General features: G+C 37.1%; 3 protein-coding genes and 3 long non-coding RNA genes across 16 annotated transcripts; 3 read left to right on the forward strand and 3 right to left on the reverse strand.

Moving 5' to 3' along the window:
- Positions 1–31,897: 31,897 nt before the first annotated feature.
- LOC109094757 (rho GTPase-activating protein 15-like) lies at positions 31,898–65,443 on the forward strand. Its single transcript, XM_042731164.1, is given in 15 exon segments — positions 31,898–32,041; positions 34,348–34,492; positions 35,223–35,282; positions 35,647–35,708; positions 35,868–35,955; positions 36,813–36,902; positions 44,910–45,008; positions 45,274–45,412; positions 46,748–46,870; positions 49,206–49,304; positions 49,385–49,462; positions 49,796–49,812; positions 49,814–49,931; positions 58,618–58,723; positions 65,110–65,443. Coding segments are annotated over 15 exon segments (1,524 nt in total). The 5' UTR covers positions 31,898–31,925; the 3' UTR covers positions 65,294–65,443.
- A 5,073-nt stretch (positions 65,444–70,516) lies between these two features.
- gtdc1 (glycosyltransferase-like domain containing 1) lies at positions 70,517–111,021 on the reverse strand. Of its 3 annotated transcripts, none has more exons than XM_042731170.1 (11): positions 110,909–111,021; positions 101,958–102,156; positions 95,161–95,328; positions 93,964–94,137; positions 83,648–83,743; positions 83,346–83,534; positions 76,903–77,012; positions 75,887–76,031; positions 72,515–72,585; positions 72,102–72,193; positions 70,517–71,397 (listed from the first exon to the last, which is right to left on the reverse strand). In XM_042731170.1, exons 2-11 carry the CDS (start codon positions 102,134–102,136, stop codon positions 71,296–71,298), a joined length of 1,326 nt encoding a protein of 441 aa, XP_042587104.1. In that variant the 5' UTR covers positions 102,137–102,156; positions 110,909–111,021; the 3' UTR covers positions 70,517–71,295. The 3 variants fall into 3 exon arrangements, with proteins under 3 accessions (XP_042587104.1, XP_042587105.1, XP_042587103.1); XM_042731171.1 differs by lacking the exon at positions 110,909–111,021 and adding an exon at positions 110,888–110,902; XM_042731169.1 differs by lacking the exon at positions 110,909–111,021 and adding an exon at positions 110,737–110,866.
- Positions 111,022–113,348: 2,327 nt separating this feature from the next.
- zeb2a (zinc finger E-box binding homeobox 2a) lies at positions 113,349–163,683 on the reverse strand. 7 transcript variants are annotated; one of them, XM_042731176.1, is made up of 11 exons: positions 163,544–163,683; positions 162,120–162,250; positions 133,407–133,439; positions 126,757–126,975; positions 123,301–123,369; positions 122,132–122,320; positions 121,512–121,726; positions 119,929–120,037; positions 117,593–119,562; positions 116,929–117,109; positions 113,349–115,488 (listed from the first exon to the last, which is right to left on the reverse strand). In XM_042731176.1, exons 2-11 carry the CDS (start codon positions 162,241–162,243, stop codon positions 114,884–114,886), a joined length of 3,714 nt encoding a protein of 1,237 aa, XP_042587110.1. In that variant the 5' UTR covers positions 162,244–162,250; positions 163,544–163,683; the 3' UTR covers positions 113,349–114,883. The 7 variants fall into 7 exon arrangements, with proteins under 7 accessions (XP_042587110.1, XP_042587111.1, XP_042587108.1 ...); XM_042731177.1 differs by lacking the exon at positions 133,407–133,439; XM_042731174.1 differs by lacking the exon at positions 163,544–163,683 and having other exon boundaries at positions 117,007–117,109; positions 162,120–162,786.
- Positions 163,684–163,880: 197 nt separating this feature from the next.
- On the forward strand, positions 163,881–167,573 carry LOC122138477. Its single transcript, XR_006155608.1, has 2 exons — positions 163,881–164,037; positions 167,088–167,573. It is a non-coding gene; the product is annotated as an uncharacterized LOC122138477 (long non-coding RNA).
- An 11,335-nt stretch (positions 167,574–178,908) lies between these two features.
- LOC122138384 lies at positions 178,909–180,123 on the reverse strand. The gene is made up of 3 exons (XR_006155519.1): positions 180,062–180,123; positions 179,765–179,835; positions 178,909–179,489 (listed from the first exon to the last, which is right to left on the reverse strand). It is a non-coding gene; the product is annotated as an uncharacterized LOC122138384 (long non-coding RNA).
- A 90,895-nt stretch (positions 180,124–271,018) lies between these two features.
- On the forward strand, positions 271,019–273,224 carry LOC122138478. 3 transcript variants are annotated; one of them, XR_006155610.1, is made up of 3 exons: positions 271,019–271,697; positions 272,044–272,384; positions 272,898–273,224. It is a non-coding gene; the product is annotated as an uncharacterized LOC122138478 (long non-coding RNA). The 3 variants fall into 3 exon arrangements; XR_006155609.1 differs by having other exon boundaries at positions 271,025–271,697; positions 272,044–272,351; XR_006155611.1 differs by having other exon boundaries at positions 271,374–271,697; positions 272,044–272,274.
- The last annotated feature ends 15,134 nt before the right edge of the window (positions 273,225–288,358 follow it).

Here is a 288,358-nt window from a genome sequence, read left to right on the forward strand (position 1 = left end):
TTTCAGATAAAAATAGTAGTTTTTACCCTTGTGTTCTACAAGAAAACTCTTAACTTATCAAATGTATATACACATATCAGATTTATATGTATATAAAATAAAGTCTATAGTTATCGCTGAAGAATATTCTAAAGGTCTCCTAACACTCGAAAAGTGGATGTGGACAAGGAATACCGTTAAACTCTTTTAAAATTCCCGTTAGCCTCATTCCTTGCATCCCTAAAGACTCCCTTAGGACCCCGCCACACTCTTTATACAACAAACACACACGCACAATGAAAGTCCCTTATGTCTGACTGATGTCCTGTAGCACAGTTAGATGTGATTGATCCGTTATATCCATCACCCCGGCTGTCCGGAGCACAGTTTGCCGTTACCCTCTCAGTCTCCACTCTCATTTTCATGCGGCGTGTGCGTGTCACTGTCACTAACCGCCCTTTTGTTTCTCACCTCGTCCGTCTCTCTGACGCTCAATGAATCAAGGTTTTAAAGTGGGCTGGGTTTGCATTTGCACATGCATGTCGGCTCGTGTCAAACACATATGAATATCGTTATGATCTGAGAATATGTTTATCTGTATGTTTGTGTTCTTGTTTAGCACTGTGCTTGTCGTGAGGTGATATCGTTGTCATCACAGGCTTTCTATTGGAGGTTAAGGTGGAAACAGACAGGAACAGGGCACCGAAACATTTTTCTCCTCTGAAGATAACAGTTTCTCTGAATTTGCTCAGGGAGGAGATTCCTAGGATACTAGAAATGTATGAAAGATTTAATCGTATTACTTACATTTGCAAAAACATTATGGGAACATATGAACTTTTATCACCTCACATATACAATCTTACTTTATTTTTATTTTTTTACATTCCAGGTTAAGCTCCAAACAAGATACTAAAAGAATTTTTCTGTTTATATCTCAGTGAAAATTAGGTATCTGTATCTGTGTCTTCTCTGGGAATGATTATATTCTAAAAAAATGATGGCAAAAATATTTGTCTCTTTTAGTTGAGCACTGAAATTCAGGCAAAATGTTATAAGATATATAGGATTTAAATATATATATATATTGTGTTTTTTTTTTGAGAATTTGATTTCAGGCAAAATGTTATAAGATATATAGGATTTAAATATATATTTATATTTGAAATTCAGGCAAAATGTTATAAGATATATAGGATTTAAATATATATATATATTTCTTGTAATATAATTGGGTTAAGTATCAACAAATGCACAAATTGATGGTAAGAATCTCCTATTCAAAAGAGCTTTAAAATATTCACTTTAAAAATGGGGTTAATAACTTAGTACCCATTTTAACCCTTTTAACTTATGGTTCACCAGAGCAGGCTTGCTCTAAATTGCAGTGCCAAAGGTTACAGTCTGAAACAAAGTTGTGACTCCAGACTTCAGAGTCACATGATCCTTCAGAAATCATTTTGTTATGCTGACTTGGTGCTCAAGGAGCATTAACCATTCTAATCTTTAAACTAAAAGAAACTAAATTCTCCTGGCTGTATGTCTGCATGCAAGCTCAACTGGTCCCTGAGTGAGCCGTTCATGCTGTGGTCTAGTTATTGACCGCTGAGGTCAGGTGTGATTGACAGCTCTATTAAGACTGAGAGTCCATGTGACACTCACATTCTAAATGGAGGAGTGAAAAGTTTCACCTTCTATCACCTCACAGTGACACAGAGCTGCTTAGCACTGACACCCACCGCAACAGTCTTTTGATCACTTTAAAGAATGCCCTTTAACCCACAGCTCTGACACCAACTCCATATAATACAATACTCACAAACCACAGAGCACTCATAAGTAATAAATCTATAAAAAGAATAATTAAAGATAGAGCAATCATTCTAAATAGTACAATAGCAGACATATTGCTATTCAATAAAGCCACATAAACTGAGAAACTGGCCGAAGTTGAAAAATAAAAAATGGAGAAGAACTGTGAGCTGAATGGCTCTTTCAAGTCTACTTATTTAGCAACAACAGTGAATTATTTTCACAGATTTTGTCCATACATCATAGCTCAAAGAACACGCAGGTCAAAGGACAGTGCCAACATGATGGATGTAGTATGTCTGGGAATTTATTTATACTGCTATACTGCTTTACGGAGATCTGCACATGACATGCAGGGGGGAAAATAAGAAATCCTGACCTCAAATTAAGAATTTGTTCCTTTGGTTTAAGAATCTCTTCCCTCTTTTAGTTAAATCATGGTTACCTGAATTCAAACGAGGGATTGAATTTGTATAACATGGTTGAGATTTATCTTAATTAAAATGAGGGAGTGAATTTCGGGGTTCTGTACTGAATACCTGAAGAACATACTTCAATAGTGTTCAAGAACTTTTTAAATCATAGTACTTACTCAAACTTGAATGCAAAAAAAAAAAAAAAGTGTTTACAGTGTCGCTCTTCAAGAAGTCAGCTAAAGAAACATTGCATTGTTTTCATATGCTTATTAGCCAAATAAAGCAGGTAAAAATGGAAAGTGATGGAGGCATTTGGTGAAGACAGCTTGTGTTTTGGAGTTCAAGTCTGGTGTATGAGAAAGCATGAGATACTTTGGCTGATATTTTTGGGTAGTTTCAGTGTGTGAGCACCTCTGACCTTCCAGATCTCCAGTATGTAGGTGGCGATTCATGGGGTGAGACAGCTGCTGCCGGTGTGTGTGTGTGTTTATTTCTTTCTTGCGAACCTACATATACAACTCTAGCATTCCAGCCCTACCACAGATACACACACATAGATGGACAAACACATCCATCTAAACTAGAAGTAAGTGGGTGGTAATGGTGACTTGATGTTGACCTGAATGTGACCCTCGGTCACTCTCTCCTCCCTAAACTGGGCTCATTTGCATGGAATGCTCACACCCAGCGTTCCCACGTATCTGCAGCAGATAACAGTTTTATCTCTTACAGTGCAACACACACACACTACATCTACACCTGTTCAATCTAATGTGCCATGATACAATGAGACACCTCTGACCCACACCAGTGATAGAGCTGAAATTCACACACAAGTTGCAAGTAAGAGTGACAGTTTTTTTTGTTTATCAGGGTCTCCTCTTGCCCTCAGTATCTTAACATCCTCAAAATGCAGTTTTGTTAATAATTCTTAAAGATAATTATGGTTATCATTAATAAATGACATGCCTTGTGTTTTTGTTGTGCAGTCAGTTGCTCATGTTCCCCATCTGGCCGTCACACACTCTCATCACAGGTGATCTCTGCCATCTGTTTCCACCAGTCAAAGTTGCTAAGATATGCAAAGTACAGAAATGGCAACACACTGACACTCGTTCACACACATATTTTCCACAACAGTGCCTTGAGGATGGAATGAAAAGTGTACTCTTGCACTGTAGAGTTGATTAAAATAGGACAAAACAAGATACTTGATTGCTACATCTTATCTGTCGGCTATGCACTAAAATCATTCAAATAACATTTTACAGTATAATGGCTGTTGGAAATGGGGAAATTGATGTAAGAAAGGAAAATCTATTTAAAGACCAAACACATTTTGGGATCACTGCTGCTTACATTTTGAACATTTTAAGAAGCCGCTCACACAAAAAGTGTTTTTGTCTTCCACTGCACTTCTTTTCCATAGTTGTTTTCTATAAACATGCTCTAGATGGGCATGTAGGACCATTGCACTTATGTCTTGCTTCTTTTGGACATGACACAGTATTCTAAACTGTGGCACTCTAGTTAAAAGCAATTGAACTTTAAAAAAAAAAAACGTCTGTAGACCTTGCGTTTATTTTCATCGCACAGATGTGCTGTGTCTTGTGCTTTTACAATGTAAGCATGGCAATTTGGGATTTTTAAATGTTTTATCTTAAATTGAAGGAATCCTGGTTTAAAAGTATGGAATTGATATATATATATATATCATCATAGGGAGCACCCCTAAGGCTGACTGCATTCAGGCCATTCAGACTGCAGTGACAAATATTCATTTTTAAAGGAAGAACTATTAGAAGAGCTATGCAAGCACTATGGTAATCATTTGTTTTGTGATCTTTATTTCATAAATAATTAAAACACCATCTGCTTTATTTTCAGTCGACGACTGATTTGAATTGTGTTGATTTGCAGTGTGAGACTGAAGACTGAAAGGTTGAAGACTGAAAGTCTTGCTGAACTTCACTGACCTGAGGAAACTGTCCAGTCTAAAATAGATGTGTCAGTACTGTCTAGTGAGTTACTGTAAGTACTTAACCAGTTGTGAGTGTTTTGTTGCAGCAATTCCGGTCTTTCTGCTTAGACATCACAAAGAAAGCCCCTGCACAAAGGTGGCTAGCACACACAGACAAATACACACACATGGTATTTGGTTAAATTTAGGTACAAGTCCTTGGTCAAGTGTATGACGTTATGGAAGCTCAGGAGTTTTTATATTATATTATAAAACATAAACCCATTTGAAATGTATAATAATACAATATAAAATAATTTATATTATTTTAATATATAATTCAAGCGGGTTTATTTTGTTTAATACAATACTTTTATGATAAATCATTTTTAAATATGAATACACAACTATTTTAACAGTTTATTTTTATGCTTTCCTGACAGATTTTTAAACCTTCCCAGTTTTATACATCTTTCCAAGTACATATGCTAGACATCTGTTAAAGAGTACAGAAATGTGCTGTTGTAAACATCTGAAATACATCTTAAAAAGCAGTTTTTTGCTACTTTTTCAGATAAAAATATGCACACTGAATAGATCTGCGTGCAAAACATCATTTGATGCCTCTTCTCAGAACTTCATAAAATAGACATACAAAGCACCTTTAAAGGTTCCTCCAGTGATCAAACTGAAGAACCTTTATGCGTGCTAGATAGAAGCTTTCTTCAGTTACACACACACACAGACACACACATACACTCTCTCTCTCTCTCGTCTATTGTTTTCTTTTTGCTGTTGTTTACAGCTGCTTTGTGTCTTATTGTGGGAATCTCTTGTACGTAGGATAGAGAGTGGGGGAAAAATGACAGGAAGGGAAAGAGACTTCTGTCATTCTGTGCAATCATCAAATGGCCCATGTGCTTATTTAATTACTGGACACAAGCCAGAATGATAAATGGAGATTGACAATTTGATATGTGATATGATGATAACGAACATGCACACAGTATTAGACTGACTAAAGTACATGCATGCAAAAGATCTCAATCAGCAACAAAGGAACACACTTTTACATCACCTGAGACGGCAACACACTCACACTCTGACATGCATACACACGCAGAACAATAGTCACAGATTTAGAAGGCTGTGGGAAAAAGAATACAAATGCACTGTCCATCCAACACACACACACAGCACATATCCTCCCCACCCATCACACAACACCAACCGTCACCCCAGACCCACTGTCCTGTTTTCTACAGACAGTTTATGACAAAGCCATGAGCTACAGGTGCAGTCTCCGAAACTGGTTTGCATAATCACAGAGACACAGCCGTTGAGTACCACAGTAAGCTGTAAAATTTGTTCACAATTTGCATATTTTTAGGAACGTGTGTTTGCTACATAGCCTGCGTCGCACATCAGTTACATTTACATTTATGCATTTGGCAGACATTGCATACATTGCATTAAAGATACACATTTTATCAGTTCTTGCTTGCCCTCGGTGATTGAACTCAATTGAACTCATGACTTTGGTGTTGCTATTTCTGTGCTCTACTGATAGCTGCAGGTTCATTCAGTTATCAGAATTATAATTGACATCAGACATTAGTCACATGGGCATCTAATGTATTTGTGCATGTGGGAGTGATTGTGTTTTGAAAGTGTTATGAAAGTGAAAACTGGACAGAATCCCCAAAAGTGTTTGCGTCAGCATGTGTTGGGAGGGTCAAGCAGTGATTCAGGAAGGTGTGTGCTAAAATAGTCTGGCCTTTGTGGTTTAAAGGAAGTCATACAAAAAGAGGGACCTGAGAATTGACAGTGAAGTCAGAGCAGACAATGACACACACGTAATATTGCACAGAACATGCAAATCAGCTTGGAAGTGCGGCATAAAAACTCTATGTAGCCAAGGTACAATCTCAATTTGTGTAATCACGTGTGTGTGTGTGTGTGTGTGTGTGTGTATATATATATGTATATATATATATATATATACACACACATGTAACAATTTATAATTGAATTATGAAAATATGGTATGATTTCAGTAAAAAATGGAAATAATTGTTTTGGTTTAACTGAATGTACACTATGTTTCAAAAGTTTTTAAAGATGTCTCTTATGCTCACCAAGGCTGCATTTATTTGATCTAAAATACAGTAAAAACTATTTTAGATCAAATACATAATGTAAGTTATATTAAAAAAGTTATAGTCAAGTAATAATATATTTCTTATTTAATGCATTTTAAAATGCAATTTATCCCTGTCATTTTCAGCAGTTTTCAGTGTCACATGATCCTTCAGAAATCATTCTAATATACGGATTTGGTACTCGAGACACATTTCCTATTAATATTATCAATACTGAAAACAAAACATAACAAATAAAATAAATCTTACCGACCCCAAACCTTTAAACGATAGTTAACAGTACTTATTTGACCATTATTCAAAGAAATGTGAGAATGAAATGCTGAAGAAATGTCCATGAAAAGTAGGGAAAGTTGTTTTGTTAATTAGTTATTGCAGATTTTCATAATAACATCTAGCCTGGCTTGACACCTCTATGTCAAACTAGTTTTGTTAACCAGTGTTAGTCAGCATACAAATATAGAAACAGAATCAAATGTGAACATGGTTCCCAAAGCGCTCTCATCTTCCATTTTCCTTCATTGCAAGGCTTCTGTCATTCACACCCCCACTGTGATGTTACCATCTGTAGCCCTAGACCTGTCTGCCACCAGTGTGTGTGTGAGTGAATGCACCATCTGTCCTCTGTGGTCTTCCCCTTGATGCTGTTATATAGGCTGCTTGTGAGTATATCACTAGCACATCTCGCACACATGCATCTCACACCATTAACACTCTCCATTTCATTCATGTACTCAAGGCATGAAACCCTTGGGGCAGTATTACATTTCTCTAATCATGTTCATATGACCCATTAGTCGAGTGCTCATGTTCCTATTGATTCCTTTTAGCATATGTCCATGCAACGTTTCATTTAGTCTTTGCAAAATGTCAGTTTGAGTTCCCCGTGTGTATAACCATGATTTACTGTGTGTCTTGCTGTATTATAGCTCTCTTCCAAAGCCTAGTGATCTGCTTACCTAGACAGCATTTTATAGGAATAGTTTACCCAAAAAAGAAAATTTGCTGGAAATGTCTGTAGATGAGTTTGTTTCTTCATCAGAACCAATTTGGAGAAGTTTAGCTTTATGTCACTTGCTTACCTTTGCAGTGAATGGGTGCCATCAGAATGAGAGTCCAAACAGCTGATAAAATCATCACAGTCAATCAATTAATCTTGTGAAGTGACAAAATGAGTGTTTGTATGAAACAAATCCATCATTACAATGCTTTAACCATAAATTGTATGATCTGTAATAACGCTTTCCCATCCCAATTCTCTTCTGATTCAGACGAGACAAATTTCCCACTTGAGAAAGCAATATTATGGATAGTGGACTCATATTTTAGCCAGAAGCAATGGTTTAAACTTAAAATGTCTTAACAAATTTGTTAATTAGAAAAACACAGCTTTTAGCTTTACGAGAAGTTAACGGATGGACTGGAGTTGTTTGTATTAATAATTTCTTTACCATTTTGTCTAAATAAAAAATAAAACATAAAAAAACTAAAATCCATTTTTTATGTAAATGTATAATTTTATAAGTGAATAGGCATCATGGAATTATAATGAGCAGTATTAAATGGATATTTAATTTGACATTTGCTAAAGATTAAAATTAATAGTATTTTTAAAGATGAACTTTAAGTGAGCATTAGATGATGACAAAATCTAAATGGAAAAGCAGTGCAAATAATTGTGCTTCTGCAATAAAATATCCAGTAGTGACCAATGCAATAATTCTCCCTCTCTCTCAAAACACAACAAAAAAGCTAAGTAAAATAAATAAAAAGCCAAAAACTCTCATGTTGAAGCAAACTCGCATAGTGCTGATGTTGTGCATTCCTAAATTCACCCAATGTTTGTGTGCACTGTGTATTTTTATCATGTCATTAGTTTAATGACATGCTACATCAAACTCTATTGGAATCTACTGTGAATCACTTTTTTATGAAGTTTCGATTCAATTAGGAGGCTGTTTTTGAAAGAATATGTCTATGTATACATAAGCAATGAGGCTGCTTACAAGGGTATGAACAGATCTCGTCTTATTTTGAATGTTTTATTAAAGGTAGGAGGACTTTAAAGTTCATTACACACAGACACTCGGCCGTGACCTCCTAATTAGTTTCCCACACTCTAGCGTACATCAATCACCTCTGCAAGGCTTAAGTGTGAAAACAGACACTGTAATAATTAGAAAGTGACATCTGAAGACATCTCAACAACAAATGGCTGACCTAAGAGCTGCCAGCTGATGAAGAAATGTATATTTGGAGCATAGGAGTGTTAGTGCTTTCTGTCTGTACTCTTACAGGTCATTCGGCACCGTTTTCTGTTCCTGGATGTGTAAAGTTAATGTCCTATATAATAGCCAATACTAAAACACTTGCCTTTAGGTAATAACCCTTAGTAATGTGTCTGTGGACGCTACATCAATCTGAGCAGTGAATGATATGCTACTCCCACAGAAGGCAATCTTGGAATTAAGTATAAAATTTTAAAGTTTTGTCCTGTGAAGCATCAACCCTGCTTTGGGTTCAGAGACCTACATTAGCAGTGACACCTGTTGTCGGTTTTATAAACTGCAGAAGGTTCAGACTTGTCTGGAGCGGGGCCATAGCAAATTTCAACTACAGTTCATTTCAAAGGGTTATTGGGGTGGTTACGCCTTAGTCATGAGAGTTTCTATTGAGTAGATTTGCCATGTCCGTTTCTAAATCAAATAGTAATATCCCGTTCCTTTTCCAATGGCTTGATGAACTCTAAGAACACCGTCTACACTCCACACAGGCAGAAAATATTACCCATGAGAAGCACACCAGAAAGGATGTATATTATTTTGGGTGTGTTTCTAACTTCGCCCTCTTCGTTTATTCATTTAGCAGATGCTTTATTAAGAGATTTATTTTGGTGTACTTTGAGGACAAAATTTCTCTCCGGAGGCGGCTATATCTAAAAAAAAAAAAAAAAATAGAGTTTTTGAAACATCTCAAAAAGCAAAATTAGTTCAAAATATTCTTTAAGGGGACTAAATAATGTCTTCATTAACACATAAATATGTCAAAAATCTGATATAGAAGTCACTGGTATGTCTCCATATAGATAGTTAAGTAAGTGTGTGTGGGATGTGAGCCATGAGTTTTTCCGTGGTGTTTTCTCTGCTCCAATCATTACCACTGCGGAAATGCTAATGGCTGTTTGAATAAGAGCAGGTTTGAGGGGGCACTGAGGGCTCAAGGCTTTGTTTGACTTGCTGATCCTTTCTGCCCGGCGGCTCTCAGACGCTGTTGTTTTTAAATTACGTAGGGGATATTGCTGGCCAGGCAAAGATATACAAGTAGAAGCCCAGTGCTTTTAAAAACCACGGGAAAAATGCTGAACGTTACAAATTATAAACCCTTGTCTTCAGCTCGCCTCTCGCCTCAAATGATTTATGTTTAAAATAATATTGCTACAAATCACTCCTGTGAGGCCTCCGATGGGCCAGCCTGTTTTTGGACTTACGAGTAATGACGGATTAGACAAAGTCTGGGGTCCTGTTACGCTATAGGAACCTCGCATACAGGGACAAGCACTTCACATTTTCTGCAAGTCTGTGTGTATGATGCAGAGATATTCACAATGCCTTTAATACACATCAGAAACCCACAATTTAATAACTTATAATTACTTAGTATAAAACCTGTAATGCAAGTTAACACATAATATGACACTAAAATTTGTTGTTGGTGATGTGCTTTAATACTTTGAACGCATTGTAATGACTTTGAATGAATAAAATATAATGTAAATAATTTAAAATTAAATTCTAATAATAAAATAAAAACACCATAAAACCCTATTTACTTTTATTGACTATGTACAAAAACAGTTGAACAGGTTTGGAATGACTTAAGGGTGAGTAAATAATGACAGAATTGGTATTTTTATTTTTATTTTACACATACTGGTTTCATTGAAAGTGCTACTGAAATGAATCTCTGAATTTGCGCTCCTGCTTTCTCACGGATTATTATGACCATAAACTTTAATATCTTGTGAAAGGGCACAGAGTATTTCATTAGAGTGGAATGTCCAGCTACTCAACGGAAGAGCGCTCTCACTAACATGATAAAGGACATGTTTTGGACAAACCGATTTAGCCATGCAGAACCACATACATCTCTAATTATCTCTCGTCGCACCATTACATCCAGGAATCTAAACAATAGAGGTGAAATATGCATCATCAGATGGCATTAGAAAGACAAGAGCATATTTATGGGAGCTGTCAGAAAACTAACAAGAAACCTATATAGCCTTTATATGACCATAAAAAGTTACCACTTATCAGCTGAATTGAGATTTCATAAAAATAATGATTCGGAGTTGATTAAACCTACAGTAAATTATGCAATATCATAGCTACTGAATATGAAAGTTACACTTACCATATAATACAGATAGAGTAATAGCTAGTAATTTGCTGGGTTAAATTACAGAGCAATTTGTTAGAAAACTAAGAACTAATTAGACAACCCTAGTGAAAAAAAATATATATACTAAAATGTATTAGAAATAGTATACTATAAATACAAGTGCATTATTTATGTGCTTAATAAAAAAATACCCTGCGATACTTTTGGAATACTTATCTGGTATAACTTAAAGTCTGCTAAATTGGAACAACTAATTTTGTACTCAATGCACTTTCACTGTGTGGAAATGTAGTGCTGAAGTCCAACTAAAGATATACTTAAGTTTATTTGATTTTGCTATGGAACTATTGCAAGTATACTTCATGTACACTTTAAATATATTGCATTTAAAGACTGATATAATACAGAGATAATACCTTATATGTCAATCCTTATTAAAAGTGATATTAAAACACATTTTAAGCATAATATTAAGAAATGTGCATTGTGCAAAAAGGAATACTCATGAAGTTTAATTATAATTTTATATCAGTAGGTATTAATTTATATGTCAATAAATGTTAATGATTTTTAAGCTTACTTAGTATAAAATAACTGTTTTTTTTCTAGGGTAACAAACTGCAATCTTAAAATAAATTGGAATAAGAACCGATACTCAACCCTCTTTTTTAACTCTTTCCTTTATTTTTGGTTGAACAGAGAAAAAAAAAGCAACAACTAAACGTCACAAAAACAAACAAACAAAAAAAACAGTGTAACACAGCACTGCAAAGAGCTTTAACAAGGATGTAAAAGTGTGTTTGTCTGTGTGTTCACCTCATAACCCATACAGGCGTCACACTAGTGCAAATGGACACTCACAATTTTCCTGCACAGATTTATTGCCCTCTGCTTAATTCCCTTTCTCTGGGTGGGTTGGGAAACATCTGGAGGTTACAGTGGCTTCCACACACACCACCAGTCTTTAACCCACACACACACACTAATTAGAGGGAGTGAAGATGACACCGTCAGTGCGTTCTTGTTAATGAGCAGTTGTGAATGTCACTCTCTTAACATCATCAAAATGGAACAAGTGTGTCACCAGCAGATGCCCAACACACCAGGGATTCACAGAGTACTGGGTTCAAAGTTAAATGATTTTAATTTTTCTTAAGTGTACATACATTATTGCACTAGAGGATTGTCCTTCTAATTTAACACTGTGCTTAGTTTTTGCACTGAATTACTGTGCACAAAAGTGGCAAGACTGTAAAGTGACTTTGTTTGTCAGTTTGTTCAAGCAAAACTCCAGAGAAGTTGAGATCTACACTCTCACAAATGTGTATGTGTTCCTCTTCCTCATTCCTCCACCAGACACGTTGACTCCATAAGTCAGATGGATGGTTATGATTATTCACAGACAGCACAGGAAGAACAGAGCTCTCCGCTGGTGTGCCGACTGCCATCGGCTATCCTAAACAGATCTGAAATTCAGAACTGTGGTTTCATTCTGTTCAGATATTAGCCTGGGAGAAAAAGTGAGAAAGACAGAGAGAGAAAGGGCAAGAGAGATCAAGGTTTGACTGCTGAGTGGTAACATCCACAGGTTAAGCTGTGGCCTCTAACATAACAGACCAAACCTAATCATAGCAAAATCATCTGTTTTTAAAAGCACAACAGCACCGTTACAGATTTTAATCAGCACTTGGGGACACCAGCAACACAAAACAGCCTTTTTGATTAAGACTGATTCATCAGATTAAGGAAATATGAGGGCTTGGAGTCGTTCTGTTTAAATGAGATTCACGGCAGAAAATCCTGTTTCATGCTAACGAGGAGAGCAGTTCCCAAAGTCGTATCGCTACTTCCATCTCTCTCTCTCTCTCTCAATACCTGTATCTCACTCGCTCTCTCTAGCTCTTTTCCTCAACTGAACTGCCTTGCTGTCTTCTTTCTACATGGGCAACTCCCTTCTAAGGTCCCAAAGTTCTAAGCTTCATAACTGAATAGGAACCTCAAAAACAGGCCAGCGGGGTACATTTGTGGAATCTGTGGAGCTTTAAGAATTTTATAAGTGCTGATTTTTTTTGGTATATTTTTAAAATACATTTATTATTTATATTTAACTTGTTGCAGTGGTTCGCCTTTTTCTTAAAGAATATATATGCTGCCTTGGTAAAAGTTATTTCAGAAGGCAGCATAATGTTGTTGGCAACCTTTTCAAACCGCCTTTGTATAGGGAAAACATCTTTGATTTTAAAAATCTGGCAGGGCCAGCTGCATAAACCTTTATATTAAGACAGTGTCTTAAGAACTAGTCCGACCAACTAGCAGTTAACCCCAAGGGTAATCAGTCTTATTTTCTGGATTCAACTTAGACTAATCTACATTTTTATGTAACTGAATTAAAAATAAATAAATAAATTAAGACCAGTTTTGAAGAAAAGAAAATGCTGACTATATTGTAAGACTAGTCTAAACCTTTAATGCAACCTGCATCTAGGTAGACAGCCTACTAGGTTTTGGAACTAAATTTATGTCTCTCTTCTTTTATCTCTCTTTGTTACTGTTTAAACATGCACACACACTACTGAAAATCCACATTAACCCTTGACCCTTGAGGTCATCTGATAGAGTTCAGTTTGATCCTCTAATTGTGACACTTGGCATACTCTCTCATGCCTGATCACACTCTTTCTGTCTCAGTCTCTTCCTTTCTCACAAACATGCACAAACACACGCGTTGAGCTCACTGACCTTTTCTGACATACGGTTCCCAGTGGGTTCGGTTTATCCTCTAATCTTCGGTTTAGAAAAATCGGATGTGTAATATGGTATAACAGGTCATAGTTAATGGACTGGGTGGAAAACATGAATGACCCCAGTGGGCTTCTCAGTTTGCAAAACTACCAGGTTCTTGCAAATTAATGCCAATGCCATGGTGATGTTGACGTGACATTAATCATACCCAGTGACCTGAAATAACGTTCGCAAGGATCGCTATGCAAACGTCCGGTCCCGCCATCTACCGCTTTACACACAAAAAGACACATGGTGTCCAGATTGGTACACACACTTACTCACCCTCAGACAAACACACAATGTTTGATAGGTACAAACAAGTGCTTTATGTACATGACATTCTGTGCTTTATCTTGCTTGTTATTCTTGCCCGATTGTGTTTATTTGCCCGGCTGTGAGGTGAAATCATGTCTGGTTCCCACTGGGCTGTTGTGCTTTCTTCAGGTCAGCCATATTTTGCTGGTGAGAGTTTGAGCTGGGGTCTACTCCGCTACGCTGCTTACTATTGTTCTAGTGGGAAAAAGTTCACAGATTTCATAATCTACCGGAATCATCCACTCTGAAGCAGGTTACATGAGAAACGGCTGCTGTTTTGCTGCTCACAGTTTAAGGTTTGAAGGTATTTGTTGGGTAAATGTTTTCTTTGGCCCAGTTATGAAGTATGTTAAAGGACTGTCTGGATGTTTTGCTTTATATTGATAGGCATCCTCAGGCTTGAGGTGTTAACAGTGTCTTGTTGTGTGAGAAGAAGATTGACTTCTATTAATGTTTATTGTCTTAACCGTTGTACATGGCTGTTTAACACTAAGCCGTTAAGACATTAATGCATCTAAACAACAACGGATTTAGCCAACAGGGAATCCTGGAAGACATTAGCTGTGCTCCAAATCCTAGTAAGCCTGGTGTTTGCTGCCTATGTAGTACCAAGTTTGTCTTGCTACTTTTATTGAATATTTTTTTTCACATTTTGGAATAGCTTAAACCACAACAGAATAAGTTGTATTCTTTTAAAGCTGCATGTGACCCACAAATTTTATGATTTATTTTGTGGTTGACAGAAGAATAAGCAGTCCTCATCAAACTGCAAGCATAACATGTTCAAAAGACTCCCTGCAGATGTGGAGGAATCTCAATATGTTGGACCTTGTTTACATCAGCATATAGTCTTGTTTTGAATGGATTGGCAGAATCAGGGGTGTAAATGGCTTTAGGGTTCTGCTCGGAAGTGCCTTTGTCCCAGGGGTTTGTTGGGTATGTGGACACAGAAAAGACAATTCACGCATTGCTGCTAGGTGACACACACATCTGTGTGTTTACGATGTCTCCTCAGGAGGTCACAGAGATTAATGAACCTGAAATAACTCCTGTTAGCAGGTGAGAGTGAGGGAAGGGGTTTCCAGGTGTGAAGTGGAGGAGGAAAAGAATAGAAGGACAGACGGAGAGATAGTGGAGAGCACTCGCCATTGATTCAATTAATCAGTAATATACTCCACTCCTTGTGTGTGTGTAGTTTCTGGGAGTTTAACTTCTCTACCAAAAAGTTAGCTAAAAAAATGATTGTATACGGTACAAAACTTTGGGGTCGGTTAGAGTTTTTAGGTAAAGAAATTAATTTTGTTCACAAAGCTCCATTAATCTGATCAAAAATCCAGTAAACATAGTAATATTGTAAAATATTGTAAAAAGTGTTTTTTTTTTTTTTTTTTTTTTATTTTTACACATTTTAAAATGTAATTTATTCATGTTATGGCAAAGCTGTATTTTCAGGAGCCATTATTCTAGTCTTCAGTGTCACATTATCCTTCAGAAATCATTCTAATATGTTGATTTGGTGAAACATTTCTTTATTATCAATGTTATCAATGTTAAAAATAGATGTGCTGCTTAATATTTTTAGTAGAAACCATGATGCTTTTTTAGGATTATTTGATTAATAAAATAACAGCATTTATTTGAAATTGAATTGTTTTGTAACCATATAAAATTCTTTACTGTCACGTTAGAATAATTAAATGCATCCTTGCTGAATAAAAGTATCAATTTCTTAAAAAATAAAAATAAATAAATAAAAATAAAAACAATTGACCTCCATCTAGTATCATCTGAAAATATTCTTAAAACTGAGGTGCTACTAGATGCTATTTAAACTGTCTGGGGAAATCAGCCTACAAATTGCTTGCTTACAGTCATCTCTACATATTAAGTATAGAAGAAAGTCTTTTAACATCCAAAAAATTATTCAGTTCAGTCTTAAATCTTCAATCATTCATCAAATACAGGTTTTAGAAGAGTTGGCCAAGCAGAATGGAGTTCCCACATGTATTTCTAACATTACAGTGCACAAGAAAATTGCACTTTCAAATCCTCTCCTCTCGGTTCACTTTTCATTCTTTCTTCACCCTCTCTCCATCTCTAAAACCCATGACCTGGAGCAGAGAGCAGGGATGAAACAAGACTCAAAACACTGGCTGGCTCTCTCTGCGTCAATTAAATACTTGTGTGCTGAAAGAAAGAGAGATAGAAAAACAGAATTGATTGACACTTTGGAGTTAATCCCCATATCAAGGACTCCTGGAGAGACGGGATACACTTAGAGCACAGGGGATCAACGACGGGAGTGAAAGAGAGTGAAATCAAGGAAGGAAAGAAGAGAAGACGGGGGAAGGTATATCAGAATATATTATGGACACACACAGGGATAGACTCATCTATCCATCTTTATTCCTTCTCTCTCCATGCTTGTCTCTGTCCAGACTCCAGGGTGCATGCTGTCCATGCCTGAGGTGAAGGCCCCTCGCTGGGTAGAGGATGGAGCAGCAGTGGGGTTGAGGTCTGGTGGTGTTGCTGGTGACCTGCTGAACAAAAGGTCTCTATGAGTGAAACACACAACAGCATTTTAATGAGCCACAGTCTGTTAATATTTTAACACTCAGTTAGGACTCTTCCAGGCTCGGGGCAGCAGGGAGTGGAAAGAAAGGTGCTTGAGGAGATGCTTAAGTGCAATAAATTGAGCTCTGAGCTGCATGACGTGAGTTTTTAAGGTTTAATCACAGTGAATGTCCTATAGGGTTCAGTCTGTGAAACTGAACTAATGTGTTTGTCTCATATGTATCTGTAAATATTGTTAATTTCATTACGGGATGCTCAGAAATGGAAAATAATTTGAACATATCTACTAAATTAAATATAGTGTTTGCATGTGAAGGAAATACAATGAACTGGAATTACCCATTACAAGTAGAAGTAGTCAAAAAGAAAGAAGAAGAGGAATAAAGGTGGAATTATTGTTTCTGTCTCTAAAGGGATTAGTAGAGGAAGTCATTTACCCATCAGCCCCTGCGTGGTAGAGTGAACGTCTACTGGTGTGGAACACTGCTCTTGAGGCACACCCACCAAAGAGGATCATGGGATACTTATTCAAAGCTACAACAATAACGAATGAATTGGAGTGATATTTAATTATAATTATATATATATCATACATCTGAGAAGATAATGAGCAACATGGTAAATAATAAAATGTAAATTTGTGGCATAAATGGCTCACTGCTCCAGACTTCCACTTGATTGACAACGTACCAGCATTAGCAGTAAAATTCTTTCAGAAGTGAAATATTTATCTTGGTCCTGTCTGTAATCCATCCCTCTGGTTTTTGTTGTCTTCAGGTTAAAGTTGAGACTCCTCTTTTGTCCTCACATGTCACAACACCGTTAACCAGCAGCTGCTGCAGAAAGGCCTCATGGGAACGCCTTCCCTATACCTGTGCTAAAAGCTTTTCCTTCAGGTGTGTGTGTTAACCTTTGACAGCACTGGAGTTCAGATGCGTTAACACTGACTCTCTCACCTTGTTTGAAAATAGTTAAAGTGAAGGAGAAGAAAGGAAAGAAAGGGAGAAAGAAAAAAAAACAGAGAGGAAATCAAGGGGACAGACCCTTGGGCAGACGCTTTTTTCCCTCGTTCAAAGGATCCGCCGGATCAGCCGGAGACTTCAAGTGAAACCTGATAATGTTAGTGGTCATAGAAGCATTTACAGGTGGCATACACATTACTCTCTGTCACTTTTCCTCGCTTTCCCCCCCTTTCTCCTTCTGTGAGACAGAAAATCACAAACGCTTTTCTTTCCCTCGGGAAGACTTTGTTCTGAAGTGCTCTGGGATCATTGTTGTGGCTCTCCTTCAAGCATGTTTCATTTTTAAACAGTTTCCTCTCTGTGATGCTCTCAGATATGCTCCTCTCTCTGAGAAGGCCGATAAACAGACAAACTATTTAACCGGCGAAAGACAAGAGATTTTTAGAATGATCGCAAGTCAAAGCCATATGTTCTCCACTCTCTTTCTCTCCCTCTCGCTAATGAGTGTATTTCTCAGCTCCTCGGCGGATTAGGCTTGCAAAGAAAGAGCGAAGGAAAGAAAAGATCCAATTGAGAGACGGCGAGGTCCGCCGAGCTCAATGGAAGAGAAAAGCGGGCGAGAAAAAGGGGCAGAGAGGTAGAATGGCATGATCTGCAGGGGGCAGACCCTCACTCCAGGACCTTCCTCTCTTTCTGTCGCCTCTTTTTCCCCCTGTCCTCCTCCGCTCTGCCTTTGGGATTCGAATGCCGTCTCATTAGTTTTTATTGGATTGAAATGTTTCGCGAGGTCTGCACTCACGTAGAGTTTGGTGGTGGGATTCGAGAGGCTAAGAGTGCGCCAAATAAGTTGTATCCTTTTGCCTTTCTATCGCTCTGCTTTTCACAAGCTCATTCCCATCCCTCCTTCTGCGCCTGCTAATTGTGCTGTCGTCTTCACGCTTCAATTTGCGGTGAAACTGCTTAGAAGTTAAAATAAAGGAGCCGTTTTCTCTCTCTGCACACTTCAGTTCTCTGTTCGTGCTTTACTGAGTGCAAATTGATGTGTTTGACTCTCATGAGAGACTAAAGGAATGGGGACACGTTTTAAATATTTATATATGTCCAGCTTATGAAGACAATACAAAATTCAGTGCATAAGTAGTATATTTGCAACATAGAATTACATATGCATATGTCAATAATTTAATCACCAAAATTCTCTGAACAGCAGGTGCCAATAAAATGAGATTTAAAATAGAAAATCTTCTCATTCTATTGACTTCCCCAAAATGGTTCTTATTTTCAAATGAACACAGATATCATGTTTTCTTCTTCTTATTATTATTAGCCAGTTGATATTCACAAACTTTTATTTTTTACGTAATAATGTCCTTCTCTTAAAGTTCTTTGCTTACAAGGTCTGTCTCAGTCTCCTGCTATTGTGTTGTTTCCTGTGCTGGCTCCTGTTATCAGTGGAGATCTGCCTCTGCAGCTTTCTACAGCCTGGGACAAAAACACAAAGAGCCACTATACACACACACACCTCACAAGCACGCTTTCCCAGGCTTACCCCAGTTCAATGTATATTGGGTGTATATATATGGGTGTTTCAACAACTAAACTCTCTTAAAACATTTTTTTTTACACTCTCACAATTTCATTTGTTTAATAACAGTGTCCAACATGGGAAATTCAAGCATCTCAGAGTAACTTAAAAAAATAATAATAATAATAATAATAATTTTGTATTTTTTTTTTTTTTTTGGGATCCCACCCCGCATCCTCCGCTTTACCTTTGGGATTCAAATGCCATCTCATTAGTTTTTGTTGGATCTAAATGTTTGGATTGAAATTGATTGGATTGAAATGAACGCAGATTTTCTGAAACATTTCCACAATTTCAATTTAACCACATCCTAAATTATGTGTTGTGTTCACTAACATTATGGAAATGATGGAAATGGCTGAAAGGGAAATTACATTTCAAGCTATTTTTTTTTTCTTTTTTTTTTTTCGAATAAAATGACAGAGAAAAAAAATATGACAAAATTGTTGGCTGTTAAAATGTTGCCTGTGGACAGTTTTAATTTGTGTGAAAATGTATGTCATGTTTATTTAAAGATGATAATTCACACTTATATAATGGATTTTTATATTTTAAGATTTGAAATATGGGGTATTAGAAAAATTATACATAAAAAAAATACCTAAAAGAATAATATGTTGAAGAAATTAATACATTGATGTACATACGTGTTTCTTTAGTTAAAGAAACACACATATAAAATTCTTATATAGTAAGTATTGTGAATACTATTTTGATAACTGTGATGTCTTTCCAATATAATTGTCCACATGTGAGCTCAGTGTAGGCACGGGCAAGACATAGACAAAGGCCTTTTTCTTACAAAGATAACAAACACACACACACACACGCATACACACAAAGACAACTCCCCTCCCCTGCCAAACTGCCCCTCGACCTCCCCTCTCACCCCCAAATCTACCCTCATTGTCACTAATCCCATCCCAAGATGTTATCAGCTGAGTGTGTGTGTGTGTGTGTGTGTGTGTGTGTGTGTTATCTGCTACACTGGTTATCTTAAATAGGTCAAAACAGCAGAGTGCTGCTACCGGTAACTTTCACCTCAGGTTAAACTTTAGCATGCTCGTAAGCGTGCAGACACACGCGTTTAAACACCCTTCAACTCTTTCTGAAAATTCTATCTCTGCAGCATTCATCCCACATCCATTATGACGTTACCTCTCACACAGGGATTAAACCCTGAGAACTGATTACTCTTTTTTGTTCCGTCGTCCACTCACTCTTGTTTTCTTTTCTCTTTTTCTCTAGCTAATAAGGATGACATGACCTAATCTAGGATCAGCACTCTTACCGCACTATTTTCTTGAGCCCCTTTCTCTTCCTTTAGTCTTTCACCTCCTTTTTTCCTCCGTCCCCCACCTCCTCTCAATCAGCTCACTTTCCCTTGTTCCGTCTTTCTTTCTTCTACTCACCCATCCACTTTTATATATAGTTTGTCTCTTTCAATTCCCTCACTATTCAAACACTATAAATGCTCATATGCTAGGCTAACATGTGAATTAGCTAATTGGCCTGTCTCGTATGTTCGTTCATCCGTTCTTTGTTACGTCTCAGTCACCTTGTGTCTGCGTTAGTGTGAGAAACTGAGCGTTCGTGAAAGCACGCTAAAGCTATGTTTTGCTTCTCTGTAATGAATTAGCGTATGTCTTGGAGCGACGGTATATCCTGACTCTTGTTATTCAACTCTCATTTTGTTATTTTTCTCCTGTGTAGCGTGTGATTGAAAGAGCTAGCTTTCCTCTCTCTCATGTGAACGAGGGATGAAAGAGAGCTACATGAGCCTTGCCGGCGGGAGGAAGGAAAATTAGACAAATACGGTGGATAAATACACAGAGCAGGTGTTGAACGAAAACAGTCATTATTATAATGCCACGTGTTTGATTTGGCTTATGAATATGGAGTTACATCTCTTCAGCATCTTGCATCTATATCAAATAGTATCATATAGGTCAAATCATACACAAATATGAGTTTGGCAACGTGCGTGTGATTTTAAACTGTTTAAAACAATGAAACGAATGTGATGATGTTACTTCAGATAGTAGTTTGTCTGAATTGGCAGTTATAGAAGAAAATATAGAAACAATGGACTCCTTTTTTTGATTTGTGTCGTTGGCACTCTTTTTGACAATGTAACACATATTTATGTGATTTCTGAATATGTCAAATGCATAAAACATTCATTGTTTATGTCTGCATTTGTTTCAGAGTATAAACTTTACACACCCAGAAACAATTCACGAGATCTTCTGTCAAAAGAGAGATTTCTTAATCTTCAGCTTGCAAGTTCTGATAGAGCGATATCAGATCAAATACACATGCAACAGATGGAGCGTATTGTGCTGATTGTAAATATTTGTGAGGTCGTGACACGGGTATGAGAGAATGTGCGTTTTAATAGTGAAATCAGATTAGGCATAGATCACAATCCACACACACACACACACAGTTTCCTGAGGGCTGATGTAAGGGCAGGTAGAGTGATATATACTTTACTTTGTTGTCATGAAACACAACCCTTCCCCCAGGCCTCACAGATAAAGAACCTCACACTCAAGTGTTGTTTTAAGATTACCAGATATATTTGTGCTAAAAAACAATTATTGGTAACACAATAATTATTAAGTCAGTGCCAAACATTATGTACTTGATTAGCTTTTAATTAGCCTGTTTTCACCTCAGAGTAAAAAAAAAAAAAAAAAAAAAACCTCTGCTATATATTTCACATTATCACTATATATCTTGCAATTGCACTATTTCTTATTACTGTAACCTAATATACTACCTTTCAATTGCCAGAAATATATATATATATATATATATATATATATATATATATATATATATATATATATATATATATATATATATATATTTTGAAAGGTCTCTTCTGCTCACCAAGACTGCATTTATTTAATCAAATATGCAGTACGAGCAGTAATATTGTAAAATAGTGTTACAATTTCAAGTAACTGTTTTTTGTTTTAAAATGTAATTTATTCCTGTGACATCAGAGCTGAATTTAGCAGATACTCCAGTATTCAATGTCACATGATCTTTTAGAAGTCATTCTAATGCTGATTTGGTGCTCAGGAAACTTGAGCTTACTATTCTGAATTTTTAGAAAGTTTATATATATAAATATTTTTTGTGGAAGCATACATTTATTATATATATACTTTTGATGCAAGATTTTTTCCTCAATTGAAAATCCAAATGAACAGCATTAATTTTGTAGCAATATAAAAGTCTTTACTGACACTTTTGGTTTAATGTCTCAATAAAATTATTCATAAAAAAAAAAAAATCTTACTGACCTTAAACTTTTGAGTTGTAGTATATATCAGTATATGATTTCATATCTTGCAATCTGAGACTTTATTTCCCAATTATATGTGCTTGCCTATATTCTTCAGAATTGAAAGTATACATTTTAAATCCAAAGCTTTACTTTTTTTTTTTGAAAAAAAATAAATAAAATGTCTGGTTGCTGCCTTATTTCAAGTGTAGAATTTAATTAATTTGGCTGTACGAGTCATTTCAACTTAAATTATATTAAAATTACTTTTTTTTAAATTATATTATTATATTATTATTATTATGATATTATTTTGATGAGTTAAAGTAATGGAAAAACATGTTGCAATGACTTATTGATTTTTATTTATTTATTTATTTATTTTTTACACTGATTCCAACAGCATATTATCATATTCAGTATGATGTTTAATTGATATATTTCTACGTTCTCTATGATTATTTCAGGCACACACTCACCCATAATGGCATGATGGGATTGCAGATAGAGAGAGAGACACTTACTTACACACATACAGGCAGTGTGTGGAGTAGTTCAGTTCTGGCATATACATTTTTAACAGTATTCATTAACTAAAGCAGCCCCAGACTGTATTTGTTAGCTTAATACTGGTTTCGTAAACTGTGCCAATGATGCTATTTGAATATGTGACTCCAGGGAGCGCCGTTCAGTCATTTCTTAAGTAATTTATTTTTTTTTTTAAAAAAGCTAATTGGCTTTAGTTAATGTTAGTAATAGTAATGTTACTGGAACAGTTCTAGGGTGGTCAAATGTGTCATACAAAATTCATGCTGTAGCAGACATTTAGTTACTTCGACATGTGGGCCGTCAAATAATGTAACACAATAGCATAATATGGTTTCAATCAAGATATGTAGATATACTGATGTGTTTGCGGTTCCCCGAGGGTTGCCTGATGGGTCTAAATGAACTGTGGGATGAACTTTTATGTTGCGCTGTTCGTCTCATTCCGGTCATTCCTGTGATTAGCAATGCTAGCCAGGAGCCGTGTCGCTACAATGCGTTTCTCACGCGCAGACAAGCGGCCTATTGCTCTGACCCTCGATTCCTTCTCTCCTTTTATTTCACACCCTCTTTGCCTGGCAGGAGGGTCAGAAGAAAGGAGATTCGCACTTTCATTCTCTCGCTCTTTTCTTTTCCTCCCCCTCGTTCCTGAGCATTCCTGCCGGTGGGACAACATTCCAGGGCTTTGTTTAGGGTCAGGACGGGCTCTGAGATGTTTAATGATGGGGTTAGCCCTACAACATCTCTCCTTTCTTTTATGAGAGACGGAGAGAGGGAATCTGAAGTGTGCAATCATGTGTTGTTATAACTTAAGGACACAGTTTCTGAAAGTACTAGTACATACCAGCAGACTTTAACGGAGGCATTGGTGAAAAAGGCAAATAGTCTTACACACTCTATTGCCGGAGGGATGCAGGTGTGAAAAGCAATAAAGCACTGTAAGAAACAGGGAGGTCTAGGCAATTTGAGGAATGCTTAAGGTTCAGAACACATTATGCTCTATTGACAACATTTTGTAATAGCTTTTGTCATGTTTAGACAAAATATGTAATGTTTAAACCCAAACTAAATTCCTTAGTAACACTTAAACGTATAAGGCATTTCTAAATATCTCTGGTAAAGTCGATAAATCTGATAACTTTCACATGATACATGCAAGGATACCAGAAGTTTCACATTTCAGCTTTTAAAGTCTACTGGATAATGTTTAGTTGCACATCTTTAACAGTACAAAATGATATTGTCACGCTGATACCAGGAATATTTCTGTCAAAGGAATAGTTGAACTTAAAATAAAAATGCATTGCAGGTTTGAGTCAGTGACACAGAAATGCAAGATTTTATTTAATAATAACATTCAAATTGATAAAATATTTTTTTTCACACAAAGCTATTATATATTTTCACAAAAATGTATACTGCTGTCAGTTCTTTTTTAAAGATATTAATGCTTTTATTCAGCAACAGCGCATTAAATTGATCAAAAGGAGCAGTAAATAGATTTATAATGTTACAAAAGATTTTTATTTCAGTTGAATGTTCTTTTCTATTCACCAAAGAACCCTGAAAACAAGAGTTGATGGTTTACATAAAAACTATTAAGCAACACAACCATTTTCAATATTGATGATAGTTGAAATTGTTTCTTGAACACCAAGTTGGCATATATTAGAATGATTTCTGAAAAATCAGTAGAGACTAAAGTATGGCTGCTGAAAATTCAGCTTTGCATCACAGAAATAAATGACATTTTTAAATATATTAAAAAAGAAAACAGTTATTTTAAATTGTAATGCTATTTCACAATATAAATTTTTCCCCTTGTGTTTTTGATTAAATAAATGCAGCCTTTGTGAGCATAATACACTTCTTTCAAAAAACATTAAACTATCTTGGGTGAACTGTTTTTTTCTAAATATCAATATACGGTAGTACACATTGCACGCAATTATTATACAAAATAGGTGACATTAACAACCATCAACATCTAATGCTCCTGCCTGGATCTGCTTGGTTCCTGTTGTGTTCACTACAGCATTAGTTTGGTTCTCATGGCTGACCTTCTTGAGAAAGTCTCAAACACACACATACCTAAAATCAGACTTGGCCTGACCTTAAAGTGAAGAGAGTCATTCTCTCCAGGTATTCAGACACAATAATAAATTACACACTTAAACACATAGCTCTCAAAGCTTTGCCGTTTGTGATAAGCAGAGAATGTCCTTTAATCCGCTAAAAGCCCATTGAGTGAGTGAGAAAACGCCTGTGTGTTTTTTCTCTCTGCAGTTACTCAAAGGCACGCAGAGTTTCACACAATATCTAACTTCCTGTCAGTGTGGCATTAATGCAGAAGCCCAACGGTGCACCAGCAGGGCCCACAATAACAATCAGGCATGCGAGAGACAGCTCTTCTCAGTTCACACACCACCTGTATGTGTGTGTGTGTGTGTGTGTGTGTGTGTATGACCCTAAAAGCTATCATTATGGGTGCAAGAGAAATCTTTGTTTGCCCACTGTACTCGTAACACATGATAGTGTATCAGAAACCAATGCTTGACATTCTCTCAGGTCGTTCATTGCAGATCTGTATCATTGTCTTCTCTACTTGCATCAAATAGTCAGACACTGATAATGAATTGAGAAGTCCCGAGACGAGCATGTGAGAAAGAAGATCAATGGATGGTTGCGATCCTCAAATATGGATGAGATGAGACTCAAAGAGAAATATTTAACACAATCAATAATCAATAAGCGCAGAGTTAATGTTATCTGTGTGAACACTTACGCACCTCTTTGCTGACCTGATTTTGTTGACTGGACCCCAAATTTGAGGGAAACATATAGATTGTCTGTGTCTTTAAACTACTGATGGTTAAGATCAAAGCTTTTAAATTTAAAAGCAAGAGGTGTTTATCAGATATTTATGAGCATTTTATTTTTTATTTTTTATTTTTTATATCTATTTGATGTGTAAAATGTGATGCCAGATAAACTGGTCTGTAAGATACTGGTCATCAGACATCTCTCATGTGATCTCAGTAACTTCTACATTGTTTTAGAGCCCTAACACATACTGTTTTGTCATAATTACAAGACAAATTATTATTATTAATGAATAAAAAAAATTATTATGCTTTTGTTTATGTGTATATTTTAATTTACTTTATTTAATAGAAAAATCACAGAAACCGGGATTTATTTAACATTTAAATGTATTTATACATTTATATAATATTAATTATATGATAATAATTAGTCTACTAGTATAATAGTATTTTGTACATTTTGTACAAAATGGCAGGAACAGGAATACGAAGTAAATATTTTATGTAAACAGAATACTGTTTACTAAACCTGTTGCTACAAGGACCACAATTTGCATTCAAGGAAGCCCTGAGGTCAGCATGTGGCCTGGTGGCAGGTGTTGCATATTCTCTCATGCATTGCATGCTGGCTCTTATGTGCGGGCAGCTCGAGACCTGAGTCTGGCAGGGGTCATTTCCTAATTCCACAGCCCCATCTTCACTCTATTGTTTGCTGTCACCTCTCAGACTGTCACTGTAAATTTAAAAATGGCATAGTAAAATGTATATGTGATGGGTCACTGGACAGCCACATTTTCCCAGCTTTTCTTTTCCATACAATGTTTCCTGGATGTGTCAGGCAAGTGGGGTTATTTCCGGTCCACTCAGAGGGGTGTCTGCATGAAACTCTTCCATCTTTGCTTTTCCCATGTCCTTTTACTCACATACCTGAAAGAGCCGCTTTCCTCTCGTCTATTACATGGAAAACTGCATCAAGTTTTTGACAGAAAATAAAAGTGATGGCTGTTTTTATTTGTAGCAAATTTCAAGTTAATCCTCGTTTTAATGCTTTTTTCCCCTTCTCTTTTTTTTGAAGATAATTCATGATAGTTTTGATTAGTGATAAAATGCTGTGTTGCTGGCTGTGTGTTTAACTTATCTTTATTTTGAAATCACATTGACATTGTGCCTCATTCATGAAACACTGACAGAATGTATTTTAGTGTAAACTGTTTGTAAAACAATTCTTATGTAAAATATTACATTCAATTAATATACACAGAAATGCTGCTCATGATTCATAGATGAGGCCCACTGAGTTTAAATGTGGCTCTGGCTTTCAAAAAAAAAAAAAAAAAAAAGAAATTTTTGTGAGGCCTAGCTGGTTGACCCTAAATAATTAGACAGATTCCCTGGTTTGGCTTTTTGGAAAATAAAGGGTAACAGTATTGAAATAAATTAGAAACTTATCCATCCATCCATCCAGTCTATTGTAGTCAATGACAAATTGACAAGATGTAAAATGTGTAGCAAATTGCAATAATTTTTATTCCAGAGGTTGAATATTTCTATAAACATTTTTTTTTTTTTTAGCATTATCAATTATTATTAACATGTGAAAACTGTCCTTTTGTAAATCTGACAAGATAGCAGTTTCCAATATGATGCAACTATGCAGACTGCACTTTAGCTCCATGTTTTTGGTCATATGACGGATGAATAAAGCCCTTTTAAGTAGATGATAATATCTTTCTTCCTCCGGTCCTGTCCTGAGAATGGCTTTGTTTCCTCGCTCATAAAGAAAGAAAAAAAGGGGAGAGAGGGAGAGTTCTAAGAAGATGAGGTCAGAGTTCAAAGCTGTCAGGGGGTCAGAGGTAGAAGTTTGCTTCTGTGACGAGATGAGCTGCATTGAGGAGATTTGATCTTCTGTGACCTCGCTGACACACTGGACGTTTACTAGAGGGGGCGATGACTTTAATGGACTCCAACCTGAGCACATGTGTGTATGTGTGTGTGTGTGTGTGTATATATCACACTTTCTCCTTTCATGTTAAAGCTAAGAGAGAGACTCAACAGGGTGACTCTTAGAGAGTAAAAGTGGATCTGACAAGGCAGGATATTAACAAAAACACGTTTATGATTTCTGACATATACATATAAAATTTGCACATATACATATGAAAACACACACACATAGACACATCAAATATAAATCGATTTCATCCATCTGTCTGGTTTTTGGAAAGAGAGAGCGGTAGGGTCGTGTATGTGTCAGCAGGGCTGTTCTGGACTTTGCTGCCCTCTAGTGGACAACCAGCATCACACTGTCAGTCTTGATTTGTAACCAGGCCTATCCACCTTATTTTTCAACGCGGAAGTAAGCCGTTTTCTGTTAATGTGCGAGACTTCCGGTTCATTAACCGCTTTAGGAAAATAACAAGAAGAAAAACAAAGTTCATTAAACGGTGAAACGGTTTGCACTACAAACCATTGTGTTCATAATTAGGATTAGAAAGCCAGACATTAAATTTACAAATGGCCGCACCAGCACCAGCTCTTATGAGAAAGATAAGGTAGCTAGCTAGCTAGACAGACAAACAGATACATTTTTATCACATTTAATGCTTTTCTATGTCACTACAAAGAGATTTTTGGAGGACATTGTTATTCATCATATATTCATGCTTACTGTATATACAGCATATAAGCTGATGGTTGTTAGTAAATGTGTGTGTGTGTGTGTGTGTGTGTGTGTGTGTGTGTTCAGTGAACAGGAGTTTCTCACGCCAGACCTCATAGACGTGTCTGTACTCACTGAGGGCTCTGTTTCCTGCTATTGAATCAACACATTTTTTTTTTTTTAACAGACTCTTGTCTGTAAATTTTCTTTCAATAACAAACTAACTCGTCGTTCAAGAACATTAAAAACGGTTCGTTTGCGATTTTGGAGTAATTTCTGAGCAATTTTCTGAGTTTTGTCACTATTTTTTTCAGTGCATTAGAAACAGTAATATTGTGAAATATTATTACTGTTTAAAGTAATGTTTATTTATTTATTTTAATATATTTTAAAATGAAATTTATTCTGGTGATGGCAAAACAGATTTTTCAGCATCATTACTCCAGTCTTCAGTGTCACGTGATCCTTCAGAAATCATTCTAATATACTGATTTGGAACTCAAGCATCATTACTTCTTTTTCTTATTATGTTGAAAAAAAAAAAAAGAGTTGTACTGCTTAATATTTTTGTGGAAACCATGATACCTTTTCTCAGGATGCTTTTATAAATAGAACGTTCAAATGAACAGCACTTATTTGAAATAGATATATTTTGTAACTATGTTAAAATCTTAACTGTCACTTTTTATCAATAAAAATGCATCCTTGCTGAATAAAAATGTTAATAAAAAAAAGAAGACCCCAAACTTTTGAACACTAGTGCATTTATTGTATTCACTGCTTTTCAGACTGCAAGCGCAATCTCTCATCACAAATCATAAAAATGGGTTGCAATGATGAAATTATAAAATATTGTACAAATAAGCTCAAAAGGAACAGCTTTCAAACAAGATTTCAGTTTGAGATTTGGGTAAGCAGTTGGACTTCATGCCTAGCTTTAGGTTTGTACAATTACCTCATATAAATTCCCATGATTTTACCTTCTGTGAATTATTAAGGCTTGAGGCCTTTATTTTCTGTTCCATTCTTCTCTTCTCTATCCCCTCCTCCACTCAATCTCTCTTTCTCTTTGTCTGATCAAAGAGCCCCAGTTCTGTCAATGTGAGGTGCTGTTTGGGATTAACACACCTCTGGTTCAGGGTTTAATCTAGACTCAGACATGGGAACCGAGTGCACTGGCCATATGTCCCGGCGGAGACACGGAACGAGGTCTAAACACACCACCGGGCCTCGGCCTTAGACCTAAACACCTTTCAAAATATTCATGACGAAAGATGTTCTCTGAAACTCTCTCTCCTTATTTGCCCAGGGCTTTGTTTCAAAAGTTGCTTGTTTATCAAGGGGCTTAAAGATCCTGTTCACCTGTCTTCACTGTTAAAGAGAAAGAAAAAGCCTTTGGTCCCTCTTCTCTTCCTCTGTCTCATTTAGCCGTTCGCTCTCTCTAAGATGAAGTGACAGAGCAAACATACATCACACAGCAGTGGAGTTTGAGTGTGACCGGGCCGGCTATTCACCCTGTGTGTTTCATAAACAGTGGATTAACCCCACTCACACACAGCACCTCGCTCACAGGGTGACGCCCCTGCGGCCGTAATACAATCTGACATTGTTTGTGAACTCCAGCACATTCCTGCCTTTAATTCTTTCTGTCTAACAGTCCCCCACCTCCTGCACATTGAAACATTAGCTCATGTCCACGCTTTCATTCTTAAAGAGGGGAGGTTTGCCAATATGATTAATACAGGTCTTTACAGGGATTTGGAAAATGGGACAAAAAAAAATAAAAAATAAAATCTTCATTCAGAATAACTGAAATTAGACAAGCATTATTGATCATAAATCAGAGGGTTAAGAATAAATTATTACTTATTATTAATTATCAAAGAAAGAAACATAAAAGAATCAGAAAGTTTCTTTTATGTTGTATGTATGAAATGTGTATTTTAATATACATCATATTAATTACACATTATTATTAACAATACGGAGTGATCTGTAAAATATACATATCTTATAGTTCTGTCAAATCTGTCTTTTTGAAAATAAAAAAAAGTTAAACTGAATTAAATTAATTTAAGACCTGGCTGTGGGCTTAGTAAGCAGGTACCCCCCCCCCCCCCCCCCCCCCACAACCCCCAGGTACCCCCCCCAAAAGCAAGGGCTGTCAGCCTTTTTGAAATAAAGTACTGTAGTATTTTATTTTGGTTTATGTGTAGTGCATAATCTATTTGTGCCACTTATTCATTGCACTGATCAATACTATAGTACTGCACTATGTTTATAGTATCATATTACCTGCTTAAGCTGCTTTAAGCTCTACAAAAAAAAAAACCTGACAAGTGAATCTGACAAGATTGTCTGGATCATATTTCACCCTGAAATCGTTTCACTAGGAGTCAAATTTTCCTTGATACTTTAAGACATAATGGCTATCATATAGCCAGCTATCATGTAACTTTTCAAAACTCTGAAAGAAAATCCCACTAAGAAGAGCAATTCTCTGAACATTCTCCAATTTGATCTTTTCGGTGTGATCTTAACAGTGCATACAGTTCTGTTTATTGTGGGTTGATTTATAAATCTGTAATATAAAAATAATAAAACAAAAATATTCATATTAAAACTATAACCAATAAAAAGTACATACTATGATCTAAATAGTGGCACGCATGAGATTCTCATGTTGTGAGTGAGTGTTTGTCTCCATCTAGTGGCCGAATCTAAGTACACTACACAGATGCGGTTGTGTATTGTTTTTATCCTCAGGTCAGTATTGTTTGATTGTAACCCTTTTAATTAAATTATTAATAAACCTATTTGACGTATAATTTACTATTAAATAATTACTTTACTATGCAACCTTTTTTTTCAGTTACAATATACAAAATATTACCTTTATTAAATAGATAATAAAATAACGAATTAAATACTCACAAATAAAGTCTTCTTCTTCTTCTTTTTCTTCTTCATCATCTACCCCCCAGATATAATTTGGGTTCCTTATTTTAGTTTAGTGCAAAATTAAAAAGGCTAAGAGGGGAGCGAGGCTTCAAACCACATGCTATTATACTATTTCCTGTATGAACTGAGCCAAATAGGGTTATGGTGCACCAAATGTATATTTAAATATACATCCTCAGACAGCTGAAATGGAAATAATAGCAAGTGAACTGGTTAGATATAAGAGAGAGAGAGAGAGAGAGAGAGAGAGAGAGAGAGAGAGAGAGAGAGAGAGAGAGAATAAAGAAAGCACAAAAGAAACATCATCACTACATTTTAAATTTGCTGTAGTTTTAGGAGAACAATATAATGTGGGCAGTCATCACAGTAATGCAGTGCAAAAAACAAAAAACCCTTCCAATATTATGCATTATGTCAATCATATAGAAATCACTTCCTTCAACCTTATTATAGACATGAAAATCAAGTTATTTGGTCCCAAATCCAAGCCTAATTTAACCAAACTTTTCCAAAATAAGAGTCACTCATATATACCATCATATCTATTTCTGTGGCAATGTCTCAGGCTGAAATGCTGCTGATCTCCTTTCATCTGTTCACAGCGGCCATCTTGATTGTAACAGTTACGACAGGCCTCAGGAAGTGAAGAGTGTGTAATAGCAGAAGCCCCATGTATGCACTAATGCATGCACATCTTGAGTTTCCCATGTGACTTGTACACTTCCTCCAAACGACACTTTCTCTCTCTGTCTTTACTGAAAAAGGTTTTGAGCAGTTTTTTTGGAATACGACCGAGAACCAGGTACGAGTGTCCACTTTCTTCTTCTTTTTTATTTTTTTTTTTCAGCAGCAGCAGTGGGTAATGACAGAATACATGAAATGAACAGAGGTGATGCGACAAAAGCAATGTTTTCTGGGTGGCAGCTGGTTACTGAAGGCTTACTGATGGTTGCTTACATTTTCTCTGCATGTTTCTAAGTTAGATCTTTATTTCTTACATCTTTACTGCATATCAGGTAAAAAAATAAGATATGTAGAGGGACAGATATGTGTTATTTTACATGCACATCTATAGCAAATTTGTATGCATATATATTTAAATGCATGCATATGCCATTATATGATATACTAGTATCGTTGACTTTGATATATGACAATATGACAGGTCAGAAGTTCAACATATTTTGTTTCTGAAATGTCTGATGAAAAGTATTGACTTTGATGTGAACTAAATCTTTTCCCTGAGCTTCCCTGGCAAAATGTCAGAACTGATCATTTGAATGTTTAAAATAAGAATATTTTCTTAAATTATTACTTTTATTGGAATTTAATTCCCTTATACAGAGGAGATTGCAGACTGTTGCCCACTGTTAAAACCATTGTGAAAAAAAATAACAACAACTCGTTATGCACGGCTGCAAGTGCCACTGTTTCCGTTGTTCTTTTTTTTTTTTTAAGATTTATTAATTTCCTGTCATGCATGTGCTATCATAGCAACGGTGGATTTCATGGTTTATCAACTACAGAAATATTTTAAATATAAATATACACATAATCAGAGTCTTTGTAATGCCGCAGATGGCCAAATAATAGTAATCAAATAAAATAAAAAAGAATAATATTAATATAATTAGGAAAAATAAGGATAATTAGTTATTAGTATATGCTTAATGTAATAAAATGTGATTTTTGCATCATTCTGTAAAAGACCACTGATCTTTGTATCTGTACACTGTGATCATGACATGTTTACTAATTATAGTTTATCTTAAAGAAAGTGACAAAAAAAATAAAGAAAAGAAAAAAGGAAACTAGTGGTTGACAGAATTGTCACTGTCTAAAACCTGCTACAATAATGAAAAAGAAAAGAAAAAATAAGTTAGTGTGAAGTGTACTGTAGAGTTTTGCAAGAGTCGGCTGTTTATTTTGAAGTGAAGGCAAATTATCAAAATATTGAGTTTTAGAAGTGTTTATATGTTTATATATATATATATATATTATATATATATATGTGTGTGTGTGTGTGTGTGTGTGTGTGTGTGTGTGTGTGTGCATCTATGCTAAAATGTGATGGCTTAGATGCTGTAAAAAATAAAATAAATAAATAATAATAAAAAACTGTGACATGAGTTCACAATAAACATTTGACATAAAAACACAATATTGAAATATGTCAAAGAAAACAGCTGAATGTAGTCTGTTTATCACTATATATAAAAATTTTATAAAAGCTGAAATTTATGTTATTGTAGCTTAGATGAAAATAATTCTGGAAGTGAATTCAGTCCATGTCTTGAAAGTACCAGTTGCATTTTGATATATTGAAAAATTGTAATGATTTTATCAAAATGACTGAACTGCAGTGGAATTGCCTGCAATTCTAGTTTGATGTCTCCAGTAACAGAGTTTTGTGAACAAGATACATGTAAAAGAACTTTACAGAGGCATATACTACTATAAAACCAATGCTAGGTAAGACCGGGGCTAGCTGTCACACAGGGAAGTTGTCACCAGGCCTACTCATACGCAAATGTAATAAATGTAAATCTCCATATATGAAATATATTCTCATGTGAAGTTGAAACATACATGAAACATATTGAAATTAGAGAACGATTTCATATATTAATCTATATATCTAGTCGATATAAATATGTAGCCTATATGTTTTTATATGTGTGATACATTTCTGGGCATATAAGTTACGCAAAACCCATTATATATCTTAAATCTTCATACAGCAAAATAAATAATAACACAATATTGAAATATGTCAAAGAAAACAACCGAATGTAGTCTATATATCACTATTTGCAAATAATATATCCATTAGGTAACATATATAGGCAATGTATGTCATATATTGCATTTCTGTCTGAATGTATTTTTAACAAGAGGTTGAAGGGTGTTCTCAGAACAGGGATATTTTTCATAAATATTAGGTTGGAGCAAGTTGTCACATGCTTTTATTTGTTAAATGTAATTTTATGCAATTATTTATTGAATGCTTTGATTATTTTGTGTGTCTGACTCATGCATAGTTTATATTTTAAGCCAATAAAAATGACAAATGACAGATTTTGAATTAATGCTATTATTTTTCCTCAGTATCACAGCGATGCAGAAGCAGCCAGCAATGGTGCTTCCTGGAGCCGTTCAGATGAGGATCAAGAGCTCTCAAAGCAGCACTGGAGAGAGACTCAGCCAGACAAAGTCTATGGTCCTACCAGAACCCGACACACTACAGAAACCTGTGAGCATGAGTGCAATCACACGGTCCAGAATCAATGAAATGATTTTTCTGGAAATGCATGCTGCACGAGTGTGGGAAACTGCATTAGATGCAACACCTTATTTGCAGTTTCCTGTTGCAATGGCTGTTTTTAGAAACACAGACACAGAAAGGAAGGGGGAGGGCAGGCCAGCTGTTGTGCAGGGGGGGGTGTTTTTTCTGCTGTTGTGATGGTGGAGTTTTTTTCAACAGCAGAAAATGTGCTGTGCATCTGTGTTGCTTGTTACTCTTGTAATCATTTTGTGTCATAGGCTATATTTTTATGATACCTAAGAATAATAATAATAATACAAAAACGAAACAAAATGTAATTTTAATCAGAATTATAATGGACTATGAAATATGCATGGAATTAAATTAAATATTAGATTACTTACAAATATGTAAATCTTGTAAACATGCATGTAAATTACATTTTGTGCAGTGACTGTAGAAAACAGAAGAGAAATCAAGTAACCTGATAAGACATGCTCTGTAGTTTAACAGAATGTTGCGTATAAATTTATCCAAAAACATATAAATACATAAATACGTAAAATATTATATTATATATTACAGGATTTATATTACCAAAAAAAAAAAAAAAAAAAAAAAAAAATTGTGGTCATAACTTAGTCCAAAATTTCAAACAGGCAACAGGATATTATTTGGGTGAGAGGTATTCATTTAGCAACACATGCTCTTTGTTCAGATCAACCGTCACCGGAGGAACCAGTCTCAGCATAACGTTGATGGTTCTGTTGGGCCGCAGGTATGATCTGTCGTACCTCCTCCATTACCACAATTACGTTTTTAAATGTGTCAGCGAGAAGAGCCTGCAGTGACTGATTTACGCTCACAAAAGTTCATAACATAATAATTATTTTGAAGAACGGAAATCTGAGCTGTGTAAACACAGTTTAGTATTTCATTACACAATACATTTTAAGACTGGTTTTCAAAACGCCTTGTTCTTTCTTTTCTTTTCTTTTTTTAACCAGTAAATTAATCATCAAAATAAATGAAAAAGCAGCAGCCAGCCACAGTCTTTCCAAACCTTTTTTTTTTTTTTTAAGCTACTGTAGTTTTTAAATTCTGGAAGACTAATTATTTTTGTGTTTGTGTACTGTTTACAGACTATTTTAAAAGGAGAATATTTGAACAAAGCTAAAATTGCTGAAGGAGGAAAAAAATTACGGTTTGTTTATCTATCTATCTATCTATCTATCTATCTATCTATCTATCTATCTATCTATCTATCTATCTATCTATCTATCTATCTATCTATCTATCTATCTATCACTTTTTCTCTGTTTCTTTGTCTACAAAACTGAGATTTTAAAGATGATTTTCACAGGAAAAACTGGACTTCAACCTGGGTTGTTCTTTGCTCCAATCAACTATTGTTCTATAAAGAGAGCAAACAAGAAGCCGTGGCAAATTTGGTAAGACCACAACACATATTTACACACACCAACAAAAAGAGCTACTGCACCTGTATTTAGGTTAAAAAAAATATATGTCAAACAGATAAATCGTACCTTTATAACAAAATAAATAAATGTGTAAAATCATGAAACTGAAACATAAACAGCAGAATTTAATGAATAGCTACAGATGTGCATTAAGCAGCATAACTGTTAGCGACTGGGTGGGGAAGCATAATGATTTCCATATTTCTCTCACTTTTTAACTTCGCCTTTGATCCTGACTATTTAAAACTCTGCTGAAAAAAGAAATATTTACCCGTCATGCACAGGACTCTCTAGCCATATTATTATTCTGCTGATTTGAGCAGCATGTGGCCATGATAGAGACAGGAGGTTCGGATGAGAAGAGGTTTGCTACCTTCACAGGCTTGCCATGCTTGTAAATGGTATGTCGAGCCCATCGATGGGGTCAACTTATATTAGTTTCAACATCACTCATGGTCAAGTGGCCATAAAGCCCCCGAGCTCTCTGCCATTTCTGTGGGCAAAAGACACACAGGGGTCATCAGGATGAAGTTAAGTATTTTTGCCACCTCATTAAAACTGTAGGACTGTATGAAAAGCCCCTTTACTGACGTGGAGCCTTGTTATTTCTGCCGCTCGCATGCAAAGCGCATTTTAAATATAAATGTGAAAATCTCCTGACAAATGTGATCTGTTATTATATAATATTAGGAAGTCTGTCCAGTATCAAAACATTGTGCTCGTCAGTTGTTTGTTATTTCACAGAGTCACGTAAGAGACACGAGAAACGTGGTGTTTCTATTTAGTATCTTGGCAAACGTGTTCAAATAATTGTACTTTCTTCACAGAAACCAGGTGGTAAACCAGATGGTGTGGATCTGTGTGGGGCTGTAATCGAGTGGACAACAGAGAAATCCAGCCGAAAAAACGTGATTCAGGTAGGACAGTGGGACGCGATGAGCCAAAGTTCATCCTTTCATCTGTTTATCATCCATTAAAGCAGGAAAAACTATGCAAATGCTAATAATTGCACTTGAATCTTAGTACATAATGTAGATTGTCGTTGATAGTGAAGATTTGAGAGAAGTGCAAATAACAAGTCGGGCTTCCTGCTTCATCTCTAATAATCTATCTCAAAGCTCAAACTTGTAAGATCACAGCTTAGCCAAGTTGCTCAATACATTTATGAAGTCTCAAGGGATTGAAACATCTACAGAGAAACCCAATTGCTTAGCGTCCAGGGCTTTCACTAGGCCTCCGGGGTAAGAACTGTCGGGGCTAGTGTCATACCTCTCAAAAACCTTCAAGAGAAAGTATATGGAGTCTTTTATCTGCACACATTGACTGGATGGATCTTTCAGGGTTCGAAGTTCTTTAACATTCAAAAGCATTTCCTGACATTTCTGTCCAGTCATTGTTATCGTGAAGACTTTTCATTAGGATTTATGTAAAGCGAGATAATCTTTCGGCTGGTGTTTTGGGTGCTCCAAATGCTTATCAATAAACTGATAGCAGAGTTAGCTCACATAATGAGGCAAAGCGAGGATAAAAAGCCGATTTCATCGCGATCTCATCGCGCACTTATAATATCTTATCGCTGCCACTGTACTTGCTGTCCAGTATTTTGCCCAGAAATCTTTTTTTTTTTTCTGCAGGAGAGATTAAAAAGGCATTAAACAGTAATCTTAAATAATCCCAAACTCTCACACAGAAAAAGTGCTTGTAATGATGGTACCAAGCCATTTCGTAGTCTGCCACCGCTGTCAATCAACCTCAACCGGGATTAGAAATTAGTGTGGAGGCTCGTTAATTCAGCAGCGTGGAGAGTTAGATTTGCAATCTGTGAGGCATTCAGCCGAGGTCTCGAAGATCTGCTCGGCTTAGGGCAAGACAAAACACTTGAGTCAGATGAGGGATAGTTGTGATTAAGGAAGTTCACGTTCTTTCATTGGAGGTTTTGATCAGTGTCTTAAGCATCTGGAGTTGACTTTCATTCCTTTTTGTGCTTCTGTCACCACCGATATTAACCTTAAATGCTGGTGCAGATCCTTATATCTCTACTAATACCAGGATTACAGCATTTATCAGTTGAAATTTAGCAGCCTTGAATCGCACGCAATCACAACGTTGGAGGTGCTGTATTTAGCATGTTTGCAAATTAACATATTTAAAATGGACAAAAATATGGAAATTGAGAAAGTGTGCAGAGGGCTAGAATATAACTTTTGCTTAAGACATGAACTGCTGTTCAAAAGTTCCGGGTCTCTAAGATTTTTTTTTATTTTTCGCCAAGGCGTCATTCATTTGATCACAACTACAATTAAAGCTGTAAAGTTGGGAAATATTATTGCAAATTAAAATAGCTGTTTTCTGTTTAAATGCATTTTAAAATGTTATTTATTGATGATGCAAAGTTGCATTTTTAGCTGTTTCAGCAATTACTCCAGTCTTTGGTGTCACATGGTCCTTCAGAAATCATTCTAATATGCTGATTTGCTGCTCAAAAATAAATTATTATCATTAATATTGAAAACAATGATACATTTTTCCCCTCAAGATTCTCTGATAAATATTATAGTTTCACTTTTTTTAATTGAAACAGAATACTTTTGAAGCATTGTAAATGTCTTCACTGTCACTTTTGATCAATGTAATATAAATCTTTCATTCTTCTGTGATGCGTGGCAAAGCACATAACATTTATGTCAAGTACTGAGTAAAAATCAAGATGCACTTCTTCTCTTCTTGAACTAAGAATCTCCTTCACTAGAAATTCTCATCACGCTGTTGTTCAGTGGTTTGACTCACACAGTCTTTCTGGTTCATTTAAAAGGGTTATGAACCCAGGGAGCCATATGCATTTATCACTTTCAAAGCTCCCACAAAACTAAATCTGTTTTCCTACACAGATGAAACTCTAGAGCTGTTGAGAACACCACATTTCTTTCAAAGAAAGGCCACTGAAACAACTGATTCTAGCATGTATGCACTTATTCACATTTGTGCAAATCACATCAAACTTAACATAGCACTAAAATTGAAATCCTTGATCCTGCATTTCTAATTTGATCATTTGTATAGTCTTGAAGGAATAGTTCACCCAAAATTGTGAATTCTGCCATCATTTACTTACCTTCATTTCAAACAGTGTACTTTTAGTATATTTTCTTTTTTCTTTTTTGAATGAACTTTATTTGCATACTTTCAGGTTTTATTTTCAGAATGTCCCTGTCATTTTTTATTACTCACTGATATATATATATATATTTTTTTTTAAATATATTTCTGTTTAGCTTTAATTATTTTTTTATTGTAATTTTTTTTGAGCATACATTTTTCATCTATTATTTATATAATGTTTTATTTAAATTGCAGATTTTTTAACAATATCAACACTGGTTCCAAACCTGTTTAACTTTCTTTCTGCTATGGAAACCAAAAGAAGATATAAAAAAAAGGGTGTTTTTTTGTCCATGCAATTGAAGATAACGTGGCTCAATGTTGTTTCCATACAATTAAAGTCTATATGGTCCAACATCATTTTGGACCCCATTTACTCATTGTAACATTGTAAAAATATCTGCTTTTGTTTTTTTTGCAGCTGAAAGAAAGTTATACAGGTTTTGACGTACATAAGGGAGAGAGTAAACAATGACAGAAATCTTACCTGTGTGAAACAAATCAAATACAGATTATTTTTCTTGTACTAAACAACCCACAGAAAAGTATTATCTTCCAAAACATTCATCCTGAAAACCAAAGAACTTTCCCGCATCAGCCTATCAGTTTTCACAAAAAAATTCAGACAATGGAAATCCAAGTCTCATCGTGTCCGCGTTTGTGTCACCTGCGTGAAAAAGTCTATCAAATCCAGCAATCCTGTTACACAAAAGCGAGTGCACTAAGACCTTACAACTGTCTCGTATTATTGACAATAGGTGCCTGGCATGAGTGTTTGAGTATCAAGAGGAAACATCTGAGGCTGATTGAAATATCATATGCCGGCATGTGGTGTCAAGCTGGAGAGACAGCAGAGCTAAAACTCAAAGCGCTGCATTGTCCTTTCACCTGTAGTTTTACATTTTCCCTTTGTGTGTATCATAAACTACAACAACAAACTATTAGTGGATAATGTTATGGTTTTAAAGCATGCGGTGTAAATTTAACATGAGTTAAAGGGGGAATCCTTGACTAAAGTCAGACAGGGTTAAAATAAATGAACAAATTAATCCTTCCTCAAAAAGTGGGCAGAGAATAAGTAGCAATTATGAACCAATTTGTACCATTTGGAATGAGGCCAGCAGAGGCTATTGCTATGTTTGATAAGCAGCATGTGGTTCATGTCCATACACCATCTCCTGAACTTTTTCATGGAAGTGAAGATCTTTGGCCAGACACTGTCAGATCTCGTGTCTCATGTAAGCAGCCCCTTTCGGGCATGTTTACTGCAGATTATGACAGACTGACAGGCCTACAGTGAGCAGGAGAGATCTGGCGCTTTGAATGGCTTGCCTAGAAGGACCACTAAGTATCATGCTCTTGAAAGGACACTTTACAGAATTGAGCTAATGAAGTGATGTATTGTCTAATTACAGGATGTTGTTTAGATTGTCACTCATTGTGGTACATGTAAACAGCCTTAACCTGACTGTCACAGTAGTGGGACACTCAGTGCTGGACTTTGTTTTTATTTCTATCAAAATATATTTGATCCGAATGACATTGCAGGCTGAAGGCGTAGCGTATTTAACGTTTTGTAAGCAATGTTAGGACAATGCACTTGGAAGGATCAGTCTTTAAAAAGTACTTTAAAGGTTGACGTTGTTTCTTTGTCCCCAGATGATTGACATGTTAAGAGATATGAATGAATTTTTCAATTAATTTTCTAGTCATATCCACTTGTTTAAAACACTTTTCACTCTCTCACTATTTATGTATGTATTTATTTCAAAACATTTCCACCACAACTCAAATAATTTTTTTGTACTTAAAAAAACAAAACAAACAAACAAACAAAAAAAACTTACTACTAAATGTTCATATGCGTTTTTTTTTTTTTTTAAAGAACTGTTTAAAACAAAGGTTTTATAATGATTTTTTGGTTTGGGGAAATTCTTTAATTCTAAACTGATTAGAATTTTTTTTATTGACGGACAAAAGTTTCGGAAGCAGTGATGACATGATTGACACAACATGAGGTCATTAATTTTTTTTATCGTGCAAAAATTTCGTAATTGCAGATAGCTATTTATGTACCCTAAATACATACAGTAAAATAATATTTTTGCTCTTTTTGCATAATTGACAAAATTACAGCTTTATTTGAAATGCGCTGTTTTTTTTTTTTTTTAAGTCAGTTCAAGAGGTTTATTTCGAGTTATTTGAAATAGCTGAGTTATCATATTTTTTTCAAATGTATTATCTGAGACAATGGTAAAACAATAGACAAAAGACATAAATGACATTTTATGTATTAAAAATAAATGATGCTGACATGATAAAATGTTTCCAAGAGACAAAATATATTACTGTAGATATGAAATATATTACTGTACCTCTAAGCTTGCGATCATGCAATCTTTTTCTTAAGACCACTTTGCAAGAGAGTTGAGGGAAAGGTATTTGCTTGCCCTCAAAGCTGCTTACATTGTATTGAGCATTAATTTCAGTATTCATAACAAAAAAATATACTTTATATTCGGTAATAATCATGGGGTGAACAGAAGGATTTGAGATTCAGACAGCAGATTACAAAGGAGATTAGAGCAGCAAAATCACTCTCTCTTTGCAAGAGCATACAATTTACAGTGTCTCAGGACAAATAGTTCTTGCTCAGGAAAAATAAAGAACTCACTTTTTGTTTTTCAATTTAAGAAACACTCGTTTAAACCAACCTACAAAACCACTGCTAGAGAGAACACATTAAAAGTCCTTGTGACATCTTCCCAGGGTGACAACTAGCACTGCTTGCTTCTGTGTTATTTATCATTATTATGCTATTTCTAACTTAACTTTTAGTTCAGATGTTCATTTGTGGAAGTTTTTGTATTTGCATGTTACAACTCACAATTTTAATCCACTGATGGTTCAATCCTTTACGAGAATAGCTTGCTCATTTAAAATTGCAATCTGGTGAATGTAGGTTACAGAAAATGTATTTCCGGCTTGTGAAACATTTTAAAAAGATTTTGTTTCTGTCATTGTTATTATTAATATTTTTATCTGGCCTATGCAGTCTGAAGCATTGAATTAAACAGTGTGCACGAGAAAGCATCAGGGAAACGCAGTGCATCTTCCTCCATTTCCTCTGATTTTGCTTTTGTTTTTTCTGGGAAGCCGATAGCTCTCTCAGCAAGACCCATCTCAGGAGTTGTGGAAAATTGGAGATAATTAACCCTCCTATCTAAAGCGCTTCAAAGTTGAGTTGTGTCTTTATGTAGCTTTCAAATTAATGTTTAATTTAACAGCAAAACACAAATGTTAAGTCACAAATGGCATTCTGGTTTTTGTAGCACTCTGCATAATTAAACATTAATGAAGAGTCAAAGTGAGAGCCCAGTTAAACACTGTGATTAAAAGCGTAGTGCTTTTATGTTATACTCTTTCTATTTCCACTCGTGCAACACAAAACTTTCCACCAGTCCCTGCTTTCCAATCAGCTCCTCTGCCACTTTGCCATTTTCCTGACCAATAATATTCTTGCAAAACATTATATATAGTGGAGAGATTGTGTAACAGACTATCCAGGCTATCTGCAATAAGAGACAGTCATGGTTAAAGTCACCAGGACTGTAATAGTATGTTGAATATGTAACTTATTTTTTAATGCAAAAAGTTCATTATGTCATATACGGAGTGATGCCGAAAGTGAATAGACATTGCATTTCTCTAAAAAAGAAAAACAAATATGTAGCTACTTATATACAAAATAAATGGCAGTTAGGAGATGTGAGATAGATGAAAATCATAAATCCCAGTACAACAGCAGTAAAAATGTGCAAGGTTTGTTGTGAAGGCTGTCCATAACAGCATTAACTGTCCATAGAAATATAAATATGCATACTACTAACATTGGCATTGCATCTATGGGCTGTTCTTTTCCATGGACATCACCACATGCAGAGATGAAACGTAGCATAAATTATGAGAGCTTGATTCTGGGGAAGTATTGGTGAATATAGCAATGGGTAGTTGGAAAGATGATTATCATTTTTTCAGAAGCAGAATGGACAGAACTCATGACTCATCAGCCAGATAATCTTCTTGAAATCAGAGACCAATGCGACGTTTGGTTTTGAAACAGCTTGATTTACAGGATGAGCTGTTTTGAAAGACATCAAATGTGTTTCAGTTTAACTTGATTGAGCTTTGGTGCTGAATTTATTAAGGCTGGTTTGGCTTTGAAATACTATTTGAATTATTTGATACATTGCGTGCTGGGTTGTGAAACATTATCACTGCGCTTTCTTCTGAATCAAAGTCGAACGGCAGTACGTCATACGGTTCATTTGATGTTCAATGTCCGAAAAGAATGAGAAAAAAGGATGTTGTCACATGCATACAAATATCCGTTGACTCTGCATAAAAGGGGACTGATTTGCACAAGCTTCACACATTGTACGACAGCAAAACCAGAAAGAGAAATGAAACTGCCATTTGAAAGTTTCTGATGACCTACAGCACAAACATCCTTCATTAAAGTGGATCTGTTTCACCCGTTCAAACCGCCAACGAGGACTCCAACAAGTCCACCCCAATACAAACTATTACTGTCATGTCCGCAGGCACCCTCCAGGAAAGAAGGAGCTTCAGAACAAACATGCTCTCTCGGATGTTCCACTCTGAAGAATAGAGGGATCGCAAATGCACTCTGACAAGAATTGTGCCCCTAACCATTCCCTCTATATTCACTCCATCCCCAAAGAGACTGCTTGATTCCCCCTGCCACCCTCTCTCAAAGTCAGAAAAGTCTGTTTTAAACAGGCAAAAACTTTGGACGTCTATGTGGAGTGACTGTATGGGGGGAAGGAGAAATGTATTCTGTGACCCGGCCTGGTATTTTTAGAGACTGACCACTCTCTAAAATGGTTTTTGAAATATGCAGTGTCAGCTCTCTTTAAAATAACAAGTATCTGTTCTGTGCAACAGTATTTGACAACTCTGACCTTAGCATTGGTGTTTGCTTGCATTTTTTTTTCTGGGAAGGCCACTTATTCTATGCGACTGTGCCATGTGATGTTTTGTCAAAAAAAGTCTAATGTTTAGTCAGGTATCAAACTAATAGCTTGTCAAAAGGCTTAGTGCATGTGAGATTTCTCACTTTCCATCTTATTATATTTTTGTTTTTTTTTGTGTAATTGTATCCCTGAGATATACCGTCTTCACACAATGTTGTGACTTTGCATTTTTAGCTTTTAATGTGAAAAAAGTGTTTTTTTATTTTCTTTTTTCTCATACACTACTCTTTAAAAGTTTTGGTTTGGTAAGATGTTTTAAAATGTGTGTTTTTTTTGTTTTTTTTTAAGACTATTTTGTATTTGAATATATTTTAAAATGTAATTTGTTCCTGTGATGGCAAATCTGAATTTTCAGCAGTCATTTTTCATTACGTCTTGAGTTTTACACGATCCTTCAGAAATAATTTTAATATACTGATTTGGTCCTCGAAAAACATTTCTTCCCTTTTGACCAACTGTGTCCTTGCTGAATAAAATTATTAATTTCTTCAGAAAACTAACATTTATTTGGTTACATTTACAGTTAGAAAAAGCAAGCAATACAAGATTGTATACTAGCCTATTTTGCTATATTCGGTTCTAGAGTTGTGATTTAGTACAGTTTATTAATACATAGGTCTGTTATTGGCAGGGGACGTGCTAGCTTGCTAGCTGTATTCGTTTAAATGCCACTTTTAAACTTTAATTTCAACTGTCTTTTGCAAACAGATAACCACCTCAAATGGTCATGAGTTTTTGCTGCAGGCAGATCACTTTCCAACCATCTCTAAATGGCATGATGCCATCAAGAAAGCAGCGGATAGTCTGGTAAGTTAATTGCTAAAAGACAAAATAGCTTTTATACATTTTTACATTAGCATGTACTCATTGGGGAATTTAATTGTGGGTCTTACTGATACTATATATGAAGAACTATATTTTTAAAATATGGGTAGGTAAATAAATGGTTAAATGCACTAATGGATAAGCAGCTAAACATCTAACACTGGGATAAATACTTCAAATAGCAACATTTTTTGGATGTTATTTCTGCATCTAAGTGATGAATCTTTTATATGATGTTGTGGTGCAGTCGAGTGGAGCTGGAGGCCAGAGCTGTGGTAGAGCGGCCTTCCACAGGTCCAACAGCATAGAATGCTTGTCCAGACCAACCTGTGAACCCACCAAACTTAAACCGAAAGAGACCAAATCTGAACACAGACGCTCCATCAGTGAGTAACACGTGTGTGTGTGTGTGTGTGTGTGTGTGTGTGTGTGTGTGTGTGTGTGTGTCTGTGAAAGAGAGAGAGGTGATAACTGGCAATCAACACAGAGAGTTCAGAAACAGTGAGTGTGTCGGGGTTGCAGCCTCGCTTCACCACTGCTTAATATCCACATTCATGAGTTTAGCAGTACAGATGATACGTTCTGTTCACCAAGCCTGTCTAAATCACGTTTCACCCCAAAATCAAAAGAAAAAGTAATTATAAATATTTTTTAGTTATGAAAAATAAACCCTTTTTTAGGATCATTACAGCTTTTTAAATTGTAATATCTTTTTTTTTTTTTTTGCATAATTTTTTTTTCTCATTACTATAATACATATATATATTGAGAACAATGGAAATGAAAAAAAAAAAAATGCAAACAACCCTCAAATTTAAAATCTGTAAAATGCACTTAATTTTTTATGGATCGATATTTTGTCATGCTACTATACAAGTATATAAATATTGCAATGGTCCAAAAAAATTATTATATCTAAAAGCTATATATACAAAAAGAGTAACTTATAATTTCTGTTTTTTCTCTTTTGATTTTGGGATGAAATGTGACCTGGACATGTTTTTGTGCAATGCAGTGTTACGAGCATCATTTTTTTCCTCTGTGCAGTTGTTGCCACATTCTGAACAGGAAGCACAGCAGCACCTTGACCACATACAGTTTGGTTACTGCGAGACAGTGTTACAGCGAGAACATCCGTGTTTAACATGACGACTGTAAAATACAGACACATTTGCACATCTCATTATATCATTTACCATATGAGACAGAGAGCAACAGAAGCTGAATTTCAGACATTATATACGGCAGTTCATAAGAATTATATAGAGATGTTGAGTAAGATGGAGTCAGTCTGCTCTCTGTCAATCATTATTATAAATTACAAGCTACTTGACACTCTCCAAACGCTTCTGTCATTGGTAATTGCAGCATTTTCTGCCCCGAATGAGTATCAAAGAGAATTCATTTACTACTGTACTGAATACTGGGCAGTAGCTCTGAGCTCTCGCTCGTCACATACTAATCACTGGACTTGTGAAGATGTTGTAATATTGACACTAACATTGGCCGGAATCAATAAATAAATGCTGTGACATTAGATATTCACGTACACTGGAGAATATTTCAGCAGAAGTAGTGTTTCTGATGTGCTTTTGAGCAGTGTGGAGAAAGGAGACACTCTTATTTGCATGAGGAGGAATTGCACAAAGACAGCCTCAAAAGAATGTGGCAAGTGTTCAGTGACAGCATTGTTCCTGTGTCTCCTCTGATCCCCCGCACAGTGTTCAAGCTGAATTACAGCGCCTCAGACAGCGCCGACAAGAATGGAGTTAAGAACAGACTGAAGAAGTTCATCTCCAGACGGCCCTCCATGAAAACGCTACAGGAGAAAGGCCTTATTAAAGGTGAAGCTTTCGCCATGCGCACTCCACACAATACACTGCAAAAAGATGTTGAAAAAAGTACAATTTCATGGTTGTTCTTATATATATACATCCAGTAAATCCAACAGCCTGTACATTCAGTAATATTTTACTGTATAGAATGAAATGTACTGTTAGGTACTTTACAGTTTTTCACTGTATATAGTAAGGGAATGTTAAGATTTCAGGGAACTGTTCAAATTACAATCATCTTTTTACAATGTTAAACTCATCGCCGACTATCAGATGCAAAAATCTCATGTTTTTTAGTCTTATTCATTTAACAACTTTGCCCAGTTGTAGCTCATGTTAATAGTCATAATTACATGCTACATAATTACAGGTTACATATTACGTGATGACATATGAATGTGCAATCTTAGGACATTAGTTTATTTTGGCTCTGCATGTTTCCATATTAAACACAACTGTGACCCAGTTAAAAAAAAAAGGGAAGACATTCTTTTTCCTTTACACATTATAACAGTTCAACAAGCAATCCCTGACGCCGATTCTTAAAGACTGTAACTAATTTATTCCATTCATGGTATACACCAAACATAACATTAAAGGATATTTTAAGCATACTTGGAACCCTCGAATGAAGGTAATGATATCTTTAATTTCCTCTGGTGTCAAAAAAGAGCCTTTAATGTAGTATCTGTGGGGGTAAATGGGAGATCAAAGAGGACAATATTGAGGGAATGAATAAAACTACTGTGGGATTAACAGAGTAACGCAGGTGGCCCCTAACACAGCTATCGCTGGCGGCGCTCCAAGGCCAGCTAGCCCGTTAAACATCCATCTCGAAATTAGGATCGTTCCGCATTGTACCGACGCTTTATAAAAGTAATTTATTTAGAAATGCTCCTCCTGCCTGATATTTCTCTAGGAAACCTTCAGAATGTGCATTTGTATGCAAAGGTGGCTTGCTTGCAGTCATTTATGCATTTAGCACATCGCCACTTCCCCCCGCTCCTCACGGGTGCCGAAATGAGAGCAGGACATCTTTGATGTTCCAGAAGCCTCTGGGACAGCTCGGCTGGTCCTATACGAACTCAGAAAGCCAAATGATGAGGACACTTGCACCTCTGCTCTGACAACTGTAGTTTTGCTCATTATGGAGCGTTCTGATCTTTTGTGGGCCGTCTTTGAAATATGACTGCCTCAAAACATTCCGCTATGCATTTCAGCTGTGAAATTCCTGGGTCACATGTTACATTATAGTGCTCATAATTATGTGTCCTTAAATAAGCAGGCCTATTGAGCACTTCTTAATCTGTAATTATTTTTGAAGCAGCTTGTAATTACTTAATGCTATTGTAAGTGCCAATTATTTAAAATAATAATAATAATATAATTACATGATATGTTGATTAATCACAGATATCTTTCAGATATTTGTTGAAAAAAGCTCCCAAATTTAAGACATTATTGTGGTAAACGAGTACATTGAATAGACAATACAAAAAGTCAAAATATTGTTTATTTCCACATAATTAACATAGACATGGTTTTTCAGTCTCATGGTATGAGATGCAAAAATTTAAAGGGATAGTTCACCCAAAAGTGCAAAATGTTGTTTTAAACCTTTTTCTGTTTCTATGAGTTTCTTCCTTATGTTGAAGTTAAAAGAAGATATTTTGAAGAATGCTGGTAATCCAACAGTTGATGGTCCCCATTGACTTCCACTGTATTTCTTTCCCTACTACTGAAGTCAGTGGGGACCAACTACTGTTTGGATATTCAAAACATATTCTTTTGTGTTCAACATAAGAAAGAAACTTGTACGGGTTTGGAACAGCATGACGTGAATAAATGACGACAAAATTTTCATTTTTGGGTGAACTATTCCTTTAAAATACTTTATTAAGTTGAACGCATTTGTTTCAAATTAACTGTACTAAATAACCACATTAAATTGACAGCTCTAATAATCTGAATGCTACTTATTATTGTTATTACTGTTAATAAATATTGAAATAATAATTTAAGATACATTTTCAATTAAATTTATTATGCTAAATTAACAAATGAAATTTAGAGCTCTGTTATTATTGTTATCATTATTATAGTATTAATATTGGCAATCATTATTTATTAGTATTGTTAGTAATAATATTTGCATTAATGATATTGATTTAATAATTGCATTTACTGATATATTATTGATTGCTTTTAATCATTATATTTAATCATTATAAGATGATATGTTTAATATTAATAAATGAACACCTATGACATGGACTCTGTAATACAAAGTGTTAGCAAATCCTAAATACTTAGTATTCTCAATATCATGTTTTTTTTTTCACAGACCGAGTGTTTGGATGCCACTTGCTGACCCTGTGCGAGAGAGAAAGGACCACAGTGCCTAAATTTGTGAAGTTGTGTGTGGAGGAAGTAGAAAAACGAGGTACGGTTCTTTTTTTAAAGAAATGATTGTGGTAGTGCCTTGTTGACTGACTGACAGATGTCTTTACCCCGTCCTCACAGGCCTGGAGGCTGATGGGATATACAGGGTGAGTGGCAATCTGGCCATTATCCAGAAACTACGCTTCCTAGTTGACCAAGGTACGTTTAATTCAGTCATTATCAATCATCAGTGGTTGGTTTAAGGCCAGCAGCTAAATCAGTGTTCATCTAAATGAGACATTATCATTTTGGTTCTAAAGGCTTAGCTGAAAGGTATAAAGTGATTCGTTTGTATTAGGCGCCACAAATTGTTTGATAAGGATTTTCAGTGTGGTTTGATAATGCAGTGAAATGCAAGCAGGACAATGTGTTTGGCTCTCAAGGGGCGTATTAACGTTGACATAATGATTAGCATTTTTTAATTTCCTCATCAAACGACTGTTGTTCTAATTCTCTCTGTTGGCTTCTCTGACTGTGTCTCTCTTTCCCCAGAGGAGGAGCTTGACTTGGGGCGACAGCCAATGGGAGGACATCCATGTCATCACCGGAGCGCTAAAGATGTTTTTCCGTGAACTGCCAGAGCCCCTGTTTCCCTTTCGCTTTTTCGACTTGTTTGTGGAAGCCATTAGTAAGTACTGAAATCGATACGAGCAAATCAGTGTTATTGCTACAAATATCTGGGATTAGAACCTTAAAATGTATTACAAGGAATGATTAATTACCTTTGCCAGAGATGTGAGACTTCAGAATACTCAAAATTTGCTCAAGTATTCTACAGCAACATCAAGTTATTTCCATTCATGGGTTAAAGCTTAGTTTGACCCAGTACTCCTAGCTGTAATTCAAGCCGCGGATGGCTAAACCGCTCGCCACTCTTGGGTTGAGTCGTGCTATTTGGGATTGACCCTCTTAGACGCATTCTTGCAGATCAGTCAGCCAAAAGGGGTCGCTCTTTGACAGGGAGGTGCTGAGATCTTTCAAACTCCCTGTTTGGGGAATGGGGGAATTTCTCAGGCCAGAGGGCAAAGTCAGGGCCTGTGGTCCAGACAGAAACTGTCACCAGATCGGCCTTAGTGTCACGTGTAACCTCCCTCCAGCAGCACAGAGCAAACTCTGGGCCTCATCTCGAGCGTCCAGCTGACGCCAGTGTGTTTCTCTTGGGCAATCTACCTTCTGAAAGGCATGTACCTTGTGAAATATATGTATGTACCTTTGTGCTTAAAACAACATTTGTCCTGCACTTTTGTTTTATGACTTGTTCGGTTTCTGACGCCCTGTTAGTTTAAAAACAAACACTTTCAGATTAGTGGCCGTGTGAACTGCATAGTGGTGATAAACTATGTACTAAGCCGTATACGGGCAAGTAAATAGAGAGTAAGTATAGAGCAAATAGAGAGTGCAGAACATTGTTGGCACAATTGCAGCTTTATGGACCTAAACATTGTGTACAGGAATGAGGGAAGATAAGTTCGGAGTAGAAGTTTTCAAACCTTTTAATGCCAAGAACCCAGAATTACAATAAAGTTCAAAAGTTTGAAATTAATACTTTTATTCAACTTTTACTGAGGATGCATTAAATTGAGCTGAAATGACAGACCTCAATACGATCTCCAATTACAAACAATTGTATTTGAAACAATGCTGTTTTTTAAACATTGTATTCATCAAAGTATCCTGAAAAATAATGTTTAATGGTTTCCACAAAAATATTAAGAAGATCTCAACATTGATAATGATAAGAAATGTTTCTTGAGCACTAAATCAGCAGATTAGAATGATTTCTAAGGATCATGTGTTCAGCCTTACTGAGCATGTGAGAGTTCTTTAAAAAACATGAAATCTTTTTTATTGTTTGTAATGGTATAGTATATTTACACAGGGAGAACGCAAGAAAGAATTATAAAGAAAAAACATTATTTGAATAAATAAATAATTGACCTTAACCATATAATTTTACTAATGCCAAAACAAATAATAAAACATATTCTGGAATAATTTTACTAATGCCAAAACAAATAATATATATATATATTCTGGAATATTTGTTTTTTTAAGTAAATTGTCTGTTTTTAGTTGTTTGTATGATGTTTATTGTTTTTTTGCGATTTTTTTTTTTTTATCTTTTTCTCTCAAAATTTTAGTGGACTTCCTAGCGCCCTCTTGTGGCCCTGTGGAGTCTTGGTTTAGGATAGTATCACCAATCATAACTGCAGAAATTATGATTGTTTTCACACATGTTTCCAAAACTTCCCTGTCAATATTTTAATAGTCTGACTATATACGATATCTATGTTTTTAGAGAAAATCAACCTACAAATCCCATACTTGTTTTATTTTATTAAGAATAAAATTATTCACAGGAACTTAAGTTTTTTTGTTTTTTCTCTCTCTCTAGTTTGTTTAATTCGATGAATGATTTATATTCTCAGAGTCTTGAGATATGAACCAAAAGGCCAGCGCTCTCACTGTAATAAGCGCAGGGATATCATTATGAACACAGCACCTCAGTATATCCCCACTGGAAGGAGCTATGCATGAGACAGAATGGGAGCAGGCCTGGGGTGATCTTGTAAATTGCTAATAAATATTTACTTACGCTGCATGTAGGCCAAAGTACCTCAAACTGCTTGTATCCAATTAATCAGTAGATGAGCCCGATCACTTACAGATAGTGTTTAGACAACTAATTATTACTGTAAAATGCTCCTAATAGCAGGAGGCATAATTAGTTCAACCTGCAACATGTCTCATCAAAACCAAGGGCATGGGTATGTTGGTATAAAATACTACTGTACTACTCTTTTTGTTGTATGCAATATGTAAACAATAAACTCCAAATTTGCAGCTTATTAATAGTTAGTAAGGCAGTTGTTAAGTTTAGGTATTGGGTAGGATTAGGGGTGTTGAATATGGTCATGCAGAATATGTGCTTTATACAGTAAGTGCTAATAAACAGCCAATATATTAATAATAGGCACGCTAATAAGCAGCTAGTTAATACTGAGAGAGATATTATATTATATTATATTATATTATATTATATTATATTATATTATATTATATTATATTATATTATATTATATTATATTATATTATACACAGAGCAGGACAGTAATAAGCCATCTCTAATGTGCTGTAGAACAAGACTGTTTGCACTGTAGACTTTTCTAGTATGTAGGTTACAAAGCTCCTCCCCGTGTAATATTGGCGTGGTTTAATGAACCTTGGAGCTCATCTTACATTTCATTTACCGAAACTGCCCAACATCCTGTTTCATTGATCTCACTAGACCACTGACAAGCAATTTCAGTGAATCCAGCTGATACTTGAGTGGCTCAGGTCTTCTGTATTGGTCCATCACTGTCAAAAGAGGACAGCTCCTCTAACCATGGCTGCCCTTTAAATGGGTGGTATTAACTAAAGGTCTCTGGAACGGTACTTTGGACAAGGATCCATTCAATTAGGACAGCTGCCCAATCGCACACTGCTTCTGGAAATCTTGTGGAACTCAAAGTAATTTAAGCTTACTGGAAGTTTTGGCAAATTATTAATATGTAATCTTCAGGCTTAAGACTTCGCCCAGCATTTAAATGGCCCCTTCGCTCACGATCTGTGAGATGCTCAGAGCACATTTCGTCTTCTCGCTTGCAATCTGTATGTTTATTTAAAATGTACTCACTCGCTCCCGCAAACCAACATTTGGGCTTCCCAGGGTCCTCAGGTGAACAGTTGGCCTAATTTTCCATTCTTCCACTCGGTTCCTGTTGTGGATGTGGCAGGCACCAGCTCTTGGCTCACGATGGACTAAATCTATTATTCATATTGCCTGGTATCTTAGCGACATTGTCCTGCCACCTGTCCAATAGACAAGCTCGCCTTGTTGTACAAAGCGAAGACATACTTGTTGACAAATGGAGGCTTTGTTCTCCGGGCCCACACACACAATTCGGCGTTTGTGTAGTAATCTGGAAAGTTCATTCAGATGGACTGTATCGTTATATCACATTTGAAGATGACCGATTGCGTATTTTAAAAAGCGAGATTGTAAGATTTCCAGCTTGACTTTTTCTGTGAGAAACCACAGTGCCACAATTGTAGTGTACAATGTGCTGAAATAATGGCAATCAGAGCTGCGTCAGACAGTACATCTGTCATAACATAATTGTTCGTCTATTCTGATGTTATGCTCTTTCAGCTGACAGTTCAAACTTCAGTCTGTGAATCACAAGCCTTTACATTCTATGCAGCTTTCCTCATTTGTGCAACGTGGCCTCATTGCTATGCAAAGCTAGCATGCAGAAATATTTTCAAATGCATAAATCTCTTCCCAGTCTCTATATTTCATCAAGAAGTTTTTCATGTTTAATAAATTACAGCGCCGATCCTCTAAGACTTTGTTATTCATAAAGCAAAGTATTCAATTGGGATACATTTAAAATCTTAATCATAACCTGCAGGACTATTTGCAGTGTGCTAATATTTGCCTTGACGGGGCTTAAAGAAGCCCGCAGACAAAGCTCGCAGATGGGCTTATCCTGAGAAGCAAAGCTGTACTGCAGTAAAGATGGTCTCATTGTTTGTAATTGGATTATATTCACAGATTTTTGTAACCAAAAGTGCATCTATTCTTTACTGTACATCAGCTCTTTTCACAAAACAATGATTCTCTCAGTTTGATTTATAGAGTGTGCACTGTAGCAATGGCTCTGCCGCATTTGTGCAGCTGTAGGTACATAAAAATCTGAACTGTAATGTCAGAAAGTGACATCCTGTTTTGTCATTTTACCACAGAAAAACACATTTAGTAGGAATTACTAATGACACCTAAAATCAAAAAAAGAAATAATCATTTTTTTTTTATATTATATTATATTATATTATATTATATTATATTATATTATATTATATTATATTATATTATATTATATTATATTATATTATATTATATTATATTATGTAGTTTTTAAACAGAGGTTTGCATTCCTCTTTTACCAAAATAAAACTCAAATGCACACATTATGTATTTGTTCCTACTGCATGCCTTTGTCAAAACATTCCCTTAATTTTAAGAGCAATCCCCTTTGATCCAAATACCATAAGAACAATACTTACCATAGTGAATTCATGCTGATTTAGGGTATAGGCATTTCGAACGAGTTTTATATTAATGACACTGTCCCCACCATCTGTCCAAAATACAGGACAAGGGACCATCTCCAATATGCTAGCCACCAAAGGCAAAGTAATTAATGACAGCAATAATGCCAGCAATAATGACTAGATTAAATATTTTACAGGCCGACTGCCATGCAGTGTCAAAGCCAAAAGAAAGCTAACGGCCTCCACTGAGATAATACTTAAAGAGAAAGTCATAAAAAAAAAAGATATTGCTTGAATAAAGTAAATGACAAAATGTTGATGAAAACTGTAGTGAAGAATTCTAGTTCGTAACACACATTGTTTCACTAATTATGTGGCCTTGACATTAAAACTGATGTTATCATTCTATTTTGAGTGCTTTAGGGCATCGTATGCACAGTTTTAACCCCTGATGTTATAGCTAACTCCATTAAAAAGTACAAAACATTGTCCCTCTGCTAGTGGTACCTAGAGTAGCGGGTCAGAGATTCACTCTCTGTCCTAGAACATGGTCTCTGTCTGTGCTCAACTGACAGACCTGGCATCTGACAGGGGCATCTGCTCGCAGAGCCTGTGCCAGCGCGGTGTATACACGGAGACATCTGCTCCATTAGTGCCCAGGGGGCATCCTGGGCAGTACAGTAGACTGGGGGCATAACTACTGCCAGCTCCCTTCCATGGCACATCCCATGAATAGCATGGTGTAGCTGTTAGCCAGCCACAGTAGGACTAACCAGTGATGTTTTCTTAGAGGGAGGAAGACAGAAGAGATTTAGCTCTGTTCAGAATATAAACAATCTAAATTGATTTACAGCATTGCAAATTTGTTTCATTATGATATTTAATCAATACAGTTATACCAGGTATCACTTAAGATGCATTTTGAACCTTTAACAGCATGCTATGAAAGGTCATTTGTACAACCTAATGAAATTGTGAATGTCAGTAGTATAGTAGAGGTGCCTGTATGCACATTCAAATTGACTGCATGAGACAATTTTAGTGGGAATGTGATATGAAGCAGAATTTAAGCATTATATACAGGGGTGCATATTATTTTTTCAGCCTGGTTCTCATAAGAGAACCTGGAGATTTGGCTTGGTTCTCACACTGCATACAGTGTGAGCCATTAAATATAACCATAAAATATACATTAATAATAGTGATTATATTATTGCACTTTATTTATTTAGTTTTTTTTTATATATATAAAATAATAAACTAAATAATAAAGAGTGGTAATACTATTTAAAATTAAAAGGGAGTATTAAATACAAATACATTTATTTTATAGTAAGCTTAAAAATAAAATGCTAATATTTACTATTACTTCTTTTTTATATATTTTCATCTTTTTCAAACTTAAAATCAGCAGGCTTTTATTTTGACGGGTTGCCGGCAAGTAAGTATATGCGCTTCCGGCTTTAGTGCTGCTGATTGTTGTGGAGCGTCAAGGAATGAAATGTCACAGTTTTGCATTGTTCTTTGAAAATGGCAGCAGATAGCCTAGATTTTTGCTTTTATTTTTATTTTATAGAAATCTTATATAGTACAGTTTGTCGATCTGAAATGGTAATTGTGCATTAACAGATGTCGACCATGTCGAACGCAAACGCGCTGTCAGAACTTATTCACAGAGCGCATTTTTAAGGTCACCATGAAGTCAAAATTTCAGTTTTTTTATTAATTTTTTTTTTTTTTTTTTTTTTTTTGTGGAATACTGCAGTGTTTATTATAAATAATTTATCCATGCACTTCATATTTTTATTTTTTTGTTTAATTCATGTGCCATCCTAATCTTTAATCAAAAACGTTAACCTCCCCTCCCCCTCAAAACGACTCATCTTCTCTTCCAGTCACGAGCTAGTGACGTGAGGGCTAAACACTGGGGGAAAAACTGAAGCTGATGCTTCACTTTATAGAAATTAGTGCACTGACCAGTGCTGAGGCAAGCCATGGGGGAGTACACAACCCTTAAAAGTTGAAAGGATATTAGGATATTACCACAACATTACTCTTAGGACATTGCAAACTATATATATATATATATTTATATATATATATATATATATATATATATTTAATGAATATGACTTAACCTGATGGAGGACACGCTCAGTCATTCAGGCAGTCTCTCTCTCTCTCTCTCTTCACATGTTTTGTGCCATTGATTGTCCTCGTCGTCATCTTCCTCAATAAATTAAACATTTCTTCATGCTATGGTGTCGCGAAATTCCCTCAAAACTAACTGCAAACTGGCATTCAGATCTGCCTCCATTTTGTTAGCAATGCCCCATCTTCAAACGATCCAATCAATTCCCAAAGGACGAAGTCAAGTCCCGCCCTCTCATTTCAAATCCGTTTCACTCGGATAGACGTCACAGTAGAGAAAAAAAGACAATCGCTACTTCCGTTTCATGGCAACTTTAATTTTGGTCGCTCATGAGGACCTGTATCCCACTTATGTGCACCCCTGATTATATATGTATTAAAAAAACTAATAATTATTAAATTAGTAAAGATTTATTAACTGAAAAGTATCACAAAATACAATTGTTTTAACAGCCTGTAAAAGTATGGAGTTAATATTATATATATATATATATATATATATATATATATATATATATATATATATATATATATATAATTAAATTAAAAAGTACAAAATTACAGTAAAGACTTGTAAATTGTTACAAAATATTTCTACTAAATGCTGTTCTTTTGAACTTTCTATTAATAAAGAATGCCGAAAAACATCATGGATGGATATATTATTTTTTTTATTAAAATGATTTCTGCAGGATCACGTGACAATAAAGTCTGGAGTTATGGCTGCTGAAAATTCAGCTTTGACATCACGGGGATAAATGACAGAAAGCAGTTAATTTAAATTGTTATAATATTTCATAATTATTACATTTCTCTTGCTGTTTGTATTGTAATTTTAGCAAATAAATGTAGTCTCGGTATGCATACTTTTGAATGGTAGTGTATACTTGGCTGGAACTGGTGGCTGTATAATCTTTAAGGTCTGTTAATACTCTTTTAAACAAATCCGTTACGGTGAAATTTGAGCTGAGGGAGTTTGGAGTGCACACAGGTGGCCCTGTGAAAGCTCCATTTCAACATCTGCTCAGGTTCCATAATGATATTGATCAAAAGCATCGCTTAAATTATTAAAATACCCTTCCAAATTAAAGCCTTATCAACAATAAATTACCCTTTAACTTAGTTTACCACACAAGCTTCTTTACACTAACAGTGTTTGAAATAATACAATCAGCTATATTACTATATCTATCATAATGGGTTCAGGGAACTTCAAAGTGTCAAAGGTCAGGTAGTGACACTGATGTAGAACAGTCAGCGCACAGGTTGGTGCCTCTCAGGAGTTTGCCATGAGGTCATCAGCCATCTGACATGTAAAGAGTAGCGGGGTCAAGAGGTCACTGGTTACAGCTTGTGTTACAGCATAACAGCTTTTAATGGACGTGGACTATTACGGACCATTAGCACCAGTCGCATGTGCTTTCACGTAGGAAAATTGAAAGCCAGACTGAAAAAGTTTACTTGTGTTTATGCTTTGATTTTACAGGCGGAATGGGTTATTTTTCTACAACATCTTTAATTACATCCATTTAATAGTGAGATGCTTTATAAAGTGATTGCACAGAACCAAAATGATTTTGCTGAGAAGTGTAGTGGTGTCAGATAACCATGCAATTGTACTAAATGTGTTTGCATAACTGCATAAAGGTTATTGCTGCATAACACAGCTGCATAAGCACAGACTAAATGCTGCTAATTTTGGCATCTTAAAAAGGGATTATGTTGTACATAAAGGAAATCATATTTAAGAACTAAATGATATCAAAAGTAGGATGGAAATATCAGATAAATGGAGTGATTTCTTTGATTACATATTGGCGTTTTGGTAAGTCAGCAGTTTGGAATTGGACATACGGTATTCTGCATGTGGCCTTCTCGAGCATGTCTCTATAATTAATAGAGAAAGGGGTAATGGTCCAGTATTAGGGAAAATTTTGATGTTAGATGAGCTATGTTAATGAAAAAGTGATGGAAAAGACATTAACTTCTCTCTGAACCTAGAGGTTCAAATGAATGAGCAATATCCATATCAAAACATTTCATCATCTCTTCCCTGCCAACAGAAATTAAGGAGCCCACACAGAAGATTCAGGCCTTCAAGAAACTGATCCATCAACTCCCCAAACCCAACCACAACACCATGAAACTACTCTTCCAGCACCTGAGGAGGTAAGTCTCCATCCATACACACAACCATGGGCGGAAACCAAATACTGGGTCCCGAACTGGACATTTTGGGGTCCCCTGAATCATTTAGGTGGGTGGTAGGAGGATAACGCCTACGTTTATTATATTCTTTTTGGAAGTCACAAGTAGGAAATTTTTCACAGTAAATTAATCATTTTGCAGTTTAAATGTTAGAACTTTGTATTTTTTTTTATCAGTGTCATTTTAGTTATCTAAGCTTCACTTGTATCTGTCAACTTCAGAGGTTTTCACAAACTTCTGTGGTCTGAAACCTTGCACTCTGTTCACTAATGATCAACAAAAAGGACCTTGTGTTTGAAAACATGTCTCTTTGCATATGAGCTCTCATTAGACACTTAATGTTTTATTTTTGCCTGTCTACTTTGTGAATTTGAACAGAACTGACTTTACTTGACTATCTAGCTAATTATATCAACCTAATTAGGCTTTCTAGCTTTTTGTTTAACTGCATATGGCTCAGCTTTCTTCAGAAACTGGTCAGACGTTGTCTGTTTAATACTTTATACTTTTTCTGAAAGTCTGATGTCAGATTTTTTGAGATACATTGAAGGAAAAACTTCAGTGTAGGTGCAAAAACCATACAGGATTGGAATGGCATGTGGGTGTGAGGGAACTAATGGCAACATTTTCATTTTTGGGAGAACTATCCCAAAAATGATCCAAGTAACCCATCACACTGCTCTGAGACTAGACTATAATAAAAACTTCCGGTTTTTACAAGTGGAAAGTTTGTGACTTATATTTATAATGTTATATAAAAGCAGATCAAAGATTGCCACAAAATAGTTTTTTAGTGAGATCAACAAATAGTGCTCAATCTGAAAACCTTTTATAATGTAGGCCTCAATAAACAGGATGCGACATGAACAGAGGACTCAATATGAACCATAATGTGTGTGTGTTTGCGTGTTTCCGTGTGTCAACGCTCAAGTCCTTGTCCATGATAGCGTTACTGGCACAGCCAGAAGGCCATATGGCTAGTCTCCATCTCCCAGGAGGGGTGTTCTATCCCACTTTACCCTTCTGCACATTTACCACCCTGCACAGGAGGGCCACAGGACTCATCTCAGATTGATGAGCACCCCCTCCTCCCTTCCCCCAGTGGAACATGCCCTTTGGCACTAGTGCTAAAGTCTGTTGGGTTGCCCATGCCAGGTCTCCCAATCAGAAAACACTAATGTGTGACTGAGAGACAGAGAGACACTCATTGAACAGTCGATTTCTAGACAGGAACATGATATTCTGAGAGTCTGACGTGCTAAAGAAAACTAGGTCTGCATTCCATGATAAAGCTTGACAAGTTTTTTATTTATCTGGTGAACATGCTAGAACACAAACCTGCTGCCTCCTGTCCTTCAGTATCCATCATGAGATTTACAAATATTAACACAGCTGTGCTTTCCGACTTGTTTTGTCTTATTTACTTCCACAACTCCATCAAGTTCCCTTTCATCCATTAATAGGTTATTTAAATTAATATTTTTATGCAATTTAATTTACATTTTTTTTAGATTTTTTAAAGTGTTATTCTGAATATTGTTTAACATTGATAATTATTATTATTAATTAATTGCTGACGGTTTTTTATATTTTGTTGTTTTGTTTTATATTATATTATATTATATTATATTATATTATATTATTATATTATATTATATTATATTATATTATATTATTCTGCATATTGTTTTACATTTAAAATTGAAAGTTTTGGTTTATAATAATAATAATAATAATAATAATAATAATAATAATAATAATAATAAACCAAATCATCAATGTTAAATGGTAAACAATATGCAGAATAATATAATATAATATAATATAATATAATATAATATAATATAATATAATATAATATAATATAATATAATATAATATAAATCTTCAGTAATAATAATAATAATAATAATCAATGTTAAACAATATTCAGAATAACGCATTAAAATAAAAAACAATAAAATAAAAATGTAAATAAAATTGTATACAAATAATAATTTAATTTATTAATGGATGAAAGGGTGCTTGATGGAGTTAAGGAAGCAAATAAGACAAAACAAGTCGAAAAGCACTGCTGTATAATATTAATATTGTATTTATTATTTGTAAATCTCATGATGGATACTGAAGGACAGGAGGCAGCAGGTTTATGTTCTAGCATGTTCACCAGATAAATTAAAAAAATGTGTCAAGTTTTATAAGATAATATACAACTCATTATTGCAGATATGTATTGATTTGTGTTTATAAGATGCATTTTCTTCTGATATTTTTACAGATGACACATGTGCTCATATATTTCTCTGTTATTGTGAATCTACACAAACTGCCCCTCAAACCTCCTTAAGTCCCACCATAGTTGGGAATCACTGGCAGCATTTCCAAATCCGTAGTCAAATCTACACACAGGCACGAGGGCAAAGCATTGTCATAAATTCACTGAATGGTGGCATTAGAAAATCCATTCAGCTTTTATTCTGCTTACCAAAAAGCTGTTACAGTGGAACTTGTGGTGACACTGAAAATCCCTGTAGTGCCACCAAGTCTGTTCCTTCTCCACAGTGACGTTCCCGCTGCTCCTTTCTCTCACTATTAGAGCAATAAATGGGAAGAGAGCTTCGAATCCAATGTGCAGTTTGCTTTGTGGGCACCACACCCAGGCCAAGTGATGTGGTTCTGTTTATTTTATATTCTCACTTAAGTCATACTTGTTTCTGTCTACTGCTTTCCCTCTCTAAATATCAGGATGACTTTCCCATGAATAAAGGCAAGGAATGTGCGGTCACAGTGAATTAGCTTAGAGTGTGTGTTGTATTTGTCTTCTGAGACAAATGTAGTCATTTTGCAGTCCAGAGTGAGATGAAGAAAGAACAATGAGGTTAGATGCTTTGCAGCTAATGGTTAAGCACATAAAGTCATATTCATAATAATGCACACGTCATTTTCTTGTTTTGTTGACTTTGGCATCTTTCACACTCAAAGTATCAATATGCGTAAGCTCCATATCTGCTCAAATGTCACTTTTCGCTTGTACATTTCCTGTCTTTCTCTTATAACACAGGTATACCTAAGTGAAGCAGCTCTCTGAACTCATACTGTCATGCCTTTGTAGGTTATATTTTGCACTGACTTGGCTCATCTAAAGTGGTGAAAGTCAAAAGCTCTTTGTTGTGGGTGCTTTCTGTGCCCGCATGGAACCAATGTTCATTTTTTTCTTTTGGTCCGTGGAGCCTGGATTCAATAACCAGTTGTGTGCTCGCATTGTGATGATGTGGTCAAGGCAACCAGATTTTCTCAACAGTACACTTGCTCAGTAGTGCTATTTATGTCATTTTTTGTGGGAGGTTTTGTCACCACCCCTCATATTTCCCGTTTACCACAAGTGATTTAAAAGGCCACAGGTTTTGTTTTTTGTTAGTAATTCAAGGTTCCGTTCGTCTTTGTGCTGGAAAAGAAACCTGGAGAAACCTCTGATCAGGAAAGCCAAGAAAAAAAAACAAACAAAAAAAACATTTCTTCTCATCTATGTTTGGTGTCTCTCAAATTAGATGGAAGAAAACTGCCGTTGTGTGAATTTTTGATATCCACTAAAATATATGCACAGCAGTTTATGACCTTTTATGGTGCAGACAGGAAATAATAAACAATAATAAAAAATAAAAAAATGCAGCGTATCCAAACTGCAAATATCGTAAGTGGAAAATCAAAGCTCCTCTGATAAAAGTGAGCCTTTCTTTTATAGGTTCAGTCAAGGCCGTCGTCTTATAACACGAAAATGACACAGTTTAAAGCTTGGAGCGATTCTGTAACCCCCACCCCGCCTCAATTTATTATTCGTCCCATGATTCTTCAGGAGCCAGTTAGGCTGACCCAATTAGCACTGGCCTCCTAGGCGGGGAATTACGGCATTGTGAGCTATCCTCCATTTCCTGTCATGCCCCGCTTGCAAACGAGATGCTAATTAATAACCATTGGCATCTTGAGCCGTACACGTCGGCTTATGTACGGGATATCAATGATTTGTCAGATTCAACCAAGTGTAACGCAGTCACCTCCGGTCAAGCTGCCCACAGCCTGGCCCTTACCCAGGCACCAGAACGTCTTCACTGGGCTCCAAGTCAGCTGATGGTTTAATGAGTGCATTTTGCCATAAATACCCAGATACTGAGGACCAGATTGCATCCTTCCCTTTTCCAAATCAACAAATTTCTTTACTGAAAGTGTTAATTTAGGCGAGGTGTACATAAAAGACATTATTTTAATTCAAGATTTTAAAATGACAATGGAATATGTTTTATATATATAATATATACGATATATATATATATATATATATATATTTATACGATGTTATCATATATAACTTTTAATATGCAATATTTTAGGACAAGCATTTGATAAAAAATTTAAAGATATTGAAATATAAAAGAAATAGTTTTATTTTGTATCTTTTATATACATATATACTGTGCATATAATCTTTTTACATTTTATTTTTATGTGCACTTATTTTTATTTTTGTTTTTCTGCCTTTTTTTATTTGCACTATTTATTTATTTATTTATTTATTTATTTATGTTTTAAGTGCCACGAGGACTGTCTCTTTAGATTACATTAGTTTTGATTTATCGTTTTTTTTTTTTTTTTTTTTAAAACAGTATAAATAGATACCATGTTATTATATATATATTATTTAAGGACAAGCATTTGATTTAAAAATTTAAGGTCTTTTGCCACAGTTGTTGCCAAAATGAATGTAAACTTTAATAAAACAACAAAAAAACAAAGAAATGTAAAATGATATTTCCTACTGACACTACAGCAAAAGATAGAAATAACTTAAAACCATTCTATAGAGTATACACACACACATACACACACACACACACACAAACACACTTTTTGTTGTTATATACTGTATGCATTTTTTTGTACACATTTAAAAAAAAAAGAAAATCTGGATATTTGAAAAAAAAAACAATTGAAAAATATCTCTGCGTATGTTTTTCTTTATTTTATTGTTTTTATGTAAATTTTATATCAGTTATATATAAACTATTTAAATATACCACTGTAACTTCTTTTACATGGTTCTCTGTAGATGACATTGTGTGTACAGCCAAAAAAAAAATTGGCGTAGGATTTTTTTTTTTTTTTTTTTTTCTAGGGAGTTTATTCGTTTTGTAATTATTAAGACTATGTGCTGCTACTGTAATTGAAAATGATAATGGGTGTAATTAAGCTTCTATCATGATTTTAATCGATCTGGCATTACTGATAGCAGAGATGAATGTGAAGGTGGGGGTGTGGGGGTCATGTATATAGTGGTGTCACAGTGGTATAATTACCAAAAAACACTAAAAGGTTCGACAAAAGCTTCATATTTAATGTTTTGAAAAATGTCTTCGGAAATGAAGTCTCTCTCCTTAAGATCATTAGCAGACCATTAGCAATGGCAGCCGGGATCCTTACATCATAGTGCGCTAATTAGGTTAAAAATGCTCATGGCAGGACAAGCGTCTAGCTGTGATGTACAGGGGAAACGAAATGGCCGAGGTTAATTATACACATTAATGGGGAATTATTGAGAGCGCTTGGCCTGCCTCTTAAGTTGTGTTTCTCGACTGAAATGGCTTCCCAAAGTTCCCATAACAATCATGTGGAGGGACGTCACATGTAGCACGAGCCGAGTGCGTGAGTATTTTGACAACAATGCGGGGATTATAGATCGCTGAGTTGTGTTGCATAATTGTAGACCATTATTTTGATAGATGTGACCATAAACGTAGATGGCACAGGACGTCGGTTACACTACGGTACAATGTACGTGAGTGCAGTAAACCCAACACACTCCTAATCAGTACCTTTCAGAACTGGGCCGCGGTGAAGCCATACAAAGTGTGCTTTTAAATGTTAAGCCTGCTTCCCACCTCTTAGTCAGGATCCCGTTGACAACTTGGAAGGAAGCCTTCCACCACAATCCCTCCCCCCCTTTCAGGCCTCAACCCATAACAGAGCCAGAGGGCTCCAATCTGGCTCCTTCTAAGAGTCCTCCAATACCCCAGTATTGATTGTCTCTCCACCACAGCCAAACCTCAGCTCAGAGAGATTCCGCTAAAAGTGTGCTTAGATGCCTCCAAAGACCAGGCAAAAGTTCTCAAAAACACCCTGCCGATGGTCCGTCACCGTTGATCTGAGTAGGTTTTTATGACAGGAAACATGTACACTTTAATGATTGACCTTGTATGCCGTAGTCAGTTCTTCCATTAGGGATCTTCGCAAGACTTGCAAACTATATTCATTGCTATCGTATTGCTTTAATGATCTGGTGTTTTTCTGTTTTACAGAGTCTTGATGAAGTCAAAGAAAAACTTGATGTCGACTCAGGGCATCAGCATTGTGTTTGGACCGACTCTCATGTGGCCCGAGTTTGAATCCGGAAACATGGAAGTCAATATGGTGTATCAGAATCAAATAGTGGAGTCCATTCTCATTGAATGTGTGGAGATCTTTGGACCAGATGGCATGTAAAGTCACCCCAGAGTATTCTGGAGAAAGAGACTGAAAAAAAGAGTGAGAAATGAAGAAGAAAAAAAATGATGTCTGTGTGTGTGTTTTTGCGGTTTCTGTTTTTTTTATATATATATATTTGCTCCTTGAAAAAAAAAAAAAGGTTCACATAAAAATAATTGTCACATTTATAATTTTATATATAAACCTACATATAATTATATTTTTGTATAATGAAAACATCATTTATTAATGGTACATGTACATGTATTTTTTATTATTATTATTGTAAGCACAATTTGTACAATTATTTTGTTTTTGAAAAAAAAAAAGCCTTATTTCATACTGCATTGAGGTTTCTGCTCTTCTTCCTGCAGCCTCCTTCATAAACTCTGACACTCTGTGGGCCCTTTGCATTGTCAGATAACGTACAGCGTGATCACATCGGTTTCTAATCAAACTGCCAAAGTCCTCTCCAATTCTCGAACAGCAGTCTCTTTTTATTTGCTTCCCGCAGGCCAGTACTGAGACTGTCTGCATGGAATGTGTTTTTAATTCCATCCCAGAGATAAGAGAGAGTCTGTAATTACGGGAAGAGCCATCCCTCCTTGTAGCTTTTTCCCTGCATCAGATCCCTCATAGTTTGGCATCTCGAGCAGTAATGATGAAGGGGTACTGGAGGAACAGGAGGGCGACATAAACCAGATTTGCGGGTTGTGCGTCTCTCTAAATCTCGACTGAAAATAACACAGTGAAATGAGATGCAGCTTTTAGTGACCTCTCTGGCACAGCTGCGCTTCACTCAGGGACCTTAACGAGTTCGGCAGGCCACCAAGACCTTCATTGCAGAACCTTTGAAAAGATACACACATACTGATTTTTTTTTTTTCTCCAACCACAAAAAGTTTACAGAGAGCTTGGATCCTGTATTGAATGTGGTGGCTTAGTTTGTCATTACGTTTTGACACCTAAAAAAAAAAAAGTTTAACATGCCAGACAGGCTCGCTTACTTCAGTGCTAGACAAGAAAATCCAGAAATAAAAAAAAGAGCACCCCGAAAGTATTACAGGACAATAAAAAAGTGCAGACAGCCATGATTATGATTCTAATGCAGACAAAGCTTTACTTTAAATCCATCCTGTGATGTACACTGCTCTGTTGAGATGAAATTGTCTTTTAAATGACATTTGAATAACAAATAAAACATTTTTTTGTGATGTTTTGTTTTGATATAAATATATGATATATATATATATATATATATATATATATATATATATATTTGTAATTGATATATTTAAAGAATACATATCCAGTATACCCAATTACAGACATTCCTGTCTATGGTTTTGTTAGGAGGAAGGAAAAAAAAAATTAAAAAAAACTTTGGTTTGTTTGCATTGTATGGGAATAAAATCAAAATGTCTCATCAGAATTGTACTTATGTCATGATAGCGGCACACCTCAGTGTTTTATTTCACACCGTCTTGGTCAAAAGTAGGCACCGAACATCAGCTGCCCAAGCAGAGCCGAGAGGCCATGCTGTAGAGTTCATTCTTGCATAAAATGCTTCAAATAACAAGAAATCAAAATGTGTGGGTGGATGGACTGAAGTGGTAAGTAACCCAGGGGAGGATATTGGCAGATATTTGCCATGTACATGAAGCGAATGCCCAGATTTATTCTGTGCTAGAGCCCATGGTCACATGACACTGGGCTTTGTGCAACGCAGCTCACACTTTGAGAGCCGTCGTACTGCAGGTGGTGCCTAGCTCTCATTAATATGCACAAAATGAATGTCTCCCATCAAATTGGCTTGTGAAAAGGTGTGGTGCATTTTGAGTGTCTGGAATGTGGTGTGAAGTGACTGAATCTAAAAAAAAAAGAAAAATAAATAAAAATAAATAATGGCTAAAGTATTTATTTTCAGTATTATACACTGTTTGCTGCACACATTTCGACCTTGCCAATATAAATGTAATATATATATATATACTACCTTTAAGGGTAGACTTTTTAAAAATGTCTCTTGATTTGATTTTTTTTTTTTTACATAAAAATACAGTAAAAATACAGTGATATTGAAGAATACGACTGCAATTTAAATGTTTTCTATTTTAATACATTTTAAAATGTAATTTATTCCTGTGATGGCAAAGTTGAATTTTCTGTCAAATCCATTCTTCAGAGTCACATGATCCTTCATAAATCATTCTAATATGCTGATTTATTATCAGTGCTGAACACTGTTGTGCAGCTAAATATATAAGCTGTGATACTTTTTTCAGGATTCTTTGATGAATAAAAAATTTAAAAGAAGAGCATTTATTTAAAATAGATATCTTTTCTAACAATAAACACTACCGCTCAAAAGTTTGTGGTCAGTAAATTAAAATTTTAATTAATTATTTTTTTGAAAGAAAAAAACTTTTATTCAGCAAGGATGTGATTAATTGATGAGGTGATAGCAAAGATTTATATTGTTAGAAAAGATTTACATTTTTATTAAATGCTGTTCTTTTTAACTTTTTATTCATCAAATGATCCTGAAAAAAGTATTGCAGTTTCCAAAAAAAAAAAAAATAATAATAATAATAAGAAAAATAAATAAACTGGCAGCACAACTGTTGCCAACATTGATAATTCTAATAATAAATCAGCATATTAGAATGATTTCCATTCCATCCTCTTAAGGATCATGTGACATTTTATACTGGAGTAATTAATGATGGAAATTCAGCTTTGCATCACAGAAATAAATTATATTTTAAAGGATATTAAAATAGAAACCATTATTTTATATTGTTCTAACATTTTGCAAGATTACTTTTTTTCTGTATTTTTGATCAAATAAATGCAGCCTTGATGAGCTTAGGAGACTTCTTTAAAAACATTACAAATCTTACTGATCCCAAACTTTTGAACGGTAGTGTGTGTGTATATATATACACATATATATATATATATATATATATGTGCCATCATTATGTTTAGGAACAGATAGCAACAAATTATCGGGTCTGCTAACCATTGTGACCAGTGTGAAGAGCTCCATTGACGCCATGCGGTCGGTGGGCGAGGGGCGCACAAAGCCGTATGAATCTGCGGCCTTCATGTTTTCTCAACGAAAGCCAAGACGTTCCACGTCTAATGATTTCATGTAATAACTGGAGACCACTGCGCTTTTCCGAACCCCGACAAACTCCCACACACCCCACCCCCACACTTTGTTTTCCCATCCTTCTTGGCAGAGCTTCATGGAAACAAGCGTCTTTGTAAGTCCGCAAAAAACTGAAAAAGAAACGCAAGAAAGGGCCCAAAAGTAAATGAAAGCATAACAATACAGTGTCCCTGTGAGATGCCTGCCATGTTCTAACCACCAGGCCCCATTAAAAGGAGCCTGGGCTCCAACAGAACATGGCAGCATATTGATAGCATATGACTGAGTCACATGAGGACAACTATGTCTCTCTCTCTCGCTTATCCGTTCCTCCGGTCTTCCTTTAAGATCAGGGATCAGGGATCAGGGCAATGTTATATGAACTCAGAGTGAAAAGATGAGCCGTATTCTACCTGTTAGTTCAGCCAGGGCCTCTTTCTCATCCTGTGTTCAGAAATAAACAAATGATAAAATCACACAACCATACTGCACGACCACAAACAGTAGTACACACTTCCCCCTAGGTAAAGGTATAATTAGATAGCGTGCCACAACATGAACTGGTGTGGAAAAAAAAAGACTAATAATACACTGGCATCAAGCAGCACGCGAAGAGAAAAGATATTTTTTTTTTTTATGTACAGTCCATTCCGAACAAATCATTTACAAACGATTTAAAGTACTTCCCTTGCTTTAGAAAGTAAAATATTTAAAAAATAATAATATAGGTATTATTATTATTATAGGAATATTTATTCTGACAACTGTAGAATAAAAAAAAAAAGGTTAACGGACAATAATTTCAATCTAGTGAAATTCAGCCAATATAACATGATAGATATTACAAACAAATAATAATAATAATAATAAAAGCTACCCTCTTGACTTAGAAGTTTGAAATATGATTATTCCCTTTATTAAACAGTAATTAGAAAAACATTAAAATAAATACATTAATGCATATGAAAAAATAAATAAATCCTTCCTAATTTGGTGACGACCATGTTCAAACTGTACTGTGACCACTAAATTTTGCTCAAGTCAGAATTTGAGGGTTCTCATTAAAGTGCCATTTCCATTTTCCATTTCCTAAATCCTTTTGCTGGTTTCAGAGGAGGCTGTGATGATTCTGTGCCGTTTCATTTGCAGTGAGTTGCAGCTCTAAATTCAGTTCTGGTTACAGCAATGAACTTAGAGAGAATGCTAAAAGTAATCTTACCTTAACTTCCAAGTATCTAATAATTGAGAAACCATTATCTGATAAAGGTCTGAATATCATATATAAACTCAAAGCTGACCTTAAATAGATGAGTACTTATACCTGAAGTTGTATCATATCAAATTCACTTTAGTGATTCCCCTGTTAGATATTAAAATATCTACAAATGTAGTCATATAATGTAAATGGCAGCCCTCCAAGCTCTGTTCTACTCCAGTGGGACACCAAACATGAACTGAAGGGGAAAACATAAGAGGACCGCACATTTGTCTGCCATCGAATTCAGCCGGCATTAAATTAGCTTCATATCCCTAGAACACCATCAGTGAGAAAACAGCAACAGGCCAATGAAATGGTTTAATGTGCACTGAGTTTTATAGAGGTTGCTATTAACTTTTAATATGTGGGGTGACATTTTGTGCCGAAACAGCAGGTTATAGGCTTTATGGCGTCATTAGGTCCTGACCTCAGGTCAGCCCGGAGTAGATGGCAAATTCATCTGACATTGCGACACGGATAAGGTGCAAACAGGTCAATCGCATCCATATGCTCCTTGTAAACAACACAAGAATGAACAAAAAGAGGCAAATCATAAGTGATAATGCTTTGATAACTCATGCTAAATATCATACGGCACACAAAAGTATCTCACCAACCCCCTAAAATATGAAATAGATTACATATGGAGGTAGGATATTAGGACTATTTTTCTATGCGCTGTAAAGGAAGCACTGCTACTTAATGAGGAGTAATGAGACTAATCTTGAACGCATGCGAGGAGCCGGCGACGTGATTATATTTGAGCCTTTAATTTGAATCCTCTGTCCGGCGCACCTGAATAATCGATGCATCTGAAATAATAACATCAGAAAGTCCGCAGCTTTATTGAGAGAATGTCTGATAATAAAGGAGGAATCCTTCAATACCTCTTGCAATAAAAGTCAGACCTCTTTTAATAACACATATGTTGGCAGGCCTGAAGTGGGCCGTGTGATTGTGGCATTGCCGTGATGTGAAAGCAGACACTTACATCTTTATGGAAAATCTGACAGGCCATTGTTAGTTTGCCCAGATTTTACATTTTGCAAAAACATATAAATAGCTAGTTACCATGCCCCCTTAATTATGCAGCGGGTTCCCGGTTGCAACGTACAGCCAGATCTCCGACGCAAGGAAAATAAAAGAACCATATTTAGATTCAACCACAGTCCTGGGGAAGCCTTGCATCAACCTTTACTGAGCCTCGGGGGACTTTGTCACAACCTGGCAACCTCAGGTGGAGCGAGAGCCCACAAAGTTTCAAGCCGCAACTTGGCTGCCGCTCTGTCGGAGTGGGAACCGAAGACTCCAGAATTCCAGGCTGGAGTCCTCCGGCACAAAGGATAAAAATGGATATGAACCGAAATATGAGGTGGGCCCGCCTAGGCGCAACACGAAAGCGGTTTCAGGTTTTTCGATTGTTCTTTTTTTTCCATTAACCACAAATATAAAATTGCTTTTTTCCGGCATGAGAACATTAAAATCACATATACATGTTTTTCTTAAATAATAGCAGAGAGGAAGAGAGGATTTTCCGGGTCATACTGTAAACACTCTTTCACAATTAAGCTGGAGTTTAAATCAATGTATTTCTTGGGGGTCACTTCATGACATGTGCTCCTCTGTTAACATCCTGTCACTGTCGGCTCCCAGGAGAGATCTGAAACTGTCCCCCAGAGTGTCCCAGGAGAAAGTGTGGAGGTTCACCTAGGAAAAATAGAGTCAGAGAGTAAAGGGCAAAAAGATGGAAAAAGCAGACAACAGTGACAGAATTAGAATTCTATTGTTTTATGATTAGTTGAGCAGTGGCTCCCAAATGGGTTTGCTTCAGGATGGAAATTTGTATAAAATTTATGGCCCCAAAAAAAGTTTTAAATCAAACATTTAAATTTATATATTAAATTAGTTGTTATTATTATGAAATTAATTGTATATGTATATTTAATGTAGCCTGTTTTAAATGTTCTTTTTTTTTTGGCATTAAAACTTCTATATGTGGCAAATTTGTAGAAAAATACAGTGGATGTATGACCTTTGACCTCAACAACAAAATAATTAGTAAGCATTTTCTTTTCCAGTGAAAAATATATTTAACTGACTATTTAGCTAACAAGCAAGATTATGGAGTTGAATATTTGCATGTAGCATTGATTTTTTCTCTCAGACTTGCGACCCCACCAGTTAATGGCTTTTATCGATCTTGTTGTACCTCTACAATGGAATAAAGAGCTCAGCTTTAGCACAAAAGAATTTAGGCTACATTTTAGATTTCTGATTACTAGTCATGTATTAGCATCGTGGATGCATGTTTATTCACAGTATTTTATGACTAAAAAGCACTAAACATGTTAGAATTCTCTGTAGGAGTCTTTGCGGTTGATTTGATTCCCATCAAAATTAACACTGTTTACCTGATTAACATGGTGTCTGACTAAATGTGGACGCTTGCAGAAGTCTTGTAGTCTTTTACACAGCTGTTCAGGTGTCGAATACAGATATGTTGCTACAAGAGGAAAATACATATTTGATAAGTCAGAAACCTCAAAGAGCAGATGAGATCGCAGGCACTTTCAGCATTAAAAATTCAGCTGACACCATGCTGCGTGATGCTGTACATTATTGAACTGTGGTTATATTTACTTATTTATATACAAATGCCAGAATGGTTTATGGCAAATTCTTCGATTGTGCTTTAAGATGAATAAGCCATTATATACAGAAGTTGAACATAGCAGCTTTGCCTGTGACAATAAATCTTCTTTTGCAAATGAAATTGAGCTAGGCAAATCATGAAAATGAAAGATTTTTTTTTTTTTTTTTTTACCAGGGAATATTTCAGGATAGACCAAAGCCTTCGGACACAGAGGGTAACAACCACAATGGACCGCTTCCAACCTGAAAGAGAAGATTTATGTCATTTAAGATTCAGTTCATACAGTCATAGTGCATCAGGACTGTACTGACCAAATGTATTGAAATGACTTGGATGCATTTCCCCAATTAGCAATTTCTAAAAGAGCACCATGGAAGTTCAGCGCTATAAAGCTGACCATTATTGAAGAAAGCCATCGTAACTGGCTGAGCGAAGGTGATTTTTCCAACCTATCACCCGCCTCAGTATCATGTACTTCACCTTGATCAAGATCAACCGTTACACACAGATCAAAGCATTTCAAATCATTTTACTAATTCAAATACCTAATGAACTCTTGTAATGCTACCTCATAACTATGGCATAGTTTTACACACTATCTCATGCTTTTAGTTCATCAAATAGTTCAATCTAGGGCAAACTTTGCTCCCAACTGATTCAACTCATTTGAACCCCTATTGCTGGCAGTGGAAATGACCGGCTGTTTAAATATTTTGTAGAATGAGTATTAATATTTAATGAGTCTATCCATCTCTCCCTTCACCATCAGATCCTCATCTCATTTCCCATGCTAAAACCATGCATATTTTAATATCCGATTAGCCCTCTGCCATTCACGGCTGAAATTTCAAAATTCTGATTGAGCAATGGGACAAATCTCCTCGAACAATCCTGTGGATTTGGAAAACCTCTCAGAATCGCAAAGTTGCATTTCAAAGTGGTTTGTATTGTTACATATTTAATGGTCAATTGTTAAACCTTCAGATCTGTAACATAGGAGAACAAAGAATACTTCTTTATGTCTTTTTTTATTTATTTTTTTTTTTTTTTGAGCGCAATCCTGCAGTTGCAGGAATCATGGATCAAGCAGTTTTGGTTAAAGGTGGGCAACATATCTGACCTCACATGCTTTCTTGCATCTGTCTGCACCTTTGTGTACATTTTTTTCACATGTGATAAATCTTCAATTTAAAATTAGTTCAACTTAAAAACAGATCTTGATACCCCTGTATTCTGAATAATCTAGTCATCAAAAGCCAGCAGACGCATGCTAACAAGTCCAATGCATTCTCTATTCGCACAAAAGCAATAAAACATCCACTTTTATTCACAACTCTTTATTTCAACAAATTATAAACCAGTTGGAAGAAAAACAAAAAAAGAACACATCACCTATAATTTCTCTACAAAGGAAAAAGCAAAACAAAAGCACAACAGTCACGGTCCTTGAGCAAACACCAGAAAGTGAAGGTTTAGTGTAGTATTACCTACTCTGCAACGTCAACATCCCCTTCCCTGATCAAATTTACAGTGAACACAGTAAATCAAAGTCGCTCGGCTGGAGTCTATGACAGCCCGTCGTATGAAACTGATTAAGGTCAGTTCCATGTCAATGCAGTTAATGTGTGAGCGTGCAAATGCTTATCGGGCTTTTCATCTCAAATATAATTAGGCGATCATTCTGCTTGGCTGCCTTACTGTTTTTCTGGAGGGCACGGATGGGCGTCTGCTGACAATTAATCAGATTAGGCTAATTTCCACAATAACGAGGACAGAACACGGTGGAGAAAAGTCCCCTTGCGTGGTGCAGAGTTGACCAATGAGAAGCAAGTACTGATCGGCAAAAGCATTTGAGCAGGTGATTCGAGTTCCGAGGTCTTACGGCCTCTTTCTCATGTCATCAGTCCTTTGTAGCAAAATTGATTTAGAAAGTGGATGTTTCTTCAACTCCAGGCACTTTTATGTCCTAGGGTCTGATTTTTATTAAAACGAAGAGATTTGAACTTGTTTTCTTTCTTTCTTTCTTTCCTTTTTTTTGTTATATGGAGGCCTCATTAAAACTTGTCTCAGAAACTTTTTATCATTTCTTCATCAGTTATTTTTATACTTTTTAATTGTATTGTGTAAAGATTTTATTGTTTTACCCTTGTCCCAGACTTGTATTAAAACATATCATAAAATTAATCCAAATATTTAATGTAATAAATCTAATAAATTATTTAATTGTACAGGATTTCAAATCAAGTTGTAATTAAAGCTGTTCAACAATGCAATTGTGAACTGTGAATTCAATTGCATGTATTTATGGTACATAATAAACTAGCTATTAGCATTTTTTTTTTTTTTTTATCACATAATGTTAGTAGAATTTTAACACTTTAGAACACTTTGGAACACATTCACTATTAACAGAGTTTTTCCCTCAGACTCCTAAGTACTGCTACATTGATAGTAAGTAAGGTAGTTGCAGTTTAGTTTGGCTCGGGTTAATGGATCTAGAATACTGTCATGCAGAATAAGTGTTTTTTAAGTACAAATGAACAGCCAATATGCTAGTAATATGCATGCTAATAAACAACTTGTTAATAGTAAACAGTGTTTCCTGATCTAAAGTGTTTTCATTACGTACATAAAAAAGACAATTCTCTAACTATGGTGTGCTCATAATTAAGGAACATCATAGCCTTAATTCCTCAAATGAGATGTTTTTTGAAAGTTAACCATTATTAAGAAAAGCTGACAGCAGGTGTTTGATCAGTGTTTGAACACACAGCTGAGGAGTCTCCTTATTCCTCCTCTCCACTGGACTTTGATCTAATGAAATCGAGAACAACTTCAGCCATATGTAGTAAGAGTCCCAGAGGGAGCGCGAGTCTAAACCGTTACCCCGCAAAGCAAAGGATGTTTCCATCCAATCGATATCACGGCTCAGAAAATTCATCAATGCTGTTATCTAATAGGATGTATACATTTAGCGTACAGAACAAGGATGAGTGAGTTCCCCAGTGTAGAACGAGCCGCTGCTAGTGCACTTGGGATCAGTGCTACCTTGGCCCTGGGCATTATCAAACAAACTCTTCAAAAGTCAAGCACAGGTGACTGAAGATATTGATCCAGGCGATGCTGAACACATCAAGGGTGGTGCTTTCAAAGGTCCCTCCAAAACACATGCAGTACCCTCCTGACAGTGAAACACCCCCCAGACAGAGAGGACAGGCCTCTGGGATTGAAAGCAACCTTACAATTACGCCATGAACTGTTTTTGGGCATGTTTGGGCTTTGGAGATTGACATGCTCAAGGTAATCCTCACGTTAAAATATGACATGATGGAAAATACTTTTTGCATCCACATTATAAAACAACCAGAATTGACTATGAAATCTAAATACGAATGACTAAATTCACCAATTTTTTTTTTTTTTTTTTTTTAAATTTCATAAAAATAGCAAAAAAACTTCTGCTAATAAACATAAATAAACCATTGTGGAGCCTTTCTGTTTGGAGAGAACATATTTCTGTGACAGACAGCAGATGAAACTCACATTGCTACTCCGAAAAACTCGTGCTTGGCCGTGGAAACGACGACATCTGCTTGGCACAGTGCTTTGAGGTAATCTTCCTTACTGGGCATGAAACCCCAGTGCTGGATGTGGTCAACCAACTGTTCTTTGGCTTCTGAAAAGATGTCTATAGTGGGAAGGAACGGAGAAAGGGACAGAAGCCTCAATATCGATGTGTAACGATTAGCGGAGAAAGGGACATTTAAAGTTTTGGTCATATTTTGCGAGGAGATGAAATAAGCAAGGTCATCATAAATTTAGACATAAAATGGAGAAGGGCACAAATAATCAATAATGTGATTCTATTAGCAAAATCAAAATAGATTAAAACCGTTTCAGTGTGATTGCCTTCCGAGCAATCGTAAACATAATTTCATAACATGAGCAACCTTTACGATCGGTTTATTTCTTTTGGTCCTGCAGCTGTTTATGCAGCGATATAAAAGTTTGCATCTCAATATAAGAGATTGTGTTTCCTGTAAGTCTAGCTTTGGCAGCGTTAGACTGTGTGGGCACATAAATGAAATGAACACAACACCATAAATACTCAAGACTGTCCGAAAGATATTAAAACATAATTGTCCACTAATGGGGAGTGTATTTTGCCAATGAAAATGTTGCCTGTGCGCAATAAACAGATGATCTTTGAACCTAAAGAGATGTACTTAACAAATTTGTTTCAAAGTTAAACATGTAATTACATTTGTGCATGACATCAGAGGTGTCATACAACTAAATCATTCTATTAAAAAGTAGGAACAGAAAGGTAAGTAAATAAAGCAAGCAGATTCTGGTGAGAATATATATATATATATATATATATATATATATATATATATATATATATATATATTATATATATATATATATATATATATAAATATATATGGCTAACTAACTGTAACATTTTGTCTAAAAGGACTGTTGTATAAAAGCAATATCACATTATAATTGTTTAATTATATCCCCGTCTCTAATCCCCACAGCACATGATGTACCTGGAACGTCAGCAAAGGTCTCTCCCAGGACAGAAACTTCAAAGCTCAGCTGTCGTTCTTTGAGTTTCAGTAAGGTCTGGAAGAACAGCTGTGGGTCTTTGTCATGTTCCCTTGAGCCAGACAGAGACACAGCAGAAACAAAACTTTATTTCACATTTGGAAACAATAATTTAATTACAAAGTAATTAGCTGCAGGAAAGTAACAAAAATATTACCAAAAGAGAAATCAAAAATAAAGTGCAGAAAAATAAAAACCACTACCCGTCATATTTAACATTTAATCTTATAGCTGACAGTCATCACAAACCATTTCATAGACGAGTCAACAATATGCATACTGTAGTATGTCAATACCAAGTAAGAAAAGAACATAAGTATTAAATATATATATATATATATATATATATATATATATATATATATATATATATATATATATATATATATATATATATATATATATATATATTTTCTTTTACATAAGACATGTCTAGGTTTAGGTTTATGATTTAATTACGTGTAAATGGAATCATCCTCAGCTGTTTCTTGAAGGTTGTGATGATCTCAACAAATAAAATTATAAATAAAACAACTTTAATGTGAAGCTGAATATACGGAGAGAGTTTTGTTTAGTAAGCAGTGTTGCCAAGTCTGCATTTTTCCCCCCTGGAATTGGGCTACTTTTACACTTTTGATGCAGGTTTTTTAGTCTGAGGGTTAAAGGGATCTCTGCCCCCTCAGAAAGCAATTTTGATGGGGACCCCGGATGGAGAGGAAAAATAAATAAATAAATAAGCTAGTTTTGTTTCACAGACCTGGCAACCCTGTTAATAAGTGAACTTCAGCTTTGACAAAAATTACATTTAGTATCTTTATTTAACTAATGCTTTTATTTTTGCAACCAAAAATATCCAGACAGATTTTGTAACCAAAAGCCTATTTCCATTTGCATTGATTCCTTTTATTTATTTACTTTTTTTTTTAAATGACCTTTTGTATGTTTACCCATATGTTCAGATGTTATTGTAGAAATAACACAAAACATACTGAGAAAATGTAAAAACCTGTGATGTAATTAACAAACTTTGATAAAATTTCAGTGTTTGACATTTTCAATTTTGATTTCTCAGAAACGTTTATACAAATGGAAACGCTAATACAATTATTTAGATTTGAGGTGCGTGGTAAGAGTTCTGAAAGTTCCTCTTCGAATCCCGGCTCGTATACCTTAATTACACATCTGAAGCTGAGGCCACATGTTCTGTCACTGTGATCCAGCCAGGCCGCTGATTGCTGGTGTGCTTCCATTAAAGTTCTGAGCGTAGCCAAGAGATCTGGTGAGCAGCTTCACAGCGATCACTGGCAATGTTTCATTACCTCAAAACTAGTTCACTCTGAAGTCTGAAGTGTGCCTTTAAATCCAAAGCACACTTTACAGGTTTTAATAAGATTAAATTAGGAGTACTTCAAATAATGTTTTATTAAATTTTACACTATGAAAAGCTCAGTGAGTATTCTTTCCCAGTCATATGTATACATAAAATAAAATACAAATTGGTATTCTCGATTGTTAATTGTTTCATGATTATTTTAGGTTTTGATAAAGTGTGTCTAATATGTTAGGGCAGAAATAACACACTTTCCATCAACTGACCACAATCTTTCTATTAAAAAAAGTAGGTGCACAAACCCCTCAGTGCATTTCATCCATTGCGAGACACATCCCCAATTCTATTCTGCAGTCAAAAAGACTAGCATAGCTAACCTACATGCTAACAACACATCTGATGAAGAAGCTTCCCTCTGAATACAACGACCCTCAACGCACGTGTTTGAAATCCTTCTCTTTGGCCCAAACTGCGTGCCTGAAGTCCTTTCAAAACCCTGACAGTCGAGTGGTGATCCATGCGGCTCATCCTCTTGATAAAGCGGAGGTATGTTACCGAACAACGGCCTTACAGAGCTCATACACATCGCACAAAAGAGGCTTTGACAAATCTCTGAGCTCGTCAGCACTGCCTTTCTGTATACTGTCTGAGAAAGAGCTCTCTTCACAAAAATGACGATGCTGAAGGTCAAAAACAATTACCGGGGCAGAAGCGCTTTGACAAAAGACACCTCCCACTTGGGTGGAATCTCCTTGGATGAGGTATTAGTGAGGGCTTATTTCCTCTCATTTCCGGTTCTTTTATGTTGCCTTTCCCCCATGGCTTGACGTTGATTCCCTCATTAATTTTGCAGCCTCTTTGATTCGCTACATTGTGGATGTGATTGCTACCTCCTCTGGACTAAGACTGGTTGACCTGCGGGGAGGTGACATGGCGACTGCAGGGATGCCTATTACCCGGCCTGTCAGTCTAGTAACTAAAACAGCCTTCATGTGGCCGTGATGCCTTATTTCCTACTGACAGCATAGCGGAGGGTTAATTAATATGTCAGTTATGTTATGCAGGGATTGCTGGGGCTCAACGTGTCTCTCAAGCTAAAACTGGAAGAGAGGAGACCCGAACAGATGCACGTAAACATGAGTTCACTAACATGCACTCGCAGCACTCGGCACTAATGCAGATTAATAAACATACAACACAAACATATTAGTGATTAATTATTAGAAGCTTTTCTAGGAGCTACACTTAAGGGGCATTTTAAATGCAGATGTTAATGATAGATGGCAAACTTACAGATGACCCAGATAAAGTTTGGGAAGATGATACTGCTAGTATGAGGAAAACAATCAGAAAAACAATCCAGATGTAACTTTCTAAGCAGCATACATAATTAAATAAATATATTTTCTTTATTTATTATAAAATTTGTATTAAATATATTATTCAGTTATTTAAAAATTGAATTGAATTAAATGAAATTGTACACACTCCACCATTCAACAGTTTTAGGGTCCATAAAAGCAGCTTCACAGCGATCACTTGGCAATGCTTCATTTAGAAAGAAGTCTCTTGAGGCTGCACTTATTTGATCAAAAATATAGTAAAACAGTAATACTGTGAAATATTTAAAATAACTTTTCTGTTTTAATATATTTTAAAATTGTATCCCTGTAATGGCAAAAAAAGCTAACATGCAGATTTGGTGCTCAAGCTGTGATACTTATTTCAGGATTCTTTGATGAACAGAAAGTTCAAAAGTTTGAAATATAATTTTGTAACATCACACATTTCTTTACTGTCACTTTCTATTTATGACACAATTCAATGCATCCTTGCTTACTTGCTTATTTAAAATAATTTATAAAAAAAAAAAAAAAAAAGAATAAATGAAACTTTTGATTGGTAGCGTATATGTCCAAAAGTTTTCTCTTTTTTTTTAACAGTCATAAATATGTCTTACTTCCCAATACTAAAATGGGGGTTTTTCTTACCCTTTGACCTCCGAGTGCAATGAGACAGAAACCAAATAAAACAAATACGAAAAAAAGGGTTCTGCAGGGACCCTGCGAATCCTCATTAGCAGTCATCCGGTACCACTTAAAAGAATATGATCCTCTCATTTAGACAGCTATGATTAAATATTCCCCTTTAAGTCGCACCCATGAGGTGCATGTTTTAAAATTCAAACTCTATTTACTGCAAAAGCATGACGTTAAAGGATTCAAATCAGAAGGAAGCGAAAGGGCTAATTAATGGGGCTCTTGAAAGCCCAGGATTCGGTTATCTGGGGATTGATTAGGGTCAGCTGAAAATAGCAGAGGCAAAGCCTCCGGTAAAACAAGACAAAACAAACCATGACCGTGTCGATCGTTCTCACCGCTCCTCCACAGGGAGGGGTGGTTGGTGGTGGTGTTATTATGGGGGTATATATATATGTGTGGATGTGAAAATGTATGGGCTGATGTCTTTGGTTACATTCTGACTGTCAGTAAACGACTTGTTTTCCAATTCTCTACTCTAACATGACCCTGATTCATTAGTTTTAATTGTGTGCAAACATCAAAAGTCAAATATTTTCTGGAATTCTGCCTTTGCTCGGGTTTAAATCCTTTGTGCCGTTTTCAAGATTCCAACATATCATGTCCTTCCAAGCGCCATCCCTCTCTAATGGGGGTCTCGGCAGCACAGCTCTGGCGATGAGCAGGGCGCAGGAGGAGTTGTGGAACCAGTCACGATGCTTGCCAGCACAGCGTGGTGATGCGTCAGTGCCTGCGTCTTTTTTACTTGGTCATTAGTGCCTGCTGCACAGTCTGGGAGGAACGAGAGATGCACAAATGTGTCTGGATTTCAAGACAAGCCACAGAAGAAAAAGTAAAAAAAAACATTGCATAATTGCGGAGAATGATCGCCTGGAAGGCAAAGGTCCAGCAGAGAGAAAGCCCATGCCAGGCCATGTGTCTTCTCTGCATTTTTTTCTTTTTTTGAAAGAACAAGGTTGAAAAACAAGGTTGCCCTCTTAGGTAAATGGGCTTTTCAGAAGCAAATTTAAGCCCTCATCACATGCACCTGCAAACAGCTGCCCTCTCTGACCATACGCCCCGGTCAGCGCCTGCAATAAGACAGTCCTGTAATCCAACGGATGAAGACCTATCCAGGCCACATGGAGATTAACAATCTGCAACCAGTGATGATGACAAAAAGAGAGGCTGGAAAAAAAGGAAAAAGGATGAAATGGGACACACTGTCAGAGATAATCCAAACCCCTTCTTATTTTTCCAGCAGCTCTCGCCCTGTGTAAATCCCAATTTAACTCGGACCAAAGCCAACGTTTATGAGGCACGGATGTTAACAGCGCTAATCCATCTGTGTTTTGCTCAGTTTTGAAGAGATTACACAATGGCTGCTTTTGTTACTGATACAAGAGTAGGTGAATGACAGATACATAACAAACAAACATCACAAAATCCCTGTGCCAGCATCAAACTTCGACACCGGTGGTCTTTACGGTTGTTAATCTGGTTTATGGGTGTTTTTTGGTAAGGAAACATGTCGTTGCTGCCAAGAGATGAGCAAAGAGTCATGGGAGAAATATGTGGCTTGAGCAACAGTTATTTTTTTTCTCAGCCCATGGCAGATGAGGTAGAGATACAATGCTGTTTGGTTTCCACTCATGCCAAGAGGAGGTCTAAAATATGGGGAGTGGAAGATATTTAAACTTCAACAAAAACCACAGAGCAATCCTGCGGGCAATAAAATATTTTCTCATCCCTCCCCCATTGGTCCCTGTGAACAAAACTCAGCGACACAGACATTTTCTGCTGTTGCCGTCTCTGCAGTTGAGGTTCTGTTCGTACAAACTTTTCAAACTTTTTTTTTTTAAAGGAATCAAACACCGATGTCACTGATAATATTCTAACAGTGGCTTTCACCAAGATTGAATTTGGGAAATAATGAGATGATGCTGAAATATATTACACAAGCATCCAGGGGGTCGGTGAACACGTTACACACTTAGGACTGCTTCGAACCAGTGGTCTATATATGCGTCTTGTACCAAAACAAACATGTTATCCATTTTCCATGCCTCTGCCGTACTGTCAAACAATTCCCTGGACAATCAAAAGCAAATAACTCACAGAATGGCAGCTGTATTACAGGTTAATGTTTGAGGCGCTTTCATGGCGCACATGTTTGAAGTCTGCTGAGAAACAAGGTCCTCAAATTATATTTCTGTGTGAGTGCATTGTTTAGTGGGAACAGTAAAAGCAAAGCAAAAAAAAAAAAAAAAAAAAAAAAAAACACTCTATGGATCAAAAATTATTTCTGCATGAAAATGATCAACAGTCATCTAGATTCTGCTGTTTTTACAATTGTATGATATAGTGTCACTTTTATGTTGGACTGATGGATTGATTTGAAATAAAATTAAAATGACTTTTTTGTTAAATATCACTTAAAACATAGAAACTTTTTATGATGCCTTAGTCATTTATTTTTTGCAACTTTTCAGATGCATTTTATTGTTATACCCTTATCTCAGATTTTCAATCTTGCAAAAGTTAATGGAAAAATAAAAATTTAAACTGTGATTTAGAAACAAAGAGATAAATAATTATAAACAATTTAAATATTTATTTGTGTTAAAATTTTTAACCAAATTCATAAAAGTCTGAAATTTGTGTGTATTCAAGTATGAAAAAATGCAAGGAAACTTAAAAAAAAAAAAAAAAAAAAAAAAAAAAAAAAAAGAGTCATCCATTTTATGGCAAAAAAAGTTCTGTCATTCAACCACAGAATGTTATCAAACTCAAATGATGCTACAGTGTTTGTTTTAACAAATTATATATATATTGCAAGTCCACAAGATCTGAAGAAACTGAAACTCCTTGTAATTATAAATGAAGAAACTGTCAGTTTAAAAAAAAAAAAAAGAAAAATGAAAAGAATGAGTGAAATATTAAAAGTATTTTGTTAAATCAAAATTTCCATAAATAAATGCATGTTAAGGGAACTCTTGATGAATAAATGTTTCTAATGTTATCATGAAGGTCCTACCAGCGATGTGGCCAGACTATGTGGAGTGGCTGAAGACTCCCTCTCTCATCGCCACTTGGACGAGACACAGGCTGAATCTGCAACGTCTCTTGACGTGGTGTGACACTCATGGGCTCCAGGGACTGCTGCGGTCCTGCCACACTGACAATCTTCTCAGGTGGCGCCGAGTCTATTGTGAGCTCTGGACAACTGCAGGGGTTTATTATAATGTACTCATGGTCACTTTTGTCATAATTTGTCAAGAAGCAATCTTGGTCATTTTGTTGCATAAATAGTCTTCAGTGCTACAGTGCATTCATTACCTTGGAGCTGATGATTGAACGTGGCTTTGAGTAGCCGGAGCATGGATATCATCACACCGCACTGAATGCCTGAGACGCTTGTGTGCAGGGAGGAATCTGAGGACGAAAGGGAAAAAGCCCAATAAAACAACATCAGAGAAACTATGGAAAAACTATTTAAAAAAAAAAATAAAAAAACACACTATGACTGTAAACACATTCCTAATTCGAAGATGTTTTTCCTCTAACCTTCGTTGATTTCTATAATGAAAAACAACATAAGGAGCAAAATATTCATAGGCAACACCAGTCAGAACATTACATGTTTGAGCAAAATAAACAAAAAAGGTAACTAAAACCACATTTTAAAAAAGAAAAAAAGGGGCCTCATGTGGCATTTCTCTCTCCTTGGTCTTAAAATATGTCGAGCACACAACCGGACTGATTCTGGATCCACGACGAATATTACAAGTTAAGGAAGTTAAAACAAGTCACATTTTCACATAATCCACCACCAAAAGCAATCTATAAAATGCAGAAAGCACTTTCTCTGTTTTCTGTGACTGCACAGCCCATGCGCTGCCTCCACAGCACCGCAAATCCTAACTATAGGTTGTGTGATGGACGCGAGCCAATTAGCTGCTTGAGAGTGAGATTATTATTTTTTGCAATTGAAGCAGAAGCGAAGGCACTGCTTAAATTTTAAATAGCCTACCTTGCACTCCCTTAAGTGAGCATTATAAAATGGCAGATATATGGGACTACCTTTAGTATGGTATGAATAAGTCCAAAAAAGTCAAAACATTTACAAAAGCAGTTCAAGATACAATATAATTGTCCAAAGATTAATGAGCAGATCATTAACAGCAAACACTAGGCTGCTGATGCAAGATACCATTACTGAAAGATCTTCATTCATTTAAAGCGTTTTTTTTTTTTTTTTTTTTTTTTTTTTAAACAAATAATTTTACATTGCTAGTCTGTAACAAGGTACATTTGGATAAAATAAAATAAAATAAAATAAAATAAAATAAAATAAAATAAAATAAAATAAAATAAAATAAAATAGTACAGATTATTAAACTGACTTGAATAAAGTAGATATCATAAGTGGCACTATATGTGTATTTTGGTGAGCCAAAAGTCTTTGTGGTGTAGGGAAGCAATACAACATGACGAACTACTAACCGATTTAGCACAACTTCCCACAATATGTTTATAATATACATGGATCCTTCCAACCAAGTGCTGGAGAACTCATCGACTTCAAAACAAAGGGGGCTGTAAAGGCAGTCGAGTGTAAAGAGAGTTTCTCTCTGAGTTACATACAGATGGCCGCCTTGACTCACCACAATGTTGGGTGTAGTTCTGCCGCCCACTTTTTCCGAGTTAGTTGTGTACCGGTCATAAATGATTATACGAGAAGAGAAAGCAAAAACTTTTTTTTCCCCTCTGTTCTCATTGGTTCTTTATCTTCTCAACTGTGTTAAGAGGATTTCCGGGTACAGGACACAAGCGTGCATATGTTTGAGCATTTTTACTGCACTTTCATCTAGATGAAAACAAGTTCGGGAAGCGTTAGTCAAATCCAGATAGGTAAATTGTGGTTTGAATGGAAGAACCTTCAAAGAAAGCTGTTAAAGCCACAAAATAAACGTCCGCAGAGCATTCGCCGTTCACTCTTTTGAAGTTGTCACTTCAGACGCACTGCTCTAATCCCGTATCCATTTCAGTAAATATGCATTCAGCAGCAATCAATGGCCAGCCAAATATGAAACGGTGCCATTATTATTCTCGAAACGTCCCTGAGAAAGACAGAGTATCAATGAGAGCAGTCACTCAACAGTTCACCTCCATTAGATTAGCCATTGATAAAAGTGCCAGGGAAGAGTTTCGCAATGGATGAATTAACTAACAGATGTGGACAGGAGAGCCAGGCTACATAAAGCTGCACTAAAGAGATGACAAGAAGGTGGTTGCGGCAAGGTATGAGCGATGGAGCTGCCTCACAAGCTGGGAGGAAAATTTCATTTCGAGGGCCATTTTGAAAATTACATGAGGAGGTTTTGACTAGGCAATAAAAACAGCCGTGTCCACCGACAGGAGAGGGAGAATGCCACCAATTAGCTTATTTATAAATCAGGCGCAATTTCAGTGATGACTTTTACCTTGCATTTGATTAAATGTGAAAGGATGGTTGGGGAAAAGAGGGAGGAAAGAAAATCAAAGTCAAAAATCATTTCATCTAATTTCCTTTATTGGCAATAATCACAAGCGGTCTCTTTTTCCCAGGCTAATGAAAAATTCCATTGATCTTGAGGTTGGCCGTTGCGACGGCTCAGAAGTGGAGAGAGCTACATGTGAGACGTGCAAACGTTCTCCAGCAGTTTGGGCAGTTCTTCTGGGAGCCTCAAGACAGCTTAAAGGAACTGGGTTTATTACAAGTTAAGCTTAATGGGCAACATTAGTTCCATAATGTTGAATAACACCAAAAAAAAAAAAATTGACATGTTGTTTTAAAAATAAATAAAAAGTTGTTACAATGAGGCACTTGTAGGCTACATCTGAAACCTGAGAAATGCTGCCTTCGGAGGATGCATTCCAAGGTAGGAAGGCATCAAGGCACGTCCGAATTCAGTGTTAGTTTCAGTTCCTGTCTCCTGAGATGCCTTCATCTGGCCGATTATTGAAGGCAGCATAGATGTATCCTTCACTGCCTTTGATATCCCACAATCCTGTGCGTCCCATTCTGTGACAGTTAAGCCAAAAAATAAAGATGGCATCTGAAAGTTGCGGTCGGTGCTCAGTTTGTGTGTAAATGTATGTTTTTGATCAACGTTTTCCACTTTTTATGTCATTTCTAGCGAGAAATTAATATTGCAGTAATTAAATATCCACATAGTTATAACCAAAGCTTTCTATATTTTGCTGTAGATAATTTAACCATTACTCTGCCTCAGAAGCCTGTCCAAAATCAGTTTCATGAGGTGCCTTTTTGCAAAAACGCTGCCTGCAAAGTCATTGCCTGTTTTGGTGTAGATGATTTAAGCATTATTCCTAAGTTTTCGGATGCAGCCATAATTAAAGTAAACAATGCCAGGGCTAAGTCCATTTTTATTTTTATCTATTTTTAAATTTTTGATTATTACTTATTTCTATTCTTTGAATTGTAGAGTTGTTCAAGATTGCCATTTTTATTTGTTATTTGCAGATTATGGCAAACATTTAACCTACTGAGTACACTACATTTTTGGCACAACTCAAGTTGGATCAAGATGCATCAAATGATAAAGTTGCATCAAAATTTACTACCATGACTAGAGCTTTTCTGGAATTTTGTTGACATGACTACAAAATTGAAAGACTGCATATACCTGCAAATAAAAAAAAATAAAAAAAAGAATTTACTACCAATTCTACTGCATTAGTGCCATATTAACAGGTATACTACTGTTCGAAATGCTGTGATCAGTAAGATTTTTATACATTTATAATGTTACAAAAGATTTAAATTCTAAATAAATGTTGTTCTTTTGAAATTGCTATTCAAAGACTAAAGTTGAAATTATTTTCTGTGGTAACATAAATTATACCACAAATTCTGTCGATTAAGCAAAACTTGTATTGAACCTGAAACATCCCTATAACACTCTCTGCCCACTGAGCAAAAGCAACTGATCATGCAAAGGTTTAATGCGGCCAAGTGTGTCATTTTGAAAGCACCGTCGCCAGCATTAGTCTCATCAGTGTGGGTGCTCTGTAGGGTGGCTTGACAGAGGTCCGGTATGATGGGCACAGGAGACCTGAAGAGAGCCTCTGAGATGTGGACAGAGAAGGTCATTACAGCACATTACCATCTACATTCATTATTACCAACTGACCTCATAGTCAAACGCCAAACTTCCTGCCCCAACTGTGGCACACATCCTGGACTTCAGTCCACTCGATATGACACTGAGAACGAAAATATCATACCTCTGATGGCCATGGAATGAGGACTCCAAATTTTAATGACAAAGACTGACATGCAGTACAGCTAAAGTAGGTCACAGGAGGTAACCAAACAGACGGCTAGTAGAGGTTTCCAGCGACACTATAGCCTTGCCCCATTTCCATTTTACGCAGATGATGGATATGATCACATCGGGTTGAGGAATGCGTAAGCGATGACAGACTTTCCGTATTATGTAATGTGCATATGGCTTACCAAATCTGACATAGAATGGGCAGATTTTGACACAACTGCACAAGCCATGACATCTGTCATGTGAAGCAGACACATAACAGCCTGATCACTTCAAACAAATCCTCGACAACTTAGTCCTCTACAAGCACATAGCTGTTCATCACATCTAACAATCATGTAGTATGATGTTAGATATTAGCAGTGGCAATGAATGCAATTTTTTATTTTAAACAGAGATAACTGTTTGCTTAATGGAAGATGGAGATGGAGGATGAAAGTTATAACAATTTGTGTGTTGTTTCTACAGAGACAGAGCTAAAGGCAACAACGCCCAGTTCTGTTTCAGTTACATTAATCTCACATGTGAGCTCATGTTTCTACAAATGTCTATACTTTGCTTACATGTTCTCTTCTTTTGTTAACACTATTGATGAAGCTGAGCAGGTGTTAGCATGATGAAAACTTCCTGTCTGAAGTGAATAGAGAACTCAAGTCTTTTTTCAGACAATGGCCAAATTCCAAAAGGCATTTTTGTTATTGTAAGTAATGCATTCATCCTACTTGGCACTTGGCAAAACTCTCAGTTTGCTCTTGCACACCAAAGGACTATATCAAAAGGAAAACATCCCTATCCTTAATGTGTTTTCCTATTTGTTCATTTTTACACATGGAGAGACAGAGATAAGTTGATTTTTAATGAAAAATTACAATTCTGTAATCTTTTTTTCTTCTTCTGTGGAACACAAAAGAAATGTCTCAGTATTTTCTCAGTATCCCCATATATATTGAAAATCACTGGTACACAGCATTGTTTGAACTGCCAATTTTTCAAAATATGTAATTTTATGTTCCACAGAAGAGAGTAAATCATACTTTGGAAAGACATGAGGGTGAGTAAATTATGACATAATTTTTAGCTTTGGGTGAACTTTCCCTTTAAAGACACAATCTGAAGATTTATTCACCACACTAATGACAGTAATCAGCAATAAGCATTTGATTTGCAAAGTACATTTCCCATTCAAAATGTAACAGTATCGTATTTCTTTGTATGGGGTGTTCCAAATCAGCCCCTATGAGACAGTAAAGCTCTGCACCCTTCAGTATCTTGAGTATTCACTTCAAATGCTCTGTAAGTGCTTTTGAAGTGAGCAGGGCATATCGATGCTCACTTTCAAAGGCTCTTTTGAGACTGGAAAATGTATACCTGGTAATATACTTGATTAGATATTCCCCCTTTGTCAAGAGCAAACAATCAAAGAAGGCCAATTTTTACTTGTGCTTTATAAATACCTGCGTGTCCTGATTACATCATGGCAAAACCTATGGCCACAAGCCAGCTGCTTGGGACAAATCTCAGAATCCAGAGGCTTTATCCTTGATTCATTCTTATTTATCACGGTTCGCTCCTAGCACTTGAAAGCACCATATGGACTCAATTGTGGTTCGTTCCTGGCACATGTGATCTGGAGATCAGACGCATGCCATACCTTTGGGCTTTACCATTGGATTATTTTCACAGGGCGCATTCTGAAGAGTCCTCGTGCCACAAGGATGAAGATCCCTTTTGAAAATGTCCTCCGAGCATGAGGTGGTTGGAATCCGATGTCAAAGAAACAAATGAGAAAAGGTGCCCACCAGATGTTTCACCGACAAGATTAAACGCTCAGCGGTTTGATTAAGAAAGCCCGTCTCCTCATCACCCCATCCTGCCCACATTAAGGCTTAAAAGCAATCAAAAAAAAGAGAGCGCTACAGGATGAGTAGCAAGACACATGAGGATTTGGAGCTCGGGTGCCAAGTGATGAGTTTCTGATCGCTGGTGGCCACTGACTCTTGTGATAATCAAGGCCTCCCCGGGAACCTGAGCAAGTACGTAAAGCAAAATTAGCAGAAGTTCAACATCACAAAAGCTTTTATTACTTATGCGTCTTTACAAAATAAGCTCACGTTGGGCCAGCAGTGAATTTTCCAAAACACTGGAACGGTTTCCTCAGCTGTTCAGGGATGAAATCACTGAATGAAGTCCACAACTCGATGTCCTACACACATTTCTACAAAAAACACCCACACGGTTCAATTAAATAATGTAACCCACACAACTATGAAGCCGTGGCACTGGTTTATGTAACAAGGTAATCGGCGTCTTTGATGCGACTTTATTACTTCGATATGGGACCGAGGCGCATAATTTCCACTGCGCTGTTCCCTTTGAACCGTTCTGAGACAATCTCTACAGCAGGATATCCTGCCATCTGCTTCAGTAACAGAATCACTCCACCAGTCAGTCATTGGCGGCAGGCTGCCGTACTGAGAGTCACATCCATGCCTTTGAACTGCTTTTTAAAAAGCAGCCAAATACCCTCTTTTCCCCACAAACTTTGAAAAGTAGCTTCAGTTATCTGTGCTGAGTTAAATGGGCTAATGAAAACCTGGTCCTCCTGACAACAAGATTCCTGTGATGGATTTTCCCCTCGATGAGCTTGATAGCACTGTGGTCCCCGTCTTAGGAGGAACTGTCATTGTTTTAGATCACAGCATTGGGATCAATACAGTGCTGGCCATCAATCTTAGAGCTCCGATTGGGTGCGTGGGACTTTCTGCAAACATCTGATGCCAGTTAAGTGCTATGGAAACCAAATTCACTCTTCTGCCAGAGCGGAGAACAATGGAAATCAGAGCAGCATTACATCTGAGTCCTTCCAGGAGTGTCTTTGTGATGTGGCGGTTCCGTAGGGCTGAAACTCTTGAAAGGACACCTGATTGTCATGTGACTTTATGCAAACATACCCAGTTGGCCTGTTGTGTTTTAATACAAAGACTAGCCTTTAATAGGGGCCACCAGCGTTGTGGATTGCGGTGATTGATGATGTGGTATGGCCTCGCTCAGCTGGACTCCTGCTCACTAGGGTCAATCGCGATTGAATTACGGCTATACGCAGAAAGCCAATTAATAAGCGAGGTCTGATGAAGTTGATCCAAAGGACACTGTGAGGGAATAGAAGCCTTTTAAAGAGAGATTTCTTTGAATTATGCTACATTCAATGAGATATTACAAAAGATGTTTTCATTCTGAGGTTACTTTTACCTTGTTTATTTTTCTCCATCGTTCTCCACTAAATGGGGACGGTGACTGCGGGCTAACCCTGTACTTTATTTACTTTAGTGGGAGTTTCCTTTTACTAACCATTATGGGCTGTCCTCTCATGACTATACATACTATATAAGTATTCTTGACATCTTGCAGTCTGTCTTTTGTTTTCCACACCATGTATTGTGAATATGGTATGGCAGTGCAGCCATATTTTCATAATTATACAAATCTGACTTCTTTTTTTGTTTGTTTTGGCAGAAAGAGAACAAAAGATTGAAAGAAATAAGAAATACGCATCACATAAACAAAGGACCAACGGGAGCCCACCTGCGAGATATTTCAAATCAAATACTCTGTTTCTTCTCTTGTTTGTCTCTGGGAATATTTTTAAATTCTTAAAAAGCTTGGACAAAGTTGGTCGCTGAGAAAAGAACCCAGGGCATGTTGACGGATGGCCGGCCATGCATATAATCGTTTCCTTACACTCTGTGAGTTTGCTTTGGAAGGGGCGAATTACCATCTGAAAATGAGCTGAGAAACACTGTAGGCGAGAGCCCTGCGTCATCAGTGTCAGCTTACTTACAGCGTCTCTTACCCATGATACAGACACACACACTCCCAAATGTGCACACACACACACTAGTGTGGACCAATATTACTAATGTCATCTTAACCCACATTTTACACACAGGGCAAATTTGTCATCCAACCAAGCGTAGGGGCACATCCATCCCCTCATAGAAAACTAAACGCAACAAACAACACACACGCAGATACACAAACACTAAAAGACAGAGGAAGGAATTCAGTAATAGTGTCCACTGACTGTAATTTTTTTGTTGCACATGCTATATATTGTCTGATTCATTAAAGGAATCATGCAAACCAGGGAGTAGCACAAAAAAAAATAATAATAATATGATATGACTTATGATATTGCATTTCTTTTAAAAACAATTCAGGTAATGGCAAATCATATTTATCATACTTCAATATTTGAAGCAGGACAATTTTGTGAAAAAGGTGCGATCTATAGTAAACATAATTTACACAGACAGGAGACATGTTTGTTTGTACATTTCTATAGTATACTTAGCACATGGTTAAATTGGATTTTGGTTGGTTAAACATCAAATTCAACTACTGAATTCGTCCACAGCGATGCACGATTTAGGGCATAAATATATTTCCATCAGTGCACTGTTATATCATTTAGTTTACATTTCTAAAACACAACTGCAATTATTTTCCATGACAAAAAAACTGGAGAGCTATGTTATCCATATAGGTGCATTTCAAAAAGATACAGCAAAGTGTACGCAGCTGTTTTAGTGATGAAGAACAGTGAAACGTGACCTCAGTGGTGTACGCTGGTCTGGCTCTTCTAAATCACGAAAAACAAACTTGAAAACACAAAGCGGCTGGATATTTCTTTTAAGTGTGCATTAAAAATCTTGATTTTGTCAACCAAGAATCTACTGACTAATGCAAAAAAAATAAAAATAAATCATGCATCAGAGGGATAACGCAAAACATGCCTCGCTCAGACCTGGAGATAAACATTTTAGATATACAGATTGAAAGAACAAAGAGAAGACGAAAAAATAATGGACTGCAAACATATTAAAAAAGAAAGATGTAATGTTAATATGTGACATGACACTTTTATGCTGAGCTAATGCACATAATAAAAACATGAAATTCTGATTCAAATAATTATTTTACACTTTTGGAAATAAAACTACATACATATATATATGATATATAACCTATCTGCAATCCTAATAGAAACAAATTGATCTCTTCGGCATTATATTATGTTGGTATAATGAAAGCTATGACTAATTTTGCAACCAATCCACGACTTTTCTAATTCAATAACGACGTGCACATCAAAATGACAAAGACTGCTTTGCAGCTAAGGGAGGATGTGAAATGGTATGCACTACATGCTTACAGTCTCTGTAATCTTTAAACCAGCACACATAAGCCAGCCCGAGAATGCCTTGAATCAAAATGAATTAACAACATTGTTCCACTCACTTCAGGTCCTGCTTGCTGTTCATTAGGAATCTAATAAGAAGCAGGCCCCTCCGTGGAGTCGCTTCTAGCCGACTTATTCTTGACATTGCTTTGGAACGGGGCGATGAAAAAAGCACCACCCATGCTTGCTGATCCAAGACGACAGTTCGAGAGGCAAATTCTGAAGCCAATCTAGACTGCGCAAGTCAAAACGAAACACACAGCACAGTGAGATTTTAAAGCTGTGGGGGTGGGGGTGGGGTAGCAGTGTGCTCAGAGACCCCCCAAAAAAGCTACAATAAATTCAGGGACCGACAACTGAGCCCACAAGGACATCAAGCATGACTGAGTGTACTGCATTTTAAATATTTGCTTTTAGTAGGTTTTGCCCTCAATTCAAGCAATTTTAAAAGCCAAGATTTTATTTTAAATAGCTTAAAACGCTATTTATGTCATGATAACTAACTAAAATGCAATGCATAATTAATGGTCACAGCGTGAAGAGTCAGTATACTGTAGCTACAGTTGCTTGAATCCAAATTAGCCAAAACGTTCTGAAAATGATTTTGGAAACATGGTGGACTTTTATAACATGGGTAATAAAACCCTATTTGATTTGCTGATATTCAAGGCAGATGACATGCTCTGATTAAAAATCCTGACAAATTTTCATACTACATCATCAGTTGCTCAGCACACAAACATCAAACACAAATATCTACATCATCTACAACCAAACATACTAAAACACAAAGAAATTGCTTCCTGTTCCAGTGGGCATGTTGTGTATGTGCGTGCATGTGCGCCCGAGTGCAAGTACGTATCTGTAGCCGAAGCGTGTCAAGTGATCCACACAGGATATTAAAGCTGTCTATTCTAATCACTTTCTTACACAACTTTGCCCACTTGCCATTAACCACGCTTGCATACGCGATCAGCTTTTGGGGGCAGATTAAGAGTGAACTCGATAGCACGTTTTTAATCAGTGGAGGAGTGATCCCTAGAAGACTGTGGGTGAGGGATATAAGGACAGACCTTGTGACATCAGGAAAGCGAATCGGGAAGTGAAGGACACGGCACTTGGGCCAGATGAGCTGGTCCAGATCTTTGGGCCGATGGTCAGGCATGGTCTTCATGAAGGTAGAAATAGAGGAGAGGAAAGACTCCATGTTGAATGCGGAGTTGAATGCCACCACATCCGCAACCAGACTGGGAAAACATTGACATTTCAGATGACAAAGATAAAATATACTGACAAACAAAGCCACAGAATGTCAAAGTGTCACAATAACACTCCTTAATTAATTCTCCAAACTGAGCATTATTAAAAACAGCATTTGTTTTGAAAAGCGAACTTCACTCGTATATGAAAAGCCAATGTCTCCAGTAACTAGTCACTTTAAATATCTAATACATTTGATTAGAATCCACAGACACAAACACACCATGTTTTTAAATGGCACACTGATTAACCCCAATTGCCAGAATCAATCATTGCATTGCACTCAATTAGAGAGTGAATTAGAGGAGCCGAGCCCTTTTTTGTGTCACTGTTCTGCAACGTTAATAAAGTTGAGCAAGCAAAGGGCCTTTGAATTATTGACATGATACTCTGACAGACAACAATCACAATGTATTCCAATTAGAGCTCTTAAAACCCTTTCTTTCAAGCATCAAGATTGATTATGACATTAGGCTTTAAAACAGCGAGTTCTTAAGAATTAGAGCGCCATTATACGATCCCATAATTAACCAATCACATCATGCCAAGTAACGCGCATGATAAACTATTCTGTCTCAGACACACTGTCTCTCTTGTGAATTAAAATCCAGTCTGGTACAGAAATGGTACTTGTTATACACAGACTGTACTGACATATGAGCATACGTTAAGATGACCAGATTTCTGAAAATCAAAACATGGGAAATTTCTCATTTAAATTTCTAATGTTATTTGCTATGAATTAAAAAGTGCTCCTTTCTAATTAATTGATAACATTAGAAATTGAATTTTTGTTTGTGTATTTTGATTATGGTTAATGTAGTAATGTTGTACTGTATCATACTTTGACATTCTACTGCTATACTATTTAGTCAACAATTCGTACTTCTAAACAGTAAAAACTACTTAAACAGAAATTAAACATGTATGTGCATGTGTAATATCCAGCACAATAGATAAGTCTGGTGACCCTAACATACTGTATGTTTATAAAGTTCATCAGTTGTTACCATGAGAGGATCTGGTTGTAGCCATATTGGAAGTCTCTTTCTTGGCTTTTGCGAACTGGATAGACCAGCTGGTTCTCATGGAAGTAGAGGACCTTCTTAAGACGGGCGAGATCAGGCCGCAGGGCTACAAGTTCAGCAAGATTGAGTACGGAGCTGGTGAACAAAACCCTGCGAGACAAAGAAAGGAAAAAACAGATAAAAGAAGGAACCATTAGTTTTACTGGCTGCAACGGCGTTACTTGAATATCAATGCTGCCACACAGGCCCAAGCATTGATAATTGTTCTGACCACTAAAACCTGCTTTAACATGTGAAGAAAAAATAAATAAGTAAATAAATTAATTTAAAATAAGTAAAATAAGTATTGAACACATCATCATTTTTCTCAGTAAATATATTTCTTAAGGTGCTGTTGACATGATATTTTCACCAGATGTCGGTAACAACCCAAGCAATCCATACACACAAAGAAAGCAAAACAAATAAGTTCAGAAATTAAGTTCTGTGTAATAAAATAGAATGACCCAGGGAAAAAGTATTTAACACGCTTACTGAAACTTATTTAATACTTTGTACAAAAGCCTTTGTTGGTAATGACAGCTTCAAGACGCCTCCTGTATGGAGAAACTAGTCGCAAGCATTGCTCAGGTGTGATTTTGGCCCATTCTTCCACACAAACAGTCTTCAAATTTTGAAGGTTCCATGGGCCTCTTCTATGAACTCTGATCTTTAGTTCTTTCCATAGATTTTCTATTAGATTCAAGTCTGGCTGGGCCATTCTAGCAGCTTTCTTTTCTTTCTCTGAAACCAAATGAGTTTCCTTGGCTGTGTGTTTGGGATCATTGTCCCGCTGGAATGTCCACCCTCATTTCATATTCATCATCCTGGTAGATGGCAGCAGATTTTTATCAAGAATGTCTCAGTAACTTTTTCCATTCATCCTTCCTTCAATTATAAGAATTTTACCAGTGCCACACCATGATGTTTTGGGGTGATGTGCCATTTGACCTCCAAACATGGTATGTATTATGGCACCCAAAGAGTACAATTTTTGTCTCATCTGACCAGACTATATTCTCCCAGTATTTCACAGGCTTGTCTTAATGTTGTGCAGCAAACTTTAAACGAGATTCAACAAGCTTTTTCTTCAGCAATACAGACTTGTGTGTTGGGCGTGCACACAGGCCACGGCGGCTGAGTGCATTATTTATTGATTTCTTTGAAACAATTGTACATGCTAATTCCAGGTCTTTCTGAAGCTCTCCACAAGTGGTCCTTGGCTCTTGAACAACTCTTCTGATAATTATTTTCACTCCTCTGTCAGAAATCTTGCGAGGAGCACCTGGTCGTGGCCAGTTTATGGTGAAATTATATTCTTTCCATTTCCAGATTATGGCCCCAGCAGTACTCACTGGAACATTCAAGTATAGAAATCCTTCTGTAACCAATGCCATTAGTATGTTTTGCAACAATAAGGTTGTGAAGGTCTCGAGAAAGCTCTTTGCTCTTACCCATTATGAAATGTTTCTTGTGTGACTCATTGGTCATGAGACACCTTTTTACAGGCCATCAGTTGGGACTGAACCAACTGATATGAATTTCCACTGACAAGGGGCAGGATTGCTTTCTAATTACTGATAGATTTCAGCTGGTGTCTTGGATTCCCATGCCTTTTTGCACCTCCCTTTCCTCATGTGTTCAATACTTTTTTTCCTGTGTCATGCCACTTTATTACACAGAACTTAATTTCTGAATGTATTTGTTTTGCTTTCTTTATATGTATGTATTACTTGGATTGTCACCAACATCTGTGAAAATTTAATGTCAGCAGCACCTTTAGAAATATATTTACTTTAGAAACTATATTTACTAAATTTTACCCGCTGTGTGTGTATATTATATATATATATATATATATATATATATATATACCTGCTGTAAAGTGTGAAATAAACTGAATATAGATAGATAGATAGATAGATAGATAGATAGATAGATAGATAGATAGATAGATAGATAGATAGATAGATAGATGTATTATGGAAATACAATAAAAACAGTAACGATCTGAAACATTATTACAATTATTATTTTTATTATTTTTTCTATTGTAATACATTTTAAAATGCAATTTATTCCTGTGATGGCAAAGCTTAATTTTAATCAGTCATTACTACAGTCGTTATTGTCACACAGTGACACTTCATTTGATGAATTTAGTGTGTCCTTGATAATTTACAAACGTATGCATTTCTTTCAAAACAAAAATCATACTAGCCCAAACTTTTGAACAGTTAAGTTTATACAAAATATAACTAACATGAAAAAGTTGTCCTTTTGAAATGCAAAATGCATAAAAACTGCAGCTATAGCTGAGGATGCCTGCAACTAAGGTCTCAAATGACTTTAGAGTAAAATATGAAATCCTAGATCTGCAAATGAAAAAAAAAAAAAAAATACATAATTTGAAACACAAGAGGACACAGAAATCTCTGCACATTCCATGCTGAGAGAAACATTATTGAGGTTAATGAACACTCCTTTAAGATGTTATATACACAAGTAGGGGACCATTGAAGATTTTGCCCTTGTATGTGCTAAGAGCCATGGGACAAGGGCTTTGAAGTTCAGTTCTGGTCTCCCTAAATGAACCCAGCCCCCTCTTCTAAGCCCCCATCGCCTGTCAGTCTAACCCTGCAGCCTGTTCGCCAGTCTCTTTGATGTGGGGAGCCCGCGGCCTCGCGACCGTGACTCTGTCGCTGTCAGAAGTGTCCCTTTTATGCTAATCTACAACCAGCTCCCCCTAACCAATTCTTAATCTTAACTATACGAAAAACCAATCACACTGCTTTAAGATCAGCGTGAAGGGGCAACTTCTACCATTCCGTGCCCCCGTAACTGTGTGGCAGGATTACGTCTCTATTCCCCAACTCCATCAGGACGAGCGCAAAACAGCACCTCCCAAATCCTCACTCACACACAACTCCGAAATCAAACCAGATGATAGAAGTTACTATTTTTAGTCTTGCTTTCCTGCTTGAAATTTTCAAGTGGAGTGAGTCCAATACTAATGAAACAGGAAAGCTTTGGCTCCCTTTGAACTAGAGGTGAGGACAGACACTTGAGTCTGATGCATCTTTTTAGGTCAGTCCAGTTGATGTGGTTGCTGAAGCAAGCAGGCAGACGGTAAACGGTATCGTTGCATAAACCTTAATGAGCAATTTCAGGGCCCACCAAATGCCAAAACTAAATCTGACTCATCTATTTCAACGGAAAGCACTTTAAAAAAAAAAAAGTCTCATCTCATGCACTTGATAGATATAATCTTCATCTAAGGTGTGTAAACAATCATTCACAAGAGTCATTGTTGGCTTTTATTAAACTGTGACGTAACCGTAACTGTCGCCCACTGACTTTTTCCAGTGCAAACTATTAACCGTAACCAAACCAGACATTTTGGCTCTGTGAGAACCTGTAAGATAAGAGACACAGTGGGTGGGCAAGCTGCTCTGTGCTGAGTCAGGTTTGAAACTGCCTCATCAAAGGTGCTGATCTGGAGAAGCAAGCATTGCTCTTGGTCGCACAATTGCCTTAGTACCTTTTCATTATTACTGTATGTTTGGCAAGCATGAATGAAGTAGGAGATGAACCATTTCGCCAATCTTTATTCACTGAAACGGACTACATTCACACGCATTGACTTCACAATTTTTGACCATCACATAAGGGCAAGTTGCAGATGACCCAAGAGTTGATACAGGTTTTGAAAGTGCGTCCAGGTCGTTGACACGTGAAGGGTTATGTGCATATTTGATACCTAAGTTCAGGAATGAGAAGCCTGTTCTAACTTTTGCTTAACTCAGAGTGCAGCAAGATGAGATTGCAGCTGAAGGAATGCTCAGGGCTTCCCCCACCCACCTGCGGTTTCTCCGTCCCTTAAAAGGAAGCATGAAAGTCCCCAATCGGATCCTAGTCTCTAAATGTGTTTGTGTCCTTGTTTATGCAGTTTTAGAAACTTTATTTGAACCAACACTTCACAAAGTACCACTAAGTGATATAAGGAAGCAAGTGTGTAATCTCTCTGTGGAGTGCACTATGTGTGGAGGCACCCTTATTCTAATTTTAAAATATCATTGTGAAATGAAAATAATAATGGGAATAAAAGATTTCATTCGTCAGAATTAGCTAATGCATTAGGTATCATGACCTAACAATTAACAATAATTTTGCAGCATTTATTATTCCAAATTTATGTTCATTTCCAAATATACTAATACATTTTCCACATGTGTGACAAGTTGTATAAATTAACAATTGCAGTATTTTAAACAAACATGAGCTTGTTATCTGTATATTAGTTATATTATAAATAGTATATTTATAAGTTAACATTAATTTAGATTAATAAATGCAGATTAATTTTAAAAAAAAAACTGTTGTTCATTGTTAGTTCATATCTGAAGAGAACTAAGGAGAACAAATTAAACCTAATTATAAAGTGTTACTCATATTCTTATGGTGAAGATAATACAGGCAGGTATGATTACACTACTTTCATTTAGCTCAGCGTTGGTGTTCATTTTGTGTCAGCTATTTAATCTAGAGGTAGTGACTGATCAAACTGTGTACCCACATATACCAGTAAAACCTTAACAAACTTTGATTTTGACTATTAAGAATATCCTAGTATTGGGTGTAAAAATGTCAAACCACATTGCACAGTTGCTATTACACAAAGCTTCTGTGATGTTTTGTAGACATTTAAAAAAGATGAAAATAGCTAGAAAAAAAAAAACAGTAGAAAGTATGCAAAATGCTCTAAACCCATAATAAACACTCGCAGCACAACTAGAAAATTATCATTAGTTGGTAAAAAATTATATATATGTGTAAATACACACACACACACACACACACACACAAATACATATATATACACACATGCATACATACACACATACATATATATACATTTGTGCTCATAAGTTTACATACCCCTTGCATAATATGCAAATATGTTAATAATTTTAACAAAATAGGTGAGCTCGTGAAAATTGCATATTATTTTTTATTTAGTACTGTCCTGAATAAGCTATTTGACATTACAAATGTTTATATATACTCCACAAGAAAAAAACTGAATTTATAAAAATGACCCCATTCAAAATTTTACATACCCTTGATTCTTAATACTTTTTGTTGTTTCCTGAGTGATCCACAATTTCTGTTTTGTGGTAGTTGTTCATGAGTCCTGCATTGGTCCTAAAGAGTTCAACTGCCTGCTGTACTTCAGAAAAATCCCCAAGCTCCTGCACATTCTTTGGTTTTCCAGCATCTTCTGCATGTTCAAACTTTTTCCAAAAGTGACTGTATGATTTTGAGATATATCTTTTCACACTGGGGACAACTGAGGGACTCATATACAACTATTACAGATGGTTTAAATGCTCACCGATCCTCCAGAAGGGAAAATCACGCACATGAGCCGGGGGGGTAAAAATGGTTTGAATTTGTAGATCATGGTAAATTTAACTTAATTTTTTTCTTCTGAGAAACATATTACTATCTACTGTAATGTCTGAAGTGCAGTACTAAATGAAGAAAAAAAAAAATTATATATATATATATATATATATATATATATATATATATATATATATTTATTATATGGTATATAGGCAAAATAAGGAAAATGTACACATCTCGATTCTGTTCAAAAGTTTTCATTCCCCGGCTCTTAATGATGCATGGTTTTTCCTTCTGTAGCATCAGTGTATGTATGTATGTATGTATGTATGTATGTATGTATGTATATATATATATATATATATATATATATATATATATATATATATATATATATATATATATATATATATATATATATATGCATCTGTAAAATAGCTTATTCAGGACAGTACTAAATAAAGAATAACATGCAATTTTCATGAACTCTCTTATTTTGTTATTTGCAAGGGATATGTAAACTTATGACCACAACAGTGATTTTATATATATATATATATATATATATATATACCTTGTATATATAGGCATTCTTACAAATGAGGACAATAGAATCATAAATCAAAACAAACAAGAGCAATATGTAAGTGCTGTGATAAGTCTCAGTTAGCCTAATGCAGTAAATGTAGTTTTTTTTTTAATAATAAATAAAAAGAAAACTAGTAGATAGAATAGAAAAGAATAGAAAACATAAGTGTTAATGGGTCTTTTTTTTATAAAAAAAAAAAAGTCAACAGATTAGAAAAAGAATTGATAATGTTAGTGTTAGAGGATCATTTTTTAAATACAAAGAAAACAAGTAGATAGAATAGAAAAAGAATAGAGAATACTAGTGTTAGAGTATTATGCAGTATGCTCCATGATTTTTGAAAAGGTTGTACAAGAAATGCAGAAATGTTTTAGATCTGGACAGGATTTAATCTCTGGTAAAGTCTTTGGTATACAAGTCTTGTTTCTGCAAGTTTGGTTATACACCAGAGCTGTATAGCAACAATATCCTCAGCAATGCTGTGCAGTAATGAGGAAACCACATCTATGTGGCTTTAAAGTATGGGACTGGGGGGATGACAAATGTTTGACGTATGAGGTACAATAGAACTGAGTAAGTGAGTTAATCACCAATTATACTTAACCTGACAACATTTAAGGTCATGCAAATGTCTAAAATTGTTGTAAATGGCCATAATTGTTTATCTAATGCAATGAACTTAATACATGTTTATGTGTAAAATAATGGTATGTCAGTATATATGTTTAAATATTTATCTGACCTGTACGAGGAACTTGCTGGAACTGCTTGCATAAAGTACAGAGCAGAAGTTCTGGCCCTCCAGTGCCATTTCTTTGCAGGCAGAGTGAAGCTTACACAGTCTTCAACACTTTCCTTGAGAAGATCAACCAGCTGTTTGTGGGAGCCACCATAGAACGCCTCCAGCAAGAGCACACTCATGGATACAGGCCCAACCAAACCTGAAATTTAGTGTGAAGGCACGCTATTACTGTAGAGTTAAAAATAATAATAATAATAATAATAAAATAAAATCACATTTTAATGACTCACATTAAAAAAAGGAGACCTATGATTAATAACCACATACTGGAGAGGGTGTTAATAATAATCGCACTGGCAAAATTCACCCACGTACAGTACTTTCCGAATCACACAGAATTTCATCATATACGTGTCACAGTTAAGTCATAGCTGGAGTGCATAATGAGTTAGGCAGCAAAAAACAAAAAATACTTCAGCTGATCGTTTGGAAATTTACGTCTTAATTCGATTGTTGTTTTGATAATTAAAAAGTTAGGCAGAAATTAACTACAAGCGACGTTACTAATTTAACTCGCTTCTTCAATAAGATGACAAACCACAGTGTCCAGCAAGCAAAATTTAGTGACAAAAAATTTACTGAATCATGTGTACATAGATGTACTGCAGAATGAACTAATGCTATCAAAAGCTTGTCCTCAAGTAGCATTGGGAAGTCTGATTCATTTTAGAGAAATGGTTCATTCGAACACACACAAAAAAAAAATAAAAAAATAAAAAGATTCAATGTTCCTATACCCAACATTTTAGGTCTTCTTTTAAATGGCGTGATATTTAGTTAAAGGCTGCTGTCACTATGTTTGCAACTGTTGTGTAAATCAGGGGCATTTTGTTTTTAAGCGAGTGAGTCATTCATTCAGAAACCTCTTGCTGTTCATGTGGCAGATAAATACAGCTAATTTGTGTAAATAAATTGCAATGTCTGTTATGCATAAGTTTGCAGTTATGCATAGCTGGAATTAACAACTTGTAGTAGCTAACTACTTTTTAAACAGCTATATAAAATACTTTTATGTAGTTAGCTTGTAGCTAAATTCCGAATTTTCAAAGTAGTTTGCTGAACACTGAATAAATTAAACAGACGGCAAGCTGATGCTGTCAAATGGCACTCGAGACACTTCAAAATGACTATAATTTGTTTCTATGAATTTTAGTGGTATCTTGTGGTGGGCATTGACCATGCTTTTTTCCCTGTAAACAGCCATGTGATAAACACTGCTGAGCACAGCACTTCATAGCAAGCAGAACTGTGAAAACGAATCAAAACTTTGCAAAAGGGAACTGGAAATGTAACAACTTAAGTAGGTTTAAACGTCTAACCTGAAAGGCTGGGGTTTTCCAATCGCTCGGATGTACTGAGTGGGATTTTCTCACAAAGTGATCTACCTCTACCCTTTTACCTCAGTGCCTCCATTTTACACAGGTAGGGCGTGAAAAGAATTCAACCTCAAGATGGAGAGGAAAGTGAGGAGTTAATGTTGCCTTGTTCAGACCCCCACACAGTTCATGCGAAAGGGAAACCCCGCAGTGCCCGACCTCACGACTAAAAGCAACACCATCATGACTGTCGATGGATGCTGAGTCATTGCTCAACTGCATTCAAAAGGCTCGCATGTGTAAGAGTTAACTCCTTTCAATCAATGGGATACCATATAACACTATAACAGATGAGTGAGGGATTCAATTTCTACGGATTTACACAAAATACCATTGAAGGCGGCATGAAAAAATACATTTACACGCTAAGACTATTATAAAAAAAACTAGCTAACCTTTTGCCAAGTCATGACTATATAAAAATTTATAAATAAAATAACAGAATAAATGGGCATACTATAAAATTGAACTATTTATACTGCATATTATTCATATAAATGCATAAAAAGCCTGATAAAATTCATCTTTACTAACACCGAAGACAGATTAAACCTACACACATATACATATATATATATATATATATATATATATATATATATATATATATATTTTTTTTTTTTTTTTTTTTTTTTTTTTTTTTTCTTTATTAAGCCTTTATACAAAATATTTAAAAAGTTTGCCTATGTTTTCTTTTTTTGTTTGGGGGGGTGGGGGGTTGTTGAGTACCATATTTGAAACCTCAGGTTTTTTTGCTTATACAGTAAAATATAGGGGGGGTGGGGTGGGCGGGAAGCACAGACGGAGAAAAAGTATTCATTTTTGGTACAGCTGCTGATATTTCTATGATCAAAAAGTAAGATTAAATTCTGATAGCTTTCTGATAGTTTATATATATATATATATATATATATATATATATATATATATATATATATATATATATATATATATATATATATATATATAATAGTATGTGCAAACCACATAAAGTGCCTATTAATATCATTGTAACTGTAGATTTGTTTTTTTTGTTTTTTTGAATTAGAGAAAAAAAATAATTGCCTTTTACTTGCTAAAAATATAAACTATCAATCAGACAGCATAAAGTATGGAGAAGATTGTGTACAACTGGTTTCAAAGCAAAGTTTTGGTTACATTTATAATATAGAGGACATAAAAATTAGCAGATGAAATATGATACAATATGCTTTATAGGGTTAACATACAGGCCTGGCACAAAATCTCCTCATTTGGTTACCCAGAGAATTAACCATAGATATTCCTTCCTCTTTTCTCATAGAAAAACATACTTTTCCCCTGAAGAGACAAGCCGTTATCTAATCTGCATTATTCCAGATGAAATACAGGATTTCCTTTGGCTCTTGAAATACTGGGGAAGAGGCAGTTTTAGAGAGACGCAGCCTCAGAGTACGAAAAGAAAAAAAAAAAACGGTGCAGCTGATACATCCGCAGGGGCAGTGCACGAGGACGTCATATCAAGCGCCAGTACCAATCCTGACGATTAAACCCATCAGTAAAAGTGACTCTACCAATGGCACCAATAAGTGCCAGTACAGGGGGGCGGATAGCATGGCACTGCCCAGTGACAAGCACCCAGAAACATGGCGCATCGGAGCGTGTAAGCCAACTCTCAACACCTCATTTTAACAGCCTCTAGCCATCCGTGGATGTCTTGAGTGTGTATGCGTGTGTGAATGTGTGTGTGTTTGCGTCATCAGCCGCGATGGACTCTGACAGGGCAGGAGGAGGCCTTAAAGTGATGTGGTCTTTCTGGAGGGCTAATTCAGCCAGAATGAAACATCCGATTATGTACTCCCACACAGCAGACCAAAGCCACGGCTGATCACTTGAAATTAGACTCGAGCGATACAAGGAAACAACATAAGGTCAAGCCTTAACCGTGCTGCATCTGAATAGTATCCAAAGTAAAACACCAACAAAATAAACTGGACTATTAAAAAAAAAAAACTGGTCAATTTATTTAAAAATACAATTCACGCATAGAGTAACTTGAATAAACATCTTCTATGGCAAGCAAGTTTTTAATTTCTAAATTAAAAGTAATTTGATTTCATGCACAAAGTCAAAAATCGGTGATTCAGCTGTCCTGAAATTATAATACAGAAAAAAAGATGTTGTTTACTAAGTACTAAAAATAATATTAATATAATTATTATAAGATGCACACACATATTCAAGGAAAGTGAATCCTAACACATTTCTAAGAACCTGCATGTAGAGATGTTTCCTTTTCTTTATCGCAAAAACACTCCTATTTCATATTTACCCATGTTCCGCCAGGCTTTCTGCAGGATTTTTAAGCTCAAATTTGAGACTTTTTAAGACCTTTTTTAAGACCTGCACAAATAAAATTAATACCATATGAGAGGGGTAGGGCAATGTCTATAGTACCATATTAAACTGTAGAATTTCTGTAAAAAGCATAATTTACAATTCAGATACAAGTTTTCACAAAACAAAAAGTTTTATAAAATGATAAACTTTACATTTCAGCCTTATTGTGCTTATATCTTAAGGACTACTGTGGATAGCTGACTTCTGAATTTTCTGATATTCTTCATATTTTGTATGGTCAGTTCACAGCAGTGATAGAAATTAATAATTTTCAACAAGTTTTATGGACTTTTTTTTTTTTTTTTTTCCTTTAAGCCATTTTTTTCTAGAAGTGTGCACCATCTTTTGAGTCAAATTCTTGTATTTGGGCTGTTACCAAACAAATGAAATCAGTATCAACAAAATGTATCTTTGCAATGCAGAGGAAACAAAGAAGCTGCATTAGAAGTGGCATTTAGATGCATTTACACACACTGTTTAATGCAGCTCTGAGGGACATGGAATACATTAACCAGCAGTTACAAATGCATAACTAATGTTTTGATATTTGAAACATAAAACATTGAAAACTAATGTTTGAAATTATTTAAAAATTAAAAGTTACCTTTAATGTGAAATTAATACAGCCAGTAGGCGGCAACAAGTCACTGTTAAGTGAGTCATTGCGATTGAACCGATTTATTTAAATGATTGATTCATTCAGGAATCAAACGCCCTCATGTTGCTCAGAGAGGCAAAACAGCGCTGTAGCTGTGTTTGGAATGATTTGTGTTGGAGAAATAGAGCAAAAACAGGAAATATGCCCCCGGTTTCACAGACAAGGCTTAAAACTAATCCCAGACTAAAATCTAAGCCTGAGCTGTTTCAGATGAAAGAAACTTGCTCTGACTGATCTTAAAACATATCAGTGCCTTTATTTTGTCTGAAAATGCACACCAGTAATGTTTTTTCTAAGGCACATTTATAAAAATTACTTTAATGTCCTAATTGAACTATGGCCTAATCCTGGTTTAGTCTAAACCCTGTCTGTGAAACCAGGCCATGGTGTCTAAAACATGAGTCTCTTAATACTAACTTGTTTATTAAAATGTTGTATAAAATCAATATAACATTTGTAATCATGCTGGCTTTTGGAGGTAAAACGGCACTCCTCGTGTGATATTGCCTATATGAAATTATATAAATATATACATTTTCTGCCCTATATGAATTATGTGATAATTCTACATGGATTTTAATGGACTAATTAATGCAGTGAAAGAATGCACTCTAAATGCGCACGCGCACTAGTCTAACTTACTAGACTAATATCAAATCGCACATCGTCAAAACAACAATTACGATATTATTGCAGACCACAAGCCTACATATCGCACACCCCTAAACTGTTCAGATTTTTATAATGCATTGTCTTCTTATCGATCCACCAGTTCACAATTAAAGCTGTATGTTTGCAGGGTAAAAACACGGGTTGATTTTTGCATTGGTCTTTACTCTGAACAAAACAACAGTTTTATGGAAAATGCTAATTTATTCTCTGCCAGCAGTTTAATCGTCACATTAAGCCATATCGCAATTCTGGTCTTTCCGTCCCCAAATTTAAGACCTCTTGATATCATAATTAAGACTTTCTTGTACAATTTAAGACTTTTTAAAGCCTTAAATGTGATACAACTAAATTGAAGACTTTTTAAGACCCCGCGGTAACCCTTGCCGCACTGAGATGCTCATATTGAAAGTCAAACGAGTCAAGTCACAACAGATGAGTGTTGGTAGGCATGTTTTGTAATGAAGTGCACAATAAGAGATCAAGTAGACACCATATCAACACGCTTTGTTTCCACAACATTCCACACACAGAGGGAAAAATATTACTGCCATCACATAACAACTGGGTCACGAATGAGTGGGCAAACTGTGGAGCTCTTTCAAAGTTCACTGTGCTCATAAATCCAGACGCTGGGCCGTCTCCATGGCTTGCATTTGCAAAAGTGCAGTTGATGTTTGTTTTATGTGCTGCAATCCAAGAGATCAGATGATTTCATATTTCACAAACAAATACTGTGGCTTGTAAATAAATAACATGGCTATGATTCTACTCTGCCTAAGACGTGAAAACTAATGCACTAATAGTTATTAAAAACAAACAGAATGAGGTAAAATACAAGAAAAGGCTAATTACCAAAAAATGTTCTAACTATCCAACCTAACTTCCAATTCCTTCTAATTGTTAGTGAATATGAGTAATAAAATGTTCATCGGCTCAAGCTGCATGAAATAACTGTGTCAAAAAAGCTTTTCAGCAATGATATTGTTTAACAAAGTGGTCTAATGAACGTTGCAACACACATTCTTCAACTTTCAGAGAGTCTCTGCTGAACTGAGTGGCATCCCAATCAACTAAAACACTATTAAGCCTTGTTAAATGATAGTCATTTGTTCCTGAAACCTTTTAATTCGAAGTGCTCAGACTGACACTGACACTTTCAGAAGGTTCACCACACACACGAGGGCATAAAGTGCTATTCATAAACGCCTTTGATCTCACGTTAGAAAAGCGAGAGGAAGTTCACATTTTAAACGAATTAAATTTTCAGACCATCCAAGTGTCTGTTCTGTCTTTTAATAGAGTGAGCCGTGTCCTCATTCACCTCGTCAGAGGCTTTGTGTTAACGGTAATCATTAAAGGAAAGGAAGCTGCTCTGTAATTACATGCTAGCGCTTACATGCTAATCACTGCACACGCGGCTGACGGAGATGAAGCGAGCCAAACGCCGGGCACGGTAATCATGTGCCATGGCATGAACTGAGTTTAACCTGATTCTTTATCATTTATGGGTGACAATTAGGTGACAGACTACAGCATTCTCAATTAGACCAGGCTTGATGCAAACGCTTGATTCCTGAACAGGTCATTTGAAAGAAAATTTCCTCCAGATTTCATAAAGGGCTAATTTCAAGTGTCTAGTAGAAGAAAATTGTATCTGTTACTGCTAGAGATTTAATAAGATGGCTGAATATGGCCTCTATCACAGACATGGGAGGCATGAAGTGGATCAAATGAAGTTCAAAAGAGCTTTCTTTAAACTATCAAGACACAACCAAAAATTTAAATGAAAATAAATTATTTTAAAGTGAAATAAATGGAAAATTTGGTGTCAGAGATACCTCAAACAGGCAAAAATTTAACTGGATACGTGGATGACATTATTTCCAAAGTGTATTAGCTACACAAACTGCGTTTGAAAAATATCCCAATGCTGAATTTTTCTTTTGTCATTATCGAGAATTACAATTTCGAACTCAAATACTCATTTATACAGATTACTGGAATGAGTTACCGTCTTACCAAAAATACCCACATTTCAAATTAGCTTTCCATGTCTATGTATTTCCATACGTGGGTAAGATATGCTTCCTGCTTAAAGATGAATGCAGCACACAGGTTCTCCTTCATTTATGGGTCATATACTGTAACACACATAATTCCTTACCAAACAGAAAAGACTTGGATATCTCTCACTTAGTCACTGAATTAAGCAAAACAGCCCTATCAAATAGGTAAACAGATCAAAATAAGTGCACTAAAATAAAGGCACAAATTGCTGCCTATTTTTTATTTATTTTTTTGTCAAAATTATGGCACAGGGAAGGTAAAATATGTTTAAAATATGTATAAAAGGTTTAAAAGTACCTTTATATACGTTTTCTCTCTTCAATACGACAGTAGGGATCAAAGACAATGCATAAACTGGTGACAAAAAATCTCAAGACCAGCGTTGTGACATTTCAAGGTTACATTCTTCATTTCCTCTCTCTGACTCATTTCAAGCAAAACACAGCTGGTCCAGCTGAAACCATGCGAATTAAGATCTGAAGCAACCACTCTGCATCATATTGTAGCATTTAGGGCAAAGACTGTGATATTCAGTAAAATATTGTTGGGTCCAAATAAATAAAAGCACTACTGGAATATTTGAATGCATTACATTTTGTGTTAACTCTCATTTGTCTCACTTATCTGCATGCTTTGCTTTTGTCCATTATTGTTAACATTTCTTTGACCACAGGTTAATAATATATTAATGCAGGAAATCTTTTAAATGCATTTCTTACTTCAGCTAAAAATCTGACTGCTGTTTAAAAAATGTTATTTGTTTGTCGTTATTCAGCAGACATACAAAAAGCACAGAAGCTAAAGCCACATTTTAAAATGTATTCATTTCAGTCCAATGATAAAAATGTCATATGATGGATCATATAAACAGGGTGCGATTTGCCGGGATTTATTGTGATAACGTTAAATACAGTTTCCGTCGTATTAAAATGATTTCATGACATGTCACCTATTATCTGCTTGCCTGGGTAGTTGGGTCAGCCTCTGCCTATGGACTTTTATACACCTGTAAAAAGTTTTCAAAAGCATCCCCTCCTCTGTTTTTTTTTTTCACAAATCGCACCCTGCATATAAATACATACATAAATTCACTTTTCTAAACAATTTTTGCAAATAAAATTACTTAACCAAATGGAGGTAATTTCTCCTTTTTTTGTATGAAGTCAGTTCTTCTCAGTGTCCCAGCAGAGTAACCACAGGTGTAATTCATCACAGTAACTGAACATATTCCAATAATGTTCAACAACCAGAAAGTTTCTATATACTAATGTTTGCAACCAGAATGTCTCTATATACTATTTTTGAATTGTTTAAACATTTCAAATCAAATCTAACTTATTTGTGTGGAATACTTTGCTTGATAGGGGTGCTTATGCTATCTTTAGAAATTTCACTTGGCTTGATATGATGTTATTAAACGCAAACAAATAAAACAGAGTTAAAATACAGTTTGGGCCATTGTATGCAGGGCTGTAACGCTGCATTCATACAAACGACTACTCTTTAGTTTTCTTTTCTTTTTAACATTAATTCACATCACAGACACGGCAATGAGAACCAACTTAACTGTAACTTTTGTTTAGAAGATAAGATACGCTAAGAAACACCTCGATGACTGCACAACCGCATATACTCATGTTTGCCGTTAGGTGATCGATAGAAAGCGCTCGGTACATAGGTTTTAACCCAGCTAAGTAGGCAGAAACCAACATACATACGCGTGTTTAATTCAGTCTTACCTCTTCCTGAAAGACGGCGCGTTTACGTCATGACGTCACTATGCGGGTGTACGCTCTCCTGCGCTGTACCGTAAAGTCGTTTGCAGGCATTGTGTTGTGCTCATTCTTCACAGTTGGTAGTGTGAACTATGCAGATGTTGGACAGTATTTTTTTTTTTATTTTTTTTTTTTTAATTCACTATGGATTAATAATTTAAAATATACAATTATTTTGTTTAGTGCAATTTTTAATTTTGTCAAAATAAATTTAATTTTGTCAAAATAAATTTAATTTTATGCTGGAAAATTAAATGAGGCTTATTTATTCATCCTTCAAACAGTGTAAGAACCTTTTTTTATTTTTTTTATGTATGATTGTATGATTTATTCATGAGAGTGGTGCTTATACTACAGTAAATGTAGTAACCCTAACTATGGTACAATTATAATGGTAAATGTTGGTAACCAAAAGTGAGGTATTTATCGTTCATATTATATATATTCATTATATAATTTTTAGGATCATTATCACACGATCCTTTAGAAATCATTCTAATATGATGATTCATTATCAAAGTTGGAAACAGTTCTGCTTCTTAATATTTTTTTCAGAACATGTGATACTTTTTTAGGATACTTTGATGAATAAAAAGTAAAAAAAAAAAAAAAAAAAAAAAAAGAATATTTTAAAAAAGATGTTTTTAAAATATAAATATTTTGTAATAACAATATACACTACTGGTCAGTAATTTGGGGTCAGTATTTTTTTTTCTTTCTTTTTTTAAATAAAATCAATACTTTTATTCAGCAAGGATGTGTTAAATTGATAAAAAAGTGATAGTAAAGAAAATATATTATTAGAATATATATTATTAGAATTTTTTTTTTTTTTGAATAAATGCAGTTCTTTTTAACCTTTTATTCATCAAATATATTAGACAGCAGAACTGCTTCCAAAACTCATAATAAATCAGAATATTAGAATGATTTCTAAATGATCATGTGATAGACTGGATGTTACATGTGACACTGAAGGCTGGAGTAATGATGCTGAAAATTCAGCTTTGCATCACAGGAATAAATTATTTTTTTAAAGTATATTCAAATAGAAAACTATTATTTTAAGCTGTAATAATATTTCACAATATTACTGTTTTTTCTGTATCTTTTGATCAAATAAATGCAGGCTTGATGAGCAGAAGAAACTTCTTTCAAAAACATTAAAAATAGTAATGTTTCCAAACTTTTGGTCTGTACTGTATATATATATATATATATATATATATTTATATATATATATATATATATATATATATATATATATATATATATATCCCACTAACATTGAGGTTAGCTCACTGTACCTGCATATATAGCATGTCTCATTAATTGTTGTCAGTAGGCCTCTTCAGTTATTTTAATATACTTTCAATAACCATCATAAATGTACTTGTACATCATAAATGAGTCTTTTGTTTATTTGGATTTGTGTTTAATAAGTGCTTTGTGTGCAGAGGTCAGTGTAAGTAAAGTACAGACAACTACAGCTACAGTCTCAGACCATTACACTGCTGCTTCACTGAATTTAATCTGCATGTTAGTTACCATATTGTTTCATGGAAAGTATCCCAAATATGATCATTCAGTGTCAGAACATATACACATTTAAGTGGTTTTCCTACTTATGCATTTATTTTTCCAAATTATACATCAAACTTTGTACAGCAGAGAAAACGTATATTGCAAAAGAATGTAGCTTACGTATACTAAGCAGTTTAATTTTAGGGCTCTTTTATACAGTAACCTTAGTTTCTAAAATGAAATGGACTGTACATCCCTGCGGGAGAAAAGTGTCTTGAATAGTTCCTTGAAAATTAAACTTGAGATGAGTATGTGAGTTGAGAAAATTAGCTAGGTCATGGGTAATGGAACTCCTTAGAGTTCCAACGGCGAGACTTCACAGCCAGTTTGGCAGCCTGCAGCTGATGTTAATTTACCGCAACCCAACATCATTCAACTTCAAAGAGACTAATAGAAGGCTATCATACTGTGAGAGACTTTGATAAGGTGGATTATATTGCTGTGTGTAATCCACATCAAAAGGTAAAGGTTCCAGTAATTAATTAAATGATAGCACAGAAAATGATACCGGGGAATATTAAAGTCTGATGTTTGATAGCTATTTTCTCTCCAGTTTATGGAGGTGATTTATAATATGGATGACACTACTTATTACACACACACACTCACACACACACACACACACACACACACATACACACTCACACACACACACACACACACACACACATTAAAGATACTAAACTGCCAACTATTAGATTTAATATATGGGATATATGGGAATTATTATTTTGTATTTAAAATAATAAATTAAAAGTGTTTATATCTGTCAGATTGTGAGGAAACTCAAGTGATTTGATAAGTGAGATGTTACACAGGCTTTTAAAATTAAATTGGGCTACATTTATTCGAGCAAGGTCATTTTCAAGAGAAATTACAAATGAAAAATTAAATTATACTTCAACAGACATTTCAAAAAATCCCAACAACAACAGCCCCCCTTTATTTCTGTAGCTAAAAAGGGGGAAAGAAAAGGAAAAACAAATAAGATGAATAAAGTGGAATTTTTTCTTTTCAGTCAAAAATACAGTGTTTTCACAATATTGTATCAAAAGTTCCCAAATTGTAGATTCTCCTTCATCAGGTAAGTGTAGTATGAAGAGCAATTCACAGCAATCGCTCCAGATACAATAAATGCTCTCTTTACGTAAAATTTGCTCCACTTGTAAGGATCCTTATTTACTAAAATATATCTATATCAAGGAACTATAATACTGTACACTACAGTATGAAATAAATATAATTAGGAAATATAAAATGAGTCATAAATAAAATGGTAGTTTAAAATAAAAATGAATTTTGTATTGAACAAAACAAAACAAACCAAGATAATACTGACAGATGATCTTAAAAAAAAAAAATACAGAAAATTGCACAAACAATATGTAAACTAAACAACTGCAGTCTAGATATACTAATACTGACGTAGGTATTTCAAACGACAAGGTGAAATATTTTGTTGAATACTAAAGCAGGTGCAAAGAGAAGACTAGTTGACTTCGCTTAATACTGTACAAGGATGGCACTTGCAGAAAACACAGGTGGAAGGGTTTGCATATAAGGCTTTTCTCGAACGAAAAAAACACAGGGGTTCTGACGTCGCCTCATACAATGAGCCTTCGTCATTACAGTTACCCAAACTCTTTCCATCCACCCCTGGCCAACTTTAAGACTGTATATGTTTAAGAATCACATAGGTATTATTTAGTTAAAGTCGCTTCATAAAAAAAAGCCATGGTGAGATGCCAAAACTTGGATGGCTGGTCAGGAAAAGAAAGGTAAAACCAAGGGTATCACAGTAAGTGATAATGAAATATAACACTGACACACTACTGCGTCTTCAAGCGCAGTATAAGTACATATAGGCAATGCTTTTTTTACCTAAAAGTTTTTTTGTTCATTTTATTTTTTGTGATTTTTTCATTTTTATTTTTCCTTTTTTTGTAATCCTTTTCTTTTTTTCAGAGTGCAATTTCCAGGCTTGTGCTACGACCACACAATGAAACACAGGAGTTACACGGAAATCAGCACCGCACAGCTTTCTGGCAGAAAACTCTGTACATTTTAAAAACCTTTCTTTTATTTTTATTCTGACAATCGTTACCACTTGTATTTTTGCATAATATGGATTCCTTCATGTTCCAGCCTAGTTTCTGTTGCCTGATTTTGGAGTTCCACACTTTATATCGATGAGTTTAAGCCTCAGGTGCACGTTTAGATAACCAAGACGTGGCAGTGTGGTACAAGTGAGAATCTGGCTCAAAGTCCCTCCAAAAGGGTGGAAGAAGGGCGCGATGCAAGCTTGAGGGAAAAGGAAAACATAGAATACAGGAAGCTTATTCCGAAATGCAGTAGTTAATCAGCATCCTCATTCTCGCCGTCAGGATTTCTTTTGCTAGCCGATTTCCCCTCTTCCGAGCTCTCGTCCTCTGTCCCTCCCATTACTTCACTCTCTTTCTCATCTTTTGCTGTCCCATCAGGGCTCCGAGTGTCAAATCTCTGCCCCTCAGTCTCCATTTCTTCTTCTTCAGCCAACCTTGTCTCTTGCCTGTCAGTCACTTCCGGATATGCCTCCTCTGCCTCCCTGGCGCCGCCCTCAAAACCATCTCTCAAGATGGTGTTTTCTCGTGTGATGTCCTCGGTCTGGTCCTCTGGATCTGAAAAGCCCAGGGGCCCGAGGCCTTGAAGGTAAGCCCGACGCATGAGGAGCTCCGTGGGCTCCAAGGGTCCGCCATTGTCGTGGCTATCTTGTTTGGCGGCCTCACGCTCCTCTGCCTCCCGTTTGCAGTAGGAATATCGGTGGTTCATGTGCTGCGAGTAAGAGCCAGAGTGGGAGAAGCGCTTGCCACATTTGTCGCACTGGTAGGGTTTCTCGCCTGAATGTAGGCGTGAGTGCTCGATGAGGTGGTGCTTGTGTTTGAAGGCCTTCTTGCAAATCTGGCACTGGTGAGGCCGCTTTCCTGCAGAGACACAAAGAGAGAGGAGCCAACAGGTTAGCTCAGCATCCATAACATCTTAAAACTATAAAAAACCTCAAATATATTTCAATACATTGTTTGCATTATCGTCAAATGTAACATATTTAGTACATATTACTAAGACACATCTTTCAAGTAACCACACATATCCCTCCTTACTTGTACCTTATGATTGAATTATATATATATAAAAAAAATGTTCGGGATTAGTTTGGGTAAACACAAAAAAAAATCCTAACTGAAAACCCCTTCATATTGAGCAGTGACAAACACCACCGGTTTATTTTAGATGTTACCAAAACAGTGAAGGGAGGTGAGGGGGAAGCCACAATCCTGAGGTGCTATTCTGAGGCTGTCTGTGACTGTTCTGAATGCAGCCAAGAAGATCAGGTGATTATCGTTCCATGCCGCACAAGGTGAAAGTGAGGCAGTCAGCATCCCTGACAGAGTTTATGACATCATGTCTCGGGATTCGAAAATGCTTAGATAAGACATTTGCCTCGTGATGCCTTGTGTAACGCATACACCAAACGCCTCACCTCCCTCACACCTTCCTCTTTTGCCAACTTGGCTCACATTGTTTACTTTCAGAAAATAGGAAATGAATTCTACTCTAATCAGTGAAGTAGGAGGAACATGCCATTTGGCATTCAGTCATTCCACCAGTAACATACTTGCCATAAAACCCACACACTCGCCATCAGCACCAAGCACATGAACAGATGTACTATATTCTTGGCCATGAATAGCCCTGGCATGCCTGCAACACCTTCCATAGCAGCCATACTTGAGATGGTCCCCTTCCCCACCTCCCCTCATCAAGTTCAAAAATAGACGAGACGGCGGATTCCTATCTATGCATTCCGACTGAAGAATGTAAGTGAGGATGATGCAAACATGTGAAAGAGAGGAGTCCCCCAGGAGGGTAGGTCACATTGTGGCATAGAAATGCCACGCACACATCAGGCTTTCACACACCTGGCATACTGTGCCATGTTGGCTTGCCAACAAAACTGCACTGACAATGTCCAAATGTTCAAATTAAAAGCTATGTGAGATTTGTTTGTGGTTCATTGTACAAAACGTGTAGATGAGAAATGGTTGTGTGTGTGCCATTAGTGGTAACTATTTTTGTAAATTTTAGCTGGATTATAGCTGTAAATATCATTGGTGTCACCTGCTAATTTTTTAAATATTTCCCCTTTGAGCCTGTCAAAAGGAAGAAAACCGTTACACCTTTGTCATGGGTTTGAAATGTACAACAAAAATATGGCAATGGACAGAAAAAAAAGTAGGTATGAAAAAATTAAAGCAGGAAAGGAATGAAAGAAACAAGAAAAAACACAATGTGGTAAAAGGGGATTACTTGGAGGGGGGATGGACGAGGGTAAAAAAAAAAAGAGTTGTCTAAATGTGATATACCTGTGTGCTCATATTTGTGTCTTAGGAGGGAACTGGTCTTCTGGAATGTTTTGTCGCACAAGTCACACGCGTACATACCACTTTCAGTCTTCTTAATCTTCTTCCGGGCGAGCAGCGACTCGCTGTCTGTCAGGTCCTCTAGCCCTGACAGATAGTCCCCTGCACTGTCCAGTAGCTCCCCCTGCAAAAGAAACAAATTTTAGATACATTTGATGCAATCCTAACCTGCCACAAATCTTAATCCTAACCTGCCACATAGAAAGAAACAGCCCCTGCCCCATGTTTGATCCCAAGTCTGGACACAGCTTATCTCTGTAACCTATATAAAGCCTTTATCACTAGAAGATGTCTCAAAAAGTGGGACATATGGCTTGACTTACATGGGTTCTCTCAGCTTAGTAAACAAAGTAGTATGAATTCATGTATGTAACAGAGCAAAGACATTTTGTAGACAACATTTTAGGAAGTAATTACCTTTGATAATTTATAGATACTTTTATTAACTAATTTATTTATTTATTTAAACTATTTAAATAAATCACACTTTAGCAAAAAGCACCATAACATTCATTTTGAATGTGATTTATCACATGTTTAAAGAGTTAATACAAGAAAAGAAATGCACTGGGAATTAATTTTCCTGGGACCAAAAGATTTAATTTACCTGGAAGCCTAGTTTCCGCTGGTACTTCCGGCGTTGCTGCATCTCAGCAAAAGTGGCTGCCCCTGCTGCGTAAGTATAAGCCATAGGTGGAAGGAAACTCATGGGATCCAACCCTGGGTAGGGCCTGAGTCCCGGGATGCTGGCTTGAGCTGTAGACATGAAAGTAGGAGGAGGGAATGCTCCATGAGGAGGAAGTGAGGTGTACATGTGCCCGCCACCAAAAGGGTTTATACTAAAGATAGGGCTCGAGCTTTTCTCCAGCTGATTTTCATTGCCCAAACTGTTGGGTCCATTGAACTCTTTCTTGATGTGGGCCAAATTTAAAGGCTCTGTTCCTGGTTCACGTGCAGAGGAGTTGATAGTGTGGTCAACAGAAAAGCCATTTGGTTTTGGCCTCCGTTCTGCCTTGGAAACTTGTTTTGGCAAAGACAAGTCCAGTGGTTCCCCATGGGCATCCTCAGAGGCAAGGCTGTTAGGGGTGTATGAACTGCTATGTGAGTGTTTGGATGATGATGATGAGAGATTCAAAGGTGAGGGTGTCTCACCTCTCAAGTGGTCCACAGAGTCAAGTGGCTTTTCATTGGTCTGCCTAATGCCTGTAAACTGATGCGGTTTGGACAACTTGTGCCCTGAATCCCCATTGGTGATGGTTTGGATCTCTGTTGTTGAGTCACCATATTGACTTAGTGAAACAGGTGACCGGGCAAATGCTGACTCCCTGCTCAAGCCATGGTTGATCTCTCCACTTCGTTCAGGGGGAGGAGATCTTTTCCTAGAGAAGCTATGATGAGATTGAGCTTTCCATTGCACAAACGAATCCTTCACAAACTCCTGAGGAAGACCCACTGCCAGGGAGATCTTCCTCAATTCCTCTGAGTTGGGCTCAGTGTTCATGGCAAAGTAGGCTTTCAGTACTGACATGTGATCCTTGTAGGGGTTGACTGGGCTGGTGGCATTCCTCTCAAGGGATGAGGGGATCACACCAGCCTGCTGCTCTGAGCTGAAAAGCCCCCTCCGGCCAGTTGGTACAGAATCATTAGGTTTGAGGACAGCCTTAATCTCCTCGTTCATCTTGCAGAGATATCGCTCGTGTTGATGTAATGGAATAGGGCCAGAAAATGTCTCCTTGCAGTACTGACACGAGAATGGTGCATACTGCGCATCCCTCTCCTGTGCTTTATCTTCAGATAGAAGATCCATGGCGTGGCTGGGTCTTTCTCTTTTGAAATCTACAGGCCGTCTCTTAGAATCTTCTGTTAAACTCTGGAGACACGCTTTGGCTTCATTGACTTTTTCCAGTGTGTAGTCAATAATGGTCTTGGTGGGACTGTTGTGACCAACACCAAGGAAGCCTTGCTGGGAGGCCAGTACCCGATTCTGCTCCTCCATCTGGGAGCCTAATTCCTTCATGTATGCTCTGAGCTTAGAGATCTCTTCAGGGTTGCCATCCAACTTCTGCCGGCAAACTGTGTTGTCCACAATCTGAAGAACCTTCTGAACCTCACTCATGTTGTTGAGGAACCCTGGATAGCTCAATGGATGAGAATCCGACCCAATGCCGAGATGTTGCTGGGGGTTCTGAGATGAACCATGCATCCCCGGAGGACTACCTCCATGACCACCGCCATTGAGAAAGGCTCCCGACCCACCATATTCTTGTTGAGATGCGATCATTAGACGGTATTCATTGAAGTCCATGGGCTCTGACTTAATGTCTGGGTGAGCAGATGGGTCTTGGAGGCTCATAGACCTGCCATTCTCCAGTTTGTGACGGAGCTGAGCTAAGGCAGGACTGCCAGGGGAGGATGCAGCAGAATTTGGTGATGAGCCAGGCTTGCTGTTGACTCCATGGCGTACTCGTCCATTAATAGAGATAAGGCCAATGCACTTCTTGCTACTTATGTGGGAGCTGTAGGAGCCAGAGTGGGAGAAGCGTTTCTTGCAGTTGGAGCACTCATATGGCTTTTCACCTTAAAGAAAAAAAATAAAAAAATAAAAGTGTTACTTTGATTATTCAAATACAAAAATAAAGTGGTGATCATTTACATATTTGATGTATTAAATTACTTTATAATTGCTTTAAACTTCTTTCCCCATCCCATCAATCAATTTAATGATTGATAGTATGATGAGATCCTACAATAAAAAATAATTATTGCAAAATTATATAATTATGGTTTTAAATATTTATCATCTATCCAGACTATCCAAACCACACTGAATTACCCTAAGGCAAACTGGAGACATATGAAATAAGATTATATACATTATTGGCATTCTTTTCACAGCCACTTATGAAAGGAGGCTCTTAACATATTATTCAAAGAAACACTTACCACTGTGAATGCGGAGGTGCTCCTTCAAATGATGCTTATATTTGAAGGCTTTGCCACACTCTGTGCATTTGAATTTGCGGTTACCAGCCCCTTCGTTTAGCAGTTGAGGCTGCAAGGGAGAGAAAGATTACAGAAATTGATACAGGCAGAAAACAGTCACAAAAGGGTATATAATTAATTTTGATGCTGAAATAAATATTTATTTATTTATATTGATTAATTAAACACAGAAAACAGACCAGAATTGTATTTAGGTATGTGTGTCCAAGGATACTGAACCAACAGTTATTAAGATTCTTTTTGGATTTCTTCAAAACGTTTACATGATGAATTGGTGATGCCTTTTATCTGTAGTACTTTATTCGTTCAACTACTATCTGAATACTTTAAACAGTTGTTGTCTGGGTTAAGTAAAAACAGTGTAGGCTGCATCTGTATTCACCATTCAAAGTTAAACGTAGGTGCTCTTCCTCCATTTGAAATTCAAATGTGGGCCCCAGATGCACAACAAAAACAACAGCATTCACCCTGCACCCCACACACAGACACAAAAGGTCTGTGAAAAATGTGTGGGTGTCCACAAGTGCACGTTTAATAGTCACATGTATACAGTACTGTACAGTACTGTGAAGTTCTTTCTTCTAAAGTTCAATCATACTCATGCACATAGGCCATTATAAGATGTGCAATGGGTTTCCATTTTCTGTATGAGTGTATGCAAATATATACACGTGATGAAATGTAAAACTAAACCTAGAAAGGTGAACCTAGGAATAATGTTCAAAGCCTTCAGGAAAATACCTCTTTAGAGCAAATAAACAAACACTTAAAGTCATTTAAGGATTAGGATACTCTAGATCACCGGGAAAAAAAGCCATCTGGTCGTGTTTAATTCAGTCTGAAGAGGTGCACATATGTGTGTATGCGTGTGTGCATATGTGTGAATGTGATTCAGCCAGTAAGATGAGCGTGCAAGGCAAGTATTCCAAATTCTTTTCCAACATGCCCAAGTCTGCTTAAGGTTCAAAGTTGAAAGCCCAAATGCGGGATATCCTGCTATAATCCTATCAAACAACTGAGAGCCCTTTTACCACATCAAAAACAGACCTTTTCCTTCAGTAATAAAGCAATATAGAGTTTCCTTTTCAAAATAATTCCGTATCACTGCATTTTTCACAGCATGCTCATGTTGAGACCAGCCTAAAAGGCAGAAAAAACATCAGCTTTCCCTGCATCTTTTGAGTGGACTCCTTTCCAACAGCTGATGCGAGAAGTCGGCAGGCCTATAGGACTCAATGTGCTAGAACAGCCCACACTTGGCCGGCTGTGGGCGGACACTCAGGGGAGTATGACAGTGCACAGCTGTGGCTCCGGTGTGAAGGATTCAAGTATTAAGGAGCTTCCGGAGGAGCTTGTTCAATGCTGGAGCTATCAACAGGCTGAAACATGTTCTCTTCGGACAAGTAAACACGCTCAGAATGAGAGATGCAGCATCTTTCACAATGAACCCAGACTTCTATAATACTGAAAAAGCATGAGGAAGTAATGAGTGTGGGTACGGACTGAGGTGGGCCTCTTCTCACCTGATCTCTGGCAGGCTTATGTGTGGCCATATGGCGCTCGAGCTGGGTGCGGTAGGCGAAGGTGTCACTGCACAGGGGACAGGGGAAGCTCTCATCGTTTTTCTCATGTCGGTACTTGATGTGCTCCTTTAGGGATGTCAGCCGCTTGTAGCCCCGGTCACAGTAGGGGCAGGTCAACAGTTGGGCAAAGGCATCTGGCGTCCTCAGTGCCAGATCTGGGCAAAATTGAACAGAGTGAACAGAGTGAAGGAGGGGGGATTGAAGAAAGAAAAAAAACAGCATATGTGGGAAAAACAGTTGCCATTTGAGGCTATGGGAGAACGATAGGTAAAGCACTGCATTCAGTTAAGTGAAACAGCAATACATGCTATTCTTTTTTATCATTCAAATAGCATTAGGAAAAATATTTTACAAACTAATTATATGCATTTTGTCCACACAAACTAATTTGCAAAAATAAAACAAAATAAAAATAATTCTTACAGGCCACAAAAAGATTTTTGCATTAACAATTTTCCGTCCCGTTGAGAATAACATAACATAATAAAGTTATTAAATTAATTTCTAATTGCATTTGGTGCTTAGCGAGTTAGATCCTATTTTTATAGTTTAATGCCTACCACTTTCAGTTTCATCTTGTCCATTGGCCTCTGGTGTGCCCAGTCGTGTACCCTCCTCTGGGTCCTCTGGGTAAATGATAACGGTATCCTGCAGGTATTCGGCAATGCTCGCTGCATGTCCCTCACTGTCATCCAGTTTCCTCTTGGCAAAGAAGCTTTCCAGCTCTGAAGAGGCATCAATACCCTTAACTGCACAGAGGAAGTGGGGAGGAAAAGCACAAATGAATCCAGTGGTTGATGCTCAGTGTCACTGAAAAGGACCAAGCTGAACATTAGGACACTGGCCACTTTAAGTGTGATGTAGTGGAGACCAAACCATTAGAAGGCCTTTCAAGGTGGAAGTATTTATTTAAGTTACAACATAATGGCCACTTCAAAGACTAATAGGAGCCAGCTTGATCATCAAGCACTCTTTAAGCATCCTCTTGCATGTTTGAAAATGCTTTAAACATTTCCAGCATTATGGGTAATTGGGTTATATGGCAATTAGGCGTGCCAGGGTAACTGATCTCACTTTGTATTGCTCATCATATACATAAAATTGGACCCAACAATCTAATTATAGATCATGTGTTATGTGTAATTGCACAGAACAAGATTTTAAACGTGATTTTCGTAAACAATAGGTTTTTGGATGCTTTATGGAGAACTACTTAAAGATACTGACAGGATGAATAGACAACTGCGCCTTACAAAAAGTAAACATTTATATATGTAAAAAATGAGGTAATGTGGGTAGATAACTAATAAAATGACAAAAGTTATTCTAAATCATACTTTTTCTTTAGATGACTGGAAATTGGGTAAGCAAATGAAAATGTTATTGTTTCCTTGTAATCAATTTGAAAGTACATGGACTGAACAAATTCGATTTTGCCCTTAAACTCAATTTGGCAGCAAAATGTGATTTGCCATGCACTCGCGCTCAACTTAAAAACGTTTACTTTCCATCTCCCATAGACACACATTATCTCACATGCTCACATGTGTGCCAAGCATGCATTTACATATAGTTTAAGAGACGTTACACTCTTTCATAGGAAACATTTCATAATGAATATGTTCAAGATTTGGTGTCTTGATTACTGCATAGACCCAACTCTTTAAATACAGTTATTTATTATGTATCTTTGCATGAATTTTTTCAATATATTGTGAAGTTATCTCACCTGTACCATTTCCAATTCCATGGAGAGAGATGTCAGGGCTCATGGAGTTGTACTCCACTTTTTGCTCCTCTGTAATAAGAGAAAATACTTTATTTAATGATCATTATAACTAGAACAATAACAATTCAGCAGCAAATCGTCTGCCATTATCAGTTCACTTTTAATTAACATGTTTAATGTGTGTTCAATTGTAATTTAAAGGAGATAAACGTGACAGAACATCAAAATAAAGAAATCACAACGATAGAAAACACCCTACATATCAGGAAGAGTTATATCTCAAACACATTGACAGCATCTCAGAGAATGATCCGCTTCTCTGTAAGTGGGGCTTCGGAAATCATGTCAAGGTATTTAGGGAGGAGAGGAGGGTGGTCTGAGAGGAGTTTGCTCATATACTGCAGCTATTGTGTTTGTTCCTCCTCCTCCCCCTCATGTGACTTCGTACCGGCAGTCACAAGTATCATAAGCTTCCCCTCTAAAGGAGGATATACAGCACCTCTTACACCACAACGCGGGGAGAATACAAGGGTACTCAAGACTCCTGACACACACACACACACAAACACACACACATACACTCGCAAGCTTCCACTGCATTAGTACTGTTTAATTTCAAAACTGCCTTCCACTTCCTTCCTCATTATCTAAGTATGACAACCGAGAGAGCTTCTGAAAGTCAATGAATTTTCTCACTTTTCACCACATTTAAGAGATGTCTTTCAAAGCAGAGTTTGAAATCATTGTGAGGGCAATGATTCTTGAAGGGATGTTTTGAGCATCAAAAGCTTTAATAGACTTGGACGTGTTTCATTGAAAAAAGTTTTAAAGAAACAAGGCGTTTGTTAATAGGGGGCTTGCCTTCGCGAAACCCCTTCCTGATGAAATTGTCTCCTTCTGCGCTGTGCAGATAAAAGTGCAAGGCCTGGAGCTGGTGAAAATACCCTCCTGAGTTCTTAGCATTGTGCTTTCCTTTGAGGTACATTGGCTTAAAACTTCTTTGGGAGGGTTAGCGATTAGCTGTATTAGCATGGGGATATTTTAAGGTCATACGAAGGACCGAACGTCATGTGTGGCGCACTAAAAACCCTGTTGAAGGGAAGCCAATGTGGTATCAGAGAATAATTTTGAGTAAATTAATGAAGTGTGTATGAATGACAGAGAAATGCAGTTTCCTCGAGTGACAAAATGGCAACTACATTAGAGTCTCAGTTCTGCTTGTGGTAGCTGCAGGCTCCCTGAGGTAACAGTGTGAATTTAACCACTGCAACACAGAAGTTCCATATTTATTTAGGTGAACAATTAAGTTATATTTTGTTTCAATATTTAATTTGACGTGGCCTTATTTTAAATGAGCCTGTAAGTATGCTTGCAAATACTGGAGCTACAGTACAAGTGCTGATACTGCTATACAGCGCAACAAAACAAGAATATTCAGATCCAGAAAAAAAATTATGTGTATATATATATATATATAAGTTTATATATATATATATATATATATATATATATATATGTATATGTGTATATATATGTATATGTGTATATATATATATATATATATATATATATATATATATATATATATATATATATATATATGTATGTATATATATATATAATGACACATATATGTCATTACATTGTGAGATGGAAGAAGTGATGTAATAATGAAAGTAACAACTTAGCATAATTTATTTTCAACATGTTCTTTTGTGTCTAGCAATAAATACATTAGGTCAGATGTCAGATAACACATTGAAGGTTGGGATTTTTATTTGATTTTATTTTCATTTAAACTTGGAAACAAAGAAAGTTTTAGGACTTTAATGCAAAACAAAGAAACGTTCTGATGTAAAACTACACTTTATATAAGATATATTTAATACTAGATATATTTAATGTATATTTAAGATATATTTAACTACATTTTTTGTGAAAGAATGAAAGATATTTAAACTAGGATTCAGAAATGACATGCAATTGATTAAAAGTGACAAGATAGACATTTACTATGTTATAAAAGATTTATTTAGTTCAGCTTTCCTTTTGAATGTTTTATTAATGAATCCTGAGAAATAAAAAATGAAATGTATCAGGATTGCCACCAAAATATTAAGCTATTTTCAACATCGACAATGATATGAAATATTTCTTGAGTACTAAATAAGGATATTAGAATGATTTCTCAAGGGTCCTGTGACACTGAAGACTGGAATAATGACTACTGAAAATTCAGCTTTGCCACTTTCATCCAATTACATGTTCAAATATATTACAGTAGAAAACAGTTATTTTGTCAAAATGTTCACAATATTATTGTTTTTACAATAATAAATAAATACTTTTTGCAGTACTGATAGTAGAATGAATTTGCAATGGAAATGTTATTTTTAAAATATATAGCTTTTTTATAAATCAGAAAAATGCAAATTAGAAGCACTTCCGAAAGTCATCTTTCAAACCCCACTGTCTCAGCAAAACATATACAGGGGACTTGAGGTGCATCTTCGCTAGCAACCACAGTGCACTGATAAAAAGAGGAAGAACCACACAAGATGATTCATGCAGCCTCATTTAAGATGTTGCTTTTACCAGCATATACCACAATATATATTTTTTTTCTCCAGAAAGCAGACTCATACCTTCATATTTACTCACTAAAAAAAAAAAAAAAAAAAAAAAAAAAAAAAAAAATGCTACGCTGCCGGAGGTGTGGCCTTCAAATAAACTTGGATGACGTTCATTAATCATGGTGTGAACATCAACTAAACAAAACACTGTTCAAGCGAATGACACATCCCTGAAGACCCTGTTTAGTTCTGAGACTGTGACACTTTCTGAAGTTAAGTGATGCATATGGTTTAGTCATTAGCCGAAACTGATTGCTGGGGGTCGGGGTTTTTTCTTTCTTTTTTTAATTTTTTCAAACCGGGCGACTCGCATGAGTTCTCACTTCACTCTGTAACTGTCAGCCAGGCCCAGGGAATTGTGGGCCTATTATGTATGTAAATGGCCATCATAATGCTAAAAATTTCATTTAAGGCCTTTAATGAGTCTTCAGCAGGGTACGCTCATGCTAAATGATAGCTCTGCGATCCTAATTAAGAGAATTTGTCTTTAAAGCCTCACTAGCTTGGGTCTTGTCCATGATCTTGATCGCTTTTGGTTTTGGGTGGGTGAGTCAAAACGAAGCCAGAAGAAAGGGGTGTGGAGACAATGATGAGGCACTGAAGATTAGGTGTAACCTACTTTGTGACAAAAGTAAGAAACCGAAGTAGAAATGTGAGCTAACAGTCTAAAAGTTGCCATTACATCAAAAATGCCAAACAGCTGCTAGGTGTTGGCCTAATAAATAAAGCTGCTCTGTACTGGTGATATGAAAACGGCAAGTTTAATAAAAACAAAATGAAAAATAAAAATTCTCAGTGTGATATTCTTAGCGTTCATTTTTACCTGAACCATTCAGGTCTCCGTGACGCCAGACATGGGCTCCTGCCCCATCCTGGCTTTCATTTTCTTCATCCCCCCGGCAGGAGAGCAGGGCATGGGCTACCCGGGGTGAGGCCTCCAGACTCGGCACACCTGCTGGACTGCCTTCGCCCTCAGAACCCAGGAGTCTGTCCTCCTCATCGGACCCTGACCCGGCATCCACCACGTTTTCATAACTCAGAACTGAGGACAGAACATAGTCCAGGTGTCATTATTTCAGTTTAAGTTCATCTCAAAAGTGAATGCAGTCTTAGTTGACTATATAGGCATTTGTGTAAAATGTACATAGCCTGGCAAAAAGTAAAAGACAGGTGTTGATTACCTTTTCTTAAGCAGTAATAATATAAATGATTATATATATATATATATATATATATATATATATATGTGTGTGTGTGTGTGTGTGTGTGTGTGTGTGTGTGTGTGTGTGTGTGTGTGCGCGTTTTTGTGACATATCAGGACACAACTTTTTATAATGACATGGGTATGACACAGGATTACAAGGAGAGGGTGACTTATGAGGACATAACCCATGTCCCCATTTTTCAAAACGCTTATAAACCATACAGAATGAGTTTTTTTTTTTGAGAAAGTAAAAATGCACAAAGTTTCCTGTAAGGGGTAGGGTTAGGTGTAGGGTTGGTGTAGGGCAATAGCACATACAGTTTGTAAAGTATAAAAACCATTATGCCTATGGAATGTCCCCACAATTCACAAAAAACAAACGTGTGTGTGTGTGTGTGTGTGTGTGTGTGTGTGTGTGTGTGTGTGTGTGTGTGTGTGTGTGTGTGTGTGTGTGTGTGTGTGTGTGTGTGTGTGTGTGTGTGTGTGTGTATGTAAACAGTAACAAATAACAATCTGTAGTTTTCAAGATAATGGAAACCTCACTAGACCAGATTGCTGCTTGATATACAATAAGAGAGAACATGATAAAGCAAACCAAAATCCCGCACGTCTCTGGTGGTGAGAGGTGGTGAGGGTCTAATAAACTATGAAGCTTACATCATGGGAACAGCAGTTTAACGTTCAGGTTCATTTGAATTTCTTTCCTTGCCTAATACAGCATACATCTCCCCAGGCCCTCGGAGCACCTTATCTCAGAGGCACGCTGCCAAAGCAGTGAGAACTAGTGGGAAGTTTTTCTAATGGTTAGATTAAAAACCTAATTGCTGATTTCGGGACAATTTTCTCCCTCTCCCAAACACAGAGTTTTGAAAAACAACAAACTTTCCCTTCCATCCGTGCTCTATTTCCCAGTTCGTTGGCGTCAAATGGACTCGTCTGGGCTGTGGAACGCTCCATTCCCTCCTTCGTACCTTAACTACTCCTAATCTCTCCCCTGGAGCCCATTCACTTAAAAAAAAATACCAGTGACGTTCTTTTTTTTCACAGGTTCCCATGCAAAAAAGGCTGACTGCTTCCCTTTGGCGGCTCTCGCCAGAGGACGTGAAGATTAGCTGCACGTATCTGATCATAATATGATCTTTGTCTGATCCGTGGGGCTGCATTTGCTCCCCCAGACAACTGCGCAACAGGTGCAAATTAAAAGGGGAACCATCTTGGGTACAAGGGATGGTCGAAATGCACTGACCCGGGCTGAATACCAAAGAGTGGGGTGAGGTGGTATGGCGGGGGTGAGGGGCGTGGGACAAAAAGCTTTCTAACTAAGAGGTGTGACCAGCGGGATTATTTAGGAGCGACTTCAGGCCGAGGGTGAAGACCCCCCCTCCTTGAATGAAAAGGAAAAGGCGAACGAGAGAAAGCAAAAGAGAGACATAAAGGGAGTGGTTGAAAGTAAGACATGAGAGGCTCTTTGTGTGGTCCGAGTATACCTTCGACGTAAAGCAACTTTATCTCGCCTTTTTCTCTCCTCTGTTCCCTCCTCCTCCCACATATCTTCCTTTTCACACTCACACAGCCATCTATTCCATCTTTAAGCCCGTAGTAAGTGCGTTTCACTATGTCTTGCGCAGGTACGAAAGGCAGCCCTGAATTTTGGTATCGGAGCTAAAAAGCTGTGGCCAATCATTCAGAGTTTGAATGGTGGGAGTGTTCTGAAGAAAAAGAAAGAAGTGGGAGGACTGGGAAAAGAATCAAGAGGATGAATACAGAGGTCAGGGCTGAATATTAATAATAGTGAACTGCTGAGTGGTTTGACTTCAAGCCCACACAAAACACTAAACTCTTTACATCACATTTTCCTGTTCTTGTGTTTTGTGTTTTTCGACAGCATATGCTAGCCATCCACATTCCGAATGGCATAGCTTGAATACTTGAGTGGATGCTTGAGATAGTTTTTTTTTTTTTTTTTTTTTTACAGAAAGTCAGTATGGTTTGTTCTGGAAGTATGCTCTAATTTTACTGTAATTGCACAGATTCTCTCATGACACAAATAGAAATAGAAAACGCTGAGGTTTGAAAACCATTTTGGAAAAGGGAACATGCATGTTTTGAATTCTGTCAAGCAGATACTTTGCCTTTATGTGTGTGTGTGTGTGTGTGTGTGTGTGTGTCAGAGAGAGAGAGAGAGAGAGAGAGAGTGATAGAAATGCAAGTGATGGGCACTCAAAGCAATCCATCAAATGATCTGCCTCTAAGGTCACATGGGTCTGACAGATGTGACCAAGATATTGTATGGCTTTGTGCACTTGTGTGCGTGGGAGTAAAAAGGAAAAGAAAAAAGAAAAAAAAAGAGGAGCATAAATGTTTTTAAGATTATAAGATCTTTGTTTTCATCCATCTGACTTCTTTTACCCCACATTTTTAGCATTTTCAGATCATAAAATTTGATCTTCATCTGTCATTAAAATACAAATTGATTAAACACTTGAATGAACTCCTGCAGGTTGAAACACTGATTTAAAAGATTTAAAAAAGAGGACAGTATAAAGTTTTAATTCATATAAAATCTAAGATCTTTGTTTTCATCCATCTAACTTGTCATCAACTTGTCACATTTTTAGCATTTTCAGATCATAAAACTTCATTTTCATCTGTAATTGAATTCAAATTGATCGAAAATTGGAATTAACTTCTGCGGGGTATAACTTGGTCTTAAAATTTCCAATGTTCAATTTTATGTGTGAAAAGTTAAAAAAGACCACAGTATAAATGTTTTCATTATTATTATACATTTGCTTTCATCCATCTAATTTGTCATCAATTTGACATTTTTAGCATTTTTTTTTTAGATCACACAATTCAATCTTCATCAGTAATTATATTCAAATTGATTAAAAAAGTGAAGTGAACTCCTTCAGGTTCTAATTATTAAGTTTGGAATTTTTAATATTTTTATAGTAAACTACAAAGTATGTTTAAAAGTATGATTTAAACATACCAATACTTTTGGTATATATGTGTAACACATATATGTGTAACTTTATTTTATATCTATAGGCTACCAATCAAATACACTTCCTGTAGATCTGCCCCCATTTCAATTCTATTGGCTGCCATTTCAGTATGTCATTCTGGCAGCTGTCCTGCCGTATAATTCCTGCAGTGAACGGTCCATTGTGCTCACCCTAGAGACAAAGAGGCCACCTCTCTTCTCTCTCTCACACCCTCACTTCTCCTTACTCCCCTCCCTCTCTCTCGCTCTCTCTCTCTCTCTGTGTGCTGTTTCGTATTCTCGAGCAACTCCACCTATCATTCTGGTAGCTGTCCTTTGAAAATCAGCCATAATGCACTTCTAGATGGTACTGAAAGTCATCCTTACCTAGAACTGAGCAACAAGCTAGACAGGAAGAATCTTTTAAATGTGGAAGACATTAGCAAACAAACATTTAACATAATTACACAAACAAACCTTGTGTCAGTCCAGTTTGGATGAACTAAAACCCTCTCCGCTAACTGGGAGAGGCTCACACATTTCATAGCCTGGAGTTGTGCGCGTGCACACATACACATGTTCTTCTGAGCAGTTTAGCTGTTTAGACAGGTATGTGTGTACTCTGTCACAATCTCTTACAATCCTCTCATCTTAAATGCGGAGTGTGTTCCCTGCGCTCGGGGGAAAACTGCAGACACACCTGCAAACCCAAAGCCACACTGTCCACTGGAGCCATTTCACTGGAAAAGATGATTCAAGCTTTCAGTTATTTCAGACAGAAAAGGTTTCTGTTGCGCCAAACGCTCAACAATCGCATCCATCTGGACCGAACGACACCTCCGCTGGCTCACACACCTTTTCAACATTCCCTGATCACAGGTAATCCGCCTGCTATCCATCTTTTCCCCTTCCTTTCATCTCCTTTCCGTCTATTCCTAGCGGCCGAAACAGAAAGGTGAGCGCGTATTCCACATCCATGTCGAGAATCAGACAGCCTGCCGCAGGTCTTTCCCAGGTGCCTCTCTGCCACGGTAATGAAACCCGGCGGAACAGACGGTGGAAAATAACTGCTCTGTTCTCTCTCTCTCTCCTGTGCGGTGCGCATCACCTGAGCGAGCAGTGGGGGAGGGGGCGACTAGGTAAGGATTCAAACAGTTGAAAGGAGGTCGCTGCCTAGTGGCTATAGCCTGGAAATGATCCATGTAAATCAAATCAGCCATCTTCCATTCATGCGCAAAAAGGACAGGGAGGGCAAACTTTTACCTGTTTCATGTCACAGAAAAGTGCACAGAGGTAATGTATATGCTGAATGTATAGTAATCTGACAGGAAATTAAATGATTTTCACCTGCTGGACATAATAATAAGACATATAATGCTATATATAGCTTTAAGCAGTCTCAGAAAACTGTGTCAAAGTGCCTGTTTAAAAAGGAAGTTTTGGCAGGAGAAGCACATAAAATAAAATAAAATAAAATAAAATAAAATAAAATAAAATAAAATAAAATAAAACTGTGCAGGATGAGTTATCAGTATTTTTGGTAAATGTTCTGAGAAGGAAAAGAAAAAAAATGCTGATGCATATATCTGCTATAATAGGCTATAAATGACATTTTTTAAACTCATCAAGAATATTATAAATAGCCTTAAAGCTAACACGCAGACAAAAAACAAAACAAAACTGTATTTCTGATGACTATAGGGCCTTTCAAATTAGTTCTGTACATAGCTCCACACTTTTCAACAATGATTCTGTGACTCCCACACAAGGCTGTTTATATCAGCGAAGGCCTTGAACCTGACAGATAGCGTCTGGATTGGGTCTATTTTTTCTTGTGGGGTTAGAATGTAGATAACGGTTGGTGAAAGTGCTCTTGTTTACGGTGTGTGTGATGGGAGAGGAGGCTCTCCGTGTTTGTTTTAAGGCCAGGCAGCCAGAGAGGTCACACTGGTGCTGGGGGAACAAAGGGCCCAGGAAGAGAGGGGCCGCTTTTGTGCCGCCATGATCCTCAGTGAAAACTCAGCAATGCGTGAACCATTACTGCAAACCTGGAGAGGGTGTGTGTGTCTGTGTGTGTACTGTGGTGGGCTTTGTTTTCCTTGTATTTAAGTATTTCAGTACTTGCCAATATTTGTGAGTGTGAAAAAGGAGAGCGAGAGAGAGACAGCGTGTGTGTGCGTGCACTTATCTTGCGTGCACCCATCTGTAAATGGGTGGCAGTGCTCCACAGACCCTGCCGTGAAGCGGCAACAGTAGCCTGGCCCTAATTGAATTAAACTCCCATTTGTCTACTATAGGACCCAACGCAACAGGCAAGAAGGAGAGAAGGGGAGGAGAGGAAGCAAGAGAAAGAGAGAGAAAGAGAGAGAGAGCTCTCTGAGGCTTGCTCATGCCGCCAGACGGCCCACCTTTCCCCCTTCCTCCCCCACGCAGACCCACCATCTGTGCCCACCCCATGCACATGTTACCCCTCTCTCTCTTGACAACTGTTCTGGGCCTCTACCAGCCTCAGAGTGCCTGTGTGTGTGTGTGTGTGTGTGTGTGTGTGTGTGTGTGTGTGTGTGTAAGTTTGTGTGTGTGTGTGTGTGTGTTTGTTCACTGGGCTACCCTGAGGAGGAGAAAAGACAGGAGGAGAGGAGAACACAATATGCTGTGCAGAGGAAGATAAAGAAGTCAACCTCTATCTCAGGCGAACTATCAGTCAGGTTGCACTCTGGGAGAAAAGAACAACCACAAAAAGCCCAAACCGCCTCGAGGCGAGAGAGCTGAAAAGAGACGACGCAAATTACACACGCTAACAAAACCTGCAATTTTAGGTTTTCTTTCCTTTGAGCACGACGTCTTTGTACAATGATACTCTACCATAAAATCGGCAGGTGAGGGCTTAGAAGCGCGGGCAAATGAATTTGTTGGCCAAGTTCAGAGTCTATCAATTTTTTTGGAAGTTAATATGGGTCAATTAATATGCAAATCTCCCGGCAGATGCTCGGTGGCTCTCAGCATGCGATTGGCCCATCGGTCACTAGCTGTTCAAACAGTTTCACGAGCAAAACAACACCAGGTTCTCTCTTTGAGAAAAACCATTGAGACACCTTACGTTGTGTTGTTTTTTTTTTTTTTTTTTTTGGTTACATAAGCAATGTTTTTGCCTTTTTTCATTTGTTTCTCTATTAAGAATGCAGAGTACTCACTGTTTTTTTTTTTTTTTTTTTTTTTTTTTTTTTTTTTTTTAAAGTCATAGTTCACTCAAAATTTGAACATTTTGCCATCATTTACTCACCCTCACAATGTTCCAAACTTGTATGACTTTCTTCTGTGGAACACAAAATAAGATATTTTGAAGAATATTGGGAACGACTGACTTCTATTATATGGACAAAGCAAAAACAAACAAACAAACAAAAAAACCTCATAATATATTCTTTGATGTTCCACAAAGATATGAGTGCATGAACGATGACAGAATTGTAATTTGTGGGTGCACTATTACTTTAAAGCACACATTTATGTTGTAAACATGACTGGATCTCCCGACAGGCCATTAATATAAGTCCTATTGAGCTGTCTGAAACAGCTTCCAACTTCTCCACTTCTAAAAAAAATTATTCCAGTCTTTTGGTTACTTTTATTTAAGGCTGATTTAATGGAACGCAATGATCTTTCCATAAAACCTGTTTACTATCAGACAAAAGACAAAACTAAAAGGAAACAGCTTGGGTTCTGCTAAGACTCCTCAGTGGCATTGCCAGAGGTGCTTGTTGGGTTTCTGAAAGCTAACAGGTCCAGATGGAGCAAAAAATAAGACCTCAAAGGGGGGCTTTAAATGAAGGCTCATGACCAGCAGACAGGTTGCTAATGAAATATTCATGTAAGGAGTGGCCCTATCTATCTATCCATCCATCCTGCCCACAACCTTCCCACACTTCCTTCTTCTGCTCTCCACCATTTTATGGTACACTTCGTTTGTGAAGAAAAAAAAGAAAGAAAAGAAAACAAGCACTCTTTCACTGGCACCACAAAGGCAAACTATCTCTACCTTATCATAAGAAACCCTCAGAGAATTTAGCGATACATGGCTTGATTTCCAGCCTTCTTCTCAAAACTACTTCTTTTTTGGACGTACTTCAGTGTGTCTTGGCAAATGTTCACAGCATATGACCGCTAATTGTACTTTCACAAGTGCTGCCTGCATGGGAAACCATTTGCTTTTAACAATTCCTTAAATATCACTCACATTCTTTGGGTTGGTTAATGCTTCAATTATGGATAGACAGATATAATATCGATTCAGAGAGGATAACTCAAGCCAAAAGGTGCGGTCACATTTACTGTTGTTCTGCAAATGTTCAATTTCAATATGAATCCACACAATTGGAAATTTAGCGTGAGGGTTTAAGATTTACCACAGATTTCAAAACTGGTTTGGGTTGGTTACACTGACCAACAGAAAAGTTTGAAAGGGACTTCTTTCTGAGTTAAATTTTCACCGAAATATCTCTAAGAAGACCATGCATTACCACACCATTTCACCCACCTCTAGCTAAATTGAATGCGATTTTCCTCCCCATATCTTTCTGTATAAATGGGCTGCTCATATATGCTGCTGTGGGGGCAAAGATGGCTTTGTCAAACACACATGCACACTAGATGGATGATGTGCTCTCCTGTGTTCAGCAGGCCAAGGATCAGCTGGGGTGGTATTAAACATGCACAAGGTTGCTTGTGAACAACTGTCAGCGCATCTGCTGCGTTGTTCTTTAGCATCTCTCTCTCCATCACTCCCACAGCCCCATCAATAACACTCTACTGCTAACAGCTCCTGGCTACCGCCACAAGCGTGTGCGTACATGCGCCCCGTGTGCTGTGTGTGCCAAAACACGAGTGAATAACACAGATTATGCCCTCATCCAGTTGTGTGTACTAGTGCATGTCCGTTTACGTTAGCCTAACCTGTTTTGTGTGTGTGTGCGTGAGATTCTGTGCTTAATATCATAATGAAATAAAGAGCCTGCTTTAAGCACATGCAAATTCAAACGCACATAATCAGGGCAAAATTAATTTTGCTGTTGCTGATTAGAGACATTAATTAATCTCTGTGAGGTACAGGCCTAATCTGAAGTTGAATTACACCTCCTGTAAGATTAATTAGGACACGATAATAACATACGGTGCTGCCAGTGCAGATTACAGTAAACCTTATTCCTTTGACTTGAAAAAGAGCCGGGCGAAACCCGCGACTCGCCGCTTAAGTATTTTGTTGGCGATTGTGGGTGCCATATTCTCAACTAGTTAATAGTTAGCAGGGATTTCCAAGATATTCAATCCAAAAAGGTTTTGGAATTTCGGTTGAAGCTGATATGTAATATCTCAGAGCTTATTTCCCGTTTCGAAATGGATTCAAACAAATCGTTTGACCCTACAGAACACTAGTGGGAAGTTGAGTCCATTTGTGGCAAGTGCGTGCCTGTGTGCGCCTGCCAACATATGTTTATGGGTGTGTGCGACTGAGGTGTTCGGAGAGCTCATGTGCATGGATCTGTGGTGTGGACTGTGGAGACCACAGCAAAACCTCACCAGTTGCCAGCTGGCAGTGTAGGTGGAAGCCTTTTAAAGAGGTCAGTGTGTGTGAGTGTGTGTGAGTGAATGGGGACAGTCCACATCCAATGAGAAATTGAGCCCCCTTGGTTCAGGACCTTCAATCAGAGCAGTTCTTTCTGATGTTAATGAGGGAGTAAAACACATCTGTTCAGCACCCCCTCCCGCACACACATCCTAATGCACACATACACACTTGTGTGAAGAGATTGGTCACCTGAATAGCTTCCCCAGCAGGTAGCACACAAGGGAAGGATTCGGCCCTTTATGTGGTCAGTGTTTGACTCCCCTAAAACCTTTTCCATGCCCTTTCCCCATAACTACCATCAAAGGTCAGTGACCCATGGGATGCACCAGGGACCCATATTTGGCCCTTATGTATTGTCAGAATAGAGATAGAGGCGAGAGCTGAATGAATGACCTACAATATCCACAGTGTTGACAACAGTGCTGATCAGTGACTCGTATTGGATTGAGCATTTATAAAATTGCACCAAATTAATTTATATACATAAGAAACACTGAAATTAAATTAAAACAATAAAAATATTACAATCTAAAAAGAAAAAAATATATAGTTACATGCAAACTTATGCAATATAACAATTGCATATATAATATTTATATCTAAAAATATAAGAATATATAGTTATATGTTTAATTGTGAGATTTAATGATCTGCATTTAACCCATCCGAAGTGCACACACACAGAGCAGTGAACACACACACACACTGTGAACACACACCCCTGAGCAGTGGGCAGCCATTTTATGCTGCGGCGCCCGGGGAGCAGTTGGGGGTTCAGTGCCTTGCTCAAGGGCACCTCAGTCATGGGGTATTGAAGGTGGAGAGAGAATTTACATGCAAACTTATGCAATATAAATATTTGATTTATTTATTTTAATTATTTGTTATTTAATATATAATATAATAATTAATAACTAATTGTGTCTAAGAAATCTAAATATTCTACATTTATATTAATCTATGTGTGCGTGTTTCTCTGTTTGTTTCATGTGTGTGTTTCTAATTATAATTATCTAATTAACTACTTTTAAACTGAAATGTAAACCTAAAAGATGGAGGTTTTATATAAATGTAAAAAACAAAAATAAAAATTAAATGATTTTAGATGCAAAATGTATATTTAAATTAGTGTTGATAAATGATTAATCATGATTAATCGCATCCAAAATAAAAGTTTTTGTTTACATAATATATGTGTGTATGTATACTGTGTATATTTATGTATCTATAAATACAAACACATGCATCTATATATAAGAAAAATATTTTATGTTTATATATTAAATATATTTTATATAATATAAAATATAAGATTATAAATATATAAATGTATATACATGTAAATATTTTCAAAATATGTACTGTATATTTATGTATTTAAATATACATAATAAATATACACAGTACACATACATATATTATGTAAACAAGAACTTTTATTTTGGATGCGATTAATCATAATTAATCATTTGGCAACACTAATTTAAATATGTTTATAATGATTTATAAAACAACAACATTATTTGGTTACCCTGGAAAACATGCAGGGCATGAAGATGCCCTGATCTGGTTTTCTGGGAGGAGGTGCTGGATTAGGGGCACATCAAAGAGTGTGAAAGTGAGCTACTTTGATGATGTTTACAGTAACACACCTGGGGTAAAGCAAGGTGCTAATTAGCTCAAGTGGATAATTAGAATGCCGATTACAGAAATCAAAAGGTACTGCAAAGCTTAAAGCTAGAGCCTGCCTCTGTAACCACTCCTTTGGGTAAGCTCTCTCTCTCTCTCTCTCTCTCTCTCTCTCTCTCTCTCACACACACACACACACACAAGCATACATACAAATAGTCCAGGGGGAAGCCATAAACATCTCTTTGGCTCAGGCGATTATAAGGCAGGCTTAGATTGGAGAACCAGTAAATATTGAGGGGGCCATTGTTCCCTTCACTTCCTCTGTTCAGCGAGGAGGATTCGTCTTTCCCCTTGATGACACCTCCAGGGAGCACACGCGGATCATATTATCGTCTAAAACGGAAGTCGTATTCATTCCGTCGACTGTGTTAAGGCTCTCAGAAGCCACATCATTCGTAATGCTGAGGACCGCAGGGCTTTCACAGAACAGGAAAGACCCACGTTAACTCCTGAGCAGCCAGGGTTTGCCGCTTTGTTAGGGAATCATCTATGATTTAACGCAGGGAGTGGCAAAGTGTTGGGCTAATAAAGCTAGCCGAGGCCATTTACAAACAGGAAGAATTATTGGTGTTAGAGTTACTGTACCCTGGACAGTCACTTTAAGAGTATATGCAGCTCAATGCAGCTGATTTGTGACCAAATCCCTCTTGATAATGGCCATCAGGAGGAACCATCAAAAACAGTGGAGTGTGCTGCAAAATATTAATCAAATTATTGCAATTATATTCACTGTAATAGTCTACGAATGTTAGGTTCTCGTTTTACAAGTCAATCTCTCATTTTAAGCCATATGGATATCACAATTTTTCTTAAAAAAAAAAAAAAAAAAACATCAGGTAGTTTTGGTTTGAAACCTATACACACTAAAAGGGACCATATAACTGCCCTATAAGACAGATATGAGTTTCTAATTTCACACCCCAATGTTTATTGTTCTTTTTCATTCACCACAACTCTACTGTATAATTATCCCTATTATGTTCATAAACTTTCAACGCTGGCTCTGTCATTGTTGATTTTAGCTGTTGGGTAATACAACCGTGCCTTTAAAAATGCAATACAGCTCAAACCTTTCAGTTAAAAATGTCTACATAAATATATCAATAAATAACACGATCTTTGCATGGTCACCTCAAAAGAAAGCTGATTTCTGACCTTCTCCCAGAGTTCCATGGAAACCAGAGCTAGACAGTGGCCAAAAATACGTGTTTTCTTAAAATACAAAAGCCTGTGAAACTGTCTGTTTTGGGGAGTTTTGACTTCAACAGGTGCCAAGAAAAACCTCCACGGTCTCAAAACCTGTTATTTAAACAAGGGTGAAGGACCGTAGGTCACATTCTCCCATGGATGGCTTCTCGTTTTCTGAGCCTTATAAGACAGTTAACTCTTTGAGCTCCATTTAAATAATATTTCATTGGATTACGAATGAAAAATCAAGAATTTATTCGCTTCCCTTTTTTTCTTAACACCTTTCAAGTATGAACTGATAAATAGGACATGTTTGCATGTTAAACCGAATATCACGGTGACTTGGTAAAAAAAAAAAAAAAAAAAAAAAAACACTATTGCTGCTTTGTTTGTCATATATTTGCTAACACAAGCTCTTTTCTGCCCTTGTGCTGCTCTTATCAGTCATGAGGGGATAAGGTGTGACCTGGTAAGGGTGGCAAGTTCCACTTTCAGAGGTGTGATCACTGGGGCCCAGCAATTGAGCCAGAGCCGCTTATAGAAGGAACTTAATCAGCCTTTAGCACCTTGAGATGGGCGCTGAGCAGACGTTAACCGAAATGGCAGCTGAACCTCTTTTGCACATGCAATGGACTTCAGTTTTTGTAGTCATGTCTAAGAATTGTTTTTTAGTAATATGTTGGATACATGTGGTTAGCAAAGTCATTTTCATAAAAAAAAAAAAATGCTTTAAGAAATAAATAATAATAATGAAATAATTAATTTATCTCATTTGTTTATCTGCATTTATGGAATGTTTATGTTCTACATAATTACCTCTCGTGATCCAGTGAACTAAGCCCTTAAACAATCTTAGCAGCATTATTCAGGTTTCTTGGCGTAAACAACCTGGTGAGATTGTGAGTCACTGTAAGCTTCATTTGAACTCAGATAGAGTATCACAAAGCATGTGATATACAGGCTGCTCATGCGAGCTACCGTGCCCTCACACACACACACACACACACACACACGGCTACACACATATTTTTCTTGGGTCCTCTGCCTGTTTACCAAATATTTTGTGTTACCATGGATCGCACTGAGAAAGAGACGAACATCTGACCGAGAAGCCGTGTCACGTGGAAGTTCAACTTCCTTTCAAATGAAGAAGAGAATCTATAGCCAATTAATGTCGGAGTTGTCACATCAGTGTGTCATACCCCTACGATTTTGTTTCATATTCTTTTCTAAACGCAATATAAATTGAAACAAACCGCAATATAAGCTGTACACATTGCTTGCAAACTACATGTATTATTGCTATTACATGTACACTACTGTTCACTTTTGTAGTCACTAATTTATATATATATATATATATATATATATATATATATATATATATATATATATATATATATATATATATATATTTATACACTTTTATTTTTCAAAGGCACATGAAATTAATCAAAGCTTACAGTAAAAACTTTTTCATTGTTACAAAAGATTTTCATTTCAAATAACTGCTGTTCTTTTCAGCTTTCTATTTATAAAGAATACTTAAAATATTTATTAGGGCTTCCAAAAATATGTCTAAAAATATAAATATCTATAAACTCTTAGACACCCCAGACTTGTTAACATGTATATTTCTAATATTAATATTAAATTAAGGCTTCGCCCAAAAATACAAATTTTGTCAACATTTGCACGTCTTTCAACACAAATTAAGATATCTTGCAGAATGTCCAGGCTGCTCTTTTCTATAAAATGGAAGTAAATGGGGACTGAGCCAAAAAGAAATTTAAAAATTCTAAAAACTTCATGAAAGTAGTCTATACAAATCATGCAACTGCAGAATGTCCAGGCTGCTCTTTTCTATAAAATTAAAGTTTAACTGGCGGTTACCGCTAGTTTGCAGACAAAAAAGCGGTATAGGTCTTTAGGTCTATACAAATCACTTCATGAAAGTAGTCTATACAAATCATGCAACAAGTCCTTGAAACCATACATTATTTTAGTGTGGGGAACTGACCACAAAATAAGTTGTTATTCACTGATGGTTTTTGGTTTGGTGAATGAATGAATGAATGAATGAATGAATTCAATTTAGCCATCACTGATCAATGAGAACTGCTAGTTCACATATCCTGTGACTTGGCAAGTGAAAAAAAAGAAAGACAAAAAAAAATTCTTACATTTCTTTCAAAACCATAGAATGTTATACATGTTATACTTGTTTGTTTGTTGTAGAGCTTGACACCAGTCCCTATTCTCTTTTATTGTATGAAGAAGAAGAAGGAAAAAAAAAAAAAAAAAAAAACAAGCTTGGCCATTCATTACTTCCTCATGTTTCACAGAAGAAAGTAAGTTATGTTTGAAAAAACATGACAAAGAGCAAACTATGACTGAATATTTTTATTTTGGGTGAACTATCCTTAAATATTAGTATAAACATACTGGGTTGGTTAAGGTCAGCAAAACAGAAAAGGAGAAAGAAAAAAAAAACCTTCACCTCATTATATCAGTAATACTGCTGCAACAGAATATAATTTGTCAAAAGAGTGGGAAAAAGAAAGCTCTGTAGCTGTTTGTCTCTGATAAGACCCTAACACATAAAGATATGAACTGCTCCGTGTGTGTGTGTGTGTGTGTGTGTGTGTGTGTGTGTGTGTGTGTGTGTGTGTGTGTGTGTGTGTGTGTGTGTGTGTGAACGTAAGTATGTGTGTGTGTGTTTGTGAAAGGTATTCTCCCTTTTCTTCCTAACTGTAACTAATTCTACTTTTACACATTTTAAATCACATTCATTTGCAAGAAAACCCACTTTGGGGAATCACCTCGCGCCGTTTCGAAAATCTAGACGTTCTTCAAACCTGAAAAGTTGCCTCAGAGAAGATGAGCTCCAGTCTAACAGCATACAGTATGCCCGTGTAAATGTTAGAAATGATGAAGCCATTCCGGCTTCAGCAGCCCGCTAGCCTCTCAAGGGGACGCAAGGCCTACTTCCAAAAAGCCTGAATTATTTATTGACCTAGGTGGGAGTGCTCTCTGGAAATGTTCAAACCCTTTTTGACAAAAGAAAGCAACATGTTTAATTCCTAATGTTTCAGATCAAATCAAAAATACACTAGCATCACTTTCTCCATACATCATTTAATAATGACTGCACAGGCAAACAGTGCACAGTATTATTTTACTCTTGCTCAATCAGAATTTTACCAAAAAAGAAAAAGAAAAAAAAAATGTAGGTGCCCTCAAAACACACATTCACACGCGCACACACAAACAAAGCACTACAACTTGATCTTTGTCAGGTGGCAAATAGTACCTCAAGGCTCCCTGGCCCACACATCTTAATGTGCAGTATGTCAGATGTGCCGGGCTGACCTTTCACCTCTGAGAGGCTGACTGCAGGGAACCCTTTGTTTCACATCTAACACAATTCAGACCTTACTATCTATTGTAATCTTTGCAACAGGCTTGCATTGGTCCAGGGCATAGAATCGTTCTGGGGGTTTTTCATTCCCCTGTGAAATATTAACTGGTTTGTATGTGATGTAATTTATGCGCGCTGGCACAGAAGCATGCCCTGCTAGTGGAGTTCATTTTTGGATCTACATTTCTGAGCACAGACTTCACATCTCAGCGTGTTTAAAAAGTTAGGAAATATAAATGGATAGACGTTTCTATGATAATATTGTTTGGTATGTTCTTTCCTCTTTTTCCAGTTTTTGACTAGTGTAACCGGAGGGGAGTTTGACATGGAGCCTTGTGTGCGTGTGTGTGTGTGTGTGTGTGTGCGCGACAGTGCTGCAATATAAATAAGAAAAACAAATTGTTGCAAAAGCTTTTTGCCATGGATATTCCAGCAAGAGTGTTGTTCAAGGGAGCCATATAATATCTGAGATTAAATGTGTTGGGCATCTTGGGTTCTCTCACCGAATACAATTTATGCAATTATTCTATGATGAATAACACTACAGATATCACCAGAGCCTCATGAATATTCGTGAAAGTCACTGGATGAAATTATCCCATTCCAGTACAGCACAAACTTGCGCACACGCACACACGCACACACACACACACACACACACACACACACACACACACACACACACACACACACACACACACACACGTCGTTGGTAGGTTTCAATCTCACACACGTGCAAACATCTATCAACGTCAAGCATCTTTTTCTCAAATTGCAATTTGTAGCCACTTTTGGCAAGTCCTTCCACCTATTTGTTAATTTCCTGTGACAAACTTTTGCAGTAGTGAAACTATATAACTCAGCAGACCTCTGCTGATTGGCCAGTGCTTCCCAACAACCCAGATCGCCATCCGCCAATAACACACAGTCATCCACCATACAAATCTGACCCCTAGCCATGATTTTTGACCACTGCTGCATGCTGAGCTACACACTTGCATTTTAAATGGGTCAGTCGCTTAAAGGCCATTTACAGTACATTGCCACTCTACAAGCCAGCTGATGGTGGTGATAAACCACAACTAAAAACTCCCCTGCATCACCAAAATGTGTCAAATGTGTCACATGTCAAATGATATTATACAGTGATATAGGTATGTTGTTTCCTAAACAAGAATTTTGAACATGTACTATAACGCTCCCAGTAGGGCTTGAGAAGAGTAAGCACATTATTAGTCAGAATGTCTTTGATCCTCTTGAAGTAATAGTAAAACATAGATAAATGTCATTATCAACTAAAACACTGGTATAATATATATATATATATATATATATATATATATATATATATATATATATATATAGATATATATATAAAATGAATTAAACTAAAAAAAAAAATAAATAAATAAAAAAAAAAAGATTAGACTGTTAGTCACTAACACTACGAATAAATAAGTAAGTGGCCACAACAAAAACTCTTAATTAGAGCTGTCTCAATGTTTGCTTCAGATAAGACAAACTACAAATGAAAGTGAATGTCAAATGAAGATAACAAGTTTGTTTAGACCAGTGAAACATAAATTCTGATACTGGTCTCCTCACATCTGTCCTTCAGTTTACAGATATGGGAAACAGAACTAAATACAATACTTTTTTTAAAAAAAGGATGACTATTTTCACACTTATTTAACACTTTTTTTTTCTTTTTTTTTTTTTTTTTACTTTGCAAATATTTTCTTGTTGTCCTCAGCAACCTGAACACAACATGATAATGTGAAAGGTCCTATGGGGGAATTAATTCAAGTGTTGAATAAAAAAGCAAATAAACGGCTACCTCGTCTAGCTCTACACAGATGATTCGTCATGTTGATAAGTGGACAAAGGCCTAGATTACCCTAACAAACCCTGCTTTGTGATCCTGTCCCCCGGTTAAAGAGGGCACAGGGAGTAACGAAGCAAAAGGTACCACCGTCTGTCAATTTGAATCAATTTACACATCAGGGAACGGCAAGCCGTTTGTCCCCCAGTTCTACCTTCACAGTGACAGATGTACGTCTCCTACATGTGACCTGAGAAAATGACCCCTAAAAGCCACCTGCCCCCAGGCACAGTGTGGGTAATTTGTCCCACTGTTCCTGTTCGACACCGTCGATGGCGATGGTTGTCTGAGGTAAGAGGAACTGACAGCCATGGGCTCCCCAGGGCAAAACTTTCCACCCAAGTGAATCATTACGATGAAGGTTAAAAAAAAAAAATCTAATAAATGATTTCTGAGTAGTCATTTGGTCTTCATTACTCCCCCCTCAAAAGAAAAAAAAATCTTTCTCCTGTTCCACACCCTCATGCATTTAACGGGACTATTAAAGTCTGTTGCTTCATTGGCAAATCATATTTTGCAAGCAGCGCGCTAACTGTAAACTATCCACCTTAGAGTTTAAAAAAATAATGTAGGTATGAGAGAAGGATTTAACACTTAACACTCCTTAAAAGTTTAATATTTAAATTCATTTTGGTCAAATATTATCGAATCTGTCCTGGCAACTGTGCAACAGCTCCAACCATACCCACTACCTTTGTGCAATCCCTAAAGTCCAATACAGCCTTAAAAAGCCAACTGGGCAAGACTAACTAGCTAATCTATCCCACGACAACAAGAACATAGATTAAAAGAGAAGAGTTGGCTGCACAGTAAAACATATATCAAAATTTACAGTGGGTCATAATGCTAATGAAAACACTGAAGAGTCGGCTAAAATACTCTTTTGAGATGGCCCACACAACTGTTTCCCTCAGTCATACAATAATGATCGATCTCAGTGGAAATAACTTTCACTCCCACTTAACAACAACCCAAATTTCCTCCATGCGGGCCAGTGGCCAACACTGACGATTAGTTCTCAGGCTAGCATGTAGCAGCTGGACTAAGCTAGTGAAAAAATACACATGCTTCCGTCATGGGTGCGGAATGTGACAGCTCATGCTCATAGCATTTTTCCCCATTTTCCTCCTTTTGATTCAACAAATCACCATAAAGTTTTCCTGTCATCGAAGTGCATTGTGGAGTGCAGTGGGTCCCAGCAGGGAAAGAGCCATTCTTGCTAGCTTTTCACACTCGTATTTTATTTCCTTATTGTGTTTGGACTCTAGCCTACAACATCCAGGTGGAGATGATTTCAAGGGCAAGCGCCAAAAATGTGCTCTAGCAGCCAGGGATGGACAGGGATAACTAAGCAAGCGCACCTCTTGGCGCTGAGCTGCCATTTTGTGTCCAGCTTTGTATAAACATGTCATTCTTTGGAACATGTAGAACACAACAAAGAGCTTCGGTGTGACTAGCACACACTTAACCAACAAATACACTATGCTAAATGTAAAATGAAGCTGATGTGCAAGAAAGCAACTCTGATTGTATTAAGCAGAAGTCATAGTCATAGAATCAGCCATTTTTAGCAATAATTAGCCTACCACAGTTGTTTTCTTCGCCACTTCCTGTTTTATCTTATGACTGTTCTGAAACACGGAAGATGATTTTACTGTGAAAATCTAAAAGGACTCATTTGGAAAGAAAAACCCAAGATGTTATGGAAAACTCTCTCTCTCTCTCTCTCTCTCTCTCTCTCTCTCTCTCTCTCTCTCTTTAATAATTCATAAAAACTATATGATGCCAAATAAGAAAACACACTGTTAAATGTTAATTCACAGAAATTATTTTCAAATATCAAACAATTAATTCTCCGAAAAACAATGAAATATAAGATAACCCGTGTATACAAAAATACAGAACTGCTCTTATCACGAACTGACATGCCTCCTCACTGGGATTATTTACACATTTTAAGCAGTAATCCAATTCGCACCAATCTCTAAATGACACATTGTTCTTGAGAACTCGCTATCTACCTGGTTATTAGCAAGAGCTACATTTGCTTGATTAAAGCGCAGCCAAAAGAAGGCCATCCCCAGGAAAGGAGGGCTGGTCTGGGCTTCCTTTAACACAGCAGGGTCTGGTAATAAATGCTCGGCCTTTTGTTCCCCGCACAGTTGGCAGGAGGTTAGCCAACAATACAGCAGCCATAATGCTCTCTCCCAAGGGATGCTAGAGGCTAACACTGATTTTGTTACATTGAGTCGCAGCAGAAAGAAAGGCTAGGTCATGAACTACTTTTTGAATCACCTCAGCACCGAGCCATTGTTTTGTTCTCACACTAAAAAACACCCCTTGAATCCGAAGAGCCTTCTGTAATTTAGCTGGTCACACAATTGTGAACGCACACTACAGCGCAAGGTGTCTTTGATGCATATTGTTTTCCAGATATACTATTTTTGGGTGAATGTGAGTGACAGCTATCTTTGGACTGCTACAGTGGGAGACAAGAAGATCAAAAGGGCTACAGCTGTCTGAACCCCAGCTTGTCCCGCAACCTTAAAGATCACCCGCCGACAAGACCTAAATTGCTGATACAATCTACCCTAGACGGCAGTTCCCTGCTGTACAGAGAGGCCTAAAGGGCTAAAATGCCCTGGAAATTAGGCCAGAACTTTAGTCTAGACTCCTGAACCCTGCGGGTGTCAGGTTGCCAGGCCACCTGAGTTAGCATGTGGCCCTTTTTCTCCGCACCAGCATGTAATGTGTGCACCTCTGCGGGGAGGTAGGAGAGGAAGGGGTCTCCGGCAAGTGTGCTCAGGTGTTTTAACAGCTGTCGACCCCCTTTAAGCTGCGGGGGTGGTTAAAAGCACTAGGAAGTGACCACTCGATCAACTCCAGATGTCGGAATAAGGAGCGGGGGGATGACACCTACAAAAGGTAAAACTGAAATGTCAGCCCGCCACGTCTCATTCCTGAGTCATGCTGGCATCCTTCTGCCTTTAGCCTGGCAGGTCACTCCTGGAGATACTTATTACTCTGGGAGTGTCACAGTACCGTGTAAATCAGGAAATATGGGGTGGAGCTTGAAGATTGAAGCGCATTTCCAAATAAATCCTTCCATTACTCCCAGATTACGCCTCACGTTCCCCCCCGCACCTTTCAAAGTAATGCAGCTCACCGACTGCCTTACCGTAGAAGTTGGCAGGGGGATAAACATTTTGAAAATGGAAACCCGAGTGCAACTATCCAAAGCCACAGACTGGGACCTGCGCCACTGCCGCTCTGCTCTTTAAATCCTAAAGCATTGAGACACTAACGTACCCACTCAGTGTGCACTCTAAAGCAAGTGTGTGGAGGACCCTTCCGTCTTTCTTTCCCAATCAGTCCTCGGTCAATTTGACTATGGGCTCCAATTAGCAATTGCTTGGTTCTATTGTGGGAAAACAATTTGCCACTTAAAACGGGAGTTCTCGAAATGCTCGAGGTGTTTCGCTTAGAATAGTTTTAAGAGCACTAGTCACTTTTAAGAGTCTTGATAGTGCAACAGAAATAGGGATCGGTGTGAGGACATTATCGTATCTGAAATAGAAGTGTTGCTGAAAGGCAGAATGAGTTACAGCTTTTATCTGCAAACGCTCTCTGTACTTCACACACCCATCTTCACGCGTACGCACATGCTCGTTCTCTCTGCGCATTTCCACGTCTTACTCCCCCTAAACACTGCTCTTGTTTTTCTTCAGCCACAATCCTACATGAGGTCTGTTAAACACTCAACACATGTATGTAGGAAGCACTTGCACACCACTTCTTCACACTGTAAGTTCAGTTGTATCAGTTCACTAGCATCACTTTTCAAAATAGCCTTTACTGTCAGCTTCTGTGGTAAAGGTGTGGAACAGTCATGCCCTCTAAGAACCAAACCATGTAATAGGTGAAGATAAGCAGCTTCAAAATGACACTAATGTTAATTTCTTATCCCAGTTTAAAGTTTGGACACTAAGCATGTTTATATGGGAGGTAACAATCAAGCTACAGCATAATAGGTCAACAGGCGTCATCTGTCTGTTCCAATATACATGCAATGAAATATTTGATCTAATTAATCTATCTCAATTGTGATGGGTTTGACTTTCAAGTTAAAAACACGTGTCTTCTTTCAGAGCATGTGAAGAATGTCAAGCCCAAGTATAGTCTGATTTATGTGTATACATGCTGGACAGATGAAATTACAGTAAACAGTAAAAAACAGTAAAAAACAATACAACAATAAAACTACCCAACCAGATGCTACGGTTGTAGTCTGACCAAAAAAGAAAAAAAGAAAAAAGCTGTAGGCCTTCTGAAGAGCACATAAATATTATTTACTAATATAATATAATATAATATAATATAATATAATATAATATAATATAATATAATATAATATAATATAATATAATATAATATAATATAATATAATATAATATAATATAATATAATTTAAAACCATGAATTATAAATACAAAACAGATATATGTAAAAATGAAATAATAAAAATAAATGTAGTTTTGTAGTTTTTTTTAAGCCCACTTTCAATGAACTGTTTTAATTAGTTTTCCATTACCACTCTGAGTTCTTGGGTATATTTTGCAAATCATCCCCAGCTTCCTTGGGGACACCTTTTTATTGGTTCCAAAGCTTTCTCCCATCTTGGCGAGGGAATGCATTTCTCAGCCAGGCAAAAAAAAAAAAAAAAAAAAAAAAGAGAGAGAGAAAGAAGTATCCTAGAATTTTTGCGGGAAGAACACAGGCCCACCCACATGATGCAGGCTATGCTGTGCAGTGCTACACATTAAAGAACAGATTTTGCACAGTTGGGAAACGGGATTTATTCATTTCCCCAGGTGGAAAGAGATATTGTTGCCTCGCTTAAAGGGGCCTGTGAAACCATGCAGCTTTTATTAGAACGGTTTAATATTAATCATTCTGTTAGCTGCTGTGAAAAGCCACTTTAGGTTTTATAGTGTCACGTCCCTTATATACGACAGGACAGATATTTCCACTTGTGAGATCGCCTCTGAAAGATTAAAAAGCCGTTTCATACACTCATAACCAAAAGCTAATGGACTAAGACAAGAAGTGCTTGCAGTGTGTCCAGTAAACACTCAAAGTTTGTTTGTTTAGAGTGTTATTTATTTATATATGTTTAAGGAAGCTTCTATCGACTCAAACCGTGGACAGTGCTTAAAAATTATTTTCGAATCAAGAAAGGCATGGTTTCCTAGTCACGTTGCCAATCTAAAAGTATGGTGAACTTGTTGCTAGTTAAGATCTAATAATAGACAACACAGCTCTACACAAGCACAGATAATCATCACGTATGAACAGCTGGATGTGCAATACAGACTTCACACAGCACTGAAGAACAGTGAGGCCGCTTATCAGGGATGAGTCAAATAATTAGCTTAACCATACTGCAATTGTGACTTTGTTACTAAGTATAATAAAGAGGAAGTCTAAAGCTTTCTTGAGGGCGTCTTTAACCAGTAGACAATGACAAACAGGCTTTTAGCTTTTGTGAAATGTGTGTGCATATGAACATGTTCTTACCTGTGTTGATAAACAGATGAGATGAACATCAGAACCAAGGGAGAGAAAAAGGAAAGAGAAAATTAGTGCTTACAGATTTAAAATAATGACCAGACACAATAGTAATTACCATATTAATAATATTTGTTACATTCACCATTTATATATTATTTATCTTTATTTTCAAACATTTATTTTTGTCATGATGTCATGCCTGACAGGCTTCAGTCTACAAATTCACCATAGTCAAGGCTATATAACATTACTAATTTTGATCTCACAGGATATTTTACCAAAAATATAACAAGTTTCTCCCTCTTTCACATCATAAAAAAATATTTTCTGACAGATTTGCTCTAAGGAGCATTTGAAAAATTATTACTTTTCCTTCAATTGGTTTGAATAGTAACTGTAAACATAACCAGATCTTAATGAATGACTTTCTGGTCTAGTGCACGTATACACAACTAACATGTTAATTACTGTCTGGTATTGCTTGAATCAATTTGCATTTAACCTAGATTTCTAGTTTGACAGGGATTGGCATGGTCAATATGAACTAACAGACTATCTCTACAAACTGACTTCAGCCTGTAGCATATTCATAGGATTCATAGTTTTGTCCTATTTTTCAATGTTTCCTGCATCTTATTACTTAAAGTATCACAAAATTTTTACAAAAGCAAAGAAAATATGCAATGTTTGAAGTGAAAAAAAAAAAAACTAAACTAAAAAATAAATAAATAATAATCATTGATAACATACATCATATGGAGTATATAATTACAACACTGTTAATCCGTGGGTAATATGCCTTCCCTCAAGCTGTTTATAACAAACCAGACATAACCCACAACACTATGGTCTCACTAATTCCCATGTCTCAGACATGCAAACAAAAGACCCCCTTAGACAAGAGGTATGACCCCCACCCTGGCCTAGTGGGTCACCTATTTGTGCCTCCCCGTCTTCTTTCCCACGCCAACCTCATTCTCATTAGGGCTCTGCGTAAGGGAGAGTGTCTGCTGGGGCATTAGTTTCAGGTGAACTGGTTGACATGGTGCCCCAGAAGGATTCCTCGATGCGTCTTGACCACCCACTCCCTCCACCTCCCTCCCCATCCCGTCCTGTCTCACCCCACATTGTTTATTTGTTTGTTTGTTTCTCCCTGCATACTTGGTTGGCAGACAGAAAGAGCTGTTCCCCTCTGCTTCAGCAAAGACTGCCATAAACAAACGACTCATCGTGTACAGTAACACACACACTCATGACAACCTAGGCAGAAAATACGTCTACTTTTGCATGATCATAGGAAGCCAAGCAAATGTAAAGTGTGTCATCTTAAAGGTCAATGATATCTCATCCAATTCGCTCCAGTTCATTTCAGATGAGCCCTGTTTCAAAACAGCCGAGTTCAAATCAATGCAACAGTAAGTTCCCCGCGCACTGTAATGGCTCATGTCAGAGCGCCTAATTTAGGAGATGGCTGAATCTCCACCCTTGCTCGAGTGTTTTGTAGAAGACGTCAGCAGACCTTTTCATTCTTCACAGAGAGGTGCAGTTATCACATAACCTGTGGAAAAGGGTGGGCACCATCTCGGGTCTTTAATTAAAAGGGAGAGACTGTAAGCAAACTCATCCTTTTAAATGTTTACAGATGGCCGTGTGTCAACAGCTCGCTGCTGATTGCCGTCAGTCGACTAGCAACAGAGAGCTGGAGCGCGCTGTTTCTCTCAAACATTTGACCGTAGTTATCTTATGTGGTATGACTGTTTTATGCCACTTCCTATGTTGAGAAACATTATGAGTGAGTAACTATTTCAAACATAAAGCTGCAACTTTTGACCAAACAAGCTGCTTTCAAGCAAATATTTGTAACCGAGCAGCTACGAAAACATATGCTTCCTGCTCACCTCAGACTATTCAAGTCAGAATCACAATAAGAAAGTCCAAAGACATTTGCCCCGGCAGTCATGGGAAATAAGTGTGGGGCTGGCTTGGGAACTGTTTATGTGATGCAAACATGCTGTTGACAGTATGCTTAGCTGAAAGAAAAGAAAATTAAGGTAAAAAGCAGCAACAAGTGAACAAGGGTAAATAGCTTACGTGGACAAATTTATAGATAACATTCATGGTCAGTTGGGAGGTTCCTGGAACGGTTTTGGCCGATGGTTTTTGTTGGCGCTGCTAATGTAAACTACTCTTCCTTGAATCAGATGAAAAGGGAAATTATTGGCCGGTCCCAAACACATCAGCTGCCCTTACATGACATGGGATTGAAACACAAAAATCCAACCATTGGGATTCACAGGTTCACAGCGCCCGCCACAAATATGCAGGGATGTACTGTGGTGTATTTTTAGGGAGAACATGGAAAATGAAAATGGTAGTGCTCTCTGTGGCTTCTCAGAGCTCTTTGCCTCCAGGGACAGTAACCACCCATTCTAAGGAAAACAACATGTACAAGTACAATGTTTGAAGCAGTGACTCGTCCAACCTAAAATGAGCTGGCTTTTCAATAACAAATATCTCAGCAAAAAGCAATTCAGTTCCACCTATCTTATTTCTATTCTAATGCATTATTTTGTCAAATGAAGAATTTTTGAGTTTGTGACAAACTTTCTATCAGTGTGCTGTTTTAATCATCTATCTCATTAGAATGCGATGGATATATGCCAGTGACCACATACCAATGCAAAGAGAGAAGTCTCACATGGAAAAATACATTTACGTTCTATCCTTGTATCACTTGTATCATTACACTGACCCTTGACCCTATTGCATCTGCTCTCTCTTTGGAAGACATACACAAACAGCAAAGGCTGTTTGTCAGAACCGACGACATAAGTTTCTGTTTGACTGTATCATGTCTGAAGAAATAAAATTAACAAATCTCACATTGAGCTCCTGTGCGGTTATTTCAACAGCTCCCTTGGCAAATGAGTCAATCGTCGGTCTGAGTAATCTTGTTACCTGTGAAATGCATGCATGCCACTTCTATTGGCAAAGAACTACTGAAAAGGAGGCTTAGCTCAGGCAAAACAAACTAGGCGATCGAAAGAGCCATAACTGTCTCACTAGCTATAATTTTGTTTTGAATGACCTTACAGGACCTCACGATCTGAGGAACCTTTCACATTTCAGATACAAAATGTTCTTGAAGAATGACTAAGCAACATGGTAGGTCTTTTGGTTCTGACTCTGCAGAAAGCACTGTGCAATATGCTACTGTAGGTGCTGTTGGGAATTAAAGCACACCTTCTTTTTCTCACCCTGGCAGTTTACACCGCGTTTGTGGGGAACAATCCGTCTCACGGGAGCTCACAACATTCTGAAACACCTTGTCAGATGCCGCCTGACCTAGTCGCTCCACACAGCACCCCGAGGGAGAGAAATAAAAAAGAACTAAACAATGACTGAGGGGTTGTGTGCAGCCAAGAGGAGAAATGAGGGGAGGAGGGGAGGTGACAGCGACAGGGAAAGAGAATGGGAACGCTCCGATGCTAAGCCCACCGCTCTACCATTTCCTCCCCCTCTGCATACACACACATACAGCCAGGCCATTGTACACCCAGGGGGCTTTGCAGATAAATGGCCGCATGTTAACCACATTTGACGTGCTGCACAAAAGGGGACACCGCGGGTCCCATGACGCAACCTGCAACAACCCACCACCCCCCTGCTTCCTCACCTCACCTCCTCCTCCTGCTTTGCCCATCCTAACGGAGAGAAAAAAAGACATGAGGTGCACTGATTGGGTGAGGCTGGGACGTCAAGTGCAGAGAGAGGCAAGACAATTTGTCGCTAGGCTGTAAAGACTCCTTAGCATTATGCCTGACTGGGCTTTTTGACCCATTGCCATGTCAGAGCGGTAACAGCCTCTGAAACTGGAGAAAAAAATCAAGAAGGTAATCTGAAAGACTTTACTTTCTGTACATTTCCAAAAAAAACTACATTGACTTCAACATCGACTTTCCAACTTCCAATTTCCAATGATAATTATAAATAATAAGGTTAATATGTTTCGTTAACCTTGACAAATCTAAAAGGATGTTTCAAAGCTGGTGAAATGTAGTTTAGCTTAACAAGATCACTGGACCTTGGTTAACTAAACACTTCATAGTTATGATGAATTTACTGTCATCTTAGAGATTGATGGGACTTTCCCTATGTGTCCGAATGAAGCGCATTTGTGATGAAAGACCTACAAACAGGCCGCTACGGAGCGGAAAACTTTACTTTGAGCATTTGCCATGCACTTCTCTTCCTTTGGAGCCCATTCAGGTACAAAAAGTGACCTCTGAACACCAGAGCATGGGAGCCAGCCTTCACTTTCACTCCTGCACCCACTCTCACAAGTACCGAGCCAAAAAAAAAAAGTGTGTGTGTGTGGTGGTGGTGGTGGGGGGTTCGCTTTGCAGCGCCAGCACTAACCTTTTCAGCCTCGTCACGTCTTTGATGCCTGACGGACTACACAAAAGCACCTGCTCCATCCCCGGAGAGCTTCTTTGGTTCCCCCCGTACCAACCCCTGCTGACCTCACCGGCATTCCATGCCTTTGGGGGGCCCTTCCCATGGCTACCTCTTCCTCAGCTGCCCCCGGACCCTCCCGCAGCCTCCCCCTTCACCCCCCTAATCCCACAGTAAACACGGCAGGGCCGGCCTGTTTGGAGGATGCACGGGACTTCTCACAGAGCTGCAAGGAAAGGTGCACCACGGATAGGGCCTTGTTGCGTGGGAATGAGGGAGGAGAGGGTACAGCACCTCATTGAGATGCAAAAGGGTCACTGGCAGAGCGAAAACCTCATAAAGTGACAAAGGCCTCTCCAGGTTGATGTGTAGATGGCTAAAGTCTTTAATTAATGCAAATTTAGGATTTGTGCAATTAAATATTTTAAATCAATGCTGAAGTCCTGAATGCCGTAACAACTAAAAAAGTTGTGTGTTTTATAACTGGAGAGTTCACAGGTAAAATTTGAATCAATAAACAATTATTCAGTGTTTGCTCCAAGTTTTATCTTCGCCTTAACAAAACAACATTGTCATGGCTATTCGTGTCCATCTGCCTTTATGTGTGAGACATTAGAGAGAGAATAAAGGTTTGTGTGTGTGTGTGAAAGATCAACTAGTGGATTGACAGCTGTGAGCTTTTGTTTAACAAAAAGCACACAGCTGTTTTTTAATACAACATGATGAGAGGAATTTCCAATACTAGATACATCACATCCAAACTGAAGACATTGTAAAATAGAACTCTGAGCCATCAATAAGTATTCCTCACCAAACATGTAATAACTCACTGTCTCACACCTCAAGTATCACTATCCTTGCCTCCCTGTATGTTTGCACAAAAGCTGGTGTGTGAAGTGAATCAGCAGGCGGTGCCACCCTCGCACTACAAATGGTTTGCTCAGTCCTTCCCCTTTTCAATTTCCTGTGTACCTTCCCAAAGCATCATGTGACCCTTCCGACATCCCTAACACTCCCCTCCCCTCTCCTCCAAATGCTACCCGCCATACCCAGCCATCGCTGCTAGACAGCGCACTAATTGCAGACCAATTGCATGCCAGGCTACCACCATGATGAAGCTGGGAGGTGCTTGGAGGGGGAGGGGGGTGTGGCATGGCTTGCTCATTTGCGAGGATGGCTGAGGAAGGTGCCACACATGAATATTTCATTAGCTTTAATTGCTGAGGAACACTTTCTTTATGGCAGTCTCGCCAAAGAGGCCGCCGCTGGTAATAACGAGGCTTGGCCCATTGTAAAACTTGAAAAGCCAATGGCATTAAGACCTGTGATTTTGCCAGCCTGAAAAGGTGGGTTCAGTTGTACCATCTGGATCTGGGGCACACATGGCAATTCAATCCCACTACCGCCTAGTAATTGGAATACAAATAAGGACTGACATCATTCAGTTACAGTAGACCCTCAGGGCACCTTGTACATCAACATAAGGAAGTCTAGCATCATTCAGTCAGGTAATTGACAACAAGTAGAAACAGACCAAACCCTGCCTGCTTTTAAATTCTCAAATCTAAAATGTGACTAAAATTGCACACTCTGTGTTAAATAAACATTACTTCCCAAAACTTTGAACAGCTCAGATTCCCTATCAGGAATAAAGGCTCTGGTTGAAGTGTGCAAAAGAGCCAGTCTGTGCTAGTATCTCATTTGTAGCGACCAGAGGCTGCTTTGACGGGGCCATCAGATCCAATCCTCCTGAGTGCTAGCGCTTACACTAAGGAAGAGGATCATTTAGCTCAGGAATGTAAAGCACAGGACATCCTCCCTGATAAGGAGCAGGCATGCCTTTGCCCGAGGTTGTGGGCCAGGAGTTATCGACTTGAAAGGCAGCAAGTCAGCACTACACTCAGGCCTTGGCTTCTGTGAGCGGAGAGTCTCCTCATTACTTTAATTGCTAGACCTGCAACCCTCAAAAAAAGTTATGCCCTGTAATCTCCGATGAGAGCCCTGCTGGTGGACAGTCGGAGGAGCAGTAAAATGGAAAAGGCAAAGCTCGGCGACTGCTTTCAAAACCTCACCTCAGATAATGATAAGGTACGGCAGATTCAAGGAATGACAGAGAATGAGGTGCTACAAATGCTGCCTGTCTGTTCTACATGAGGCACAGAAGGAATGCTGTCAGGAGTAATTCCTCAGTACTATTCATTTCCTGAGGTAGCAGGTTGACATTTGCTTATGACAGTGCCCGCAGCCCCTCTGTCCCAAACAAGTGCTGGAAATGGCACATATCCCCCTTTCACACTTTGGAATCCACATCTGTGTCATAGGAAGATGTCAAAGCCCAACGACCAGTCCTTTTACTTTCACTTTTATGTCACAAATGGATGACTGAATAAGTATGTGTTTAGATAACAAGTCTGATGTAATTACAGCTATCGGCCCTTCCAACATAGACACGCATGTTTAGTCTGATCTCGGAGCAGTGCCTGTGACTGTGGGTCAGAATGAAAGAGGCCATTACACTCAAGCTAATCTCTGAGAGCAATCTATTCCAATTACTTAACCACAGTATCACAGGCCAACATCTCCACCCTCATCACAGCAAAGGGAATATATGCGCCGACAGACACAGCCTGTGTTTTCCTAGCAGCTCGGAGAGGGGAAACCTTCAAACGCAGATGACTGGCAGCAAGGCCGCAGCCCATGGACACAAACTCTTTGGGCCTGTAATATAGATCTGGCATTAGGGCGGGAGCATTGTCAACAGAGTGAGCTTTAAAGAGGCATTCACCCATACATGGGAGGTCTGGGTCCACAGATGTCATGACACCTTAATCCACCGATCCGTTATTGATTGTTCCATGTGGCTGTGACCTTGCCGGAGGTGTTCCACTAATCAAACGGGACATGTCCATGTGAGTGCGTACGGTGTACGTGTGGGGTTTGTGAGAGAGCATCCATATGTGTAGGCAAACATAAGTCAGACTTGAGGGAACAATTAACTGTGATTCCAAACTATCAAGAAGGGGTGAAAAATAGAGGGGTAAATTGCATGAAAAACAACTTTTATCAGAAGCTTATCAATTTTTATGTGAGTTACATTCACAAATACACACACACACACATTCATCCCAGTCGAGCTTAACCTCAGTCCCATTCATTATCACTGGGACTGTTGTTTCTGCTGCCTGCAGTGACATACCTCATTATTGACCTTGGTAAATCCTCGCTGTTTAGGCTAACGGCAATTCGGCGCCACAAAATGTCACAACGCTACTCTGCACTCACTCATGAAGAAAATGTGCACATGGTTAGTTAGGGGGAAGACGCACAACAAACTCTGTCAGTCACCTTGAACCGCAAACATACACGTTCACAGCTGAGCACCTTGAACAACATCAGATAACTTATAAAGTACAGCCACTGACTACGGAAACATTAAACACTATCTTGATCACCATGGCCGGTGTGGGTGTTTTTGGCACTCTTAGGCCAACTACCCACACCCAATGTAGCGATGGACTGCATAAAACAAGAGCTGTGGCATTTGAAGCTGTATCATCTAGTAGAGAGTGGGAGAGCAAGAAAAAAGAGGAGGGAACAGACTCACTACTGTGAATTGCCCATTCCGGTTAGTCACAAGTGACACAGGACTAACGAAGCCTCCGGTGGTGTTCTCCTGTCCCTCTTAGCGGTGACAGATGTTAGGAGAACAGAGTCAGATAAAGCTCTCTGCACTAGCTTGGAGGAAAAAAAATGGGGGATGGGCTTAACTTGGAATAAAAACACCATAGTTATGCCATGGTTAGACAGTTTCCTGCCACAAAGTATATAGGAATCTAAGCATCTCCTAGCAAATACTCAAAAATATCACAAGCTTCATGCTTTCGAATTGGCATGTACCAATGTACTTTTTGCATATGCTCCCGAGACAGCTCCTCTACCTTGAACCATCTAATCTCTCGCGTCCAGAGAAGAAGTTTGAGGCACACAATGGGGGCACGTCTCTACACTAATGTATGTTCTCTTGTCTTTGGAAGATAGCAGACTGCTTTAGCTTTAACCAGCCTCCCTGGGCCACCAGCATACAGCTTAATGCGATAATACGGCCGCCCGGTGAAGCATTAGGCCTTCTGCACCCCAGCAAACAAAGGACTCCCTCTTTCCAAGCAGGGTCCGTCCCCTCCCCAGTGTCCATAGGTGTTTGCTGAAGTAAATCGGCCTAAATCCTGCACAGCTTGGCCCAGCTGAAAGGGGAGGGGACTTGAATGAAGGTGTACAGATAATCTCCTTTTCTTACAAACAAAAAAAAAGTCGAGGGGGGAGGGAGCGAAACAGATAAAATTAAGAATTCATATCACATGGTGCATTTGAGTATTCTTATGTTCCCTCTCTCTCTCGGTATGCCTGTGGATTTGCATTTGTGATCCCTGACCTATTGAGGTACAGGGGGAAAAGCGAATGAAAGACTAACACAATAATGGATGTCTTGTCTGTCAGTGAAAAGGCACAGGCGTTTGGCCCCTGACTGGATGTTTTGTCTCACTTTGTGAAAGCGATGGACTGCTAGAAAGTGTCGGCCCTGAGAGTGGCATCTGTCCCGCCATCCATACAAATCCACAGATCTCTACAGACCAGCCTCTCGTTTCTCTTATCTGTATATCTGGGTCGTTGGCTTATCTTGAATATGGCAGATGTATGTCAACTTTAGGGGTGGGGGGAACAAAAATATAACCATAGGAAACTAGTCAAAATGAGTGAGCTAAAATTGAACATGTGATTTCGCTACAAAGTGACAACATAAACAACTAACACCTAACGTCTGTCACAACACTTTAAAAATGGATTCTGCATAGTCTGAAGCACTTGTGATATTTCTTTTGGGTCCATAAAACAATCTGCTGCTCGCCCCTCCATTCCACTGGCCCCCAGCTCCCATCCAATACACACACACTAACTTGTTTTCGCTCACTCAATTCTTGCTAACCTTATCAGTGTCTCTCTTTTTTTGTCTCTCAAAGTCCCTCCCTATTCTCTCTCTCTCTCTCTCGTCTGCTATTCAGCCATTAATAGTTCCAGACTGGCATCCAGTAACATTATCTAGCCATTAGTGCCCCCATCGGCTGGGGCAGTTGACCAGTGTGGGTAGTGTAACCAAGGGAGTTTAACAATCGCAAAGAGGCACCAAAGTTATGTCACTCTACCTCTATACCTCTAGCTCTAGATCATAATTTCCACCTTTTCTCTCCTCACTTGCTTGCTCTTGCTCTCCCTTTCTCCTTTCTCTCTTGTGCTCTTTTCATCTCTGGCTTTGGGATGCTGAAAGTGAGAGAGTGGCCTGGCGGCAGTGAAAGGGCTGAATTGTGATTAAGAAGGAGGAGAGGAGCTCCTTTTCTTTGTTCTGCCCTCGGGGGTGTTTACTGAGGGGGTGTGTGGTGGAGGAAGGAGAGAGGGAGTGAGGGAAGGAAAAAGAGAGAGAGAGAGAGAGAGAGGGAGAGAGAGAAGGAAAGGGGTTGGCTGAAACATGGCATAGCAGATATGAAAGGCATTCAGGTCAGCACAGATGATTGTACTGCTGGAGAGCTACTTGAGATTGGTGTGTACATGTGTTTTAGAGAGCGAGACCTCTGTTTGTAAATGATGTGAATCATTAATTGTGAGAATTGTTTTTTTTTTTTTTTTTTAAGATGTATTTAGTAGGAAGTGGTTAAAGAAGGAGGGTGAAAGGTATCTGCTGCAGCTGCATTCACAATGGCCCGGTTGTGCGTGCTACGTGCCAAAGACGGTACACTAGACACCCTGGTACTGCCGATTATAAGAGCATGCCAATGAGATGTCCCAATGACAAGCCATTGTCTTAGCGCTTTGTTTCAGTGAACCTGCTAGCCTCTTTATGGCATCCGAACAAATATCACACAATGTTCCTTTCATAGAAACAAGTGATTTAATCTGTTAACTGCTGTGACTCAATGCAGTGACTTCTCACAAAGGCTTCTGATCGTTTGTATTAGCAGCTCCAGCATCGGTTTCTAAACAAGCCAAAAAACAAGAATGAATCACAAAGAAATTTTAAAGTGACAGCTGTAGAGCACATCATAGACAAATTATGCCTAATAACAGGAAAAACCTGAGAGAAATTAAAAACTAATGCGACTGAGCATTACAACAAGCTTACAGTGATCAACAGAACCACGGTAATCTACAGAACGCTGCAACTTTATAGTCTTGCGCCTCTGACAGTTTTGTCAAGCTGGCCCTCACAGCTGGATGTGACGTGCTGTGAAAAAAAGGGGGAGGTCGGGGGTGTGGGAGGGTAAATGACAACCACAACACAACTGCAGCCAGAGAGCGGATCAAGTTTCACATAGGGCCTAATGTGACCTCCCATTGGGCCCTCAAAACAGCGGGGTGGAGCCGCACTGCAAGAGAATAGGACCTGAACTACAAACTATAAAAATACATTTTGATTCATTATTTAACAAATCTGTCATTTTAATATTCAGTAACCTGAGTAAAAATGTGTGTGTGTGTGTGTGTGTGTGTGTGTGTGTGTGTGTGTGTGTGTGTGTGTGTGTGTGTGTGTGTGTGTGTGTTTAAATAATTACTTTACTGCGTTAATGAGGCAATAACGTAAACAATCGAATGTATACATTCAGTAATAAATTGTAAAGGATCATTTAAAATAACAATAAAGTCAGCTGAATAATTTTACGGAATTACAGCTAAGCTTAAAAGTGCAGTTTTTCAGCTGAAAAGTATTATTAATATGTGTGTTTTATTTAGGCTATATTATTTACATTTATATTAGAATGGCCTGTTAAGACGATTCAAATTTACCCAACTCACGTCCCATACGACACTCGTCATCGCTCGATACATAAACTATTATTTATCTAGTTCTCCGCTTATTCTGCTCAAATACATTCTGTCATTAAAAAGAATAAAAAAGGATAGTGTCCCCAAAAGTTAAATAAGTGAGCAATAATGTTTTTGCTTTAGCAAATATTTTCAAACAACATCTGAAAATAATCTTAAACTCAGCATAATTTCTGTTTCAATCCGAAACAAGAGAATCACTGATTAACCGCCTCACTCATTTTTGCCCCTATTTGAAAATAAGTTTCAAACCATCGAGTTTATTTTTCGAGTTTAGTGTCATACTCTCCGCGACAGGCTACATTGATTTTTATAAAATCAATAGAGCGCATTTAATAAAGTATCGTGGTCAAACATTGCTAACAGAGTCCGGGAATATGTGTAAATGCTAATACCGAAATAACCAAAGCAATATTTACATTTATTTGCATAAAACACAGATTGAACAACATAATCAGATGTATTTTAAAAATATTACTGTTCCGTTTATAGCCTAATAAAAATATTTTCCTCTTACAAAAAAAATAAATAAAATATTTTTATCAATAAAAGAAAGACAGGACAGCGTGAGTGATAGCCTGAAGATGAGTTTGTTTTTCTTTGTGTCTAAAATGCTCCTCAGGCCACTAAGTACTATGGAACCAGGACTTTTCTGTTAGCCTTTTTCCCCCATAGGATTCCAACAAAAACATTAGTCACTTAATTTTGCTTCAATTATGCCTTCAACACAAACCAAAAGTCATGTGTTCAATAAGTCATAACACTTGTGACTACTTATAAATTAAGAAAGTGACGAAAAGTGCCCCAACACATAACCTGTAACCGCACAGCAGTACTTCACTCCTTTACAACTTCAGCAAAGACAGAAGTCCATAACAAGTATAACTGTACAACTTTTCCAAATCTGATACAACTCAAAACAACTTTCTTAAGCATTTAAAGGTATTTTAGAGCCATATTGTGTCCAGCAGAAGACACGCGAGCGCGCACGCACTCACACATAGCTACATAACGGTTTTGTGCTGTGAGATAATAGACGCTCACATCTGAACTCTCCCTCTAACTCTTACTCTATTACAACTTAAACATTTCCACGGCAATGAAAACACTTTAAACCGGTAGACTTCTACCTTAAGCACACAAGAGAATAGTTTACACTGTCGCTGAGTTTTCCGCACTCTTCTGTACAGCGCTTCGTTTGACAACGCACAATCTCACCCAAATCCAACTGTGTTTTAAAGACGCGAGAACAAGCAAGAGTTCGGTTTTTCGCCATAAGTCACGTTCTTACCGTTCTTTCTCCTCGGGTTGGCCTGTTTTCTCCTCTTACACCGGGGACCCTCCGCCATGATCTCCTGCTTCATTGATAAGAGTGGGTCAGATGGCAGCAGTCCGCATGGGCTCCGCTCCTTCATCCAAGATCTAGCAACCAACACACACACGGCAACAATTGGACTCTCAGGGCAGGAAGGAGGATGTGTGTCGCTCACAGGAGAGCAAATGATATCTGGGGGGTAGAGTGACTGAGAAGTCCGAATGAAGTTATCCAGGAGGGTTTGTTTAGAGGGACCGTGAGCGTCCTGCGCGTCGTCTGATCTTTTGAAGTGTGTGTATGTGTGTGTGAGTGTGATCGGACAGCAGCGCGTGAGTGCGCGAATGAAGGGGGACGGACACACCGACACCTTCAAGTCACCATAAACCATGTGCTGTGCGTATAGAGCATTTCACAGAATGAGATGCAATTAAAGTTTTCAGCAACTTGTGTTTAGTGAAATTGCTTTATGTAGTTTGATATGTCCCCCCCTCTGTCAGCTTTAAGTTATAGGCATCTAATCTTGTGGGCTACTTTGTAAGTCTGCTAGATGTAAATATTGGCTTCGTAATTTCTGTTGCCTGACTTAGGCTATGCCTGACCGAATTTCATTTAGTATATTTAGTTTTGCTCGGAATTGTCATTAAAATCCCGTTAATGGTTTAAAATAAAAAGATAAACCTTATTTATTAAGAATTATTTGGTAATATTTTCCTTTTAAAAAATGTTATTTTTATTTTTTATTTTTTTAGGAAAAAAAAAGTAACCTAACCAAAACATGCTACGTGTACACTCTTCTAATAACTGCTTATAATAAATCGTACATTTGAAATCTTTAATTGTCAGCTTATCTAATGTAGCTAATAAAACCTGCAGTATGTGCAGGCGAATCCTCAAAAATAACACACGGAATTCAAACATGATAGACAAACAAATAAAAAGCTACATTACCCTTTCATCACAGCAAATGTAAGTCTTGGAAAATTTGTGGATGCTGATGACAAAATTAAAATGATTATTATTATTTTTTTTTAGCTTATTTTTGCAGTTAAATAGGTTTTAAATATTTAAACTAAAAGTCGTGTACCTAACATCTAAAAGACTGAAGAGATGCGGATCAGAAAAGGGGTTCTTATGTTGTTGTCTAACGGGAAAGCATCCTTTTATGAGAGACGCGTAAACATGCACTAACAAATTTAGCGAGCGACATCATCATCATCATCACCCCTGCATGAAGCTGCCGGTGTGTCAGCATCCGTGAGGCGCGCGCACCTTTCTCACCTGCGCCAGCTGAAGCCAAGTTGATTGCAATCTCGTTTTCGGGAGGGGGATCAAAAAAGTCAAATAGGGTGTATAAAAAGCATCCACAAGGACTCAAGCACAGACGAAACAGGCTCACCTACCCGATTCTATATGAAAATTCCCCAAAGTGCCGGTTAGAGGGGAGGCAAACGCCACAGAGATGTTTGGAGCGCTGAGGAGGACTCTGCTCTATAATGAGGGACCGTTATTCCTGATGGACAGGTTTGGACTGATCTCTGTGAGCCACAACACGGAACAAACCTGAGGACGCACTGACGTGTTCCGCCTCTTCAGATGACATTTCTGCGCTCTCTCTTTTACTTTTGCGCTCAGAGACTCTGACACACACGCCACCTATCTTTACACGGCGGGATAGATGGAGAAACACTGAGGTCGTCTGATGAGCCACATCAGGTGCTCGCGCCTGTCGTTCTGCAACACAGGTGGAATTTTGGAAAGGTGAGGCGGTGGACATTCAATTCTGTAAGCGGAACAGAGCAAGAATGGTTACAACTCTAGCATCGACAGCTTGTTCTTAAGGAAGAGGAGCAGAAAAGATGCAGGACAGGCTGCCAGTGCTGCAGTGATCTGACAGGTAGCTCACCTGTGTGTGGTGTGTGCGTGCGCGCGCTCTTTCACCTGGCATTTCATTGTCTTGCGCGGTGATGTTTGTTGTATATTTGCACGCGTATGGGTTTTATGTGATTCACTGTATAAAATGCGGGCTGTTCACGGGCTCCAGGGTGCACAGTGCAATTAAAAGTGATAGTGTGACATTATGTTACATATTTCAAGTCATTGCAGCAGGCGATCAAGAATCATTTATTTACACCAAAATCTAAGCTATTACAAGAAATCTCGATTTTTTTTTTCAAACGTTCTCCCCCTTTCCTCAGCTGTCTTTAGCACTTAATCTTTCATTTTAATACAACACTCAGAGATTTATTAAAGGCACTCTGATTGGTACAGTGTGAAGAAATTTACCCTCCCTAAATTCATGCATTTTTTTTTTGTATGGATTGCTAATTGACCAATAAAATGTCAGTGCTGTTTGATGTACTTATTAAAGACCAATTGGATTTCACTGGAGGCGTTTATATTAATCGACGCATTTTAGAAATTGCTTGAGCATTGCGCACTTTTTTGGAAATCCCTCTTCGCTCATGACGCCTATTATAATAATAATAATAACAACAGTAGTAATGATAATAATAATGTTAATATTAATAATAATACGTATTTTATTTTTAATAAATTGATAATATAATATTCAAAACTCCTTTTTGTCCATAAAACATGGGAACACTAGACGCTGATTTCACTCTTTTTCCCTCTCCATGCACCTTTTTGTTTTTAATTAATTTTTTTATGAATGTGTGTTTGTGCCTCTGTAGAGTGTGGCGTGAAATAGTCGAAAGAATAAAACCCTAACCTATAAATGTATTTGTGTCGATTATTATTATTTAATTTATTATTATTAGTATTATTAATAATAATAATAATAATAATAATCATACTTTTTATTATTATTTATTTATTTATTTATTTAATTATTTATTTTTGTATTCTGAGACACTATGACCTATTTTCTGGAGAAGTAAACGAAAGAATCGAGTGTAACAAGGACGGTGCTCAGCTAACCGTTCTGTGTGTGCTGTTGTGTCAATTGGCAGCAGAAGTTCTGCTGTATTACTCATTCACTTTGACTGGAATCAGCTCCCCTCGCGAGATTTCTCACTAATACATTTCGAGGATAAAACGGCATATATTCAATTCCTGATTCTCCAACTGCCATTCACAATGATAGAAACCAACGTGACCTCATATTCTTACGTTTCACCCACATACTTCTGTTCCCAGATGATCCCTTTGTCTCATTTATAACAAGATTTCTCTGCTCTCTTCATCGTTTGCCCTGAATTTTGTTTTGTTAAATTGTTAGGACTTAATCATTACTGCTAGTTAGATATTTGTTTTGGCATCACTGAAAAAAAAAAATGCAGGAATGTTTAAAAAAATGCAATTCTGTCAATTATTTATCAAGTGTGAAATGGCTGAAAAAAAAAATAAAATAGCATTAACCACTGACAAGCCAGTGAACTTTGAGAACAAATCAAACTATCACAGCATTTCCTGAGAGCAAAACTTCCTGTTGCATCATCAGTCTGGGGGAGTTTACTGTTTTCACAAAACTTGAGAGCAGAGAATGAAATCCTGTCTTCACTCAATACAGCTTTACCAACAATGTTTGACAGGACTTTAGAGACCACTATCATTGATCTTTCGGATGGAAAAAGTCAAGGGAAAGGCCGGACGGTCTGAGTCTTTTCCAGTACTGAACAACAAGTTAGGCCTGATTTTGCCACAAAACACAGAACATAGACTGCTGACAAAATACCTGTGGGCGTAGGATGGAAAGAGGGAAGTTCTGCCTCGTCATCTGCAGTGCCATTAGCCCCTCACGTAGACGAGAGTGACACTGTTTAGTCTAGGCAAAGTTAGTTTAAAATCAGCAAATTCTTGGAAATATAAAAGAGAACTGAGAGAATGAGTCAACAAAAACCTGAGGAAAGGTTTACCATACTGTGACCACGTGAGCTCCTAGTCACCTCCCCAACAAACCAACACACACACATACACATACATACTGTTGCCTAAGTACATCTTGCAACATTGCAAGAGACACAATCTCTGTATAAACTACCCACCAGGGTGAGACACTGGAGAAAGTGAGAGAAAAAAAAAGTTTTTCCACCGTAAACAATTTTTGCATTTTATTAATATTGCATGTGTTGCAGTCTGACACCGTCATAAGAAGGTCAACTACTTTGGAATTACTGACTAAAACTTTCTTCAAACTACTTTCATGACACCTATGATGTAGCTCTGTCCCATATTTTAATTGTCAACACTTTCGCTCCATCAAGCTGCACCCGTTCCACCCCCTCTGCGTCTGGGCCGCTCTACGTCTCAGGACAATGGATGTCTGCATGTGGCGAGGGTCTTGCCTGACCTATTGTCAGTTTAGCATGGGGAGACTCTAGGTGCAGGTCAAATGAGACGGGGGCCCTTGATGTGCATGCAGACGGACACAAACATCCCTCCCCTGCGTCCCACAAGCATGACCTAATCCAGCTACAGCCGCTGTCAACATAAACACATGACTAATCGCAGTGCATCTATGGCAATAATACCGGTCTAAATGGAAAAGAGAAGAGTGGGGGAGCACTGTGGCCTAATCCTGAGGGGGGAAAAGTACAGATTAATAATAGACCTTGGAAATATAACACTATTTTGGGGAGGGGAGGTCAGGGCTTGGTTTCACCTAAAACTGAGTGAGTGATATGTAGGGGCATATGGTTGCTCTATCAGCTTACAAAATAAAGGAGGATTAGTGCTTTTGGACGAGGTTCTGTGATGTGATTACACTTGTGTCTTAGAAAAGACTTGTGTTTAGGGGCTATTAATTGTGTAACGATCTTGACCGAGGCTTATAAGTCATTCTAACATCAAGTCTTGTGCTAAAACGACTTCAGGGTCTAATTTTTGTATTGAAATGTGAGTGCATTATGTCTATATGCAATTTTTTATACTGTGGTTTGTTGAGCTGAACATAACGCAGACTCTTCATTCAAAATCTTACAGTGTACAGCAGGACTGTGACCTCCTGACCCTCTCTGAGAGACATCAGGACTGCACAGATGGGAGGCACACCTTAGACCCTGTATGATTCACTTTCGTTCTGATTACTGCTTTAATATGGTGCAACAGCTCTTTTCCTGACCAGGTTCCTGTTTAGAGGCCTTCCTGTAAATGTCATGTGTTTCCATGAATAAATCAGACTTTATGACTACACAATTGCAGCATTTCTATGTGCTAGCACTTGCTTTGTGTAACTTAATTGTACAGTCAATACGTTTGCTTTCAGTTTTAAATTACCAGAACAATATAATATAATATATATATGTGTGTGTGTGTGTGTGTGTGTGTGTGTGTAAGAGAAAGAACAGTATCTATGAGAACAGTACTTTTTTGGTTTTAGTGGCTTGATGGGAAATGTATAGAAACTAGTGCTATTAAATGATTAATCGTGATTAATTGCATTCAAAATAAAAGTTTTTGCTTACATAATATATGTGTGTACTGTGTATATTTATGATGTATGTATAAATACACACACATGCATGTATATATTTCAGAAAAATGCTATGTTTACTTATTAAATATATTTATATATAATATAATATGTAAATACATGTAAATATTTTCAAAATATATACTGTATGTGTAAGCATTTATATATACATAACAAATATACACAGTGCATTCACATATATTATGTAAACAAAATTTTTTTTGGATGCGATTAATCGCAATTAATCATTTGACAGCACTAATAGAAACCTGTTTCCACCTTAAAGTAAAAAAAAAAAAAAAAAAAAATAGATAATTGTGAGATATGGAAATTAAGTTGCAATAACTAGACATATTCGCAAATTATAAGACATAATTTCACATTCCGACATACTGTGAATTTATAAAGCCAATTGTGAGAATCAAAGTTGCAGTTATAAAATTAAAACTCACACTGTGTGATATAAAATCATAATTAAGAGATATAAAGTCATAATTTTGAGAATAAAGTCACATTTGTGAGATTTTTTTTTTTTTTTTTCTTCTTACTCTACAAGGTCAAAATGGGCATCCATATTGATATCAGATATTTCTGGCATGATCTGACGTCATATTCCCACAACAACGTTCATGCTTCATACAAATAAGCAAATACTGTACTGAACAGGATCATTAAAATACCATTATGTATTTTACTCTTAGTGCTTGTTATGTTTTTACCCATAGAGCCTCAGATTTAGACCCCCCACAGCCTACCGGATTTGGACCCCCCAGCACGCACAGGAATATGATGTAGTGGGTTAAGCCAAATGATACATTTTACTTGCCTGTGCCCCACTATATGATCGCTGTAATTCCACCCATCCATCTATCCCACCATCCTTCCTCCTCTAATACATCTTCAGATTAAGGTAGACCAAATGTCACCACTGGAGATTACCGTACCTAGTAAGTTATTAACATTTATGGCCCATGGAAGGATTAGTATACCTAGCTGGCTATTAGAGTCAGAGGTCCAGCGAGCGAGTCGGTGACTAATGTGAGTGTCACAAGCAAATGCAGTGCAGTCTGGGCTGAAACCCAAACTTCAACACCTGTCAGGAGTCAAGGGTGTTTGCTGTGCCTCTACACACCTGTTGTGGGTCTATCAAACCGTGAGGCCCGCGTGATTTGTGCCAGGTGGTGACATTCAGATGCACGTTTACACACACACATACACACACACACACACGTATGCGTGCAGACACACATACGCACATGCACAATCATGAGCTCCCTGATAGGATGCCTAACATAAGCTGTATCAGTAAATCCCTGCCACAACACACCTACGCTCGATTTTTCTTGGCAGATGATGTCATTGGAACAAGACAACTCATTTTTGAGCCAAGAAATGGTTACTTTTAAAAAATGAGAATATAGAAATGATCTAATAAACCAAACCTAAAAATTTTTAAATATTGATTTTAATGCTCCATGTGTAAATACAAACTAAAATGATAATCTTTTTAATATATGATGATAAATAAATTTTCTAAATTGAATAAAAATACATTGTAAATCTGGTAAATAAAGAAAAAAATCAAAATGCAATTAGGTGGGTAAATGTTTTGTTGCCTAAAATGGAAAATATGGATAATGCACAAAGTGCAAGTTACAACAAGAAGACACATACTACAGACCACAAGTTGGGCAGTCTAGACGCAAGATACCACAAGGTCTTCTGACTGAGCTGTAGAATAGTCATCAGTGCTGGAGTAGTTAAGCAGGTTGTGCTCCTTCTTGGTGACTCAAAGGCTGACAATGCTGACATGAACCGTGGCAGTAATGTAGTCATTTTAGCTATAAAGGATTGTCTGAAAGTATAAGATTATGATATATAGGATATTTACCATGAAATATCTAATACACAAAGACAATATTGCTTATAAATCAAATAATTGCAGTTAATAATATGCTGAATAAAATTTTAATTCGAAAAACTCAACTGATGTGTTTTACTGACCTTTAGTCCTGATTGCAGGAATTCATTCACAACTGGACATCTCTGGGACATGGTTGTTTTATTTTCCATATAACTAAAATTGAATCTGATAATTATGTCATGGAAATACAGGTAATATTTAAACCAGTTTCTGTTTTGAAAAGAAAAAATAATAATCCAATTTTAAATATTTTTAATGGCACAGTGTAATCTATTAGTGTTCACCTCAATGAGTCACTCCTTGCTCATCATTGTTCAGAAAGAGAGATGGGAGTTTTCTGTTCTCTTCATTTTGACAAACAAGAATAGTGATGTGAGGGGGAGCCACACAAGCAGCAACAGTCTGCAAAATTCAGTTTCCAAGTCGAAAGTTTTTTACTTCTCAAATAGCATTGGTACAAGAGTAAGAAGCTTTATAATTTATTAAAATAATAATAATAATAATAATAATTCATTGAAATTTTTTTTTTTTCATTTATTAAAAATAAATATAATAAAGATACTAAACAAATATGATAAAATCACCAACTAATGACTAAATAATATTTGTATTAAGATAAAAAAGAGGAAAACATATAATTAGTTGTGCAAAGAGAAAAACACAATTGTGCAAAACAGCAGGAAGTATAGAAAAAAATTTTAACCTATAGCAAGAGTTCTTGAGTAAAGGTAAATGAATCTAAGTACTGAAGTGTGCTACAAAGGTCATGATTATGTGGAAAAGGTAATGAAACCTCTTACTGGAAAATATGCAATGGTAGCTGATACAGCTGAACAGACTGTTTAATTGTAAAGAATCTGTAACTTATAATTGCATTGAAATGCCCATGAGCTTGAGCAGGGTTCAACAGTCTTTTTGACAGCTAGTTTCATTTATTGTTTTTTTTTTTCTTTTTTTTCTTGCAATTGCTGTGCTATTTCAAAAATAAAAGGGTAGATAAGAAATACCTAAAATAAATCATTTAATAAAACAAGCATATTTTGTTTTAACATCTTTTCTTGTGTTCATCATTCATTTACCGATGTTTACCCTTTTGTGTCTCCATGGCTTCTGACCAATGAGCTATTAATTAGAACAATGACTGATTTTGAGAAGAAATGATTGGTTTTTACATCTGTCTGCAATTATACTGGAATGTAAGAAAATACTAAGTAACATCAGTTTTGCTTTCATAATTTGCAATGTGACAACGCATATCAAAACTCAATGCAAAAGTGAAAAAAGAGGAACATGATCCATCTTTGAAAAGATTCTTTGAATAAAAGTTACAGTTACTTGTTGCCAACCTCAGGGGAAGTTATTATGAATAGGTTGAGAAATTAACACTCATTTCAAATTCATATTTGAAAGCTATTTCTCTTTTAAGATCAACTAATTAAGAGCAAATAATTATAAACCAGACAACAAATTTGCCTCCGGCACGACTGACTGCTAAACCTGCGCTAATGAAGTTTAGTTCATGTTGTTGTCAGTTAGAGGACAGAGGTAAAGACAGTTGAGAGAGGAAATATTCAAGTAATATCACTTGAAGTGACACAGAAGCCACAATGAGCTCAGAATCGTAATCAATGGTGCCCAGAGTGATGTGTCGAGCTCCTGTCAGGCAGACAAAGAGACAGGCTGTCAGGTCAGGGCTAAATTTACTCTTGAGCTGGTCTCTGGTGTTTCCTCAGGCCTGTCATAGCTGCCCTCAGGTTTGCCGATAAAGAAGGCCGGATACTCAAGTGTCTTGACAAGTCTGACAAAGGATAGAAACTGTAGGTTGGAGCGTGTGTGTGTGTATGTGTGGACAGAGTTGGTGTGCAGTGTCCCTGAGCTCGAGAGAAGAATGATACAGGAAATCTGCTCTCTCCAGATGTACTGAAAGAGCATGGAAAGCCATTTGTCCTTCTGAACATACATTTAAAAAGCTCACATATTTCCAAGAACTGCTGAGACTGTAAGCACCTGTGATCGATACAAGCACACCACTTGATTATCTCCAGACTTAATTGTTGTTGTTTAAAAGGATAGTCCACCCAAACATGACATTTCTGCCATCATTTATTCACCCTCATGTGGTTCCAAACCAGCATGACTTTCCTTTATTTTGTTGAACAAAATTCTATTCACCATGGTTAATTTTGTCTATACAATGAAAGTCAATGGGGTCCAATGTTGTTTCATCGACCCCATCCTTCAAAATGTCTTATTTTGTGTTCTACAGAAGAAAGAATGTCAGGTTTGAATACAGGTTTGGAACGACATGAGGGTCAATAAATGATGACAGCGTTTTGATCTCTAAGATACAAAACACTTTATGCAAGTGAACGAGGACAAAAGCTACTAGGTAAGATACACTGAAGAAGTTACACTGAAAATACAACACATAGTAGCGTTGCGTTATAAATTCCAGTATTATGGGTTGTTTTAATAGACATTGGCATAAGCCATAGAAGCCCAAATTTGGCCTGTGATGACCTTTGATTTGACCTAACATACTAGATCATAAGAGTGGAGGAAAAAAAAAAGGGGGGGGGGTGTATGGGGAATGCCATTGAAGGAAAGTTTCATTTCTAATTTCTAATTTTGTTTCACATTTTCTTATTTTGTTTTATTTTTGCATTGAAATAGAGAATATAAATGAATATATGTGTATATGTATATATGTATGTATAAAGACATTTAACCCATGCAAAGTGCGCACACACACACCATGACTACACAACTGGAGCAGTGGGCAGCCATTTATGCTGCAGTGCCCAGGGAGCTCAGTCATGGTATTGCCAGCCCAAGACGCGAACCCACAACCTTAAGGTTAGGAGTCAAACTCTCTAACCATTAGGCCATGACTTTATTTATTTATTTACATTTATTTATTGAATTAAATATAATATGTTACCCTGGACCACAAAACCAGTCTTAAGTAGCACCGGTATATTTGTAGCAATAGCCAAAAAATACACTGTATAGGTCAAAATTATTGATTTTTAATTTATGCAAATATCAACATTTATGCAAGTATTTAGTAAAGATCATGTTACATGAAGATATTTTGTAAATTTCCTATTACCATAAATATATTAAAACATAATTTTCGATTAGTAAGATGCATGGCTAAGGACTTAATTTGGACAACTTTAAGTGCGATTTTCTCAATAATTTATTTTTTTATTTTTTATTTTTTGTATTTTTTTTGCACCCACAGATTCCAGATTTTCAAATAGTTGTATCTCGGCCAAATATTATCCTATCCTAACAAATCATACATCTGTGGAAAGTTTATTTATTCAGCTTTCAGATATATAAATCTAATTTTCCAAAAATTATGAGTGGCTTTGTGGTCCAGGGTCACATATAGTTGGATGTACTGCAAAATTTACTTTCGACCCACAGCCCTCAATCAAGACTGAAATTTGTCCCTTCGTAATAAAAAATGTGGGCACCTCTGGTGTTAGCCATATTCTTTTACAGTCAGTTTTCTCTTTCAGGTCAACTACTATCATGGTAATGTAACAGTTTGAAAAAAAAAAAAAATCCTGCTGAACAAGTTAGTTAAAGATGGCATGTTTATAGCTGGCCACTTGAATAATTACACGTGGTTTAAATGGAAAAGCATTTGAATGTAACCCTACAGTATCACCCCACTTGAGTACTAACTACCTCAGCCAAACCAGTAGTTCATATACATGAGCACCTTATGATCTAAACACATTGGCCATAAACGAAATGCATCTGGAAGTAAACAAGCAATTCAAAGGTGACATAAGTTCAAATGTGACTTCCCCTATGATTTTCTTTGTCACATACTTCTTCCTTTCCTTCTCTTTCTGTGCCACATGTGCCCGTATATGACCCTATAACTTCAGTGTGCTTTTGCCCTGTGTTGGACCTTTAATCGGTGCTCAGGAAACAGCAGAACTAATCTTCGAGGGAAACAGCGAGGTGAAGTCTGGTGAGCAGAAGAGGGAAGTCTGCAGGAAGTGACCAGCCTCTGATTACTGTACACACGGTTGTCACGGCCATCATCACCTCCCCCGCTACACTTAGAGTGTGTTTTGTGCACAGTTACCTTCTCCATTTCGTACCCTCTCTATGTGTGTTTGTGTGAAAGAAAGCTTTTGCTTTGTTGCTTGAGACTTACTGGTATAAAAAATATAATTAAAGGTTATTTGGAGTACTATTTGTGCACAATGCACATTTCTTAATATTATTAAAATGTGTTTTATTGTCACTATTGAAGATGATTGTATGATTTCTGAATAATATTGGTCTTTAAATGCAAAATATTTAAATTACAGGAGGTATACTTGCAATAGTTCCACTTTAGTATATCTTAAGTTGAACTTCTGTGCAATTAAAGTACATTATGTGTTCCAGTTTAGCAGACTTCAAATATACTGTACCAGTTTAGTATAATAAAAGTACAATTGCAGGATATTTTTATTAAGTACATAAATATGTAAATGTATTTAAATTTTGGAATTGTATATACAATTTGGAGTAGACTTAGCATGAAATAAATGTATTTCAAATACATTTTAGTATATTTATTTTCCAATAGGGACCCCTTTAATCTAGCAAGCTGCGAATAATATTTGGCACATTACCATATATTTAAAAAAAAAAAAAAAAACATGTATAGCTGCCTATTGATTTATTTATTGTATTTTAACATTTTTGCACGTCAAAGTAAGTTTGTCAGAGAAAAAAGTATTTTATAACTATTAGATTGTGTTTTATTAATGTCTACACCTACACCAACCCTAAACCTACCCCTTACAATAGTGAAAAAAAATAGTAATTATTGTTGTACAGTGTGACAAAAAATATGCTGTATTGATGTGAGCATGCCCAGCAGCACCAAACGTATCCCTTCTAGCCTTAACCGTACATTGTGTGACGCTTTGAGGTATATACAGTGTGTATATATATATAAACACAATAATATAATATTCATATAAATAATGTAACAAAGCTCATACATTGGGAAGAAGGAGGCGGGAACCAGTGAACATTTAAACAAAAACTTTAATAATAAAATAAACACAAAATAGTGCGACAGCCCCTCACGGACGACTGTCGAGCACAAACAGAACCAAAACACAAAATAAAATCCAGGCCTGGTCGAGACCGGTGAGTGGCGCAGGTGTCACGTATTAACATCAACTCCACCGACCTCGCTCCGTTCCCATGGATATCGGCCCCGCTCCTCTCATCACATACCCCCAATGCCCTTTGCAGGTCGGGGGGGTACTCACGAGACATACAATCCCCCTCCCCCCACCGGGGGAGCCGATCACGGCAGCCGCGGTGTACCTGGGGGTAAGGACAGACAGATGAGGTGAGACAAAAGGAGATGGAAGGATGAGGAGAGACAGAGATAAGAGAGGGGAGAGAGGAAAAAATAAATAAAAATTATTGTTCCGGTTCCCAGACATACTAGCTGGGTAAAGTCCACCAGCTGGGTAAACTCTTCCACGATGACTGGAGGTGGCACTGGATATCCCTCGGTGGATGGTACGACACTCCTCCGCCGCCCAGTGAACAGCAACGGCTCCTCCAGGTTCGGGCAGCCGGCAGGAGCCACCCGTTCCCTGCTCCTCCCCATCATGGTGGATGGCATCAGGCTCCAGCCTCAGGCGAACGGCGGTGACGACTTTGCTCCATCGAGGACGGCAGCCGTCCCTCCATATCCCAGGCGGCCGGCAGCGAGTTTGTCCACCCCCCCTCCCCCGCAAATCACTCTAGCCCACCGCCTCGAGTGTCCATGGCGCAGGCTGCCCCGCCATGCTCGATGGCACCGTGGATTAACCACAGCAGTGAGGGATCTCCGGCAGTGCGTCGCTCCTTCCTCCTGGGTTTCGGCACCAATCTAACAAAGTTCGTAGGTCAGGAAGAAGGAGGCGGGAACCGGCGAACATTTAAACAAAAACTTTAATAATAAAATAAACACAAAATAGCGTGATAGCCCCTCACGGATGACTGTTTTGCACAAACAGAACCAAAACACAAAATCCAGGCCTGGTCCTCTCTCGTCTTTCACTGTCGTCACTCCTCCTTTTATCCTCCCGGAGCTCCTCTGTGGGACTCGAGATCTGTGAGTGGCGCAGGTGTCATGCATTAACATCAACTCCACCGGCCTCGCTCCATTCCCACGGCTCTCGGCCCCGCCCCTCTGGTCACAAATAATTTTTACACAATTATAACAAAATAACAAAATAGCAGATGTCCTGAAATAATTACCCATCTCATTTCTTATTGGCCTACATATTTAAAATCAAAAGTGAGACAGCTTACCCCATTCCCTCATACTTTCATTTATTCTCTTCAGTAGAATCGCATTATTGATTATGAACTGCAAAATGTACTGTAGTAAAGTAACCACATATGAATACTAACCAGAGATTAATGCAATGCGTCTGTGACTTATTTTCTACATCGCGTTTTATGGTAATATTAACGTGTACCTATTATTCCTTTCTAAGAAATCTATTGACATGTTCGAGCTTTAAAACAGAGAATGTTTTAATAGGTCTCTTATTTTTTACTATCCATTCACTGCAACAAATGCGGGACATCAGGCCCTTTATCTGTTTATTCAGTTGTCATGTTCATATGTTAACTGTAAATATATCTAAGAGTGGCAAAGAAAATCCTGTCGAAACCATTAGAAAAACAACACAACAGAAAAGGCACTGCCTTGATGAAATGTCAGCTCTTTTGTAAAGCACACCGACTGCCACAACAAGGAGAGGATGCATGTTTGATCCCTCCCGCTGTTGTCTGAAGCACCACAGACGCAGAAAGATGTAGACAGCTAGAGACTGAAAGACTGCGAGAGAGGCCGCAGAGAGGATTAGGTTTACCTGTGAGGGGCCTGTCAGGTAGATTTAGCAGCAGAGATGATAAGCGAGGGAGTGTGTAGGAGGACGAAAGCGGGAATGAATGAGCGTTTCACAGCGCTGTCGGGCAGACAGAAGAATAAGACACTATTTCTATCACAACATCAGGTTAGTCTGTCAGAGAGGAGTTTGACCGAGTTAAACAGGATGTCACGTTATCAGGGACTGCTAAAGGGAGTGAGGGAGAGCGAGAGGGAAGAGGAAAGATAGTTATGCACTTGAAACTGACCAGAGCCACAGCCGCTGGCTCAGAGCACCATGGGAAGAGGTTAGAAGTGATAAGCTAATAATGTTCGGTTTACAGCAATGCTCCTAAATATTCCTTAAAAAATGCTACACTATCATGAGAAAAGAGCAACTGAAATGATTACATGTGAAGTTATTATGTCGGTTGGCTTCATAGGCAATTTATTTATGGGGGCTTCAGTCTTCCTGTTTTTCTTCTGTGTTTATGTGATTTCCCTTATTCAAGCAACTGCAGTAACTTTTCTTTTTTGGGATATTTCACTTTGAATTCTTCCTTGATACACTTGACAAGTGAATGATCACTTGTTAACTTTCAAAAGTTTGGAGCCTGTAAGATGTATCTGAAATAATAAGTCTCTTACGCTCACCAAAACTGCATTTATGCATCATATAATTCATGTAATTTACTGCTGTGATGTCAAAGCTGAACTCACCATCATGTCTCTCAACATGTTTTGTTGTTCCAAAACCATTTGCTGTCAAATATCCTTGGGAACACACATAAAACATTTGCAAATATTAAAACATAAATTTTCTTTAGCAACCATGGGTTATGAAGCAACAAAATACCCTGTATTCAAAGTCTTCTGAAGCCATGTCACAGCTTTATGTGATTTATAGAACACAATTGTTAAGTTCATTTTAAGTTACTGTTCCTGACACCTAAATAAATAAATATCGCAATAACCTGAAGATTTGTCCTTATGATACAACCTTTGTTAACTTTGCTAATTAAATTACTAGACTTCTACTTGCTTCGGGTCTGGACTTAAGTCACTGGCAGTCTGAGATTTACTTAACTAAGTTGACAAATACGCAACCTTCAGTAATTCAACAAATTTTAGAAATTGTGGTTTTCCAGTGCAACCACAAATATGTAACATTTGTTGGCTTGGAGTGAGAGCACTTTGCAGCTCAAGTAGCATGGCTTTATTTTAGCTCTCAAAGGGAACAGAAGACTTCAGAATTTAAGTGCAAAAAAGGGCAAGGAAAAAAAGGAAGTGTTTTGCTGTCAAGTTTAGAGCAATTTTCAACATTACAGCAAATATGTTTGCACAGTGGAATATATTTGTAAGAGTATGTAATTTTGTATGTGTGTGTTATGTGCAATTTCAGCTTAAGACTGGGATGCTGTGGCAGGTCATGTTAATGCTGTCAGCGCTGCTTTGGTTTATGTCCATCTTCCTGGAAGCTCCGCCTCCCCATCACCACTTAAGATAGCCCTTCAAATGTCTCCCATCCTCTGCTGTGTTCCTCTCAGATGTTTTCCAGAACAGTTACAAACAGAATTGATCATTGTGATACCTGGGACTGCTCCTGTGGCTCATACATTTACATGACCACATGTATTACACATTTATCATGTATATAGTTAATGAAAATACAGTTAATAAAGTATTGTGAAATATAAAAATTTAAAGTAACTTAAAACTTACATTTCCAATTTTAATATGCTTTAATATATTATTTTAATTTGTGTCCTTGCATATATATATATATATATATATATATTATACAAACATACGTTTACAGTACTTATACCCACACACACCCACAAAATCACATATACTGTAGAATTGATATGAGCAATGAACCAAAATTAAGACCACATCAGGTCCAGAATTTCCTCAATTTTATAGTTACCCTTTTTCATTGTACTTTTACAATGTAATGATCGTCTGATATGAACTGCTACAAGCACAGCTAATCCACAACCTCTGCACAACTGTTACACATCCCATGATATCAGTGTTCCTGTCTTGAACTAGAGTCACATTACCAGTAATCCTGGGTCAGGTGCTCCATTTTAACTGAAAACCCCACAGACTGAGCCAAAGTAAACTAGTGCCAGGGCGGCTTTTGTGGGAGGGAAAAGGAACCCCTTTATGGCTGATTTTCTGGATAGATATTACTTACCTTTAAAAAGCAGAGCTGTTCTCTAGGGACCCATCCAGAATCCGGCCAAAGCGTTAAGGCTATTGTGTTAACACACAGCTGGAAGCCACAGCTACTTCTGTCATCAGGGCCAGCTACAAACATGCTTGTGTCTGGAACTGCCTGGCCAATTTCAAAAACCAAAAAAAAAAAAAAACCAAAAAAAAAAAAAAAAAAAATATATATATATATATATATATATATATATATATATATATATATATATATATATATATATATATATATATATATATATATATATATATATATATAATGCTCATATTGAAGCGAGAGTCATCTTCTGTTGACCCAGCTCATTTCATTACAGTAATGAAATTTTACTCTGTGACGTGGCACCATGGACAGATATAGCCTGTGTGAGCTTTACAAGCATAGAATATTGGCATATTGCTACATGTCTGAATGATTGAATGTCCTAGGTTACAAATTTTTAATGATACAAAAGATGAAGCATCTTCTCTAATAACATAAGCCTCCATTTTAACACCAACATAAAGGGCACTAGACACAAAAAAACAAGCGAGTGAGTAATATGCAAATGGAAGGTATTGTTATAAAATGTGAAAGTTCTGCCACTGTGTTTCGGAATGCACACCCATTATGACTAAACACTTTTGCTGAACAAAAAACACCCTAAAAATTGGCCAGATGATGAGGACTATGCCAATCTTTTAGAGAACTGCACACTGGATGTCGTCACTCAAATTGTTTGTCTGGAAAACTAAGCTGATCTTGGGGCATCATTTCAGGGTCATGTTCCTGGCCTCCTGTTGTTCTTGGATCGTATCCTGCAGAGATCTTTTTCATTGCCACTCCATTGCCCGTTTGACAGTAAGTGTAGCCTACACACTCAGAAAAAAGAAACAAAGCTGTCACTGGGGCGGTATCCCAAGGTACAAAAACTAAAAGGAACATCTTTGTACCGATTTACAAATAAAGGGTACATGTTAGTACCTTAAAGCTACATATAAGTATTTTAAAAGTACATATTAGTATCTTTTTTCCTGAGACTTTACTACATGCTCTGAAGTTTATAAGATTGCATTCAAATCACTGACACTAAACAGAAAGTTGCAAGTTCATTACTAATATGTACGAAGAAATTCAACCGACTTACCTCTGATTTGAGAAAATATGACGCCTTCAGGCACAGCAGAAAGTAGAGGGATGCAAAGTAGACTGTCTTTGCTAAAAATAAAAAATAAAAAAAATAAAAACCTATGAGCACATGACAAACAATTGTTAAAATATTATTCATGTAATTAATCAGCCAAATTGGCTTCAGACAGTTTTATGTCCATTTGGCTTATTTGTAGACTATACAGATTATTAGGAAAAGATAAAAAAGAGACACAGAGAGATTACTAAAAAGAAGAAGAGATTTTGCAAATGCACTGTACTCCTTTGAACCTACCTTTTGACTTTTGAGACATGGAAACCTTACTGTCAGCATTCTCTGTAATTTCTTTGTTCTGAAAAAGGGAACTGGTTAATAATTAAAAATATAACAGCTAGATGACCTATCACTTTGAAGAAAATGTCACAATGGCTTGACAATATGTCATATTCCACATATATATATATATATGTGTGTGTGTGTGTGTGTGTGTGTGTGTGTGTGTGTGTGTGTGTGTGTGTGTGTGTGTGTGTGTGTTTGTGTGTGTGTATACAGATATAAATATATAAATATTATATAATATAAAGTGGGTAAAATAAGTATTGAACACGTCACCATTTTTCTCAGTAAATATATTTCTAAAGATTACATGAAATTTTTACCAGATGTTGGTAACGATCCAAGTAATCCATACACACAAAGAAAGCAAAACAAGTAAGTTCAGAAATTAAGTTCTGTGTAATAAAGTGGCATGACACAGGAAAAAAAGTATTGAACACATGAAGAAAGGGAGGTGCAAAAAGGCATGGGAAACCAAGACACCAGCTGAAATCTATCAGTAATTAGAAAGCAATCCTGCCCTTTGTCAGTGGAAATTCATATCAGTTGGTTCAGTCCCAAATGATGGCCTGTAAAAAGGTGTCTCATGACCAATGAGTCACACAAGAAACATTTCATGATGGGTAAGAGCAAAGAGCTTTCTCGAGACCTTCACAACCTTATTGTTGCAAAACATACTAATGGCATTGGTTACAGAAGGATTTCTATACTTGAATGTTCCAGTGAGTACTGCTGGGGCCATAATCTGGAAGTGGAAAGAATATAATTTCACCATAAACTGGCCACGACCAGGTGCTCCTCGCAAGATTTCTGACAGAGGAGTGAAAATAATTATCAGAAGAGTTGTTCAAGAGCCAAGGACAACTTGTGGAGAGCTTCAGAAAGACCTGGAATTAGCATGTACAATTGTTTTAAAGAAAACAATAAATAATGAATTCAACCACCGTGGCCTGTGTGCACGCCCAACACACAAGGCTCTGTTGCTGAAGAAAAAACATGTTTTAGCATGTTTAAAGTTTGCTGCACAACATTTAGACACACCTGTGAAATACTGGGAGAATATATTCTGGTCAGATGAGACAAAAATTGTACCCTTTGGATGCCATAATACACACCATGCTTGGAGGTCAAATGGCACATCACCCCAAAACATCATGGTGTGGCACTGGCAAAATTCATATAATTGAAGGAAGGAATGGAACAATGTACTGAGACATTCTTCTCAAACAAATTATCTCAAACAAAAATCTGCTGCCATCTACCAGGATGATGAAGATCCGATTCCAAGAAGACAATGATCCCAAACACACAGAAAAGGAAATTCTCATTTGGTTTCAGAGAAAGAAAGGAAAGCTGGTAGAATGGCCCAGCCAATCACCTGACTTGAATCCAATAGAAAATCTATGGAAATAACTTAAGATCAGAGTTCATAGAAGAGACCCATGAAACTTCCAGATTTGAAGACTGTTTGTGTGGAAGAATGGGCCAAAATCACACCTGAGCAATGCATGCAACTAGTTTCTCCATACAGGAGGCGTCTTGAAGTTGCCATTACCAAAAAGGCTTTTGTACAAAGTATTAAATAAATTTCAGTAAGTGTGTTCAATACTTTTTCCCTGGGTCAATACATTTTATTACATAAAACTTCATTTCTGAACTTATTTGTATTGTTTTCTTGGTGTATGAATTACTTGGGTTGTCACCTTTAGAAATATATTTACTGAGAAAAATGATGACGTGTTCAATACTTATTTTACCCACTGTATGTATTTATACAAACATATATGTATATAAACACAGATCTTTATTACTGATGGCCATATTCTGTATATTCTATTCCTCATTTTTGGTTTCTTTACATTTCTATGCTTAGATTCTTTGGGGATTCTTTCATTTCTCCAAAAGAAGAAGTAAAGATGGAAATCTCTAGATTTCCGATAGCTGGCACAGCAGAGAGGGTATATAATGGGAGGTTTTAGGGAATGTTGGGAACAGCAGCTTGTCGAATGATTATGGTTTTTGTTGGCGGTGGGGATCAAAAAAGGAGTCTGGTGGGTTGGCTTGGAGGTGCCAGGTTGCTGGGACAACAAATCAAAGATGAAGCATCTGGTATGTCTGACTGGGTACTCATCACTCACGGCCAGAGCCTTTAGTGAGGGGAAAACCGAGCCCTGCCTGAGTACACAGCTCCCTAACCTCCCACCGTAGTCTCTTGTTATAACAGACAATGTTGACAGAGTGTTCAGCCGCAGTTTGGAAATGCTACACCATGTATCTGCAGAAAAGGTAGAGGCTTTCAGTTATGACAAAATGTGTTTAGATTGGGACAGAGCCCTGGAGCGGTGGTTTTTTATGGTCATGCGTGATAGCGGAAAAAAATTTTTCATGTTATTCTTCTTCCCATATGAGAGACACTGTCACGACTGGTGGCTAATGTAGTTATATGCAGCACACACGCCCATAGCAAAGAATGACATTTTTTATTTAGTACATTGGTTTGGGAAGGAAAGGATTGTAGAGTCATGGAGGATATCTTAGAAGGGTGAAATACCATCAGAATCCAATTTCTTTCTTTTATTTTTTTTCAAATGGGTAGGAAGTGTACACTACTGTCAAAAGTTTGGGATCAGTAAGTTTGTGTATGTGTATGTGTGTGTGTGTGTGTGTGTGTTTGAAAAAGTCTCTTTATAGGATCAAAGTACAGTAAAGGCAGAAATATTCTTACAATTTAAAATAACTTTTTGAATGTTTTTTATTATTATTTTTTTTGCAATGCAATTTATTCATGTAATGATAAAGCTGAATTTCAGCAGCCATTACTTCAGTCGACAGTGTCACATGATCCTTCAGAAAAATATAAAATATTCTAATATGCTGATTTGCAGTTAAGGAGTTGTGCTGCTTAAACATTTTGTGGAAACTGTGATACCTTTTGACAGGATTCTTGATGAACAAAAAGCAACATTTTTAGTATTTGAATTGTTTTGCAATATTTTGAAGTCTTTTTATTGCCACTTTTGATCAATGTAATGCATCCCTGCTTAATAAAAGTATAATTTCCTTCAAATAAAATTTTACAGACCCCAAACATTTGAAGCAACAGACTTACTTTTCATAGTGATGAATGCATGAGGTATATACATTGCAATGTGGATTGGCATCTCAAGGGTACAGTATTTAGATGCAAAAAGAAATGCATGAAAAACAAAAGCATGTTTCCATAAATTACAAGGTAAATAACGTGTTTACATAACAGCTCAAAACGGCCTCTCTTCTCTTGTCTGTTACATTTCCTGTCTAAAAACACAAGGATGGAATGTGAAACCACCCCCTGATTTACAGCAATGAAACACATCAAAAGAAAAACACTGACAGTAATAGTTGAGCCATTTCCCTTCACTCAGAGAAAGCATATTTTAAGTAACAATTATGGCTATGAAAACTCTACATGGAGGGAGGCGCCTTGACTGCACGCCAGGAGTGTCTTTTGTGTCTGGAAAGTCCACATCAGTCCAGGAGCCCGGGTGAATAGTCACCGAGTGGTCGGAAAGGGAAACTATTACTGATGTTTTCTTTTGTGAGATGAAAGTAACAAGGAGGAAGCAGCCATCATAAATTCTTTGTTTCATAGGTGTTTCTCCAGCACGTCAAATCAAGCGATCCTTTTAATCTTGCCTGCAGGAACTTTCATCCCTGTTTGAGATGTATGTTATGGTAGAGACAATCAATAATATCAATAGTAGTGGGGGGAAATAGTATTAAAAAGGGAGTGCCTGATTAAACACAACCGGAAATAATAACAACTCGAAATAAAAAATAAAAAAATAAGCTTGCTCACAAGTGCCACTGTAGTTTAGAAGGAACTGGCACCATCAGTGGCATTTTTGCAACTCTGGCTTTAAGAGCAGGTCGTGGGAAATAAACAAGCTAAACAAAAGTGGATGTGCTGCGACTCCCACACTCTCAAGTGTATGTCATTATTACGACAGAAGTGACAAACTGGCTTGGTTTACCATTAATTTTTTTTCATTCTCAAGTTCTTTGCCAATGCATATCACACAAACATAAAACTAGAAGAGAAACATATACAATACACTTGCCTTATCCAATAATCTAATTTAAATATATAAATAAGGGCCAAAACAGCACATCTTTCTCCCAATCCAACACCTCAACTGACATCTATGGAAGTCGCAGAATACAGAAATAATACAGAAATAATCACAACTGTAAGCAGGGACGTCATGCACCTTTTTTCTTTTTAATAAATTTACAGACATTTCTAAAATTCTGTTTTCACTTTGTAATTATGAGGTAGATTAATTAGGAAAAAAATAATTTAAACAATTGTAATTGTAGTCAGGCTGCTACATAACAAAATTAAAAAAAAGTGAGGGGGTCTGAATACTTTCTGAATGCACTGTATGTCTAATAAAATAACAAAAACAAGGGTTAGACTAGCATTATTACATTGCAACAGTTGCATTACATTGCAACAAAAGAAGTATTTTACATGTTCCTTTTTTATGTTTTAATTTGTGCTAGGGGACAGGGTAATCACAGGTAGCTCACAGGCTGTTCCGGTTCCTCACTGGCATCTTTGTACCTGATATCCTTTCTGACCACTATCCTCTTCAGCAAAGGTTACTGAGGTCGTGCCATGACCCCAAACCTTTTCAAACTGGGTACAGGTCCTAATTGTTGAAGCGGCCCATCAAAAGCAAACTCTCTAATCAAGCCTGATACAGCCTCTTCATAACTCATTAGAGAGGTCATTGGGAATTCCCTTAATGAATTTTAAATGCTGTAGTGTGGCCACGTTGCAAAAATAATTTTTTTCATCATTGTGTGTGTGTGTGTGTGTATACATACATATATATATATATATATATATATATATATATATATATATATATATATATATATATATATATATATGTATGTATGTATAGTAGAATCTCCATCTCAGGGAATGCAACAGGAAATTTCCAAGTAGGCACTTCAATCAGATAATAAACTACTAAAATGAGAAAACAAACAAACATACAAACATTATTTGTATGTACATTCAGACATGAACACAAAGGCATTATTGTGCAGAGTGTATGACCCAATGAGACCCACCCAGGACAGAAGTTTTACCAAATCTTAAATCTCCCATAAACCATAAATCACACACATATATTCACAAAGGTCATATAGTACACCTATGATATTCTGTGATTTTAAAAAAAAAAAGAAAGAAAAAAGAAAATGTGAAAGAGTTTGTCAAACCTGTATTGTTCCTGGTTGTTTACAGCACCTGAAGGCCGCTATTTCTCAGGACTGTTTTAAAACGGGAGCAAATCCTTGTTTATACTTCCACTTCTTGTGACTACCGCACACAAGCTCCACAGAGGCAGCACGCAAAGCTTCAAATATCAAATGAACCAGAATGAAACATCAGTGAAGAAGTACTTTGTCGAATTTACATTCAGCTTGTCAGGTACAGTATAATATTAACAGGTCTTCTTGTTTAAAAGTTATGGCGTTCTTCACATAGTTTCTGACAAATGATGAATAAACAATGCCATGGCCAAATTAATAGTTTATCTAGTTTTGAGTCTGTGGTTTAAATTAAAATAAAAAATTAAAATAAAAAAGGAAATCCTTGTTGTTGGCTGCATATATAAACAAACATTCAATGTGACCAAGTCTGTATTTTTAATATGGAAATCGAATGGTCAAAAAGTAGTGCAAATTCTCACCTAATAAACACACTGAATCACTGCTTCAGAGCAGTTACTTTATGAACTACAGCTTATCATTAGAGATATTTGTCTCTAAATGAAACAAGTTTTGTGATCTGGTTTTCTTGCTAGAAAAACATATTTCTCAATTCACTAACTGACCTTTTCTTTTAGCAACAGTCTTAAAAAGTCTAGGTGTTTTGCAAAGATGATGCCCTATAAAGTTACATTCCTCTGAAATGATTCAAACTAGGAATCAACATCTTAACAGCAAAAGGAAGTAGCCTACTGGAAAATTTCACACAGCACATAAAGTAAGGCTGTCCTTCATTAAACTTCATTAAACATATCAATTTGATTAGCTTCATATATATATTTAATTAGCAATATATAATCTCTTTTGATTAATTTACAGCAAAACCTTTACTATTTATTTAAAATAATTGTTTACACATTTCATGTTTTATGTGGTCAAAAGAATGTTGCAGCAGTGTAGACCACAGAGAAGAAGTGACAACATCAGGTTGTTTCCCCAGGTGTGGTTTGCTGAATGAGGAAATACAATGGTTAAATGATTGCACTGAACACCCAAAAGGACACAGTGTCTTAAAAGACAATAATTTATTTAATTTAATAATATTATGAATATATTATTTAAAAAAAATATTTAGGTCAATGATGTTCCCTATGTTTGAATGCATATATTTTAATACTTCAGACACAAACAAAACTCCATGAATTTCATTGCATTTGAAAACAAAACATGAAAACAAGTGGCTTGAGTCTAGACATTTTCTCAAAACTAGTGTCACTTTTTTACACACTTTAAAGGTTGTCTTCATTTTTTAACAGCATAGCTATTGTTTTGTTTTTTTGTTTTATTTAAGAACTAATAAACTTGTTCTTATAAAATGTCTTGCTTACACTGTCTTTCTTTAAATTAATTGTCATTTGGTTTGATATTTTATTAATGCAATGATATTGTGACATATAAGTGTCCAAATACTTTTGTGGACTATACTGTATATATTTTGCTAATATCCTACTGTTTAATCATCATTATCGGCAACTTTATGAAGAGGCATTTATCCTCTTTCTTTCCCTCAGATTTTTAGACATTACTGTCAGCAGTTCATATTTTAACACTTTCTAACTCCTATACCATAAACACAGCCTGCAGCCATTCACCACAGAGTGTCTCCATGAGCAGTGACCTGACAGAAGTGTTAACTACAGCAACTCCTCGCTGTCTCACTAGCCGAGCTACCTTGCCAAGCTCCTCTCATCTAGTTAACTTCAGTGATGTGATTCCAGCTGTCACTCTGTTTAATCCTATTCTTTAGCTCAGTGCTCTCCACTTCACTCACACCTTCCATCACTCCAGTCCTCCGCACAGGCTATTCAGTCCTCATCTCACTCTTCTGCAACGTGGCCACACAACAGCATTTAAAACTCATTAAGGGAATTCCCAACGACCTCTCTAATGAGTTATGAAGAGGCTGTATCAGGCTTGATTAGTGAGTTTGCTTTTGATTGGCCGCTTCAACAATTGGACCCGTACCCAGTTTGAAAAGGTTTGGGGTCATGGCACGACCTCAGTAACCTTTGCTGAAGAGGATAGTGGTCAGAAAGAATATCAGGTACAAAGATGCCAGTGAGGAACCGGAACAGTCTGTGAGCTATACCTGCGATTACCCCGTCGCCTAGCACAAATTAAAACATAAAAAAACAATTTAAAAAAAAAATGTAAAAAACTTCTTTTGTTGCAATGTAATGCAACTGTTGCAATGTAATAATGCTAGTCTAACCCTTGTTTTTGTTATTTTATTAGGCATACAGTGCATTCAGAAAGTATTCAGACCCCCCTCACTTTTTTTAAATTTTGTTATGTAGCAGCCTGACTACAATTACAATTGTTTAAATATTTTTTTCCTCATTAATCTACACTCTGTACCTCATAATTACAAATTGAAAACAGAATTTTAGAAATGTCTGTAAATTTATTAAAAAGAAAAACCTGAAATATCACATTAACATAAATATTCAGACTGTTTGCAACAAAACTTGAAATTTAGCTCAGGTGCCTCCCATTGATTTTGATCATTGCTGAGATGTTTCTACACCTTGACTGAAGTCCGCCTGTGGTAAACTAAATTGATTGGACATGATTTGAAAAGGCACACACCTCTCAATAAAAGGCTTCACAGCTGACAATGCACATGAGAGCGAACAACAAGTCATGAGGTCAAAGGAACTGCCTGCAGAGCTCAGATACAGGACTATCAAAGCACAGATCTGGGGAAGGCTACAAAAAAATTCTGCTGCAAGAGCACAGTGGCTTCCATAATTCTCAAACGGAAGATGTTTGGCACAACCAGGACTCTTCCAAGGGCTGGTTGCCCAGCCAAACTGAGCAATTGATGGAGAAGGACTTTGTCTAGACTGGTGACCGAGAACCTGATAGTCACTCTAGTCGAGCTCCATGATCATATATGCAGATGGGAGAAACCTACAGAAGGACAAACATCACTGCAACACTCCACCAATCTGGGCTTTGTGGCGGTGTGGCCAAACTCAAACCTCTCCTCAGTGAAGACACACGAAAACACACTTGGAATTTGCAAAAACGCACCTAAAGGACCCTCAGACTCTGAGAAACCAGATTCTCTGGTCTAATGAACCTCAATTCTAAGCATCATGTTTGAAGGAAACAAGCTCTGCTCATCATCTGCACAGTACCATCACAAAAGTAAAGTGTGCTGGTAGCAGCATCATGCTTTTTCAGCAGCAGGGACTAGGAGACTGGTCAGGGTTGAGGGAAAGTTGAATGGAGCAAAGTACAGAGATATCCTCAATGAAAACCTGTTCCACAGCGCTCAGGACCTCATGGGCCGAAGGTTCACCTTCCAACATGACAATGACCCTAAGCACACAGCCAAGGCAACACAGGAGTGGCTTGGGGACAACTCTGTGAATGTCCTAGAGTGGCCCAGCCAGAGCCCTGACTGAAAATGGCTGTCCACCGATGACTTGTAATTGCTGCCAAAGGTGCTTCAACTAAGCACTGAATACTTATGTAAATTTGATATTTCATTTTTTTAAATTTTTTTTATTTTTTTTATAAATTTACAGACACGTCTAAAATTCCATTTTCACTTTGCCATTATGAATACTTTCTGATTGCACTGTAAGCTTCATGATCTACTTAATAATCAAACTATAATAAATGTGCAAGCTGCTTTACATAAAAGTGTTCTTCTGGGGCAAGTCTGGTTGGGTTTTAAACCCCAGGTCTGGGGACCTCCAGCGGGTGTCTAAATTAAAAATATATAAAACAAAATCAAAATATTAGTATAAAATAAAACAAGGCAAGAGTGTTAAAGCTTTATTATTATGTCTTCAAAATTGTCTCCATTCCTGATGTAAGAAAATATAAGAGAATAAATGAATTCGGTGCGAGAGGTGACATTTTCCTGAGAGACTGGCTCATAAACTACCCTGTGAGTTAGACAGTTACCAGCACTTTTTGCCATTACACTGAAAACTCCTAAATAATTCCTATGTGATTATGTTAAAATAAATGTATTATTCACAAAAAGATGCAAAATACAGTATTGTGGTCTGTAAAATTATTTACAGGTGTGACAAAAAGTTTCCTTTTGACATTAGTTACAACACCCTAAAGTGTTAAATCTGAACTTAAAATCACAAGTCAGTTGAAAAGTAATTTACAGTATGGATTAAAAAATGCCTGTTTTTGCATGCATTCAGTATCTCAAGACAAGCTGGATCTTAACTTAACATATGAATATGTGACAATTTTATAAAATGTCATATGTGCTTTATTTCACTTTAAATGATAATAGAACCATGTGAAAGGCACTTTTCCTGACGTTTCAGAATGTCAGAAGCATGTAAAAATGCATCTGACATTTTTGGTGCACTCAAAAAAATAGCCTCCAGTCTCATCAAGCGATTTGGGCAGCTAACACAAAGACACATGTGTTTTGGTAGCCCATTACAGCTAGGATCACACTAAAACGTCCTTTTTTTCTTCTGACACACACACACAAAAAGTCAATCTCCAGTAAAACAGATGACTCCACTGAAATGTTCCGTGAATAGAGATGTTTGTGTGCTATCAGAATCTGTCTCTCCTTCCGTCACAGAGACTCTAAAACCCTCGCTTCATACACTGCATTTCTTGGGAAAAGAGCTATTTTTGTTTTTTGGAGTTGTAAGGAACAGTATAACTAACCTCCCTATCAATTTTCCAGCTCACTTTGAGCATTGCTATAAATGTGTAGGTTAAAGATTTATAAAATGCATTTGGGAGAAATATGTAATGAATGAATCTGATGCAAGAGCTCGCAGAAAATACTTGTAGCCTCTAGTATGTTTGAATGATCCCACTGGTAAAATCCAAATTTGCACATTGCAGGCCAACCAGTAATGACAATTATAAGACATAAGGCACTATTGACATCTGCTAATGGCCTGATCATCTTTCTAATGGGCAATTTGGAGGTCAAAACAATTACCATACTAATGAAGCAGACAGTAGCTGAAGTGTCATGGGATCTAAACTGCCATCATTGTGACCTTTTGTGAGCTTTCTTGTTTACTGTAGAATGTAGAACTTAAAAATGAAAGCAGGAGTATGCATTTCTTGAGCTTCTGTTTTCTATGGGAAGTGTTCATAATAGAAAGCAAAGTGATTGTCTGACACAATGGACAACTTCACATAAACACTCGAGAAAAAAAAAAATCTACAAAAAAAACTAGTATGTGCAATAATCCATTTACATCAAGGACTATTGTTGGTTTTAAAAAAAATCTGATAGAAGTCTGGTAAAGCTGCATTAACATGAATTACTTGTATGCTGTAAGAACATAGTAAGTATGTTCTGAAAAAGAAATGTATTTTTTAGCAATATATAATGGATCTAAATATAGTTTTGCAGCATAGTAGCTTTATAACCCTTCATTGTAGAGTGATTGTGACCTGATCCTTTTTTTTCTGATCTGTCTATTGTTTATGGAAAACCCATGTTTTGATATTTGCTTCACACCGCCTTTCCTCCCAGTGAGGATGTTGACCCCTGGGAAATCATTTCACAACGATTAAAACTCAAAACACAGACCGCATGAGCCAGTTATCTGCATTGAAGTCATACTGAAGGAAACATTTAAAACAGTACAAACTACAAAACAAGTCTAATTATTCCCGGCTGAACGAGTATGTGGATGGTACAAATCTTAAAGCGATATCGTTCTAGTGACTGTGGCAGATGCACTCGGCTGAGTCATTCTGACAATAAAAATGATTGTTACATTGTTTGGGAATAATTATGTTCACATCCCCAGAAGCATGTCAGTGATGAACACAAGGGATTCAGGCAACGGTTGCTGGATGTCATGTTTTTATTATTTAAATGACCTACTCATTACTCATATTTATGATGAGTATATGCATATTTATAAGTAATTTGCGATCTCTTTTTTTTATTTATATATTTTTTTTTCCAGCAGTAAAGCAACATGTCTGTCGTGAGTTGCACAATGCACGTCATGTCTGAGGTCATGTGTGTACAAGAGTGATGAGAGTGCGAGTGAGGCAAGATGGAGGAAATTTGCTGACTTAAACCGTGGCAAAGGTGACCAGGACTACAAGTGCACTGACAGCTTTATGAGCTGCTGGCCTGGGAGGAAAACACTGGAACATGAGCCACTGGCGGAGGTCCCAGATTTACACAGGTACTAACCAAAACAAGCTGGCGTCATACCAGTGCACCTCACAGCAGCTGATGAGGTATGCATACTTGACCTTCATCTATTTACTGTTGTGTATCGGCCAGAAATTGATGAAAGAAGGAAGTATTGGGTCTGAGACACTTGTTCCATGGCATTTTATATAAATTTAGGAATGTGCAGCTGTACAATCAGCAATAATTACGCATTTACTGAATTAGCATAGTTTTGTTGTGGATGTCAGCATTTCGAATTCACTTTTCTGCCAACAGCAACTTGATTCTGTGGAAATACAAATACATTAGAATAAGATGTGATGAGTCACATAGTGGCTGTAGTATTGGTCATATGCCCTAACATTATTGGTGGGCTGCACAATTAGGCATGGCTTTTTAAAAATTTGGTATGATAAGGAAATAAGAAGTAATTATTTCTTGAGAAGGAATAATATTTATTCAAAATTCATTCTAAAATGGAATTTGTGTAATATGCATAATATTATCAAGATGAATACTTGAATGTAACAGTCAGAATGCTGACCATTTCTGTGCATCATTTTTTCAAATCGTTCAAGGGTTTTTAAACTGTCATCCAGGGACCCCGTGGTGGCCTTTTTAGGAAATGTTCTAAGAAAAAAAGGAATAAAATAAAATAAAATAAAATTAAATTAAATTAAATTAAATTAAATTAAATTAAATTTAAAAAAAAATAATAGAATATGAAATAAAGTAACATTTTATAAATCTGACATTATTACTGTTTCATTCTGCTCTGTAAGGAGTTTGCACTTGTAATATTTTTCACAGTATAAATGGGAGTGTGGTAAAGTAATTATTGTCGAAAGTAAATATTTTTCAGACAACATTTTACACATTTATAGCATTTTTTACAACAAAAATTTGCTTTTATACAATACAGTAGTCAAAGCCACTCATGTGTGGTAACGTCTAGTTGCTTTGTCAGTGCAATGTATGTGTGAATTCCCATGCAGTGTTTGATTCAAAACATTGCTCTCAACACTCACAACACATTTAATGCAAATCTTTAAAGCTTAAGTTTCCTGAACTCTTCTAAATAAAATCATGCTTCTGTCGTGCTTCCAAAACAAGCTTGTTTAAACATCTGGGACGGTATAGTCACTTTTTTCGAGTAGAGTGTAAATGCTGTGTTTACACATCTCATTAAGCAGCCTCTGCACTCTGACTGCCTAAATACTGCGTCACCCTCTTTCTCTCAGTTTGTTTTCTCTGTCATTCACCATGTATTTGCACTCACTCAGCCTGTGGGTTTGGCCCCTGGCAGCAGCACAAACTGGTTATGGTGTAACCGCACCCCTCGTCTGCTTCATTCTCCCGATCGTCCTCTCAGCCATGTGGTGTGAGGTAACACGGCTGACCACAACTGGAAGTAGTTCCACCTTCAGCTCATGGAAACCTGTGGAGAGGGCTAGACCGTCAATTATGACCAGCATCTTCCAGAAGAAAAATACATTTCTCACTGTTAGCGGTTGAGGTATGGCAGTAAGGAGTTTAATGATGAGGTGGAAGGGCCAGCGAAATTAAATAATGTCTGATGACCTCCATTATTAGGATTCATTAAAGGAGCATCGGTTCTGTGTAACCTAGTTTTAAAAACCCTGACAAACGCTGACGCCGTCAATGGCTTTAGCTGAATTAATTTGAAAAGGCTGATGTGCTATAGTTCAGAGTATAGTCAATGCCAGAATGAAATAAGACTCTTATTTTTTAAAGTTGTATTTATTTAATCAAATATACAGTTAACCCCTTAACTGTCACCCCCCATTTTTTAAATAGGCATTAAAGTGCACTATCCAAACTTAAATTGTTGTATCTTATGAACACTTTGGAATATAGACCTAAGGTTGGTCTCTTTTTAAAGAAGAAAATTAGCAGATTTTGGCAAAAGTGGAATTTTTTCAAAAAATTGACGTATCAAAAAGTTATAGAAGTTTAAATGTACTGTAAATAAAATGTGCTATATTATTTTTATTTTATTTTATTTATTATAAATATTTTACATAACAGGTTTTACTCTAAAATTGGTATAAAATTAAAGCCTTGTGTCTAAATAAGTTATGTTCCAAATTTGAAGTTGATATGACTGAGGTTCCTGTGAGGTTTTATTTAGGGCGTCATACCACAAACAGCCACTGGGAGCCATCAAAACTCCTTTGAATTTTGCTTAATGAATTTTTCTCTAGATTTCTCTGTATATTTTACTTCAATACTCAAAATAACCACCAAATATGGAATCCTGAGACTCAGACCTTTCCAATGATATGTTTGTTGCCAAGATTATAAAAAGTTTTGATTCTAAAAGACCGTAATGCATTTTGTAATATGACACTTGACACTGCCCACTAAGGGGGAGGAGACCGCCATAAGATTTTAAATTACCATTTCCATGGTAACGCAATGTCCGATTTCAAAATGGTTTTCACAGGATGAATCTTGGGCTTCTAAGCTTTCCAATGATATATAATTTATGATGATTACTAAAACATTTTATAGAGAAAAAGGACAAAAAAAAAGAAAAATAAAAAGAGCGCCAAGCGTCCCACAGGTGGGACGGTGACAGTTAAGTGTATTGTGAAATATCGGTACAATTATAACTGTTTTCTACTTTAATATATTTTAAAATGTCAGTTTAAAGGATGCTTTAAATTGATAAAAAGGACAGTGTTACAGCATTTGACTGCAACAAACGGCATTTATGTTACAAAAGATTTCTATTTCCAGTAAATTATGTTATTTTGAACTTTTTGTTTATAAAATAACCCAGAAAAGTAAAAAAAAAAAAAAAAAAAAAAATAAAAAAAAATGTACAGGAATAAATTACATTTTAAAATAGAAAACTGTTATTTTACATTGCAATATTATTTCACAATATTAATGTTTCACTGTGTTGTTGTTTTTTTATCAAATAAGTGCAATCTTGTGAGAAAGTATCAGCAAGATAAATAAAGAAAATATATTTTAAGAAACAGTATATTAGCAGATGTATAGTGGGTATAGATGTATAGATGCATTATTTTGTAAACTTGACCTTCACTGTATGGCGCTATTATTATCCCTCTGGTTTTGGTTTCAAGTAGGTGAAGAGACCATAATTAATTCCAGACTGCTTATCCTATCCCTATGTTACAGCACTTGAAGAAAGATACTGCTAGGTAATATGCTAGGACTTTTATTGAGAAGGACGAGCTACTAGTTGGGTCCAACGTTTTGTTTGGGAGGCCACAGTGGTCTGGGACACTGCCCAGAGGTCATCAAATGACCCTGCTTTAGAGTAACAGAGATGTTGGCATAAGTTACAGACCAACAAACTCTATTCCAATCCTTGGTGAGTTGCGTTTATAGAAAGGATTTAGGCCATTACAGTTGTTCTTCAATTGGCAGAAAAATTGCACAGGCATTTTTAGACACTTTATTTTGGTCAGAGTCTATGGCGACATTGAATGTAACCGTGAATGTGGTAATCCTAAAATGTATTGCAAAAAGCTCAGCGAAACCTTTTATCCAAGATGATGAATGAACTTGATGTTGATTATAAATATACTGTACATAATTTTATTTGCCACTTAATACTATCAAAATGGGTTATTTTACCTTCGTTTACTATTTTGGTGGCATCTGTTTGTGTGGCATGTGTATAGAGTGTTTCAATTGAAAAAAAGGCTTTGCCATTGAGTCTTTTACAAACATAGGTGCCTCTTTACTCTGTGATAAATAGCAGATATATATATAATAAAAATGGATCATAAAATTGTTTAAATATAAAAAAGTTCTCTTTCAGTGTTCCAACATTTGAAACCTCCAAAACAGAAGCCATAAATTAAAACACACATGTGGTCAATATTTCACTATGTTTCTATGGTTACACAAGAAAAAACCCTTAGTTTAGAAATGTAGGTGATGTGTTTTCCTGCCCATTTTTGCACAATATTCTCTCCTGAGGAAAGCTGTAGCTCCTTCAATGTGAAACAGTTGCCTAAAATCCACATACTGCAATCTTTCCTGAAAACAAAGTTCAGTTGTGTGAAAGCCAGTCTTCATTTCAGTGGCGATTTGAGCGTGACTCAAAGAGATCAATTTTCAAATTAAGCCTGTGGGTACCTAAGTAGCATCAAATACTTGAAAGCCTTTGATTTTAGTCCTGCATGCTGAATATGTCACAGTATTTACAAACAAGAATACCGTTTAAATGCAGGCTGAGCTCTGAGGTTAAGACTTTGAGTTGTATGTTTGTGTGGTGTCCTGGAACTCGCAGATTTCATTGGTGGAGCCAAGATCATGTTTAAAATGTATGTCACAATTTTCAAAAGGGTTTCATCCAATTACATGTGAGAGGCAGTCTTTCTGCATTTTAATAAAAAACAGATATGTTTAAATCATTTATCTTATCAAACCCATCAAAATCATTCATTAGGAAAGATTAGTAACAGAAATTATAAAGTCGACTGGTATAATTGTAAATTGCACAATAGATTAATGAGCTAGATCGAATGAGGGAAGAAGCAAGTGTCTAAGAACATTAAATCTGGTTATTCACCGCCAATATACACCGGATAATGGTTATGAATAATATCTCAAACTAAGTTAGACCTGTTGGGAATATGATTATGGTTTTGAATTCATGGCAGGGCTTCAAAGGCCCTGCTTGCTTGTGTCTGATGCCAAAGATTAAGAATACAGATGAAAAGCTCTTTGCTCTGAACGCCGTTCTGTATTAGTAAATAGTGAGGCAACACTGACTGTCACTGAATGAAATGATAAAGTGAATGAATGTAATTGATCAGTGTTACAGTTTATTAAAAATGAATCATCCAGTAGCATTAACAATAATTTAAGTAATCTCTATCAACTGAATCTTTCACCTAAGATGCTTGTCTTCACACAGGATTCATTCTTGTTTTATATGATATTTTTCAGTTGTTTTTCAGTGTGGACTGACAAGAACAAGTCCCCAAATTGTTCAACAATCGTACAAATCATAAAAAAAACAAAAAAACATACGACCCAAACCATAAAGTTCAACCCATAAACCTAACCATAATTATAATAGGAAAGCTCTGTTACAACTTACTTTTTCCATTGTTTCACATTGTTTAAGACATAGTGTCACGTTAAAAATAGACTTTGAAAAAGTTTTAAAACCACTGTATTTTCATTTTTTAAACTGTATTTATACATTAATCACACTAAATAATGCGTTACTTTGACAGCCATTATTTAAAAAATCAGCCTTGTACCATCACATTTTTAAGACATCATAACTTACTTCTGTGGAACATGAAGAAACACATTTTTTGAGATTTATTTATTTATTCAAATCCATAAAATGGAAAATCAAAAATTCAGATATTAAAAATATCATATTTTGTGCTCAACAGTAAAAAAGTGCCAGTTTTGGAACATCATGATTTTCATTTTTGGGTGCCTTGAAAGTGTACTTTTTTTTGTCTTTTTTTTTTTTTTACCTCTTATACTACAAGCTAATGATAAGACTAAGATTCCAATCTAACATCTAAACGTTTGGGTTTATCAAAAATGGCTCTGAAAACAATACCCATCATATTATACGGTTCAGCACTTTCATGCCAGTGATGATATGATTCCATTTTGGGAGTGTGTGTGACATTAAATGCCCCTTACAGAAGAAGTTCATCTCGACAGGCAGTTCTTGATCTGTACAAAGGAAGACATGCACGTATGCACACACACACACTTTTGTCCACAAGACTGGGGGCTACTCTTCTTCACAGGAATTCTTGGGGAATTTCTGCTCTACCTCGCAGGCAAATGAAATTAGTGGGGATTGTGGTGACAGAGTAGCCATTGTGGGAATCATACAATGTGGTTCTTCATCGTCTCTGCACTGCTTGGGGTGGAAAGTCCTGTCTTGAAGGCTGGTTCACTGGCCTGCAGGGGTGCTGTTATCCTCCCCCCTGCCCCTGACAAAAAGGAATGATTAACTGATTACAAGGCAAGGGGTGTTTGTTGTGGCCTTGCCTGACACGAGAGGTTGCCCTTATGGTCACCTGACACACATGCTTGTTTGATACCTGTACCGATGGCAGACTTAATGTAGCCAGTTTTAATTGTGGACAAATGTGATTAACTAACAAGTCACATTTTGTCATGCATATTTCAAGTTATGGTTATATAGAGGGTAAATAATTATATACTAGTTCATCAGTGTATGTGTATAAGGTAAAAATATTGTTGAATAATTACATTTTAAGTCAGAATATATATACCTTTTATTTATAAATAAATCAGCTGTATTCTTAAAGCCATTGCTTTATATTGCTGTCATAATGTAGCAGCCAGCTGTGATGTCAAGATTGGCTTTGTTAAGAGCTTACAACTTGGTAACTTGATATCAATAAATATTCTAAAATAGCCCTAGTTAAAGTTTATGCGCTTCTTGTGCCATAAAATTTGATTTGCGAGTAAATTAGCCTGAGTAATTCGCATTAAAACGCTGACTTCTGTTCAACACTCAAGATTAAGTTGTCTATCTAGAAGAACTGAGAAGCCTGGTACCTGAGACTGGAGATCCATGGTTACAAGTTTTCCATGACAGCATAACAGACCTTATGATGTACTTAGTATTTGGCTTAAAAACAAAATCAAAAGTGGAAAAAGCATTGTGCAGTATATTAGAAGATTTTTGGTTTGATTGGCAACAATGGGATTCTGTGCTTGAGGTAGAGATCAGTGGAGTAGTACATGCATATGGACTGTGTGTGGAATGCCAGCTTTTGCATTTATTGAACACAGAGGACTTTACATTTCAAGCTTGGCAACTTGTGGGTAGATGAAATCTCATTGTTGGGACGGTATTCTAAAAATATGAGATGATCTGTTCGCTATTAAGGAGGTCTTTGTGAATGGCAGTTGGTCATACATTCTTTTGCACAATTAGCCATTGCCCCTGTTCTAGGAACAGAGGTAGCATTATAACTGTAGCACACGATTGCATTTGGGGTTTCAAACTGACAAAATAAAAATGAAATGCTAACTCAAAACATACATGGGTAGCTCGCATACTTGTTCTGAATATAACATTTGATTTTATTTGTTATGTTTTCAGGAGAAAGTAAATAAAATATCCCTTTGTCAAAATGGCAAGTTGTTTCCAGTGCAAATAAACACACTCTTTGTTCATAGTCTTTTGCCTTAGGGTGTAGTTATTATTCTGCTTCTGGCCTGTGTTGAAGTACGGATAGATTTGCACATCTAGATAGAGACGTCATTTACTAAACCTTGACAAATAAGTCTAGGATGGTTGTGAAATATGACTTAATCACTGTCAAATTTTAGTAGCACCCAGCATTTGACAGTGATGCTGTTTGCATATCTAACACCTGACTGCATTGCAACAGAAATAATCATTCTGATTCTTTTGTGATTGCTTTATTGCTCCCAGCCTTGGATTCCTTTTTGCATCTAATTTTCGGAAGCAAAGGATTTTCCATAGCAGGGAAAAAGCATGTTTAAAAAGTTACTTCTTTAATGACGTCTGAAAATAGCATATCCATTACAGTCCATTGATTGATTGAGTGATTGATTATTTGCCTGTTATCAGTTGCAGGGACTGCAGGGAAATTTAATTTTAACACAACTGATCATAACGATGCAGTTATGTATACTGATTTATTCTAAACCAGAACTACCACTTCTACTTTCCTCACATGTCCTCCTCCTTCCAGAAATCCATTGTTTCATATATCTGTCATAAAAATCAGAAAGCATCGACTTCCCTCACATGCTATAGACTATGGTTTAGAAGTTTCTAATCTTATTTTACAGGGTTGTGGCACAGTTGCCAACTATTTACAAGGCTTTGCTAATTACCATCAACCCATCACTATTTAAACTCATAAAGACCAAGAACACAAAAGCCACGCTGGGCTTAGCAAACAGATTACCGCTCTTAGAAGTACATGCAGTAAAACTTTAATCAACTCACTTTTATTCTGGCACAGAGCTGAAGTTGAGCTTTGACTTTATGGAGGCTGTGTATAATTTATCACTCTGTGATCCAAGAACTAACATTTCATACCTGTTTTTAAGCATGATTTCCAGTCTCATGCCAACTAAATACAACATTACTGCACACTGACTTTTTTTGTGCACTTTACCGCAGTGAGTTCCTAAGTAGGTCCGGCATGACCTTAATTTTATCTTCTCCCTGAATTATAGCCACCCAGACGCTGGTTCCCTGGAGGATTCTGACTGTTGTGGCAGCACCAATTTAACCACTGACCTCCTAATTGATATTGTCTCTCTTTCTTCATCTAGATTTTTCCACATTCTCATTTGAGCACATATCTCTTCACCATGTTGTTCATCATGTTTCTTTTTTCCCCCCGGAGAACCCCTGAACCGAACAAAGATAATCTCGCTGCATTCCTCCGTTTCCTCCTGGTGGGAGGTAGCGGTCTGATTCCAGTGATATGCACATCTTGACTTGCGGCACTGGCCCATCTGGGTTCAATATGCCCCTCGTCACTATATCATCTATGCCTAAACAAATCCTTTGATTTTGGATAATCACAGACTGGAGTGTAATTTCGTATTTTATCTTAAAGGCAAAAGATTCTGCTGTATTTAAACTACCTGGGTTTGAAACTGAGCAGCTTGATTTTTCTGTCTTAAAAGTCTGAATAGAATTAAGCAAGAAACAGTTGATTGATTATCATTTGATAGCAATTAAGATAACGTGAACTTTAGATTTCCCTTTTTATTCTTTGGACAGTCTAACGCAAGTATTGGACTGCATGTATTTTTCTGTTTTCTAATGTTACAGAGAATATGTTCTCAAATGACAGGGTTTTAGTTTATTCCACAGCGTGAATGCTCATTAAAAGGGAGAGCTCATGCAAAAAATGAACCTGCAGAACATTTCCATGCAACTTAAAAGGGGTTATTTTAAAATAGAAGCTATAAAGTTGCACTTTTCCATTCAGTGAAAGTGCAGCTGTGGTAATAATTCAAATTCTTCTTTTTGGGTCACACTTTATTTTAAGGTACAATTCTCGCCACTAGCAAACCATTAACTACTATTTTGCCTCAATAAACACCTAATTTGATGCTTATTTATAGTTAGTAAGGCAGTTGTTAAGTTTAGGTATTGATTAGGGATGTGGAATATGGTCATGCAGAATATGTGCTTTCTAAGTACTATTAAACAGGCAATATGTTAATAATAGGCATGCTAATAAGCAACTAGTTAATAGTGAGAATCGGCCCCTATACTAAAGTGTTACCTTTTTTTAATAGTTTGTATTTTGTATTGGACAATTTAATATTAAAGGTAGATTCACAGAATGCAAAAACATAAATATTATTTGTCTCTGGAACTTCACACTTGTGGCATCTGTGTTCTTCCAGAGTAAGGTTTCAGATGGACTTTTAGATTGGATTAGAGGTACTAAATTGAGCAGAAGGGAAACTGAGCAGCTGTTGGTGCCCCCCAGGTGAGCGGGACGCCCATGGCTTAAGGCTGTCTGAGATAATGGCACTGTCTCACCCCATCATCTCCCACTGTCTTCACATCCTACCAGTAAGAGTTTAATGATTAATCCTTCAAAGTGTTCTAGAGATGTCTGGGTAAACATTCACTCATATTTCCTTCGTGTAATCGCATAGCTCATTTTTGGTGTTTTGTTTTATTAGTAAGATGAGACCCTAATAGCACTTTCCACAATTGTTGGTCGCCAGAATCTCATAAAAAAAGATTTATACTGCAGTTGCTAGTAGACCAATAGAAATTCTCTAACACTTTACAATAAAGTTCACTTAGGTCTCATGGTCAAATATTTTTATATCATTTATTAATCTAGGTTAATATTAATTTGTACTATAATTCATAATTTATTCATTGACTAATTAAAGGAAAATGTTCTAACTAATTACAAATCTTGGACCTTATAGAATCTTATATATTTTATGCATATTGTATAACTATATGTATAGAACCTTTAGAACTAGGTTCATTTAGATTTTCTCAAAAGAAAACAAAAACTTTTTGTTTCAACATTATAATGGTTGCTTTGATATATGTAAATATGATCTGAATTTTAAACAATTTGTGTTTAAGCCTACATAGTTATAAAAAAATAAAATAAAATAAAATAAAATAAAATAAACACCTTTTGATTATACAGAGCTCCAGTAAAAGAGTCGTGGCTATTCACTGCTTCACAATTGAAGAGGATCATTATCTTATGGACAAAAGAAGACACAAGAACAGGTGACAGAGGCCTCACAACAGCCCAAATTCCCACTGGCTGTGGCCCCTTTTGGCCTAGCAGATGGCACAAGGCTTGTTACTAGGGATAAGGAGTAAGGAATCCATTTTTTTAATTCCAGATTATTTGCTTCAGCACAGCAAGCAATATCCAAAGCTTTCCCAAGGCCAAAAGGGGAGGAGGATGCATTGAGAGAAGACACAGGCCAGGTCAACAGTCACTTTTATAGGCAAAAGAACTTGTCAGTACAGCTGGCTGAGCTTGCCGAGACCTCAAAGAAACAGATTTGCTAAAAGTTGCTCTAGTTCGCTCGAGGTGCCTAATAAGGGGGGCGAAAAATGTTTTTAGCAGGTGAAAGCTTGTTGGCTGTCCTAATTAATAAAAACATGCTCTACCTTTTCTGCTCTCAAGTTTGTTGTGTAGAATAACAACCGGTCCACTGGACACACACAAACATTGGATAAGTGGGGATTCCAGCCAAGAGGGAAGTGTTGGTGGTCTCCCAAGACGTTTGATGAAGGCGCTCTACCGCAGCAGCTGATATTTGTTTTGATCCCACCGATCTCTTTATCGGGCTCATTTGTAACAAGAAACAAAAACATACTGTTTTAGTTCAGAGAAAACAGTCGTGTCCACCTAGACAAACCAAATGGGAATGGTGTCAGATGTTAAGGGCCGAAAGTAAAGGCACAAGGGTTCAACAAAGGATATGGGAATGTCACAAATGAATATCACAACTGATTTGTTACATGTTCCAAAAACAGGGCAAAATAAACCAGTGTATTATAAAATGGAAACAAATAAACATGAGAAAGTAAGCTCATCAATATGCCAGTCAAATGAAATTGGCAGATTTCACCTATCCGTCCAACAGTTTTGGGCTCTTCTTTGTATTCATGACTATAGCTGTCTGTAACTTCTGGAATTTGACTATAGATAAAACTCAATGCTTCTCCGGTGAGACAGACATAGAAAAGCTTTTGTGAAAGTTTGAGTAGTTCTGATGTAATGACAGCAGCTCTCCGTGCAAATGCATGCACGCTGTATCTCTGCGGATCTTATGCCAAGATTACATTTACACTCTATTATATGCAAAAGCAATAGCACCACATGTTTGAGAATGTGATTTAGTGCCCTTTAGGCAAATAAATAAATGAAAATAAGACTGAAAATACAACTGAAAAGATAACACTATGATAAACTTCATTTGATGAATGAATATGAGGAAATGACACCTCGCTGGTTGAATCTGGTGTCAACAAATGACTGCTGTGTTCAAGCAGGCCACCAGTTTTCTTATAGTAGGTTTCATATTACTCTGTGCTAGCAGCTAAGTTTCAATTGAGCACAGAAAACAGTTACACAGTTTCAGTACGCTGTTTCTTTGTGATTTGAAGTGTGATTTGAAAGCAGTCAGTTGGACGGTTGTCTGCACACTGAGTATTGGAAAAGTCCTTGAGGTTTGGCTGGTTAGCGTTGTTCAGTTAGCCCCTGCTAGTAGATACTGGAACTACACAATCCGATTACAAAAAGCATTTTATATTTCACACTAATAAAAGGCAATAGCGAAATATAGGCAACACTTTAGTATAGGGACCAATTCTGTCTATTAATTAGATGCTTATTAGCATGCTTGTTATTAACATGTTGGCTGTTTATTACTTATAAAGCACATACTCTGCATGACCATAATCTACATCTCTAATCCTACCTAAATTTATTACACAGCTCTGTGGAATACTTGATTCTGATTGGTCAGTCGTGACATTCTGAGGTATGTTATCCCTCTATAACAACCTGTAAAAGCTTGTGGTGCTATACTCTTGCTAGGAACTGTTTTTTCTTGATGGAAGTTTTGTGTTTGTTTAGCTAATAAAATATTAAAACTCGATTCAAAATTGTGTACAGTTATTTAATTATGACATCCTGGTATCACGGATCTCTCGTTTCAAACAAACGCAGCTGCTGCCATTTTGCTACGATTGTTTTGTACGCTGTAATTGATTATAAGAAAACTAACAAACCAGTAAGATTTTAAAACATTTTCTTCTTAAATCTTTTGTCGGCATAATTATTTATGTGGTGAAATGTTGTGTAATAAGTGGTATGACTGCACCGTTTCCCTTAAATGTCCGTCTCCGCTTTGCGTCGGGGTCCTGATCACCCTGTCGGGGGTTATTCTTTGATAACAACCAGCTGGATGTACATTATCTCTTACTTAACAACTACCTTATTAACTATTAATAAGCAGCAAATTAGGTGTTTATTGAGGCATAAGTCATACTTAATGGTTTGTTGAAAGCAAGAATTGGACCTTAAAATTGAAATTTGCGATTGAAATATTTAATGCCATTCAAAAGTTTGGGGTCAGAAGGAATTTTTTAAAAACAAAATGAATAGTTCTATTCAGTAATGATGCATTGAATTGATCAAAAGTGAGAGTAAAGTTTTATAATATATTGCAAATAGAATCCTTTCTGTTCATCAAGAAATCCTCAACAAATGTATCATGTTTTCCACAAAAATATTAAGCCGCACAACTGTTTTAAATAATGTTTCCTTAAGAGACCAATCAACATATTTCTGATTTCTGAAAGATCATGTGACACTGAAAACTGATTGGCTGCTAAAAATTCAGCTTTGCCATCAAATGAATAAATATATTCAAATAGAAAATAGTTATTTATAATTGGAATATTATTTCACAGTATTAATATTTTTACTTTATTTTTGCTCTAATAAATAAATGCAGCCTCGTTGAGAATAAGAGACCACCCGTAACTTTTTATATTTATTTTATTTTTATTTATTTTTTAATCAATTATTCATTATTGTCTTAAAAGAGTGAAATTTACTATTTTCCCTTCTGCTGGCTTTGACATCACATGCTGTCCACTTATTACTGGCCTCAGGTTACAGAAGTCAGTGACGCCTCCACCTGTTTCCTACATGACTGACATCATCACCGTCCCTCCCATCACACAGCGGCCATGTACGACAAGCACATGACAAGCAAACAACGTTCGGACAGGCTATTTGTCTGCGCAGGCAGCATGGCGTCTCACAGTCTGCACAAAGACTCTTTCGTCATGTTACATTTCCGCCCTCTCCTCCGTCTCTTCCTTTATCTTTGTCCCTCACTATCCTCCTCTCGTTCCCTGCAGCTCAATTTCAGTCTCTCTCACATTCTGATTATAATGTTGTTATCTCATTAAAACGACCATCGATGTAAGCACGAGTGAGCTGAGTTTAGCACACAAGCAGTGTTTACTGCGGTGAGGCTGAGGTATTAGTCATGGAAAGATGAAACTTTGTAACTTTTCAGTGATCTAGAACCAAATTCCCACATTCTCTAACCAGTAAGTGTTCGTCTGGACTCAGTCAGGTTGACAGGTCCTTTAAATCTCATTTATGTGCAGTATCTCTGTGTGCTGCCTTTAATATTTTCTTTAAGCTAAGGTAGAATTATGACAGTTGGATCTGTTCCATTTAGATTTGCAAAGTATTTCTCTCTTATTTCATTAATTTTTATAAAGAGGACAAATCTTTGCTGGCCTCTGTCGTCAATTACTCTTCAGAGATGGAGTGCTCTTCCAGTGATTCATAGCATAAACATATCCATTTTTCCTTTGAAATATAGCTTTTATTTACTAACTGTTGCTCAGTGAATCTGATCATAAAGAAAGAATGATTTTTATGCTAACAAAAGAAGAGTAAAACATAACAGATGTGAACCATTAGATGGGAGTTACAGGAACGGTCACAATTCAAGTGGGCATTACAGTGCCAAAGCACCAATGACGAAATACCACAGTGGATCAAAAACAATAGAATCGTATCATATTATAATGAAAATGAATGATATTCTCACTTGGGTTTCTCAGCAGTACAGTAAGAGTTTTCTGAGAAGAGCAGAGCAAGATTATATTAGAGAACTGTCTGGCCTTGGGTCTCTTTAGATTTATTTTATGATTATTGACAAACATTGGATGGCTGTAAGAAAACCTCAAGATGTCCAGCCCAGGCACAAAGCCTTTGTTTGCTCTCTCCCTTCACTAAAAATTGAGCAGAATGTTTATACAAATGTCAGATTATTTATGCAGAAGTGAGCTTTTGCTGACTTGCTGCTTTAACCTTAGAGAGTCAAGAGAGACTTGTCTGTTTGCTGAATATCAAATTCAGAGGTAATTTGTTTGAAATATATTATTCATGTAGCAAGCAAAATCTCAGATATATATATATATATATATATATATATATATTCTCATATATGATTCTCAAAATACTAGGACATGATGTTTTGTTTGTAACACTTCCACTGTTGCTTCTGTAAAGTGCAATTTATTGTAATTGAATAACTTATTCATGAGTTTCCAGCGGATTTCACGACACTGTTAAGATTTAGCTTCAGCAATGTTGCTTGTGCATGAAGGCCAGTCACTGGTTCTTTTGAGGGGACCCTGCCATTTAGCCTATTTTTATTCTCATTTTGAATGCTCCCCTTAGACGTGTCCCTCCTCATCTGTTTCTGCAGCTCTTAAGGATTATTATTGCAAAAATCTGGATGAAAACAGCAGGATTATCAGATCACATGTGTGGGCTTTTTTAACACTTCACTTTTAACCATTTGAGAGCTTGTCACTTGTCAGCTAGTCTGCCAAAGGGATTACAAACCACTTTGTAGACCTCGGTTTATGATCACGTCTCATTAAACTGTGTTCTTCTACAATTTTTACCTATTAATGTAGGTTTACGCAGTGCTAATAGAGCTCTCTAATGCTATTTGAGTTCAGCAACATTAGGAAAGTCTTTCAGACAGTAGCTTCCTAAGCAACAAGATACTCACAATTTTTTTAGTATTTAAACTCATGCCTATGGTTCCTTTTTTTTCAAGCCCAGTTTTTTTTCCAATTACAATTTTTTTTTATTTTTATTTTTTTATTTTTTACTTTAAACATTCTACATCAAATTGATCAATTTCCATAAAAAAAAAAAGAACCAAATTAGCATATTAAAATGATTTCTGAAGGATCATTTGACACTGTGGACTGGCGCAATAGCTTTTGAAAATTCAGCTTTGCCATTACAAGGGTTAACTTGACACTGGTGTAATGATGATAGAAAAAATATATTTAACACTGTAATAATATTTCACAATATTATAGTTTTATGGTATTTTCAATCAAATAAAATCGAAAAAAAAAAAAAAAAAAAAATCCTGACCCCAAACTTTTGTGTTGATTGTATGCCATTTTTTAATTCAATGACGTTAGCTGTGTTAAATAGTATAAAAGCCTCTATGTAACCATTTTTAAATGAGCGCAAACTAGCTGGAGCTGCAATTGACATGTTCATTCCTTCCTGACCTCACAGCATATATGACTCATGCGGAATCAGATCATCTGAATAAACTCCAGCCACACTGGGAACATGCTAACCTATTTCTCTGTAGGGAGGAATCTCTGGCATTAAAAATTACGGTGCGGAAATGCGCCCATCGGAGACCTCTAAAGCGTCGCAAAGGGGAGGATGTCACTGCGCATATTTGCTACAACACTCCGAGGATGTGGCTTACGCACATTTTTAATTATCCTCGTCACCCCGAGGCCGGGCCTCAAATGTGTTTGTGTCTTTGACTTAAATGGTTCAAATGAAACCCATTTCCACAAACAAAAACCCGAGTAGTTTTCCTCACGTAAATCAAGTGCGCCGAGCACCCCGCAGCTCTCCTCCCTGTCACTTCTCTCAGAGCCCTTTGGCAGGGGCTTGCAGTAACTTCTGGCCACGTTCTGGAGGAGATCCACCCCGGGTAATTGCGGCCTCCTAATTGCCCAGGCACCGCTGGGCTTTGTGAGGGGAGACAGCGGCCCGTGCTCGCCGGCAGCCCCGCCTCTAAATGAATGCCATGTGCTGGGAGTGAACACCCGAGTGAGTGGCTGCGCCGGAACGTTCTTTGAGGTGGCGCCGTGACGCCTCCGGCTCCATCGCTCCTGCCCCGTGCTGCCAAGAGCAGCATAGTTCAACTCTTACATCTCTCAAGACACACCTCTCTCTCTCTCTCTCTCTCTCTCTCCTGGTTTACTCTTTCTTTTGGTTTCTTTCGAGCTGTCTGTCTCCATAACACACCCTCTCGTTCTCTCCCCATGTTTTTGTCTTTGGCCATCTCTGTTTCCCTCGCGCTTCTGTTTAAATAATGTACAGGGGATGTTGCCACTCATTAGCAGCAAAGTTTGAGCCTCTCTCTGTCTCTCTCTAGAAATGGGGAATGCCCACCTCAGGAATGCCAGTATGTGCCAGCCTCTCTGGATAGACGACCCTGCTGGTTTTTTTCTTCCCTGGCCCTGGCTTCGTCCAGGATTCTCGGATGTCACTCAGAGCGCCTGACATCTGGGAGGCTAGTTAGCACACCAGTGCTTGAAGAGGCCATGTGTGTTTGGTGGGAAACCCTCATGCTGCTGTCCAGCTCACACACACACAGAGCACACACACTCACAGCACAAGGCTCATTTAAAGGGCCAATCCTCTTGACCACATCTGTTTCCGTTGAGAGATTTTTGCTATTCTGGATTTGGAAGCAAACACTTAGTTTGTAGAAAAATGGTATGGATATTGCTCTACTCAAAATTGCACCATAATTGTATTGCACCCCCTGCATTTTCTTCATGGAATTTTATATAGACACAAAGTAGATTTTAAGGTGATGTGTGAGGATAGATAGTCAGAAACAATGCAGCCATCTCTGATGAGTTCAGAGGTAAACCCAGAGTTGCGTAATGTGAGCGAAGGTGTTGGAAAATAGAACTTTCATACCTCATTATGCATCATGGGAAACAGTATGACTAAAATCTGTGTTCTCATTGTTGTATAAATGGGGGATTTCTGACAGAGAGACTCGCCAACATTTTTTACTCCTTCCCAAAAATCTTTACGAGATAGGTGCATTTTTTTCCCAGGCTAGAACAACAGCCTGTTCCCTGTGGAACTGAGAGACTGACTGTAAGTCACACACACACACACACACACACACACACACACACACACACACACACACACACACACACACACACACACACACACACACACACACACACACACAAGACTGCCCTATAGAGAAGCAGGAAACGTCTAAAAATAGGCTCGATTAAAGGTATGTTATGGCAGGGACACATGAGAAGGATGTACTTGTGTAAGAGAGAGATTTGCTCCTTAGCATTCCTGCCTCTGTTTCTCATGTGAAAGTTTGGGAAAGAGCCCAAGCAGATGAGAAGTGGCCCGTTTATTTTCCTTTAAGGTTCAACATTCTCTGTGTCACAGTTCAGAGAAAAAGAAGTGTGTGTGTGTGTGTGTGTGTGTGTGTGTATGTGTGTTTGTGTGTGTGTGTGTGTGTGTGTGTGTGTGTGTGTGTGTGTGTGTGTGTGTGTGTATGTCCATTTCAAACACATTAGTTTTTGATAGAACATTTTAGTTGCATGTTTCCTGTAAAACATACACACTAAATGGGAAATTTGGCTACTACTACTACTACTGCTACTTCTACTACTACTAATAAAAACTTTTCGTTATTGTCGATTATCAGAACCAACATGTGACCTACTGTATATTAGGTCAGGAACGACCAGTTGAGAACCACTGATCTATTCTATTCTATTCTATTCTATTCTATTCTATTCTATTCTATTCTATTCTGTTCTGCTAAGCCCCAAGTGTCTATTATTGACTTCTCAAGTTTAAATATTTCTTTTTTTCCTGCAATCACAGTGTGCAGATGTGCATGACCGTGCATGTGTCTGTGTGTGTGTCTGTGTGTGTGTGTGCATGCATGCAAATGCTCCCGTCTGTGCTGCACCTGAACAGCACTTAATGAACGGAAACCTTGTAAAATTATCTTTGTTACAGGCGCTCAAATAAAAGCACTGCCTTCCAAATTTCAGTAATTTCATCCTGCCAAAGGCAATGCAGTCCCTCTGCAGCCTCTCCTTTTCATCATCCTTAAATCAAGCCTTTCAAATCTGATTAGAGATATCCCTCCGATGAACGTATACAAATGAAATGTTTGATGAAATCTTGTGCAGCCCTTCTCGCTCAGAATTTTCATACGCACGTTTATCTCTCTCGACACCCAAGAGAAGTCAAGAAAATGTTGAGCACACATTTCTAGGCAGGATCATTTGGGGCAATTACAAACACATGGCACCAACGGGAGGAATAAATTGTAATTTGAGTGTATTTGCTGAAAGCACAGAAAGTGTTTCAGGAGACGCTATACCTGCAGATATGCTAGATATGAAAGATTTCTCCGAATTGTTGCTTTGAACTTTTTTTTTTTAGCAAATGTCACATGCATTTGGCAGCTCACTGAGTGACTTGCCGATTTATCTTTACCACTTTTGCAGTGTTTATTTTGACTTCATCATTCCTGCTCTAATGTTGACAGAATCAAACTTCAACCAAACGGTGCCACAAGATGAGGTAAAGGCCTTTCGCACTCACGCTGCATTCTAAACCAGAATGAGAGCCAGAGCAAGGGACGCCACATCTGGATCTCTCTCCTTGTGAAATTAGTTCAAAGACTCACAGCTCCTTGATTATTTAAACATTGTTCAAGCCAATTGAGGCGCCTTCTTTTCAGAGGGGATGGAACTGTATAAAAATACACCGCAGTCACTTCAACACCCCTGTAAGAGCAGGCAAAAGAGGGGGGAGCGGAAAAAAGAGAGAGGCTCCATACGGAGGACTTCTGTGGGCAGCGTGTGTTTGCTTTGAATCCTCTCAAGACATCACGTCGCTCCAGGGAGCCTTTTGACGTGCTCTTTACTCTTTGCGTGAGGCTTTGATGTGGTCTGGATGAGGGTTATGTAAATCAAACCCATAAAATACCGAATCGAGCTCTAGATTTGAGCCTCTACAATGCTGTTGTGGCGTATGGAACATCAGAACAGATTGTAAGGAATTACAAGCGAGCAAACCTCGCCCAAAATGAAAACCGAGGCCGTTAGAGGCGCATAAAGACGCAGAAAGTTTGTGACTTCGTGCTTGTATGTGTTAACGAGATGTGACGCCAGCTTCATCTCCGGCTGATTTCCAATCGTACAAATTCGGTTGAACCGAAGTGGGCTATTTTAGGCCAAGGTTCGAAAATCTGTCGCTACTTCGATGTGGGAAAAGTTTGTCCTCTGTACTCCCCTGTCGCCTGATGCATTCCAGCTCGACAAGTCGAAGACTGTGAGGGAGTGTGGTCTAAAAATGTGTATTTATGTGTAGTATGTTGACACAAGGGATTAAGAAACGTGAGAGTCAAGCCATCACTGTTCAAACAGGTCAGTGTCACTATCTCACACACACATAGAGCGCAGGAAGACTTCCTCCTAGGCCCTCTCTCTCTCCCTGCCTCGCTTGTATCAGAGGAATGGCATTCCTGAGCCATTTCATTGCAGAACAGGAAGTGGGTCCGGGGCCAAAAATGATTAGGGGCTGGGGAAAACATAACATCCCCAGTGCCTGAGTGCTTTGGTGGGAGTTTTGTGGCCTGACACCGTGTCAAACACATGTGAGATAGCAGTCCCTACACTTAAGAGACCAGACCCAAAGCGCTCTGGCTGCTGTACCTGACTCCCACCCTGAGAAAGCAGCCATAGTCTGAGCACTGGGGGATTCTACACAAACAGGGAATTGTAGGAATCAAAACTGTGCTGTTGATTTAGTAATAACAATATGTTGGATGCGTCTCAATGTTTTACAGTACAAATGTGGTGTTATTGAGATATATTGGGCAATATGTAATTGCTAGGCAAGTATTCCTCCTCAAGGAGAAGAAAAAACTATATTGTCTTGAATACGCTCTGAACTGTGGAGATTAATTCAGTCTTTTGTTACTTTAACAAAACCTCAGTGCTATAAAAGTTGAAAATAACCTGCTCACAGATATAACATCTTAAGTTTCCAAAGCCAAAACGGCATCAGTCGAACGTAAACGTTTTGCATATACGTGATGGAATACCAGGAGCTCAAGCGATTTGATATTTGACTTGTGTTTCCCGCGCAGTTTGGGATTATGCCCCATCCAGATCCACTTGGCAGGATGTGTGCCTCAGTTATTAATATTCCACCAGAGCTTAGAGAAAATAAACTCCCTGTCAGAGCGTGTTGCCATAGCATCTGTGGCCGCCACAGAAGTCAAACTTTATTTGGCAGGTCCAAAATGGCTCCGCATGCCTCATTGTTCTCAATGGCTTCATTTTACAAAGAGGCCCCTTTTCAGTAGACGTCAAATTTCCGTTTATTTGCTCTCTACATTAATCATGTCTTTTATGAACAGAGCATAACTTTTTTGTCTTGTTTTTTGAGAAGAGGAAGAAAGGCCAGCAAAACAGGAAGTTTCTTGCAGGGCATTAGACAAAGAATCAAGCATTTTTAGCAAATAAAATGTAAAGCGGTGCTTCGCGGTCCTGCTGGTTTTAGCCTTTTTTGCGCATTTCAAGCATGTCCATATTCTTCCTGCCTACCCAATTGAATAATGATAGATTAGGCATATTTACTGGACTCAATTAACTATTGATGATCTCGGAATATGACATGTCCATGCAGAATCTCACCATAGTATGACACTGCAGTTTTGTCCTTTACAAAATAATCATACACTACAGTTCAAAAGTTCAAACGTTTAGTAAGATGCTTATTACAATTTTTATTTTAAATTTTAATATTTCATCATTTGTGATTGAAAAAAAATTCAGTCTTGGTAAAGATAACAGGAAAAAAAATCTTATCAACCCCAAACTTTTGAACGATAGTGTATGCATGTACATGCATTGTATTAATGCTATATATTTACAGTTGTAGTTCTGTGCAGATAATTGGTCAAATAAGAAGGAAACAGTTACATCTGAAACAAAAGCAACAATTTCCATGATTTATTAATCTTGGAATGCATGCTGGAAACTGGGGTCCTCAGCACACAGGTCAATGCCGTTATTGTACAGTGAATTGTGCAACTGTAGATTGTTTTTTTTTAAATGTACTGTTAGTTTCTTTGGATACTTAGTTTCACTGTATTACTATATACTGGATAATAGCATTAATAAATCAAAATGTAATTATTTATTATAAGTAAAGTATTAGATAGTCAAATAGATATGCAAAGTTAAATAAACAGAAAGATGGTGAGAGGAGCTTTAATAAAGAAGGACAAGGATTTCCAAGTGTCTCAGGCAGGCCAAATGTATTGTTCTTTCTACGAGACAGGCTGAAGTAGTCAGGAGCCAAGGAATACACTTTATAGACACAAATACTCATAAATTGGGAATGTCACCTTAAAGTCGGGGCATTTTTATTATTGTTGGTGGAGCTGTTGAGAGCCTCTGATAGTTTATTCTCAGAGACTCCAGCCGTTCCCAAGTCCAGGAATCCACCGTGTTCCTTCTGCCTCTGTGTGAGGGGATGACAGGGTGCCAGGGGGCACTCACTAGACCTTGGGGTGATTGATGGCTAATGGTTAACCTATCTGCACACAGGACAGGATTATGTTGGCTTTCATTAGAAAGATTGAATTCACTTCTGTCACAAAATAGTTTTGTTTTGTAAAAGTGGATACTTGGAGTGAAGGTATTATACTAGACAGTTTAATGAATGCTGCTAAAAGTGGTGAGAATGGCTTTTCTTGCCAGCAGTGATTCTGTGGAAGGTTTGATGTCATTAAAAATTGTGGTTGCACATTTTTATGATTTGCCCACTTAGATGTTTGACTGAGTTTGTTGTGGTTGACTAATTTAATCGGCAAGACTTTTGTGTCTAAAATATAACAATGGCACTTATAATGGCATATGTATTTTTTTTACATTTCTACAGAAACAAAATGAGTCACTCTAGCCACGGCATAGATAGGTAGACTGATGGATAGAGACTTTGTTTATTTGTACTCTAACAAAACATAACCATGAGTGCAACATAAACTAAAACAAAATGCTTTTGCACAGGTTTATGGTTCATTCAGTGATTAAAAAAACAGTATCTAGCTGATTTCCCATTGCTGCCAAGTGGGATAGGGGCAACAGACAAAGGAAACATTCATATATTCCAATTAGATTTGACACACTTCACTGGCTCCAGTGTGTATGGGGGTCGGAAGGTCCATTTGCTGTCTGTTTTCCATTTTTGTTGGTGTCTGCAAATTAACAGAGAATGAGTGTGTTGCGTTTTTATTTTACCTTTTTAATTATGAGTGTTTGAAATGCATGCACACACAACAGCCTTTCGTCATTTGTAGTGAAGGAGTCTTGGCTAGAAATATAGAACATGTGTTTACTATTGACCAGTCCAAACATAATGTACTCTGGTATATTTATTAGCCTAGATGTATTGAGATACATACACTGTGAAATAAATGTTCACCGTTTATCAATCATTTGTACTGCAGCAAATTCTCAAAGTCACAACAAAAAGGTGATCCAACATTTGTGTGTAAAGTGTACACATACATTGTTGTGTATTTGGGTACTGAAAGACAGTTTATTATTATTATTATATTATTAAAAAGTGGATATAGTTAATGTTGTTTTTAGGTCAAGAGTCATACGTGGGGGATGAATTGTTATTTTGAATATCATATTGCTGTTCCAACTATTTTATAAAGCAATAAACCACTCAAACACCTGCATTACAGTGATTTTTACCACTCTGCTTTCTGTTATGCTTCGGAACAGCCCTCTTTCATGGTAAAGTCATTGTAATGCACATCCTCTCACAGCTTTCTGCTTTTAGTGATTTCAGGATTTCATTAGTTATTTGCACTTATATATGACTGACTTTAATTATCAAAAATCAAAATGTATGAAAGTGAAACACTGTAACTTTATTATATTTATTACCTTTTTATAAATGTCAAATGTGGCAAATGCTAACTGTAATGTTAAATGTAATTGCAAAAAAAACAAAAAAAAAAAAAACATCTAAATCTAATTAATTAGAAATACAATACAATCAACTAGTATTCAACAAAGCTAAAATAAATATTTCTAATTGTGTATGTCTCTAAATGCTATCAATATCTCTAATACAAATGTATTGTTATAAAATGAACATGTGCTAGAACCACTTTGCATTTGAATACCTATGAGCACTAATTAGGTCACTTTGGAGTGCCACAGTAACTGACTCTTAATTAAGGACATTTTACTAACAAGCAACCATTACCAGTTTCATTTGAAGGCAGAGGAGGTGGAGATCATGCCTCTCTACCTCTCTAGCTCAGCTCTCATTCTCTGGGCCCTGCAGTTAACGTGGCGGTGTTTCTCAAAACAGTAACTCAAACCTTTTTTTGTGCTGTAAGCAGCCTCGCTTCAAATAAGGTAGACCACAGACCAATGCTGTCAACTCCACACAGGTTTGTCAAATGTCAGCCAAGCCACGGTGCCGCTTTCAAAAGGACCACAGCTCAAATTATATGTCAGATGAGAAGTCTTAAAACTGTTGAGGAAAAAAATGAAGAGAAGAGGCTGATTTGGCCCGGACTGTTTTATTTTTCAGTCCTGTTTTGGGAAGCCTCCCTCAAATACCTGTGGAGGCCAGAGATGAGGGACTAACTACAAAACCTCGACTGTGCTCAGCAGACCAAATTTTAGACAATCGACCGTGCTTTATGTCAAAAGGTACCGATTTCAAAACCGCAGCTGTGCATAAACATGCTATTTAGTGGAAATGACAACTTAACTACTTTCCATCATTTTTCTCTTGATACGTATCCATGTGCCTAATCAACAGGCACAAACGACAAAGTCTATGAATGATGCCATATTTCAAAGTGACAAGTGTACATAGTCAGCTCCAATCATATCATGTCGTGACTTTTAATGTGAAGGGTGTAAATAGTAAGTTTATGAATGATGCCATATTTCTATTTCAAAGTGACAAGTGTACATAGTCAGCTCCAATCATATCATGTCGTGACAGACAAGAACATGACACATTCCTGAATTTGACAGCTTACAAGCAGTGCAGCAGTAGTTTGACATGTTGCAAAAACAGCCGGAGGAGTACAAATTAGTGGCCATACTGCGTTCGTGGACTGAAACCTCAGTCACATATACAGTGGGTTGAGAAAACAAATGGATGTCCAGAGGAGCCGACCAAAAGTGTGGTAAAGATCGGTTGGTCTGAGGACTGAGCTGTCGTGGAGAAAGTTCAAACCTCAGTGATTTCACATTCTCAACAGCCCATAGTGCAGCGTGAGCCCATCCACCGCCCTGTTCGCTACTGTATCAATACACCATACGACTGTATACTCAGGGCTCAGGAGGCCATGAAATTATAAGAATGAGTATCAACTACTGGATTCTATATCAATGTTATAAAGGCCCTAACATTTTTTTCTTGGAAAGGGTTTCTCCTTTTGTCTGCTGATGCCAGGGAGCTTTTCGCAACAGGGTGAGGGAAGCAGGAATATGAGGTCACGGGGCCTGCGTGTATGGGTGTGACTGGTAGGAGGCATCAGAGGCTTGCTATCGTGGTCCCTGTGAGAGGTTCCTGTGTTCCAGGATTGAGGCTGAGGTCTGGCACATGGACGCTCAGTTAATTTTACTCTCCATGCTTATTTCACTTGGCAGGCTGTCTGAGGATCTCAAATGCGATTGCTGACCATGATGGTTAGCATCCTTTGACCACTGTTTTCAAGTGCATTTGCAAGCTTTCTATCAACCTGATTGTTTGAGTGGTGAATATCAAGCAAGCGGTTTCAAGGTGGTTAAGATATATATCCAGGGTCATGCTGTTTTAAGAAGAGTCACACAAACACACAAACTTGCAAAGCCATTGCTAAATCATAGAAAGATAGATAGATAGATAGATAGATAGATAGATAGATAGATAGATAGATAGATAGATAGATAGATAGATAGATAGATAGATAGATAGATAGTTTACAAAACTTAACAACACATACTATTTATTAAAATAGGCTATATTAACCCATTTAAGCCCACCGGCAACTATAGTTGTCATTTTCCTTTTGTAAGTATATTTTTATATGTTATCCATGTTTTATTTCTCATTGACATGCAAGCAAACAACCAAATAAAGGATTTCAAGGGAGGAAAAAAAAAGGAAAAAAAAGAAAAAAGGGATTCTCTTCCTTCCTGTCACATGAGGCTGTACTTCCAGGAAGCATGGCGAAGGCAAACCCTCCCAAAGAAATTTAATTTTCATGTTACTAAGAAGTATTTTTTGTTGACATACTGTATATATGTCTACATAATCTTGAAGGTCTCTAGAATCATCCAAACACAACAAATCTTACAAGAAATCTAAAGTTTTTTGTATAATTAGTCAAAAGTCCAAGCGGCAACTATAGTTGCTGGTGGGCAAATGACTTGTAAGTACATATGATGGGGAAATATTGTGTTAATAGGTTACTAAATCAAGGTTACTGGTCTTGCTTTTGCTTTCATAATATCCCACCTAAAACATAACTTCACCCTTTAACTGACATCTCTACTGTACAGTTAGGGAATAAATCAGTCAAAAGGAGGAGATGAAAGAGCAATCTTTCCACAGCTCTACTGCCCCACTTATGTGTCTGCTTTTGCCATGGGGGAGGCGGGGGGGATTTCCAGTTTTCAAGTGACAGCAGCAGTTTACAAACTTCAGTCAGTCACACAAAAGGAAGAGGAAGAAGTCTTGTAAGGGGCAAAATATAGAGGCACCTTCATCCAGTTTGGATGCGTTTCATTCTAATTGAAAGTACCCCTAATTCTTTTTTATGGCCAGTAGCTTATGATTCCACTATAAATGTTGAAATTCGTCAAGTAATAAGTTTATATTTACATTGTTATATGAAATCATCTACTACAGTAAGCCATTGAATACTATGGGCCTAAAACAATTTTTAATTTTTTCAATGATACCTTTTTTTCATTATAAGATTTAATATTTTCTTCATTCTATATTTTTTAATTTATTTTCATTTTTTTTTGATACACAGGGGGGGGGGCAATTTAATGGCTGAACTTTGTTCGCACTTTGTTGCACCATTTTAAGACAAATGGATTTGTTGTGTTTTCATATTGTTTATGAATAAAGATTGATCTGTTGAAAGCAGTTATTTTGAGTTAGGTGCTCCCCCTATTCAAATATGATATTGAAGGGGTGGATACAACAAATCTGCTCACTGGTAGCTATAGTTGCCGTACAGTTGCCGTACATTCAAATACAATTTTCAAGAAAAGTAGAAAAGAAAAGAAAAGAAAAGAAAAGAAAAGAAAAGAAAAGAAAAGAAAAGAAAAGAGAAATAAGTAGAAAAGAAAAGAAAAGAAAAGAAAAGAAAAGAAAAGAAAAGAAAAGAAAAGAAAAGAAAACTGGGGGAAATAAATGCAGAACATGTTCCCATAGGACACTACTAACATAACGATATGCATGAAACCATTCAGAAAAAATTGGGCATAAATGGGTTAAGTGGATTACAGCTAAATGTTACAACATCTGTGAAACTGATTTTGCTGTCACAACACAAACCAACACATGCAGACACACATGTCCTCAGATGAGCTTGTAATTCCAAGGATAAATGCTTTTAAAAAGCTAAGTTATATATTTATTTATTTATCTTCACTATCTGCAGGACGCTTACAGTAATCTGATTATATCTTCAGCATCTGAGCGGTTCAGGACCATACATCGCTTTCTGCTGATCACCCTTCAAACATAATGCAGGTACGTTGTAAACATATCCAGTCACGCAGCATCTAGTAGGATTTCATCTGAGTGCGGAGAGGACAATGGTAAATCCTGACCTCTTGGTTCATCCTCGCCGGCCCTACTGATCTGTGACTCTGCTCTGAGATCAGGCACGTTGAGACCATTGTGTATCCCAGAACAGATGGCTTTCTTCTGGGCCTGGTACTGAGGGAACGAATATTTGTTGTCACAATTTCCGAGGCGCAAAAAGGTTAAAACAAGCCATAAATCCATGTAATGCCTCCAAATGCCACAAATCTGGAATAGCACATCTATTTGGCAGATGTTGGAACAAAGTGATACAAAAAAAAGCACGGGGAAAATGTGGGAAAGCATATTTCCTTTATTCGTTGGCTTGTTTAGATGGAGTACTGCTCTGCCTTTGTGAAAAAGAAGTGTGCTTAATTGTATTAAAAGTATACTTTTAAAAAAAGTGCACTTGCAGATAATATAATATAATTAAATGAAAGACCACTTAAGTGTACTTAAAGAGAGTACACTTTACTTTTTAAAAATGCACTTTAAAATAATGTCTAATTAAGTAGTGTTATTAGTGACAGTTTACATAATTATGTTTTTATTGTGTTTTAAATAAGTACACTTCTTTTGATATATTGATCAATACACTAAATCACATGTAAAATAATGTTTTTTATTTTTTATTTTTTAATTTTCAACAAGTGTGTTCTCCAAAATTACATTTGTTAATGTATTTTAAATGCATTTGGTCATTAATGCACTTGAAATGTATTTGTATTCTAAACTTCAGTATACTTTATAAAGTATACTCCAATATACTCCAATAAAACTTATTGTTGAAATTTTCATCAGCTCTTGAACTATGAACTCTGTGAAGTTTAATTTTCTACATAATATTTGACAGTGTCATTTATGAGAGTACTGTATTTGTATAATAGTACAATAATTTGTATAATAGAACTGTACTCTACATCTGTTTACAGAATACTTTCAATATCATGTTGTTCTAAGTCACTTAAACACATTTAATTGCATTAATTGCAAGCAAAAGTTTCACAAATCAAAACAAAAGTAGTTTGCATTCAAATACTTTTGATACTAGGCTACACTGCACTGCTAAATATTACTGAATTTTAGTTAGGTGAATGAGTCATGAATGAGTCTAACCATAGTCTTTGGTCTAACTACACAATGAATTAGAACAATTTGAACTTGAACAGAAATGGAAAGCTTGAAATAAAATGTAACCACACACAAAGTATCTCTTTTGTTTACTGCGCATGCGCCAAAAATACTACGTCATGACAGCGCAGTTTGAAAAATGCACTGTCCACCATGTTTCTGTAATCAGTGACATGCTCACTTTACCGATAAGCGATTAGCTCTTTAATTCAGAAGGCGGGGCTTCCTGCGATTGAACGGCCATATTGAGCGTTGCAGTTTTCTCCATTCAAAACTATACGAGTGACATTTCTTGTGTATTCCATAGTCTTTGCCAAATTTTAAAGACTCTAGAAGCAGTTATGAAAGTTCATTTAAAGATGTACTAAAAAGTCTGACTTAAGTGGTTTAAAAAAGAATCACTCAAAAGTTCAACTTATTGCATTTAATATAACTTTAAAATGTGATACTTTTGAAATTAATTACAAATACAATGTACTTCAGCAGACAAATATATATATATATATATATATATATATTTAATTTGCACTTATTTGTGTTCTTTTGAAGTATATTATTTCCACAATAAGTACACTTTATAAAAGTATACTTGAGTGCACTTCTTTTTCATATGGGTATAGCAATATGTTAAAGTGAAGAAAAAAAAAAAAATGAAAAAAAAGAAAAAGTCTGTGCTTAATTATACATTTCGGTGAATTGAGAAGCTTTCATGCTTTAACAACCAAGAAGACCGTGTTTATGTAAAACACTGGTGAAAGGAAATATATACATGTGCCTTAAGGGGAAATGCAACATTTTAGCCATCTGTTAATGACCTTGTTGCTCTGGAAGAATAATAGCATCACATCTCGACATTTCAGTAACAAAGACAGCGATCATCTCAATTGAGTGAAAAGAGTGGAAAGTGATCCATGAACTGGAAAGCTCCCTCAGCACTGTTAAATTAAATGAGTTTAAACTTTTATGAAAGAGAGACACCAAATTATAGCTCAAATACTTTCATCGACAACATATAATTTAAAATTCACCAAGGAGATGTCTCCGCTGCCAAAGAGTGCGGTTTTCTTTTGAATGTTTTTCGCATATGACAGGCTGCAATTATTCAATCCCAGTGAAATGTCACTGATGTTTTTAAACAGACATGCGCCTCTCACCTCAATTAATCAGCCTGGTTCATTTTGTAGAGTTTTTACCACGTTTCATTCAGGTTGTTTTGAGTTACATTTGAACAGAGGAGCCTCAAATCCCTCCAAAGGCAAAATAATGGAACAATAATCATATCAAATTTGTGGTGAGAGGCTGCCAGTGTAGAGGGTATGCTTATTTCAGCCTAAAGTAATTCAATACTCTTCCAGTTCATTGGTGGATTCATTAAAGAGTCATTTCACCTAAACAGGAATTGTGAAGCATTTTCCAGAAAGGCTGCTCAACTGATAGTTTTAAGGTTCATAGCCACATTTTTGTAGTTTCTGGATTTGCCAATAAATCCCTTTGGTATCAGATGGTATCAAAATAGGAGCCACAAATAAGCAATATTTGGTGTAGCAGTGTACTCATTTAAAATTTTCAAGGAATATTCTGGTTTAAGCTTAATCAAAACTATTTGTGGCATAATGACAAAAATTCATTTTCACTTGTCCATCCTTGTCTTAATACAATCATAGTGGGGTTCACAGTGAGGCAATTACAGTGGAAGTGAATGGGGCCAAATTATAAACTTTAAAATACTCCCATTTTTAATAGTTTTTTGACCCTAGATGAATGGATGCTTCAACAGGATATCCACAAGACAAACTGTATGTGTTAACATGATTTTTAGTGAGAAAATAAATCACTTACTAACCTTCTGTGTAAATCTTTATTCAATTAAACAACTGTGATGCCAGTAGAATGGCTAAAACTCTAAAATGATTCCAAAAATTAAAAGAAAAACTTGAGGCTCAAATAATACACTCAAAAGAATATTGTAGAAGCTTTTATTAAATTATTAAATTCAAATTCATCCTTTGATGCACAATTTGAAAAAAATAATAATAATTAATCCCCATTAATTTCACTGTAATATGTTTTATTTTTTTTTCAAAATTATTTATTGTGATTATCATCATAATTCTAAAAATGCTGTCAGTTGAGCTTAACTTGTATTGGACCCAGAATATTCCTAAGGAAATTTCAAACAGCAGGGAACGCACATCAGCTGCACTAGACAAATGATTCTGGTTGGGGGTGGATGGATGAGGTTTTCAGGAGCTGAGCGCTTTGTCTATGAAATGGGACTTCTGAATGGCTTCAGTCTAAATACATTTTAAACTCACTGCTGGAAGCCAAGACTGTGATCAGAGGTTAAACTGGGCACAGAAAGGTGGGGGACTGTAAGCGGGCATCCATCATCTAAGAGCTGCATAAATACTAAGGTTTAAATGTTGAATTATGGCACTGAAGCCCAGATTAAACTAGTCCTTAGTATAAATGGGATTTTGGGATCTCACCCTACTTGGCTCACATTTATGGTGACTGTCACCTCGTTGTAAATTTCAGGGTATCCCTTGTTACATGTAGCAGTATAAACTCTCACTCTTTACAGATATTACAGCATGCTTCACTCCACTATTTTAAATTCACACATCTCACTGACTGCTAGCCATTGGCAGCACCTTGTCTCTGAGTCTTGTGGTGGACTCCGTCTCAACTGAACTTCTAATGGAATGGAATCTGATTGGTTGTGGCTGTCCTGAAGTTTTAAATGACAAAACCAAAATCCTTGCCTCAGGATTAGAATCATCATCCCTTCAGTGTGCTGACTATGATATCAAAGCAGTGAGTGATGACAGGATGCCTTCTGAGACAGAAAGGGCATTGGAAAACATACTTTTAATATTAGAGTGTTTCTTCAACTATGGCCTCTTTTATGTTCCAGGCATTGATTTTTATTTAAACTTTTTTTTTTTTACACTGCTGCATTTAGAACTCTCTCTCTCTCTCTCTCTCTCTCTCTCTCTCTCTCTCTCTCTCTCTCTCAAAACTTGGAAACTTTTTATCATACTTTCATAATTGATTTTTGTTATTTTCGAAAGTGCCTTTTAGACCAAACCCAAACTTATGATATTAAAATACAATCCATCATATTTAATAACCATCTTAATAATTATTATACAATTAATATACATTTTTACATAAATTCTACTTTATGTACAATTTTCATGTCTTTGAAGCATCATCCCATCATGTCCAACATGTTTTCAAAGTTTGGAATTTGAAACATTTTTCACATGAAAACAAAGAAAAATAAAGGTAAAATTACTGTTATTATGTTTTTAATCAAGCTATAATTTTAAATTGGATATACAAATGAATATATATATATATATATATATATATATATATATATATATCCAAATGATATATATATATATATATATATATCCAAATGAATATAATTTTGTGTAATATATTTGTTTAATACATACTTTTAAAATATTAATGATATCAAAATGCTATCTATACAGTTACCTTTAGAAAAACAATGGAACTGATGCTTTTACCCATAAAATTATTAGGGAAATTGTCATTTGCATCATAAACACAATGCACCATTTGAAAGGAATCAGTTGGTTCAGGGAAAAAAAAGAAAAAAAAAGGTTTTAATCTGATACATTGTAAATCCATAGTTAGAGACAGTGTATACAGTTGAAGAAACACCAATGATTGTGGTTAAGCATGTGGTTTGGTAGGCTACTTGTGGTATTTTGTATCTCTAATGCAACTATTTACTATGAACCATATTTTTCACTCCTCTTACTATGGGATGATTTATTCATGAGCTGAAAAATGTTGGCACACACCCTCGTGAAGCTCTACAATACGATAACCCTGGAGATCGATGAGGAGGTCACACTGAACTCTATACTAGATTAAGAAAAAAAAACAAAAAAACATTCTTATCCATGGTTGTCTTGACCGGCTGTCCAATTTCAGCATGATACGTCTGGCCCCAGCTCACCGACAGCAAAATGCCCAGTACATCTGTATCAGCATACTGAACACATCTTGTATCTGACCGGATTAGTTCAGATGTTCCCAGGGACAAGAGCCCGTGCTCTGGAACTGCCGACACAGGTGGCGTCCTGCTCTCAATCCCATCCTAAAACGGCTTTACAGCTGACCGTCAGAAATAAAAAAAAAGGAGGCAAAAACATCTGTCCGGAGATTGCTTTTTTTAAGACTGATTAATGAAAATAAAGCTGCTCCATCAAATCCTCTACCTTGTCTGAGTAGTTTTTCCAAGTTGAACATCCATGTGGTGAGATAAAAAAAATGTCAGGAGTGAAGAGGTCTTGTAAGCCTGGACTAAATCCTCGGCCGAATGGCTTAATGTGTGACTGTCTGCTGTTGTAAGGTGTATTAGAGGTCATATAAATGCTGTATATTGGTGCTTTTTTCAGTGTTTTCAATGTTGATGTGTTGTTGCTATTGTCTTTGGCTGGAGAGATCTGATACCATTGTTTTTTGTTGAGAACATAACCAGTGCGCCTTTATTTGCAGAAACATAGCTCACTGTGTTTGGTATAATGTATTGTTGATGATTGGCACTCTTAAACAAAGTCTCTCACGCACATATTAAAGCTGTGAAAGTATGTTGAACATAATTATATTTATTTAACGTAGAACATTACACAAAGTAATTCGCAGTCTTTGTATGGTGGAATTTAAATATCACTGAATTCCCTCTAAATGCATTTAAAGTGAATGCGCTACATTTTGAAAGCAAAAAAAGTAGCAATTGGGACTCCAAATTTAAGCAGATTCAAAATAATCATGATTATTTTATTTTGTATGTATGTTTGCAGTTTGTAAACTGGCTGCTTCTTTTACATTATTAAAAAAAAAAAATCATCAGGGGTTAGGGTTTTTTCGAACTTTATAAGCCAGCTGTTCTCTCTCAGGTCCTCTGTACAAGAAGGCCATCAGGTTGTTTCTGGTTTATTCATCACTGGTTCTTTGGAGAGTTGTTTTAATGTTCTGAGTTCTCCTTAAGAGAACATGCTGGACCATGGACCTCCACAGGTGGGAAATGAATTAGAGGAAGTCGAGTTCATTGTGCAGTGCATACAGTTTTGATTCCAGCTGAGAGCTCTTTGTATGTGGTCTCTAATGGCCACTAAGAGCCCCTCACTGGCTGGAGGTGTTGATACAAAGGCCATATCAGGCATGAGTATAATCACAGTTTGCTCATACACTTACTGGGAACTGCATTCTTCACACAGGAGTTTCACGCCACGGTCAAAACATACAGTAACTCGTGTTACATGAGTACAGCGAATCAAATCAACTAATGCAGCTGATGCATACAGGAGTTCGAGTAAAATAATATTCTACAAAATAAAAATATACTATAAAATATCTAGTATAAAAAAAATGTTAAAAGAAACTATGCCATATGCTTCAAATCCATTAACATATATTTATTGACATATCACTCCGACATATTGATATATAAATTATAATTAACCTTTTTTTTTTTCGAGTATTGCTTTACTACACAATGCACATTTCTTAATATTATGCCTAAAATGTGTTTTAATATCACTCATGATCTCTGTATAATATCAGTCTTTAAATGCAAGATATTTCAAGTGTACCTGAAGTATACTTTCCACTTTAGCACAATCAAATATACTTGAGCATATCTTTCGTTGGATCTCAGCACTACTTCCACACAATTAAATTGCATTAAGCAAAAAATTTTGGTAGCAGACTTTAAGTATACCAGTTTAGTATACCAAAAGTACAATTCTAAGGTATTCAAGCACATAAATATGTAAATGTGTGTGTGTGTGTGTGTGTGTGTATATCTATATATATATATATATATATATATATATATATATATATATATATATATATATATATATATATATATACTATATATATATATATATATATATATATATATATATATATATATATTTATTTATTTACTAGGGAAGTAAACTATTAATACCTACTATGCAAATTTATTCATTTTTAAAATATTTATACATATATAAAAAAAAATATTCAGCCCAGATGCATTAAATTAATGAAAAATGACAGTAGAGACATTTATAGTATTTCCAATTAACATTTTTTGTACTTTCTATTCTGAAAAAAAGTAAAAAAAAAGTAATACAGTTTCCACATAAATATTAGCAACATAACTGCTTTCAGTATTGAATATAATAAGAAATGTTTCCTGACCATCAAATCAGCATATTACTAATAATTTCTCACCTGACAATGAATTTATGATTACGGTTAGGAGTAACGGTTACTGCAAAGTCAGCTTCATTATTACAGGAATTAATTACATTTTAAAATAGAAAAGTTATTTTTATTGTAATAATATTTCACAATATTACTGTATACCGATCAAATCAAAAGAAATTTTTTGTGAGGAGCATTTTTTTTTTGACTTTTAAATGGTAGTATACTTTTTTTTAATCTTTTTTTTTTAAGAATCAATAAATGTTACTTTAACAACTGTTATTAAAAATTCTCAGATTATCAATATAAATAATTATACATGAAAACAAAAAAAGTTTAATTCATTTTAATTTTCCTGTATGTTCTAAGTACTGTATGTAGCAAGTGTATAAAGCAAAAAAAAAAAAATGTTTGGGTTAACCAGTTATCCCTTTATGCTCCTGACAACATGACTTTTTCTTACTTCTCAATATGTTATTTGGGAAAATATCACAAAGGCTGAATAGATGTGTTAAGATGGTCAGCGTGATTAGTCTGTATTACTCTTCTAAAACTGACAAATCCGCCATAATCCGTCATCCAAGATAACACGCAGAAAAGTTGAAGGACACACTGCCAGAGAGAGAGTTATTGATGTTTTTTCTTTTTAAAAGAGCTCTGTGGCTTTTTTTTGTGTGTGTTTTTATGTGTGTGGCATCATTTCTGATTACACTGAAAGCATCTGACACATGCTAATTATATTCAATTTATCAACATTTGTTTGATTACTAATGACATGGGTGTCACGAGTGGCATGTTTTCTCATGATGTGTTCACTGTCTTGTCCAAATGAGCTGTTTTTTATTTTACCCTGCAGAAAAGCTTCCTGTAACGAACTAGCCGGCCCTTAACGCATCCTCATTTGTATATCACTGATGTTAGCGCAATCAGCTTGAGATGTCAAGCAACTGGAAAAAGAACACAGTGCTTAGAGCACTTATCTGCGACGGAGTGAAATGACATGGTCTCCAAGTGAAGCATGGGATAATTTCAAGTCGCTAACAGCAAAGCATCTAGTAATGTACGGGAGAACTTCTAACTCGTTGACATCCCCCAGTCTACAAAAGGGCACGATGGTTGTTTCTCACAAGGATTAGGCCGATCGCCGGTTCGTTGGTCCAACATTGTTGTGATAGGGGAATCCGACCAGGTGGACTCACGGGGCATGTTGCTTTTCTCTAATCCGCGTGTAAAACGGAAGTGTAAATGTTCTGCTTTGTTTAGAGTCACTTAGGCATACGCTCAGGGAAAATCCAGCGTGTTTCCCATTTTAATACCTACCTCCATGAGGGTAACCAATCCCAGATGTGCTCCAGCACCAAATACATTTTCACTCTCTTAAAAACCTATTTTTTTCCCTCCCTTCTGACTCGGGGTCAATGACTTGAGTTTCAGCTGTAGTGGTAGCTAAATATAGACTTATTGAGAGTCACTAAATGACTTGTTTTTAGAGCATTTGTCAATGCGGTCCTTAAGAGAACAAATATTTATGCATTTTTAAATGGGGATATGTCCGGGAGAGTGGCGTCGCTCTTCCTGGGGCTGACGTGAGAATGCAGTTCACCGCATGTCAGGTTTTAGTAAATCAAGATAATTGGTCATTTAAAAACAGAGAGACAGTAAGCGAGAGGAAGAAAAAAAAGCCTGGTCCATCAGCATCTTTGGCTGAAATAACAGACAAGGCAAGAACAATAATTTCTAAAGGGTGAAAAGGCGGCGGTCCTCCTGTTTGAGAGGCTCCCGAACACAAACCAGCGCATCGCAAACTCTGTGAGAAAGTACGGGCCGGGTTGGAGGGGTAGGAACGTGTGAATCTGTAGTGTGTTATGATAGCTCTGTACAGGGCCCCCAGAGCGATGTCCTCTCCACGTTTTGGATCACCTAGGGGGTCCTTGCATCCTGTTCTTCTCCAGCAGGGAGAGGTGGGAAGTTCCCCCGACAGGAAGTGGGCCTGTCAGATCTGCAGATTGTGAGGGCTTTGAGAAAGTTCGGGGTGTTTGGCTTGCCCCGTGCTTTCCCAGGGAGAAGAGTCTCAGGAAGAACCCATGAGCCGGGGATTTAGACCTGTTTCCTTTTTAGATGTTCTTCGTGTTTTCGAGTATCTTTTCCTTGCTGACTGGATGAATCTGTGGCCTGAAACAAGACTGCCATTGTGTTCTTCTTGTTATTGTTTTGTCTCCTAAAATGTGTACTGACCAGAACATATCTGCAGGCCTAATGCTTTTATTTAACCGTATTTAATGTCATACCTATATTGCAGTTTGACTTTATATTTCACAGTGTGACTCCACATCTCACCGTTTGACTTAGTATCTCGCATGTTGACTGTATTTTTCACAATATGACTTTATATCTCACAATATTGCTATATTGTGCTTTTGCAAGTGTATTTTTCATGATTGTGACCATTTCATGAAATTGCAACTATATTATATATTTATATTTCACAGTTGTGACTTTTTTTTATCTCACAGTGTGACTGTTAAGTACTATATTTACAGAATATATGTACATTAATGGGATACTGTAGTGACATTCATTATTGAAACCTTTTCATAAGACTATACATTGAGTCATATCCATAGAGGCAAAATAAGTATAAATTATATTCATGGATACATTGTAGTTATCAAGAATATCTTGGTATTTTGTATCACAGGCATATTGAATTATTACAAAAATATTCCACTTTTGTCCTTATCATTTTTTTAGGTTTATTTTACATATTCATCTCAAATACAGCCCTGTCCATCAGCAGCTACTGCCTGTACTAATATAAAATAACCCATTATCAGCACTGAAATAGAAATAAAATTAAATTAAGATCTTACTGTCCTAAAGCCAAAGGCCTAAAGCTCTTTCACCTCTATCATGGCTGATAATCTCCCTCACTGTGATGTGGCTGAGCCCCTGGCCATCATGATATAGATGTGCAGATGCATATCAGCGCTGCCCTCGCAGTGCCACCCTGGGCTCAGCCCACAAGTTACAGACCTCAATACTACATGCGTGAACAATTCAGGGATGCCATCGAAGCAGTGTTCTGGAGAATTAAAGACTGAAGTAAGAAAAACTGGCAAGTGAGCAACAGTATACTTCCTGTTAGGGGCCAGACATGGGAAACCCTATTGTAATACAATATTGTAAATTTGTTATTCTTTAGATATTCATTGTCTGTGTTTTATTCCATATTTACAGAAATATTGTATTTACACTTTGACCTACACCTTCTGACTAGCATTTTACGCAGTTCAAAATCACTTTTTGTGCAGATGCAAGTTGTAATATTACATATTGCATTACTTTTCAAACATCTGGGATCAATCATTTTTTGAAGACATTTTTATTTTTATTTAGCAAGGATGTATTCATTTATCAAAAATGACAGGAAACACACATACTGTTTTTCTGAACATCAAATTCTTGAAAAAAAAAAAAAATTCTTCAGTGTTTTCAAGTATTTCTTGAGCATCAAATAAGTATATTAAAATGATTTCTGAAGGATCATGTGACACTGTTGACTGCCGAAAATTCAGCGTTGCCATCAGAGGAATAATTTTACTTTACATGCCCAAAATAGAAAACAGTTATTTTTGTATTATTGAGAGGGTAAATATCTTACTGACCACATATTTTTGAACAGTAGTGTATATTCTTGTGTATGTATCTGATTATGTATATGTAACATGGATATAATGTGTGGTTAATTAACTAAAAGCACTTTGGTTTACCAGTGTTCATTCACTCATGAACTTTAGCTTGTGCAGCTCAAGCAGGTCAGTCTCAGAATCTATGATCTATGATATAACTATTATTATATAATTTAAAAGAAGCATTTTTTCAAGATTTTTGTTGTTCAGAAAACATTGTCAGTGCACTGTTAATATTGTCATAACTTCAACAACAATATATTTGGATTAAAATCATGTAATTATATTCATGATTTTGATTCATTATTATCATTATCAAAAAAAAAATCATTATCAAAAAAATAAAAAATAAAGAAATAAAGAAATAAAATTTCATTGAACATTTGATGCATTATTTCATCAATACTTGAGAAAAAGGGTATAAGATAATTACCCAGACCTCAAGATAGGTCAAGCTGCTCCAGAACAACCACAGCGCACTACACGCAGTGTCACCGCTGTGTTAAAAGGAGAGCATAACCCCTTGGGGGCTGGACTAATGGCAGTATTTAAATGTATGTGTGTCCATTTGTGTTCAGGAGGGCTCCACTGTTTCCCCTCCCACTCAGGTCACTGGTAATGCACTCGTTGTACATCCTGGCCTCCACGTAGGGGGAAGGAAAAATAAATAGTAGCAAAGAACGCGTCTGGGATCTGAGGGAGGAATGCAGTAGGGCATGGGAACGGCAGTCGCCCACGAGGATACTTTGGCCAGCCATTAAACGCCACCTCACCGTCATTACAACACACACACACCCAGTCCCGTGCTATATCACCCCAGCCATCGGCGCTCGTGGGGGCTTGAGAAAAAGTGTGTGGGCGCTGTGCTGATTCAAGAGTGGGAAGGAATTACAACACCTTCTTCTCATTTGCTCTCTTTTCCTGTCCCTCTTTTCTCTCATCTTTCTCACAAAGTCTTTCGTACTCTCTAGGGGAGGACTTCCAAAATCCCGAAGACAAGAAGGCCGAACTTGCAAGCGTCAGACAGCCGCCTCTACACTAAGGACAATTTATTTTAACCGTGGGAAGGGGGAGGGCGACTCGGGTGTTGTTTGAAGGTTTAAAGATGACAAGGCCTAAGGTCCATTGGGGAGGTTGGGGGGGGGTATGTTTTTCCCACGAAGAGCGAGGGCCGGAGGGGTTCGACTGCCCGACTTGCGGGAGCTGATGCAAAGAGGAGCGATGACTGCAAGAGAACTGTGTGCAGGACGCTCATGTCAAGAGAGGAGGGAGGCAGATAAGGAGTGCTGCCTCATTAGTTTGGCTAATGTTAACAGAGTCGACAGTGGAGAGTAGAGAACAGGTCAAAATAAGAACGCCGGTTTGATTTTGAACAGGGGATGGATTGAGTGCAAAGGCCAAACACAACAAGTTCCTGAACTTTCCTTCTTGAATAGATACTGGAGAGGCATGAAACGTTATGTAGTGTTTGGAAATCTCGAGATGTATTGTGAGTGGCGTAGGTTTCATTTGCACTTCGGGGAGGAGACACTTCAACTCCCTAAAAATAAATAGAAGTTTATTTATTTGTCATTTTACATAAGAGGTTACAGATATTGTGGGAAGCAACATCATGATAAATCAGAATAGCACAACACTTTTTTTTTTTTTTGTTAGAGAAGTCTGTTTTATGTTCACATGTACACTACCATTCCAAAAAAAAAAAAAAAAATGCTCACACAGGCTCCATTTATTTGACAGTAAAAACAACAATTTTGTGAAAGAGTATTTCAATTTAACTGTTTTCTATTTTGATATATGAAAAACGTATTTATTCGATTCTAAATTTTCAGGCGCCATTATTCCAGTCTTTAAATGTCACATGATCCTTCATTATTAATTGTTGAATGATTTATTTTTTTTTTGTGTTATGAGTGATGTTGTGTTGCTTAATATTTTTGTTGAACAGTAGAACAGTATTTCAAAAGAACAGTATTTATTTGAAATATAAATGTTTTATTTCAAGGTGAAGGTCTTTACTGTCACTTTTGTACTATTTATTGCAGCCTTGAATAATAAATAAATAAATAAAATCTTACTGCCCCCAAACTTTGGAACATTAAGTGTAGAGTGTGTATGAGTGACAAAGAAAGTCTTATTTTCCTTTGTACTATTGCTTGAATATTTTAGTACTCTTTAGTGTTACTTGAAATGTTAATGTTGCTTGTAATGTGAGCGTGTTGTGTTAATAACTTTTACAGTAAGTGAATATGGTAATATGATAATATTCTGGTATTTATGTTGTCTGATGCAATGCAGATATTTGAGTGACTCAGTTATTGATTTCATTCTGAATGATTCATTTAGAACCTTGAACTTGTCCACCAATAATAACCCTTTGATGAGGATCAAGTATCAAAAGTTTGGCATGGCTTTTTCTGAAAACTAATTTATAGTTTGCTCCTTTACAAAGAAAAAAAGGCAAATTTTTGTTTGTCATATATAATGGGGACAGAAATGTGTGATCCACACATCAAAACTCTGGAGTAAATGTGGAATTAATACACTCAAGTATCTTTTAATTGAGCGTGCACATAAGTACCTGTGTGTGAGACAGAGAGAGAATTAGTGCTGGTGAATCGACAGCGTAAGAACACCTCTGATAAGAGATTAGTATGAAATCTGCAGAAATGAGGTCATTTTGTAAAACATAAATCTCAATCTATCTTTGTCATTAACTATTTCAGCTGTCATTAAAAATGTCTTAACAGATAAAAGATTTCTCATTTTACTGCGAGGAATGAGACATGCCAAAAGCAACATCACTATTTACAGAGCAGCTAAACAAATTTCTTAGTTATGTTTAAACTACAAGTTAATTACCACATTCTTAATTGAGTACAAGGTACATAATTATTTCATAAGCAGCATAAATATAATTCCACTTTCCATTTCAAATGTTCATCTTTTTACGGTCTACAGGTTAGTTTAATTATGCAAATGAAAATCCAAGTTTGCACAACCTAGGCTTTGATGTTCTCTAATTGTTGAGATCATCAAAGGCAGAATTGCCATTTGGTGTGAATAAATGTAACACTTTCTTCATTAAAAGGAGTCGTATGTTAATGAAGGCAGGAGTAATTAAATATGAATGAATCCTGGAATGTTTAACAGGAACATTTGTTTCACCATTGGCACAGGAAAATGAAGATGGTTGAAATAACAGTTCAAATAAGAGGAGATCAGACAGAGACAAACCTTTCCGTTTCAGGTTGTTTTCTTAATTTGGAAAGGTCCTGCAGGAATTTGCTTGTTCGTTTGCAAATTCTGAATTTAAAAAATGCATAAAAGCTGTTCAACAACAACCCTAAATCCTCCCTAATCTGTTTCTCTCTTTGACCTTTGACCTCTGGGTGAGCAGTTGGTAATGTGAACCCTTCATCAATAAAACAATTATCCTGTCATTAAAAAAAGGCTAGTCTTTGATTATAAAGTGATTTAAAGGACATAAAATGTAATATAACAGATAGACATCTATTAACAAGCCCTGAGCTGCTCTAGCCAAACATATCACCTTTTTTAACTTCATTAATTTTTAACTAGAAACGCAAAGTTTGACAAAAGTTCTATTGTCTATCCATCTATTTATCCATCCATCCATCTTGCTATCGTTACATTGTTCTATTTATCATTCTATTTTTATTTAAAACTATTTATCGATAGATAGATAGATAGATAGATAGATAGATAGATAGATAGATAGATAGATAGATAGATAGATAGATAGATAGATAGATAGATAGATAGATAGACAGACAGACAGACACAGATAGATGAGTCTGTTTAAACCCAGCTGTTTTAATTCACAATTAAAATTACAACACATTAAAGAAAAATGTCTGCCAGCCATCAATCCATGACCTGTCAGTCCATAAAGCTTACAGTAAATGCTCGTGGTGAGCGTCCTATATAACAGGACTTTGCTAAGTATCGTTAAGTCCAGCTACAGAAGGCTTTACCAGGCACCGGTGATGTGTGCATTAGGCATGTTGGTTAAGTGCGTCATAATACACAGATAAGCTGGGGACAGATGTGTCTGCCTGTTTACCATTGTTTTCCTAGATGCAATATGATAAAAATATTCCCTGTCCTAATAGGCTTTTTTCTTACTTATGTAGCTTTGCCATTTGGATTTTTGACATTCATTTAACCTCAACTTGAATGTTACATAAACACTTATCTGTGGAGTGAAAGGCAGTCAACGTTTGCTTCAAGTTTGTTTTACACTATAGGTCACCTTCTGATGAAACCACTTTCCTACATTCATAATTTATGAGACAAGGTCTAAGCCATGGACATTCATTTTAATATCCAGTTTTTTTTTTTTCTTTTTTCTCCATGTACCTTTGCATGCACTACCTTACAGGGTCAATATACAATAATGTGGCTAAAGTTACCAACATGTACAGATAAAACAATAAATATAATGAGCCTTGACACAACGCAAACCAATACTATACTGGCAGATATGTGTTCCTATTTTGTCCCATTTCTCCATAGTTGTTGGATCTGGATATGATCTCATATTTCAAGTACTTGTAACATCAGATAAGGATTCATAGTCGCACTTAAGACTTACTCTGTTTTCTTAAGTCCTGTTCTATCTCACACAGAAAAGAAAAATCACAGGTGCCACAACCTTCCATATAATGTGGGACAAATAGTAAACTGTGATAACGGATATTATATTTCTGTGAAAATGTCTGTGACCTGCCCTTCTCAAGACAAACGCCCTGCTTTCATAAATGTTTATGAGGGGAATGTTACTGTCGGCTTGTATTTCTTTTTAAGTGCAAGTGGTGTTGAATGGCCTTACAATTCGCTCCTCACCCCATCAGGAACTAGATCTATCTAGCCAGTTGTGAAACATCATGGATTTGGAAACATAAAAAGGTCACACTTTACATTACAGTGTTCATGTGTCATATTAATGTGCAGTGTACTACATGTACATCAATGCGTAAATGCAAAGTGTTACCAGAAAAGAAAAATTACAAAAGAGTGGGCCATTAGGCATTTACGTTAAATGGGGGAAAAAAGTTCTAGTGCCGGATTTTAGGGCTTCTAATTAAATGAGGACAATTCCAGAATTTATAACAGACTTTGTTCTGTCAAAGCGGGAATGTAACATTCAAAAGCTTATCATTTTTGGTGAAGAACAGACCATGATACACTGTTACTTTCCTAGAGTATGGGAATAGTTCTACCTATTAAATAATAATTATATTTTATTATATTATTATTAATTTGATTATATTATATAATAATAGAACCTCAACATAATACCTTTATAAATCTGACTCCTTTTATACCATTTATGATATTTATGAGAAATAATTATAAAAATTGGTCTCATCAGCTTCTGACAAGAAGTTAATTTTTAATAAAACTGACTTTAACTCATCTAATTTTTTCAACTGATTTTTTTTTTAAATGGTCTTTGAATATTATACAAGTCATTGTATTTATTTTTTAAAGTGATTCTTGTTGATGTTTCAAAATGCATAGCTGTCCCACAGTTGTGATATTATGCAAGTGAAAGACTGAGAAGAAAACAAGTAGATAAAGTACTTCCATCCACCTAAATATCACTTATGAACAGATTTATTATTATTATAATTATTGTTTATCATCAGCACTAGCAACGCAAATAGGTTGGCAGTTTTATTTTAAAAATGTTTAAAATGTATTATGTTTAAAATGTAAAATGTTTTCCACTATATACCATCATTTCCACAGGGTCAGTAGTGCTCATAGTTAAAGAAACATCCAGTTAGTAATCTCTCAGACCTCCCATGACTGAACAATCAAACCTTTTATCTCTACATCAGATTCATTAACTTCATTTTTATAACTTCATTTGACATTATGTCAAAGACATGGACGTTAAATAGACAGGGACACAAACACTGAACTTGAGCTTGGCAGCATTTCCTAAGAATTCTTCAGAGTCTGTGTCACCCTCCTCCCCGTTCATCTTCTGTTCCTCTGTCCCACGAGACAGTTTAAGGTGGGTGGGTAGGCACAGGAAATTCTCCAGATACTGCGTATGTATGTGTTTTAAGCTGAAACATTTGTTTGTGGAATGTAATTGAACTACAATTTAACCTGAGAATTTTTCATCTTAATTTTTGAATCAAGCATTTTAAGGTGATCCTTCAGTAGAATATTTTATATCTCATGTTTATATCCCATGTAAAAGAGATATCAGGCCAGCTAACATCAGACAAGAGCTTGACTCATGCTGATGTGGAATAATGTTCCTTTACGGAGACCATTATCTGATCCAAAACTACTCCCAGTCACGGCTCCTCAATCTAAATGACATTATCCTTGCTCTGCTCCCTACTCCACAGCGTTTAGGTGTGTTAAGCGGTACTCAGAAGTGTCCAGAGGGGGAAACAGACACAGTCCAGTGACATGAAACAGCCTAATTGCCTGGGCCTTTCCTATCTCAAGGCAGAACTTCAGTCTTTTGCTTACATTGCACCACACACACTGGCGTTTTAACTTGAACCTGAGGACACAACTGGGAGTTTGCTTACTAATGTGTAATGTAATGTAGACTGAGGGACAGAACAATCAGCTTATAAAGGTAAACGACCTTTCTAAAACATGCGGTTGTGTGTGTGTGTGTGTGTGTGTGTGTGTGTGTGTGTGTATGTATGTGTGTGTGTGTGTGTGTGTGTGTGTGTGTGTGTGTGTGTGTGATTTCTCATCATGTTCTTTTAGCAGCTGCATGGATGGCTTCTCTTCATGACTTTTGTGTCTCCTGGGACTGAGCATGCAATTGCTAACACATCTTCTCTCGCTTTCCCTCTCTCTGTATGTCTCTCTCTCTCTCTCTCTCTCTCTCTCTCTCTCTCTCTCTCTCTCTCTCTCTCTCTCTCACACTCTCTCTCTCTCTCTCTCCAAAATTAATTCAACACACACACACACACACACACACACACACACATATATAAACTGTAATAGAACTTTGAATTCCTTTTTAATTTTTACTATTTGTGTGTATTGATGTTTATGTATATTTTATTTTGTTTATATTGTGTTATCCAGTGTACTATCAAATATTATAGAACCAGAATAATCAACATACAGTAAACACAAGTTGGAACAGCTGTCTCAATAAACTTTGAACAAATGCTGCTAATTGCTTAAAATGTTTACAAGCTCCCAGCATGCATTGCATCATGAAGTAGCAGATAGTTAAAGGGTTGTTGATTTTTATTTTTATTTTTATTCTGTTGTTGTTCTTTTTGTCCTCACTGCAAGCAGTCCTGTAGTTCAAACAGTAGATCACAATGATGGTCTTGACCCCCCAGGTATGCATTTTTAGATATTATTTATTGATTAACAATATTTATGTTATTTTAATTGAGTTCTAAATTAAAAAAAGTAAAAAGCTGTCACCAGAATTGAACTTGAATATCTCACTTTGTCATGTTGCCTTAATTTCACTTTAACCTGCATGACTTTGTCTGCTGCACAATTAATTTTCAACAAGATATTTTGATACAATGCAAGACAAGTTCTCACAACAGTAATCTAAAATAAAAATCTTAACTGTCCTCTGTAACATTGCATTATCTTTTCTTAAAATTCCTTTTTTAACACTGAACATGACTTCCAATTGACCATTAGCTAAATATGTTAATTTATTTACAAACCAGAAAGCCTTTTCCATGTTGCTAACATTGGATATATATTTTTGTTTGTAACTAAAGTACAATCCATATGCACATAGAAGTAGTTCAGCCAGTGAAATTACTTCCATCCAGACGTAAGCTCAAAATCAATCCCTGGTGATCTGTTCTATGGGGAAGCTGTCACCAGACTGTAAATCTGACTGTCACACCAGGGTCTGACCTCTGTCAGGAGAAAATCCACAGGGCTGAAGTCAAACTCCTCAGCAGTCACCGCTGTCAGCTGTGAGAAACTGACATGGGGCAAAATCATTGATGCAAATATTGCCCTCAAAAGAGATGTACAGTATTTGGGGATTGAATATTGACAGTGCGGCATGTCTCCTCAGCTCCATTGTAAGAGTTAGTTGTGAGTTTGTGTATGTCGAGATCAGATAAACACGTGATGTTTAAAAAAAAAAAAAAAAAAAAAAACGTTATGTCAAGAATGAATGTCACATACCCCGGGCTAAATCAGATTCAGCAGAAATGAAAAACAGACTATAAGCCACAAGAGTTGAGATCATTCGGACAACACCCATCAGTCAAACAAACATAGTTACAGGACACCAAAATCCTCACGTATCTCCAAGATGCTTTTGTTGGGACACGAGGACTTTATCTAACAAAGCACAACACAGGATGACCGAACATCCAATCACCACTGGAAAACAATTGCGAACAAAAGTAAGACAAAGAAAATATTTAATGTGTCTATGTCGCTGGGCCTTTGGATGGCTTCATTTTGAGGTCAAAGGGTCATTTGCAAAGAATGCAAATGGGGACACAAACATGACACACACCTTCATCAAACTTGGCATTAGTTTGATAATCCTGAAATAAAAAAAGAACAGATAAAATGACTAAATAACGCAAGCTTTTTAGTTTGAAACCCTGTCCGTCTTTTGTGTTTATATGGTTCCTTTTTGATGCATGCCCCTATTGTTGTTACCTTTTTTACCAGGAACTTTAGACATCTGAAATGCACTGCAAGTGGATTAATGTAAATGTGCCCAAATGAAACTCTGCCACTGCCAGTTACTGTTGACTTGATGGGATCTGCCAGCCTTTATCATGGGAAAGTATAAAAGAGCAATTATCCCTCTTAAACAACCCGTTCTGTTCTCAAAGTCTGTCCTAAACATTAAAAGATCCTGTAACAGCCCTCTTTATCTAAACAGGGTTTGATCAGTCCCGAAATAGCTGCAAAACAGCATTTCCACCACACTTATGCAACAGTAACTGAGTCACTGCACGGCAGTGTTGATGGTAAACCTGATCGAGATTAGGTAAGGTGGAGCAGATCTGGCGCTGTACCTTATCTCTTCCGCTAATTTAGTCATGCAGTCAGCGTTCCAGAGAAAGCTAGTCAGCTCTAGCTCACCGTAATCAGGTAATTAAAGCTATTTGATCTAATGGCTCTCAGCTCCACTGCACAATTGTTTATTCCCTTGATCCTCCGGCTTATCTACCTTGTTGTTTTTATAAATCTTGAAGGCAAAATGAAGGAGATCCTGTTATTGTTTCCTGTCTCCGCTAAGTATTTATTTGCACCATTCCTTCATTTACAGGCCTGCATTCACGTTGAACTTTCGAAAGTAGGATTGATCGGGGAAGTGGATCCATCACAATAACCCCTGAGCAGACAGTCGCTAACTAACCATCTTTGTCTTTTGTAAGTCATCAAGTTGTGTTTGTGCCCGTGCCAATAGACATTCTAGGATTTGACAAATACCCACCATCCCCTTCCCTCCCAGAACTGGATGATCTTGGTGAATACAGAAATAAATAGAGAAACAACCTCAAACAAATAAATCCACTTTTAAAGACGCTCTGGCTTTAAACAAAGCAAAGGATCAGATGCGTCGTGAAGATGCCAAGTGAAAGGAGCCACAGGCTGTTGTTTGAAAAGATGGCTTCACTTTTGTTCCAGATTTCCTTTTGCTTTAGTTCTGTCTCCTCCTGTGTCAGATTTGCAGAAGAGATATGTCTTGAGATTTAGGCTACAGCTCAGAGCTCGAGATATAACTTGCTGTGGCATCATTTGAATAACCAGTGCCTGAAGAATGGGTCTTTGTTGCAAATAAAACAGAAAAGAAAATACAATAATATTTTCAGGAAAAAAATAAAGTATTGTGGTGCCCACAAAAATATCAAGCAGCACACTGATAGTATAAGAAATGTTTCTTGAACACCCAATCAGAATGATTTCTGAAGGATCATGTAACACTGATGACTGGACTACTGATTGCTGAAAATTCAGCTTTGCCATCACAGGAATAAATTACATTTAACAAAGATTTTCAAGTAGAAAACAGTTAAAAAAATACTTCACAGTATTACTATACTGTATTAAATAAATGCAGCCGTCATAAGCATGATGCATTTTTTTTTAAAAACATGAAAAAATCTCGCCAAACTTCTAAATGTTTGTGTATTGTACGTGGTTGTTATTAGTGACATTACTAATAACAATTTTGATTATTCTTCTGCAAGCGATAAACCACAGTAAATTCTAGATGCTCAAGTGATTCAAAGCACGTTTAGTTGAATTGTAAACTGCTCTTTTCAGCCTTCTGTGTCCTGTTAATATGATTAATAACATGTGGAGTTGTTATCAAAACATCATGCTCCTAATAAGCATCACATCACAAGACTACCAGTGAAACAACAGCAAGTCAGAGGATTGGCTCTCAAGTTGGTCTCCAAGTACCCCCAGGCGCAACAATTTCACTTCTTGGCATGGGCCAGGGATTTCAACCCAAAGAATGCCCCAAAGGCTCACTCATTTATGGGGATGAGATCAACTCAAAAACAACTAAGGGAGTGTGGGGGGGGAGCCTATAGCGCTTTATGACTCATTACATAAGCACTTAGCGACATGAATATTCCTCAAATACCTGGCATTGCAAAATGTAATCTGCTTACGACGACAGGACTGGATGTGCCCGGCTTGTGTGGCAGGTGTTTCTGCATTAGCTTCTGTTACAAAAGATTACGGAGGCAGTGATGGCAATCTTGGCCGTGGAAGAGAGGAGGGGGAAAACGTTTTAGAAATGGTTTAATCCAAGGGCTAGATTACCCACAAGGTACCGGCTAGGTAGACATCAAAGGCCGTCCCAGCCCACTCAGTGATATTGAAATGAAAACGTGTTCCCGCTAAGCTTGAATGGAAAGTGTCGCCGGAGGTTGTCAGCTCGGTTTTGGGAGAAGAGAGGCGATAGAAGAGCAATCCTATTCACTCTACTCATGACACTGGTTGGCTGCGCACTTGTGCTTATCGCTTTGTTGGGCTGAAAGATGCGATGGAATTTTGCTCCCATTTTCAAATCGCTTGATTTTTATTTATTTTTTGTATCCATCTAAAATGGCACAAAAAAAAACAGATTCTGTACCATTTCATTTACCTGTTTTTAACGGTTCAACATGCAGTTTTTTGAGAATCATTGCATCATCTTTTTATATTAACCCCATTGCATTTGTCACGGTGGGATAAAACATCTCCTCTGCATTTCAAACGCATTCAACCACTGAACACTTGGACCTTTTTTGGCAGTTGCGGTCAGTTCACATGACCAGAAGGTCCTGGCTAATTTCAGCCAAAATCCCCAACAATGGTGCTCTCTGACAACGCTCAGGTTGTTATCTACAAGTGCCCTTAGAGTTGTGTCGCTCACAGAATGCCTCTTTGGAAAAGGCGCATGAATCACTCGCTCTGTTAACTTACACAGAGACACCGTCCACACTGCCTCCTTCACTATTTCGAAGGTCGCACGAAACCCCCCTGAAGCCCTGAACAGTGTCATCCGTCACTGCTAGCCTGGAGTGCCGGGTCTCATGCTGCTGGGAGAAATGCCACTGTTTAATGACTACGGAGACTCATAGACGCTTACTGTCAGGCTAATCAGCTATAATCGCTACACAGTAGTTAATTGACAAAGGTCACGCCTAGGTTAGGCTCTGCCGCTGCTAATGGTTATAAATGGAGTTCTTAGAGTGTGTCTTCCGTTTGATGTCACAGATACATCACCACAATATGCTCGTCGTAATCAATGAGGTCTTGCGCATATCTGTATCATGTATGAATAGATAGAAAAATGAATCACATTTAATAGCCATTAAACAAATATAAGGAACACTATTATTATTCCTACAGGAATGAATATGTATACTCATATACTCATCTGAGACCTGCAACCTTTCTTCGCGTCCTGTCAGCCGACTCACTCAGACAGGAGAATGTGTAAGCCTGCACCGCCGTGTTTGTTTAGTTTGCAGTTTCACTTTAACCTGTCCCACGGGAAAACATTTCTGAAAAATGTAAAGCTTGGGGGACATTTTTTATTCCCATCTTGAGAGCTGACAGCAACTTTACACAAAGTTCTTTGTTACTGCCTTTTTAAAGTTTATGGCTGGGTTGTTTGGAAATAACATACCATGAAAAGTACCTTCTTTGATCTATTTTCTGTGTGACCGTGTGTTTTACATGGTTGTGCAAAAATATGTGATATGATTGCATTTATATGAACGTCTAGCTAAATATCTATTTCAGATGATATAAAGATATTAATTTTTAATTTTTTGAGTAACAGTATTTTATTTGTGATTAAAGGGATAGTTCACCCAAACATGAAAATTCTGTCATTAATTACTCACCCTCATTTCATTCCAAACCTGTAAGACCTCCGTTCATCTTCAGAACACAAATTAAGATATTTTTGATGAAATCCGAGAGCTCTCGGACCCTCCCATAGACAGAAATGCAACTGACATGTTCAAGGCCAAAGGTAGTAAGGACATTGTTAAAATAGTCCATGTGACATGGACTGTAATTTTACGAAGTTATGAGAATACTTTTTGTGCACAAAGAAAGGGTCAGAAGGTCTTACGGGTTTGGAACGACATGAGGGTGAGTAATTAATGACATAATTTTCATTTTTGGGTGAAGTATTTTGTAACCTATTTTTAGACCAATGAATCAATCTTATGGTGTATCAGTGGAAGGAAAATTATGTTTCTAGATCACAATTTCTTGGTATAATGAATTTATACCAAACATTTATACCTCCCCAAACAAAGTATTTTAACTAATTAATTTCTATTCTAAAGAACAAGACGTGATCATATATTGGGGGATTAATTTTGCTCATTCAAATGGTCATTCCAGCTCAGTCTTGCCTTTTATCTCCTTATATGCAGAAGAGTATATGGTGAATGTACAATTCATCATGTACGCATAAAAAAAATGTATATCCATAATATAACTGTACTTCCTTAAAGACATCATGGAGAGAGATGACGTTCGCTACTGTATGTCCACATCTTTCCAAGAGTGTGCGGTGTTACATGGCCATAGTTTGAGAGCTGGTAGAGGTTGGCTGTAGTGTGGTCTGTCTCTCTCTGTGGTGTGAAAGGCTACAGATATCGACTGGTCAGATATTAAAGCTTCAGCAGGTGTCCTGTAGCACTGTAGAGACGGACCCTGAGTGAATGCATCGAATTGATCGCACCGACAAAAAGGCCCCTCGTTGTGCATCAATAATGCATTCTCTTTATCTGGGTCACTATACGTCCCAGGAAGAGCAGTCACACTACATTTCCACATGAACCATGCAGTCATGTTCCTAAACTGATAAATCTTCCACTTTGCAAAAAACTCTGCTATAATTTACTTTGACTTTGTTGAGATCAGTTTGTGTATTGTCACTGGGTCCAGAACTTTTTTAAATGTTTTTAAAATAATTTTCTTATGCTCACCGAGTCTGTTTGTACAGCTGAAATATTATTACAATTCAAAATATCATGTGTGTACACAGGGCGTGTGACGCGTCAGTGCAGCAGTGTTGGAGTAGTAGTGCTTGTAGGTCTTGTAGTTCTGCTGGCTACTTTCTGCTTTCAGCTGCTGCCACCGGATAGCCCCTTGTTTTTTCAGGGGCGAAAAGAGGAGCCGAGTGTGTAAGCCTCCTCAGCCGGTACATAGCCTCTCCACTGCCAAGATCTCGTTCACGCCTCCTCGCGGCACACATGGTAACTGGGCCCTTGCGGTTCCAGGCTAAGTTGCACGGGATCTCGGAGCAGCAGTGGGCCCCAGAGACGTGGCATGCAGGCCCATCAGTGAATGGAAATGTCCTGCTGCCCGTCAACCACTGTCCCAGCTATGGGTAAATAGTCCCAACTATGGGCAAATAGCAAAGACCCCAACGGCGGCGCAGACGGAAGATGGTGGTGTGAGAACCACCACAACGGCTGGGAAGGCGGAAGAAGGCAAACCCCTTGCCACGTGGGTTAACTCGGGAGGGTACAGTGGCTAGGGGAGTAAACCCCGAAGACAAATCTGCACTTGGGGACAGGCATAGGCGGAGTCCAACTGACCGGACCACCGGCAGCCCCCTGCAACTTCCTGCCAGACGAAGGTCGTCATGGGTTCCCTCATGCCACTGGAGGTCCATCTGGCAGGAGTGAAGATGGTGGGAGTTAGGTTTGCGCACCCTCACCCTCACCTTAATCCTCACCTATGCGCAAGCTTCTTGCCCCCCCCCCCCATAAAAGTCCTGTGGCGATGTGGAATGGTGGTGGGCACAGGCCAAGGATGTGGCTGGGAGTGTCTAGCCAAACTATGCACACAGGCGGCAATGGAGTGATGGTCGCTAGGACTGCGGGATGGAGCAGCGAGTCTTTTCGGCAGCTTCCATTGCGACTGAGCAGCCCCACACTGCTCACCCCTGTGATGGGGAAGGACCTGGAAAAGGTGGTCCAAAAATTGTCTGCTCCCTACACTCCGGACGGTAAACCGCAACCGTCGGAGCATCCCCCCCTCGCGGTCGAAAAATTAAAGTGAAAAAAAATAAGCTAAGCATTGCTTCGTGGAACGTTCGAACACTGTTGGACCTGGTCGAAACCCCGGACAGGCCCCACCGCAGGACAGCACTGGTGGCCCTGGAGCTTGCAAGATATGATATCGATATTGCTGCTCTCAGCGAGACCAGACTACATGGGGAGGACTCCTTGACAGAGGTTGGTGCTGGGTACACCTTCTTCTGGAAGGGGGGTCCCCGAAGGCAGTCGTCGTAATCATGGAGTTGGCTTTGCTGTGAAGTCTAAACTGCTGCAGCGCATTCCGGAAACCCCTATCGGCATCAATGAAAGATTGATGACATGGCGCATTCCCCTGGCAAAGGAACGATTCGCCACTCTCATTAGTGCATATGCTCCAACTCTTGATGCCGAGTACAACATCAAAGAGGATTTCTATAGAGCTCTTGATGCCATCCTACAGAAAACCCCGGCTAAAGACAGGCTCATACTCATGGGAGACTTCAATGCTAGAGTGGGTTCGGAGCATATGGTATGGAGTAAAGTCATCGGCCAGCATGGTGTGGGGAAAATGAACCGCAACGGGCTCAGACTCCTCTCTCTCTGTGCAGAGCACCAGCTGGTCATCACTAACACCATTTTCCAGATGAAGAACAGGCTCAAGACCACCTGGCAGCACCCCCGCTCAAAACACTGGCATCTCCTGGATTACGTAATTGTCCGTCAAAAGGATAGACGAGATGTCCTTACCACTCGTGTTATGCGCGGAGCTGAGTGCTGGACTGACCATCTCATGGTTAGATCCAAATTACTCATGAGTATTCAACCTCGTGTTCCGAGGCGAGTCCCAAACAAGAAACTAAACTGCACAGCTTTGAACAACCTCACCATCAAAGACAACCTCCGACGGCTTCTTGCTGAAAACCTCAACATGATCCCGGAGGAATCAGCTGATTGGCCAGCTCTACGCCAGGCTATTCATAACGCTGCTTCAGAAGCGCTTGGCCAATCAAGGAAACATCACCAGGACTGGTTTGACTGCAACTCAGCTGAGATACAGTCACTTCTTAAAACCAAGCATGAAGCCCATAAAGCTCTCTTGTCCTGCCCTGGATCTCCTACCCATAAAGCCACCTTCACTGCTGCAAGAGCAGAAACCCAGCGAGCCCTTCGGACTATGGAGAACATCTGGTGGGTGAAAAAGGCGCACGAAATCCAAAACCTGGCAGACTGCAATAATACTCAAGGCTTTTACGATGCCATAAAAGCATTGTACGGCCCCAGGAAGCGGGTGATTGCTCCAGTTCGATCAGCTGAGGGGTCTACGCTCTTCAAGGACCGCCACGAGATTCTTGCCCGTTGGGTAAATCATTTTGAGAATCTCTTCAACCACACCAACCCTGTTGACCAACACATCCTGGATAATCTGCCAGACTTGCCACCAACCATGCACCTGGATACTCCACCACTTTTCTCAGAACTCCGGCAAGCTATTTCAGGGCTGAAAAACAACAAAAGCGCTGGACCCGATGGAATCCCTGCAGAGGTTTTCAAACATGGAGGATACACCCTCACGCGTCGCCTGCACCTCCTGATTCAAAACATCTGGGAACATGGGACCCTCCCACAGGACTGGAAGGATGCTAACATTGTTGTCATATACAAGCAGAAAGGAGACAGAGCAGTCTGTGGCAACAGCCGTGGGATATCTCTCCTCTCCATCGCAGGGAAAGTACTGGCCAAGATCATGCTCAGCAGACTGGTTGAGCACATCTCGGAAACTGTGCTTCCGGAAACGCAGTGTGGCTTCCGGAAGACCAGATCCACAACAGACATGGTTTTTGTCTTGAGGCAGCTGCTGGAGAAGAGTCGAGAGCATCACAAAGACCTTTTCGTAGCCTTCATCGATCTCAGCAAAGCCTTTGACACCATCAACCGTGAGTTGCTCTGGAAATACCTATCCAAAATTGGGGTACCACCCAAGTTTCTCAGCATCCTACAGCAGCTGCATGACGGGATGCAAGCCAGAGTCCTCATGGGAGAACTCCAATCAGAGTCTTTCGGGGTAAACGTTGGGGTGAAGCAAGGCTGTGTCTTGGCTCCGATGCTCTTTAACATCCTCCTCTCTGCCATCACATGCCTTTTCCACCGTGTCCTGGGACATGAAGACGGTGTCCATGTGGAATACCGACTTGACGGAAGCCTCTTCAACATTCGTCGGCTCCAAGCTCACACAAAGACCAAAGATCCGCCAGATCTGTGAGCTTCAGTATGCTGATGACTGTGCAATCTTAGCCCACAGCCCAGACTCTATGCAGTACGCCCTTAACATAATATCCAGTCTGTACCAATCTTTCGGCCTACAGGTTAACACTCAAAAAACCGAGGTCATGTTCCATCTCACCACCCCTGTTCCCGCACCCCCCAGTTTTCACATAAATGGTGTCCCACTTAAATCAGTGGACCACTTCACCTACCTCGGCTCCACTCTGTCCTCAAGCAGCTCCCTTGATACAGAAATACACACTCGGATAAATAAAGCCTCATCATCTTTTGGACGCCCTACGCAGCAGGGTCTTTGAAAATCGTAACCTGAAGGTCAGTACCAAGGTTGCTGTTTACAATGCGGTATGTCTCTCCACTCTTCTTTATGGGGCAGAGTCATGGACCTCATACCGCCAGCACATCATCCACCTAGAGGCCTTCCATATTCGCTGCTTACAAAAAATCCTCAGCTTGTCCTGGAAAGATCGAATCCCCCAAACAGTCATCCTCAGCAACACCGACTCAATCTGTATGGAAGCTGCTGTGGCCAGAGAACATCTGCGTTGGATAGGGCATACCATACGCATGCCTGAACATCGCCTGCCCCGCCAAGTCCTTTACAGTCAACTAGTGGGTGCTAAACGTTCCGCCGGAGGGCAAAAGCGTCGTTTTAAGGACTATACCAGGGACCTCCTAAAGCGGGTCAAACATCCCCCTCACGAAGCTAGAATCTCTGGCACTTGACCGATCAGCCTGGCAGGCCACCTGTGCCGCTGCGGTCTCTCAAATACACCAAACCAACCAAGACCAACGATCCATGAGGCGAATCAAGAGACACCAACGGGCGGCTGGCACCCCCCTGGTATCTGGTTTCCCCTGCTCCATTTGCGGTCGAGTGTGCGGATCAAGGATCGGACTTTACGCCCATGAAAAGTGGCACCAGCGGCATGGTTGCTGAACCCCCACCCCCCATCCCTATCCCTGGAGCAAGCGTTATCATCGAACACGATGGACAGCTAAGAATGATGTTTATGAGGACACAAATGTGTGACATGGGTACTACAATGTTAACATGGTTTATGAGGACACTTCCTGTGTGCGTGGTTGGTTGTGTGTGTGTTGAGGTCTACATGTTGTTGCATTTATGAGCTTACGTTGGTCTAGGTGAAAGTGTGGCATATCGATAACCTCCCTTTGTGAGTATTGATCGAGTTATGAATGGCGAGCAGCAGGGTGCGTCCCCTTTAAACGCCTGACACTGGCCATTTAGGCTTCCTTTGGGAAGGTGTGTGACAAAGGAATCATTGCGAACACAAAAGCATCTTGTCACACCTGGAGGTACAATGTTGTTCTTTCTAACAGGAGCTCCACATCAATAACCCACATAAAAGAAAATGTGAAAACACTCCCGCTGCTATAAATGACTTTTGGTATCCCATGATTTAAACTCTCTGTGCATCACTGTCAGGTGTATCATGTTAATTCTGCATTCATGTGTTTGATGAGCTCCATCCCCCTTTTTTCATTCATTTCTTTTCCAGTCTTTCCTCGTAAAGGATTTTTTATTTTTTTATTTTTTTTAACTGTTCCTAGACCAAAAGCTTAAATGTTTAATTCTTGATGTGTGTCAAATTTTCCAAAGAACAGGCCTGTGTTTGAACCATTGTGCCATATACTGTAAACATATGCATAATCAAAAACAGTTCATAACAGCATATCATGTGATAGAACCACTGATATACAGCATAAATTAACTGATGCGATAGATAGATAGATAGATAGATAGATAGATAGATAGATAGATAGATAGATAGATAGATAGATAGATAGATAGATAGATAGATAGATAGATAGATATTTTCTATCTATATTTTATTGATATTTTATAAAGAATTTTGTATAATTCATAAATAATTTTTTCTAGTTTTCTAATTTTAATGTATGTTTAAAGTAAAAAGTATCAGTATTTTTACAGTACAGTACAAACACTAGTTTAGTTGCATTGCATGCTTCACAAAAAACACTTGTTTTAAGACAGTTATTTATATCTTTTGCTTTAGTGTGATGTCAATAGGAAATAGCAACATTCCTGTTGCAAATAGGTGCAAATAATGGTCATAATAATATTTTTACAGGAATCGGATCTCAGCATCATCAAATCAGTCTGGTATTACATAAAGAGAAATAAAAAGCAATACAGGCTAAACTCATAAAAGAAATTTGGCACTTGTGAAAAATAAAAGGCTGAAAAGTAGGAATGTTGTTCAAAATAATGCCATAGTTTTTATTAGTTATCAGTTAACTAAATTATATCAATATTTTGTATAAGCACCCCTTTCCTTAAGTTATGTACCTTGGAAAAGTTATTTTCCAAGGTACAGTTGTGCACAGTTTTCAAAACGGTTTGCTTTCATCCAAGCATCTTGGAGAAGTTGCTGGATTTTCACATATAACCATCTTAACACAGGTGTTTTTGTGAAGCATCTAATGGGTTTCACAAAAACAGTAAATACTTGTGTAGAGTAATTATATGTTGATAAGAGATTCCCACTGGCCTAACACAGAGGAACACTATCCTTTAAGGTTTTTATTTCTTTGGCAGACAACTTACATCTTCATCACCACTTGTCCCCAGAGAGTATGTATGCTTTGACTTATTCATTTTTCTTAAACATATATGTTGTTGTTCCTTCCCAGTATGTAACCCCACAGACACAGGGTCATATATTGTGTCTCTGTTCACGTTTTGCCTTTATACAGCACACATTGCCAGTCGAGCTCTTCAAGACAATCAAATGTGAACACTGGAATGATTGAATCTTCCCTTCACACTGCTGCTCTGCCTGGTACAGGACTGATTCATTTCTGAGGTGTGTGTGTATGTGTGTGTGTATGTCGGTCTCAGGGCGAGGTGAGGATAGGACCCCTCACTGTCTCCCCAGACAGCAGCACTAACAGGGCGTCTTTGAGGGGGGACCTCATCCAAGCGGGCGGGTGCACATCTGGGCGGCCGCACAACAAGTGGCCCACTGTGCCGCGGACCCCTGTGGCGTATGAAATCAAACGCACATTCATAACGCTTTCTGTGATTCCCCTCTGTCCACGGTCCCCGTTCCTTAGCCAAAGTGCATCCTCGGGGGGTAGAAGAGGATCGCACCATTATCTGTGGCGCTCGCAGAGTAAAAAATGCTCGTGTGCAAACTCGCACACAGAGGTTTTATGTCCAGCTGTTTTTTTCCCGCACATGGACAGAGGAGCGTATCACAACGGAGAGGCTGTTTAAATGACAGAGCGAGGCCTTGTGGACAATCCAGCTTCCTGTTGACAAGATTCCACTCCCATAATGCAATGCTTGCTGTCGTATGCAAAGCCAGATGAGTGTCAAAGACTGCTTTTAACACAGCAGTGACACATGGCGGCTCAAAGGTGAGGTCCGCAGAAGAGGACCTCAAACTCTTACAAAACCTGATGATAAATTATGTGTAAGCAGACCTGACTAGCTCTATTTGATTCATCATGTGAGTTATTAATGAAAAGATCAATTGTCTTATCATATGCATATAATGCTGGTTGTAAAGTTGATCAGGAGAATAGAAGGAAATCTTAGAGGAAGAAAAGTATTTCTCAGATGTCCCACATGTGATTTCAGAGTTGGTCTCCTATGCAGTCATCGTCAGGTGCAATAAACATTAATAAAAATCTGTTCATTCCCCTGCTAAAACATCTGCCATTGAAGCATTATTCTGAACATCACCGTTTTGTTATACACGTATTTAGAAGCTCTTTTAGCAGATGATTAAGATTTCAATTCATGAGTGACATTAGAATATTGTAAATAGAAAAAAATATATAAACATTTATCAAGTGAAACCACTTAGAAGACTGTGTTATAATATGTAAGTCCTTATTCTCTGGTTCCAAGTATAGAAAAAAATTATGTAGATTTAATATATGTACAGAAAGTATTAGTATGTATGGTATGAAAAGTGAATAAATAAATAAAATATTGTACCAATTTTATTTTATTTCATTTTTTTGAAGATGAAGAATAAATTAATATTTTTTTATTCAGCAAGCATGCATTCAATTACTCACACTATAAACGTCTTTACTATTTGAAATAAATACAGTTATTTCAAACTTTCTATTCATTATAGATTCCTGGAAAACAAACAAACAAACAAAAAGCATTGCATTTCACTGTTTCCACATAAATCTTAAGCAACACAACTGTTTTCAATATTGATAATAATCAGAATTGTTTCTTGAGGAGCAAATTAACATATTAGAATTATTTCTTAAGGATCATTTAACACTGAAGACTGGAGTAAACTCAAATATATTCAAATACAAAACAGTAATTTTAAATTGTAATAAGATTTCACAAATTTCTTTCAAAAGCATTAAACAAATCTTTTTAATGGTAGTTTATATATTTACTGTATATATGAATGTCCACAAAAATGTGACGTCTTGAAGAAAAAGAAGTATTTCTGAGCTTTTTTTCTGCACACTCCTCCCAACATACTTCTCCTGTCCAAGAGCACAGCTCCTAACCTCTTTCTGTCCCGATCTTGCTCATTTTGTAGGACGGATATCTCTTCTGACTCCACAACCACAATATTTGTTTAGAGCGGTAGCTAATAACAGGAGCACAAGAAAAGCATGAGAAAGAGCGAGGAGTGAGGGCTAATTCTGTACGTTACGGAAGAGAAGCTTAGTGTGGACTTAGGTTGCTCCTGCAGCGATAAATGCACTCACAGCTCTTAAAGGGCATGCTTGGGGTGAACATGCTGCGACTAACTTGCCCTTGCGCCGTTCGTTTTCAGCCGCAATCACGGGGGGCCCTGCCCGCTGCCAATATCCTGCAGATACCATGTCCAATTTCCTTCCAGTTCATTGACTAGCCTAGATGCAGCGGCCTGTTGAGTGTGAGATGTTTATACTTAGTTTCATGTTGAATCATGGAAAATGCAGCACAAATACTAAAGTCCTTCTTCTATCTTCCAGGCTGACAATGCACAAATTACTTATTCCACAGTAGGATCATTTGCTAGATCTGGCTAGAGAGAAGACACTTATTTGGATTGTTACATGTCCCTATTTGCATGCAGTTAGGCTTATTTGACATTTAGATAGGATTTATTATCTAAATGTCAAATAGGGCTGATTTTTAATGCAATTAGATTATGTACTAATTAATTAATCAAATTAGAAAATTAATTGCATATCAATATGTACTTTGAAAAGCCTGAAAATGGAGATATTTCAAAGACATTATTGTGCATTATTGTGGCAGATAAAAGCACAAAAGATTGAAGTTGTTTTTAAAAATGTATTTCTTTTTTCTGTGTTTTTAATGTCAAATTAAAAGTAGTTCAAAATGCATTCAATAAGTGTTCCAGTAGTAGAAAAAAATCTTATGGAATTTACTTGATTAATCAAAATATATATTTATCTTTATTGATAATAATATTATAGTATATTTTTTTTCAGGGTTTTTTTCTGTTTTGAATGTCAAATTAAAAGTAGTTCAGAAATGCATTTAATAAGTAGACATTCAATTTGTATATCAGAAGTAGAGAAATGAAATTTACATAAGATTAAACTCCATGTAAGTCAGTTAAATATAATTTCATATGAAATGACTTGCACAGCCAATCTGAATATACTTAAAGCAGCAACTGAAATTTTTTTTATTGAAACTTTTTTATTTTTTCATTGTATGTATGCATAGACAGATATTATATCTCACACAAATGCATTTCCTATTCCTCAGGAGTCTGTTCCTTTTACTAGCTCTCATCTCCTCCTGTGGATTGAAAGCAATAAAAGCGTCACCTTGAGTGATTTGTGCGCCCTTTGGCATTTTTTAGTTGAAAGACACTAGGCTTCTTTGAGTGTGGACACCCGTGGACCATCCCTTACAGCCTCCACATTGATATATGTTGTGGTTTGTCCCTGCTCTTATTCGTGCACAGCTGTGGCAGGCAGCGGGTAGGAACAATGACCGTCTCTCCTTTGCCCCACAATGCTACACTTGTGCTGCCCCCTCTGGACTCAGAGGCGACCCCATCTCCTTTAGAATAGCGGGCCGAGGGAAAGAGAGAAGAGAGAAGAGAGGAGTGACTTTACAGGAGAGAGATGTTAAATGACTATGGTAAAAGACAAAGCAGAATTAGTGGTTGAGGGAAAAGAGACTGAATATTAGAAGATAAACATGCAGCGAATAGAAAAAGTGCTCCCCGCAGGGTGTTTGTCTTCGGTCAGGTAGCTCCTGGACTGAATCCCATTTTCCGACACAATTGGCAGACACCTGCTCTTCACAGATGGCAATAGCAGGACTCGATTTGCTACCATCTGCTCCATATTACAGAAAGGTGCTGCACTCTTCCTTAAATATTAAATAACAAGGAGAATCTCGACACGTCCAGCGGAATGCATCTCCAAACGTTACTTTATCCCTTGGCTCTTGTTTGTCAAAATGGGTTGTTGCGGTCTGTTTAGGAAGTATTTGGCCTGCTCCACATACTTTGGCGCCCAAGGTCTGTGTTTTGCACAATAACAAGAATCAGTTTTTTTGTGTGTGCCGGGCCACTCGTTTTTGCTACTATTGATTCACCAGGCAGATTTATTTTATTTTTTGTTAGATTTGAGCTCCCTAATGAGCTGAAGAAGTTCTCTGGTTCATCTTGAAAGGTCAAAAGCCCAAGGAAAGTGTTCAGGTCAAAAAAAGTTGGAGTATTTGACCTCTCTACCTAACATCTAACACCTTTAAACACGTTTGGCTTTGACTCCAACCGCCACCCTCGTTCTCCATCCGACTTGATTATTCCTATTGTCATAAGTCAAGATATAATTGCGAGATCAATTATTGATTGTTTTCTGACTTTGTTTATGCGATTTGCCAAGCGCAATTGTGTTTGTATTCATTATTTGAATATGACGTTCTCGTGAGGATTTGGTTGCATTCGAGAAGAGGGGAAGAACTTTGCTCAAGGCAAGAGCATATCTTCAATGTCAGATCATACACACACACACACACACACACAGGCCTCTAGACTTTCATCTGCAGCGATACAGAGATGCTCGGCAGCACAGTTGGAGGTCTCTAAGTTGGGGCAAGGGCTCCTCAGACAGAGCGTTTCCTCCACGCATACAACACACACACGCATACGGAGACACGCACAGCACACTTGCTATCGGCGTACTTGAATTATTCATGAAGGAATAGGACAAGAAGCTACAAATGAGGTTATGCAGACCTGCGATAAAACATATGGACTTCTCTCAGCAGGAAGATGATGCTCTTTTAAATCTGTGCCACTGCATTCACTTTGAAATAAAACGGATTGGGAAGGTATTGTGCAGCAAATAATAATGGCGATGTAAAATACCCATGGTTAGCAAAGAGCACTCATTTAATGAAGCCATTTGCATGGTAAAAAGGAGTTAAATCTATAATTGGATAAGAAATGATCTGTATTCAAACACAGATATTAGAATTGCTGAAGAGGAGCTATTAGTTTATATGTTTATTTATTTATATAATGAAAATTTTGTCATTAATCACTTACCCCCATGTCGTTCCAAACCGGTAAAAGCTTCGTTCATCTTCGGAACACAATTTAAGATATTTTGGATGAAAATCAGGAGGCTTGTGACTGTCCCATAGACTGACAAATAAATAACAGTGTCAAGGTCCAGGAGAATATGAAAAGCATAGTCAGAATAGTCCATCTGCCATCAGTGATTCAACTGTAACGTTATGAAGCGACGAGAATACTTTTTGTACACGAAGAAAAGAAAAGTAACGACTTTAATTCCTCTCCTCTGTGTCTCTCCAAATCAGCATAGTGCCATTTTGGCAATTCTGATCAGTACGTAGATGGCGTACGCTCTTCTGTGACATCTGCGCTGCGCCGATGCACTGTTTGCTTTCAAACCAAAGTGTAAATACACATAATAAACGTATCCTTGTGGCACGGCATAAGCCGCTTGTGTACTAGTCAGATTTGTCAAAATGGTGCTTCGCTCATTTAGAGAGACACAGAGGAGAGGAATTGTTGAATAAAGTCGTTATTTTTGTTTTCTTCGTGTACAATATAGTATTCTTGTGGCTTCATAACGTTACGGTTGAATCATTGATGGCAGATGGACTATTCTGACTATGCTTTTCATACTTTCCTGGACCTTGACACTGTTACTTATTTGTCAGTCTATGGGACAGTCTCAAGCCTACTGGTTTTCATCCAAAATATCTTAAATTGTGTACTGAAGACAAACAAAGCTTTTACAGGTTTGGAATGACATGGGGTAAGTGATTAATGACAAAATTTTCATTTTGGGATGGAGTATCCCTTTAAGACTACATCATTTCAGATATTTTATTTTTGGATGTAGTGTGGTTTTTAGATTGTTTTATTTAAAGATTTTAGTTTTTAATTGTTTAAAAAGTTAGTTGGTTTTATGTAATAATAAATAGTCATACCTTTTGTTTTCAGGATTCTTTCAAGAAAGAATGTAAAAAAAAGAGAAAGTTCAAAAGTAAAGCATTTACTCAAAATACTTTATCAGTTTAATGAATCCTTGCTAAAATATATATATATATATATATATATATATATATATATATATATATATATATATATATATATATATATACGTATATATATATATATATATATATATATATATATATACGTATATATATACATATATATATATACATATATACGTATATATACATATATATATATATATATATATATATATATATATATATATATATATATATATATATATATATATATATATATATATATATATATATATATATATATATATATATATATATATATATATATATATATATATATATATATATATATATATATATATATATATATATATATATATATATATATATATATATAAAAGTTAAATCATTAACAGTAGTGTATTCATGATAATTTAGTGCTTATAATTTTGTTATATTATAAAGCTTTTTTTGTGTGTGCTTTTTGTTATATTATATTTATGTTATATTTATATAAGCACAAAGTCAAATACATGTGAATGTATTCTTGAATATTTTGTGCTTATATATTATATACGGTACATTTCTATATAAGTTTTTGTGTGTGTGTGCACATTTATACAGTATATACTTGAGGGTTTGTGTTGATAAATTTGCTTCTCACTCTGCTCTAATTATCTTTGAGAACTGAAGCATTTTGCAGTGGACAGTCAGATATTCTGAAAAAAAAAAAGGGAAAAAAACTGGCTATCTTTTCATCATTTTCTTTTTGAGCACTTCAAATGTAACATATTGTCTAACATGTGTCCTGCCAAACGTTCTGACCACTCATGTTTTACTTCAAACTTCCTTTATTACAGACTCTCTAATCTGCTGCCAGTCTGAAGATCTGAGTCATTAGCTTTAGGTTATTCCAATAGACTTTGCATCATAAGAAGTTTGGAAACGATGAAGAGAGATTATCACAACCGGTGGACACACACACACAGACACCACACACAAGGGTCACTGGCATGTATCACTGCCACCAAACTGGGAGGGGTGGAGGCATTTCTCTTAATAGTGTCTGGAGGTAAAGGACCACAGGAGGTGGGCCAAGAATGAAAATGGTAGTTGCACATGTAACATTCCTTTTCTTTCTCTGATAATACATTTGTCAGTGCACATGCACTCATGGTGTAGGTGATGTAAATCATTGCTTAGACTTAGTTTTGTCAAGTCAATATATTATTTTATTTCCATTGAACATCAACCTATCCCTGCCCTACCTCATAAAAATATATATACAGTATTATTCATATATATTATCAGTACTAATTTTATACTATTTATATTTTTTGCATTATATTTTTTATATTAATAAGACTGAAGTTTATATTTATATCCTCACAGACTCATAATTTATATCCTTAATACAATGGCCTGCCTCATCAAATATTTATAGTTCATATATCAGTACTAAAACATTTTTTTTATATTGTATTAAATTGTATATCTTTCATCAATTATTATAATTGATATCCTTAATATAATGAATTATTTTAAGGGGATATATATTATAAAGTATATAAATATAAAATTTAGTAAAAAAAAATATATATATATATAAATATGAATAAATATATTTTTAAATATTATATGAGATGTACACACTAAACATATAACTACACAGGGCACAACATACTGTCAGTTCTGCTACTTGGATGTAGATTAAAAAAAATACTGCACAAGATAACACACACACAGTCACAGAGGTAAACCTGAGGCACTCAGCCGGTAATAGAGCAGACATAACAGCATGCTGGGTATTCCCTCAAGATGTCACATTAGATCAAACACAGAGCGAGCCAGAGAGAGAGAGAGAGAGAGTGATCCAGGAGTGCTGGCCTCAGGTGTACTGGCCACGGCTGTCTGCCAGACTCTGACGCGTGCCAGGTGAAACATGTCATCCACAATGTCTTTGCTTCAGTGAGGCAAGAAAAGAGCTTCCCAGCTTCGGCAGGCCGTCAGCTGCAGGCTCTACCTGTCTGTGTAGCCAGGACGGTGCAGTGGGATAAGTGGTTATGTAATTTGTTGTTGAACTGCAAATTACACGCTCTGTAACTTTTACCCGCCCAGTCAAACATGGGGCAAATGGTGGTGTGTCCTATGCAATTACATGTGAGGCATGAATATAGGTGACGCGAACACAAGGTGTAATTTGTTAATGAATGGTAATGCTCTGCTTGTGACCTGTGCTGAGCTCTCTGTAGGTCTGTTAATTACTTCATTTGTGATTCGTGATGAGGTGTGATTACTTAGCAAAACACATCCTGACACAGAAGAGTCTGTTCACTGCTGTTGCTAATGTTATTCAAACTGCTTTATAGGATGAGACAGAAGTCACTGTGAAATAGAGTGTATACCTCTCAATAAAATTTAGAGAGGTTTGTGCTTAAAACATGAAAAAAATAAAAATAAAATACATTACAAGGTTATGTTTGTTTTAAAAATACTTAATTAGGCATCAAACTTAAAATGAACAACCATTTTTTTTTTAACAAAAGTTATTAATCTAGGTTAATATTAATCTATAAATATACTTTTGTTCATTGTTAATTCAGGTTTTTTCTTAAAATATGAATTTATGCAACTTTAAATATTGAAAAATGCATGATAAATGCAAATTAATTTAGTACCGAATTGTTCATTGTTATTTCATGTTATTTATTTCATTAAATATCAAACAAATTGAACCTTTGGAAAAAAAAAAGAAAAAAAACTTGACTGATGGTTCTTTTAAATTGTAATAATACTTCATAAAAATACTTCATAAAATACTGTTTTACTGTATTTCTGCCATGGCTTTTTTTACGCATCTGTGAGGCTCTAGCCCCAGTCATGTTATTTGTAAGTTGTTATTTAAGCCAAAAAGAAATTAGCTCATACATTTTCTACACTGCAGAAGAAAAAAGAAAAGAAAAAAAAAATCAACAATCCCACAGTTAAGACTGTTGTCACATGCATAAATGGATTGAGAGCTTGCTAGGGGTGAGTCCCTGCAGGGCCCTTTGTGCTCTTGAATGATGGACTATCTTCACAGCAAACCTATAAGAACATCATGCTAAATGCCAAGGGCCACATCCGCAAACATGCTGCCAAATACCTCCAGAACCAGCAGATCCGTCAATGTGAATCCTCAGCCTGCAAGTGAAGGGGCTATTTTTGCAGCAGATATGTGATTATACATATGATTATACTCAATATCTGATCTTTAGCATGAAAGTATTTCAGTGAGTTAGACATCTGAGCCTCCGACTTTTGCGCTCTTCATGTTTAAAAGTTGAAAGATATGAAGCAGGCGGTGCATTAAGTATTTAAAGAAGGAAATATTGATGCCTGAACTTGAATATATAGAGGATACCACATTAAAGTTTTATTACAAGGAATAAAAAGTACCTAATGCAAGATGTTCGTACAGGAGAGGCGCCGATACCGGGATTAAATGATTAATGAATTCTGGAGGGAATACTTGGGAATCTTAAAAGCCCACGCTGCAACTGGCGAAATGGTTAAAAAGAAAGAGAGGCTACATATTCCATGCCGAGTGTCAAACACACAGACGGAGCGGGTGAGTCTGTTCAATTGTTCCCGAAAAACAAACATCTTCATCTACTCATTACCAAAAAATAGATCGCGTTTAGCCGTGTGAACTTTCCAGTGCGTCTGTGAATTACTCGCCAATTTTCCTTACATTTTCAACAGACTGAGTTACGATGGCAAACAAACACTTTCGTTTGCTATGCTAACAGTAAGTGCGTTAATGTTGCAAACACAAGCTGGAGTCCGTCACATATTTCAAGATTGAATCCCCGTTCACTTTGTTTACAAGAGCCACAGTCCTGACTGGAAGATGGCTGCAGGCCCCAAACTGAAGTCCTATGAAAATACATGAAGTTCGAGCAAAATGTTGGCTAGAGACATTAGTGGCAAAATTTGCAGTGATTTTTTATTTTATTTTTTTTCTCCTGAAAAGTTGACATAACTTCAGGTCCTGACTAACAGCCCAGTGGGAAGAAATGAGTTTCAGTGAAGTTTTGGACTGTTTTCCTTAAACTGAGCTGTGAGCAGTTTGGCAGACATTTCTGGTGCTCTTTCGGAGGTCCTTTGCCTATGTGAACGCGAGTGATGCGTCTGCCAAGGGTAGCAGCGAGAAGTCTAAAATCCTGGAGCGTAAGATGCAAGGCCTACATTAGTTATGTGAGCTTAGCCAAGGCTCTGTTTTTCTCCCTGGCAAAAGTTGTTTTTATCAGGCCCCTGTCAGGCTCATTTGATAGCACACTCCTTTGGTTTTACAACTGCTTTGGCTAAAGAGAGACAACCCACTGAGCGATGGAAATGGCGCACACCCAGACCGTATCTGCGAAGACCGACAGGTCGCAGCCAAAAGTGTATTGCATTTTACCTTTATCAGCTTCGGACTTTGATTATACAAGAGTGATACATGTGCAGGAGACATCTGATATGCCAGATATCCAAACTGGACGGAACCCAGACGTGTTCTGTAAGAGCTTTGCGAGGCATCCAGCTACAAAATGGAGGAGATGGAATATAAAACTATTTCCAAATCTGTAATTGTGTGCTGTTCAGAAATTTTTGTGGAATGTATAAAGTGCTGAATTGATGTTTGCAGAATGGGACAACACCCACAATGCCGTGCTGGGACTCGCGCTGGGCCATGAGACTCGGATCCAACTGAAGAGTAACAGCATCGTTAAGCTGTCCAACTTGGGATAGTTAGGAACAGGCGATGCTCCAAATATGGAGAGAGAACAACAGTCTCTGGTTGATGACTACGAGCCATCATTTTATGAGCAAAATTTCAATCCAGAGATGTCCTTGCTGTTGGAATTTGGAAATATTATGTGATGACAAGGATGCATCACAGTAAGCAATTTCATATCTAGATGAAATAGGGCAGGGTATATGAATCGATGAAATGGCAGGGTTATTTTATTTCAAGTAATATTTTTTAATGGTTTATTTTATGACAAACATTACTTGAAATAAAATACAAATACATAAAAAAAACTTCAAATTCAATGTTGCCTTGCAACTGGCTGAAATAAAAGAAAGTTACTAAATTAATTAAAACTAAGATTAAATAAAAACTATATAGACATCTTTAAAAAAAAATACTGACATTTTCACTAAAATTAAAAGGGCAGCAATTCTAAAACAAAGACATGGTTGTTTTTATTATTGTTTGATATGATTTTATTTTTAATGCATATTTCGTCGTTGTTGTTGGTAGTTAATTGAATGTATGATGATTAAAGTGACCTTGAGCTTTTTAAAGTCGCATTAAAAAGTGGGGCATTATTTAATTATAATAAGAAGAATTATTATTATTATTATTATTATTATTACTATTATTAATTGTTGGTTAATTGAATGTATGATGATTAAAGTGGCCTTGTATGGAGGGCCAAATTACTCAAAATTAAATAATTAAATAAATGTGAAATATATAAATAAATTGTGAAATACATGATGAAATAATTAAATACATAAATGAATGCATAAATGCCTAAATAAATATAAATATGTATTTATTTAGTCATTCATTCATGTCTTCATTTATGTATTTATTTATTCATTCATTCATTTCTTAATTTATTTATGTTTAATTATGTATTTATTTATTTATTCGTTCATTTATTTATTTCCTCCCTCCACATTTCATTTTCAGGCTTACAGTTGTGGGCACGTCACTCAGTGGGCAGCGTCACCTTTCAAACTCGATTTCTTTGTTCTTTCTAATTTAGGCACCTTTTTCTTGTTTTTCACAACAGTGCTATGGCTGAGGATGGTACAGTAAAAGATCTGTTTTTAACTCTTGCAGATGAAGTTATCAATCAAAACGTTGACTATGACATAATTTTAATTCAAGTATAAAATATCCGGGAGGTGTTGGCTGAAATCAGTGCTGTCAACAATAGTAACGTTGGCTTCACGCGCCTGTTTCACACTGGATGCGCAAGCAGTGCATAGACAGAGCAGATCAGCACGCACCCATTATATGTTTTCATACTGGCAGCTTTTGTCGCGCACAGCTGAACTGCGGCTTGTGTACTGCAAATACAGACGAGTATTGTCAGTTATCCATGCTTTGATGTATGATATGGCCAGCATACTCTGTTGTGATCTGACGTGTGCCCCTCTGTCCCACACACATATGTGAATAACATGCCGCATATAGGTAGTTTACATGATAAAAAGTCATCTTAAAGTTAACAAATGCATCTAGTTTTATTGATTTAAACAGGTCTTTGAAGTTTGTCCAAAAACTCGTAGAAGTGATGTGTTTTCATGCATTTTATTTTTGCATATGGTGATTGTGAAACATGAATGTATTTATTACTCGAAAATGTGTTATTTTTCATGTTAATCAGGTCAGTTTTGACCAAGAACAATACTGCCGCGCCGCCTCTGCATGCGGTGTGAATACTCTGAGGGTGGCGAAAAAAATATGCGCTACTTACGCTCTGTTTACTCCTGCAGCCAACATCTCCCGGATATTTTCTACTTGTATTAAAATTATGTCATAGTCAACATTTTGATTGACAACTTCATCTGCAAGAGATAACAACAGATCTTTTACTGTACCATCCTCAGCCATAGCTCGTGATGCGAAAAAAAAAAAAAAACAAGAAAAAGGCGCCTAAATTAGAAAGAACAAAGAAATCAAGTTTGAAAGGTGACGCTGCCCACTGAGTGACGTGCCCACAACCATAACCCTGAAAATGAAATGTGGAGGGAGGAAATAAATGAATAAATAAATAAATGAACAAATAAATACATAAACAACTGAACAAATAAATGAATGAATGAATAAATAAACAAATTAATTAATAAAATAAATAAATTAATATTTATTTCTGCATTTCTGCATTTATCTCTGCATTTATTTATGTGTTTAAATATTTCATTATGTATTTAACTATTTATTTATGGATTTCTGCATTTATTTATGTGTAAATATTTCATTATGCATTTAACGATTTATTTATATATTTAAACATTTATTTAATTATTTAATTTTGAGTAATTTGGCCCTCCATAGCCTTGAGCCTTTTAAAGCAGCATTAAAAATGTAGGCATTATTTATTATTATTATTATTATTATTATACTATATTTTGGTTGGTATAGATTGATTAACTGATTGAATGTTTTTTTTTTTTTTGTAAAGTAATCTTTTTTAAAATTACTCTCGAAATACTCTTTTGACTGCTTAAATTGTGTACATTTATTTATTTAAATTTTAATTTTAGTGGTAATAGTGTAAATATATCACAAAGTTCCTCATGACTCCTCTTAACAAAGCTTGAAGTCCAAGGCAAAGTTAGTAGCGGTTCCAGCAAGAGCGGAGTTTAACCAGGAGCAGATGCAGTCTAATCCTAAGGGTTTCCCTTTGCTTCCGGAGTCACCCACGTCCACAGGTGCTCGCCTCTTCTCCCCCCATTCCCATTTTAAATCCTCCCCCTCCATTTCCTGTAAAGCAGGTGCAATGTTAATCCCTACTGGGGGTCAGCGTGGCAGCATGCCTCTGGCTAGACCTCCACCTGCTTATGTTGAGCAATACCCATCATGTATTCTCTCATGGAAATAATCACAATCTGATTGAGGCTAAAATAAAGGTTTGTACAAACGCAACATCGACACACAGCAGTGAGGCTGACCTTTATATACAATGCATAATCACTCTCATAGAAATATAAAAACAAGAATAAATAATACTGTGAATATATGAATCTGTAGAGAATGCTTAAAAGTCTGCCGTTTGCGTTTTGAACCACCAATCAACGAGAGAGCTGTTTCACTCCATACTTCCTGCCTGAGTGATCACCTCTCGCCTCCCTGTCACTCAAACCTCACATCTCAAGTATTTCTGAGAAAAGGGGGAAAATTCAGCAAGCACCTCAAAGACGCCATGTGTCAAAGAGCCGGACTTTTCACACTTGAAAATGTACATGCAAAATTTCTTTTAAAATTTGATTACACACATCCTCTTCCACACGCTATGATAAAACAGCATAGCTGACTTACAGCACGGTGGCCCATATTTTCATCTAAACCAGTCAAAAGAAGTTCACCAGCTGGAGTGTGGCAGAGCTGTGGAGTCACATGTTGGGATAAGTTACAGATCTGTGAGATTACTGCAGATGGTCCGTGCAAATAATTAAAATGAATCAAACTTGTAACGGCAGCACTTCTCATTTCTTCCATTATGAAATGATTTAATTCGACTCCTAAGACCAGTTAAGGCCTATTTTCAGTTCATGTGTCTTGACTGATTGCCACATTTTGTAAGCTTACATGCTTTCATGTAGGAGTGTATGTATGTAAATGTTTCAAGCTTTTGGATGCCAAGACCCCAAAATATGATGATCCCCTTGCAAGGGACCACCTTTCTAAATGATAAAGCTGGCTGTATACTGTAGTAAAGGATACCAATATATATATATATATATATATATATATATATATATATATATATATATATATATATATATATAGTATATGTATAAATTAGATTTTTTTGACAGGCCTTAAATATGATAAAAAAAAAAAAAAAATTAACAGATATAACCAAGATAACGCCACATATGGTTGGTCTATTAACATTATAACTCAAAGCACACTGCCAGAGTCTCTAAATTCCACCAAGTGTTAAATATCTTCTTGTTAATCAACAAAAACTAATTCTGTTGTTGATTTCCCTTCATTATCTCATTTTACTTTCAAATACTTACAGGCATGTTATCTAAACCACAGGTACCATGTCTTTCTAAGACAGTTTCTTAAGCAACCCTCCCTAACCCTCCCTCTAGTTTTTCTTTTGCAATCCTTGCACTTTCTTCACCGCTGTCCTCAAATGAGGTAAAAGGAGAAACAGATAGAGGTGAAACTGCTACTTTTGTGTTTCTGTATTGAGAAACTCACAGACAGCATTCCAGTTAAGGTTCAGCCTCCACGAAAACCCAACTGCATTATCAGCATGATTCACTACCCAGATCTCTGCACTCAGACTCTGCCAGGTACATCGTTCGGCCGACTGGATTGCGACAGGCCACTCTTGGCTCAACCTTAGTTCCCTCTCTCATAGTTTCATGAGGAAATTAAAAGGGAAGAGGTGACTCTAATCAGAGGTTAGATTATTTTTAAACATCTGGTTAAGAATGTTGTGCAAAACGCACAAAGTCAAAGAGGGAAACAAAAGTTCAGTCTCATGTAAACGAACAAAACCGAAGGAGACAAAGGTGAAAAAACTTCAGCTCATACAAACAGAATCAGTATCATGTCCAGTCGGGCCCCTCAGATTGTCAATTAAATCGGATATCAATAAAAATGTATATATTTGATCAAATGTAATGTGTACTGGTCTAGTTTGTTATAGGGCAAAACTTTGCAATAAGGTTCCTTTAGAATTTACATTAGAATTACATTGAAACTACTTTAGTTACATGAAGTTGAAATTAAAAATACTATTACATAATAAATTACAACATTTACTAACACACTACTGAAATCAAAAGTTGTATCTGTTATTATTACCTAATGGATTTTCTTAACTAACATTTCTTAACAAATTAATACAATACTGTTACAAACATACTGCTAATTGTGAAAAGTGAAAAAGCAACGTGACATACTCAGAATTCGTGCTCTGCATTTAACCACACCCGGAGCAGTGGGCAGCCATTTATGCTGCAGCGCCCAGGGAGCAGTTGGGGGATCGGTGCCTTGCTCAAGGGCACCACAGTCGTGGTATTGCAGGCCCGAGACTTGAACCCACAACCTTAGGGTTAGGAGTCAAACTCTCTAACCATTAGGCCACAACTTCCCTTAGTTGTTAGTTAATGTTAGTCAAAACATTCATGGTAAATAATGAAACCTTAAATGTAAAGTTTGCTTTTGTTTAAAAAAGGTAAATATAATATAATAAACTATGGTCATGTATTATCTCATCTATAAAAGTGCATGGTGCCCCTGATACTACAATATCTAGAAGCAAAGCTAGTTGTAATGGAATAAGTAAATAAAACAACAATATGGGAGGGGGGAAAATATCAACAAATCTCCATGAAACAATTTCAGGCAGTTGTAGACTACAGTAGAAAAATATGAATGTCATTGTTCTTAGTGCTTGATTACACAACCACAACTGCCTCTGCTGAGGTAAGCTGTGGTTCCCTCAAAGAAAAGTCACTGCTCTCGCAAACCTTTACCACAAAGTTACAGCCTTATTATGCCAAATTACTGCATCCAATCTTGGGCCTTAAAGGTAGCTCATCATGCACTGATGAAAAACACATGAACAAGCACAGGCCTTCATTTCACTATTAGGAATGATTACAATCGCACCAGGGGCCAGTCCTGTAAGATCTGCGAGGCAGAGACTCCACTAGAAGTCATTTGCGTTAATTACCCGACATTATCAACAAAGGAACTGCGTTTGTCGAAACCTGTCTGATTAGGGACTGATAGACACCAGCCTCATGGGAACGAGAAACAAATGTTCTCCCTTGATTTGTGTTTGTATAGTCACAAGTTGCCTTTAAAACCCCTAAAAGTCATCAAATTTGCATGTTGTTTTTACTCTAGATTATACCAGACATGCTGCATCCTGAAGACTGTGTCCTAGGACCTTAAAAAAAAAGGACCCTTTCTTTTGTTTACATTAGTGCCGTCAACTTGGTAGAAACTATTAGAAGCGATTGGCAGGTTTTTTGATGTTCCATAATATATGATAATTTAAGCCAGTGGGAAATCATGCACACATAAATGGCACCAGATATAAGTTGTCTGTCTGAGGCAAACTTGTTTACATCAAACGTGGAAGAAATTTTGATTTTACAAAGATTTTCAAATGTTATTTTAGCACACAAGGTTTTACTTTGGTTAAATGGCAGTTTTAAGGTCAGTTTACATACTGATTTTTTTTTTTTAATTGTAAACAGCCAATCACATTAGTTTCAGTTGCACATTTTATTGAATAATTTGTCAACACGTGAAAATTATAGTCTGCCAAGGAACATGTGGGTGGGAATTGTGCTTGAAGTATTATAGCAGGGTCGAGTACAAAATGCAGTGTTACAAGTTTTAAGCCCACAGATATATTTTAGTTCTTCCTGTCATTAGTAGTGATATCTCCCCCAATGCTAATGGATCTGTAAAGCATTACCATAAATCTAACCTCCCCCATAATATCGGAGTTCTTATGGGTCACTGACTCACCAGATTCTACTTGATGCCTTCGCACCGTGTTAAAAGATACAAGCCCGGTAGCCTTGTGCAATTCATTTCTAACACTACGCACTAACCTTTCAGGTTTCACTGCTACCTAATAAGACATGTTCACATATGACGTGAATAGGCCCCTTGAAAAACACATTCAAATATGAGTAATATCGCTTTGACAGCAATCTGCATAAATTCAAATGCAGCCTGAAGCATACACTGGCCTCTGTTTAAAATTCAGAATTATCCCTCTTTTAGCACACACACTATGGCATCTGTCCTCTAGAATTACCGCATGAAAAACGGCACCTCGCTCTCATGTAAACGGCAAGTTTTGATGAAATAGTGTGGACTGTGTCAGATCCAGGTCTCAGGCAACATATAAACAAAAGCATGTAAATGTATTGACTAATCCTGCTACGCTGCTGCGCTTGTTAATAGAGCAGATATTCTTACCGCGTTAAGGAGGTTTATCAATTTTTAATAACTTCTTTGAAATTTCATAAGGGAGTGATGATATCTTAACAGAGAGGGGAGGAAAGCATGACAGTCCTCATTGATGTTGTTTTTATTAGAGAAGGTGGACCACAGAGAGCGTTAGACCACCGAGAGATTCATCAAAGGCACACAAAACCCCTGCTGAATCAGCATCACTCTCGGGGGTGTTAAGAATACATGTGAATCACATCTAACAGAGCTGGTTTGACACTCATTATGTGATTAATGTGGCTATAAATAGATTCAGTGATATAATATATAATGTGTTGAGTAATTAGCTGAAATATAAAACGACTCATATTTTAGTTTAGTTTATTCAAATTCCAACTTCCTGTATTCCATCTGCAATATTGTTGTTTGCTGTTTGTTTGTTTGTTTGTAATATAATTGTTATAAAAATCAATCATACATATATTCGATCAAACATTACAGTAGAATTGTAAAATATTATTACAATTTAAATTAAACATCCATTTTAATACAGTATATTTAATACTCAAGTCTTCAGCATCACCTGATCCTAAAGAAATCATTTTAATATCCTGACCTGGTGCTAAAGAAACATTTCTTAGTGTTACAGTTTTTACTGCTTAATATTTTTCTCTAACCCTAAACTGTGATACTTTTTTTTTTTTATAGAAGTCTTTGATGAATAGAAAGTTCAAAGGATCTAGTGTAAGGGTTGTTCATGTCACTTATTTGCTGATTAAAAGCATTAATGTCTTTCAAAAAATATATTTTGTGTATGCATGTGTTTAAGCTACATAAAGCCTGAAGCTATATTTTACAGAATCTCAAGGTAAGGTAAACTCTGCGGAATGTGGAAATATTTCTGTAATTGCATTAGACTCTACAATTAGTTCAAGTGTACTTAAAACTTTGCAGGAAGTTAAATACGGCAAGAGGCAATTAAATGGGCCTAAGAGGATGATGGGAGTGAATTTTGTCCCAGACGACTGTGTCTCCCCAGGGGTGGAGGTATTTGTTGCTGGAATAGAAAGCGTTTGGTCAGAGCGTTTGAGCAGCTGAAGTGAGCAATCAGGTCCGTGGCAGATTACCTTACCCAGATGACAGGCCTGCTGGGAGCGTCCTGATCTAACGGTACCTGACATGTCTCCCCACAGCTCCCTGCATGTGACTGCGTGTTTCTGCCTGCATGTGTGAGAGTTTAGGGTCTGCTGGCAAGTGATAGCTGGTGAATCGCAGGGTTTGCCAGTCTGGTGAGCTGGCTTTTTTAGGTGGAAAGGAATTATGTGAAAACTCCTTAATTTACCTCACACTTTACCTACCCTGATTGGTGAAGTACTTTATTTACCCGAAGAGGAAGCGACGGTAGTGGTTCAGTCTCCTTAAGCCTTCTCCTCTATCAAAACATTGATGGCCTTCAACTCGACCCCTCGTGACCCCAGCAGCTGTTTGAGGAAATGGCCCTTATGCATCATGAACTAAAATGGACTTTTCCTGTGGCCTTGAATGAAAAGGGCATTAAAGGGATATTATTCCAACAAACTCTAAGAACTGTTATTGCCATATCACACTCAACTGATCTACAAAATGTCTGCCATTTAGGTCCCTGGCGTGTTTTTTTTTTTCAACAGTGAAATTTTTTTCCTCATCATGATTTTGCTTTTTTCCCTTTGAATTTAAATATTTTAATTATTTAAAAACACACTTGAAGTTGTGCCACAGTTTGTGCATCAAATGTTTCCATCATTTTTTTTCTTCTCTATTTAAAGCAAGGAGGGTTACATAAATCAACCTCTGAAGAAAAACTTTTTCTTTATCAATTTATTATCAAATTTAATTTTTTTAATCAAATTCAGATTCTAAAGCACACCATGCAGTTTTATTGCTTGTTAGCACAGGATTGTATTGTCAGATTAAAAACGCTATCTGATAGAATATTTAAAAGAGTGCAAAAAAAATCAAACAACAAGACACCTGTTTGATAGAATTACCTGTTTGGGACTGTGGATTGAACGTGTTTGATACCTGTGATCAACCATTCAAATCAATAATTAGTGTTGCGATCCACACACAAACAGACTCAATCGTCTTGTGTTGAACACTGACCAGTTTTCCTGTGGAGAGTAAGATAAACAAAACAGAAAAAAAACAGAAATTAAATGAAGACTGTTCTTTACTAATATCACAGATCGTCTGTACACATTCTGACAACGCCGACACTGTCAGAACAAGGCATATGTTCAGCTGACTGCACATAATTTGCTTAGTGACATTGTAATCTATGCAAATGATTTTTAAGCTGAACACAATAAGGCCCTCTCATTTCATAACATAAATAAGTATGCATGAACAGACAATTAGAACATGATAATGTAAATATAAATCAAAACGTGGTGAAAACATGTCATGGCTAATTGCCCATCTATTTGATTGCCAATAGCCACAAGCGCTGTTTTTCTCATTCAGTTTTATTCATTTTGAAGTTTACCATGTAGATGAACATTGTTCTGGCTATTTGTCAGCTTTCGATTACTATGGCGTGATGTGTTGTTGAAAAAGATTACAGTGTGAACTACAGGAGCACCATCAAATGTGTATTCTTGAGTGTCATGAAGACACACGGCATCTCAAACCACAACCCAGGGGTCAGCAGTGTGTGTGTGAGGTCAGCACTGTTTATTCTACAGTGGTTACATCAGCTAAAAAAAATAAAAATAAAAAACAGCATTGACCAGTTTTTTTTTTTGTCAAATTGTTGTTAGTTTGGGACCTCACCAAACCAAGTGAAATATGACCATGAATAACAAACAGTACAAGTAAAAAGGGCTTAAGGGAAACATCCTTCAGGAATATGATCTGTAATTTGGTCATCATAACATTTATTTACATATGTAAAAAGTTCAAATGCTTCTTTTAGTATTTCAAACTTTCTTCAGCTTATTTGTCCAATTTTGAACTTAGTTAAAGATCTACATAATTTCTCACAAAGTTTTGGAGAGAATACACACATCTTTCCATATTTGACCATTTCAGCAGATGTCCTTAATTATTTTTGGTCATTGTGGTTTAGAGGCAACAGAATTCTCAGATGTCCGCAATAGTTCTCACAAGGCAAAAATAAAAAAAAATAAAAAATAAAAAATAACCCAGCACCAAACACAATACAGTTAAACAAGTCTAACAATGTATTCTCTATTTAACCTTTATATATTCTAAGCATTCCCTTATTATTATTATTTTATTTTATTTATTTTTTTTAGCCAGAGAGTATTTTTATTTTTGCCATCAAAATAAAAGCAAGAAAGCATTTTGTTTTTGTCTAACTCTGCCTACCTGCATTACATAGGACAAGCAGATAGTCCTGCACCATAACTCCCACCAGTGGTTAAGTCAGTGTTGCTGTACAGGATCATCAGAAAGAATTTTAACAAAAAAAAATAAATAAATACAGAAATTTACATCACACTTAAAAATGGTGCCTACAAAATAATGGCCGCTGTGAGGTCAAAGGTACACACCTTACATTTCCTGCTTTTCCTGCTTCTAATTGGCCATGTCCGACGTTTACATTTTTAAAACCAGGGGAAGTGTGGCATTTATCCTTATGTAAACACACCACACCATTCAAGATGCAACAGCTGTTGAAGGTTTACATGCCTTATGCCAACCAGTTCCACAAACTTGCATCATTAGGGTGTAAATGCTCAGACAGCAAGGTACCTGCAACATGTCACTCACTATATTTGTTATTTGAGCAGACGTGAGTTGAAAGAATGAAAGCCAGCATGAAGCATGCACAAGTGATTTTTTTGTATTACATTTTTACCTCAATGGCATCCATTTACCATTTCGGTTATAGCCATGATTTGTAGAGGATACATTTTCATAGCAGCGGAAATGTTGCATTATAAAAACCAAGCACATGAGAGTATACATTAAATATTTAAAAATGTGATCAACTCGAGAACCTTGAGTGTTTAATGTAAATCGTGCCGGCATTTGTCTTTAACAAATCTAACAGTTCCCATTTTCATTTATAACCAAAGGATTCATCGGAAATCGAGAAGCCTATAAATTACCCGAAACAATCAAGTTTACTAAATCAACACTTGAGTTCCCTAAAGGCTTGTTCCATACTGTTGTTTCACATTCTCTGTCAAGTTTTTTCCTTTCAAACATATATATACACACACACACACGTACTGACAAAGTACACTGTGATTTTCTCATTGAAAAATGGCTGTGAGCACCTATGAAAAGCTTCAGAATTGTATTTCCCCACATCATTTATTTTCTTTGGGCTGCCGAGTCTTTCTCCCATGCTTCATGCTCTGGCTGCGGTGAGCTGAGAGAGAACAGGACACGCCTAAAAAACCCTAAAGTGTCTCTGGTGGCCGGTGTCAGTTGTGCACAGAGATTGTGGTCCTTGGCCCCGACCCAAGGATTAGGTGTTCCAGGGAAGAGAGATTTCTTGGCCCTTGCCAATCCCCAAGAGTGCTCTGGGAATTGTGTGTTTGTGTATATGTGCTTTTCCCTCCTCCCTCCCCACCTCCTCTGCACTTGAGTTTTACGCCATCTTCCTCCTCCTCCTTAAAATGCCCACGAGCATGCGGATGGCATAATCAGGGCCTGCCCTGGCTGGGTGGGTTTAAAAAGACTGACAAAATGTAGCTTGGATTGTGAAAGGGGACAAATCTAGTAATATAGTCAAACTGAGTGGGAGAGTGAGAAAGGGGGGAGAGAGAGAGTGAGCAGTCGAATAAGTGAACGGTGGGGGATCTTGGGCAAAGGAGGTAAGACAGGATATGAAAACAATGGACTCATTGTAGAGAGATGATAGAGGGATGAGAAGGAGATCGGTGGAACACAGCACCATCTACAGGCTGATAGAGCACACCATCAGATGATCACCGGAGGATGGCCAGAAGTGGGTGGGATGGCATTTCCTTTTATGAGTGGATATCAAATGTGATTGGGAAGAATAAAAGAATTCATTGTAGTGATACGGGTGAAATCGCTTTGATAATAGATGGATTATTTTGGTTTTATAGTTGCAACATGAGAAAGAGTGAGTCACTTTGAAACCCTCTTTGACGTGTTTCCACATAAAAGGCTTTGACAAACAAGAGAGAGATGACCTATAGTGACTAAATGCATTCTTCTCCATTTCCTGCATTTTTATGGGCTGTGCTTGAATTTCAAATGGAACAGTTGCATGAATGCCAGCTCCAACGCTTCCTCTCTCCTCCAAAGTCTCTTTTTCTGTTCTCCAGGTGACCGTTTTGTAGCCCCGCCACCTTTCCTGTGCCAAAAATGCCAACTGTAACAACAAAAAGTGGCAGATGCCAAGGGAATCCCAGACGAATGACCTCCGTAAAGCCGGCCTACCAAAGAGAAGCAAATATTTACCCTGCGTGTTTGAACCCATGGCGCGGTGCCACGGCTGCCCCTCAGAGCACATACCGGCCCGATAGGCTTACTCGTCCTCCAACTTTACTCCCTGGGTACATCCTATATGACGCCAGAAAAATCTTCTCGATTTTCAACCATCACATCATAGAGCGGAACATGATGGACAGGGGTGGGTTTAAGAGATGTTAAAAGAATATTCCAGGTTCAATACTATTTAAGTTCAATCATAATGATCATCAAAAATTAACTGACGCTTCTCTCTTTTTCTTTAAAGATCATAAATCTGGATTATACAAATTTTTTAAAAGCTCAGAACTTAAATATTAAAGATAAGATATAGACAATATGCATGTTAAAGTGATTTTAAGTGATTAATTATTTTCTGTGTAAGTTTCAATTTAAATATAAACCCTACAATGTTGTTAAATATTTTAAACAAATATACAGCTCAAACAATACATGCGTTTTAAAAGAAGACTTCATCCAAACACCTTGATAAAATAAGCTGCACATTTCTGCATTTAAGACCGAAATTCTGCCCTATTCACTTCTCTTGTAAGTGTCTCTACACATTTTTGTGATAATCAACATTATGCCAATAGAGAATGGAGATTTCTCTGTCTCCTATTTTTCTTTCATTTTTATCAAACATTTTTTTTTTCTTTTTCAAACTTTAAGTCTTCTTATCACCAGTGCCGTCTCTTATTCCATTCAGGTCCAGCACATCCCAGAGCTCAGCCGCCCTGAGACCAAAGCCTCCTTACGGGACACTGACTTCAAAGTCCATTTTGGAAGGACTGATCTGAAGAACGCGAACCGGTCTCTGATAACCAACAGAGCAGTCGGGATCAGTGGAGAAGCCACCAAATGAGATCTCCTGGGCATCAAACACACACAATACATAAAATATGTGCATATCATATTAATGTGCTGTTCTATTCTTATGTTGAGGTGAAGCTGGATGGAATATACTGACTGTCTTGACTGTGAATTACTTGTGCTTGATTAACTCAGTAGTAAACAGTTTTACATGGAAAACATATATTGGCTCTAGTTTTGCTCAACTCTTTGACTTTGCAGGTCATACCAGGATGCAAAACTGCACAACTGACCCACCTGTGCACTCAGTGACCACATAACCCATCATCCTCCATCATATTAGCATGTCCACTCTAAGAAATGAGCTCTCAAATCAGCATTTAATCCCTCAGGAGAACAACAACAACTGCAGTGTGGTACAATATAGAACAGATGTGCAAGATCTTAACCTGGGACAAGAAAATGCCTTGATGCGTCAGCCATCTTTTAAAAATAAATAAATAAATAAAATATCAGACTTAATCTGATAAAAGGGCCCAGAATAGGTGCAGTGCAAACTGATAAACTCTGAAAAAAAAAAAAAAAAAAAAAAACTTTCAAATGTCTGTCTGCATTAGGCTATTGTCCTTTAATCTGACTCCCACCATGCTGGATTATAATCCCTGTGTCCTGTAGAAACAATCATCAACTACATGATGGGGAAGGGGAGGTTAGGAGGCAAAATGGATATACGAACAATGTGTTAAACTCTGTCAAAAAAAAAAAAAAAGAGGATTGCAGTGGATATGGAATCAATCACTAGAGCTACTGACTTTATGGCTCTACTAAGCTTGTTCTACTAGATAGACAGGTGCTTTTGTTCTGAGAACAGCGATCCAGGGTGAAATGTTCGAAAATTCCTTAAATGGTAAACAAAAAGTAACTTTTCCTGAAATATTCCACATCAAGCTCCATGTCGAAAATGCATGACTCCAGGAGTTGGCATGCGGCAGCGGTTCCAGCCTGCTCAGCCCACGCCGTCTCTAAAGACCCTTAAACCAAAGCAAACGTTTCAACAACATTTCCATCCATTCCTGCTCTAACAGTGTGATGAGAGCAGGTTAAAGCTGTAAGCCATCAAAGTCTGCCGAGCAGTGTGCCCTGTTTGAAACTCATCTGGATCCCCCATAAACACTCAGCTGCTAATTGGCTGCACATGTTGAGCTGAGTGCATTTTAGCATGCGTTAGTGTGTGTGTGCCGCAGCATGGTAGAATGTGCATGCGTGTGTTGGCATACAACATGGTTTATCAGTCTGATCAAAGACAGCCTTTCCTTAAACTGTCTGCAATATGAAAGGCACACAAAGGCAGGAATAGCTTCATGGTAAATATCTGATCTGGAAAGTAATTGGTACCTGTCTCGGAGATCTGGCTCTTTGATCGACACTCCTTTCCTCTTCCGTAGTTTAAATGTGGAAATTTATTTATTGGTGGCTCCCCCACATCCGATCATCATGCGCCATCTGGGCAGGGTGCTAAAAGATGCTCACCGCCAAACGTGCTCTCTGAGCTCACGAAACTGTCCTCGCTTCTTGCCACACAGCATATGAGAAATACCTGAGATAAATGGCATAAAATTTAATTATTAGAAAGGAAAACTGTTTAAAGTTATAATTTATTATTATAACATGGCTCTGAGAAGCACATCATTTAAAAAAACAAAACAAAACAAAAAAAACACTTGCTTCAGATGACTAGTTTTATAGATGATCTATTGTTGCACAAGTAAATATTGCTATTAGTGTTGTCAATAATAAAAAAGAATGAATTAAAAAATGCATTAATCGCATCTGTAATTATTTAAAGAAGGCGTAAGCACCTTTGCCTCCTCTCCATATATAGGGAAAAAAAAAAAACCTACACAACATTCATGATACATACCTGTACATGAATGCCGATAGCTGAAGCTATGCAAAGTATGGACTTGCATTACAGTTGTACTTCAAGCTTGAATTACTTCTATGATAGGAAAATCCCTTATGGAATTTACATAATGATTAAATGCATTATTTTTTCATCAAATTACTTCAATAATAAGAAATTGACAGCACTGATTGTTTCATGTACATTTATCCTTAAATAAATCATTAAAGGCATAACAATAACAAAAGCTCATAATTCAATGAGCACCTATAGCTAAAACATCTGTTAATATTGTACATTTGAGAGAGTGTTCAAGTACAATACGTCCCTTCAGTAGATCCATGAAAAATTACAGACATGAAAAAAATAACATGTAAATGCATCCTGTTTGAATGATTAATACAACAACACTGCAAGCCAGTTAAACACAAGTAAACCTTCTGAGGTCATGTGACTAACACGGTGTCTTGCTGGGACAGGGTTGACAGAGTCGTGACATTTCACCCCAGTGCATTGCGGTGTTGTCTGTCATTTTGAACATGACTGAATGATGGCTATTTACATGCCCTAAGGGATGGTATTGTGTGGCAGGAGCCAGATCACATGCGCAGGGTCCACTGAATTGAATGCCTGTTCTAAAGGGGGATTTGTGCCACTGTAGAATCCTTTGAAAAACATCCATAAACTTATACTTGTCTCTAAATAAAGTCATAAACTTATGTCAGTAGATTTAGAATAGGCCTAAGGGATTGTTTTGTTATTTTGTTGCTTTTTTGCTAAAAAAACTATTTTACAGAAATGTTATAATTACATATTCACATGAAATGCACACAGAGATGCTTAAGAGTTTACCCCAAACCACCAAGCTATTTAGCTGTGCAGTTTCTATAGGTTTAAAAAAAAAAAAAAAAAAAAAAAACATTTAGGGCTTTTATGGTTGCTGGGGCCAAATGCTACTCTAAACAAAACCATTGCTCTTAGGTATGCATCATATCGCCACATTAAATAACCATTGGTGCGCAGGCAGTGTATTGACAGCACGCAGGCTAGCACAACCTCAAATGTCACCTATAAGACCATAAGCCACTTTAGGGATTTCAGTGATGCGATAGCTCACATATCATAATCAAACAGAGTCTGGATGTGATTACAAAAGAGCCAAAGGCCTCAAGAAATCCTTCTGTCCTCTCAATAACAAAAGGATTGCTTTTTCTCCCGCTAGCTGGCCACGTTCTGTTTCACGACCGAAACAGTGCCTCAAAAATGTCTTTAATAGCCTTATCAGTCTGGTTGGAAAACACAGGCCCCGATTCTCACTCCGTACACCAGAAATGTTGCCCTTCAAATGCTTAGAGAGTCTGGAGTTATTTAGCTCTGGTCCCCAATTCCAGGCCCGTGCCAAACCCAGAGTAGCATTGGAGGATTGTGTTTAAGAGCTGGCACAGGATAGCTCAGATACTTGTGTGCAAAGACACTGCCAGAGGGAGGGTGCCAAGAGGGCCCATCTCATCTCCAAGCTGCAAGCAACTGGAAAGTTTCAACAATCGTAGCATTACATTTTGTCTTGGACTGGGATATTTTGATGTTTTGCGCATTTTATTTCTTGCATTGAAATCACCTGAACAAAGCTAAATGGTCATCATTAATGCAAGTAATATTGTGTTGCAAATTGTATACATATTTTAACTAAACATATACAAGTAGAAGAATAGAAAATAAAGAAAAACCATTGACAAAGAAAGTAGCTATCATTAACATGCAAAGACAACACAATCGCCCTCAAAGCTCCGTTGCTGATTTCTACTTGAATATATCATTGCTTGATCTATGCAAGTTCCATTACCTCCTATATATCTGATGGAGAGGAAATAAAAAGGATTCGCAGACTGAAGTGATGCATCCCATCCAGCTTTTTGCCAACAGGAGTCTACGAATCGAAGACAAGTGGTGGCGAAGCGGGGCTGTGAACCTCTCATTTGCAAGAGCACAGAAGTGTGTGGCTTAGGAAAATGGCTGTAATAGCAAACATGTGTGCCATATGTAACATGTTAGTAAAGTTGGGGGGTCTTTTCAGAGTGGAAATCTTGATAGTTGCTGATAAGAGCCCTTTCTTAATTTAGTTGACTATACAGGAGGAAACTACTACATGTATACACAAGCACTAGACTAGACAGATGAAGCTGAGTGGGGGTTGTTTTAGGACTATTATACTTTTATACAACAGCCCACAATTCTTTGATATTGCTTTTACAAAACAGTTCAATAAACATTAAGTCAATATTGAGTAGATTACGTGTTAATTAATCTCAGTTCCCTCCTTAGCTCCGTCACAATAAATAAATATAGCAGAACAAAGCCTAGCAGAACACTAAGATACACAACAGAGGTGTTTTTCGTTCAAGAATGATTCAATGTTTTGAAAAAAAGCTTGATGATTCAGTCGCTTGTACTTGCTCTCTCAAAGAATCTGAACGAATGGTTGACTCATTTACAAAGCTACTGGTTTTGTTCTGGAGTTCTTGAATTAATCTGTTTAATGAACGAGTCAATGACTCCCTCACAAAGACAACTGATTGAATCGATCAGAATTTTGAATTAATTGATTAAATGAATGATTCAGTGACTAATTTTGTTCGAGGAAATTGGCGTTTGAATGAATCTGTTCAATAAATGATAGTAAAAAACAGTTAAGGACTGTTTTCTAACACACATGCTGTAAATAATATTTTATATACACACACACACACACACACATACATATATATATATATATATATATATATATATATATATATATATATATATATATATATATATATATATATATATATATATATAAAATGAAAGCTACATAGGTTACTTTAAGCGAATAATTCAAAGAATAGGTCTATTCTTTAACAATATCAATTTGCTAGGGTTACACAATGAGAAAAATTTTGCCATTATGCAAGGGAAGATACGATTTCATAAAATGAAAAAAAATATTTTTTATTTCATGCTCTGACTGAAGTAGCATTGATGTTTGACATGGAAGTCTTTTTATAGCTTTCCCGGGAAAGCATGGTCTAAATTCTTAGAGGGTGATAAAAACTCACTTTCACTTTCAGTGAATGATACCGTTCTTGTAAAATAACACTAATTTTATGATGTTTCCAAATATTTAAAAGGTGTGTATAATTGAGAACAATGTACACTTCATTTGGTGTGAAATTATGCTACTGAAGCAATTGTTGGAGGCTATGTCCAAATGCAGGAATGTTTCACAGAAATGTACACTTTTCCTAGAAATAATACAGGAGCTCGTTCTGTGTCTTTCTCTGATTCACACATCTGTTTTTTACAGAAATGTTTAAAACATCAGAAAATAAATTTTTATTTCCAATTCTTATATAACGCACCACTGTCTTTCATTTTGTTTTGCATTTATAGATTTTCAGTAAATGTATTTTATTGCATCGTTTAAATTATTTTGGTTGCATATGGTATAGGAGAATGAAGAGAGTTCATTCTGTGATTAATTTACTGCATTTTCCAGTATTGTTCACGTTCTGTAATTGTTAAACAAAAACTGATAAAGTGAAAATTAGTTTTAAATGTCATTAAACAAATATACAGTATGTGTGTGTGTATATATATATATATATATATATTTATATATATTTACATATACAGTATATATACAGTATGTGTGTGTATGTATATATTATATATATATATATATATATATTTATATATATATATAAATTTGCACATTTAATATGTAAATGTCTGATAAAAAAGCTCTGAATAAATTCTGCACAATTTTTTTTTTTTCTTCTTCTTCTTCACAGCGCATAGACAAGTATGGCATAGGTCAACAGTCAATTCAGTGAAGTTCAGAACCCTAGAAGTAAATAAGAACCTCAATGTTACATTCATCCTTTGAGTTTCATTATAACGGCAGACTTGCTATTTATTGTCAGTTTCTCAGCAGTAGTAGCTCTAAACTAACATGGTTCATTGTGTGTTCATCTACAACTTGAAGCCTTTATTCTTCCAAAAAAAAAGAGAGAGAGGATGCCACAAGGACACCAGCATGTTGGTTTGAACGGATTTGTGTTATTGCTAAGAGACCACTGGTCGAAGCCAAAACCCCTTCCTTCCTTCTGACCAGCCTTAGCAGAGAACAGCTTAAGCTGCAATGAATTAAGAAAATGAGAACCGGAAAATTGCACTTTTAATTTTCTGACCTTGTTCCATTTCCTGCACTAATGTCCAAGCGCTCTGGGAGCCACATCCCTCCTTTGTTTTTATGACTTTTATAGACAACACTCCACCATGTAAACCCCTATTTTCAATACAGGGCCTTACAATAAACATTTTGTTTTCAGTTTGGATCAATGTGTCTGGGTTTCCTCTGATCACGGGGTTTCCAGCAGAGAAAGGAGAAGAAGTGGCTCAAATAAAAACTTGAGGGACATCATGGAGATTTTGGCAGATTTTTGATCAGCATAACAATATGATTTTAATGTGGCAGAATATCCCCATGGGCCATTATAGCCTGTAGTGAAACCCCATTGAGCTGTTCAAAAAGTGAAAGGAAGTATGCCAAAGCAGAAAGTTCTCAGAAATCACACGAACAGATTTGATCAAAATGAGTGATTTTTAGCAGAGCTGACGATAGAATTTTTTTTTTTTTTTTTTCATATGTTATTCTCATGAATCCCATTTCAATCATGTTATGAAGCCCATTTTATTCATTGGATTTTGGGGGATTGGGAGGTGCAATTTGTGAAACTGTATGAGACAGATATCGCTCAAAGGCAGCTTAAATTGGCCAAGTTTCACTGGCTCCCCAGCGCTGTTATTACAGAGAATATACATTGCTTGAATCACCATTAGTTAACAGCTGGCTTACTGCACTTAAACCAACCGAACGGACGTCTCATGAGAAAATGAAACTGTGTCAACAACATCAGTTACATGCAGTACTAAGTGATGACATTCTATGACTGTAGGGTATGTGGAGGCCTTATTAATCACAATACTTTTCATCATAGCTTTACTTTTGTATTCATTTTTTTTTACATTTCTTGTTTTTCCAGTGAGGATTCTGCAGTACAAACAAACAAGTCAGTACCCTGCACAGAACAATAACTTATTTGATTTCAATAAGAGTGTTGATGTTAAGTCGGCTCTTTATTTGTAGCCTACTATTTAGTGTAGTGTGTGAAAAAGAAAAGGGGAATACTGCATAACTGTCTTGCGTTAGCGTTTGGATGTAAGCCACTCTGTTTTTGCTCCATGCAGAGATTCATCGCGCCCTCAAGGAGCCTTATTTAGCGTACAGATGCATCTCATCTGCTGGGTCTTAGAAGCCATGCCACATGGGAGGACACAAATTTGTTTCAAGTAGGAATTTAAATACACACATAAAGAAAACTCTCAGTGCCTTGGCCTTGCAACACAAACTTTGCAGATTTCAGTCGTCTGTTTCACTGAAGTGCTCAAAAAAAGCGACCACTGCCCTGTTTCAAGTCACGCACTGCGGCCTAAAAAAGGTTACGCTCCACCACAGACAATGGCCCATATGAGCAATTTGGCAGTTCTGTATTGTTTGTGTCAGCAGAGTAAAGTAATTTATCCAAGATAACCTAAGAAGACCTCATTTAGTAGTGCAGAATTGACCATTCAGTCTTATCACAGACCTTTCTGAGATGTTATTAGTCTCTCTGTTTTATCCGAGTTTATGTATCACAACTCATTGTCCTTGTCTGATTTAATTAGTTGGCACTTTATTTGCGAGTTAAATGACCATCTCTTGCTCTTTTCAAATATGAAATGACATTGTGACAAGATAGCGATTCAAATCTGCCTCTCATTGTGTCCTGCTCGTAGGGACGCTGCAGAATAAATCTGAATAAATTAAGCAGATAAATGAATATTTATAATAAGTTGTAGTTAATCTTAAAAGGTAAAATGATGGCAAATGACATGCCTTCGATACCAACGCAACTTTTTAAAGTTGATATAGATTATTTTACTGTCACATTTGAATAACGAACTGTAAGATGACCCTAGTTCGGGCCTTATTTCTACATGTGGAAACTCCTTGCAGGTTAAGTATACTAAGAGTATTTACACAATGTTTACTCGATGTATGTTTTGTTCCTTGTTCCTGCTGTGCAAGCTTAAATTCATGCATAAATTAAAGCACATACATACATACATATACACATATATACACACATATATGCATGTCTTATTTAAACATTTAAACATGTTATTTTATTTTTATAAATCCAATAAAGAACAAATGCTTTCAATAGAATTGTAGCAAATTCAACCAAAAAGCAAACTACGTTTTACAATCAAATGCACGCAAGAAGTGACAAGGAAATAACGCAAGATCACACATTAGATGAGTTCTCGCACAAAACTGGAAATGTTATTAAAATACAACTGTCTTCCATTTCTTGGGTCCAAATAGACTGAAAGAGCCTTTCTCAGAACTGAAGCCATGCTTGCTGATATTGTGGTCCATAACTCCTCTCATAAGCTCTCTCATTGGCCGTAGGTCATCGCCAATGTATTTTTCAGTCAGAACTCAAGGATTCTGACTCAAGCAGGATTTTGAGTCACCCACAGATATATACTCTCAGATTGCCTTTTTTGATAATTCGCACTGCATGAATGAGCACCGATTTTGGGTATTTGATGGTGATTTCACAAAACCTGTCGGTGAGTGAAAATCGGGGCTAAAATCGTGCAGAGTGAACTCAGCATTGAAAAAAAGTTAATGGAAAAGATAGTGAGAATGTTAGAATGAGACCTGACCTTTGACCCTTGCTGTTTCTCTAGGTATTAAAGTGACTGAGCATTATGGCAGCTCATTCTTAAAGGGCTTGTAGGAAGGACATACTGCGTCTGTGGTGAACAGCCCTCTGGTAGAGCGTTTCTGTGCGTGAAAGCTTGAGGACGCATCTGAAGTGCTTTGATAAAGTGCTTTGAGAGAAAATGAACTCCCTCATGGATTTAATGACATCAAAGAGTAAGTCTCTGGCATCGTAATAAATTCAGACCAAACTCATTGAGAAAGAGAGGGAAATTGAGCCTTGATTATCACAGCTTTTGTGTGACATTGAAAAGACTAAGAAGGCCAAGGGAGGAAGGGGATAAGAAAAACCCACTTGTTCTCTCTCAAACTAGCCCACAGAAGAGAAAGAGAGGAGCCGTTTGAGGATAGTCTGCTGCCTGGTCGTCAGATCGCTACACGGTCCTGAAACAGAAACTTTTCTGCCCATTGGACACAGCTTTTAGAAGCATATATGAGGGACAAAACAAAGCCCGGAGTAATAAGGAGCCCACACAGTGGCCATGAAAAATATCAAATCCCTTGATGCATTATTTATATGTGATCACCGTATTCACATGGTCTTTTTAAAGTCAAACCAAACTGTGACATGTTTACAATACGGGCCTTTTCACAGTATAAATCTCTTTTCAGATGTTTCGTTAGATTCTTCTGTTTCATAGCAACAGAAATAATAATTGAGTTTGTGAGCACAATGGATCTGACATCAGTACCTTGTCACAACCATTCTTACTTCATGAGGGGGTGTGTAATTTTACCGCAGTTTGAGCCAAATTAAATAAATGCTTTCATAGTGGTATCCAAACACTTTATTCAAATAGCTCACCAACTCTGCCCTCCACACTCTGACTCATAGGTAACAAACATATGACATGGAAATACTGGATATAAAAGTCAAGGGGGGCGAATTATGGGATGTAAAAAAAAGACATTAATGTAAAAGTCAAGCCAGTCTGTCATTACCTCAAGCTTTTAGAGCAACACCTTTTGGCTTACGTTTTGGGTGAGAGCTGAAAGTTTACTTGTTCACTGGCTTTCCCCATCAAGACATTTGAGTGTGAGTCAATGCCTCTAGAAATGGCCAGATAATTGTTCCTTTAGTTTTGATTTTAGGAGGCTAGTCTTTTACTTCAGCTTGTATAATAGATTTCTGGTTACCGTTTTAAAAAAAATAATAACTGCTGTGCTAATCTGTGGTTTGCATGTTATGTCTCCATTTCAGTATTGAGACTTGTTAACGGAATTAGCAATTGACAAGAGACAGCGAATGAATGGCGCAATGGAAAAAGTCCGGAAAGCTGTGGATGTGCACACACTCATTTAGCCTTTGTGAGCTAAGAGACTATTATAATATATGTATGGATGTTCATTTACTCTCTGATTTTTTTGGGATTTCTACTTTTCTTTTTGCTGATTTTCTTTAAAAAAGTTTTATCTTCATCTGATTAGAAATAATAAAAACCATATAATTCAATGAACCACGGACGTGAAGACCCACAATATGTTACAGTGCCATCTTTGTTGCTCAAATAGTTTCAACAATCAACCTTTTGTATCAGTGACTGGAAACTTCCTATAAATGGTAAGCAGATCTGCTGAGAAGTTGTGCGATATTTTCATCAATTCAGAACTGTTTGGGTTTACATATACAGTAGTTTTAGTGTTAGGGCTTAGCTAACTCAGGTAACAACAAAATCAAAACACTACTACACATCTTAGTTGTTAGTGAGATATACAACAGCAGACTGATGAAGGCCCAAATCTTTCAATCCAAAATGTCTTCTCAGCTTCTTTGAAATATTTTTCATAGGCCCATATTTCTTTTGAACAGCAGGTAATTAATATTGTGCAATTTTGTTTATGGTGGGGTGCCACACCTGAACTGACTGAAAACACCTGACACCAATTACACCCTTTTCAAGAGTTCATTCTCCAAACATTCCACAGACCTTTTCCATTAAGGACTTTAATTGTTTAAACCAGGCTTGTTCCTGAGATCTACCTTCCTGCAGAGTTTAGGTCCAACTCTAATCAAACACACCTGAAGCAGCTAATCAAAGTCTTGAAAATCATAGGCAGGTGTTCTGGAACAAAACATATTCTTTCATATGTTCTTTGCTATTGTTATATATTATTACCAATATTTTGTATTATTCATTAGTATGATTTAGAAGTTTGAATAACATTGTAGATCACCCATTCAGAAAATTATATGCTGCTTAACCATCATAAAAAAAAACACTTAAAAATAATTTTAAATGTGTATTGTAAGCTTATACGATGATGATGGTGATGATGATGATGATGATTAATGATTGATTCTATTAAATTAAAAAAAATAAAAACAGATTTAGATCAATTTGTTTTTATTGTATATTATATTTTATTATGATATATAATATAATTATATATAGTTTTATTTACACATGATGAAACCAAATTCTGATTAAATGAATTTATAATATTAAATTAATCTGTCAAAGTGTCAAAAATTTTTTGAAGTGTTAACATTGTACCTCAACTGTGCAAAGGTTAAATCATTCTAATATACATAATATATTTTAAAGATAGAAAATATTACTATTATTTTTTCACTATTCATTGGTTTAGAATTGAACTTTGTAATATTTATAATTAAACGTGTGGGGAGAAAATTAACATATACTAAATACTGTGCTTTAATGTTTATTATAGTGGCAGAATCCATGCTATTAAATAATAATATATTGAAAATAGTAAAATAATACTTTAAATTACAATTTTAAAATAATTATGATGAAAACAAATTATATAATAAAAATGTGTTTTATTAAAATACTTTCAAACAAATAATAGTGGCTGGATTGAGACTCCTTCGACAGAATATTCTTTCTGCTGTTCGGAGGAAGAGCTCAAAAGGACAAATTTTCAACATAACCGTCACAAGCCTCACACACAGCAGTCTCACTCAACTCAATGGCTCCACCCAGCAGTAAACGCTCTCCATTTTTTCATAGTGAAGGCAGAGCAGGAAATGATATAATTGTTGCATTTTTCCCATGCCCATTTGCCCTGTGCTTGACCCCCTCCTTCGGCTGCTGGGAATGGTCACTTAGTGATTAGTGCTGTGAGCGTCTGAGTTTTCATCCACAGAGATCTGTGTAGGGGGTGTTCGGAGACCTTTACAGTGCATCTGTGTGGCTGTGAGAGAGAACTTGTGGGAAAAACAGCTTTATGTGGTGCTGCCACTATAAATAGAGCATCAGGAAATCTGTTTAACAATCACTCATGGGATGTTTAATGAGTCTATAGTTAGCAATTCCAGCAGAGAACAAAAAGATACTTTTAATCAATCAGCTACACTGCATTACAAATGCACAGTGCGATGTGCTGCCTTTCGCAGTGGATTTGATTACGGCTGTTCAACATCAGTCTGTTCTTCAGTCGATTAATATTGTGTATAATAAGGATGCTCATGGGAAAGGCAACATCTAAACAATGAAGCGCATTGTGTCTTAAATCCAGCCAAGTGACATCATGTCGTTTTACCACTGAGGTCACATGAAACGCCCTGCACCGTGCTTCCCAAGAAAGGACAGTGGAAGATATTAGGTGTTTCGGACACTCTGGGTGGAATGCATATTTTAAGGTCTAAATTAGGTCCGCTAGTCTCAATCCTTGACCGAAATGGTGGGAAATGTCAGTATGATCTCAGTACATCACCCAAGTCTGCTGTCATTATCTATTAATGTTAAACTAGCCCTTAATAGTTCCCATAAGCATTTATTGACTCCTAATAAAAAATCATAGAAATGACTCTGTCTGGATGCTTCTAATGCACACTATATTTGTAGTTTTCTTTTGTATCTTTAAATGGAAAATAGCCTCTTTTATGCATCAAAGTTTGTAAATTACAGTAAAGTTGCTGGATTGACAGATTTTTCTGGTAAATATATCATATCTGCTGTGTTGTTCATATAAGCAACTGATTTCTGTATTTTAATCTTTAAGGCAACCATTCACACAAAAGCACCAAAACAGCATAAAACTGCAGTTTTGGTGATAAATCTGTTGACATTTTACTCTCTCAGGATGGAGATGAGTTTGTTTCTTCATCGGAATAGATTTGGACAAATTCAGCATTACATCACTTGCTCGCCAATGGATCCTGTGTAGTGAATGGGTGCCGTCAAAATGACAGTCTGAATGAGAATTTGTTTTCACTTCACAATATATATTAACTAATGGACTAGCATCGTGTAGATTACCTGTGGATTATTGTGATGTTTTTATCAGCTGTTTGAATTCTTATTCTGATGGCACTGCATCCTTTGGTGAGCAAATGATATAATGCTACATTTATGCAAAACTTTTCAGATGAAGAAACAAACTGCAACTTGGATGGCCTGAGAGAGAGTAAGTTTTCAGCAAATATTCAATTTTCTATGAGTTATTCCTTTAAACGCTGTGCTGTTTTCTTTTTCTTCTCTTCAAATGCAAAGAAGCACTTTAGTTTCACTGTGTCTGTCTAGTTTGACAACATATGTTTGACTTCTGAGTGACAGGCATAAGGGGATAATCACAATGTGTTTTTGCTTTCTAAAAACCAGGATACTGCACAATAGTATCCAAAGGCAAAGCCACATTGTTGATTATTGAAAAAGATTTAGGTTTTGTTTTTTGTTTTTTTGTGGCACTCATGAAAAACACTAGATGTGAACAGTGGAATGGCCAAAATAATTAGAAGGTCATGCAAAAGACACAACCACAACATTTAAAGACGTCCATCTGGCGCGAATATACATACAGAAACAATGAAAATACAAAAAACGTGTTCTGTTTGATTGTATGATTCATACTTTACTTGATACTCTACTTTTGAGCAAACTTTATTAATTTATTAAAGGCCTAGGTGTTTGTCATCCTCTCCTCACCTTCTGGAAAAAAAAGAGAACACTAAAAATCTCTGACCCATTTCACTTACTGAATGAAACAAATCTAACTAATCACAAGTCATCATATATCAAAATGACGATATATCATTCTGGCTCCAACTATCAGCCAGACCTCAATTTATCTGGCATCTAAATCGCTTTTGTGACATTTATAAAGGAAGCCAGTACTCTGTGATTCCAGTCCAGCTTTTCCCCTTCCAAAGGTGGATAAACAAGTCATGAAATCTGGGCAGCAAGCACTGCAGAACTATAGCTGTACTGAGAACCAGAGTATCACATCCAGTCACACACATATACACCTCTTCCTCACAAAATGAATGAACTCTTACTTTTTTTTTTTGTTTTTCTTTCTTTCAGATACACAGGACTGGGTGTAATAATTGGCTTGCGTTTCCTTTTATTGAGAGAGAGCACTATAAACTGTTTATGTATTTTTGTCCATTGCCTGACTTGAGAAGTTAAATCATAGTTCAACTGAAAGTGAATTGAATTTTATTATTATTATTATTATTATTTAGTACCCTAAAATTAACATTTTAAGTATTTTTTTAATCAAACAAAGACATGTTTAAAGAGCAAAAGAAATGTACACTAAATATTATGCTATAATGTTTCATATATTGTAGTGGCAGAATTTATGCTGTATTAACTAATATTCCAAATAATTAAAATAATATAATTAAACATTTAATAAAAAATAAAAAAATGATTTAAAAAGTGCGAGAAGGAAATAATATTAGAATTTAAAATAAGAAGAAGAAAGTTGAGCCATATCTACAGGTGCAAGACTGACCGAGTCATGCAATAATTGTCTTCATTTGTGTTGTGTACATTATGATTGCATCTAATCGTTTCTCATCAGTAACACAGTTGTATACCACGTTTTACCTTTTTTTTAACAGTTCAGGATGTCTGGTGACTGTTTATATGACAGATCCCAGAAGCCTTTGTGTTTGAGATTGGGACTATTGTAGTAGCTCAGGAGGTTTAGTTAGTTTGGTTTGGCAACAGTCAAACTACTGTTTAGTTTTTGCATAAACAATTGCATTGTTCAATGTCAACCTTATTTTTACCTCCTTTCTTTTTTGAAAGTAGGATCGTGTCAACAGTTGGACTCGGAGTGGTCCTAAAAGTCTTTCTCTCATGAATTCCAGCCAGGCTCTCATTGATACAGTAACAAAGCACGTTGAGTGTTGTTGGCCATTCGGTTAAATCATACAAACAATGCGGATTCTGGAATTTTCATTTGAGTTCTGACATGTTACAGCTATTTATGACTATCGTGCACTTAATATTTCCAAGATGACAGAACTGTGTAGGGAGTTGTGTTTTAGTATCACAATACGTGTCTGATTTATTATACTTTTTTCTTTTGTTCCCTGTAATTAAGTGTATGTTTTATTTTTTGAAGATTTATTTACAAATAATTAATGGATATTACAAAAGCGTTTTTTTTTTTTTTTTGTGTGTGTGTGTGATTGTGTAAACCATAAGAGTGATTTATGAAGTGGATATTGGAATAAAGCTGCTGGTTTGTGGCTTGGGAACTGTAAGAACTGGATTAAAAGGTTTTGAGCCTGTGAAAAAAAATAAAAATACCAACAAGCCAGCAATCGAAGGTCCACAGTGGTCTTGTGTGTGTGTTATCAGTGGAGTGCCAGTGAGGT

Source organism: Cyprinus carpio, chromosome B9 (genome assembly GCF_018340385.1).
Source record: "Cyprinus carpio isolate SPL01 chromosome B9, ASM1834038v1, whole genome shotgun sequence".
NCBI lineage: Eukaryota > Metazoa > Chordata > Actinopteri > Cypriniformes > Cyprinidae > Cyprinus > Cyprinus carpio.

Bases quoted from the DNA above. Each gene is read 5' to 3' on its own strand.
- gtdc1 (XM_042731169.1), bottom strand. From the start codon at position 110,845: ATGTACCGAGCGCTTTCTATCGATCACCTAACGGCAAACATGAGTATA. The intron at 102,157-110,736 runs GTTAAGTTGGTT...ACTAAATTTCAG, and splicing joins TCTTCTAAACAAAAGTTACA to GTTTGGTTGGGCCTGTATCC. The intron at 83,535-83,647 runs GTAATGAATGCA...AAACCCCTGCAG, and splicing joins GTTCAATCATCAGCTCCAAG to TTGTCCAGAGCTCACAATAG.
- zeb2a (XM_042731172.1), bottom strand. From the start codon at position 162,531: ATGGTTTATGGTGACTTGAAGGTGTCGGTGTGTCCGTCCCCCTTCATT. The intron at 133,440-162,119 runs GTAAGAACGTGA...TGTGTTCCACAG, and splicing joins CAACCCGAGGAGAAAGAACG to AAGAAAGTCATACAAGTTTG. The intron at 123,370-126,756 runs GTAAAAATGAAC...CTCTTATTACAG, and splicing joins CGGAGACCTGAATGGTTCAG to AGGAGCAAAAAGTGGAGTAC.